Source organism: Podarcis cretensis, assembly GCF_951804945.1.
Source record: "Podarcis cretensis genome assembly, chromosome: 6".
In the NCBI taxonomy this organism is placed as follows: domain Eukaryota; kingdom Metazoa; phylum Chordata; class Lepidosauria; order Squamata; family Lacertidae; genus Podarcis; species Podarcis cretensis.
In genome coordinates this window covers 5,236,102-5,488,537 of record NC_137175.1, presented here as the reverse complement: position 1 = coordinate 5,488,537, position 252,436 = coordinate 5,236,102, and the positions used below count along the sequence as shown (strand labels likewise).

The 252,436-nt window shown below is 47.1% G+C and overlaps 1 protein-coding gene across 7 annotated transcripts; it reads right to left on the bottom strand.

Annotated features, from left to right (window-relative positions):
• Positions 1–25,053: 25,053 nt before the first annotated feature.
• On the bottom strand, positions 25,054–150,528 carry LOC307217725 (tyrosine-protein phosphatase non-receptor type substrate 1-like). 7 transcript variants are annotated; one of them, XM_079979504.1, is made up of 10 exons: positions 150,185–150,528; positions 149,157–149,247; positions 46,800–47,138; positions 44,584–44,898; positions 40,626–40,970; positions 38,399–38,497; positions 37,151–37,192; positions 36,078–36,099; positions 35,538–35,577; positions 25,054–28,304 (listed from the first exon to the last, which is right to left on the bottom strand). In XM_079979504.1, exons 2-10 carry the CDS (start codon positions 149,239–149,241, stop codon positions 28,047–28,049), a joined length of 1,545 nt encoding a protein of 514 aa, XP_079835630.1. In that variant the 5' UTR covers positions 149,242–149,247; positions 150,185–150,528; the 3' UTR covers positions 25,054–28,046. The 7 variants fall into 7 exon arrangements, with proteins under 7 accessions (XP_079835630.1, XP_079835632.1, XP_079835627.1 ...); XM_079979506.1 differs by having other exon boundaries at positions 149,157–149,244; XM_079979501.1 differs by lacking the exon at positions 150,185–150,528 and adding an exon at positions 149,746–150,178.
• Positions 150,529–252,436: the final 101,908 nt, after the last annotated feature.

Here is a 252,436-nt window from a genome sequence, read left to right as displayed (position 1 = left end):
GGTGCAAAGATCAGCGCCCCCAAATTTAGTTTAGCCCCGCCCCAGCGCCGAGAGAGAGAGAGAGAGAGAGAGAGAGAGAGAGAGAGAGCGCACGATTGGCTGCTCCGCTTTGGGGCTCTGTAGAATCAGAGGCATAGGGCATCCACCACCCCCCTTCCCTGTTCTGCTGGCTGCTTCCGCCGCTCCCAGACCCGTCCAGGAGCCACTGGGGCATAGCTGTCAACTTTTCCCTTTTCTTGCGAGGAATCCTATTTGGAATAAGGGAATTTCCCCTTAAAAAAAGGGAAATGTTGACAGCTATGCACTGGGGGTGGCCGGGGTCTCCCTCTCAGCATTTCTGGGGGCGATCGGCTTCTCTTGTGGGCGCGCAGCCACCACCAGGCGAGCAGGGCTGAGCACCGATCCGCGGCGCTTGTTTCCAGCACCTGGGACAGGCGCGATCTCAATCCCTCTGCTTTGCTTCCTCTTCCTCCTCCTCCTCCTCCTTCCCCCACCAGTGGCGTAGCGTGGGTTGTCAGCACCCGGGGCAAGGCAAGTAATTTGCGCCCCCTAACCCGTGGATTTGCGCTCCCTAACCCTAACCCCCAGATGTTGCACCCGGTGCGGCCGGCCCTCCCTGCACCTCCCACGCTACGCCACTGTCCCCCACTTCCCTTCTCTCCATGGGAACGCAGTGTCCAGCGGTCAACTTTGACAGCGGCCAGGGAAGGGAAGGTTGGGCTCGGGTGAGTGGTGTCACCACGAGCCTACTGCCCCGGGGAGCTTCAGTGGCGGGTGTCTGGCGCCCTCTAGAATTCGGCGCCCGGGTGCCCTGCACCCCTTGCACCCCCCGGTAAAGACGGCCCTGATTGGCACTGTGTCCCACGGACAGTGGCATCTGCCAATGGCGTTCTGCGACTGGGTTTTGAAGGCCGGGCGATCTTACCCTCAGAAGCAGATCGCCACTTGTCCAAGCCACGAGCGACCAAATTAGAAAGTTGTGTTTTGCTAGAGAGTGAAGCATCTGCTGGGGCTTCACCCAGAAGCAGCAGCCGAAGTGTGCAAGGCACTTTGAGGGACAAAATTCCTGATTTTGATTCCTGCCCGTGTGTGATAAATGCTTAGAAAGGAAAGGGTAGTCTAAGGGTGTTGAATGGGGTTTGTTGGTATCCGTCTGCCTTGGGAGACAACGGAAGACTGCGTCTTTGGGGGTGAAGTCAAGCTGTTGGAGAGTTACAGCACCTGCTGTGGCTGTAGAGACTGATATGGGAGAGACATGTTTTGTTGCAGCTGGGGCAGATGAAGGCATCCTTACTCCTAGGTAAATCTGCATAGAATGACACCTTAAGGTATCCACAGATAGTGGCTCAGTAGCCCAGCTTTTGTTGATTGCAGTCCACAATGGCAAGCGGGTCAACCTGCTAATTTCCTGAAGCACGGGGAAACTTATTTCCTCCCTTCCCTTGAGGGCCACATTCCCCCTGTTAATAAATAAATAAATTTTATTCATTCATTCATTCATTCATTCATTCATACATACATACATACCCTGCCCATCTGGCTGGGTTTCCCCACCCACTCAGGGTGGCTCCCAACAGAATTAAAAGCACAATAAAACATCAGACATTAAAAACTTCCCTAAACAGGGCTGCCTTCAGATGTCTTCTAAAAGTCAGATAGTTGTTTATCTCCTTGACATTTGATGGGAAGGCGTTCCATAGGGCAGGTGCCACCACTGAGAAGGCCCTCTGCCTGGTTCCCTGTAACCTCACCTCTCGCCGGGATGCTGCAGTCTAGCAGTGGGTGGGGCTGGAAAACGTATTTGGGGCTGGACCCACCCAATCACCCTCTCTCTCTCATGCACCCCATTCTCCCACTCCCTTCTCTAATGTAGACTTGGCCAATCTACTAGAAAACAGTCCTTGGAAAACTGTTCTTGGGCTCTATCATCACTGCAGATGGTGACAGCAGCCACAAAATTAAAAGACGCCTGCTTCTTGGGAGAAAAGCAATGACAAACCTAGACAGCATCTTAAAAAGCAGAGACATCACCTTGCCAACAAAGGGCCATATAGTTAAAGCTATGGTTTTCCCAGTAGGAAGAAGGAAATCAGCCCTGAGTGCTCACTGGAAGGACAGATCCTGAAGCTGAGGCTCCAAGACTTTGGCCACCTCATGAGAAGAGAAGACTCCCTGGAAAAGACCCTGATGTTGGGAAAGATGGAGGGCACAAGGAGAAGGGGACGACAGAGGACGAGATGGTGGGACAGTGTTCTTGAAGCTACCAGCACGAGTTTGACCAAACTGCGGGAGGCAGTGGAAGACAGGAGTGCTGGCGTGCTCTGGTCCATGGGGTCACGAAGAGTCGGACACGACTAAACGACTAAACAACAACAAACAGGGTGCAAACCAGGAGGAGCAGCAGTAGTTGGAGGAGAAAGCTGTGTGGAGGAGAGTGAATCAAAGGAGAATTGAGGGGTCACACATTCCACATCAAGCCAAGGTACAGATGCCCACCCCCCCTGAGACCCCACAACTGAAGCATCAGACTAGAAACCTGGAGTAAACCTCCCTTCGCTTAGTTAGGATAAGCAGGGCCAGTTCCAGTTCTACTTGTGTGCCAGTTCCTGAGTGCCACTTATAGCTCGATGGCCAGATGTCCCTCTCCATCCCCCATCGACTGAGATATTATCCAGCCCCTACAAAGGGTCTTGGGTGGCAGATCTGCCTATGCAAACTTCACTAGAGTAGCTCTCTCTTCCTGGATCAGGGCAAGACGTGACCCAGGACTGTCAGGGGCTCACACCTCTAATAATACTTCACTCTCTCTGACTTCCCTATTTGCAAGAGAAATGTTCTGTTTTAGTGGAGCAGCCAGAATCTCTTATTTGTGTGGCGGTCACCCTCATCAGCGCCAAAGTGGTCTTTTTGCAAGATACTAACCTCCTAACAAAGGGAAGCGCCATTGATCTCCTCTTTCCCATTCGGCCTCGCCTTTCCCCATTGTTATTCCACAGCCACCTATTGGCTGCCCCCTGAATTAGGACGCCTATTCACCTGGCATAATGGGGTGTGTTGCCAGCAGAGCCTCAGATCCGGCTCGCTTCTATTTAAGCTAAATTGCGGCTCTGACCCTTTGCAATGAAGAATATAAGGCGCAGCAAAATAACAATTTTGCCCCATTGTTGAAGTGATCCCGAGGTAACCTGCAATTTGTTGGCTCAGCAGCCGCTTGGGCTTTAATATTCCACCATCGTATTTGCAGGTGCTGTTCAGTCTGCTTTCTTTGGCTGTGAGGGATAGGCACGATTCGAGAGCCCAGGCTGCCTGCATTAGGTTGTCTGCCCTCAAGAACAGAGAAAGGTACTCTAGAAAATGCTTCTTTGCCTGATAAACTGCCACTAACAAGCAGTGTTTGCATGCTGTTTGATTAATAGTAATAATATATATATATTTTTAAAAAAATTCTTATACCCTGCCCATTTAACTGGGTCACCCCAGCCACTCTGGGTGGCTTCCAACAAAATATTACTACTATTACTACTACTACAGGGATGCGGGTGGCGCTGTGGGTAAAACCTCAGCGCCTAGGGCTTGCCGATCGCATGGTCGGTGGTTCGAATCCCCGCGGTGGGGTGCGCTCCCGCCGTTCGGTCCCAACGCCTGCCAACCTAGCAGTTCGAAAGCACCTCCGGGTGCAAGTAGATAAATAGGGACCGCTTGCCGATCGAAAGGTCGGCGGTGCGAATCCCTGCGGCGGGGTGCGCTCCCGCTGCTCGGTCCCAGCGCCTGCCAACCTAGCAGTTCGAAAGCACCTCCGGGTGCAAGTAGATAAATAGGGACCGCTTACCAGCGGGAAGGTAAACGGCGTTTCCGTGTGCGGCTCTGGCTCGCCAGAGCAGCGATGTCACGCTGGCCACGTGACCCGGAAGTGTCTCCGGACAGCGCTGGCCCCTGGCCTCTTAAGTGAGATGGGCGCACAACCCCAGAGTCTGTCAAGACTGGCCCGTATGGGCAGGGGTACCTTTACCTTCACCTTACCAGCGGGAAGGTAAACGGCGTTCCGTGTGCTGTGCTGGCTCGCCAGATGCAGCTTGTCACGCTGGCCACGTGACCCGGAAGTGTCTGCGGACAGCGCTGGCTCCCGGCCTCTTAAACAAGATGAGCACGCAACCCTAGAGTCTGTCAAGACTGGCCCGTACGGGCAGGGGTACCTTTACCTTTACCTTTCCTACTACTACTACTACTACTAATAATAATAATATACCACCCTATACCAGGAGGTCTCAGGGCCATTAACAGAAAGGATCTACATAAAAACCACAATATATATAATCAAAATAAAAACAACAACCCACAAAAACACTCCCCCCAAAAAAATTAAAGAACAAAACAAAACATCAAGGATTAAAAGCTAATAATAATTGATTGTGTTGCTCCATAGCATGTATATTTGCAATACTAACAAGCTGTCCCCTCCCCAATTAAAAATTATGTCCTTACCCTTTTCATTTATGCACAAGCAATTAACAGTACAAAAATGACTTCTTTCCCCTCAACTACTTGGAACCTTAACACTCTTTAGATTAGTGATGGCCAAACTCCCATCATCCCTAGCTAACAGGACCAGTGGTCAGGGATGGTGGGAATTGTAGTCCCAGAAAAGCTGGAGGGCCAAGTTTGGTCCTCTTGCAGGGGTGCACCATAGGTTTTTAATGGTGTGCATGAAAATGCACAGTGTTAGCACATGGGCTTAAACTTGTGCAAGCAAAGAAGTGTGTTGTGCACACAGGTTCCTCAGGGCACAGCTAGATGGGGCAATGTTTTTTTTTCCTTAGCCAAGCACACTTGTACCTCTCCCAACCCAAATGCCCCCCAAATTCAAAATTCACCAGGGTTCAAATCTGAAAATTGCCCGAGTTGAACATTTGGCTTTCGAGTGTAATTTTATGGTCGTGAAGAACAACAAGCCTTAAACAATTAAATAGCGTTGATAATTTTGAAGTGACTTGGTGAGCAAACCATTCCCCTAAATTCAGCGTCATCCATATTAGGGGTGAATAGTAAAATCCGGGTGAATAGAAATTCTAACCTGCTGCACACAAGTTCAGGTTCGAGGCAAAGGGTAGAACTGTAGAGATAGAAGGGGACTAATAGGCCAACCCCAAGCCAAAGCTCCAAATGGCCTCCAGCTCTAGTATCAGCTTAGAAGATTCACTAACCATACCTACAGAGTGGAATGTTTGGTGCAGGAATTCCAGTTGGAATAAGGAGCCCAGGTGACTGCTGTCTGTCAAGACCAGGTACTCAACAGCCACTGATCCTACAACGTTCCAGCTGTTTTACATTCCCTGCAGTGTTCCCACCTTCCAGTTCATTGCTCCATGACACCCGTGACCTTCACCCAAGCAGGTAAAGTCCATGACCCCTCAAATAACCCCCACCTACCTAACAATCACAGCTTCAGTCAACCTACCTTCCAGGTTCCCTCTCCTTAGCCAACCGGGTAATGTTTGGCCTTCTGCAAATCAGGCACATCCTTCCTTTCCTCTCAGCTGTTTGCACAGCCTCTTGGCTCCAGGCAACGGCCAGCTCTTCTCCTTTAAATCGTCCATCCTCTTTGAACCGGGAGGACTGATAACCCCTAAGGCTGGTCCTACCCCTAGCAAGAGTGAGCCGGTCGCCTCAGGCCACAGACGTGGAAGGATGGGGAGCAGCGAATGTGTCATTTTGGAGAGCAGAACTGTGTGTGGTCCTGTGCATCCCTTAAGCTAGGCTGTTGTCCTCAGGTGTGGTGCAGGATGTTGCCCCATTGTCAGTGTTGAGATTCTGAATGTGCATCTTGCCCTTTGCATCTGGCAGCTAAACCTGACTGCTTCTTAGAGGGGGAGAAACTCTGTATATTTGGGCGCTGCCTCCCCTCATTGCTCACCCCAAGGACCTGGTATTCAGAGGCATATCACCTGTAACATGGATACTTCTTTTCTCACTGTTAACAAACCTCCCCCTCTTCAGAGTTACTGCATTTTTCGCTCCATAAGACGCACCAGACCATAAGACGCACCAAGTTTTTGGAAAAAAATTATTCTGAATCCCAGAAGCCAGAACAGCAAGAGGGATCTGGCTTCTGGGATAGCCTCTTGCTGTTCTGGCTTCTGGGATAGCCATGCGAAGCCTCTTCAGGGCAGCAGGAGGAAGGTTCCCCCAAGAGCCGCGCTCCCTTTAAAGAGCGTGTGGAGCATGTGTGTGGTTCTTGGAGGCTTTTTCCCAAGGAGGGAGAAGGGCAGCCCTCCTCCCTCCTTGGGGAAAAGCCCCCAAGAGCTGCACACACGCTCCACGGGGCTCTTTAAAGGGAGCGCTGAGCAGAGCCTCCCACCTGCATTTGTTTTTTTGTTTTTTTAAATGATATTTATTAAAGTTTTGAATAAACACATATAAACACAAAAGACAATAAAGACATAAACGAATAAACAAACAAATCAAAAACAATTATAAGTTCAAACCATATTTTCTAAACCTAATTTCGCCAACCTCCTCACACCTCCCCCACCTGCATTTGCTCCATAAGACGCACACAACATTTCCCCTTACTTTTTAGGAGGGGCAAAGTACATCCTATAGAGCGAAAAATACAGTAAATTTGCCTAATCCTTTTAAAAAGCCATCTCTCAGCCATCTCTCAGCATAAGCCCATCATTACACCTGAGGGCAGGTTAGTTTTGTGTGTAAATTAAATAAGCATTTTTTTCTTAGGCTAGCACAGCTGGGAAACCTGAATTCTACTTTGACATACAACAAAGTTTCACGTAAACCTCATGCGTTCAACAAAATGACAGGATTCACATTTCAAAGGGCAAAACACGCTTCCGGATTCACATTTGAAATTCACCATCAGCGAAGACCTCACAAAAGCCCTAATCTCTAGTTATTGCTGATTCGTTCTAAGACAACAAAATTAGTAATCATTTTGTCGTTCCCCACTTCAATATTCCAGCCCTCCCACCATGCCCTGTCAGCTCCCGACAGCATACATTACCGGGAATGCTGAAACAACTTTTAACCCTGGGTAAAAATAAACTCAAATTTTTGCAGGGAAGCTCTGAGACGGGTTGAATGGAGGGAAATGAGCTCTCGCTGCATGCATGGTGTGATGAGATTCTGGACGATGCACTCTTTGGCTCAGCACTGGCCCTGCCAAATCCCTCTCCTTGTCTCTTGTGCTGTTCTTTTGCGTACTGGTTGCTTTGGGTATATTTTGCTCTTGAGTTTTCAAGGATCAATAAAGCATTTGGCATGCCCAGCAACCGGGTTTGTTCTTTCTCCCCTTGTTCTCCTTCTCCGTGATGAATAATAATAAAAAAAATGTGACCGTGACCTTGGGATGATCTGTTCTTTACCCACTCGAAATGAACGAAGTGTTCCTGTGTGGTGATGGGGGTGCTTGTGGGTTGGTGGGAAGGAGTATTCTCGGTGCCAAGATTTGGAGGCACCCAGCGGGCCCTTCTTAACATGGAACAGCCAGGACATGCGCTGCCTCCACAGCTGGCAATGCTTCTGAACACCAGCTGCTGGAAACGACAGGAGGGGAGAGGGTGCTATTGGGCTCAGGCCTTGTTTGTGAGCACACGGGCTCCCACAGGCATCTGAATGGCCACTGTGAGAACAGGATGCTGGACGAGATAGACCACTGGCCTGATCCAACAGCAACAACAACAACAACAACAACAACAACAACAACAACAACAACATTTATTTACCTCCGGCCCTCCCCAGCCGAAGCCGGGCTCAGAGCAGCTAGCAACAATAAAAGGAACACAGCATTCTAAAATCAATTCATTCTAAAATCAATTCAGAATCAAATTAATGGCAACCATTGGGCTAGAGTTCTATGTGGATTACAGAAGGAGGGGGTCAGACTGTGCCCCGGCCAAAGGCCTGGTGGAACAGCTCTGTCTTGCAGGCCCTGCGGAAAGATGTCAAGTCCCGCAGGGCCCTAGTCTCTTGTGACAGAGCGTTCCACCAGATTGGGGCCACGGCCGAAAAAGCCCTGGCTCTGGTTGAGGCCAGCCTAACCTCCCTGTGGCCCAGGACCTCCAAGATGTTTTTGCTTGAAGACCGTAAGGTCCTCCGTGGGACATACCAGGAGAGGCGGTCCCATAGGTACGAGGGTCCTAGGCCGTATAGGGCTTTAAAGGTTAAAATCAGCACCTTAAACCTGATCCTGTACTCCACCGGGAGCCAGTGCAGCTGGTATCGCACCGGGTGAATGTGATCCCACGGCGAGGACCCCATAAGGAGTCTCGCTGTGGCATTCTGCACCCGCTGGAGTTTCTGGGTCAGCTTCAAGGGCAGCCCCACGTAGAGTGAGTTATAATAATCAGTTCTGGAGGTGACTGTCGCGTGGATCATAGTGGCTAGTTCAAGGCGAGAGAGGCTGGGTTTCCAGCAAAAAATACATTCAAAATACATTAAAATGTCACACATTAAAAACTTCCCTAAACAAGCTCAGGTGCGCGCAGTCCAGACAGCTGCCATGCATGCACAACTAAGAGCACATGTGCAGATGGCTGCTTCATTGAACTAAGAGTTCAGCACAGGGAAGCAAATCAGGTGATGAGCATGGGACGAAGATATCCCCGCCCCCGGTGGTCTGTACAGCTATGCAAAGCTACAAGTTGAAGTGCAGTGGGTTGGGGAAATGACCTCACTGCATTTCAGGTCGCTGAGATGCACATCACCTAAGAATTTTCGCTTTGCCCCTTGCCCTCTTAGGTGGTCGATGCAAAGTGTCTGTATGCTGTTTCCCCAGCAAGTTCCAGAGCTTGTTGGGCAGAAGGCAGGGAGACAAACATTAGGTGGCGCCAGAGAGCCAATGGCAGGAAGAGCCATCTAATTCTGGTTTTGTCCCGATCCTCTTTCCTGCAGAGTTTGACAAGGTGTTACTTAAGGAGGAAGGTGACAGGAGGGGTTACGCCTTGGGGGCAGGACGGTCGGGGCTGAGGGAGGGCAGATCATGGAATCACAGAATGGCAGAGTTGGAAGGAACCACGAGGTTCATCTAGTCTAGCCCCTGCAATGCAGGAATCTTTTGCCCAATGTGGGGCTCGAACTCCCGAACATGAGATCAAGAGTCTTTTGCTCTACTGACTGAGCTATCTAGTGGGGCAGTGCCCCATTTACCCTGATAGCAAGCCTCTACTGCTTGCATGTCTGAAATGAACCAGGGTTGCATGCGCAGCACAGGGATTTCTTTTAAGTAAGCACCCCCCCTCCTGCAACCTTATGCATGGGATATGAAGCCCTATTTCATACTAGCTGTGGAGGAGCTGGCTGAAATGTTCCTGGAATGTATATCACACCAGGCTGCAGGTGCTCGCAACGTGTGAGAGTTTTGCATAATTCAATCCTCCCTCGCATTCAACACATGCATCCCTTCCACACTGGATACCAAATACCAGGCAGAGGCATTCTAGCGCAACCTTTTGCGACGTGCCAGGATATGAGAAGCATTCAATGCTCTCTGCTGGAGAACAGCTGCCTGTCAGTGTAGATAATAATAATAATAATAATAATAATAATAATAATAATAATATATTATTTATACCCTGCTCATCTGGCCGAGTCTCCCCAGCCACTCTGGGCGGCTCCCAATCAAGTGTTAAAAACAATACAGCGTTAAATATTAAAAACTCCCCTGAACAGGGCTGCCTTCAGATGTCTTTTAAAGAGAAGATAGCTGCTTATTTCCTTCACATCTGAAGGGAGGGTGTTCCACAGTGTGGGCGCCACTACCGAGAAGGCCCTCTGCCTGGTTCCCTGTAACCTCACTTCTCACAATGAGGGAACCGCCAGAATGCCCTCGGAGCGGGACCTCAGTGTCCGGGCAGAACGATGGGGGTGGAGATGCTCCTTCAGGTATACTGGGCAGAGGCCATTTAGGGCTTTAAAGGTCAGCACAAACACTTTGAATTGTGCTTGGAAACATACTGGGAGCCAATGCAGATCTCTCAGAACCAATGTTATGTGGTCGTGGCGGCCACTCCCAGTCACCAGTCTAGCTGCCGCATTCTGGATTAGTTGCAGTTTCTGGGTCACCTTCAAAGGTAGCCCCACGTAGAGCGCGTTGCAGTAGTTAAAGCGGGAGATAACTAGAGCATGCACCACTCTGGCGAGACAGTCCACGGGCAGGTAGGGTCTCAGCCTGCGTACCAGATGGAGCTGGTAGACAGCCGCCCTGGACACAGAATTAACCTGCGCCTCCATGGACAGCTGTGAGTCCAAAATGACAACACTGATCTAAATGCACCAGCAGTCTGGCTCGGTGCAAGGCAGCTTCCTACATCCCCAAGACTCTTGCCCTGCAATCCTGTACATGTCTACTCACAAGTAAGCCCCACCAAACTCAGTGGGACATACTCCCTTGTAACTGTGCATAGGATTGCAGGCAGTTTCAGAAATCCTTTGCTTTGAAAAGGACCATCCTTTGCTGGCAAGCAAGAGAGATAAATTGTCCAAGGTTGAGGCTAGGAATGAATCATGTGTGGCCCTGGTTGGGAAGCTGGTCTTCTGCTTCTATTCCCAGCCTTTCCTGTGACTCACTGCCTGTAAAGCGCACTCTTTGCAAAAGGCCTGGCCTACGCAGGCCCCTTCATGCCCTCAAGCCATCTCCATGGGGATGAGGTTCGCCCCACAAGAGCCTAAGCGAGCTACTTAGCCTTCCCTCCTATTCACCCCATGCGTCATCGCTGCCCAGCTGCAAGCGCCAGGACATATAACACAGCACGCCGAGCTCTGGGGGAAGACAAATACCGCCGCCGCAGAAGCGTGAAGAGGAATGAATGAGGGGGGTTGCTTTATAGATTAACGAGGCTCAAATCCAATTCTGCACAAAGTCTCGGTTCTCAACTGGCTCAGCAATAACGAGGCGGGATTTTATTTCAGTATTGAGAAGGAGTGTTAGAGTGCAGTCTGCAAAGTTTAATCAATTAATCAGCTAGACTAATTGACCCTTTTGGTCGATTCAAAAGGTGCTCTTGATTATTTGGACAGCAGAGTACTTAAAAAAGAAGAAGTAAAATAACCAATTAACTATAATATAGGTACCTACAAAAAACATAGGGATGAGGGTGACGCTGTGGGTTAAACCACTGAGCCTAGGACTTGCCGATCAGAAGGTCGGTGGTTCGAATCCCTGCGACGGGGTGAGTTCCTGTTGCTCGGTCCCTGCTCCTGCTAACCTAGCAGTTCGAAAGCACGTCAAAGTGCAAGCAGATAAATAGATACTGCTCTGGCGGGAAGGTAAATGGGGTTTCTGTGCACTGCTCTGGTTCGCCAGAAGCGGCTTAGTCATGCTGGCCACATGACCCGGAAGCTGTACGCCGGCTCCCTTGGCCAGTAAAGCAAGATGAGCGCCGCAACCCCAGAGTCGGTCACGACTGGACCTAATGGTCAGGGGTCCCTTTACCTTTACCTTTACCTTTACAAAAAACATGGCCATGGATCTGTCTTAGGATTAGGAGAGGTCTTCCTCTTCCTCCTCTTCCCCCGAGGGAATCTGTGTTCCATGAACATATGCAACTCTTTTGGTCCTTCTAGCCCAGGACTCTAGTGCTGTGCCGAACATTTCATTCACCTTTTCAACCATTCTCCATCAGTTGATGAAAAAAGAAACTGCATTTAAAAATTGTCAAAGGGAAGAAAATTTTTTGGTGAAATTGCCATGGGTGGGTTGTTCTTTGTGTTTGTGTGCTGACTTTAACTTCTGAGATGGCTGAGAGTTTATGTGAGGGTTTCCCCTCCCCTTTGTTCTACAGATCTTCTCCCTGGTTGTCTACATTCTGCAGCCTTCCCAGGTGCCATGATGTCACGGGCTGCACTTTCATTCACTCTGCAAATCATGTCCCTGGTGGTCTGCATTCTACAGCCTTCCTGGGTGCCTGCTCTTCCTGTGAAAACCCCATGTTGTCATGGGCCAGACTTGCCTTCATTCTACAATTCATCTCCACTGATTCTTGTGCTTCGGTTAAAGCCCAGAGGAAGATGTCACGAGGCATTTTCTCCTATGACGTCTATTCAGATCAGGAAGTATGGGCACCTGGGGAGGCTGCAGAGTGCTGGGGAAATGTTTCATGGAAAGGAAAACACCCCCACACACACCACTACACTTGGCCACTTTGTAATGTTAAGGTAAACTCAACCCTGCACACAGCAAATTCGAAAGAAATTCAGAAGCACCCTGAGAATGAGGGAGAAAAGCAGAATGTCGCAGGAGAAGAGAACTTGTGAGAAGCTGGATGGAAGGTTTTGCCACCACATTATCTTCTGATGGGGAAAAGTTCTTCATGGTCTCCGGCAGAGAGATATCTTTTCTAACTGGAGATGCTGAGGATTGACCATGGTGCTGTGTGCACGAAGATGCAACATTACACAATGGTCCTTCCCATTCCAAGAGAGTGCTTGCTGTGATGCATGCATGTGTCATGCAAAGGCCAAAGAATGATATGCCTTTTGTTATTTTTACCTTTCAGAATAGCTGCTTTTTCCCCCTGTTCAGCTTTGATTAGTTTGGCGGATCAACTGAAACTCATATGATAAATTGACTAAGATTTCTGCAACGGTGTGACAGCGCCAGTATGAATTTCAGCCTGGCAGGAGGCAACATTGATGGGCAATGAACCAAGAGCATTGGGTCATGGAAATGATTGTGTTTGTATGTAATTCAAGGAGGATGAAATTTGATCTATTAGCAGGATGCTTTAAACACTAACAGACTGTATCATATTTAAACAGCAGCCTGACAAGGCTAGGCAATTACCATAGTCAAAGGGTAAAAGGGAGTCACCATTCTCAAAATGTGATGGATACTTTCCAGGGAATCACAGCCAACTACCTAGTGGATGTCCCCAAACACATTGAGTGTAGGAGGATGAGTAGCCAAAATCACAAATGCATGATTGCTAGATAGTCACAGACATGGGGCTCCATGATGTCATATCCTCTAGTCTAAACTTTTGTGGTGGAAAGGAAAACAATAGAAGGTTAATCTCTATTTCCTTCTGTCACTACACACTATTCTCCTACCTGCCTCTTTGCTCTCCTTCGGAGAACAACCTCTATTTTGAACTGGACTATGTATACTTGGGACTTGGGACGCGGGTGGCGCTGTGGGTAAAAGCCTCAGCGCCTAGGGCTTGCCGATCGAAAGGTCGGCGGTTCGAATCCCCGCGGCGGGGTGCGCTCCCGCTGCTCGGTCCCAGCGCCTGCCAACCTAGCAGTTCGAAAGCACCCCCGGGTGCAAGTAGATAAATAGGGACCACTTACTGGTGGGAAGGTAAACGGCGTTTCCGTGTGCTGCGCTGGCTCGCCAGATGCAGCTTTGTCACGCTGGCCACGTGACCCGGAAGTGTCTCCGGACAGCGCTGGCCCCCGGCCTCTTGAGTGAGATGGGTGCACAACCCCAGAGTCTGTCAAGACTGGCCCGTACGGGCAGGGGTACCTTTACCTTTACCTATGTATACTTGCAACATTTAAATATTATTGTCTGCCTGGTTTTCATCACTGTACTTGTTGAATCCTGGCAAGACTTGTGATGTGAGTAATACTCATATTTTTCATCTTTACGTATGAATCTGAGAGTGATTTCTTTGTAAAGAGGGAAGCATAAATAGGGAGAAGATATTCTCAGTCTGCCTAAAAGATCATTGGATAAAATTGTTCTAAAAGGTTATGCAAACTTTGTCCTAATATCCTAATAGCTTCTAGAGATAAGCTGTGCACGGATGGCGATTTTTAACCACTGAAATATATATTTGCATTCTCACACAACTGAGAAAGAGGAACAATAATTACTTAATAATATATCCTCTCTTACTCATCAAAATCCATCCTGCATTGGGAATACGTACTATATATTCACCAGTATTCGGAGTACTGTGAGACTACAGAATACTGTGAGTTGGGCAGCCAAGCCAAGCACCAAACATTCTTAAGATTAAGGGTTGCCAACTGATTTAAGCAGGCCTTGTTCCTGTGGCTTTAACAGCAGTTCCATCTTCAGGTATGGCTGGGCGCTCATACTTAACTCCATGCTGTGAATGACTTAATTTGCTGGTTTCTGCAGATCCACTTGCTGTCCAGGTCATAAGAGCAGGTCAGGCTACTGTCGTTTTTCCTGATTAGTTGGGGAAAAGAAGACTTTTCTAACCCAGACATAAGTGGTCTTTCCTAGATAGGAATAGAGCTGCCTTTTAGCAGGTCTGCCTAAGACAGTGGGCTAGATCCTGATCTCTCCTGGGTAAAATTTGACGGAAGGCAGCACTTGCCAATTGCCTGACTTAGCCATGAACTGGGTGGGGTGGGGTGGGGGGCACTGCTTTGCAGTGGTTCCAGTTCAGTCCAGTCCAGTTTCAGTCCTTTGCAGTGGTTCTAGAGGGGGATGCATGGGGAGTGCTCTTTGGCCCCATGGAGCCTTTCAATGTGGGGTTCCTCAGGGTTCGATTTTATCCCCCATGCTGTTTAACATCTACATGAAACTTCTGAGTGGGGTCATCCGGAGCTTTGGAGTACATTGTCAGCCATATACTGATGACACGTAGCTCTACTTCTGCAGGTGTGGCAGTGGAAGTGCTGGGCCAGTGTCTTACCCTGGTAATGGACTGGATGAGAGCCAACAAACTGAGGCCCAATCCAGATAAGTCTGAGGCACTGTTAGTGGGGGGTTCTCTAGACTGGATGGCTGGCAGGTGGCCTGCTCTTGCACTGTCATATTCACTTATGGATTGTGAATGGTTGTTGCAACTGTTTAAGGACGTCAGGGTTACTGTGAAATGTCCTATACAGGTTTATCAAGACAACAGGTCCTGTTTGGCTTTGCTTGCTTCAGAGAGTTGCAAGCAAAGAACCAAGTACTTGCAGATAACGTTACATCGTGCAAGGGAGTGTATCCGGAAAGGACTCATTCAGGTGTCCTACATGCCAGGAAACGAGATTCCTGCAGATCTGTTGTCTAAGGTTGTTAACAGAGACAACTTTAGGTGTATGTACAGCCGTTGCAGTTGGGTTGAAATACTGCGGCACAGGTTACATGGAAAGGGGGAGGATGGTGACATTTCCATTCCACCTTAAGGAGCAGACGTGTGGAATTATTGCGTGTCACATGTCTGTTTACATTCCAGCACAGCTTGCTGGGAACTTCTGTTGTGTACAGTGGTGCCTCGCAAGACGAAAATAATCCGTTCCGCGAGTCTCTTCGTCTAGCGGTTTTTTCGTCTTGCGAAGCATCCCTATTAGCGGCTTAGCGGATTAGCGCTATTAGCGGCTTAGCGGCTTAGAAAAAGGGGGGGGGAAGGGGAAAAACTCGCAAGACTCGCAAGACGTTTTCGTCTTGCAAAGCAAGCCCATAGGGAAATTCGTCTTGCGAAGCGCCTCGAAAAACGGAAAACCCTTTCGTCTAGCGGGTTTTTCGTCTTGTGAGGCATTCGTCTTGTGGGGCACCACTGTATAGCTTTTGCTTTTTCCTGTTCTCTCTGAGACGACGAGAGAGAGAGAGAGAGAGAGAGAGAGAGAGAGAGAGAGGACATGTTTCTTTGTCCTGATTTATGATTAATAAATCTGTAGTTGTAGCATGCTTCCACAAGCCTCACACCTATACTGTGTGCAGAGTTTGATCTGCTGATAGTGTGCCCTAGCTTTGAAGCCCGGGTTGCTGATTTACGTTGGAGCAGAGGCCGATGGTCCACACAGTGGGACGGCTGGAAGGGAACGGCCCAGCTGGGGCTAGCCAGCTGGCCTCCCGGCCCTCTGCATGTCGACAGTGGTTACACACCCTCTGGAGGAGTGGGTACACAGCTTGGGGGTATTTCTGGAGCCATTGCGGCCACTTAGGCTCAGGTGGCCTTGGTGGTGCAGAGTACCTTCCATCAGCTTTGGCTGGTGGCCCAGCTGTGCCCCTACCTGCACAAATATGGGATGGGGAGGGGGGAAAGTACCATTTCCTTGCTGCCTTGCCCAGCCAAAGCATGTGCTAATTTTTTCCTATGCAGTGATCTAAAGGGGGAGCTGCACCTTTCCTACCACACCTGTTCCTTTTGGGTGTGTGAGGTTCTCCACTCAACAGAAAACTGTGGCTCTAGAGCACTGGCTTCAGGTCAGTAGTTATGGTTACAACTCTGAGAGTTTCCAGTGGGAGTTATTTTTTATCCACATCTTCGATGGCTCACGAAGCCTCCATCTCAAGGTCATTCCCCTAAGGGGGAGAAGATTCATCCTTCTCCTCTGGTAACCTTCCAATTCAGAGACAACAGCAGGCAAACAACAAACAGTTACTATGGTGACAGCTGAAAAATAATCTCCAGCTGGTGCAAAACTTAAAAGGTGGGGAAAGTTGGCGCCAGAACTTCAAGGGAACTGGAGCTAAAAACTCATCACCTTTGAGGTGAGTAGGGTGGCTTGCCCCAGCCTGCTGTTCTTCAGGTGTTTTGGACCACATCTCCCATCACCTTGACCATACTGGCTAGAACTGATGGAGTTGTTGGTCAAAACATCTGGAGGGCATTAGGTTGGGGGAGTATGGTGTACCACAGTGTTCCTCAAATCTGTGTCTCCAACTGTTGTTGGACTACAACTCCCATCACCCTTGACCACAGGTCCTTCTAGCTAGGGATGATGGGAGCTGTAGTCCAACAACAGCTGGATACCCAGGTTTGGGAAACACTGGTGTGACATGTTCCAAGGCAAAACAGGACCCTTACGAGGTGAGCCGTGCTGGAATTTGGGGAGGGAAGGGTTGTAGCTTAGCAGAAAAGCACCTGCTTTGCATGCAGAAGGTCCCAACCTCAATTCTTGGCTTCTCGAGGTAGGAACAGCCCTGCCTGAAGCCTTTTGGAGGTGCTGCTACTCAGTGTAGATGCTGCTGCACTAGATGGTCCAAAGATCTGACTCATGCTTGAAGGAGCTGGGTATGTTTAGCCTGGAAAAGAGACCAGGGATTGATCGTGGGACCTACTGCATGAAAAACAGATGCTCTAGCACTCAGCTATGGGGGAAGGCTGATTTTAGGCTGGTGAGAACTTTGAATCTGTGTCTCCCATGATTTCAAGAGGTTCTTTCCCCCCCTTTAGGGTTTCTTCTGTCCTTTCTTCAATAGGAAGGGGACACGAGACAGGGGGAAAGCAAGGATGGAATTGTCAGAAAGCCAAAAGGAAAGGAACCAAAGCAGCATCGGAAGTGGTAGAGGACCACTGTTCATGCAGAGAGGTGCTTCTGGGTCTCTCTCCCTCTCTCTCCCCACTTCAGCTATAGCTGGTGCATGAGCGCCGCCTGGTGGTGGGAAGCTTGAATACAAACAAGCTGAGTGTAAAATTGAAAGCTGACATTTACATATTAGTTACAGGTAGGTAGCCGTGTTGGTCTGCCGTAGTCGACACAACAACAACATCCTTCCAGTAGCACCTTACAGACAAACTAAGTTTGTTATTGGTATGAGCTTTCGTGTGCATCCACACTTCTATCTCTGATGGACAGATCCAGACAGCCTATTCGTTCATTAATGAGAATTTGTGTTTGTGGTGGGATCAGGGCAGGTTACACATGATCCCACTTTCAACATTGCAAATGTTTTGGGGCAGATATTTTGCTTTGTTTCCTATCAGTGCATGTCGTGTAACTTACGCCTGAAATCCTGCAACTTTTTCTCCTCACCCCCCACTAATGTTCTGCAGCAATTTTTTTTTTTTTGGGGGGGGGCATGTTTTCCTGCTTTTGTTGTGCTATAATGCAAGAGTGGCATGTGTTATGTACTGAGTTGAAAAGGATCCAAACTGCAGCAGTCTGATTGGTCCTAGAACAATAGGATCCAAAATGCAGCAGTCTGATTGGTCCTAGAACAATAGGATTCAAAATGCAGCAGTCTGATTGGTCCTAGAACAATACAGCAGTATGATTGGTTGGCAGGAACCACCCAATCATGCTCCAGATAGAAGTGAATCCACAACCTGATTGGCTTACAGTAGAATTCTGGAATTAGCTAATCATGTGCAGCCCATTGTGTAAATAATGTATAATGTATATAAAGCAGATACTTTGAGGGGACATTCATTCATTCCTCCTCACCACTATGAGCTGAATAAAGAGCATGAAATCACTTTGCGACTCTGAGTATATTTCAGCATGAATACAGCAACATTGGGGAAACACTGAAGAAAAATTAATAAAGTGGATTGGTATTTGAATGGACCTACCACTAGTACCTACCACCTACCATGCGGGTGGCTCTGTGGGTTAAACCACAGAGCCTAGGGCTTGCTGATCAGAAGGTTGGTGGTTCGAATCCCCGTGATGGGGTGAGCTCTTGTTGCTCGGTCCCTGCTCCTGCCAACCTAGCAGTTTGAAAGCACGTCAAAGTGCAAGTAGATAAATAGGTACCACTCCGGCGAGAAGGTAAACGGCGTTTCCGTGCGCTGCTCTGGTTCGACAGAAGCGGCTTAGTCATGCTGGCCGCATGACCCGGAAGCTGTACGCCAGCTCCCTCGGCCAATAAAGCGAGATGAGTGCCGCAATCCCAGAGTCGGCCATGACTGGACTTAACGGTCAAGGGTCCCTTTACCTTTACCACTAGTACACTGTAACTGCTAAAATAACATGTTGCAGTATAAATCTGCAAAAAGAAAGAAAAATGGCATTGGGGCCTGGAGTCTTCATTTCTGCACGGGGCTGCTCATCTGCTCATTTTCAGTGGCTTCACTGGGGCAGGCCCCAGAGGCAGCTCCCTTGGCCTGAAAGCGAGATGAGTGCCTCAACCCTACAGTCGCCTTTGACTGGACTTAACCGTCCAGGGGTCCTTTACCTTTTTTACCTGCAGGCACCAGCACTTTCTCTCCCTGAAGTTTCCAACAACTGATATTCCAAAGCATTGTTGTCTCAAACTGCACAGAGCCAGCATGGCTAGCAGCCTTCGGTAGCCCTCTCCTCCTCCATGAATTTGTCTCATCCTCTTTTAAAGCCACCCATCCAGTGGGAGGGAGTTCCACAGTTTAACGATGCACTGTATGAAGGAGGACTTTCCTTTATCTGTCTCGAATCTTCCAATGTTCAAGGAAGATGTGAAGCCGGGTCAATGAGACCATCGTGGCAAGGAGCCATTGAGAGCTGTCTCCCCCTTGCAGTTGCCCAATCCTCTTTTAAAGGTAAAAGGTAAAGGTACCCCTGCCCGTACGGGCCAGTCTTGACAGACTCTGGGGTTGTGCGCCCATCTCACTTAAGAGGCCAGGGGCCAACGCTGTCCGGAGACACTTCCGGGTCACGTGGCCAGCGTGACATCGCTGCTCTGGCGAGCCAGCGCAGCACACGGAAACGCCGTTTACCTTCCCGCTGGTAAGCGGTCCCTATTTATCTACTTGCACCCGGAGGTGCTTTCGAACTGCTAGGTTGGCAGGCGCTGGGACCGAGCAGCGGGAGCGCACCCCGCCGCAGGGATTCGAACCGCCGACCTTTCGATCGGCAAGCCCTAGGCACTGAGGCTTTAACCCACAGCGCCACCTGCGTCCCGAATCCTCTTTTAGAACCATCCAAATTGGTGGCCCACCCCTGCCTCCCAAGAGAAGTGTCATTGGCCATGCTGTCTGGGATTGGAGTTGCTGTTCCACAACATATGGATGGCCACAGGTCCCTCACTCCTGGTGTAGCACATCACCCCAAAGCTCTGCTTCAGGATGTCTTGCAACATTGCAGGGATGCTCAGGGCTAGTGGTGGCTACTAGTCACAAAGGCTGTGCTCAGCTGGAGGCAGCAATGCTTCTGAACACCAGTTGCTGGAAAAATACAGGAGGGGAGAGTTGCTCTCATGCTTAAATCCTGCCTGTGGGTTTCCCCACCTGGCTGGCCACTGTGAGAACAGGATTCTGGACTAGACGGGCCACAGGCCTGATCTAGCAACCTCTTTTTATGTTCTTCACTCACCTGGCTTTGAGGTCCCATCCCTCAAAGTATCCTGAAGCCAGCCTTTAGTTGTACAGTCATACCTCATGTTACATTTGCTTCAGGTTGAGCATTTTCAAGTTGCGTCCGGCGGCAACCCAGAAGTACCGGAAAGGGTTACTTCCGGGTTTCGCCGCTCGTGCATGCGCAGACGCGCAAAATGATGTCACGCGCATGCTCAGAAGCAGCCAATTGCGACCTGTGCACGCACAGACACGGGTTGCGTTCTGCTCATGTTGCGGACGGGCCTCTGGAACAGATCCCGTTTGCAACCAGAGGAACCACTGTATTATTCTGTCTGCTGGACAGGGCATGGGGCAATTCCTGTCACCTCCTTTCCATGAGCAATAATCTGACCTCCCAGCATATGATACCACATGTCTCTCTCCTTCATTTTAAAAGAAGCCAACTATCCAGTTTTCCTTCAGGTGGGCATACTTAAAATCTAGATCTTGCTCAGGTGCACCTTTAACACCCAGGCTGCCTCACCAAAGTTTGCAAAGTGTTTGTATGTCAATGGACGGCTTGGGGAGTTGCATTTTTTGCGGTGCATTTCATGGACCAAGAAGGTGTTTTTTATAACTAGCATCCTAACCTCCATGCTTGCAGAGACAAAAGATTTGTAACTGGCTGACTGACCGAACCCAAAGGGTGCTCATCAATGGTTCCTCTTCATCCTGGAGAAGAGTGACTAGTGGGGTGCCACAGGGTTCTGTCTTGGGCCCGGTCTTATTCAACATCTTTATCAACGACTTGGATGATGGACTCAAGGGCATCCTGATCAAATTTGCAGATGACACCAAACTGGGAGGGGTGGCTAACACCCCAGAGGACAGGATCACACTTCAAAACGACCTTGACAGATTAGAGAACTGGGCCAAAACAAACAAGATGAATTTTAACAGGGAGAAATGTAAAGTATTGCACTTGGGCAAAAAAAATGAGAGGCACAAATACAAGATGGGTGACACCTGGCTTGAGAGCAGTACATGTGAAAAGGATCTAGGAGTCTTGGTTGACCACAAACTTGACATGAGCCAGCAGTGTGACGCGGCAGCTAAAAAAGGCCAATGCAATTCTGGGCTGCATCAATAGGAGTATAGCATCTAGATCAAGGGAAGTAATAGTGCCACTGTATTCTGCTCTGGTCAGACCTCACCTGGAGTACTGTGTCCAGTTCTGGGCACCACAGTTCAAGAAGGACACTGACAAACTGGAACGTGTCCAGAGGAGGGCAACCAAAATGGTCAAAGGCCTGGAAACGATGCCTTATGAGGAACGGCTAAGGGAGCTGGGCATGTTTAGCCTAGAGAAGAGGAGGTTAAGGGGTGATATGATAGCCATGTTCAAATATATAAAAGGATGTCACATAGAGGAGGAGGGAGAGAGGTTGTTTTCTGCTGCTCCAGAGAAGCGGACACGGAGCAATGGATCCAAACTACAAGAAAGAAGATTCCACCTAAACATTAGGAAGAACTTCCTGACAGTCAGAGCTGTTCGACAGTGGAATTTGCTGCCAAGGAGTGTGGTGGAGTCTCCTTCTTTGGAGGTCTTTAAGCAGAGGCTTGACAACCATATGTCAGGAGTGCTCTGATGGTGTTTCCTGCTTGGCAGGGGGTTGGACTCGATGGCCCTTGTGGTCTCTTCCAACTCTAGGATTCTATGATTCTATGAAAAGGCAGAAGGCTAATGAGAAAGGCAACAGCATTTAGATGCATTAACACATCCGAGGCATTTAAGACACATTGCAAATGAATTAGTCAATGTGTGGATAAAGAGTTCACGTTGACTCAAGATTAGGCAAAGGAATCCTTTGTGCCAGTTCCACCCAACACGGGAGTCGTCAAGGTTAATGGAATCCAAGGCGTTAAGAGATTTGTGTGCAAAATACCAGAAATGATTTCAGAAAGCCTTGTTAGCACCACTCTCGCTCTTCTCCTTTGTTCACAGTCCGACAGAAGCAGAATGCAAACATTCAGAGGTCACAAGCCTTTTATTATAACCATCACCTTTCCCAAAGTCCTTTCAGTTCCTCAAACCCTTGATCAGGTTCCGGGGGGGGGGGGGGGAGAGAGAGAAAGCCCATAGGCTTGTGACAGCCTTTGGGGAGATGGGTTAAGGATGCATGTAAGCCAGTGTGGTGTAGTGGTTAAGAGCGGTAGCCTCGTAATCTGGGGAACCGGGTTCGCGTCTCCGCTTCTCCACATGCAGCTGCTGGGTGACCTTGGGCCATTCACACTTCTCTGAAGTCTCTCAGCCCCACTCACCTCACAGAGTGTTTGTTGTGGGAGAGGAAGGGAAAAGGAGAATGTTAGCCGCTTAGAGACTCCTTAAAGGGAGTGAAAGGCGGGATATCAAATCCAAACTCTCCTCCTCCTCCTCCTCCTCCTCCTCCTCCTCCTCCTCCTCCTCCTCCTCCTCCTCCTCTTCTTCTTCTTCTTCTTCTTCTTCTTCTTCTTCTTCTTCTTCTTCTTCTTCTACTTCTTCTTCTTCTATTTCCTCATCAAGCCCAACATGTGCGAATCTGGAAGTTGGGTTGAAGTGGCAGCTCTCTGCGACCAGCTCAGAGCTCATCTCCTAGTTTGTTTGGAACAGCAAGCAAGCTCACTGGGGAGCTTTTATAGGAAGCCAGGGGATACCACCTGACCTGTCTAGCCTATTAGGATTAGGTTTTCTTGGTGGGTGTGGCTGACCTCCTTGCAATACTCTTCTTTGACCAGAGGTGGGGGTGTGCTACAAGATGGAGCCAGCAGCGGTTGGACCAGGGTTCAAATTGGCGCACTCGCACTCAGCCTAACCTACCTCACAGGGGCGGTTGTGGTTGCAAGGATAAGATGAGGTGGCTGAGTACGTATACCACCTTGATCTCTTTGGGAGGAAAGGTGGAATAGAAATGTAATAAACAAATAAACAAAATCCCCTGTACAGTGGTACCTCTAGTTGCGAACGGGATCCGTTCCGGAGGCCTGTTCGCAACATGAAAAGAACGCAACCCTCAGCGGTGCGTCTGCACACGCGCGGGTTGCAATTTGCCACTTCTGCGCATGCGCGTGGTGTCATTTTACATGTCTGTGCATGCGCAAGCAGTGAAACCTGGAAGTAACCCTTTCTGGTACTTCCGGGTTGCCGCGGGACGTAACCTGAAAGAACATAACACGAAGTGGACGTAACATGAGGTATGACTGTAGTCATCAGTTCAAGAATGGCCACAACTGAGTCAACACAAGATGAGGCCAAAGGGCACAAGGGGTCACAACAAGAGCTGCCTTGTGGTCTCTGGGATGGTGTTACCCAATGCCTCCTTGCTTTCTCTTATTGCTGGAAGTCCCATCCAGGACATCTTCACGGTGCTCCTCTGCCTCCCTCCCTTTTCAGATCCTCCCTTGAACCCTTTCCCCATGATTCACCCCGTCTCCTTGCCCAGCAAGGCCCAGACTGCATCTCTGTACGCATTCAATCCTCGTTCGTCTTTCTTGCCTCTCCCCACTCCCAGTCTCTGCCTTTTGATGAGTTGTCTTAGCCCACTGTCAAAAGAAGACCCCTAAGCTCCAAGGGGCAGGGACCTGCCTTCACACTGCTAATTGCTGAAAGTTGGAAAAGTTGCGTCGGGTTGGCTGGCGTCGTATGCATAACAAAATATGAAAATAACCTGCAATGCAAAAATCTATCAGTTCATAAGCCAGTAATTATGCAAACAGATGCAATCTACAATTATGTCAAGCTTTTGTATAAGCGCATTTCAAAAAGACTCAAATCAAAATTGCATATTTTTTTTGGGTGGTTGGGTAACCAAGGCACAGCTCCAACTCAAACCACTGTGCGTTCCATGACAGCAATGGCTGGTAGTCAAATGATTACGCCGCGCTCTAACACAGCTGTCGCCAAAGTCCATACAATAATAATTAGAATTATTGTTCTCCTTCAGCATGAAGAACAATCTGGGAATTGGACTTTCCATTCCTAATAACAGTCCCGTGTGATTGTAGATTACCTCTTTTGATAATTTTTGCTTCGTGCTTGGACAGATTTTTTCCCTTCCTTTTTTGCAACACCAGCTATTTTCATATTTAATTACTGCCTTCAAGTATTTGGGTGGGCCACCAATACTGGACTTTCCTCAAGTGCTAGCTTTCTGTTTCCCCAACAAGAGAGCCGGAGACATCTGATATTTTGCCCAGAAGACCAACCCGCCCGAAGCCAGTTCTATTATCACCACTGACACACACGCGTGGTTGGTGCAGAACTTTGAATGCTTTTATTACAAAAATATCTTGCAAGCGAAAAACAAAAACAAACAACAAAAAACCCAAACGAACTTAAGGTGCAATTCATACAAACAGTCACCTATAATTTTTTTGATCCACAACAAATATATCCCAATACGGCTTCATTTTTCTTCTTTCTTTCTTTTCCTGGTCCCATTTTCCTCCCTGCAAAACCAGGGCCAAGAGACTAGGCTCAATAGAGTGGTTTGTAGCCTCCTACTATGGGCTAAAGCTCTTGGCATTCCATCTCCCAAGCTAGGGTACCATTGAACTTCTACACATTCCCATCCGACACCGCTGAGGAGGAGGGTGGCAGTGGAGTGTTTGGAAACAGAGGAACCGAGAAGCTGTTATGACATTTCTGCCTTGACTAAGGACCAAAGTAAATGTCAGGAGAAGCTGTGGAAGCCAAAAATGGCAGCCAGAGGTCTTCCTTCCTCCCCAAATAACATCCAGCTAGCTTACGAACATCCTGGTGTCATGGAAACCTGCATCTTCCAGCAGCCAATGGTGTGAGGAACCATAGAACATCGCGATGTCAGGACAGGTCTTAAGTTGGAGGGGAAGTTACCGAGGGAAAGGAGAGTTGTGAACATGTGACCGCCATTTTGGACAGCGGCTGTTTGCCTCCTGAACCATTGGCTTTGGCCTCAACATCCTTATGCATGGTATACGGAAGGACCCAAGAGAATGTGGCCGAAAGGACTTGTCTTTCTGACCTCAGAAGGGTGAGATGCCACTATGGCTTGCCGTTCCCAGAACCGTATCTGCCCAAACCACACTCATACCTCCCCTTTCTCATATTAGCAATACAAGTGCCTACTGGCATTAAAAAAAAAAAAAAAAAAATTAAGCGCAATGTCATCAGTTTCCCAAAACTCTTCCCATCACACATTTATTTTGAGCAAGGGTGAAGGAAACTGTGGTCCTTCCATTGCTTCTGGGCTGCAACTCCCACCAGCCCACTGGCCATGTTGGATGGGGCTGATGGGGGGTTTTGAGTCCAAGAGCATCAGGAGGGTCACAATTATCACCCATTCCTGCTTTACTGACCCAAGGAGGAGTTGCTCCCATGTCCCAAAGCGTCATTGTGAACAGGCACCTTCTGGAAAAAGGAGAAGGTGCTCCTGGATGGCTCCACTTTGTGTCTCCACCAGAAGACACTGGCACATTTTTGAGACACGGAGGTGACAAGAGAGGCCTGCCCTGTGTCTTTACAATGTGAAACCCGTCGAGATTTGCTCATCTTGCTGAAGAATTAGCAAATCGGGCTAAACTCTTCCGAGTTTCGATTGCCTTCATCCTGGATCTCGCGATCCGCTTGGGTCAAACTTAAGGTGGAAGATCTGCAGTAGAGAATTTGGAAGACGTCACTTCTATGCCACCCTCGCCTCCTGTTCTCGTTCCCCCACTTCCTTCTATTTCTGCAGAGTGCCAGTTAGTTCCTAAATTGCCTTAGTTTTTTGTTTTGTTTTAAAAGGAACACAGAGCCACAAATAAAATAAAATAAAAACAAGAAGAGGAATTTTGGTTACTGGCAGCAGGAGTCACACAGGGTAGGTTATGGTGGGTCAAGTCACCATGGGGGAGAGGACAAGTTTTAAGAGACCCCCTCTCTCTTCCCCAGCACTTTATCCCTTTTTAAACTTTGCTTTTGTGCTTGTCACACTAGTGCTAAGTACACAGTACTACACCCACTTACAAAGAACACACACAAATACTGGTATTTTTTCTCTCGTTTTTTTTTTAGTTCTAAAAGGAGTAAACAGTTATAATGCTGAACAGTCAACACAGGTGGTACAACGGTGTTTCGGGCAGGGTGGGGTGGGGGCAGCCCTACTTCCCATGGGGGCAGAGAGGTGCTATTCCTTATCCCAAGTGCTCCCCCAACCCTGCCCCAAAGGCTCTTTCGGAAAGAAAAGTGAGCAAGACTACCAGAGGAAGGGAGGACAACAGCATGGATTCGGCCAAGAAGGAAAGACTGAAAGGCAAGAGGAGGTTCCCTTGGCATGGCGGGCAGTGAGATCATGGGGAGGGTGGGAGCAATCTGGGCTGCCAAAAGGTGTAAACTCTAAACTTGCAATGAGCTGCCTGTTTTAGCAGCCTCGTGAGAAGTTTTGCCCTACCTGCTCCCAGTAAAGTGCCCCGTAGGGCCATCAGCCCAGCTAAGCCAGTCTACCGGAATCCACCCCAAACCACCTTTCCTCTCCTCTGTCAACAGTCATTGCCCCATAATCACTCGCTGCTGTTCCCCTGTGGTCCTGGGGTGGGCCCCCCAATGTTTGCTTGGGCTACTGCACATTTGTGAACTGTGCAAAACAACAATGATAACGAAACCAAAATGGCCGCAAGAAAAATGAGCCACGATGGAGCCCAAGAAGAGTAGCAAGTTGGGCTTGTGAGTGTGTTTGTGTTGTGTTAGGGAGTGGCTTTGCAGGAAAGATACGAGCGGATGGAGATCTGCCAGGATGGAGAATGGTTGGCTTGGAAGCTCTCTTCTCGAACCACGCAAGGCATCCTACACCGCAACAGTGATGGCAGTGGCAAGAATCAGCTTTCAGAAACACACACACACCTCTTGCAGGCCTTAGTTCTGTTGTGAAGGTTGCTGCCCCTACTTAGCCAAATCTGGGAGGGGTCAGCTGAGGAATGAAGCAGAACATGGCAGAGACGGGAGCGGACAAGATTCTTCAACGTGGCTTCGTATTTCCTAAGGCCTATCACAGAGGCTGCAAGACACGTCCGAGGTCACCCCTCCCCAATTCTAGACACACGTAGGGATGAAATAAAAAAGGCGGATTAAAAAGAAATAAAAATGAGGAGCAGATTGACACACCTAAAATGCATTCTACAGATTTGGCTTTGCCAGAGATCGGCCCCTGGGGTTAGGCAAGATGGATGGATTGTCATGGAACAGCCTCCACCAGCCTGGTGCCACCAGATGTGTTTGGACGGCAACCTCCACCAAGATCAACAGGTGATGGGAGTCATAGTCTGAAACATCGTGAGGACACCAGGTTGGCAACTGCTAGCCCAGAACAAGCTGCTGTATCTCCAAGAGGCACTGTCCCAAGACGTACTGTCAGGGGGAGAGGGAGGGAAATACATCTGTGGACTAGAGAGATACAAAGTGAATCAGATGCCACCATGAGCAAGAAAGCAGGCTTCTTCTTCCTCCTCTTCCCAGGGGGACCTGGGGAAGTGGGTGTTTCCTTCTCCTAAGGACCACCAAGTCTTGATGTGGGTAGTGTCCACATGCTTCTTCCCACCCCACAGAGCTAGCTGGGGCTGCCAACTTGGTTTTGTTCAGTCCCCGTGGGGGAAAAGAAAAGCTTCTCAAGGTGGCATCTGAGAGGGTTTGGTTGTCCCAGAAGGAAGTGGAGAGAAGGCCTTTAGCTGGCCAAAGCTGAAGAGAGAGGCCCGCCTGCCTCCAAGGTGACAACTCGCCACTTGCTCCGTGTGATGTGTTTGGATGAATCGAAAGAAGAGAGTTATGGTCCCAGTGATAAAAGCTGTGTTAGATCCTTAGTTGGTCTAGGCACCTCCTGTCCACCTGATAACCAGGGGATGAAGAGGCGCCATGAACTAGCCCAAGTACCAGGATGCAATTGTGTGTAGCACCAATTAGTTTCCTCCTTGACCTTGGCTACGTACATTAAGTTCCACTCAAAGAAACTGCAGGAACCGCTCCTTGGCAGGCAAATCCCACTGCTCCTCAGTTGAGACCCAGTCTGGAGACAAGGCCAAGGATCCAACCCCAGCAAGGGAGGTCTCCGACAACCCCGCAAGAGGGCCGGCGAGCCACAGAGAGCCGACGGCGGCAGCCAGGGATCACTTGCCCCGAACCTGTACGCTGGCGTATTCTGAGCTGGTTTCCTCCGGCTGTGGGGCAGGTCTCTTGGGAGCTTTGCTTAGGTGGACCATGTCCAAATCTGCATAGGTAACATTCTCGTCATTGGGCGCTGGCGGGACAGTCTGGATGCTGGCGTATTCAGACTGCTGGCTGATCTCAACCATCTGTTGGGGGCTCTTCTTGGGCGCCTTTTCGAAGTTCAAGTCTGCATAGGTGACGTTGTTGGGATCAGGCTCCTGAGGAGGCAGGAAGGAGAGGGAGAAGTCAGTAAGGAAGCACGAGAGAAGGCCCGTGGGACCATGGGAACCTGCCACAGCGCCATTGCAGAGCATCTTGCTTTGCAGGCAGAAGATCTCAGGTCCAAAGACAGAAGCACTGTTTTGGATGATACCCAGCTCTACCTCTCCTTTACATTGGAACCAGTGAAGGCAGTGATTGTCCTGTGTGAGTGTCTGGAGGCAGTTGGAGGACAGATGGCGGCTCACAGATTGAGGTTGGATCCCAACAAGACAGAAGTACTGTTTTGGGGGTACAGGGGGTGGGCAGGTGTGGAGGACTCCCTGGTCCTGAATGGGGTAACTGTGCCCCTGAAGGACCAGGTGAGCAGCCTGGGAGTCATTTTGGACACACAGCTGTCCATGGAGGCGCAGGTCAATTCTGTGTCCAGGGCAGCTGTCTACCAGCTCCATCTGGTATGCAGGATGAGACCCTACCTGCCAGCGGACTGCCTCACCAGAGTGGTGCATCCTCTGGTTATCTCCTGCTTGGACTACTGCAATGCGCTCTACATGGGGCTACCTTTGAAGGTGACCTGGAAACTACACTAATCCAGAATGCGGCAGCTAAACTGGTGACTGGGAGTGGCTGCCAGGACCATATAACACTGGTCCTTAAAGACCTACATTGGCTTACAGTACGTTTCTGAGCAAAACTCAAAGTGTTGGTGCTGACCTTGAAAGCCCTAAATGGCCTTGGCCCTGTATACCGGAAGGAGCCTCTCCACCCGCATCGCTCAGCCCAGACACAGAAGTCCACCACCTTTGGGCAGTTCCTTCATTGCAAGAAATGAAATTACAGGTAACCAGGCAGAGGGCCTTCTTGGTGGTGGCGCCCTCCCTGTGGAACATTCTCCCATCAGATGTCAAGGAGATAAGTACCTATACAACCTTTAGAAGGCACCTGAAGGCAGTCATAGAATCATAGAGTTGGAAGAGACCACAAGGGCCGTCGAGTCCAACCCCCTGCCAAGCAGGAAACACCATCAGAGCACTCCTGACCTATGGTTGTCAAGCCTCTGCTTAAAGACCTCCAAAGAAGGAGACTCCACCACACTCCTGGGCAGCAAATTCCACTGTCAAACAGCTCTTACTGTCAGGAAGTTCTTCCTAATGTTTAGGTGGAATCTTCTTTCTTGTAGTTTGGAGCCATTGCTCCGTGTCCGCTTCTCTGCAGCAGAAGAAAACAACCTTTCTCCCTCCTCTATGTGACATCCTTTTATATATTTGAACATGGCTATCATATCACCCCTTAACCTCCTCTTCCTCCTCTCTTGGGAGGTTTTTAATGTTTAATTACGGTATGTTTTTATACGTCTTAGAAGCCGCCCAGAGTGGCTGGGGCAACCCAGTCAGATGGGCAGGGTGTAAGTAATAAAATTATAATTATTATAATTGTCGTCGTTAAATCCCTGGCATCTCCAAGAAGTGCTGGGGAAGATCCCCTTCCTCAAACAGCTGGAGAGCTGCTGCCAGCCAGGGAAGGCAATACCAGCCTAGATGGACCAAAGGTCTGATCCACAATGCAGCCACTTCCTATCAGGTCAAAAAGTCCTTCTCGTCTGGCATCCTGTTTCTGGCAGTGACCAATACCAGGAGCGGCTGGCGAGCAGGGAAGACTCTGAAGACCTGGCAGCCTGGCATCTACCATCTACTGGGATGGTGAGACCGCGGCTGGTCCAGGCCATTTTGCTGCTTCAGGTGAAACACTAGATGTTGCCTCCCACCTTGTCCTCCTCTGCGTCTGGCTGCCCTGCCACTGCAGCTGCTGCCTTCATGCTTGCCCGTTGCAGTGGCCAGGAGGAGGCAGGCAGCGGCAGGTCAATGTGGTTCTAGAGCAGCAGTGGGAATGCCAGATGGTTTGTGCTGATGTTTCTGAACCACCCTGCCCTCGCCCGCTCAGGGTCCTGGGCTGTGCCACCACTGCTGCCAGGCCAGGTTCACAGTGGGGCAGATACTCTGCCCCACCATATTTTCTGAAGCCCTATCCATCTCTATCTGTCTTAATTTAATAGGTATCAATAACTTTCAATTCAGCAGGTTTATTTGTTTTAATTGCTTAATTGTTTAAGAGTCTGTAAGCCTTTTTTAAAAAAATAATTAACAAACTAATTAACGGAATGGCAAAATTAGTTTCATACCGTCTGATTCAATTTAGGCTGTGTGAGCCACTTTTAAAATATTTAACAAAGCAATTTGCGGAGTAGCGGAATGTGCTTTTTCTTAATTAGAGATGTAGGGGACGGCCTCCCGGTTTAGCCTCCTCCCTGACCAGCTAGATATCTATGTGCAGGGATTCCCCCCCCCCTTCTCCAAAGGGGCAGCACCACATGCCTGCCCGCCCCCCCACCTGTGGACTGAAAATGCTTCGGTTCGGGAACAATTTCACCATGTGATCTGTTGTTTTTGCAAGACTGGCTCCAAAGGGAAAATAAATAAAAGGAAGCTTACTGGGGGTGCTGGGAGATGTGGGAACAGCTGCTATGAATTCAGAATAATAATTAAACACACACACACACACAGAGAGAGAGCAATGTGAGCATTAGACTGGGTTTGGGGTTTTTTTGGCAGCCTAGATGAAGCTATAGACATCACTTCTCCCATTGTCCCAAAGGAATGACATCTTCCCGATGCAAAGACAGCTGCGTACGTACGTGAGCAGCTACGAGGCTGGAAGAAAAACAGCCACGCGCAGGGCGGAGGGGGCCTGGTTTGCTCAGCGAAATCGCACAATCGCGCCACACAAAAGGGGGCCTCTAAAAATAAGCCCTCGCCTGGCTGCCGTGCAGCTGGGCCTTTTCAGAAGGGAGCGACACTTTGTGATTATTTTGCGAAGGAAACAAACAAGACCGTCAACAACAGAAAAGGGTGGCCGTCAGCAAGTCTTCAAGGGCGGTTGTTACAATCCCTGTTGTAAGGCGGCGGGGGAGAGACTCCGTCGCAGACAAAGCAGGGTTCTAGTCCTTATTGTCTAGGGGGTGGGAGTGCAAATGTTGCCTTGGAAGTACGGGATACAGATGTGGGGACACTGAAGCACAGTGAAAAGAATCACAAAGGTACAAATTCCAGCAAACAAGCCAATGGAGGGACGAAGCTGCCACAGTCGGAGAAATAATCCACCAAGCCAATACAGGTTGTTTTGAGTGGTATCAGGTTCCTGGCAGGTGTTTTACCTGAAATTCTTTAACTAGAAAACCCAAGGATTGAGTTGGAGGCTTTTTGCAAATAAAAACAGGGGTTCTGCCATGGAACGGCAGGCAGGACCTCCTCTCAAACCCTGCTTTTTTGGAAAACCCTTTCCTGATTGTGCTATGGGTTGTTATCGTGGGTTTTTTTGGGGGGTGCCAGTCTGGATGATGCCAGAACCTCATGGGGTCCTGTACCCAGTAAGGTTAGAATCTGACAAGTGGAGTTTGCTGAGCTAGTTGGAGAGGTTTCTTCGTAAGAAAATGACCTTTGCTGGCCACTTAAGTGTCGTCATCAGCATCCCAAAAGAATGAGCTGGCTTGCAAGAGCGACAACTGAGTGATGGGCAAAGAGGTGCCTTCACATCACTTAGCTGCCAGGTGGAGACACCAGTTTCCCCATACACTCTGGGCGGCTTCCAACAAAATACTAAAATACAATAGTCCAGATATTAAAAGATTCCCTAAGGAAATCAGCCCTGAGTGCTCACTGGAAGGACAGATCGTGAAGCTGAGGCTCCAATACTTTGGACCCCTCATGAGAAGAGAAGACTCCCTGGAAAAGGCCCTGATGTTGGGAAAGATGAAGGGCACAAGGAGAAGGGGACGACAAAGGACAAGATGGTTGGATAGTGTTCTCGAAGCTACCAGCATGAGTTTGACCAAACTGCGGGAGGCAGTGGAAGACAGGAGTGCCTGGCGTGCTCTGGTCCATGGGGTCACAAAGAGTCGGACACGACTAAACGACTAAACAACAACAACAAACAGGGCTGCCTTCAGATGTCTTCTAAAAGTCTGGTAGTTGCTTTTTCCTTTGAAATCTGGTGGGAGGGCATTCTACAGGGTGGGTGGCACTACTGAGAAGGCCCTCTGCCTGGTTCCCTGTAACTTCGCTTCTCACAGTGAGGGAACTGCCAGAAGGCCCTCGGAACTGGACCTCAGTGTCTGGGCTGAACGATGGGAGTGGAGACGCTCCTTCAGGTATACTGGGCTGAGGCCGTTTAGGGCTTTACAGGTCAGCACCAACACTTTGAACTGTGCCCAGAAACGTACTGGGAGCCAATGTAGGTCTTTCAGGACTGGTGTTATGTGGTCTCGGCGGCCACTCTCAGTCACCAGTCTAGCTGCCGCATTCTGTATTAATTGTAGTTTCCGGGACACCTTCAAAGGTAGCCCCACGTAGAGCGCATTGCAGTAGTCCAAGCGAGAGATAACCAGAGGATGCACCACTCTGGCGAAACAGTCTGTGGGCAGGGAGGGTCTCCGTTTGTATACCAGATGGAACTGGTAGACAGCTGCCCTGGACACAGAATTGACCTGCGCCTCCATGGACAGCTGTGAGTCCAAAATGACTCCCAGGCTGCACAACTAGTCCTTCAGGGGCACAGTTATCCCATTCAGGACCAGGGAGTCCTCCACACTTGCCCGCCTCCTGTGACCCCAAAACAGTACTTCTGTCTTGTTGGGATCCAACCTCAATCTGTTAGCCACCATCCACCCTCCAACCGCCTTCAGACACTCATATGGTAAATAAAACCATATGTCCAAAAGACACTGCAGTCTACTCTTGACCTTCATTCCAAAGACACCAAACCTGGTCAAGCGCCCGCAATCCCTGGGTGTCTCACCCCTCGGAGATTGTGTAACATTATTATTGTTTGTGCATCCTTCACCCTAAGGCCTCAGGGTGGGTTACAATCCCATTGCACAAGTAGAAGGCCAATAGAACTTCTTTTCCCTCTCCTCTCTTCTGGTGCCTCCATCCCTCGCTCAAATCTGCTCTGGAAGGTTGGAGGAACCGTTCCCCAGGGCAGATTTTTGGGGGAGGGAGGAGGAGAGGAAGCGAAAACCATTCTGGTTTTGACAACCATATGTCAGGAGTGCTCTGATGGTGTTTCCTGCTTGGCAGGGGGTTGGACTCGATGGCCCTTGTGGTCTCTTCCAACTCTATGATTCTATGATTCTATGATTCTGCTGGCACGATGACTTAAATGGATATAGGAATGGACTCCCTTCAAAGCTGGTGGACTGTCCTTCATTAGAGATTTTTAAACAGCATTCAGACAGGGATTCTTCAGCTGAGATTTTTTGCATTGCAGCGAGTTGGACTAGACAAGTCCCTTTAAACTCTACCACTCTATGATTCTAACCCTATAAGCCTGTGATCGCTATAGGAAAAGGGTGATGGTTTTACTCTAGCCTCCCCAGAAGGAGACCTTTTTGGAAAGTGGATTCAAAGTTTTTAAAAATATGAAACCTTCAGGGAATATTCTCATACCAGCTGGTTCAACATGGAACCCCTGTGCTTGGTAGAGAATTCTGGGGCACTCAGTTTTCTTGCCCTGGTTTCTTACGCCTCACAGTGGCCTGAGTCTCTTGGACAGTGAACTTCAGAATACACCAAGCCCTCCTATGAGGCTGGGGGTGAAGCAGAGGAATTCAGATTGGTTCACATGTCAATGCGAACCTCCCTAATCTTGCACTTCCTGAAACGGCAAGCACAACCAAATGCATCTATCCTGTGAAAGTCACACTTCTCTTCAAATTTTGCGATGCATTCCTACAAAAAAAAAAAAAAAGAAAGAAAAAAAAGCCTGCATAAAGATATTTGGGGGAAAGGGTGAAGACTGCTTTGCGAAAGTGTGTGTGTCAGCAAAATGCCATGCGAAAATGGGCAGATTAGGATATAGTGGATGTCATTATCATGCACTATATTATTATGTGCTCTCATATTAGGATAAAGTGCGAATTAGGATAAATTAGAATAAATGAGCACTAAAGAGTTGATGAATTTTAGTGAGGGATTCACTGATGAGGAAATGTGTTTTCCTGCAGGCATCTGGTCGGCCACTGATCCAGCAGATGCTTTTCTTTCTTTCTTTCTTTCTTTCTTTCTTTCTTTCTTTCTTTCTTTCTTTCATATGCTCTTAAACTGAATTTAATATCTGAAACTGACAGATCTGCCCAAAGGGTGATCTCAATGGCCTTATGAGGAACGGTTGAGGGGTGTTTAGCCTGGAAAAGAGGAGCCTGAGGGGAAAAGATGATAGCCATCATCAAATATCTCAAGGGCTGTCACAGGGAAGAGGAAGCAAGCTTGTTTTCTCCTGCTCTGGCCCCAAACCAATGGATTCAAAAAAGGAGATTAAACACCAGGAAGAACTTTCTGGCAGTAAGAGCTGTTTGACTCTCCTTCACTGGAGGCAGTGGCGTAGCGTGGGTTGTCAGCACCCGGGGCAAGGCAAGTAATTTGCGCCCCCTAACCCATGGATTTGCGCCCCCTAACCCGTGGATTTGCGCCCCCTAACCCTAACCCCCAGATGTTGCGCCCGGTGCAGCCGGCACCCCCTGCACCCCCCACGCTATGCCACTGACTGGAGGTTTTAAGCAGAGGCTGGATAGCTATCTGTCCTCAATGCGTTAGTTGAGATTCCTGAATCGCAGGGCATTGGACTACAGGTAGATGGTGGTTGAGGTCCTTTCCAATTCTACAGTTCTATGACTCTATAATTATCTGTCTTGTCTCCCCTGCACCAAACTCCAGATGAAGCTGCCATCTATGCATGTGCTCTAACCCGCTCATGTGCAATGGCTATCTCAAACGGACACACCTCAGCTTCACCACGGCTTTGGCTTTTAATCAGATGGAAGTTCATTGGACGGAAAGTGCGTCAAGCAGAGACATTTCTCAGGAAACTACAGGGTACAGGTGGATTAATGGCTAATTTCATGAACACTTGGCTTCAAACACCAGCACTGCCTCTGCTCAACATCTGAAGAAATTTCATAGAATCATAGAATCCTAGAGTTGGAAGAGACCACAAGGGCCATCGAGTCCAACCCCCTGCCAAGCAGGAAACACCATCAGAGCACTCCTGACATATGGTTGTCAAGCCTCTGCTTAAAGACCTCCAAAGAAGGAGACTCCACCACACTCCTTGGCAGCAAATTCCACTGTCAAACAGCTCTTACTGTCAGGAAGTTCTTCCTAATGTTTAGAAGAACTTACCTGATTTGCTCCCCCAGAAGCCTTCTCAGATTCGTGCAGCCTAAAGAAAAATGGACAAAGAAAGTCAAACAAATCACCAGAGAGTAAAAGGCAAGCCTAACACAGTTGTTTCTTCAATAATAAAATAAAATAAAATAAAATAAAATAAAATAAAATAAAATAAAATAAAATAAATAAAATAAAATAAAATAAAATAAAATAAAATAAAATAAAATAAAATAAAATAAAATAAAATAAAATAAAATAAAATAAAATAAAATGCGCCACTTCCTGCTTCTTAAGTCCTCTACTGAGGCCTCTTGGACCTGCAAGGGGAATGTGCGCTGCTGAAAATTCTCCTGCAATTTCCTTCCCAATGGGAATTCTTTCCCCACCTCTCAGTTTGCTCAGCAGAGGAGAGAAAGCTTGATGCAAGTTTGCAAAAAGGCCAGAGGAAGGTTTTGCTAAATGGAGCTGGTAGACACAACCAGCCAGCCACCCAAATTCTAACCATTACACTAGTTTGTTAGTTTCCTGTTCAAAGCAGAAGCCCAGACTTACCTCACAGATGTGGGCTCTTTATCTAGAGAAAAGAAGAAGAAGAAAAATCCCACGTAAGATAGAACATATATTTTTACCTGGGTTCCAAGCAATGCCTGTTCCACTATAGATGCAGACCCTGCCAATTGTGTGTTTGTGTGTATTCATGGGCTTCTCCCAATCATTTCACAACAGCGACAACAAAGCAACCTTCCCCTGCCTGAGTTAAGACTCCCTGTTCTGCTGTGTCTCATAACTGAGAAGGTAATTTTGTGCTTTTTTTATGCAGTTCTTCTCAATTTCGTAGCTCATGAGCAGATAATCAAGTTTGCCCCATTTTATATTTCGGCCTACAACGTCCCAGTTCTTATTTTGGACCTGGCTTTGTTGTTGTTGTTGTTGTTATTATTATATTATTATTGATTTTTACATATCATTCCCAAAGGTCATGTAACACATTTTCTTATCTTACACAATGTTTTGGAGTTCCATCAACCACATCTGAAGATTTTTCAATCTTGATCCCTTAATCTACATTTCATTCATTTCCTTATTACTTTTAATAATCCTTAACTAATAATTCTCTTCACGATCTTCCTTGCTATATTTCGCATAGTCCTCCTTACAAAACTTCTTGCAGTCCTACTAGCGTAATCTGTTTGTTACAATTGCTTTTCAAATAGTTCAAATATCTACTCCAGTCCTCTGAGAACCTCTGTGGGCCTGGCTTTGTTCCTGCAGCTCTCAGAGGAGGTGGGAGGGAACAACCAAGTCGATTCAGGAAGCTTAAAGTCTCTCCATGCTGGTCGTGGAGGTGGAAACCAGTCTCTGAGCACCACAACATAGTGATGGAGAGGGAAGGAGGCTGAGGAGGTGGTAGGCTGGGTTGGACCACTACTCCTGGGGTGTGTGTGTGTGTGTGTGTGTGCAAATATTGCTGGTGCTTTAGAACCTATCTGCACTATTGGAGACCGTGATATTGGGCATAACTCTTTCACACACTTGTTTGCTAAATTAAAATCTCTCCCACCTTCCACCATAAAAGGAATTATTGCCCAGCAGGAGAAAACAGAGACAGGCACAAGTAGTGATACCTTTCCCTTGCTGAGAAGGGCTCAGAAGACCATCTGATGAAGCTGTGTTGGAAGATCCAGGAGAGATAAAAGGAGATGCTTCATCACATCAGACATGGATGGCACTTAGTCAAACTATGAAACTGACTCTGCCAAGATGATCACCACCAACCTGGGTGGCTTTAAAAGAGGATCGTGCTAATTCATGGAGGGCAAGGCACAGTGGTTATCAACTTTGCCCAGTGTCAGAGACAGTGTGACTCTGAAGACCACTGGGTGGGAATCACAGGTGGGGAGAGAACACCCAGGGTTCCTGCTTGTGGGTCTATGGTTGGCCGCTGTGAGAACCAGATGGCGGACTAGGTTGTCCTTTTGGCCAAACTAGCTGCCAGAACATAAGAATGGCCTGCTGGATCAGGCCAATGGATCCTAGTTCAGGATCCTGTTCTCATAGTGGGAAACTGTGACCCAGCCACAATAGCCCTCTCCCCTCCTGGCTCATAGCCCAGAGCCCTCTCCTCTACAGGTTCTTGGTTCTTCTTACGTTGACCATTCCTTTGTCCCAACAGCCCCCAAATATTTTCTGACTCTCAGTCCCTTTCAACCACCAGCTTCCTCAGTACATCTGTATCAAACAAAGCCAGGTGATCATAACATGATCTTCAGCAGATGCCAGGGTGCCAGTTAACCCAACCATGATGTAGCCTGCTCCCTTACCTCCCACAGCATCAGGAATAGCACCTTCACAAGTCTCTCCCTCTTCTTTGCCACCAGTTAAAGACTCAATAATTAGAAATGCCAGATTCTCACTTTCTCCCAAAACTTTCCTTGCTGACACTTTCAAAAGAAAAGCCCGTATCTATTTGTACGGGCGACATACGACCCAGCAAATTCTTATCAGATTATGCATCGAGTCAGAGAGACCCCAAAGTCTAGTTTGAATGAACTTGAGCCGACTGCCAATGGGATCACAAGAGGCCAAGGATGGCAAGTGCCATGGCGTTCTGGAAGCACTTAAATTGTGCGAACTTACATTGTATGGATTTAATCTGATCCAACCTCCAGGGGCTCCTCCCCACACCTGCTGCTATGGGTCCCACAGCCATGGCATTGGGGGTAGGGACCCCATGCAGAGCCACCAGTTCATCCAGTTTGTGTGCCTCTATGTACCCCTGTGGGTGATCTGAACTGGACCCAATTGACCCAATGGCATTGCAGGGGGGTTGGACTCCAATTCTATGACACACATGCAACAAATATCCTTTTTACCCTTGTTATGCCTTGCATGGATGAAGTAGATGATAGTCACCACCAATACCACCAGGAGGGCACAAACCACGGCGCTGATGATGTAGATTTTCTTCTCATCTGCAAAGAGATTGCATTGATTTAGTTGGCAACTGGCGTCCTGCTTCCCCATCTCCGTAGCTCAGTGGTTTAAAGCATCTGCTTTGCATGCAGAAGGTACTGGGTTCAATCCCCGCCAGCATCTCCAGGCAGGGCTGTGAGAGACTCATGCTAGAAACCCAGGAGAACCACTGCCAGTCAGTGTGGACAATACTAGGCTAGAAGGACCAATCCCTTTATCGGGGGAATTACAAACTGCATAATAACAACTTTAGGTTTTTTTTTTTTTGTTGGCACCTGTCTGTCTTGAGAGACAATGGAGTTTGCCTCTGGGACTGAAGTCAGACCTTGTTCTTAGCAGCACCAAAGTGACCTCTCTGGGGCGTAAGCCTGGGCAGTGTGTATAGAGTGTTGGGATCTCCGTTCGACCGAGCTGATAAAGCTCATCCTCCTCTGGAATCGCCTCCGATGATAATTAACGACCTGAGCCTCTGATAAGGCTCCAGGCACATCCCCCATTCAGCAGAGTTTCCAGTACAGGGAAGAGACGAGAGGTTTGGGCTACATGGCTAAAGGGTTTTATTTTCTTACTACGCAGACAGCATAGTCTCTCTATGAAAGCAGAGAGCAACTGAACAAAGGAACAGGAAAACCAGTACGTCACATCCATCTCCCGTGAGACTTCTAACAGTATGGAAGGTCTCTGGAATGTAAACAGAGTCCTGTGACTCCAAGCAGCTGCACAGTGGCAAAACAGAAAGTAACATAGCGGTCCTGGGCTGCCCAGGTGACAAGACCCCCCCCCTCAGCCTCACTGGCGGGGTCCAAAGGAAGCAGAGCAAGACACTCGGCACCAGCTTGGCTGCTGGAAGGAGGTGTACAAGGCGCCAACCAACCCATCTTAGGGACTCCACTCCAGATTTGCGTAGGCCTGATCTTTTATTCCCCTTCCTTCCTTCCTTCCTTCCTTCCTTCCTTCCTTCCTTCCTTCCCTCCCCTTCCTCTTTTTATTACCTGCTCTGGGACCCCACAGCTAATTCTTTCCTGGTCTCCTCCCTGGCCCAAATAGGACTAATTTCACCAGCCAGCCCTGGTGATCATCTAATGCCTATTGGGTGGATATCCCCCCTAAATTGATTTTTGAATTCTGAATTTATTGTTATTCACATTTTATACTGTATTTTAAGTTGATTTTTGTTGCATCAATTAAGTGTTTTAAATTTGTTGTTAGCTGCCCTGAGCCCGGTTTTCTGAACCAGGAAGGGCAGGGTATAAATAAAAATTTATTATATTATTTATTAATATAAAGCACTTAGCAACAACGCCCAGAGAAAATAAGCAAATATTGAAAACAAGCGCACGTAACTGAATTATGAGTCTGGAAAGCCTTGCTGATAGAAAAGGAAATGTTTTTTAGCAGGCATCTGGTGGGGTTTAGCAAGGGTTCCTCCCTGGGGGACAGGAGAGGAAGTCTGCATAGCAGTCTATGAAGCAACCTTAGACGGAGTCATTTCACTGGTCCCTCCACATCTGGACACTCTACATCAAGAGTCCTCCAAACCTTTTGGGTTTAGGGCCATGGACGTTTGCAATGGGCACCAAAAACACACACATTTCTCCCACAAAAAAATGCTGGCGATGCTCAGGTTCCCCCTCCAAAATAGGCAGAACACCTACCCTACAAACAAACAAACAAACAGGCAGCACCAAAACCCCACACAACCCCCCTGAAAGCTAACCACAATCTCACTTTTTAAACCCTTGCTCTATCCCAGGTGTGGGGAACCTTTGGCCCCCTAGATGTTTCTGAACTACAACTCCCATCATCCCTGGCCATTGGTGATGCTTGCTGGGGCTGATGGAAGCTGTAGTTCAGCAGCAGGTGGAGGGCTAAAATGTTCCTCACATCTGGTCTACATTCACTGGCAGTGACTGTCCAGGAAACCCATGACTCTACCAGGAAATGTTGGAGATTGAAACTTGGACCTATTGCATGCAGAGTCTATATGCTCTTCCTGTGAGCTAGAGCTGCTGCCCGTAAGGGTGTGAAGAGGTCTGAAGGCAAGAAGGTCTACACACAGAGAGACAGACAAAAATGAGAAATTTAAGTCAACATGGATCAAGGGGCGGAGGACAGGTGAACACCTACCTGGCTCCATACTGATGCTTTCACTTCCTTCAGTCAGCACCCTGATGTTCAGCACTGATGTCTCAGTTGCTACAGGCTGAGAGTTTTGCGTAACCAGGCAAGTAAATGCAGACTGGTTCCTTTCTTCCGTGGCATTCAGCTTCAGGGAGCTCCTGAGGGTGAATGTCCCATCCCCGTTCTGGGCCATGGGCTCAGCCGTTCCTGTTTCACTCAGGCTGCTGTTCAGAGTCAAGGCCAAGGTTGTGTCTTCTGGGTAAAACCCTTCCGCGCTGCAGCTGAAGGTCACCGATTCGTTCAGCGGGACGGGGTTGGCTGGGTTGGCTTCCAGCTTCACTCTGGGTGGAACTGTGTGGACAAAGGCAAAGAAATCAAAATGAGGACCTCAATACCCCTGAAGGGAAGTGGTTGCCAGACTCCAGTACGGGCTAGAATTGCATTCCTGGTAGAGGTGGATATCATCTCCTAATACCAGAACTTGGGGACAACCAGTGAAGCAGAATATTGGAAGATTCAGGACACATAAAAGGAAGTCCTTCTCCACACAGCTCGTAAACTATGGAATTCATATCTGCAAGAGGAACTGATGGTCACCCACCTAGATGGCTTTGAAAGGGAATTAGACCAATTCATGGAGCATAAGACCACTAATGGTGACAAATCACAATGGCTTTGTTCTCTCATCCCTCTTGGAGGAAGTAGGTCTCTGAATAACCAGCCGCTGGGAATCTCAAGTGCGGGGAGGGCTGTTGTCCTCATGCCAAGCTTGTGGGCTTCCCACTGGGATACTGGGTTGGCCCCTAAGGGAAGAGAATTCTGGATGAGGTGGGTCTTTGGTCTGATCCAGAAGCCAGGCTCCCCTTATGGCCTGTGTGGTTTTGATTTGCAGTATAAGGGGGAAGGGACAGATATTCCTCAAAAGCAACTCCCTAACCCCAGCAGCTCAAAATTTTTCCTTTGATCCTACTGGGTTTTATCCAATGTTAGAGTAGACCCATTGAAATTAATGGACATGGGAAAACTTTGGTCCCTTTTATCCATGGGTCTACTCCAAGTATAGGGCTCCTCTCAGATTTCATTATCAATTGTTCTTGGTTGGACACTGGTGGGCATGTGGACTGCGGAGACTGGACAAGCATCAAACACACATCTGATCTCCTTCAAAACTGGTGTGTAGCTGTGTCTTGGCTTCCATCTTAGTAGCAGGAAATGCTTCCCCCCTTTAAATTAATGTACCTAAGGGCCGAAGTTAATGCTACTTATGTACCAGTGGCATTTTTTTTCATGGAGCAATTGAGAGCAAAGAAGCAGTATGGTGGAGGCAGAAGGGGCACCTGCTCCTTCCCATTTGTCCCCCTGCAATGGAGCTTCTCCAGCAAAGGGAACAGCAGGTGCCTGTGTCTAATGTATAGCTTGGCTCAAAGTTGCCACCTCTCCTTTAGAGAAAAGGCTCATCTCTGCATGCTGAAGTCATGGAGAAATCCCTTTGGCAAGAAAGTCCACCGGGGGTCTCCAAGTCTCCTGGCCAATCAACTCCAAGCCCTTGGTAAGCCAGGAGAACCCATTCATACGTACTAAAACCCTCCAAGTTACACCTGGATATACTATTCTCAACTCTACCAAGGAAAGCAAATCAAGCCACAGATGAGAAGCTTCATGCTGCCCCTTTTTCAAATCTTGCTCAGAGTCTTGGGGTACCCCTGCCCGTACGGGCCAGTCTTGACAGACTCTGGGGTTGTGCGCCCATCTCACTTAAGAGGCCAGGGGCCAGCGCTGTCCGGAGACACTTCCGGGTCACGTGGCCAGCGTGACATCGCTGCTCTGGCGAGCCAGAGCCGCACACGGAAACGCCGTTTACCTTCCCGCTGGTAAGCGGTCCCTATTTATCTACTTGCACCCGGAGGTGCTTTCGAACTGCTAGGTTGGCAGGCGCTGGGACTGAGCAGCGGGAGCGCACCCCGCCGCAGGGATTCGAACCGCCGACCTTTCGATCGGCAAGTCCTAGGCGCTGAGGCTTTAACCCGCTCAGAGTCTTAGTAGACTCTTAAACACCCTTGTTGGATCAGCCTTTGGAAGCATGGTAATGCATAGTGGAGATTAATTTATTCGTTCAACTGATCTCCTGCCCTTTCTCCCCAAAGAACCCCAGAGCGTTAAACCCCTCTCCCAATTTCTTCTCCCTGGCATCCCAGATCTGCAGCCCCTTCCCCATCCTTGCACTTGGTAGCAATGAAGCAGGGGAAGCATTGCTGATCTGCCTTCTGAACACTGCTCACTGCAGCTGGTTCTGGAGAAGGAGAAACGCATGGCGCAGGGGAGAGGTGCTGCGTGGCAGCAGGAGTACTGGATTGGCTCCACCTGCATGAGCACCATGAGACCTGCCTTGTTCTTTTATATATATATTTTGAAATAATTTTTATTCTATTTTACCAGTCTAAAAATTACAACCATACATATCCACTGTCAGGGAACTGCCATCAGAGCTGGAGGCGGAGGGAAGGCTCCAGAGGGATGCCGGAGAGGGTCCCAGTAGGGAGAGAGGCAGCCCATCTGCTGGGGAAGGAAATCAGCGTAACACCAGTGGAGAAGGGGGGCAGAGAGGGGATTTGGAGAGGAGGCTCCAAGACTCTTCGCCAGAAACCAGCGGGAAGAGCACGGGTCCTCCGCGGCCCACTCCCTCCCTGCGCAGAAGACTTCCGCGCAGGGAGAGTAGGAGGAGACTTGGCGTCAAAGAACTTCTTTGCTGGAAGAGATTCAAAAAATGCCCACTGATGGATTCTGCCAGCGACTGAGACAGCCACGAAGTGAAGGGCTGTCCAGACAGAAAGGGTTCAACCAGACAACCAAGCCAAGAGTGGCGGCAGCTTACGCATAAGCAACCCCTAGAACCATTACATCCACATTTGTAGATTCCTCCGAATCTCTGGACTTCCCACCTTCCCCTCCATAGGTCCTATTGTTAACCTTTTCAACTGCATATTCTTCAAGAATCCATGGTTTACTCTATTTTTCGCCCCATAAGACGCGCCTGACTATAAGACACACCTAGTTTTTTAGAGGAGAAAATGGGGAAAGCCTCGTTTTTTGAGGATCAGCTCACAGTTGTGCAGCTTCTTTTGCAAAGGGGAAAAGCCCTCTTTTTTGAGGATCAGCTCAAAGTTGTTGAGCTTACTTTGCAAAGGGAAAAAATCCTGTTTTTATGGGGTTCAACTCATAGTTCTGCAGCTTCTTTAGGAAAGGAAAGGGAGCCATTTCTACAGTTTCCAGACAGATAATCTAATCAGCCAGTCACATGTCGCTGGGGAAACAAACAGCCTCCGTCTGCAGAACATTCAACAATGGAGGCCTGGGCAAGGATCCGGGGCTGGAAAGGGAGCCAGCGATCAACCACACATTTGCTCCATAAAACGCACAGACACCTCCCCTTACTTTTTAGGAGGAAAAAAGTGCGTCTTATGGAGCGAAAAATACGTTATATTACTCCATTATCTCCATAGTACTTGCTACATTGCAAGTGTTATTGCAATTCTGCTAATGTTTTCATCTGCTTACAAGATAAATTATAATTTTTTCCCATTCTTTGTTGGAGTTTTGGTCTTCTTGGTTCCTGACCTTTCTGGCCAGTTTTGCCATTTTGGCATAATCCAGCAGTTTAGTTTAACATTCTTCTCTAGTAGGGACCTTGCTTTCATTCCATCTCTGGGTTAGCAACATCCGTGTGGCTGTCGTCGTGATGCCTTGTTCTTTTATAATGGCAATAGCGCCCACCATTCTGGCAACGGTGCCGGAACAGAGTTCCAGTGATTTCTGGCTGGGGGAAAAGCTCTGCTTGTTCCCTACCCCCTCCCTCTCATGAACCAGCAGTGAAGCTCGCTGCTCAGAAGGCAGGTGAGAAACACCATGATACCTCAGCCACCCCATCAAATGCAATGATCCGCCAGACCCCCAACAGTCTCTGTACCTCGTAGGATATCTGCAAGTTTGAAAAACTCCCGCAGGGGACTCTGCAAGGTCTCATGTTCAATCTGGCATATGAGCTGGGACTTCACATCGTCTCTTGTGAGTGGCACCTGTGCGGTGCTCAGCACTTGGTAGGAGATGCTTTCTCCTTCTGGCAGAACGGTGGGCTCTGGGGACACGATCCTGGTGTTGTCCTTCAGCCAAGTGACTTTGATGGCTCGGGGGGAGAATCCATCCGACGTGCAGGTGAAAGTCGCCGAGGTCCCAGATAACACTCTGCTCGCGGGACCCTCGATAGATGGCTGGGATGGCGTGGCTGCGGGAGGAAGCATCGACACATCACCTGGTGACCCTTGCAGGATAGGACCCATCACCAATCCCAAGGGAAATCCTTTCCTGGGCCAGTGGGCACATTTGGAATTTTAAGAGAGTGCCATGGGTGCCAGTCGCAAGGCGGCTGCCTTGGGGTTTGTGTGTGGCAGAACACAACGCCTGCCACATCTAGAGAGAAGAACACAAAATGGTGTGGACATCCCTCTTCCACCAATGGTAAAAAGGCCCCTTCATCAGCCACCACTGTGCTTGATCCCAGTGAGAAGCTCTTTCCACCTCTCTCTCTTCCCTCAACTGCCCAAATGATTAATCAACCAGCTAGGAAATCAGACCAGGCTGGGACAGAGTCAGGCCCACCTATTCCCTTGGTCCATATCCCTGGCAACCAATGCACTGTGGCTCTTTGTAAAGGGGTGTATTGAATGGAGGAGAGGCCAAGGCAGTGCAAACAGGAACCAAGCAGGAAGAGCCAAAGGTCTTATTGTGGCCTTTTGAGAGAATACCTATCGTGACCTTTCATGGCGCCATAGGAGGCGTTGGTTGATTCACTGCCTCAATGCAGTGGCGGACGAACCCTCTCCGGCACCCAGGGTGGGACGCCGAGGGGCAGAGCAAACTGCCCAGTGACGCACCCGCAGCGACTATACAGGCTGCCGCCCACGCACGGCATCCGTACGGGCTGCTGCTCACGCGTGCTCACTCTGTATGAGCTGTGGGCCCGTATGGTCACCATGCGAGAGGCAGCCCGTACGGATGCCCATATGGACGGCATGGAAGAGCGGCAGCCCGTATGGTCGCCGTGAGAGAGGCAGCCTGTATGGATGGCAGGTGAGAGCGTAGCCCATACAGATGCCCCGTGAGCGGCGCCCATATGGACTGTGCGCACCCTTGACCGTTCTACAGCTGGGGTGAGGCAGGGGCCATCTTGTTACCCCCTCCCAGAGTGGCACCCGGGGAGGACGGCCCCTCCGCCCCCCACTTCGTACGCCCCTGCCTCGATGTCTCCTGTGCCACAAACTCTCCGCTCCAGATGAAATAAGTAGATAAAGTAAATTCCATTTCTGCAGCCCAATCCAAGGGCTGAAGAATGAGTCCTGGATAGCTAGGAAATTCCCAGGTGTTTAACTGAGTTGTCCCATTCCCTGGCAGATCAAATATTCCCATCCCCCACACAAGAGGCTCTCCACGTAGCTGACTTGCCAAAGGGGTTAAGTACACATTACAGATAGAGGGACGCGGGTGGCGCTGTGGGTTAAACCACAGAGCCTAGGACTTGCCGATCAGAAGGTCCGCGGTTCGAATCCCCGCGACGGGGTGAGCTCCCATTGCTCGGTCCCTGCTCCTGCTAAGCTAGAAGTTCGAAAGCACGTCCAAGTGCAAGTAGATAAATAGGTACTGCTCTGGCGGGAAGGTAAATGGTGTTTCCGTGCGCTGCTCTGGTTGGCCAGAAGTGGCTTAGTCATGGTGGGCACAGCACCGGAAGCTGTACGCCAGCTCCCTCGGCCAGTAAAGCGAGATGAGCGCCTCGACCCCATTGTCAGCCACGACTGGACCTAATGGTCAGGGGTCCTTTTACCTTTAACTTACACATTACAGATAACTGCTTATAATGACATCTAGGTTTTCAAAATATGAAAAGCAGCTGTAGGAGGAGGGAGAAAGGAGATTTTGAGCAGGATATTGCCCAGCACTGAAAGAGTTATGCATCCTTTCTCCTTCTACTGCTCCACTACTCAAACATGCAACCTACAAGGCTATTTTTTGTTTTTTTAAAAAGGTCTGAGCCTCATTAGATGCCCTTGTATTTCTATGTATGTGGAGCTTCTGGGGTGAGGGGGGCAGATTATCCTCCTTGGAAACGAAGAGAAATTGAGGGATACTTACCAATCACGGAAACCTCAGTGCCCACTCCCGATTTAAATTCTGTTTCTTGGGATCCTGCCCTGTATTTGACACAGTAATAGGTCCCGGCATCCTCAGGTCGGATGGTGCTGATCCGGATGCTGAAGTCTGTTTCTGATCCAGGAACAACCCTGGTCACGCGGGAAGGATATTGTCCTCTTTCACTGTAAATGGGCTGCTTTCTGTCTGACCCCTTGTGCCATTTCACGCCTCCTGGTGGACCAGTTCCACTTACTGTACACGTCAGAGTGAGGGTCTCTCCTGCGGACACAGACAAGGGTCCTGGAGGCTGCAAAACTTCCAAATCTTGCCCTTTGGCACCTGCAGCAAAAAATAAATTGTTATAGGTTTCCTCTAAAGAGTAATCACCCTTCTTGTGGCAAATGAATGACTCAGGACTTCAGTGCCTTAAGGATACCTCTTCTCATACAAACCGACCCAGACCCTGCGCTTGTCATCCAAGGCCCTTCTCTGTGTCCCTCCCTCTCCAAGAGGTTCGGAGGGTGGCAATACGAGAATGGGCCTTTCCTGTGGTGGCTCCCCGTCTGTGGAAGGCTCTCCCCAGAGAGGCTCGCCTGGTGCCATCATTGCATATCATAGATTCACAGATTCATAGATTTGGAAGGGACCCTGAGAATCATTCAGTCCAATCTCCTGCATTGCAGGAATATGCAGCAGTCCCTTATGGGGATCAAACCTGCAACCTTGGTATTCTCATCACCACACTCTGTGTTTAGGTGCCAGATGAAAACATCCCTCTTTACTGGTCTTTGGCCATTAAACAATCCATGGCCCTTTAAAAGTGGAGGACTGTCATTATGATTTTTTTCAGTGATTGTTTTATTGGTTGTTGTTGTTGTTATGCTATGCAAATTAAATTGTTAACACTGTACACCATCCCGCAATATACAAAATACTACTACAAAATCCCACGAACTCCCTAGACACAATCAAAAAACAATGGGAGGATGCCATAGGCTATAAGATTAACCCCACTCAATGGAACAAAATGTGGTCTAAACCCCCCTTTAAATCCATATCAACGAAAAGAAAAGAACTCACTCTGAAACTCACCTACAGGTGGTACCCAACACCAAGAAAACTAGCGCTAATACACCCAGGAACCTCACCAAAATGCTGGAGAGGGTGCACCTCCACAGGCACATACCTCCAAATGTGGTGGGAATGCCCCAAAATCCAACTATTCTGGACAGCAACCATACGAGAAATAAGTAAAATAACCAAGCAAGCATTAGAAACCACCCCAGAATTGGCCTTCCTAAACATCTTCCAAGACAATAATGCCCACTTACACCACAAAGAAATCATAACCCAGCTACTTTCAGCAGCCAGAAGCATCATAGCCAGACACTGGAGAGACCTGTCAGGAGTAAGCATGCACCAATGGTAGCAAATAGCATGGGAAACAGCCTTAGTAGAAAAATTAACCAATAAACTGAAACTGACATGGGGACAAATAGAAGAAGACGCCTTCACCCTGGTATGGCTCCCCTTTATCATATACACAGCCCAACAAGACAACGGCAAAAATCCACCAACAGCATACAAATCAATATGGCTAACGTGATCCAAAATACCCACCCACCCCCCTCACACACAAAAACAAAGACCACCACAGCCAACCACAAATGAACAACCACACTCCAGGCAAACCCCAACCTCTTTCACCACCAAAGGAACACAAGCGAACATTAAAGAACCTGCACAAGCAACACTACATATATTAAGTAATATAGAAACATCGCCACCCGACCCGACCCCCACCCATCTCTCCCCCCCTCCACCTCTTTCCCCCTTTTCTTCCTAATGTCTCAACAAATGAAACTGATTTGTAAAAATGTTACATGGGGGGGGGGGGGAATACGAGAGAGAGAGAGACATTGCACACACTTTTGTAAATCCAGAAAATATTTAATAAAAAAGAAAGAAAGAAATTGTACACCATCCTGGGATTTTCTGACAAGAGTGGTATATAGATTGAATAAATACTAAATAATAATAATAATAATAATAATAATAATAATGCAGTGCTGCTTCCCTTTCTCTCTCAAGGCACCTTTCCATAAAAGCACATCTCAAGAGCCAGTTGCCCATTTATTGTGTGTTCAATTCCATAGCATGTAGGAAGATAGAGACCTGGGCCTGCCTGCCCATGAGGTGAGGGGAAGCAGTGGCATCAGGGAAACAGGCCCCAGTCAGCAAGGAGGGGCTGCTCCACTGCACAAGCTGATTGGGGAGCAGGGGGACATTTCCAGTTTTGCCTGGAGTGGCAAAACATTATGGGCCGGCCCTGATAGAGACCATGCAGGTCCTCCACCCATCAGTGGAGACAGGCGGTGATTGTGGAGCACAAGACTGACAAGTATAAGAACAGGTCAACACCACTGATGTGGTTGGATGGCTGGCTGTGTTCTAGCCCCATTGTTGGAGGGGAGATGCGTCTGAATACCAGTTGCTGGAAATTATTATTGGGGGAGAGTGCAGCTGCCCTCTGGTCCGGCTTGCAGGCTTCCCATATCAGCGTGCGGTTGGCCGGAGCGAGAATCGGGTGTTGAAATAGATGTCCCCCCCTATGGTCTAATCTAAGGTAAAGGTAAAGGGACCCCTGACCATTAGGTCCAATTGTGGCCGACTCTGGGGTTGCGGTGCTCATCTCGCTTTATTGGCCGAGGGAGCTGGCGTACAGCTTCTGGGTCATGTGGCCAGCATGACTAAGCCACTTCTGGCAAACCAGAGCAGTGCACAGAAACGCCGTTTACCTCCCCGCCCGAGTGGTACCTATTTATCTACTTGCACTTTGATGTGCTTTCAAACTTCTAGGTTGGCAGGGGCAGGGACCGAGCAACGGGAGCTCACCCCGTCGCGGGGATTTGAACCGCCGACCTTCTGATCAGCAAGCCCTAGGCTCTGTGGTTTAACCCACAGCGCCACCCGCGTCCCTTACAGTCTAACCTAGCAGGATTCTTGTGTTGTTATGTTATGTTCTAACACGGATATTGGTGAATGAAGTTTGCAGAGCGAGCACACAGCTTCGAAGCTGGCTGTATACTAAATTCTTGCTGTTGAGCACTCTTTAGCCCTAACACAATCTCACTGAGACTTTAAGTATGAAATAGAAGAAATACATTGTGGTTATTAATTAAACCTGTGAATCACACTTTTTTTTTTGCCATGGCAACTCAAAAGTGACTTGCAACACATGCTTAGAGGGTAAAGCATTCCTAGTTGTAGCTAAGTTAGAGATGCAAAGAGCCGCTTTTGCTCTTTCATCTCTGCAGGAGAGAGACAGATTCCCAAGGTGGGACTGAGAAGAAGGGAGGAACAGGTAAGGAAGTCAGCAACCCTTAGAGGTATCAATCTGACATCAGAAGGAAGGTCAGCCCAAGTTAGAACAGAAATACAGCCTAGGAAATTTGGAGTCTGTTCTCTCTACTTTCTCCCCATGCATACCACACCTGATACAAACTGAGTTGCATGCCAAGACTTCCAACAGATGAACAGGAGTTGCATTTTACTGAGTCAGACTTTTGTGGCCATCCACTTCACAATAGCTGATTTCTGATTAGTAGTGCCTCATGCAGGTATTTTTTCCCCATCTCCTGCTGTACAACTTGATCCTAATTCAAAGTGTAGGGGCCCTTTGCTGGCACCACACATGGTCTCCTACTGAGCAAATGTACCTCTCTTTCCCCAGAAAGATGGGCTTGTGCGGAAATTGAGCCCAGGACCTCTCACAGCCAAAGTGAGACTCATATCTATGGCACCAATAATGTGCAATCAGAGCACCAGCAGGTGTGTTCTGGAGTGAAGGTTCTGGGCCATCTTCAGTGTTGACCCCACATTGACTGCATGTTAAGTATAATTATTTAGGTAAAGGTAAAGGGACCCCTGACCATTAGGTCCAGTCATGGCCAACTCTGGGGTTGCAGCGCTCATCTTGCTTTACTGGCCGAGGGAGCCAGCGTACAGCTTCCGGGTCATGTGGCCAGCATGACTAAGCCGCTTCTGGCGAACCAGAGCAGCGCACGGAAACGCCGTTTACCTTCCCGCCGGAGCAGTACCTATTTATCTACTTGCACTCTGACGTCCTTCCAAACTGCTAGGTTGGCAGGAGCAAGGACTGAGCAACAGAAGCTCACCCCGTTGTGGGGATTCGAACTGCCTACCTTCTGATCGGCAAGTCCTAGGCTCTGTGGTTTAACCCACAGCGCCAAATACCTAAATGTTTATTGCTGGAAAAGGTCCATCTCTGGGGAAATTGCACTGCAGTATTCTAATGGACTCTGAGCTTTAACTAAGTTAATGATTAACTGTTGTTCTCTGCTAGTTAACATTTGGGTGTTTAACCTTAGGTCAGGCCACAAAGGCATTTGGTTGCAAATCTCCATTTTGAAGAGAGTTGCCTTTGAATCTTTGTTCTCAGACTGTGGAAGTGAGGATGAAGCTCTCCAGGCAAACAGGCAGGATGCAGGTTGTGGGTAGACACAGACCTCCGCTTATAGGTCTGTTTCGAGTATTTCATATTTTCTAAGCCTGTGCTCGACAGCACAAGATGCCTTATGGAATTATCTGGATGTATGTTTTTGTTTTGAAGAAAGTTATGCAAGTAAACTTTTAATTAAACTTATGGGCCTTGCCAATGCTTTATTTCCAAAAAGGAGTCTGTTTTCATGCATCCAATCGCTTTAAACTGTGCAATATTAAGATCTGCTATATTGCAGTACAGTGGTACCTTCGCTTACAAACTTAATCCATTCCGGAAGTCCGTTCTTAAACCAAAACATTCTTAAACCAAGGTGTGCTTTCCCATAGCAGCGGGGGACCCAATTTACAAATGGAACACACTCAACAGGAAGCAGAAGATGTTCTGCTTCCAAGGCAAAGTTCACAAACCAAAACACCTACTTCCGGGTTTGCAGCGTTCTTCATCCAAGTTGTTCGTAAACTAAGCTGTTCTTAAACCAAGGTACCACTGTACTGTAATATGTTGTGAGTAAAGCACACAAATGGCTGAGGCCAGGTCAAGTTAAACCGCCCTTCATTTGAAAATCGCAGGGCGGTTTACAATACAACACAAAATACCTGTATTTTTCGCTCTATAACACACACCTGACCATAACACGCACATAGTTTTTAAAGGAGGAAAACAAGAAAAAAAAATTCTGAATGAAACAGTGGATGTATCATTTTTGTGCTTCATGCTGTGGTCACAGATATGTGGTTTGACTATGAGTTTGGGGTAGCCCAATGCAAAAATCCTGAGAATCCATGTGGATCCGTGCTTTGTAACCACGTTTTTGCACCATTGCAGCCCCAGGCATCAGTGGGTGCGTGATTTTTTTGGTGCAGGCTGTAGCCATGGACATGCTATGTGATCTGATGGTGAATTTGGGGTGACCCAATGCAAAGATGCAGGTGGCGCTGTGGGTTAAAGCCTCAGCGCCTAGGGCTTGCCGATCGAAAGGTCGGCGGTTTGAATCCCTGCGGCGGGGTGCGCTCCCGCTGCTCGGTCCCAGCGCCTGCCAACGTAGCAGTTCGAAAGCACCTCCGGGTGCAAGTAGATAAATAGGGACCGCTTACCAGCGGGAAGGTAAACGGCGTTTCCGTGTGCGGCTCTGGCTCTGGCCAGAGCAGCGATGTCACGCTGGCCACGTGACCCGGAAGTGTCTCCGGACAGCGCTGGCCCCTGGCCTCTTAAGTGAGATGGGCGCACAACCCCAGAGTCTGTCAAGACTGGCCCGTACGGGCAGGGGTACCTTTACCTTTACCTAATGCAAAGATCCTGAGGATCCATGTGGATCCGTGCTTTGTAACCACGTTTTAAGTGGGGAGGGAAGGAAAAACACAGAAGGGACAAGGAGCACGAGAGGGGTGTGCGGAGAAGCAGCTGGCTAACAATGCAGGAGAGGGGTTTAACGGAAGGGAGGAAAGGAAGGCAAAAGTTTCCCCCCACCCACCCAAGCCAGCCCCCCCTCTCCCACCTGCATGTTTTCCAGCTGCCTGCGAGTCCCTAGAATGGGCTGGAGCCTGCGCGCAGTGTGACTAGGAAGGAATTAGAAGTAAGGATGCCATCCTTTCCTTTCCCCTCTGCTTGCCTGGAGGGGAGGGGCTTTCCCTGCTCTTTGTTGCGTTTGAGCAAACACAGCAACCGAAAACAGAAGAGGGTGGGCAGTAAGACCCTGAGGCAGAATGCAGGAAAGCAGCAGCCTCCTCTCCTTCATGATGCACGATCTGATTTTTGCCCCTGCACTCAGGCCAGTCGGCTCCAGGGACCACACATTCGCTCAATAACACGCACAGACATTTCCCCTTACTTTTTAGGAGAAAAAATGTGAGTGTTATAGAGAGAAAAATACGGTACATGCCAAATAACAAATGAAAACAATACCCCTCCTACAGCTTAAAAGGTCATAGATATTACTATTGCTCATGCTGCAAATGGTAATCTAAATCTGGCGAACGAAGAAGGAAAGCCATTTCCAGAGTTTGGGTTCCCGTTGCTGATACTTTCCTGAGGCAGCTCCCTCAGGCTCCTTGCAGAAGTGGCATTTAAATGGATCGTAAAATTGATTCACAGTACCCTCTTTAAAAAACTCTGTCAGATTCCCCCCACTCCCAACCTTGAAATGCAAAAGTCTTTCTCAGACGGCTGAACTCACGCAAGCAGTAGGATAAAAGAACCTACAGAAATTGGCCAGGCATTTGAATGGAGGTTTTACTTTTCCTTAAGTGACATAATATGATTTCAAGTTTCACCTGTCAAAAATGCAGCACAAACTCAAGTAACAGCCTAATTTTGTTGCGGCCTGGGTACTTCTTGAAGGCTGCTGATGCCTGTTATATATTTTCCTTCATCCCCCCCCACGCCTATCATCAGTATTTTTTTGCCCACTTTACACCAAATATGATAGAAACACACACAAATTACTCCTCGCAATGATACATTTTTGGATGTTGACTTTTTAAAATGCTTATCTGTGGTCCGCCCCCCCCAGGCAGACTTCACGAACCAGGTGCCCTCCAGTTGTTGGCCAAAAACATATGGAGGGCACCAGGTTGGCAATGTTTTAACACGTACTCAGATGCAGGAGAACACAAATGATTTATGCACCGCTGATACAAGTTATTCTGGGCATATTGTTTGGTACAAAAAAAAAAAATTGCACACCTTAATTGCAGGTAAGTGTACAATTTTACTGTCTAACACCTCAAGCTTCCTGTTTCCTCACTGTGTAATGGATGTTCATTTTTCTCTATTAAGTGGCTTTTTTTGAAACTCATTTTTAAAATAAAAAACAAAAAGGAGTCATGCCAGTTTAGCTAATGTGCCAGATATCATCACCTTTCTGGGAGGGAAGGCAGGGGCTGGCAGAAAAAGAAGAGACAGTTGCCTAGTAAATTGATGCAGATGCCTAGAAATGTGATATTTTGCTGGCTTTGTCTTAAATGCACATCTATACCCTTCCAGGCTGTCGCCTAAATAACGTTGAAGCTGAAACTTCAGAATTTGGGAACCCACCCCACAAAAAGAAATCTGGTTCCCTTCTGCTTACACATATCTACAATCCAATTTGATGACAATTTTTTTTTGGGGGGGGGGGAACGCTAGGCTAGCGGGATGCGAGCTCTCCAGTTTTGTATACACTGAAAGCATAATTGCTTTTACATCCCTTTATATTAAGCTAATTGCTTGTGAGCTAGACAAAAAAAAAAAATCTATAAAAATAGTTCACAGCTGTCTCCCTAATATTACCACAAGCTCAGAAACTGGCCAAATCCATAAAGATAAGAAACAGAACTAAGGGATTTTTTTCTTCTTTTTTTGCAAGCAGTTTTCACAGCCAAGAAAAACATGGAATTTCTTGGGCCAACTCTGCTAATAGGCAGGGTGTAAATGGAAACAAGAGAAGCTGCAGAGAGACTGCTACTACACTTTCCACTTCCAAATCAATTCTACATAGAGGGTTAAAAAAAAATCTTTATAAGAGGCATAACTGTAGCTAATAACACAGCTGAAAAACCCTGTAGCTATTTCAGCAACAGGTGGGAGAAGAGACAGCAGGTCACTACCTACAGCCGTGGAGTGAATAGTCATGAAAGGCCTGCATAGCAGAAACTTTTACCCATTGGGCGAAAGGCTGGGAGGCCAACAGTAGGTGGCGCCAGACCCAGCGACAGGCAGAGCTGACTATTTCTGGTTCCCATCCCACCCTCCTGCCTGATGAGTTCTACAAGGGAAGCGATCCCCCCTGGGCAAAAGATTCCTGCATCACAAGTGGTCGGACTAGGCGACCCATCCTGGCCCCTTCCAATTCTACGAACGCTGAGACCGAAGGCTCATAGGCACACAGGCTAAAATTAGAGTTGTATCATTTATCTGGTCTTAACATTTTTACTTCATATTTATATTTTCTATTTATGTTTATCCACTGCAAGCGTATTACTCAAATCCTGCAAGTGAGTTCGTTTCAATGCATTGTTTCTGAATGTACGTCGTAAAAGGTTCCTAATCTTTTAAAAAGTCGTTATTATCTTTATCTTTGAGTCTCTTAGTTAACTTTGCCATTTTAGTGTATTCCATCAACTTTTCTTGCCATTGTTCTTTTGTTGGTATTTCAACACTTTTCCATCTTTGTGCTAATAGAATTCTGGCCACTGTTGTCGCATACATAAATAATTTCTTCTTGTCGTTTGGTATATCTTGCCCTAGGTTTGGTTTATTCTTGTTCTTACTTTTATTATGTATTTTTGTGTTTTTTTACATGATAATTTTATGTTGTGAACAGCCCTGAGATCTACAGATGTGGGGCAGGGGACAAATTTAACAAATAAATAAAACTTAGAAACAACCCAGTGGATTTCAGGACACACAACCTAGCTGAAGTCAAATATTTTAAGCTTGGATCTGGAAGTGGGAGGGGTTAAGCACTGCTTAAATCTTCCTCACTGAAATCAATAGGGCTTTAAAAGGAGTAACATTTGATCTGTTCTCTCCGCAAGCACCGCCAGCACCAATCCTGCTGAAATCCTGGGATCAACTGAGGCTGTAAAGGGATAGTTTATGCAAATATTGCTAGCGCAGGAAGAGCAATGCAGGTTATCTACGAAATGCCAGAGGAAATTGACTCATCTGGGGAAATGATGGGATATTCGTTAATTAGGAGTGAGTGGCGCGTCCATCGATCGCCTCCAGGAGATTTCACATGCCTACGTCTCGTCATTAAGGGACAGTTCCAAAATGGCTAAATGGACCAGAATGCCACAGAGCAGTTGAGTGGTTCACATCTTCAGGGGAGCTAGAGAGAGTTAAATGTGTTTTTCAAAAGGGTGATTGTATATACACATCATGAAATGTATCCTTTGTTCCATTAAATCAATGTGATACACTCGTGAGCATCCTGGAAGTCTTCCCCTGGTACCTGTGAAGATTACACTTACACACACACACACACACAAACAAACACAGCACTGGGCCAGCCATGAAGGGGTGAAGGCGATGACCATAGAGCTGAAGGAGGAAGTTGGAAGAGCGTCACTTCTTCCCAGTTCCTCTTTCAGTTCAAAGCACTTTTCAAGCCTCAGGTGAATTCTGCTGGACCTAAATCCAGATCCCTGGGGAAAGTGAAGTGGTTTAAGTGTGTAGTTGTTGGACCATAAAGAAGTCTGATCACCGAAGAATCAATGCTTTTGAATTATGGTGCTGGAGGAGACTCTTGAGAGTCCCATGGACTGCAAGAAGATCAAACCTCTCCATTCTGAAGGAAATCAGCCCTGAGTGCTCACTGGAAGGACAGATCCTGAAGCTGAGGCTCTAATACTTTGGCCACCTCATGAGAAGAGAAGACCCCCTAGAAAAGACCCTGATGTTGGGAAAGATGGAAGGCGCAAGGAGAAGGGGACAACAGAGGACGAGATGGTGGGACAGTGTTCTCGAAGCTACCAGCATGAGTTTGACCAAACTGCGGGAGGCAGTGGAAGACAGGAGTGCCTGGCGTGCTCTGGTCCATGGGGTCACAAAGAGGCAGACACGACTAAACGACTAAACAACAACATTTCTTTATACCCTGCCCCTTTCCCTGACGGAATCAAGGCAGCTTACAGGTAAAAATAAGAATGGCTAAAAACATTGGGGGGGGGGTTAATAACCATTAAAAACAATTGAATACACCTTCTCTCTTTCTGTCTCTCCTGGAGGGGATAATCTGGGGAGAAGAGAAGTGGGCAGAGATGGGTGGGTGCCCACAGCATTAAAGAACCCCCAGTGAGCCCACTGGCCTAAAAAAAGTTGGCCCCCACTGCATTAAAGCATATTTTCTAAGAATATAATTAGTTCTCTAGAGCTTGCTTCCCTCTTGTTATGAACCACTGAACTCTCTTGCTCTGGGTTGGGATTGGCAAATCTTTCTGTTTTGGTTGCCATCTGTTTCTCGTCGCTCCAGGTGGAATCTGCAATGAAGTAAAACCATTACGAAAATTCATCCGCATTTTAGTGTGGCCTGATGAACATAATTTCGTATGCGGTTTTGTTCAGCGGTGATTGCATGGGATTCCTCCTAATAGAGTGAATTTATTTTTGCGCGATATTTTCACTTAATAAATGCATTTTAATGCTCATCTCTCCCTAAATGTATGCATTTTCATACACACTGGCCAGAAAGCTGCAATGCAAAATTCAGAGAAGAGCGAATTCCAAAGCATAGTTATGTTTTAGTTCATGTCTCGGTTTGAGAAGCGCAGACCGGGCAATTTCTCACTGAAATGCAAACAAAAACAAATCTCAGCCAACCCGTGTTTGTTTGTGTATGCACGTGTGTGTATCTTTCACAGTGCAAACTTGAGGAACCAATTCCCTAAGCACCAGAGGAAGAAAAAAATCCTCTTAGTGGTTCTACGTTTTTGAAGGTTATCTTGCAATTTACATTCCAGTGCCTCGGGACAGAAGTCGCTGTGACGTCGAGCTCAGTTTGCCATCAAAAACAGAAAGCCCTGCTGCCTCCAGTTTCCCCTCTTCTCCCGGGAATGCCTAGTTATCAAAATACTTGATGATACATCCCCCTCAATGTGCATTCTCCTCCTGCCTGCTTCTCTGGCCCAGCAGCAGCCAATAACACAGAGCAGGAAAAGGGAACACAGACTGCGAGGCCTGCGGGATGTAATCCACCGAGAGCAGTCAAGTACAACATTCCTTGTTTTCCTAGAGTGGACATGCAAGGGAATGTTTGGTTCAGCCAGTCAAAACTTCCTGTTCCTCCTGGCCTGGAGCATCCAAGCTTCCTTCCTCTTGCATGTGACTAGTGGGTGGGTGTTACCTTTCCAGACCAGGTAAAAGGACAAGACATGCTACCATTCTCCTTCTTTTCCATCTTCCTTTCATCCTGCGAACTTCCTGGAATGAACTGCTGGCTGCCAGCCAAGCAGTCCCTCAGGTCATCTCCCTTATGGGGTAAACCTGTTTTTATACATTTGTAACTTTAAGCCTAAAAGCCTGCCTTCAGGGATCACACTGCGCTCTGCCTGTTCGTGAGTAAGCTTTCTTTTTCTTGCTTATCAATAATACTGTGGTGCCTTTATTCTTTGCGGAGGGATTCAAGGGGTCTAACCAGGAAAATATTAGGACACATTTCAATCTGGACAAGCCAGTATTGTCTTAAGAAACTCACACAAGTTTGCAACTAGTTTTCTGCTGTGTAAAGGGGAATGCACTCTGCTAAGTAAAGGAACTTGCTGACACAAGTTAGGAAGGATATTAATAAACAATACAGTGGTACCTTGGGTTAAGAACTTAATTTGCTCCGGAGGTTCGTTCTTAACCTGAAACTCTTCTTAACCTGAGGTACCACTTTAGCTAATAGGGCCTCCTGCCGCCACCACCGCACAATTTCTGTTCTCATCCTGAAGCAAAGTTCTTAACCCGAGGTACTATTTCTGGGTTAGCGGAGTCTGTAACCTGAAGCATCTGTAACCTGAAGCGTCTGTAACCCGAGGTACCACTATATAACCTCTCCTGCCACCCTGAACATCCCCACAAGATGTTGCTGGACTCCAGTTCCATCAGCCTTTGCAGCCAGCATAGCCAATAGTCACGGGTGATGGAGGGCACCAGGTTCTCCACTTATCTCATGTGATGGCATCGTGTCCTCCATGAGAGGGTGGCAATACGAGAACGGGCCTTTTCTGCGGTGGCTTTCCATTTGTGGAATGCTCTCCCCAGGGAGGCTCGCCTGGTGCCTTCCTTACATCTCTTCCTTACACCTCTCAGACCATTAAGTGTCCCTGTTTTCCAGGGACGTCCCTGATTTAGAGAAGCCATCTTGGTTTCTGATTTGATCCCAGAATGTCCCACTTTTCCTTGGGATGTCTCTATTTTCATCAGAGAAATGTTGGAGGATATGGAGTTGCTATCTGACCACCAAGCTATCTGAAGGCAGCCCTGTATAGGGAAGGGTTTTTTTTTTTAATGTTTAATGTTTTATTATGTTGTTATATATGTTGGAAGCTGCCCAGAGTGGCTGGGGCAACCCAGTAAGTTATGTGGGGTATAAATAGTAAAATTAACATTATAGAATGGGATGTCCCTATTTCCATCGAGAAATGTTGGAGGGTATGATCTCTTCTGCCAGGCAAAAACATTTCTCTTTATGTTAAGTTGTGGGCGAACATATCAGACGACACAGCGATTCTTCCAAAGCAGCTCTTTATTTGTAAGCTGGAACAGAACTGAACGGAGGAGCTCAGTCAGCCTGCTTATATAGAGCTCCAGAACAATGTAACTGTTGCCATTTTCTAAAACTATCCAATTACTGAACGTCACTTTTGATCCTTCATTTGCATACAAACTATCCAATCACTGAACGTCACTTTCAATCCTTCATTTGCATAACTATCTACAGTATCCCCCTGCTGGCCCAGGGTGAGAACTTCAGTACATAACACTTTAACTAGGCCTTTGGGCTGCCCAGATGACAAGACCTCTCCTCTTGGCCTCGCTGATGTGATCCAGAGGAAAGCAGAGCAATACATTTAGCATCCAGCAGTCTTAGGGACTCTAGATTTATGTAGGGTTTATTCCGTGGCCTTTTCTTCTCCCAAAGATATCCCACAAAGCAGTGGAGGTTTAGGATCAGAGCTTTTCTTCTCCTAGATGGGCTACTTTCCTAGGTGGCCGACCCCCATCTGTCACTTATTATTATTTATTGTGCATTAAATTAGTACACCAGCCTTCATCCAAAGATTCACAATATAAAAATACCAAATGAGAACACGAAAATGCAATGAATACAAAAACAAACCAATAACCCCTCCTCCACAAAGAAAGAACTGGCTCCCATAAGTGGGAAATGTTTTTTCAAATAAAAGAGTTAATTTCATGTACTCCGTGTGATTTATTGCTGGCTGGCTCCCTGACAGAGGGTCATGTGACAGGCATGGGCGGGGCCAGATGCAAAGTGGGAGGAGCCATTGATGCAATACTCAACCTTTGTACAGGTGGCTATAATCCCAAGTGCAGAAATCAGGGGTGTCCCCCCTTCTTTCTCTCTCTCACAGATCTCTTCATCCAAGCAAGCAAGAGGCGAGGTCACTTTTCAAGGTCACATTTCTGTCACACAAAATCACTTGAGCAGAGCATTCGGCGTGGCCTAGGGAGAGTGTTGAGGGCTGGGGAGAGAGAACTGATGGGTCACATTCAGCAACTGGCCCAGAGGTTCCTCACCCCAGGGTTTGGGTAGGGAAGGGTATAGATTTCTGGTCCTCTCCAGCACCTATGAATCTTTCATAAGAGGAGGGCTGCAGCCCGTCAGACCCGCAATTATGACAAAATGCCTTTCCTGCTCCATTTGGTACACCTGCTCAGGAACCGAGCATCATCAAGAGGCTATAGTAGGAAAGTACAGGAGCTATTTTTAAAGTGACAGAAATCAGTGCATTTAGAATGGAATTTTAATTAAGGCAGCGCTGCAGGTTGCATTCCAATAATACTCTGGGCGAAAAATGCCGCCTCCCGGGCCCAGAACAGCAAACTACTATACAAAACCTCCCACAATGCACACGGTTCACCAAAGGTGTGTGGTTTTGGGGTACTTCTTTGGTTTTAGAGACCTGAAGCACAAAATTAGCAGGGCGCCAGGCACATTTTGCGCCTAAAGATTCTTTAGGTGCCATTTTTTTGCACTTGGCTGACACTCGAGGATTACTGGAATGTATGTGCTTTGAAGTCTCAAAGTACAGTGGTACCTCTGGTTGCAAACGGGATCCATTCCGGAGGCCCGTTCGCAACATGAAAAGCCCGCAACCTGAAGCGCTGTATCTGCGCAAGTGCGCAGCACGGTTAGGTGCTTGTGCACATGCCCGAAGTGTGATTTAGCACTTTTGTGCATGCACAAGCGGCGAAACCCGGTAGTAACCCTTCCGGTACTTACGGGACACCACCTGAAAAAACATAACATGAAGCAAACATAACATGAGGTATGACTGTATAAGTTAAGGATAGACTACAGTGGTGCCCTGCAAGACGAATGCCTCGCAAGACGGAAAACCCTCTAGATGAAAAGGTTTTCTGTTTTGGAGGTGCTTTGCAAAACGAATTTCCTATGGGCTTGCTTCGCAAGACGAAAATGTCTTGCGAGTTCCTGCAGGTTTTTTCCCCTCCCCCCCCTTTTCTAAGCCGCTAAGCCGCTTATCAGCTGATCCGCTAAACCGCTAAGCCGCTTATCAGCTGATCCGCTAAGCCGCTTATCAGCTGATCCGCTAAGCCGCTTAACAGCTTATCCGCTAAGCCGCTTATCAGCTGATCCGCTAAGCCGCTAAGCTGCTTATCAGCTGATCCGCTAAACCCCTAAGCCGCTAATAGCGCTAATCCGCTAAGCCGCTAATGGGCTTGCTTCGCAAGACGAAAAAACCGCAAGATGAAGAGACTCGCGGAACGGATTATTTTCGTCTTGCGAGGCACCACTGTATATGTTAAGGAGTTTAATAAAGAGTAGAATGTTTTGAAAACGGAAGTACCCATATTTTTTATTATGAAACCAAATTAAACGTGTATTAACAATTTCTGCTAAAAATTTGATATTAACGTGTCACTTACTTCATGCTTATCAAAATAATAAATAAAAACTGTTGCTGATCCCTCCCCCCACCAGTGGCGACTAGGCATTCTGTTTTGGCCCCCACAACCCAGGTCCCAGAAGCCATTTGGCTCCTAGCTTTTCTGTCCAAGTTTCAAACGCTGGCTGGTGCTACCTTTGAAAGTAATTCAGAAAGTACACCTAATCCAGAACACGGCAACTAGACTGGTGACTGGGAGCGGCCACCGGGACCACCTAACACCTGTCTTGAAACACCTACATTGGCTCCCAATACTTTTCCGAGCACAATTCAAAGTGTTGGTGCTGACCTTGAAAGCCCTAAACGGCCTCGGTCCAGTATACCCGAAGGAGCGTCTCCACCCCCATCGTTCTGCCCAGACACTGAGGTCCAGTGCTGAGGGCCTTCTGGTGGTTCCCTCACTGCGAGAAGCCAAGTTACAGGGAACCAGGCAGAGGGCCTTCTCAGTAGTGGTGCCCACCCTGTGGAACGCCCTCCCATCAGATGTCAAGGAAATAAACAACTATCGGACTTTTAGAAGACATCTGAAGGCAGCCCTGTATAGGGAGGCTATTAATGTTTAATCATGTTTTTATATTTGTTGGAAGCAACCCAGAGTGGTTTGGGCAACTCAGCCAGATGGGCAGGTGGTGGTGGTGGTGGTGGTGGTGGTGGTTGTTGTTGTTGTTGTTGTTGTTGTTGTTGTTGTTGTTGTTATTGTTATTATAATATATGCAAGCACTGCGGAAGAGCAAAAATGTAGCACAGACAGCCAAGCAAAACTCCGCTTTCTGCTTGCCAGCTTTAGCAAAAGTGCCAACTCTGCGGAAGTGAGAGGTAGGCTATTGCTGCTGGGGACTGATCTACCATCTCTTTATTTGCTTTTGTTTCTATCTCAAGTGCAGCCAAGTATTTCCTTTCTTCTTGAGGTTTTCCTAAACAACACTAATTGGCAATTAAGTATTGCAAGCACTGAGCTGCTAGATCAAACCAAAGGCCTTGCAAGAGCTCGGCGTGTTTAATTAAGATAAACAAGATAAGCTTTGCCAGAAGATTAGCACTTAAAGCAAAACAAAAGAGTCCAGTAAATATTTCTGTCCCTTTTCTTAAAAAAATATAAAAATTACACCCCAGCAATATGAAACAGCTTTACATTTTTAGCTTTAATATACATCTAAGGATGTGATCTGGAAAGGCTTGTGATCATTAAACTTCTCTTTGCTCTAGTGTATTAAGGGTGGGCCAAATGCATGCCTGTGTGGCCTACTTTTATGTTTTTGCGCTAAATTCATCAAGCGCTTGAAAATTAGCATAGCAGGAGCATGTATTTGGATCTCTCAACAGCTGAGGCCTAGGAGGGAGAGTCGAAAAGGCAGGACCACTCCATCGGTCCAGCCAACAGACTCAAGGCGCTTTTGACTCCATCTTTTGGTGGCTATTCTGCCTGGCTCAGGCATGTCAACTGCTAGGGGCAGAGCTGTCTTCAGTCCCCTTAATATCTTCTGGCAGGGGACGGAGCCCCCCTCAATACTGACAGGGCTTTTGTGGAGCCGTTTGCGGTGTGGTCCAGTGGCTGGCTCCTCCTGAGCGCAACAGAGAAAGCTGCGCCATGCTCGGCTCTGCCACTGGCCTCCTCCCGACGAGCCATTGTGTGTGTGTCGTGTTTCGTGCACATTTCAGACACGTGCAATGTGCAACGTGCGCATAACACCCTGCATGTGCTGTGTGCTGTCCCCCCAATATTGGGCACAAGGCGGCAGCTCTGGCCTGGCACAGGGTCACCCAGAGAGCTTTGTTGATGAACCATAGAATTGAAGAGTTGGACCCTGAGGAACATCTCAGTATACCTGAAGGAGCGTCTCCACCCCCATCATTCTGCCCAGATGCTGAGGTCCAGCGCTGAGGGCCTTCTGGCGGTTCCCTCATTGCGAGAAGCAAAGCTACAGCCTTTTCGATAGTGGTGCCCGCCCTGTGGAACGCCCTCCCATCAAATGTCAAAGAGATAAACAACTACCTGACATTCAGAAGACATCTTAAGGCAGCCCTGTTCAGGGAAGTTTTTAATGTGTGACATCTTAGTGTATTTTTGGTCTTTGTGGAAGCCGTCCAGAGTGGCTGGGGAAACCCAGCCAGATAGGCGGGCTACAAATAATAAATTATTATTATTATTATTATTATTATTATTATTATTATTATTTCGTCCAACTGCCTGCAATGAATGTGCAGCTGCCCCAAATTGAACCTGCAACCTTGGTGTCGTAAGCACCACACTCAAGCCAACTGAGCTATCCTCCCATATCGAGGAGTGGGCATCCGAACCCTTGTCTCCCAGGTCGTAGTCCAAAACTCTAACCACTATGCCTCACCGGCTCTCTTTAAGGGTTCTTTACGCCAGATTTGGTCCAGACAGCTGTCACAAATCTCAGAAACTACCCAGAGTGGCCTTTTACATTTTCTATAGGAGATGTCTGGAATTGCAGACGCTGTCTGCTAATCATGTCTTTCCAGTCACGTACCAAGCCAGCACTTCTGACTCCACATTTCTGCCGGGCAGAAAATCCTAGCCTTCTCTGTTTCCCACTTCTCACCTTACAAAGGTGCCTTGCCAGCAATAATTGCTTTTTCTTCCAGCAGCTCCTGCCCACGGGAGTCACCTCCAAACCTCACTGAGCAACTGCCCTCGAGCTGACAGACGTGATCACCCCCAGATAAAATTAGGCACCCTGGCTTGACATTTAGCTCCTCATCTTTCAACCAACTCCACAGTAGGGCTGGGGGAAGAAATTCAGATCAGTTCACATTGAGATTTGAGTCCATCAAATTCTCACCTTCTGAAACAACACGAGAACCAAAACACAGCCATCCTTCAGAAAATTCGCACTCATCTGAATTTCACGATGAAGTTCTCCAGCCAACCAATTATTGCAAAAATGTATCTAAATGTGAGCATAATAATGAATATAACGAACTCAGCACCTCTGTCCCCGCTTCTTCTGGTCTCTCAGAACCAGAAGACGCATGAAGTGCGAGGAGCAAAGACAGGCACACAGGCGCAGTCTCTGATTGCTTGGAGAGACCCTGGAGAGGAGGAGACATAGATGGCTGTGAGGAGACAGGGACCTTTAGTCTTGGCAACTGATCCATGGGGACAAGACCTACTGGAGAGGAGGTCCTGTGCTCATCAGGCCTGGCACTTTTCCAAGTCTGTGCAGATCCTGTTCTTGCTAATGAAGAGTTAACTCCAATATGCACGGCACGATCTACTGCGTGGGTGGCGCTGTGGGTTAAACCTCAGCGCCTAGGACTTGCTGATCAGAAGGTCGGCGGTTTGAATCCCTGCGACGGGGTCAGCTCCCGTTGCTCGGTCCCTGCTCCTGCCAACCTAGCAGTTCGAAAGCACGTCAAAATGCAAGTAGATAAATAGAGAAGGTAAACGGCATTTCCGTGCGCTGCTCCAGTTCACCAGAAGCGGCTTAGTCCTGCTGGCCACTTGACCCGGAAGCTGTACGCCAGCTCCCTCAGCCAATAAAGCGAGATGAGAGCGCCACAACCCCAGAGTCGGTCACAACTGGACCTAATGGTCAGGGGTCCCTTTACCTTTACTTACATTATGAAGGTAGAAGTCATATTCATTGCTCTAGCTTCTTGGGCTTCTGAGCCTTCTCCACCATGGCATGTGTATTTGGGAGGGTTGCCTAGAATGGAAGGAGGTCTTTGGTCCAAATAAGTTTTCCCGCCCCTGTGGAGTTGTGGTATGGTAAATGAAACCACCACCATTGCAAGTGGTTCCTCTCTCGACATTGTGGGGTCTCTAAGGGAGGACATGAACGGCTAAGTGAGCATGAGAGTCTGCTCACCTGCTTTATCAGGAAAGGACATATTGAACCCTTTTTCAAAAATAATAAAAAAGATCAATGGTAAGTTATTTATATTTTTAGAACCTTTTGAACAACCACAATCAGATCTAGATTGATTGAGAGGTTGTCGGAAGGCTGCAGTGCTACAAACAGAGATTGGAGCAAAGGATTCTGGGAGTAATGCCAAGCAGTAGTAGGGACCTCACTGCCTCTTTTTTCATCATTCAGGCAATGAGAAAGAAAGCAGAGGAGGTGCAGAAAGAGTCAGATCTAAAAACGCAAAGAAATGTAGTGAGAGAAATAAATGGAGTGCTTGGAGTGCCCTGTTACCGGTCAAAAGCAGCAGAATATGATGAAGGGAAAGAAGTATAAAAGGAGTCGTGTTGGGTTGTTTTTTTTTGCTATATATTTAATGTGTAAAGAGACCCCTGACTATTAGGTCCAGTCGTGACCGACTCTGGGGTTGCAGCGCTCATCTCGCTTTATTGGCCAAGGGAGCCGGAGTACAGCTTCTGGGTCATGTGGCCAGCATGTGAACCAGAGCAGCGCACGGAAACGCCGTTTACCTTCCCGTCGGAGCGGTACCTATTTATCTACTTGCACTTTGACGTACTTCCGAACTGCTAGGTTGGCAGGAGCAGGGACCGAGCAATGAGAGCTCACCCCCTCACGGGGATTCGAACCGCCGACCTTCTGATCAGCAAGTCCCAGGCTCTGTTGTTTGATCCACAGCACCACCCACGCCCCATTTAATGTGTACTAGAAGGTTAAGCATAAATGCAACAGAAGTATGCTTTTGTAAACACAAGCATTGCGCCAGGATGGAATGCGACTCATTGGTAGTACGTGTTTTGCGGCAAACCCAGGTTTGTTGCTGTGTAATGTGTGAAAAGGCCCTTTAAATAATAAACACAGCCTCTGTTTTGACATTTCTCTGGCGTACCATCAAGCTGCTAGAAAAGGCTGCCCATTTGTATCTTCCGGAGGGCTACAAGGTACTTGCTGAAAAATTGCTCCTTGCAGGATTTTAGACTAGACGGCGGCGTTGATTCATTATTAATAAATCAATTAAGCCCGGCTGAAGTCATCATTATTAATGACCTAAAGAACTTTACTCAACACACACACATTCAACCGTTGCTCTTCCCCACCCCCCGAAGCTCTGAATTAAACAAAAGGCTAACACTCTGTGATGATTGAAATCCCATTCCTAGCCTCTCCTGCGACAATGCCCAGTCGATGCTCAGGCTGCGGAATATTGCAAAGGACTGGAGAGGCACGGCTGCAGATCCGCAGTGGCAAATAAACGACAGGCTGGGATTCCACCAGACTAATAATAATAATAAAAATAATTTTATAAATGAAACAAAAACAAAAGACCTTGTAGGGAAAGGGGAGCAAAGGACACAGTCAGAAGCATCCTGAGCTTTTAACAAGGAACCCGCCAAAGTCTAGGCACATCTCGCTTGACGTATTAATTTTGGCACAAGTTGTCAGCTTTGTCACGCCAATGGAATTATTGAATCTGAACTGAGGAAAATTCGTATCGATGTTCTAGCTCAAGGTTATGTGCTGAAGTGCCGGCTTGCTGGCTGGTGGGTGTGTGATACCTGCTCCTTGTTCCCCTAGGGGCTGACAAATATTTTTTGTTTTGCTTTCGGCGTGTTGCTTTGCTTTTATAGATGGTGCCGACTGGCAATTTGGTGTCTATTCGGCCTACAGACTTGCAGACCTCAAATGCCAGTTACGGCCATGAATATGTTTTGCTGTTGAATGCAGTTATCTAGGCAGAGTTGTGCTTTGCGTCTGGGATCTGTAGCTCAGGCATAGGGAATCTGATTTGCATGCAAAACGTCCCATGTTTGATCCCTGGGATCTCCAGGTAGCATTAGGAATGTCTACAGCCTGAAACCTTGGAGAGTCACGGTCGGTCTGTGTAGACCAGGGTTTCTCAAACTTGGGTCTCCAGCTGTTTTTGGATTACAATTCCCAACAATCTTGACCCCTGGTCCTGCTAGCTAGGGATGATGGGAGCTCTAGTCCAAAAACAGCTGGAGACCCAAGTTTGGGAAACCCTGATGTAGACAATCCTGAGCTATTAAACAAAATTTATAAACTGCTTCATTTGGGGGGTGACGACTCAAAGTGCTCTATAGATAGATGGACCAATTTGTGTGAGCGGATATGATTTTGCTCCCTATGTTCTAGGCTGGAGAGGGTTACTGAGCTGTGGGGAGAACTAAATCCCTCTCCACTTACTGAAGAAAAACAGGCCACTGGAAAATTGCACCCTCCTACTCCCAGGAAGAACATCATGGCAAGAGGAAAGTCAGCCGGGCCCCATCCATCGACCTGAGAAAGAGCAGCTCTAGAGAGCTTCCCTGAGAACAACAATAACAACACCACACCGCTCCAAATGCCAGCTGCCCTGGGACTGCAGGACAAAAGAAGAGCCGGCAGGATCAGGCCAATGGCCCATCTAGTCCAGCATCCTGTTCTCACAGAGGCCAACCACATGCTTCCACAGAAAACTTACAAGCTGGACCTGAGCACAAGGGACCAGCCTTCTGTGGCTTCAAACCTCCGGTGTTCACAAGCATTCCTGCCTCGGACCATGGAGGCAGATATTACCTGTCAATTGCCTTTTCCTCCACAAATCGGCCCAATCCTCTTTTGAAGCCATCTATATAATAATTCTGCCAACAGACTATTAAAATACAATAATCTATTAAACATTAAAAGCTTCCCTCAACAGGGCTGCCTTCAGATGTCTTCTAAAAATCTGGTAGTTGTTGTTCTCTTTGACATCTGGTGGGAGGGCGTTCCACAGGGTGGGTACCACTACCAAGAAGGCCCTCTGCCTGGTTCCCTGTGACCTCGGGAGGGGTCTGCCAGAAGACCCTCGGAGCTGGACCTCAGTGTCTTGGCAGAACGATGGGGGTGGAGACACTCCTTCAGGTATACTGGACCGAAGCCGTCTAATGCATGAATCTCTACTGAAGCATCCATATACGGTAGTTTGACCTAATACACAAGTCTGTGGATGGTTTACTTCAACCTTTTAGTAACGATGGAATGCATTAGAAAAGTATCTGTGAAAGTTTTTCTGAAAACATGGGGGGGGGGGCGCGCGTATGCCACATGCCTGTTTGCTTTCCTCTATAATACTTATTTACGCACTTATTTATTATTACAGCCCACCCTGCAAGACCAGACAGTCCCAGGGTGGGTAACAAAATATCAGGTTTCAAATAAGTACAATTAAAATGGTAAAATAAAACCAGAATACTTTAAAATGGTGAAATAAAATCAGAATGCATTAAATACAGAATACATAAAATACATTAAAATTGTAAAATAAAATCAGAAAAAACAACCATTATTGGAACAGTGGCACAGAACAATGCAGGAGGAGGGACGATTTCTGCTCAGCCAAAGCCCTGGTTAAAAAGGTGTGTCCTGACCAATTGTCATTTTATCATCTTAAATTGGGCTCGGCAGGGAAGAAAGGTCTTCATGGTTTTTAACAGCCTGCATTTGTTTTAGTCTGTTTTGCTTTCATTCTGTTTTGCTTTCATTAACCTTTCATCAAGAGACTCCTCTGATCTCCATTACTAATTTCTAAAATTCAAATAAAGATGAAATTGGTTGTATAAACAGATGCCATGCAGTTGTCAGCATACAATGAACCTGTCATTTACATGCCTAGGAGATGTACGTTTAACAGAGCCATTACATCTTCTCCCCTCCCCCCCCAATAGTGAATGTTTCAATAGGCAAAGCAAATAAAACCATCACCAACAGTGGGGCAACCTGGTTGGTCACCCCACTTTAGTATATGGTTACCAGATTTTTTTCAATGAATCTGGGGGACACTTTTTTTTTGAAGCTGAGTAGCAACAGGGCATCTTAAAAAGCAGAGACATCACCTTGCCGACAAAGGTCCGTATAGTTAAAGCTATGGTTTTCCCAGTAGTGATGTATGGAAGTGAGAGCTGGACCATAAAGAAGGTTGATCACCAAAGAATGGATGCTTTTGAATTCTGGTGCTGGAGGAGACTCTTCAGAGTCCCATGGACTGCAAGAAGATCAAACCTCTCCATTCTGAAGGAGCTGCTCATTGCCATGGCGCAGGAAAAACGGTGGGTGCCACAGCAGTGATCAGCTCCTGAAGTCAGCCAGAGCCAACTGCGATACAGGCTGGCTCTGGGCTGCTGAGGCTGCCACTGCCACATTTCCCGGGGTCAAATTTGCAAATCCGGGGACATTCCGGGGACAGAATTTGTCCGAGGACAGATTTGCAAATCCGGGGACTATCCCTGGAAATCGGAGACGTCTGGTAACCCAACTTTAGCATCCGTTCCTTATTGTTGCTTCCACGTAAGAAGAAGAGCCCTGACAGGTCGGTTGAATAGCCCATCAAGTCCAGCAACCAATCAAATAAAGCAGGACCTGGGTTCAACAGCACTATCTCCTCCTACCAGAAACTGGCATTAATACTGCCTCTGTTCGGGTGGTGGTGGTGGTAGGACTAGGGTCCGCAGTGTTTTCCAGTGAGATCTCATGAGATTTCAGGAGATCTTGGCAGAACTTGCCATGGTCACATGACCCAGGTATGGGAGGCTTTGGGGGCGGGGGTTCAGTGGGGGGAGGGCAACATGGCACATTCCCAAGGGGCAAAACAGGATGGACTACCCTGGGTAGAATGTAGCCATCATGGTCAGTAGGCATCGGTAGCCTATATCTCCATGAATTTGTCTAATGCCTCTTTTTGTAGGAGCAAAAGGAGCTCTTCCCAGACTTTTAAGAGAACCGTACACTCTACCATAAAAGAAAGGTAAAGGACCCCTGACAGTTAAGTCCAGTCGCGAATGACTCTGGGATTGCAGTGCTCATCTCGTTTTACTGGCTGAGGGAGCTGACGTTTGTCCACAGTTTTTCCGGGTCATGTGGCCAGCATGACTAAGTCGCTTCTGGCAAAACCAGAGCAGCACACACAGAAATGCCGTTCACCTTCCCGCCGGAGTGGTACCTATTTATCTACTTGCACTTTGATGTGCTTTCAAACTGCTAGGTTGGCAGGAGCAGGGACCGAGCAACGGGAGCTCACCCTGTCACAGGGATTCGAACCGCCAACCTTCCGATCAGCAAGCCCTAGGCTCAGTGGTTTACACCACAGCGCCACCTGCATCCCCCCTGCACTCTGCCATACTGAGCATCAAATAATGGGAAAGTATGGTAGCTCCATTTATGTTCCTGATTAAACCTGATGTGCCCAGACACCCATGCATTGAAGAAAGGAGCCTCTGTAGAAATGCACTCTTCTTGCCAAGGCAACCCAATTCTCCTGAGTTTGGGGTGCACTAAGCAGCTAAGCTGGGTTCTTGCTGAAACTGGGAAGGACCCACCTCACAAACTCTGACAGCTGGGGGTGGGGGTGGAATCCTAGCAAGACAGGGGCCCCCTATACCACCTTGAGAACTAATCATAAACGTGTGACATAAAGACACACGAACGGCACTTTTAAAGCTCAAGTCAAGCAAGGACATTGCGCACTTGGACTTGAGCATCTTAGAACGAAGCTGGACACTGTCTGAAAACTAAAGGAGGCCGAGCCAGAGATGCAACCATTAGTGGTCTTTGCTTCCAGATTCATTCATAATGAAACACGACGGTTCAGCCAGACTGACAAGAGAAGGGTTATATACAACTCTCCGGAGAAAACCATCTTGCTCTGACCTCTTATTAATTGCAAGATCACAAATCATTTCCACAACTTCCCCCGGCTGAATGAGGACAACTATTAGAACATGTTTTCATTCAAAAACAACACCGGGCTGGGGAACCTGGTGCCCTCCAGACAGCGGTGGAGCATGCCCCGCTGGTGCCCACGGCGGGCAGGCATGTGACCCAACGCACGTGCAGCGCCATGGGGGCAGGGCACGCTGTGGGGCTGGGGGCACCACCAGAGCGACTGCCTTTCTCAGCGGCCCTCCAGCCCACAGGTTGCCCCAGCCGCTACGTCCCTTCCGAGCGCCCTCCATTGCACACACACTTTGATGGCCTGGGATTCGGACTCAGAGGCTGAACCTGAGGGATCCAAGCCTGCACAGGATTCCCCGCCTCCAGAACCAGCTGAGCCGGGGCTGGGGCATGAGCCTGAAGGGTCCTCACCTGTGCTGGGTCCTCAGGTGCAGGCATCAGCTGAGTCTGCTCTGGCTCCTGAGGTGATGGAGGACCCATTGCCTGCAGGTGCTCCACTCTCAGCCCCGTCAGGAGAAGCTGAGGTTGCCTCTGGGGCTGGTAACCCTCCAGCCTCTCCTGAGCTGCAGAGGCTGAGGGCAGAGAGGCAGAGGGAACTAAGTTCCCGCAGGAGGAGTGCTTGCCTCCAGGCCAGGAGAGACGAGTCACCTGTGGACCAGGGCGCCCTATGCCTCGGGGCAGATAAAAGCCGGCCAGCCCCGGTCCCAAGTTGCGGGAGCAACATTGTTGGTTGCTAGTTCCTGCCTGAACCCTGGCCTGCTTTTCTGCCTGAGCTCCTGACCCGCCCTGGCTCCCTGCTTGCATGCCTGTCCCTGACTTCACCCGACTCCCTGCCCTGCACTTCAGCTACTGCTGACTGCCTCCATGTTGTACCTTTGACCACGGACCAGACTTGGAGCTCGCCTCTCGGGTAACCCACGGGACCAACACACACACCATTTTAATGGCAATGCTCATCATTATTGAGGGGACCTGCCCCCTTCAAATATTTTATGGGGGCCCCCAAAGGGACCTTGTCCCCTAGGAGTTGGCTCCTATGCACGCGTCAGTGCCTGAAAGGGTGCAGCGAAGGTGCCTTTCTGATATCAATATGCAGGGAGTCCCAAAGTGTAGGTGATGCCACGCCAAAAGATTCAGCTCGTTCAAATTCAGTGTGCGTTACGTGGCACCTGTGACTGCCAGTTCCGCAGACGGACTGACAAATTTGTGCTGCTTAAATTTTCTTATAAAGCAATACAGAGATGAAATGAATAATGAAACATAAAAATAAAAATGCAACTCTGTTTTATTTTAATAGAAGGGAGGTAACAACATAAAAATCAGAAAGTCCTGCTTCTCAACCCTTTTCCCTCTAGGCAGCACCAACCACCCAGTGGTCCATGTGAAATACAGAGGAGCGTTTTCCACCTGGAAGGCTGAGGAGAGCCAAGGGTGTGGCGCCGCCAAGGGGATGCCAAGGGGCAGAGCTGGCACACTGCGGGGTTTTATGCATCTACCGTGCGCCCAGGAGCCATGGCAACGAGGGCACAGTGATTACATAAAAAATAAATATTAAATTTGGGCCTTGGCAGACGGTGCACGCCATAGGCTGTGAGAAAAAAAAAAGGGGGGGAAAAAGGAAGGAGCTGTAATTTGCTAGCACAGCTGTTCCCTTCCAGGAACGTTCAGGGATAACAAGAGAGAAGCTTCTGTTGTGGCAAAGAAATCAAGAGCTTTCCTCCAACCAGGTTACCGCAGCTTTGAAAAATGCATGGAGCCGTGGTGTATATGTACGGCAGTCACTTTGTAACTCGCTCTACGTGGGGCTGCCCTTGAGACTGACCCAGAAACTCCAGCGGGTGCAGAATGCCCCGGCGAGACTCCTTACGGGGTCCTCGCTGCGAGATCACATTCACCCGGTGCTATACCAGCTGCACTGGCTCCCGGTGGAGTACAGGATCAGGTTTAAGGTGCTGGTTTTAACCTTTAAAGCCCTATACGGCCTAGGACACTCGTACCTATGGGACCACCTGGTATGTCCCACGGAGGACCTTATGGTCGTCAAATAAAAACATCTTGGAGGTCCTGGGCCACAGGGAGGTTAGGTTGGCCTCAACCAGAGCCAGGGCTTTTTTGGCTGTGGCCCCGATCTGGTGGAACACTCTGTCACAAGAGACTAGGGCCCTGCGGGACTTGACATCTTTCCACAGGGCCTGCAAGACGGAGCTGTTCCACCAGGCCTTTGACCAAGTCACAGTCTGACCCCCTCCTTTGGTAATCCTCACAGAACTCTAGCCCAATGGTTGCCATTAATTTGATTTTGAATTGATTTTAGAATGAATTGATTTTAGAATGCTGTGTTACTTTTATTGTTGTTAGCCGCTCTGAGCCCGGCTTCAGCTGGGGAGGGTGGGATATAAATAAAAATTTTTTATTATTATTTGCAATCAATGAGTCAGTGGCACCTGGGTACATGGATTAGCCAGGCTCTGGGACCTGCTGAATCAGGATGCTCAGGGGTTGGGTTTGGCGAGTCAACTCTCTCTCACACAGTGATGTCAGGTGATGGTTGCTGGGATGTCAAAGACACCTGTGTGGTGTTTTGAAGCGCTATTGGCTGGCAGGTTTGGAATGGAGCCCGGCCCCAGCTGATGGGTGGAAGCATCAAACCTGCTTGCACAGCCAATCCAGCCACATCTCTTCCAGCCCCTCACCTGACATTGCATATGATGTCCAGTATGGGATGGGTGGGTGTGGCTTGGGGGGAAAATGTCTCACTGCCCAAATTTCTCCTTAGCACTCATCTGTTGCTGCTGTTGTTGTTTGTATACTGCCCTATACCTGTAGATCTCAGGGCAGTTCAGAGCATAACATTACAACATATTTTTCTAAAAATACATAATAAAAACAAAGACTATAAACAGTGAAAGGTGAGAGCAGCCTCATACCTCTCAACAAAATTGCTCTCAAAATGATCGCCTCATTTTGCTTCATAAATCTCATTCTACAGGGGGCTGGAGATTTACTTATACGTAATCCGTTCCAGAAAACTGTCCGACTTCCGAAATGTTAAAAGAAACAAAGAATGTGTTTCCATTTGGAAAATTCAATACGGCAGCTGTGTGGCATGTTAGCTTCCAAAAAGCGTTTTGAAACCGAAGCAGTTACTTCCGGGTTTTCGGCATTCGAAAGCCGAAACGTTCGACTTCTGAGATTATCAAAAACCAAGGTATCACTGTGTATGTGTGTATATATATATATATATATGTGTGTGTGTGTGTGTGTGTGTGTGTGTGTGAGAGAGAGAGAGAGAGAGAGAGAGAGAGAGAGTCTGCCTCCCCCTGCTGCTTCTGAGTCTTCATTGTGGTACGCAGGTGGCACTGTGGTCTAAACCACAGAGCCTAGGGCTTGCCGATCAGAAGGTCGGCGGTTCGAATCCCCGAAACGGGGTGAGCTCCCATTGCTCGGTCCCTTCTCCTGCCAACCTAGCAGTTCGAAAGCACATCACAGTGCAAGTAGATAACTAGGTACCGTTCTGGAGGGAAGGTAAACGGCGTTTCCGTGCGCTGCTCTGGTTCGCCAGAAGCAGCTTAGTCATGCTGGCCACATGACCTGGAAAAACTGTCTGCAGACAAATATCGGCTCTCTCGGTCAGTAAAACTAGATGAGAGCCGCAACCCCAGAGTAGTCCACGACTGGACCTAATGGTCAGGGGTTCCTTTACCTTTATACCCTCTGGAATCTCTTCCTCTTAAATATTAGACAGGTGCCACCACTGCTGTCTTTTTGGTGCCGGCAGAAGATCTTCCTCTTCCAACAAGGCTTTTAACAGTTGAGTTCTTTCCCAGTCTTCATTGTTTTAAAGAGTTTTCCTTTAACCACTTGCTGTTTGCTGCCCCCAGCCTTCCTTGGGAAGAAGAACAGGTCATAAATTTAACAATAAAAACTAATAATTGATAGCAATAAATTGTTGTTGTGCGTGCCATCATTTGCTGGTTTTGCCTTGGGCAGCAAGATCCCTTGGACTGTCCCCGTCTGGCAATTCCTTTTAAAGCTGCTAATAAACCCGACTTGCTACATATGCCAGCCTTTTGTTCTCGACATTTATGGATCACCTTGCTACTCATAGACACAAAGCCTTTGCACGATTATCACGCAAATCAATAACACCATAAAAGCAAACAGATTAGAAAAACACACCCAATTAAATCAGCAAACCTAAAAACAGAATGAAACAGAAGGACTGAAGGATAAAAATTGCTTTTGTTAACAGCTTTTTATGATTAATTATTGTTCATTTATATAGCACCATAAGCTTACATGGCTGCTTTTATGTTTCATGAGTCAACTAAATACATGCATGGGTCTCTGTTCACAAGGCACTTACAATCAGGGATGGAGAAGGAATCTGCTTTGTCCTTTTTTTCTTTGTTTTTGGCAGTTCATCAACCCAGTTTGACATTCCTGAACTTGATTATGGACCAGAAGACTCATAAGAATGATTCAGGACAAAATAAAGCATTTCTTCACTGCTGAGCTATGGAACTCCCTCCCACTTGAGGGAATGATGGTGACCAACCAAGATGGCTTTGGAAGAAGATCAGACACATTCATGGAGAAGTTTATGGGTGACCACTAGCCAGGATGGCTGTGCTCTGCATAACAACAACAACAACAACAACAACAACAACAACAACAACAACAACAACATTATTGAGCCTGAATCCTGACAAGACAGAAGTACTGTTCTTGGGGGACAGAGGGCAGGCTGGTGTGGAGGACTCCCTGGTCCTGAATGGGGTAACTAACTGTGTTCCTGAAGGACCAGGTGCGCAGCTTGGGAGTCATTTTGGACTCACAGCTGTCCATGGAGGCACAGGTCAATTCTGTGTCCAGGGCAGCTGTTTATCAGCTCCATCTGGTACGCAGGCTGAGACCCTACCTGCCTGCGGATTGTCTTCCCAGAGTGGTGCAGAAACTACAACTAATCCAGAATGCGGCAGCTAGACTGGTGACTGGGAGCGGCCGCCGAGACCACATAACACCGGTCTTGAAAGACCTACATTGGCTCCCAGTACGTTTCCGAGCACAATTCAAAGTGTTGGTGTTAAAGCCCTAAACAGCCTCGGTCCAGTATTCCTGAAGGAGTGTCTCCACCCCCATCATTCTGCCCGGACGCTGAGGTCCAGCACCGAGGGCCTTCTGGTGGTTCCCTCACTGCGAGAAGTGAGGTTACAGGGAACCAGACAGAGGGCCTTCTTGATAGTGGCACCCGCCCTGTGGAATGCCCTCTCTTCAGATGTGAAGGAAATAAGCAGCTATCTTATCTTTTTTTTTTAAAATGATATTTATTAAACTTTCCAATAAAAACATACAAATACAAAACAACTACAATGAAAACAAACACAAAAAAACCCAACAAGTATAATTTTAAAACTTATTTTCACAACCTAATTTCCCCGACTTCCTCATACCTCACTGTATTGTATTCTAGTTTCATTATCCCATCAGCAACTCCATTCCCTTATTTCCCCAAATTTTTTATAAATTCCATTCCTTTTCTTACTCTAATGTCTCTGAAAACCACAATGTTTTTAAGTCCATGTCAATCTAACATTCTTTAATCTTATAGTATTTGTTAAGATAGTCCTTGAATTTCTTCCAATCTTCTTCCACTGTCTCTTTCTCCTGGTCTCGGATTCTGCCCGTCATCTCTGCAAGTCCCATGTAATCTGCCATCTTCATCTGCCATTCTTCCAGAGTGGGTAGATCTGATGTCTTCCAATACTTTACAATAAGGATCCTTGCTGCTGTTGTTGCATATAAAAACAAAGTTCTGTCCCTCTTTAACACCACATGGCTGACCATACCCAGGAGAAAGGCCTCTGGTTTCTTCAGGAAAGTGTATTTAAACATCTTTTTCATTTCATTATATATCATTTCCCAGAAAGCCTTTATCCTTGGGCACGTCCACCAGAGGTGAAAGAATGAACCTTCATTTTCCTTACACTTCCAACATTTGTTATCTGGCAAGTGGTAAATTTTTGCAAGCTTGACTGGGGTCATGTACCACCTATAGATCATTTTCATAATATTTTCTCTCAGGGCATTACACGCCGTAAATTTCATTCCAGTGGTCCACAACCTTTCCCAGTCAGCAAGCATAATGTTATGACCAATATCTTGCGCCCACTTGATCATAGCTGATTTAACTGTTTCATCCTGCGTATTCCATTTCAGCAGCAAGTTATACATTTTTGATAGATTCTTAGTATTGGGTTCTAACAAATCTGTTTCCAATTTAGATTTCTCCACCTGGAAGCCAATTTTCTTATCCATCTTATAGACCTCCATTATTTGGTAATAGTGGAGCCAATCTCTCACTTTATCCTTTAATTTCTCAAAACTCTGCAATTTAAAATTACTACCCTCCTGTTCTAAAAGTTCCCAATATTTCGGCCATATACGTTCCATATTAAGTTTTTTCACAGCTTTTGCCTCCATCGGTGAAAGCCACCTTGGAGTTTTGTTCTCCAATAGGTCTTTATATCTGATCCAAACGTTGTACAATGCTTTCCTGACAATATGATTTTTGAAGCCTTTATGAACCTTAACTTTGTCATACCACAGATATGCATGCCACCCAAAGAAGTTATTAAAACCTTCTAAATCTAGAATGTCTGTGTTCTTAAGGAGCAGCCAATCCTTCAACCAGCAAAAAGCTGCTGATTCATAGTAAAGTTTCAGGTCTGGCAGGGCAAATCCCCCCCTTTCCTTTGCATCAGTTAAAATCTTAAATTTTATTCTGGGTTTTTTGCCCTGCCAGATAAATTTAGAAATATCTCGCTGCCATCCCTTAAAACACTCCATCTTGTCAACAATTTGTAATGTTTGAAACAAAAATAACATTCTGGGCAATACATTTATCTTGATAGCTGCTATTCGACCAGACAAAGAAAGCTTCAAGTTTGACCAAATTTCTAAATCTTTTTTCACTTGGTTCCAACATTTCTCATAATTGTCTTTAAATAAGTTCAAATTTTTAGCTGTCATATTAATCCCCAAATATTTTACACTCTTAACCACAGTTAAACCTGTTTTATCCTGAAACCTCTCCTTCTCTCTTACTGTTAGATTTTTCTCTAATACCTTAGTCTTTAATTTATTTAGTTTAAATCCTGCCACTTGACCAAACTCTTGAATTAATTCTAAAACCCTTTTCGTACTGGATTCCGGTTCTTGCAATGTAAGTACCAAATCATCTGCAAATGCTCTCAATTTATAATGTCTCGCTCCGACCTAAACCCCTTTAACCAGCTGGTCTTTTCTTATCATGTTCAGCAACACCTCCAGGACCGAAATAAACAGTAATGGGGAAATTGGGCACCCCTGACGTGTCCCTTTTTCTATCCTAAGTTCTTCTGTAATAACATTATTTACAATTAGCTTTGCTTTTTGTTCAGAATAAATTGCGCCTATACCGTTTTCAAAACTTTGGCCTACCCCCATCCCATGGAGATTCTTCTTCATAAAGGTCCAAGAAATATTGTCAAAGGCTTTCTCCGCGTCCACAAATATCAGAACGGCTTTTGTATTTATATTAACTTCTAACATTTCCAAAATGTCTATTATATTCCTTACATTATCTGATAAATGTCTTCTCGGGAGAAAGCTCGCTTGATCCCCATGAATCTCCCCCATCAGAACTTTTTTCAGTCTCTTAGCTAAAATGTCAGCAAAAATTTTGTAATCCACATTTAGTAAAGATATTGGGCGGTAGTTCTTCAGTTGAGTCTTTTCAGTCTCTGTCTTCGGTATAAGCGTGATATAAGCCTCTTTCCACGTATCGGGTGCTTTTTCCCCCTCAAGAATTTCATTACATACTTCCTTCGGTGGTTGTATTAGCCATTCTTTTAAAGCCTTGTAGTATTTAGACGTCAATCCATCAGGTCCCGGAGATTTGCCTAGTTTCATGTTTTGAATGGCATCTTCTATTTCTTGTTCAGTTATTTTCTGATTCAGAATCACTTTATCTTGACATGGGATTTCCTTCATCCCATTTTTCTTCAAGAATTGTTCTATGTCAATCTCTTTTTCCGGCCCTTGTGCGTATAATTGTTTAAAGTATCTCTGGAAGCAGCTTCTGATTTCAGTTGGATTGTTAATGTTCTTTCCATCCACTTCTAGATTTGTCACTGTGTTTAATTTTTGTCTCTTCTTCAACTGCCAAGCCAAAAATTTCCCACATTTATCGGCAGATTCAAACGTTTTCTGTCTCATTTGTTTAATTTTCCATTCTATTTCTTGGTTCATCAGTTCCATGTATTGAATTTGATATAATTTAATTTCTCTCAGTATCTCTTGAGACTTTGGTTTGGATCCCAGTTTCTTTTCTCCTTCTTTAATTTTTTCTAGAATCTTATCTCTTTTCTCATTTTGGCTTTTCTTCTTTATCACATTTTGTTGTATCAAGAAGCCTCTCATGACCGCTTTGCTTGCATCCCAGATTACTCTTTTATCCACATTTGTCCTCATGTTAATTTCAAAATAGTCTCTTAGTGTTTTTTGGGCCTTTTTACAAAATTCTTTATCTCTAAATAATGAGTCATTCATCCTCCATCTGAATGTGCCAGCTGTTGTTTGATTCATCTCCATCTTCACGGCTTTATGGTCGGAGCAAGTCTTTGGACAGATTTCCACATTTTTTATCTTCGATGCCAGTCCTCTAGTAACCCATATTTGGTCAATTCTAGTCCAGGTCATTTTGGCTTCAGAAAAAAAGGTTCCTTCTCTTTCAAGAGGATTTTTTAATCTCCAAATGTCAACTAAGTCCATATTGTCAGTCATTTCAAAAAATGTTTTTGGTAGTCTTCCGTCTTTAGAAATTACTTGTCTTTGTGCTTTATCCATATTTGTAGAAACAACTCCATTCATATCTCCCATCAAAATTATATTTAAGTCCATGTAATCCAGCAAGATCTCGTGTAGCTTTTTAAAGAATTCAGATTTGCCTTCATTTGGTGCATAGATTCCTAAAATCAAAAATTTCTGGCCTTGTACTTGAATTTAAATTGCCAGATATCTTCCTTGTTCATCTTTAAATATTTGTTTCGGCATCAATCTATCCTTTACATATATAACCACTCCTCTTTTTTTGACTCTGTCCGATGAAATGAATTCATGTCCTAGTTTTTTGTTAATAAGTAGTTTTCTATGTGCTCTTGTCACGTGTGTCTCTTGCAGGCAAATCAAGTCTTATTGTTCTTTCTGTAAAATATGAAATACGTTCTTCCTCTTCCGAGGAATGTTCAGGCCATTACAGTTCCAACTCAGTAGTTGCAGGGCCATGATGGGATTATTTACTTACTCCTCCTACTGCTCCCGATTGTTGCTCTTCATCTGTTGGTGGCTGTATTCCAAACGATAGATTTGCCAAGTCCAGTATTCCTTTTCCTGATATTATCTTTAAGAAATATCTGAAGGCAGCCCTGTTTAGGGAAGCTTTTAATATTTAATGCTGTATTGTTTTTAACACTCGATTGGAAGCCGCCCAGAGTGTCTTGGGTAACTCAGCCAGATGGGCGGTGTATAAATAATAAATTATTATTATTATTATTACAACAACAACAACAAAAATTTTATTTATACCCCGTCCATCTGGCTGGGTTTCCCCAGTATCCAAGGTTGGAGGCAGCAATGCTTTTGAATACCAGTTGCTAGAAACTGGAGAATCATAGAATTGTATAGTTGGACTTGGGCACTACACAGATTAACCCCCCCCCCAACTCGCATCTCTCTCCCTCACTCTGCACACACCGGTAAAAAATAAATCAATCTCTGGGTGATGTCACTCAGCCAATTTTATGTAAAAAAGTACGAGAGATAAGACAGAACCCTACAGAACCCCATATTCATGCATACCAAAGGAGCAGTTTGAAATTCAAATAAGGGAAGAGTTTGGGTAGCCTAATCACGGAATCGTAGCTGCTGGAAGGAACTTCAGAGTCATAGAAACATACAGCTGTACAGCTGGAAGGGACCCTGAGGGTCATCTAGTCCAACCCCCTGCAATGCAGGTATCTCAGCTAAAGCATCTATAAAGGTAAAGGAACCCCTGACCATTAGGTCCAGTCATGGGCGACTCTGGGGTTGTGGCGCTCATCTCACTTCATTGGCCGAGGGAGCCGGCGTACAGCTTCTGGGTCATGTGGCCAGCGTGACTAAGCCGCTTCTGGCGAACCAGAGCAGCGCACGGAAACGCCGTTTACCTTCCCACCAGAGCAGTACCTATTTATCTACTTGCACTTTGACGTGCTTTCGAACTGCTAGGTTGGCAGGAGCAGGGACCGAGCAACAGGAGCTCACCCCGTTGCGGGGATTCGAACTGCCAACCTTCTGATCGGCAAGCCCTGAGCTCTGTGGTTTAACCCACAGGGCCAGCCGCGTCCCCAAAAGCTCCTATAACCTCTGCTTAAAAGCCTCCAAGGAAGGAGACTCCACAAGATCCCGAGGGAGATCATTCCAATGTCAAACAGCTCTTACTGTCAGAAAGTTTTCCCATACGTTTAGTTAGAATCTCCTTCCTTGTAACTTGAAGCCATTGGTTCATGTCTTACCCTCCAGCGCAGGAGAAAAACAAGCTTGTTCTCATGTGAGAAAACCTCAATATACAGTGGTACCTCGTGTGACAGACGCTTCAGGTTACATACACTTAAGGTTACATACACTTCAGGTTACAGACTCCGCTAACCCAGAAATAGTACCTCGGGTTAAGATCTTTGCTTCAGGATGAGAACAGAAATCGCGCGGCAGCAGCAGGAGGCCCCATTAGCTAAAGTGGTACCTCAGGTTAAGAACAGTTTCAGGTTAAGAAAGGACCTCTGGAACGAATTAAGTTCTTAACCCAAGGTACCACTGTATTTGAAGACTGCTTTCTCCATTCCATCTCTTTTCCATGCAAAACATACCCAGCTCCTTCAACCGCTCCTCAAAAAGCTTGGCTTCCTAAGAGTTGTTCATGTGCTCTGATTCTGCTTGTGGGTTCCCCACAGACATCTGGCCGGCCACTGTGAGAATAGGATGCTAGACTAGGTGGGCCATTCTTATGTTCTTATGATGGTCTAGAACAGATTGCTTTCCCATAATTGCTTTCCTCTAAAGTCCATTGCTGTAACCGGCCTTCTCCTTCTTGGCTTATTAAAGTGGGCCAAAGGGGTATGACTGCTGAGTTCTACAAGAGCAACTCCAAGACTCAGGAGAAGGAGGAGAAAACTGACAGCCAGGGTCACCCCCTAGACTGGTTGTAAGGAGGTTGATGGGGGTTGGTTGGTGGGAGTACTGCCCAATTGCCCTAATGACCAGTCTCCGCTGGGCTGTCTTGAAAGAGACTGTTATTTGATCACCTGGGACCCCTTAGTCCTGATCAGACAACTACTGCCCAGATCAAACAACTACAGTGGTACCTCAGTTCTCAAATGCCTTGGTACTCAAACAACTTGGAACCCAAACACTGCAAACCCGGAAGTAAGTGTTCCGGTTTGCTAACTTTTTTCGGAAGCTGAATGTGTTCCGTTTTGAGTGCCACACTTCCATTTTGAGTGTGATGCTGAGTTCTGTCTGTTTTTGCTATTTATTTTGTGTTTTTATTTTTGCGGCTTTTTGTTTTTGTTTTTGTGACTGTGTGGAACCCAGTTCAGCTACTGATTTTGATTGATTGTGTGATTGCAGTAAATTGTTTATTGCTTTCATTTTACAGATCAATGGTCTTGTTAGATAGTAAAATTCATGTCAAATTGCTTTTTTAGGGGTTGTTTTTAAAAGCCTGGAATGGATTAACCCATTTTGCATTACTTTCTATGGGAAAGCACACCTTGGTTTCGGAACACGCTTTGGTTTTGGAACGGACTTTTGGAACGGATTAAGTTTGAGAACTAAGGTACCACTGTACTGTCTGATCACAAATACCTCCTTCCTGGAAAAAGTGACTGGAAAAAGTGTTGCAAGTCTCTGGTGGAAACAGACCATTTTCACCATTCCAACTGAGTTCAGCCCCGGTCACTCTGATGTTTCACTCTTATAAGGAGAATCATAGAATTGTAGAGTTGGAAGGGATTCAAAGGGAATGTAAAAGGTAAAAGTAAAGGGACCCCTGACCATTAGGTCCAGTCATGACCGACTCTGGGGTTGTGGCGCTCATCTCGCTTTACTGGCCGAGGGAGCCGGCGTACAACTTCCAGGTCATGTGGCCAGCATGACTAAGCCGCTTCTGGAGAACCAGAGCAGCGCACGGAAATGCCGTTTACCTTCCTGCTGGAGCAGTACCTATTTATCTACTTGCACTTTGATGTGCTTTTGAACTGCTAGGTTGGCAGGAGCAGGGACTGAGCAACGGGAGTTCTCCCTGTCACGGGGATTCGAACCGCCAACCTTCTGATCGGCAAGTCCTAGGCTCTCTGTGGTTTGACCCACAGTGCCACCCCGCGTCCCACAAAGGGAATGTAGTCCAGTCCAATTCAGGAATCCCAGCTAAAGCATCCAGGACAGCCTCTGTTTAGAACCCAACCTCTGTTTAGAAACCTCCAAGGAAGGACAGAGGGAGTGCAACTCTGCTTTTCTTACTCAGTCTCAGGCTTTTCATACCACCGACCATATTATCCTCATGAAATGATCTGGTTTATTATTCTTATATTTTAAGAAAACGGGGGGGGGGGGGGGGAAGCACAAGAGATGATCTGCTGAAGGCACCTGCTTTCTGTTGCTGAAGCTAAGAGACGCTCAGGCCTGCAAACTGCCTAGATGGAAAACAGCCAACTTGCATTCTCCAGGAACCACCCTAAACCTCCTGGGAGGCATAGCAGAGATGTGTATATATGAATGACAAAGTGAGGCTACCCTCTTTTGCTTGGGCGGCTCCATCACTAAAATTACAGTGTATAAAGCTGTCTTGCATTGAGACAGCTCAGTAGACACCCAACACAACTGTTTGTTTTGACTGGCATCAGCTGTCCGAGATCTTTTACCTGGCGATGCCAGGAATTGAATTGGAACCCTTCCATAGATAAAGCAGGTGGTCCAACATCGAGGGTGGTATCCGATAATGTAGCTCTGCTGGGACAAGGATTCCTGCTTGTGCAGCAGAACTTTTCCTTCCTTTCATCTGCCTGGGTGCCCTTTCCAAATCTGTTCCAGAGGGCTTGCTGAAACCCCCAGAATGGATTTGGAGTGGCGGGGGGAGAGGGAGGGGAAATTCCATTGCACAGCCGAAAGTCCTACTACTCTGTTGGATACAGCCCTGAGCTATGCACAGGCGACTTGAAAGGACTTAATGAAATCCATAAGCCCCACTCCTCCAGCTTTTAGCAAAATCACAGCTCACCTGTAGCTTCTAAAAACAGCAGCAAAAGCGAGCCGGGCTTGTAATTCAAGCACTGCTGAGATGCAATGCTTTGAATTTGGAAAGTATTTTACAGCCTTTATTTTGTCCAGTCTTAACAACTCGGCGAAACAAGGCTGCTTTTACCCCCATTTTGAAGATAAGGCTGACAAGATGTTAATAGCAGTGATGTTCCCACAAGCCCCCACTGCACACATGGCTACAAAGTGATTTGTAATTCAAGCACTGCTGAGATGCAATGCTTTGAATTTGGAAAGTATTTTACAGCCTTTATTTTGTCCAGTCTTAACAACTCGGCGAAACAAGGCTGCTTTTACCCCCATTTTGAAGATAAGGCTGACAAGATGTTAATAGCAGTGATGTTCCCACAAGCCCCCACTGCACACATGGCTACAAAGTGATTTGAATCTAGATCTTTGCTTGCCCTCTGGTCCACAAAGGAACATGTGTACCTGAGGACATGTGGAATCCTGCTGCACCATTGATTACCCTTGCAGACAACCGCAGGGCCTGGAGGGAGATAGGCTGTGCGTCCACAGCAGTGACCAGAGGACGAATGACTGCTAGGAGGAGCACATGGAGAAGAAAAACCATGGTGCATCTGCAGCAGCACAACTGGACGCCTTCACCTGCCCCAGCTGCAACAAAACATGTCTCTCCTGTATCGGTCTCTACAGCCACAGCAGGTGCTGTAGCTCTCCAACTCTATGACATCACCCCTAAAGGCTCACTCTTCCATCGTCTCTTGAGACAGACAGATGCCCACCAATTACCACAGACCTTTTACCCACACACCTGGGACTGGGCACAGGACTTCCAGTTTGATGGCAAGACTACCAGACAGACTCCAGATCTGCAGCCTCCAAAATAAGTTAGCAGCCCTAAAACTTGCAGTTTCTATTTGGGTGGCGATCGCAGAGTCTTTTGAAGAAGGTTTGAGGAGAAAGCCTCTTAAAGTTCAACATCAGCACCAGCACAACAGCAGAGTAACTCAGTGATGGGAGTTAAAAAAACACAACCACCACACTGCGCGCACACACGAAGAAGCTATAACCAAAGAACCCCAATATTCAAAGCAAAAACTTTTGCATATTCAGAACTTCAAAAGCACAACAGCTTTGAAAAGGTGAGAACCCAAAGTCATCTTCAAATACACACATTTCAAAGATGAAAACATGCAGGCTGATTTAATTTTGCTAACTCAGAATTCATGAATTCAAAATTTACTCCTTGTGCTTAATTTACTCCCATTATTTATGAAATCTGCGGCAGCCTTTGCCGTTACCCTGCAGGGCACGTTGCTTGATTAGTGAATGCCCTACTTGTCCAATTATTTCCAAATCCAGGTAATTTGGCTCCTGTGAATTTGAAATTTTGATTCACTATGCACGAAAACGGGAGAGGGGAAAAACTGCAATAATTCCAAGTTAATTTGAATTCATATGTCAGTGCTGCCTGTAGCTGTGAATATTCATCCAAGCAAAAACAGGTGCTCAGATCTGGGCTGTGGATTTGGAGAAAAAAGAAGAAGAAGCACTGTTTGTTTTTCCTTCAAACACTCTGGCACATGGAGTTTAGCAATAACAAGACTCACTGCCCACGTTTTCGCCTACAGAAGTTCACCAAGAGGGTCGTTTGCCCCCCCCATCACCCACTTGCAACAAGAGCGGCAATTTAATCCAATAACATTTGAGTAAAACAAATAAACTGCAAAGCAAGAGGGGGGTGGGGGGTCCATCCTTATTCCAAATAATCCAGAAAGGAATTGGTAAAATAATGGTGTTCATATCCCCCCTCCCCACAAGCCCCTATTGAAACTTATTTGGAGGAAGGACTCCCCGGGAGAGGTACGGATCCTGCTGAATGCATCAATCACTCCAGGCAGTGCAAGTGTGTAGGCAAGGCAGAGTGTACAATGCGTAATGGATTTCAGAGCATGCTACCCTTCCTCGCTTCCTCCTCTCCATCTGTCAACTGCTTATGGAGGGAAAGGATGCACAGAGCTGGGGGCGGGCGGGCGGGGGGTGGAGATGGAGGAATATGCAAAGCCTGGAGGGTGTTGGGGAAGACGGACGCTCCTCAGGCAAGAGCTGGAATGCTCTGGTTGGGTTTGATTTGTAGCAGGAAATCTATGGGGAGATAACGGATCTCGGAGACTCTGGACTCGGAGCGCACACAAGCCCCATCTCCAATAGCAGAGGGCTCGCTTCTTCGCAATCTTTCCACACCATTTTAATTATCTTATTAGAATTGTGAATAGACACACAGGCGGCCACGGCAGCTTCCTCAACAATGGCAAGGAAATCAACTTAACAGAAACAATGAGAATGCAATAGCAGAATTTCATACTGGACACCCAAACAATACCCACTGGGCAATGGCGTTCTTAGCTTGCAGAGATATCCCCTTTCTTCCCTATAGAAAGCCCTTCTCTACGGCAGGGTCTCAAATGCCTCTCATCATGCTTTGAGTCGTGGAAGTGCTCGCACAGAGCCATTGAACAAGGAAGTGGGGAGGGGCCAGGGCGGAAGAAGGGGGTGCGGTGGGGGCGGGTTGCCCCATGTGTCACCACTGGGGGGGGGTTTGACAAAATGCCGGGCGGCACTCACTGCGGGGCCTGCAGCACGCCCGAGCCACGCGTCTCTCCTGGGAGTGACGTGGTAGTTTGGGCGCCCGCAGGCTCCACACTGCCCAAACGGTCCACCCGCTGCCTCCCCATTAGCCGTAGGGTGGCTGAGTGGGAGGAGGCAGGCAGACTCCTTGGAGGCCCAGTGGAGCGTCCTGCCCTGGCAGGCTCCGCCCACACAGGTGGCTGGCCCCGCCCCTGGGCACAGGGCACGCGTGCCGCCCCAGGTGCCCGATCGGCTTGCTCTGCCGCTGGGGAGGGCAACTGCCCATTGCAGACCTTCCGCTGTAGGGCAAGGCCAGCTTTGCAGCCAAAAAGGGCAGGTTGTACAGTGGTGCCCCGCAAGACGAATGCCTCGCAAGACGGAAAACGCGCTAGACGAAAGGGTTTTCCTTTTTGGAGGTGCTTCGCAAAACGGATTTCCTATGGGCTTGCTTCGGAAGACGAAAATGTCTTGCGAGTTCCTGCGGGGTTTTTTTCCCTTCCCCCCCTTTTTCTAAGCCGCTAAGCCGCTTATCAGCTGATCCGCTAAGGCGCTAAGCCGCTTAACAGCTGATCCGCTAAGCCGCTTATCTGCTGATCCGCTAAGCCACTAAGCCGCTTATCAGCTGATCCGCTAAGCTGCTAATCAGCTGATCCGCGAAGCCGCTAAGCCGCTTATCAGCTGATCTGCTAAGCCGCTTATCAGCTGATCCGCTAAACCGCTAATAGCGCTAATCCGCTAAGCGGCTTGCTTCGCAAGACGAAAAAACCGCAAGACGAAGAGACTCACGGAACGGATTCTTTTCGTCTTGCGAGGCACCACTGTATTCTCAGGGCCGGCCTTGCCATGTGGGAGGTTGGACAATTAGTAACCAAATAATTAAACCTGTGTTGCAAACAGTTATCAGTAATATCCAAGGCAACACGATGACCAAGTACAACAATTCGATGTCAATATGAACTCTTTATATAATCTATACAGAACATTGAACAGTATGAAATATATGAAATATGCACTCTCTGCAAAACCAAAACCATCAGATATTACTGATGTGGGAGGTTGGAGCAATGCCCACTCTAGGAAGTATCATAAATGGGGTGCGGATGTCTAGCTGCAGGATTGAGGGCTTGCAAGAGAGGAGGGAGAAGTGGCTGTGGAGTGGCAGCTGTCCAGTGTCACTGACCAGCCTCATGCAGCAGGATCAAACCCCATCACCGTGTTGGTTTCTATGTTGTCCACCTTCCAAAAGCACCACACAAAGCTTTGGGTATTTATTATCCATTCATAACACTCTGAGTTGCCGACAGAGTGAGTTCTCCTGCTCCCGAAGACCCAAATGAATGAATTCAAGAAAGGAGATTCTGACTAAACATTACGAAGAACTTTCTGATGGTAATAGCTGTTCGACAGTGGAACAGAACCCCTCGGGAGAAGTACTGTTTTTGGGGGACAGGAGGCGGGTGGGTGTGGAGGACTCCCTGGTCCTGAATGGTGTAACTGTGCCCCTGAGGGACCAGGTGCGCAGCCTGGGAGTCATTTTGGACTCACAGCTGTCCATGGAGGCGCAGGTCAATTCTGTGTTCAGGGCAGCTGTTTATCAGCTTCATCTGGTACGCAGGATGAGACCCTACCTGCCTGCGGATTGTCTTCCCAGAGTGATGCATGCTCTGGTTATCTCCCACTTGGACTACTGCAATGCACTCTATGTGGGGCTACCTTTGAAGGTGACCAGGAAACTACAACTAATCCAGAATGCGGCAGCTAGACAGGTGACTGGGAGTGGCTACCGAGACCACATAACACCAATCTTGAAAGACCTACATTGGCTTCCAGTATGTTTCCGAGGACAATTCAAAGTGTTGGTGCTGACCTTTAAAGCCCTAAACAGCCTTGGTCCAGTATACCTGAAGGAGCGTCTCCACCCCCATCATTCAGCCTGGACACTGAGGTCTGGCGCCGAGGGCCTTCTGGCGGTTCCTTAACTGTGAGAAGCCAAGTTACAGGAAACCAGGTGGAGGGCCTTCTCAGTAGTGGCGCCTGCCCTGTGGAACACTCTCCCACCAGATGTTAAAGAGAACAACAACTACCAGAATTTTAGAAGACATCTGAAGGCAGCCCTGTTCAGGGAAGCTTTTAATGTTTGATGCATTACTGTGTTTTAATATTGTGTTGGAAGCCGCCCAGAGTGGCTGGGGAAACCCAGCCAGATGGGTGGGCTATAAAAAATAAAATTATTATTATTATTATTATTATTATTATTATTATTATTATTATTATTCCTTGGAGAATTTTAAGCAGAGGTTGGATGGCCACCTGTCATGGATGCTTAAGTTGAAATTCCTGCTTTGCAGTGGGTTGGACTGGATGACCCTTGATGTCCCTTTTCAAACTCTAGAAGTCCGTTATTCCATAAAGTGCTTTTCATGTAGAAGAGGGCAAACACTTGTTCCCTGTTGCCCCAGATTAGAGTCAATGGGTGGAATCCATCTGAATATTTTATTTATTAACATATATTTACAATTTGAGAACTTGCAAAACACAGAAATATCCAAAAATGTAACGAAGAAAAAGATAATCATATCCGGAATAGATGACAAATTGGATATTAGAAGTATGTACGCATTGAGATCATAACGTTCTGAGTAATACAAATGGATTTACATTGTCTTGAATCTTATTGCGCCAATAATTTATGATGAAGAAACTTTTTTTTTTCTAGAAGGAACTGATTGCGTTGCCTGGCTTCTCTTTTATCCATAAGCTTTACCATACACACAATATCCCAGATTTTAATTATCCAGTTCTTTATGAATACTGTCCTCATTTTCTTGCAATGCTTACAAACAGACGTTCGTGCCTCTGTCAAGAAATGCTGAATTAACTCTTTATCCTTTTATAATACCATACTTTTGATATAACCAAATACAGTGCAGTCGACACTTAGATGGGGGTTGCATTCCGGGGGATCGCATGTGTTATAAGAATATTTAGGTCTTATATATACAGTAATTAATAAATGTTCATTAATGTACCAAGCAAACACCTATAAATATATAAACCACATGTCCAAAACCCACAAGAAAAGTCCTAAAGCCGTTTTGACCCTTTCAGTCACCTCAAATATTTCTCAACGAGGTCGAAGCCTCCCCATTGTCTCTGTCCTCACAAATCCTGCCTTAAGGGCACATTTAAGGTGTGAACAGGGTGAGCCTGTGACCTGGCTCAGGAACTTTTATCATTACAAAAGAATGGCCAGGCTCCCCAGGTAATCCAGTCAAGTGACCATTAACAGGTAACCTGGCAGACAGAGTAAAAACAACGCACTCAGATTTCTGTTGTAGACTGCCTTTTCTGTGATGTATGTATGATGTTAATGGGGGTGGTCTTGGACTCCAGGGCGGGCAATTTAAAATGTCTATATAAGGGCTTGCACGCATGGCTTGGCATCCTCCTCCTCTCTCCTGCTGCAACAGTTAATAAAGATCAGCCTTACTAGCTGCTTTGTTTCTCAATATTCTCTGGTTGGTCTCTGTTATTTTCTCCTACCGATACAGAACCTACAAAAGGACTCTATATGGCCTCTTGGGTACCCCATAAGGGAAAAGGAGCAGTTTTTTAAACTTATATCACACGTAAAGTCAGAATGACCCCAGAACTGCCTGCGCATAAGGGCTGCCATATTTCGGAAAGCAAAAAAAGAAGACACATCTGCCAACTTCTCCTTTTAACTATGGATCGTTATGACAACTCTCATTTTACATACCTGTCCAAAAGAGGACGCATGGCAACCCAACCCCTACCTTTCTGAAGCTAGCACACCAAGTGGGCTTCGCCCCCAGCCCTGCAAGTTGGAGTTTTAAAACCCTCTGCCTTGCTTAATGGGTTTGGGGGATCCGTTGGGGGCTCTGGACAGCCTGAGGGTCTCCTGCAAGATCTGATGGAGCTCTTTGAGATCCTGCAAGAGACTCCAAGGACCTTCCGGAGCCTTCTCGGTAGTGGCGCCCGCCCTGTGGAACGCCCTCCCACCACATGACAAAGAGAACAACAACTACCAGACTTTTAGAAGACATCTGAAGGCAGCCCTGTTTAGGGAAGCTTTTAATATTTGATGCATTACTGTATTTTAATATTTTGTTGGAAGCTGCCCAGAGTGGCTGGGGAAACCCAGCCAGATGGGTGGGGTATAAATAAATAAATAAATAAATAAATAAATAAATAAATAAATATTATTATTATTAGCGACCTACAGAGAGCCTGGAAAACAAGGTGAGAAGCTTGAAAAGCTTTTTCCATGCTGGGTTTTCCCACTGCTTAAAGAGTTTTTTAACCCTTCACCTTGCTTACTAGGGGACATGGGTGGCGCTGTGGGTTAAACCACAGAGCCTAGGACTTGCTGATCAGAAGGTCGGCGGTTCGAATCCCCGTGACGGGGTGAGCTCCCATTGCTTAGTCCCTGCTCCTGCTAACCTAGCAGTTCGAAAGCACGTCAAAGTGCAAGTAGATAAATAGGTACCGTTCCGGCGGGAAGGTAAACGGCGTTTCTGTGCGCTGCTCTGGTTCGCCAGAAGCGGCTTAGTCATGCTGGCCACAGAAGCTGTACGCTGGCTCCCTTGGCCAATAAAGCTAGATGAGCGTCGTAACCCCAGAGTCATTCACGACTGGACCTAATGGTCAGGGGTCCCCCTTTACCTTTACCTTGCTTACCAGGCTCTGCAAAGTGCTTGTATGGGCTCCGGAGACTCTAGCAAGATCTCGGATGGCCCCTTTGGATGGTTGCTTCTCGCTCCTGCACCCTTATGTTTTTCTATTTCTTTTCCAGCCACGCACAAGCAGCTGCAACTGCGTAAGCAAAATCGGCATAAGTTGCGATTGCACTGTAATAGAATTAAGGGATCCACAGTTCCACTCCTGCAAGGGCATTTGGCTACAAAAAGCATTATAATAATTGCAAGGTGTCATAAATAAATTGAATGTTCATAGGGGCCCAAACACACATGATAAGTACCTAAATCATATGTCTGAAATAGTACAGGAGAACAATAGGGAAGCAACCTTGACTCTTAATGACTCCAAATATTTTCTCTGCAGAAGGAAATCTTGGGAGGGAAAAACCACCTTTCTCAATAGTTCTTTTCATTTACAAATGCTTCAAATCCACTCAAAAGAGCACATTTTGTGTATGAATAGGGGAGATCTTTGACAATGGTTTCAGAAACCAGGTTATTTACCATTTCAAAATAATGGCATAGACTGGCCAGGATAATGCAATCAGAAAGCATTATCAGGTGTCTTGACAAACAGGAGAGAAGCCATACTCTCAAATTTCTGTTGTGGGCTGCCTTTTTCTGTGATGCTTGTGCGATGCTTTTGGGTGGTTTTTGGCTAAGGGGTTGGGCAATTTCTAAACTCTTTAAAAGCTGTTACATGCCTTTGTTGTGTATGGTTTTTTTTTGGGGGGGGGGAGACTGTGTTGCAACAGAAAAATAAAGGCTTTCTTTGCTTCTCCTCTACTGGTTCCTGCCTCCATCCATTCTTCTTTGACTGATCATGGACTTAGGGGACTACCAGTCCCTGGTAAAGGTAAAGGGACCCCTGACCATTAGGTCCAGTCGTGGCTGACTCTGGGGTTGCGGCGCTCATCTTGCTTTCTTGGCCGAGGGAGCCGGCGTACAGCTTCCGGGTCATGTGGCCAGCATGACTAAGCCGCTTCTGGCCAACCAGAGCAGCGCACAGAAACGCCGTTTACCTTCCCGCTGGAGTGGTACCTATTTATCTACTTGCACTTTGATGTACTTTCGAACTGCTAGGTTGGCAGGAGATGGGACCGAGCAACTGGAGCTCACCCCGTCGCGGGGATTCGAACTGCCAACTTTCTGATCAGCAAGTCCTAGGCTCCCTGGTTTAACTCACAGCGCCACCCGCATCCCTACAGTCGCCTGTAAAAGCAACCCCCAAATTTTTGTATATCGTTCTGCCCGGACACTGAGGTCCAGCGCCGAGGGCCTTCTGCTGGTTCCCTTACTGCGAGAAGCAAAGCTACAGGGAACCAGGGAGAGGGCCTTCTCGGTAGTGGCACCTGCCCTGTGGAATGCCCTCCCACCAGATGTCAAAGAGAAAAATAACTACCAAACTTTTAGAAGACATCTGAAGGCAGCCCTGTTTAGGGAAACTTTTAATGTTTAAGAGGTTATTGTATTTTAGTGTTTTGTTGGAAGCCACCCAGAGTGCCTGGGGAAACCCAGCCAGATGGGCGGGGTATAAATAATAAATTATTATTATATTAATAAATTATTATAATATTATTATTGTATATTACCATGCTGGGGTCCCCTGCCACTGAGACAGTAAAGCCCTGGAAAGGGCTTGAAGGGGCTCTCCTACCCCTGTTTTATTTTAAAATGTACGGTATTATTCAGTCAAGCACACACAGGTGTGATCACATAAGTAAAATCAATGTACGTTGTGATTGCACTGTACAGTGGTGCCTCGCAAGACGAAATTAATCCGTTCCGTGAGGCTCTTCGTATAGCGGTTTTTTGTCTTGCGAAGCAAGCCCATTGACAGCTTAGCGGATTAGCGCTATTAGCGGTTCAGCGGCTTTTAGCGGATCAGCTGATAAGCGGCTTAGGGTTTAGGAAAAGGGGGAAAAAAGGGAAAAACCCCCGCAGGAACTCGCAAGACATTTTTGTCTTGCGAAGCAAGCCCATAGGGAAATTCGTTTTGCGAAGCGCCTCCAAAACGGAAAACCCTTTCGTCTAGCTGGTTTTCCGTCTTGCGAGGCGTTCGTCTTGCGGGGCACCACTGTAAATGGAATTAAGGGAGCCACAGACCCACACATGCAAGGACATTGGGCTCCACAAAGAAACTTCCCTCCCTCTAATTTCCCCATGAGCACACCCCTCCCCCCTTAAATCTGTACTGTCTTTTCCCAAAAACCTTTGGAGCACATTTGGGGAGGGGGCATGTAAGGAGAGAGACAGAAGTTGCATTGCACAAGTGAATATCCTTGCACTAGCAGGTCTATTTAGCTGCATAACTGCCCAAGCAGGAAAGATTTCAGCTGACAATATATGTAACGGCGCCTCCGGAAAGTCTGTATTTTGCGAAGGGATTTGAGCCCACTCTGGGAAATTTAAGTTCCCGCAACGAAAGACGATTAAAGCACTTTGCGATCCACTTGAAAACAAGGGGCATACATTTTGCGCTTTAGAAAGCCATGGGGACACGATGCATTGAACACTGAGGAATGAACAAATGGTTAGCAGGAAGAAAGACAGTGTACGCACCGCGTAAGCAGATAAGGATAAGTGCAGGATTAATGCTCATTGCTGTATAACCTCCCCACAAACAAATGAGAAGGGACGCTCCGTAAATAATGGGTCCAATCTAACTTCCACAAAAGCTTTGTGCAAGCACATCAGGATGAATGCTCATTACGCAGGTCATTTGGAAAAGTCGCAGGAGTCATTTCTCAACCATAAGGACAGGATGACAAGGGAACCAACTGCTCTAGCGGGCTCTCACTTGCTGCAGGTGTTTAGAGAGGTTGGACAGCCATCAGCTGAGGATGAACAAGCAATAAATTTGGGGGTTGGACTAGATGGCATTTAGAGTCCCCTCCACTTCTATGATTCCATGATTCTCCCCCTCAGATAGGAATCATTGGTCCACTGATTAACCCCCAACTAAAAAAGGGGGTGCAGAATCGAATCTGTATATTCTATACCAGGGACGTCCAACTCCCAAGAGACTGCGATCTACAGTGGTACCTTGGGTTACATACGCTTCAGGTTACAGACTCCGCTAACCCAGAAATAGTGCTTCAAGTTAAGAACTTTGCTTCAGGATGAGAACAGAAATCGTGCTCCGGCGGTGCAGCAGCAGCAGGAGGCCCCATTAGCTAAAGTGGGGCTTCAGGTTAAGAACAGTTTCAGGTTAAGAACGGACCTCCGGAACGAATTAAGTACTTAACCTGAGGTACCACTGTATAAAAAAACTGGCCGTGAACTACCCATTGCTGTTGGATGGATCAAAGTTATTGAGCTTTTTTTGGGAAGCCAAAGTGGTTGAGCTGTTTTTTAGGGAGCAAATGAATGAATGAGACTGAATGAGCATTATACACAGAACATAATCAAAAGTTGATTATATAAAACACAGCTTAGGGCCCTGAGTCCACCACCCAATTAAGTGGAACTTAATCTGACAGCCCACTTTTTTGCTAGGAATCAAAAGTTGCTGAGCTTTTTCAGGAAAGGCAAAGTTCAAATTTTCTTAGGAAGCCAGACTCACAAAGAGTCGGACACGACTAAATGACAACAACAAGTTGTTGAGCTTTTTTATGCTTTTTTATTCTTTATTTTGGGGGAAGGAGATCCCTGAGGGACCAGAGATCGACCAGGATCTACCAGGAACACCCCACAATCTACCAGTAGATCATGATCTACCTGTTGGACATGCCTGTTCTATACGGTAGCTACCCATGCAACTATGGGACTCGTTCCAATGGGAGACAGAGATAGCCACCAAGTTGGTTATCTCCCGCTTGGACTACTGCAATGCACTCTACGTGGGGCTACCTTTGAAGGTGACTCGGAAACTACAACTAATCCAGAATGCGGCAGCTAGACTGGTGACTGGGGGCGGCCGCGGAGACCATATAACACTGGTCTTGAAAGACCTACATTGGCTCCCAGTACGTTTCCGAGCACAATTCAAAGTGTTGGTGCTGACCTTTAAAGCCCTAAACGGCCTCGGTCCAGTATACCTGAAGGAGCGTCTCCACCCCCATCATTCTGCCCGGACGCTGAGGTTCAGCGCCGAGGGCCTTCTGGCAGTTCCCTCATTGCGAGAAGCAAAGCTACAGGGAACCAGGCTGAGGGCCTTCTCAGTAGTGGCGCCCGCCCTGTGGAACGCCCTTCCAGCAGATGTCAAAGCGATAAACAACTACCTGACATTCAGAAGACATCTTAAGGCAGCCCTGTTCAGGGAAGTTTTTAACGTGTGATATTTTACTGTATTTTTGGTTTCTATGGAAGCCGCCCAGAGTGGCTGGGGAGGCCCAGCCAGATGGGTGTGGTATAAATAATAAATTATTATTATTATTATTATTATTATTATTATTATTATTATTATTGGATGACTTTAAAAGACGACTGGGAAATCTATGGAGGAAAGTGCTACTGACAGCTACTGATTCACGATGGCAATGTTCTGCCTCCACAGTTGGAGATGGTTCTGACACCAGTTACTGGAAACCAGAGGAGGTGAGAGGGTTCCTGTGCTAGAAACCTCCTTATGGGTTTCCCATATGCCTTTGCTGGCCATTATGAAATCAGGATGCTGGACTCAATGAGCAAACGAAAGAGCTGAAAACTCGCCGACCATAAAAATATGTATTTTTATCAAGTTACAGGTATCGTGTTTATCTGTGTATGAACTGGTCACTTTAGGAAGCCTGGAAGCTGTACGGTATAATATTATGTATCTGCCAGTGCAAGTATCTCTCATATTTTTAGCGGAATCAGGGAGAGAAAAATTGCATGCCACTGAGTTTAAGGAGCAAGGGGGGGGCGGGAATAACACCTCCCCAAACACAAATCCATGCTCAGCCTCGAGACTGCCAGAAAATTTCATCCCTAATTATTGGAAGCCGGTCCTTGCATGCAAGAGGCAAGCGACAGAAAAGGAGTAAGGGGGGGGGGGACCCTGAGAGGTAAAGTTAACTTAAATAGAGCACAGTTTAAACAGCAAGCTGGAGATATCCGCTTTGTTTTTGGGATTTCACACACCTTTCTGATGATGCCAGGGAAACCTGAAGGTTTTCTGGCATCTAATTCCCACTGCCGTCAAAGGGCAGACGGGGCTACAAGAAGACATTTATGCTCCCAGGGCATATGTAAAAATAAATAAAGAAAAAGCCCTTCCTTTCCCACTTCCATTTTTAAAAATATACCAAAACTGACAATTATCGTTTTTGAACACTGCATTTCAATTCTGCCTCACATATGAACTTTAAAAGATGCTTTGAAAAGTCTATTATTTCAGCCGTCGTGACAGGAAAGCAATAAAATAGGACATGGACAATTCCCCTCGCAGTCAGTCAAAAGCTCACGCAGCTCCATCACTTCAGCCCTTTCCTGTCCCCCCCCCCCACCCAAATGAATCACCCTACTTGAGCCGAAGCTGTCAAGAGACATGCCAGCTCCACCCTGGGGAAGGAGCCCAGATGCCTCACTTCCAAAAATCCAGAGGCACCGCTAATGCACCTGTCCGTGATTGCATCTATTCACAGGTGACTGAAACACCATGTCAAGCATTAAACATGAATTCGAAAAACCGATCTCAGAGTGCAGCTCTTGACTGAGCGAGGAGTCACTCTCTAGTGCAAGATATGCCACATTAGTGTCACTCGAAAGTGCTGCGCAGGGAGGCAAAAAGGGCTTTAAGTTTGGCTTGTGAAAACGCCCGTGGGGAAGAAAGAGTAAAAGCAAGACGAAGAAAAACCCTTCCCTCTTTGTCAACAAAGCCCTTATATTATATTAGAAGCAAAGAATTCCAAGAATTGGAAGAGCTGCAGAAAGATTCCATTGAGCACATAGATTGAACAGATTAGCTACATACGAACGAATTGCATGTCGACGCAAATTAAGGATGGATAAATCTGGAATGAATATTTAAGCGATAAGGCAGATAGTGGGGGGAAGTGGAGGGAGGAGAGAGAGGTGGGAAAAAATTGTTAAAAAGGTGTAGTCATAGGTATATCAGTGTATTCAAATCTGAATTGTCAAATTCTGTTATTATTGTTATTATGGTTTTCGTTGTATGTGTCTTTTGCGGTTGTTGTTTGTATCGAAAAAATGATTAAATAAATTTTTTTAAAGGCCCTTAGTGGAGAGAAAATCAAATCGAGAGGACACAAGGGCCCAGGTGCTACCTGGAGTCTGCCTTCTCCCAACCTGGCGCCCTCTTTTGGACCACAACTCCCAGCTGTGTTGGCTGGGGGGCTGATGGACGTTGTGGTCAAGAGCTGCTGCAAGACAGCGCTGCACAAGGTGAGAGATGCTTGCCTGAAACTGCACATCCAGGATGGCGCATGCTTTGGGCGCAGGGTAGGATTATCGATTCCTGTAAGTGTGGCTTTGTCTGCAGTTAGTACAGTATGCTGCACAGCAGCATAGCGTGGGTTGTCAGCACCCGGGGCAAGGCAAGTAATTTGCGCCCCCTAACCCGGGGCAAGGCAAGTAATTTGCGCCCCTAACCCCTAACCTGCCGCCGCTGCCAGCTTCTTCTTGCTGCTGCCTGGGCTGGGGTATTTACGGTAAGGTAGCCACGGCGGCAGGTCTGTGTCAGGTGATCTGAGGCGAGTTGCCACTGGCGCTGCCACCCAAACAACGCCGCTTGCCCGGAGGAGGAGGAGGGCAGAGAGGCGAGGAAAATGCAACATGGCCCAGCAGCTGCTGCAGCAGCAGTGGTGGCGGCGGGGCTGTGAGGAGGGGCTGCCTAGCGCGCCCTCCGCGGCCCTGACGCGCAGGGACCGTGGCGAGCACTGAGAGCCGCTGCCTGCCGGACGCCTTCAGCCCGGACGCGCGCACAGCTCGTCGGTTCCGCGAGACATGGGGCTCTGCTACAGCCTGCGCCCGAGGCTCTTCGGCGACTCCGGAGGCGGCGAGCGTGCCCCCCCCCAGATGTTGCGCCCGGTGCGGCCGGCCCCCCCTGCACCCCCCACACTACGCCACTTATGCTGCAGCATGACTGCTGACAAGGGTGAGGTCTTGCCAGGATACAACACCTGGGCTCAGAGATTGGCACTGGTTACCAATTTGCTACAGGGCAAAGTTCAAAATGTGGTACCTTGGCTTTCAAGGCACAGTGGTACCTCGGTTTCCGAACGTAATCCGTTCTGGAAGTCTGTTCGACTTCCGAACTGTTCAAAAACTGAGGAGCAAAGGGCGGAGATGATATAAGATAAATTTTATCATATGTGGTGGGATTGTAATGTAATTAAAATTTTTTGGGAAATGATATACAACGAATTGAAGAAAACGTTCCATTTAACATTTGTTAAAAAACCTGAAGCATTTTTGTTAGGGATTGTAGGGAAAGATCTGCCAAAAAAGCTGAAAAACATCTTCATGTATGCGACAACGGCCGCGAGAGTTTGAATAGCACAAGGATGGAAGACTGAAGAAACCCCAACCAAAGAATCATGGCAAGAAAAATTGATGGACTATGCAGAACTGGCAAAACTGACATATAAGCTATGGGACAAGGATAACTGTGACTTTAAGGATGAATGGGAACCCTTTACAAAGTATTTGAAGATGCAACAAAGCGAAGTGGACTCCTTGGCTGGCTTTGAATAAACATTCACAAACTTTTTATTGATAATAATCAGCTAAATAGTTTGAGGATCTATACAACTTTGTAGCATGCAGAAAACAGCATTTTTAGAGAAACCAAAGACTGGAACTGAGGGAAGTCAGGGGGTGGGTGGGTTTTGTGTGGGAGGGTGGGGGGAGGGAGGAAAAATGGGGGGGGGATAAGAATGATATGTTTCTGGATAATATGTTTTGTTTTAATTTTGAATAAAAGCAAACAAATGCAATGGAGAAAATTGAAAAGAAAAGAAAAACACTCAGCGGAAGCCGTTCGACTTCCAAGGCACGTTCAAAAACGGAAGCATTTACTTCCAGGTTTTCAGCTTTCGAAAACAGAAATGTTTGGCTTCAGAGACATTCAAAAACAGAGGTACCACTGCACATAAAGCCCTTAACAGCAGGAGACCAGTTTACCTGCGAGACTTCTTTATCCCATTTGTGCCCACTGAACTGCTTCAATTGCCGGAACTGGCACTGCTACAAGTGCCACATCATATCTGTAGTGTGGCAGCATTTGAAGTTTGGAACTCCCTGCCTATGTGTAGGGTTGCCATGTGTCCTCTTTTTCCAGGACACACCCTCTTTTTCAGGGGTGTAATTTCTGTCCAAGTGGATTTTTAAAAAAATTGCCAAAATGTCTCTGGCTATACTTTCTGGATGAGACATTACTTTCTGGTTGTAGACTTGCTTTCCTCTTCTCTTCTCCTGCCCTCCTCAGCAATATATCACAGCTCCTATAGCCTACATGTTAGAATTCCCGCTCCATGATTGTCTATCACATGATGGTGTATGTTTTGCTCCTGACAATAGTAGGGGTGTTTAAATGAGAGTCTATGGTCTTCTCTTTTGCTCATCAAAATATGGTAAGCCTATCAGCAGGTGCCTTCATTTCTCCTTTGTTTGGTGCCTGCTAAAAGCATTTTTGTTTAGACAAGCCTCCCCAGACATGTAGAATCACAGAATTGTAGAGTTGAAAGGGATTCCAAGGGTCATTTAGTCCAACCCCTTTAATGCAGGAATCTCAGCTAACGTTATATAAGTTGGAGTTCTTGTTATTAAATATGCCAAGAAAAAAGCACACCAAGAACTCAGGTCAACGTAAGTTTCAATAATGGGCATAGTCCCTACTCGCAAATCAATAGTCAATTGTAACAAACTCCAATAACAATTACAAACTCTAGCAGAAAATACAAACTCAAACTCATAAATATTTGTAATCTCTATTTGAGTTTGTAATCCTTGCGTGCCGAGGTCCCCAGGTCCACCCCAATAACTCACACATCACACAGAAATTTTTGTTTAAGATTTTTGGCATAATTTTGGCCACAACTTTATTAAAATACAAATTTGTGAGTGGTTGCGTAGGCATTGGTTGCGACTATCTGCCCCCACCATGGGGGACAGACTGACATTCCGCACGATGCGAAAGTCAGAATGGGGGAATACACTTGGGGGTTACGCGGAGCAGGGAACCTGCCCTCACCCCAAATTCAACCAGGAGCTCATTGCTATGGCCCGAGCCCCCTTGACAGAGTGGACAAGCAATAGTTAGCTCCCAATTCCGTTAACGGAATCCCTTGCAGCAGCAGCATTAGAGGGGCAGGCACAGCCAATCCATGCCCCTCAACCAACCAAACCATAAACCAATGCCTAACCGCGAACCTTACAAGTTGTGACGATTTGCTACGCAGTAGGCAAAAACCAAATGGCCCCAGCCAATCAGCCAGATGGACAAAATTCCTACCAGGCCCCCGCTCCAAAGCAGACGACCCCATGACAGGCATAGCAAAGTCAAAGCGAACAACCCTATTCTAGGGGGGGGGGGGACGGGCAATCCAATGCACGGGCGAAAAGAGGAAGCCCTAGCTTCGTGCAAGGAGTTTTACTCTTTCTGGCTGTCAATCAATAAATGGCAACATTAACTTCTTCCCAACAACAAGGGAAGCCCCAATCGCATCAGTGGCCAACGATCAATTAGCCCGCCCCCCCCCAACTTTGGAGTGTCCTGGTGGCCCCCACCGCAACACGTGCTCTCCATGAAGGAGAACACGCTTTGTCAGAATACATACTTTTGAAAGGATTAGTTTTTGTTACAATTGACTACTGGCGTGCTTTTTTCTTGGAATCTCAGCTAAAGCATCCATGATAAAAGGCCGCCCAACCTCTACTTAAAAACCTCCAAGCAAGAAGAGACCACTGCTTTCTGAGGGAGTCCATCCCACTGTCGAACAACTCTTACTGTCAGAAAGTTCTTCCTGATGTTTAGTTGGTAACTTGAAGCCATTGGTTCAAGTTCTACCCTCTGGAGCAGGAAAAAACAAGCTTGTTCCATCTTCCATGGGACAGCCCTTCAGATATTTGAAAATGGCTCTTGTATCTCCCCTCAGTCTCTTCTTTTCCAGGCTAAACCTACTCAGCTCCTTCAACCGTTCCTCATCAGGCTTGGTTTCCAGACCCTTTTAACACCTTGGTCGCCCTCCTCTGCACACCTTCCAGCTTGCAGAATACTGATGTATGTTTTAATCTGCTTTTAGTTTATTGCTGATTTTATCTTCTGAACGTTTTAAACAGTGGTTTTTTTTATTGATCGTTTTATTGCTTTATGCTTCGTAAACAGTTTTGACAGGTTTTTAAAACTTATAATCAAGTGGTGCATAAATTTTATTAACGAATTAACTAAGTAATTAATTAAATAGCATTAAGGACAATTCTGGTGCTTGGCAATGCAAACAGTGCAGCCATAGTGATAATGCAGTGGTAAAATGCAGGCTTGCAAAATTCCAAACGTAACCGCTGGAACCTACTGTGAAAACCAACCTGTCTCTTGACTGTGGAGTAGGGCAGGCAGGAACTCCCAATAGAGATATAATGGAGCCTATTTGCTAGTGGCCCCTTCATGGATCACTGCCTTGCCATGGTGAAGGGGCTTGAATAACTCAGAGAAGCTATGAGCCGTGCAGGGCCACCCAAGATGGACAGGTCATAGTGGAGAGTTTTGACCAAACATGATCCACCTGGAGCAGGAACCGGCAAGCCACTCCAGTGTCCCTGCCAAGAAAACTCCATGGACAAAGACAACAGGCATATAACAATTATGACACTAAAAGATGAGACCCTCAGGTCGGAAGGCGTCCAACATGCTACTGAGGAAGAGCGGAGGACAAATACAAGCAGATTCAGAGCTGATGAAGCGGCTGTGCCAAAGCCAAAAGGTCGCTCAGTTGCGGATATGCCTGGAAGCAAAAGGGAAGTCCAATGCTGTAAACTCCCTGGAAAAGACCCTGATGTTGGGAAAGATGGAGGGCACAAGGAGAAGGGGACGACAGAGGACGAGATGGTTGGGCAGTGTTCTCGAAGCTACCAGCATGAGTTTGACCAAACTGCGGGAGGCAGTGGAAGACAGGAGTGCCTGGCGTGCTCTGGTCCAGGGGGTCACTAAGAGTCGGACACAACTAAACGACTAAACAACAACAACAATAATTTGCTGGTGGCAGTGGTCAACGTCCCCCCCCCCGTTTTTGCAGGGCTCCTGGGGGACCAAGAATGGCAGGCCGAATGCAGCCAACTCAGAGGGTCATGAGTTGTCCCTGTCACAGGGTTGAGCCGGGAGATCTGATCAGATCCCTCACATTCCAAATAGAAACCAAAGGAAGAGCTCAACATAGCCACTGCATGGCTTAGGCACAGGGATGGGGCCCCTGTTTTGGTCTGAGGGCCACATTTGCTCTTGGATAGCCTTCTGGGGACCACCCAGTGGTGGGTGGGACCACATGCAAAAGTGGGTGGAGCAACAGTACAAGTCAGCTGGTGTTGACATACACAGACACATCTCCCTAAGAAAGATCTGGCAAGAGTTGTTGGGTTTTTTTAAGTGAGAAAAGCATTAATTTTATTAAGACTGCCTCAACGCATTTTGCAAGCAATAATGGAAATCGGGACATCTTCATCTCATTTATTGAGTTTGAGGAAGAGTCTCAGAGAATCCGCCACATTACTGGTTCAGTTGCCCTTGTCCCAAAAAATGAAATGATAGAAAATAAAATGATGCTTTAATCAAGAGCATTGAAGTACCGACAAAAGAAGAGTGGCAGATGAAAATGATGGACTTTGCGGAACTGGCGAAGCTGACAGGAAGAATCCAAAACCAGCGAGATCAAGTATTTTACAAGGACTGGAGTAAATTTATTCAATATTTGAAAGATTGCTGCAAGCAATTAACATCACTAGCAGGGTTGTCTGAAGACCTGTAATGATGAACTTTCTCCCTGTTTATTTTAATTTACCGTAAATCTCAATATTTTTTGTAATGAGTGATCTAGAATTGGAAAAAGTACAAAATTCAACATCATAAAGGTTAATTTTGAAAGCTATGAGGTGGGGGGCAGGGAGTTGATGGGCTCTATAGAGCCAGAGATGTAAAGTGGACAATATTGATGTGAACATATATTAGTAAATGGAAAACTAATAAAAAATTATTAAAAAATAATAATCATCAAGAGCACTGGTGCAACTTGGGAGGAAAAAAATATTTTCTGTTGATAAAAGGCAACATGGAGGTGGTGCAACATTTTGCTGATTTTTTTCTTATGGCTCTAGCACAGCACCGAGAAAGTAAGAAAAGCCCTACTAGGATCTGAGCAAAGGCTGATCCAGTCTAGAATCCCATTTCCTGCAGCGATCAACACGAGGACAACAGACTTCACCTGCTCTTGTTCTGAAGCACCTGGTCCTCGTGGCAAAAAACACGTGCTTCTCATGCAGGTTGAATGGCCATCTATCACGGATGCTGTAGTTGAGATTCCTGCGTTGCAGAGATTTGGATTAAATGACCCCCTGGCCCCTTCCTACTCAACAAATCCATGATTCTATAAGGTCCACATTTGAATCCTGGGCATCTATAGGCAATGCTGAGCAGCCCTTCGGTCTAGAACCCTGGGTCTCAAAGAGTGTCGTGTGCCTTATTGGTGTGGCAGGAGAGGATGGGAAATGGGGGAGGAAGACTCAAGGACAATCAAAGAAACATTTAAACTCATCGTTTTTTGTTTACACAGAGAGGCATTAATCACCAAGACATACTCATCACCAAGACATATGTAAGGGGCTCGTTTATAATTATATTTTGGGAATGATGCATGCTGTTATACTTTTGCTTTATAATTTTCGGATGGCCCATGACCATGTTCTAAAGTAATTGCATTCAAGCACTGCTAGCGGTTGTTTCTTTTCGTTTTCCAGTGTCTTTCTTATCAGTGACTACGTTATTACATGAGCACTGTTCCACAGCATTTGATATTTTCATTTACATACACATTCATTCGAAATAAGATGGGTTTATGAAGCAATTCTATATCCTCCCACCACGCTGACAAAGAATTCCACGAAACAGTCAATATCTGGAATCACTGTTCAGTGTTGGACATCATATTTGCCGAATACACAAAGCTTCACAGCTTGTCTTTCATCGCACAAAGTCTGGTACCTTGCTTCATTTAAAGGTTTCCAGAGACTTTGAGGCTAAAGATTTCATTTTGTACTTGTTACAGTTTGAAGGTATTCTATAAAGATTGTCTGTTGCGTATGTACATGGTCATCGTGTTGCCTAGACATTGCTGACGTTCTCTTTGCCACACAGGGGTTTGTTTGGTTAGTCTTTAGGATGCTATGCAGAGGTCTCTCCCTCCCCACTTACAAGAGATTCTTCTGTGCTCTGCAACTGAACTATGACTCTGCCCCCAAATGGCTTGCACACAGGCAAGGAAAACATCTGGAAGAACTGCTTCCAAATGGTGGTGGTGGGCTTCAATTAATAATTAATAATTGATTGATTGATTGATTGATTAATAATTAGCAGCATGTGTGGAGGAATGGCAGATGAAGATGATGGATTTTTTGGAGCTGGCCAACCTGACCGGAAGAATCCGCAAACAGTAAGAGGAGGAATACCAAGAAGAACGGAAGAAATTTGAGGATTATTTAGTTAAATATTCTAAGATAATATAAGCACTATTTGTGAGTACCAAATTGGCTTAGGAGTTAAATATGTTAAATTGCATAACGTTATGGATAGAAGTGAATATGATAAGAAAGAAAGATGTTAATTGATTAAGTTAATTTTATTTGAAACTAGTATTGGAAAACTGCTACAATGAGTCATATGGAAATTCAGCTAGGGGGATTTGACGAAGTCATCTAACAACGGTAACAAAAGTGGAATTATAACAGTTAGGATAAATGTTTGCTTGTTTGTTTTTTATATTGTAATGTTTTTCTTTATGTTTGTTATAAATCTGGAAAACCAATAAAAAAATATTTTTGGGGGGGAATTAGCAGCATGGGTTTCTTTTCTCTGTGTGTATTCCCATTGAAGAAATCTCCTTTGAGCTTCCAACAGGCCAAGCACATCGCCTCCTTGGCTTTCCAGCAGGAGATCAGCTTCTTTGCCAGCCCTGCCCCCCCCCATGTATTACTCCTATCTGATTCATCTTTCAGCACCAGTTAGCCGTGACATTCCTTGAAGTCCAGCCTCTCTCTAGACCAGCTGGCTGGCTTTGGGGATTACACAATATCTTGGAACGACTGCGTAGGGGAATGCGTCTCCAGCGTAAGGTCAGTCTGCCTGGGCCAATATTTCCCATGAATGCATCTTCTTCTTTATTATTGAGTTTTGCAAGATGAATAAGACCACTTCTTGTCTTTTACAACATGCAACAATAACCTGTGCATGCTTCTGGCCAAGGTGGATAAAAATCAAAGCTTTGCTTTAAATCAGATTTTAAAAATAAAATGCTTTCAGAGGAAAAATCTTTCTAAAGATAGTTTTCTATTTAAGTTACATTATAGTCTAAGGCAGGGGTAGGCAACCTAAGGCCCGTGCGGCGGGTGCGGCTCAATCGCCTTCTAAATCCAACCTGAGGATGGTCTGGGGGTTATTTGTGGGGCCTGCCTGGTGTTTTTACATGAGTAGAATGTATGCTTTTATTGAAAATTCATCTCTGGGTTATTTATGGGGCATAGGAATTTGTTCATTTCCCCCCGAAAATATAGTCCGGCCCCCCACATGGTCTGAGGGACGGTGGACCAGCCCAGGGCTGAAAAAGGTTGCTGACCCCTGGTTTAAGGGCTATAATCAGGAAATAAGGATTTGTTTTAAGTTTTTCATGTGTGCTAAAACTCAGTCTAAGTTTTTTTTTAAAAAAATAAATAAATAACTAGTTTAACCATATCAGTTAACAAACATGGATACATATGCTGTAACGTTATTGTTTTAGTTAAATAAATTGTTTAAATTGTTATTAAGGAAATTATTATTTTTCTCCTTCCAATAAAGTACAGCAGAAATGTTGTCTGAATATAAACAATAATTTCATAATTACCTGTTTTTGTATTTCTATTAGTATAACCAAATCAGTAATTTTTGATATAAATGTAGAAACTACTCTGAAAATTTATTATTCCAAAAATGAAACCTTCGTTGGTTGTAAATATTAAGGTTATACCAGCAAGAATGAGTCTTACTGTAAAACAAAAAGATTTAAAACAAGTCTTACTGACTAGTGATTTAAATCGTGATTTAAATTGATTTGATTTAAATCGTGATTTAAATTGATTTGATTTAAATCAAATCCACCCTGCTTCTAGTTATAGGTCCACACTGAAAGTGCTGAGCCACAGCCAGGAATCTCAAATGCAAGAAAAGACAAGAGTGTCAGACACACCAATATCACACTCTGTAGCTACTCCCAATTACTGTGTACGTAACACAATGCCGAAATCCAGCATCGCCTTAGCTCTGCGAGTGAGGCTTTCTCCCGATTGAAGTTCAGAATGTTTGAGGACCGGGACATTTGCAGGGAAACCAAAATGCTTGTTTACAAAGCTATTGTACTACCAACCTTACTGTAGGCTTGTGAAACATGGACCACTTACAAACGCCATCTCCAACTGCTCGAAAGATTCCATCAACAGTGTCTATGAAAATTTTTACACATTACTTGGGGAGACAGACAAACTAATACCAGTGTAGTGGAAGAAGCAAAGATCACCAGTGTTGAATTCTTCGACATCAACTTCGTTGGACTGGTCATGTTGTGCGGATGCCTGATTATCACCTTCTAAAGCAACTACTCTATTCCGAACTTAAAAATGTAAAGCGTAATGCTGGTGGTCAACAAAAGAGGTTTAAAGACTCTCTCAAGGCAAATCTAAAAAAATGTAGTATAAACACTGACAACTGGGAAACACTGGCCTGTGAGCTCTCCAGTTGGAGAACTGCCTTTACCAAAGGGCTTTGAAGACACTTGAACTCAGGATGCAAGGGAGAAACGTGCTAAGAGGAAGGCACGCTTGGCAAATCCACACCATGATCAACTCCTACCCAGAAACCAATGTCCCCACTGTAGAAGGACCTGTGGATCCAGAATTGGCCTCCACAGTCACTTATGGACGCATTGTTAAAACCGTGTTTATGGAAGCCAATCTTACTCAGCTATGAGTGATTGCCAAAGACAACGATGACAACGTAACACAAGTGTGACCTGCAACAAAATGTTGCAGCATCGGAGCGCTGCTGCTCCAAGATTCCAGCCATTCCATTCCATTCCACTTCCCCAGAGTTTTCGGTTTCCCCTCTGCCTACACTCAGTTGCCATTTCATGTCCACTGAATACACTCAACCCATATTCGACTGTTCTGGAGCCTCCACCTGCTTTTCGATTTTCCTTAAAGGTTTTTTTATTTTTAAATACTTCTGCAAACCTCGTGGTTTCCCCCGAGTCTGCTGACACTTCCCTCTCGTGTGTGGGTTGGTGCCATTTTGCCTATGTAAGCAATGGCAGGCACAGCTGAACACTAGAAATGGAAAACAACTGGAAACATTGTTGTTTCTGTCTCTCCCGCTCTACCACACCAGCTACTTCCTATTTTCTTCTCATAATCAATGCTGCATGCATGGCAAGTAGCGCTTAATAGTCATATCTTGCAAAGTAAGATTTGCTTTCTAAAGCCCTTATATGAAAAAACATAAAAGGCGGCAGTGGCGAACACATGGAGAGGAGAGGGAATGCATTCAACCCCCCCTCCTCAAATATGCAGCACAATGTTTTTAAGTGGTAGGGAAACCAGCATATCTAGATGGTTTGATGTGGCCTAATGTGCACCGCAATTTCAGTAATGATAGATTTTTGCACCTGTCTATAATCCTTCAAAAGCTGATCTTCTGTTGGCAGCCCAACTGGATCTCTTCCCAGTGCTTGCTACCCACAGAATTGGAGTAGAAACTCCTGCTGTTGAGCCAGAGGTCTTTCCGAGATGCTCCAAGTTATCATGCATCTATGCACTTTCTCCATGGACACAAAGCTAAAATTGCACCACCCGCTACCAGTGGGGGAGGAAAAAGAAGAGTAACAAGGATGGATCTTTGCCTCAGCTTCAGTTATGTATATAATGTTTCCATTCATGAAACATCAAGCAAAGGGGAAGGAAGTTGCATGAAAGGGAGTCACTAAAGAGGGGCAGATAAAGCGAAGCTCCTGAGAGATTTCTCAAGACTGCCGGTATCTTGCAGGAGAGATTGAAGTGCATACTTTTCACAATTAAAGTGGATTAAAAGGGCCCAGTCCACTAGCAAGACAAACCCACTTATAAAAGACCTGGAAACTCTGATAAGTGAGAGATGCCTGAATAATTAACAGGAAGATGTGTGAACCCTCTGCAATCAAATCAAGATGAACACCCTGCAAACAAATGCTTAATAATACTAATACTAATACTAATAATTTATTATTTATACCCCACCCATCTGGCTGGGCTTCCCCAGCCACTCTGGGTGGCTTCCAACAAAATATTAAAACACAGTAATGCATCAAACATTAAAAGCTTCCCTAAACAGGGCTGCCTTCAGATGTCTTCTAAAAGTCTGGCCAGACATAATCTAACCTCCACATATGCTTTGTGCATATGTGTTTGTTCAGGAGGGATGCTCAAGAAACAGGTCTCAGAATCATGGAATCATGGAGCTGGAAGAGACCACAACTGTTACCTAGTCCAGCCCCAGCAATGCAGGAATCTTTTGCCCAACCATGACCCTGACTCAGCTACTCCAGAGGAGCCCTTGTATAGAAATCATACCGTGGGGCCATCAAGCTTATTACAGTCATACCTTGGTTCTCGAACGCCTTGGTACTCGTATGTTTTGGCTCCCGGGTGCTGAAAACCCAGAAGTAAGTGTTCCGGTTTTTGAACGTTCTTTGGAAGCCGAACATCTATCACGGATTCTGCTTGAGTGAAGGAAGCTCCTAAAGCCAACCGGAAGCTGCGCCTTGGTTTTCGAACGGTTTCAGGAGTCAAATGGACAAATGGACTCCCAGAACGGAGCTCTCACTTGTGGGGTGCCTCAGGGTTCAGTCCTCTCCCCCATGCTTTTCAACATGCACATGCAGCTGCTGGGAGAGATCATCAGGGGGTTTGGGCTGGGTGTTCATCAGTATGCGGATGACACCCAGCTCTACCTCTCTTTCAAATCAGAACCAGTGAAGGCGGTGAAGGTCCTGTGTGAGTGTCTGGAGGCGGTTGGAGGATGGATGGCGGCTAACAGATTGAGGTTGAATCCTGACAAGACAGAAGTACTGTTTTGGGGGGACAGGGGGTGGGCTGGTGTGGAGGACTCCCTGGTCCTGAATGGGGTAACTGTGCCCCTGAAGGACCAGGTGTGCAGCCTGGGGGTCATTTTGGACTCGCAGCTGTCCATGGAAGCGCAGGTCAATTCTATATCCAGGGCAGCTGTCTACCAGCTCCATCTGGTATGCAGGCTGAGGCCCTACCTGCTCGCCGACTGTCTCACCAGAGTGGTGCATGCTCTGGTTATCTCCCACTTGGACTACTGCAATGTGCTCTACGTGGGGCTACCTTTGAAGGTGACCCGGAAACTACAACTAATCCAGAATGCTAGACTGGTGACTGGGAGCGGCCACTGAGACCACATAACACCGGTCTTGAAAGACCTACACTGGCTCCCAGTACATTTCCTAGCACAATTCAAAGTGTTGGTGCTGATCTTTAAAGCCCTAAACGGCCTTGGTCCAGTATATCTGAAGGAGTGTTTCCACCTCCATTGTTCAGCCCAGACACTGAGGTCTAGCTCTGAGGGCCTTCTGGTGGTTCCCTCCCTGCGAGAAGCCAAGTTACAGGGAACCAGGCAGAGGGCCTTCTCGGTGGTGGCACCTGCCCTGTGGAATGCCCTCCCATCAGATATCAAATAGAACAACAACTACCAGACTTTTAGAAGACACCTGAAGGCAGCCCTGTTTAGGGAAGCTTTTAATGTTTGATGCATTACTGTATTTTAATATTTTGTTGGAAGCCGCCCAGAGTGGCTGGGGAAACCCAGCCAGATGGGCGGGGTATAAATAATAAACTATTATTATAAAGGATTAAATTCGACAACCAAGGTACCACTGTATTGTCTACTGCACAGCCTGGCCCTGGTTTCAGGTATTCAGGCAGAGAGGACTTTCCTCGCTCTACCTACCTGAAGGTGCTAAAGAATAAACCTGAGGCCTTCTTCATCCAAGCTTGCACTTTGCCACTGAACTATGGTCCTTCCCATCGACGGACTGGATGTGGGGGAGGAGAGAAGGAACATAGGAAACTGCCTTATACTAAGGGATTCACTCCCTTAGCTCAGTGCTGACACTGACTTTTTTTACATGCAAAGCATTCTCTGTACTACTAGGTAAGTTCCCCTCCTTTCTAAAAACCTAATTGCATATTGGTCTATTCTGTACACAGTTTTTATTCAGTCTCAGTTGCAATGGCTCTTGCTTTTCCTTAGCTAGCAAGCACCACTAAAGCCTGATGTAACCAAACTGCAAGCACATTCATTTACTTCAGTTCAGAGCACAGCCTTAGTCCATGGATCTCGCATCCCGTAACAGGAATGTACAAACGTCCTATTTAAAGTGTGCAATCAATCTCTAGGCATAAACAACGCCCGTGCAAACGATTATACATGTGTCAACTAAAATCTCTGCACAGATCAACAAATACTTCTTGCATACGTATTTGGAAAAAAATACACCAGAAGACAGAGCATGGTTTTTTTTTGAAATGAAATCATTCCAGACTACTGGGACACATTCCAGAAGTCAGCAAACAGAGATGTGGCCCCTTAAAGAAAGATTTATTGAAGCACAAGTTTTTTGTAGGCAACAGCCTACTTTATCAGCACTTTGTCTCAATGCCTACAGGCAGGCTTACAAACGTAATTTTATTTTAGCTGAGTGTTGCTCCTTACATTTTGAAGGGAAAGGCATTTACCACCCTTCCTTACAGCCGCAGGAGTGATAAAAGGGGAAGAAGTACCTCCTAAAGAAGGAACAGTCTTCTGGTGAATTGATATAAAAATAAATGTCTAAGAAGGAGTAAGAGAAGTGAGGAAGTCTCATGTGGTTTCTTGGGCAATACAGGGCCATATGTCTCAAGGAGGCTCACAGGAGACCAAACGGCCTTCGAGTTACACATCCTGTTCTCAACAACCAATTGCAGAAACCCACAGTTTAGTTCCAGCTAAGGGTAAAGGTAAAGATAAAGGGACCCCTAACCATTAGGTCCAGTCGTGGCCGACTCTGGGGTTGCGGAGCTCATCTTGCTTTATTGGCTGAGGGAGCCAGTGTACAGCTTCCAGGTCATGTGGCCCGCATGACTAAGCCGCTTCTGGCGAACCAGAGCAGCGCACGGAAACGCTGTTTACCTTCCCGCCGGAGTGGTACCTATTTATCTACTTGCACTTTGATGTGCTTTCAAACTGCTAGGTTGGCAGGAGCAGGGACCGAGCAACGGGAGCTCACCCCATCGCGGGGATTCGAACCGCCGACCTTCTGATTGGCAAGTCCTAGGCTCTGTGGTTTAACCCACAGCGCCACCCATGTCCCAGCTAAGGCTAGGGTTGCCATATTTCAAAAAGTAAAAAGCAGGACATCCTGAAAGTTGTTGAGGTTTGTTTGTTTGTTTGTTTTACAAAAATGCCAAAAAACGCAAAGATCCAGGGAAAATCGCCACCTTCCAGAAATCCAGCCCCCCACTTCTGCCTTGAAATCTCGGACATGTGGCAGCTTTATCTAAGGGTGGGTTCCAAACGAAGGGCTTTCTAGCCAACGTTTGAGTCTTTGTACCTAAAGCTGAACTACTACTCCAAACCGAAACCTCGCTCAGATGTACGATGCCAACATAATTTTTTAAAAAACAAATGTTTGATTTTCCAAACGAGCATTCTGGACTAAGGAAATTTTAGTATCTTTCCTCCAGATTCGTTTCATGTTTCCCTCTCCAAACCACTACAAATATTGTATTGCCACACACTCGCAGGGATCCCATACATTCCAACATTCCTTAGATGTAAATAGCGACATTTCTCTCCCCCCGCAACTGAACCTCCTTGGGCCCCCCATTTTTTGTCCACCCCCAGCAGAGCATTTCCCATCAGAAGAAGGGTGTGTGCTGAGACAACTACGTAAAAAAGGTAAAGGACCCCTGGACAGTTAAGTCCACTTAAAGGTGACTATGGGGCTGCGGCGCTCGTCTTGCTTTCAGGCCGAGGGAGCCGGCGTTTGTCCTCAGACAGCTTTCCGGGTCATGTGGCCAGCATGACTAAACCACATCTGGCACAACAGGACACCATGACGGAAACCAAAGTGCACAGAAATGCCATTTACCTTCCCGCCGGAGCAGTACCTATTTATCTACTCGCACTGGTTTGCTTTCGAACTGCTAGGTTGGCAGGAGCAGGGACAGAGCAATGGGAGCTTACCCTGTCATAGGGATTGAATGAATTCATTATTTCGGTCATAGACCAGTTCCAGCCCACATGGGGATTCGAACCGCCGACCTTCCGATTGGCAAGCCCAAGAGGCTCAGTGGTTTAGATAGAGCAGCCACGCCCTGGGGTATAACTGGCATTCTGTGCCTTACAGAAACGAGGGGGATTTTTTGCAAGTCTCGTTCTTTCCAGTAGACTGTCTTGCCCTGCACATTTCTTCTTTCAGTGTTCGTACAGCAGTGACATTCTTTTTTAAAAAAGCATAAAAGCCCGAAAAACAAATGGCTTCATTATTATGCAAATCTCATGCAACTTATCTTATCTGCCGGATGTATCCTGGTCACGGAATTGGGATGTGCCTGCATGGAATGCTAGGCCCCCGTGAGTTATTTTCTTCTGGCAATAACTGTTTTGTTCAATCAATTCAGCAAGAATCATGCAGATCCCTCCTCTATTAAGAGAGCGAGCGAGCATTTTTCTTCTTGAAGGCAGACCACAGAGGTCGCAATGCGACAGATGTGATGATGTGATCTGGTAGAGGATATCACGGTTTAGTGCTTCGTGCCGATCCTTCAATCACGCCCGGTGCAGAGCAGACTCTGAAGTCCTGGCATAATGGGTTCGCAATGATCTGCCCACCATCACTTAGGCGAGCGCCGCCAGATGCCTCTCAGAAGTGTTGGAGAGCAGCCATCTCTATAGGCTGCTTCCAAATAGGGGAATCCTAGCACACATAAATCATTGCTCTTGTGCTGTAAGATATATGTAGAACGGTGCTCATCTCACCTTCAGGCCAAGGGAGCCGGCGTTTGTCCACAGACAGCTTTCCAGGTCAAGTGGCCAGCATGGCTAAACAGCTTCTAGCACAACAGAACACTGTGATGGAAACCAGAGCGCATGGAAACGCCGTTTACCTTCCCGCCACCACAGTACCTATTCATCTACTTGCGCTGGTATGCTCTCAAATTGCTAGGTTGGCTGGAGCTGGGACAGAGCAACAGGAGCTAACCCCTTCATGGAGATTCGAACCGCCTGCCTTCTGATCGGCTCAGTGGTTTAGACTGCAGCGCCACCTGCATCCCTCATAGTCCCACAACCTCATAGTCACCTTTGACAGGACTTAACCGTCCAGGGGTCCTTTACCTTATACCTTTACCTATGTAGAATGGCAATTGGACTTCCCACACAAGCAGGGATATAATCCCTTTTTCTTTATGTAATCCCGATCTCTTTATGTTAATCCCTATCTACTGTACATAGGGAAGAGGAAGGTCCCATTGATCCCAACAGCATTTGAGTTTTTAAAAGAAATCACGCAAGCCTGAATTTCCAAAAGAGTAATCATAGATTTAGTGCTAAACACTTTGTTCTTTTAAACACAGATCACCCGTTGCTACCTACAAAGCGTCAAAATCGCCCACTGTGTTGGATGTTTGTTTTGGATCAGACGTGTTGAATGAGGAATAAACCACCTTGCTAAAATGGCGGAAATGTTAATTTTCTTCATTTTTAAAACGCAAGTTTGCATTTCATAGCTAGCGATAAAGTGTGAATAGCGCTGTAACACTGTAAGCAGCATTTTGCTAATATTATTGTGTGTGTTTTCTCTAAAAAGACACAGGAACTTGTGGACATTGAATGAAGCTGAACGCTGGAAGATAACAGGACAACTCTTTTAAGAAGCACTTCTTCGCACAGCACATAGTTAAACCACGGAACTCCCTCCCACTGGAGGCCACCAACTTAGATGGCTTTAAAAGAGGACTGGACAAATTCATTGAGGAGGAGGCTCTTGGTGGCTCTGTTCTGCTTCCACAGTCAGAGGCAGCCATGCTTCTGAAAACCAGTTGCTGAAGCCACAGGAGAGAAGAGGGCTCTTGTGATCGAATCCTGTTTTTTGCGTTTCCCACAGGGATCTGGTTGGCCACTGTGAGATCAGGATGCTGGACCAGACGGGCCGCTGGCTAGCTCTGGTTTTCAACTTCGTGATATACTGGTATCACCAGCTAAACACTGTGATAAACTGAAAGAAGGATGGAGCTATGCACTGGCTGGCTTCGTGGTTTTCCCCACATTGTGATTTTTGCATAACACACACACACAAATCATGATTTGCGATATACAGTGGTACCTTGGGTTACAGATGCTTCAGGTTACAGACGCTTCATGTTACAGACTCCGCTAACCCAGAAGTAGTACCTCGGGTTAAGAACTTTTCTTCAGGATGAGAACAGAAATTGTGTGGCGGCAGCGGGAGGCCCCATTAGCTAAAGTGGTACCTCAGGTGAAGAACGGTTTCAGGTTAAGAACAGACCTCCAGAATGAATTAAGTTCTTGACCTGAGGTACCGCTGTATTACCAGGTCAAAAGTTATGAATTGAGTATCATTATATGGACTTGAAACCGGTTTTGGACGATATACCAGTGATCTAGTGAATTTCATTCAGGAAATCCATGGCATGTCAGTGGGTTGTTCTTGAAGATGGGATACGGCCTATCCATCATACTGGGTATTATTTTAAATTGCCTTTTAATTGCCTTTTTCATTGCTTCCTTTAATTCTTACATTGTTTTTTACCGTCTTACAATTTGAACCGTGTGGAATGCAATATATAAGAAATATCAGAAGAAATAAGAAAGAACCAAGAAGCACAGCTCATTGCAATCGCTACCAACATCCGGAAAGAAAACATTAAGACATGGGTAGGCAAACTTCTGAGCTGATGAGGAGTGCCTGATCACCTCATCTGTCTCCTGAGAAATCTCTATGTGGGACAAGAAGCTACAGTTAGAACTGGATAAGGAACAACTGATTGGTTCAAAATTGGGAAAGGGGTACGACAAGGCTGTATATTGTCTCCCTGCTTATTTAACATACTGTAGATTCTGGCGTATTAGGCGACTGGGCATATTAGATGACCCCCCCAAATGGCCAATTTGGGGGTTTGTCTTGTAAGCCCAGTCTTATATGCTGGGCAGCAGCAGTGGGCGGGTTCCGCAACGGGAGAAAGCCATACCCGGCGTATAAGACAACCCCCAAACTTTTTAACCTCTTTTCCAGGGTTAAAAAGTCGTCTTATACGCCGGAATCTACGGTATGCAGACTTCATCATGAGAAAGGCTGGGCTGGATGAATCCCAAGCCGGAATTAAGATTGCCGGAAGAAATATCAACGACCTCAGATATGCAGATGACACAACCTTGATGGCAGAAAGTGAGGAGGAATTAAAGGACCTTTTAATGAGGGTGAAAGAGGAGAGCGCAAAATATGGTCTGAAGCTCAACATCAAAAAACCAAAGATCATGGCCACTGGTCCCATCACCTCCTGGCAAATATTTTTTTTTTAAATGATATTTATTAAAATTTCCAATAAATCCAGAATAAAAAAGAAAGAGAGAGAAAAAAGAAAAAGATAAAATTTACATTTAAAACCTTACTTTCATTAACATCTTTCCAGGACTCCCCCCCTCCCCCTCTTGTATTCCATTTCCATTAGATTAATTCCACAAATTCTTACCCCAAATTTTAAAACCTTATTATAATTATAATTAGCCCATTATTCAAATTTAATTTATCTTGTATAACCATTTCTCTTTATATTTTTTGTACTTCCCTAAGATCGACCCCAGTTCCCTTCCACGAATTCCCCTTTTTTTGTCACACAAAATAAAACAAGAGAAAATAAAAAGATATAATTTTACAGCCTTTGGGTTCCAAATCTCCCTCCTCCCTTTCCCGGTTTCGATCCCCAAAATCTATCCATCTGTCTACTGCCGGCCTGGAGATCCCACGTCCAAATCTAAATCTCTCTCAATTCCACTTTGCAGTCTTTTTGGTAGTCTTTAATTTCAAAAGGCCCAATCTTAGAGAAACTCTCAGAAAAGATCATTCTTCTTCCATCCAGACCTCTATATTTAAGAGTATAACTCAAATTCTGTTTCTTGATCCTTTTAAAGTCTGGATGTCCCAAATGTTCCAACTTCGAGCTTAGTCCAGTTTTTATTCCTCAGGTTTCTTTTCCTGTTCCGCTGCAAAAACCTTCTAATTCAAAAACTTCTAGTTCCTCTACAGAGGCTTTATTTGTTCAGGAACACAAACTTACGTCAAGTCCCTTCCTTTCTTCAATAGATAAATCCATTGTCTCCTTTAGTGTAGAGACCTCTGTAGACAAAATAATACTTCGTTTTTGCAGCTTTCCCAGGAGATAAAATGTCCTGTTCAATTCCATGAGTATTTTTCCACTTGCTGCCATTCTTGCAATGTCCCAGAACTCCCTCTAGAGGGATTATAGTAACTTAGTTTCCTTCCAGATCACACCCAAAAGTCAAATTAACTTGTTGCCCTTATTTTCAGTAATTTATATCCAAATTGTAACGAATCTAACCGGCAGAGTCATCGTAACAAAGTTCTCTTTTATTCTCCCACTTTGACAGCTACTTTGACAGCTGTCAAAATTTCTATATCTCTTCACCAGTCTCTCATAACGGATCACTCCCGGTTCCCGGGGGGTTACACTTTAGTTCTCACCAACCACTCTTCTCCTCCAGCACAATTACTTGTAATTTCCCTTCGTGAAATTAATAACTTTTTTCAAATAAACAGATTCTTCTCTCGATCTTAGTTGTCAAATCCTTGCGTTAAAACCTCTACAACAGAGGGGGGGGGCGGACTTCCTTTTTGCCCCTCCCCCGCTCGCTCCGAATTCGTAAAACAAATTTTTCCTTTTAAGTCCGATAGATTTACTCATGGGTTGTTCTTTTTAATACAAATTTTCAAATTAAGAAGTCGGTGCTCTCCGTCGAATGGCATGCGGCTTCGCTAGGCAGGGGAAGCAGTGGACTCATAGCACCACACCCCCCCGTCACCCGCTCCGCAGCCTTTAAAAAGGCTCCTTCGCGGGTCGGGGGGGGGCGCAAACGGTGCCCGCCGAGTCACCAAGTCCATGGGCATCACCGCCCATGGTTTTTGAGGGTCCCCGCGTCGCCGGCGCGGCGGGACCCAACCCCTGCCCAGCAGGCTCCCTCCGGAGCTCGGAGGGAGTCCGCCATTCGGCGATGGCGCCAACCCGGAAGTCCTACCTCCTGGCAAATAGAAGGGGAAGAAATGGAGGCAGGGAGAGATTTTACTTTCTTGGGCTCCATGATCACTGCAGATGGTGACAGCAGTCACGAAATTAAAAGACGCCTGCTTCTTGGGAGAAAAGTGATGACAAACCTAGACAGCATCTTAAAAAGCAGAGACATCACCTTGCCGACAAAGGTCCGTATAGTTAAAGCCATGGTTTTCCCAGTAGTGATGTATGGAAGTGAGAGCTGGACCATAAAGAAGGCTGATCGCCAAAGAATGGATGCTTTTGAATTCTGGTGCTGGAGGAGACTCTTGAGAGTCCCGTGGACTGTAAGAAGATCACACCTCTCCATTCTGAAGGAATTCAGCCCTGAGTGCTAACTGGAAGGACAGATCCTGAAGCTGAGGCTCCAATACTTTGGGCCCCTCATGAGAAGAGAAGACTCCCTGGAAAAGACCCTGATGTTGGGAAAGATGGAGGGCACAAGGAGAAGGGGACAACGGAGGACGAGATGGTTGGACAGTGTTCCCGAAGCTACCAGCATGAGTTTGACCAAACTGTGGGAGGCAGTGGAAGACAGGAGTGCCTGGCGTGCTCTGGTCCAGGGGGGTCACAAAGAGTTGGCCATGACTAAACAACAACAAGGCAAACTACGGCCTGGTGGTCGGATGTGGCCCACCCGCCTTTTAAATCCGGCCCACGGACGGTCTAGGAATCAGCGTGTTTTGACATGAGTAGAATGTGTCCTTTTATTTAAAATGCATCTCTGGGTTATTTGTGGGGCATTTGTGGGGCATTCATTCATTTGCCCCCCCCCCCGGACAAATATAGTCCGGCCCCCCACAAGGTCTGAGGGACAATGGACCGGCCCCCTACTGAAAAAGTTTGCTGACCCCTGCATTAGGAGGTCTTCCAAGACCCTCTGAGATTTCCAAGTGGTCTGTGGGGGCGGACGTTTGGGAACCAGGAGATGATACTAAGTTAGATGGAGCAACCGTCTGATTCAGTCTTGAGGCAGATTCTTGAAGCAGGAATCGCCAACACTGGCATGTGCAAAGTGGGAAGTGGGAAGCTGCCATACACAAGCACACACACATACACAAGTCATCAGTGTCACTTGACAGAAGATGACAACACACTGACTAGAGAAGGGTCCTCTATTCAAAACAACCCTTCCCACACTTTGCTCCAGAGTCTGGGGGAGGTATCCTTCACAAGGCTTGACAGATCTCAAGCCAAGCTGTTTCTGGAAGCTAATTTAAATGGGAGTCAAAGCACTCTCCTAGTGCTGTCTTCTGCCCAGTAGCAGCTCTTCAGGGCCCTAGGTGAGGACATTTTCCTGGCCCTGATACAGAGAGATCTTTCAGAGATCAGACCAAGGGCATAGGACGTGCTCTGCCCCTGACACTGCCTGCATCACACGCTCAGGAAGAGGTCACTTGGCCATCATTGGGGACCTGATCCTTTTAGCTGAAGATGCCTGGGACCTCTGATGGACAAAGCTAATGTCCTTGCGAGCAAGCCAAGATCTGCACCACCCTCTCCCACACCCATTCAGATTAGCTCCTCTTTTTGCAGAGTTCGACAAAAATGGAAATCCAAATTCTGTGAGCAGGTTGCAAATTAAACTCTTAGCTGTCGTGTTCCAATCCTGCCTAATTTAACCAGTTTCCAAAATTTACCAGCCCTGTATATGTACGAGTGTGTGTGTGTGTCTTGAATCATCTGGCAGAGATTTTGGGAAACGGGAGAATGACTAAATCAAGACTCACTTTCCAGAGAACCAAAATAGTCAAAGAATATGAAAAAGAAAGGGAGGGATCTTTCAGTCCATTTATTTATTTGGTGCATTTCTTACCTGCCCTTCACCATGGGGGGCTCAGGCTATGGTACAACAATACAATGAAACTCCCTGGTCCTGAATGGGGTAACTGTGCCCCTGAAGGACCAGGTGAGCAGCCTGGGAGTCATTTTGGACTCACAGCTGTCCATGGAGGCACAGGTCAATTCTGTGTCCAGGGCAGCTGTTTACCAGCTCCAGCTGGTACGCAGGATGAGACCCTCCCTGCCCACAGACTGTCTCGCCAGAGTGCTGCATGCTCTAGTTATTTCTCACTTGGACTACTGCAATGTGCTCTCTGTGGGGCTACCTCTGAAGGTGACCCAGAAACTACAACTAATCCAGAATGTGGCAGCTAGGCTGGGAACTGGGAGTGGCCACCAAGACCACATAACACCGGTCTTGAAAGACCTACATTGGCTCCCAGTACATTTCCGAGCACAATTCAAAGTGTTGGTGCTGACCTTTAAAGCCCTAAACGGCCTTGGCCCAGTAGACCTGAAGGAGTGTCTCCACCCCCATTGTTCTGCCCTAACACTGAGGTCCAGTGCCAAGGGCCTTCCAGTGGTTCCCTCACTGCAAGAAGCCAAGTTACAGGAAACCAGGCAGAGGGCCTTCTCGGTAGTGGCGCCCGCCCTGTGGAACGCCCTCCCACCAGATGTCAAAGAGAAGAACAACTACCAGACTTTTAGAAGACATCTGAATGCTTTTAATGTTTGAGGCATTACTGTATTTTAATATTTTGTTGGAAGCCGCCCAGAGTGGCTGGGGAAACCCAGCCAGATGGGCGGCGTATAAATAATAAATTATTATTATTATTAAACAATGATAATAGAATCATAGAATTATAGAATTGGGAGGGATCCCAAGGGCATCTAGTCCAACCCCCTGCAAGGCAGGAATTGCAGCTAAAGGACTTCTGACAGATGTCCAACCTGTTTAAAAAGCTCTGAGGAAGGAGACTCCACCACCTTCCGAGTTGCTCTTATGATCAGAAAGTTCCTCCTAATGTTTAGTTAGAGTCTCCTTTCTGCTAACATGAATCCATTACATTAAAGCTTTGGCTAAAGAATAAACAAGGACAGCAAGAAAAACACCGCCATCAGACTTCCATTTCTCTGCAGAAGGAGTTATATGATCTTACATATTCAACACCCCCTCTTTGAAGTAAAAGTAGCAAAATCGCAGCCAATAAGCTCAATATATACTGTATTTTTCTGTGCTTAAGACGCCTCCATGTATAAGACGACCCCTATTTTTTATAACCTAAAATTAAGAAATTAAGTTGTTTAGCTTTTTTGGGGGGATGGGGGAGGTCACTTCCACCAATCGCTCACCCACCTGCCCACCACTGCCAATCGCACACCTCTCCGCAGCCACCAATTGTCTGCCCACTTTCCGCCACCAAAAGCCCACCCGCCCACTTGCCGCAGCTGCCAATCGCCTGCCCAATTGCCGCAGCCACAGCTAATAGCCAGCAGGCCTTGCCACACCCACCAATAACCCAGCCAGTCACCACTGCCAATCTCCTGCTTGCTGCTGCCATTAATCACACTATCCATGTATAAGACGACACCCAATTTTTACCCATTTTTTTAAGCAGAAAGCATCGTTTTATACACTGAAAAATACAGTATATATAACTGACACCTTTTTTTTTTAACTAAACCAATGTCCAGACTTTTAACATTCAAAAACTTTACTTGCAGAAACTTACAGTTATAGATGAATTAAAATATAATATTTACAGTCCCATGCTTCTCCGAGCATGGGGTTGCAGTCTCTTATTCTAACTTCCAAACAACTGCATTTTCCTCTCTTTGCAGAGCTCAGCACTCAGCCTTCTGTATCTCAATTAGGCCATGCCTTGTAGCTCCTAGGAGAGATTCCCACTTTCCGCTTCTCCTGCAGCTTTGCTCTCTTCTTGAGCAGAGAAGAAGCACTCCAACGCTCTATTCAACTTAGCAGTGTTCACAGTGGATTCTAAAACACAGTCATCTTGCTTCACAAAAAATGGAGTCTCTCCTTCATTAGACACCTCCCATGTGACTAACAATAGCCAAGAACATGAGAACTACTAGAGAACTCTCTAGAATTCAGCTACCAACCCATCAGATTTAAGCACACAGCAATACGTACAAGCATTTACAATTTCAGCAACTTAAATTACTATATTTAACACACCCAGCCAACAAAAAAGAGAGGTCTGGGCAAGGAGGTGTGTTTGACCTGCCAATAGAAGGTATACAGTGATGGTGTCAAATGCATTTCCTGAGGGAAAGAGATCCAAAGTCTAGGGGTCTCCAGTGAATGGGCCCTATAATATGCTACCACCCTTCAAACTTGATAGGGCAGAGGCATAACCAAAAAGTCTTTGCAGCCAAATAATTTGCTTCCTCACTGTTTACTATATATTGCATCTTCTTAAAGATGGGTCCCCGAGGATGGTCTATGTGTACATGGTTGGTGGGGCATTTTCACTTGCCATTTAAAGGTCACTGTTCCTGCAGGACTGTATCACGCCAATCAAAAAAATGCACAACCCCATAGCTGATAGACCTCTTTCATCATCAGTCGGAGGGAAATGAAGAAAGCTGTTCCTTAGCTTCAGAAAGATCCAGCTCCCATTTACAAAAGCAATTTCCCTCTGTCAATTTACGTAGGTAGCAGCCTAGTACTTACAGAATGTTTTCCCCATTTTGGAGACGTATAATCTTGGGTCATTACAGCACAGCCTATAACCCTGGCTGTTCAATGCATCACGTCTTACAACTGAAACATACCAATCATCTAGAAGTTCAACTTATTTGCAACTGCTTTAAGTGCACGCAAAATTTCAGCGGCGGCAAATTTCTTATTTTCCTCAACCTGAGCACCACTTCTGATGTGTGATCAGGGCTGCTGTATGATTGGCCAGTGGTTCTACTTCCCTCCTCGTGGGTCGGAAGGATGACCTTAATAATTCTACACTTCACAATTCTGTGATTCTGTGACCTTCCTTTGGCATCATAGAGGCCTGTCTTGCAGGCCCAAACCAGAATATGCTCCAGCTATCACCACATACTGAGGGCAGTTCCCATTTCCTTTCTTCGCCATTGTCTCCATTTTTTTGGGGGGGGGGGGTGTCTCGTTAAAAATTGTATTAGTGTGTTCAACTTGTCATTCTTCAGAGAGTCTTCCCAGAGCCCCTGAATCTTATCTCTGGATAGAGGAAGGGCTATTTGGTGCCGCTAGCACAAATTCATGTCAGTGAAAGCACTAAAACACCACAAAACATGCAGTCTGCCAACACATGTGGTGCCCCTGCACAAATCCACACACATCATTAATGCGCATGCACACTAAGGCACTATGCAGCGCATGTTGCAGAATCCTCTCCAGGATTAAATCCATTTAATTGTGTGTGTGTCTTTATGTATATCTACAGTGGTACCTCTGGTTGCGAACGGGATCAGAAGGTCAGTGGTTCAAATCCCCATGATGGGGTGAGTTCCCATTGCTCTGTCCCTGCTCCTGCCTACCTAGCAGTTCAAAAGCACGTCAAAGTGCAAGTAGATAAATAGGTACCGCTATGGTGGGAAGGTAAATGGCATTTCCGTGCGCTGCTCTGGTTCGCCAGAAGCAGCTCAGTCATGCTGGCCACATGACCCGGAAGCTGTACGCCGGCTCCCTCGGCCAATAAAGCGAGGTGAGCACCGCAACCCCAGAATCATTCGTGACTGGACCAAATGGTCAGGGGTCCCTTTACCCTTTTTAATGTGTGAAAGCAGCTCCCAAGAGACAAGGAAGGGAACTCAAGCCAGCAACAGTGGCTGTATGCCAACGTGCTTTTCCTGAGCAGATACGGCACAGGGGTCACAGAAGCCAAGCCCTCAAAAATTCAAGTCCAAATCCTGTCTCAGATCGTAAGTAGCTAGGTGGCCTTTGACAAGTCCCTTTTCTCAGAGTCGTGGAGATAATATTGTTGGTGCACCTTACGCAATTACTGCAAGGATTACCAGAATAAAGTATGTGAAACGCTTTGTAATGTGAGGTCTGCGTCAGATGTTTTCCCGTTTTGATTTGGGGAGCAAAAGTAACCGTCGGGATGGTGGAGGAAACACTTCTTATTCCATGAAACGAACGCTCACTCTTTTATGTGTGTGTTTCTGAATAATTCAAGAGAGAGGAAGCAGAGACAGGGCAGGGTTAAAAATTGCTCCAAAGATAATTGGGGGAAAGAAAGGTTTATATCGGATAATGTAAGATTTGTGCCGGGAGAGAAAGAGAGTTTCTGCACCAATCAAACCAAAACCGGAGATATTCAGCAAAGCATTATCTAAGACGTTGCTCTGGAATACTTAAGTGGGAGCCACATTTCAACGTTGTTGACAAGCCTGGAAATTGTTTAGACGAAGAAGAGTACAATATATCCAGGAGACAAACTTCTGTGAGAGAACTCTGAAGAAACAGGATGTATTTGGCCCACAGAAAATGAGGTATATATAAAAAAGGGAAATTTACAGTCACTTTTTAATATATGCAAAAGAATGTGGGAGGAGGGGGAAGGAATGTATTCACCAAGGACAAAACAAGCAAGCAAGAATAAATGGCTTGGACAGGGAGGCAGATTTAGGATAGATATTAGGAAAAGCTGCCTAATTTAGGGCAGCCTCCAACATTCCTCAGATGAAAACAGGGACATCATATACCAGGAAGCTTCTCCTGTGTTTGATCTCGCTGTACACAGATACATCATATATACACCTGTCACCTTGAGCCAAGGACAACCTCTCCGCCAAACCTACCTCACAGGGTTGTTGTTAAGGGGGGGAAAGGGCAATGGAAGGGATCGTGTACAGATAAATGGAAAGAAATAAAATTTTAGTTGTAAGCTGCCTTGAGTCCCTGACAGGAAAAGAAGGCAAGAAATAATCATCATAATGGAAGCTGTGAGAACAATCAGGAACATACCAGAGGATTTACGTATAAGCTAAGCAAGCTATAGCTTAGGGCCCCACTCTCTTGCCCCCCCCCCCCAAAAAAGAAAAAAAACCTAGATGTACATTTCCAAAATATAAGATAAAAACAAATAAAATAAAACCTACATACAGCAACAGTGTTTTGTGTTGTGTAGGTTCCTATGATATAAGTAATGGGCCCTGCCTGCTAGCCTGCTCCCTAAAATATCACTGATTTGCTCCTTTGTATATATAGGGTGCCTATGTAAAATATGTATTTTATGATAAAATACTGTACATATTTTGTTAGGTGCAAATGGCTTTAGATACCTATTAAGTCCCTAAATTAGGTAAAGGTAAAGGTACCCCTGCCCGTACGGGCCAGTCTTGACAGACTCTGGGGTTGTGCGCCCATCTCACTTAAGAGGCCAGGGGCCAGCGCTGTCCGGAGACACTTCCGGGTCACGTGGCCAGCGTGACATCGCTGCTCTGGCCAGAGCCAGATCCAGATCCAGAGCCAGAGCCGCACACGGAAACGCCGTTTACCTTCCCGCTGGTAAGCGGTCCCTATTTATCTACTTGCACCCGGAGGTGCTTTCGAACTGCTAGGTTGGCAGGCGCTGGGACCGAGCAGCGGGAGCGTACCCCGCCGCAGGGATTCGAACCGCCGACCTTTCGATCGGCAAGCCCTAGGCGCTGAGGCTTTAACCCACAGCGCCACCTGCGTCCCAAGTCCCTAAATTACCATATAGCAAATATTTAACACAAAAAAACAGCAACAATTCGTTGCTGACAAAGGACAGCTGGACATATAAAGGGCCCCATTACCTTTAGTAGCTTAGGGCCTCATCAAACCTAAATCCGACCCTGCAGAGGATAATCATATTTGACTAAGTGGGACTTACTTCAGAGTAAAATGCTAAGGATTGCAGTATAAGACTGCAAGTCTTTACCCAGTTACCTATGAAGTTCTAGTCTACACTATAGATAAATGATCGTAAGAGTGAATCCTGGGGAACTCTAGTTCTGTGGGAGTAGAGATTTCCAACAGAGGCTTCTTAGCACCCTCAAAAAAACCTGAGTCTTTGGGGCAAGCTACAGTCATTAACCAAGTACAAAACTGATAGACCTTTCAGTGTATTATATGCACCAAGAGCATTTAACAACCCAACATGCAGCCTTGAATAGCCATTAGCAAAGGTAGAGTGGAAGATACCTGATACCTTGTCGGCAAAGATTTCTGAAGCAAAATGACACGGCCACCACTTTCACTGACCCGTTTAACAGGGCATTTCAGAAACTGGAGGGGGGACAGGGTTATACAGGAGTCACAGGAGGATGAAACTCACCCACCCCTACATGATAAGGTAAAGATAAAGGGACCCCTGACCATTAGGTCCAGTCGTGGCCGAATCTGGGGTTGTGGCACTCATCTCGCTTTATTGGCCAAGGGAGCCAGCGTACAACTTCTGGGTCATGTGGCCAGCATGACTAAGCCGCTTCTGGCGAACCAGAGCAGCGCACGGAAATGCCGTTTACCTTCCCGCTGGAGAGGTACCTATTTATCTACTTGCACTTTGAGGTGCTTTCGAACTGCTAGGTTGGCAGGAGCAGGGACCGAGCAACGGGAGCTCACCCCGTGGTGGGGATTCGAACCACCAACCTTCTGATCAGCAAGCCCTAGGCTCTGTGGTTTAGACCACAAGCGCCACCCGCGTCCCATCCCCCCTGCATGATACCAATGCCTTAAAGAAAAAAGAAGTTAGCACAAAAATATGTCTGACTTTTAATTCAAATTTCTTTGAATATACACAGCTTTGTATGCAAATTTTCCTGATGAGCACATTTTTACAAGCAGTTTTCTCCAATATAATGCACTGTATATGCTGTATGCCTCAGAAATATATGCCTTTTTATGTATGCTTCCCCTCCAATACACATATTTTTGTACATGTTATTTGGTTGGGAAACTGCATTATACTACAACCTGAGCAGGAAGGATGGGAGAGGATACTGGAAGTGGTGTTGTACATCAAAGAGAGAATTGATCCAACTAGTTATGAATCCCAAAAATGTGCAGACTCTGCCACAGAATTGTTGTGGCTAGCGATACCAGGATCCATGTACTTGGGACATGCTATTACCCCCTGATCAAAAATGTTCAGGGACATCTTAGGGTGAAGAATGAAAACGATGAACACCAAAGAAATTTTGTAATAAAGGGTGAGTTCAACTTTCCTCAGACTGGACACAACAAAGAGGTAAAATTTCTAGATACAGTCGCACCTTGGATTCTGAATGCCCCAGAATTTGGACATTTTGGCTCCTGAACATCACAAACCCGGAAGAGATTGTTCCAGTTTGCGAACGTTATTTTGAAACCCGAACATTCGACGGGGTTTCCGTGGCTTCTGATTGGCTGCAGGAGCTTCCTGTAGCCAATCAGAAGCCATGATTTGGCTTTTGAATGTTTTGGAAGTCAAACGTACTTCTGGAACGGATTCCGTTCGACTTCCAAGGTACGACTGTATCCTCAGTGACTGTGCCTTAGAATAGTTGGTCTTGGAATCAAACAGAGAGATGGTGGTTATGGACCACCGGTATTAAATTTACTGCATGTAATGCTCTAAAAGAAAATATTATGAAAATGATCTATCGGTGGTACATGACCCCAGTCAAGCTTGCAAAAATTTACCATTTGCCTAACAATAAGTGTTGGAAATGCAATGAGACTGAAGGCACTTTTTACCACCTTTGGTGGACCTGCCCAAAGGTTAAAGCTTTCTGGGAAATGATATACAATGAAATTAAGAAGGTCCTTAAGTGGACTTTTCCTAAGAAACCAGAGGCTTTTCTCTTGGGCATGATTGGCCAATCGGTGCTAAAGAAGGATAGGATTTTCTTTATGTATGCCACTACAGCAGCAAGAATTCTACTGGCAAAGTATTGGAAGATGCAAGAACTACCTACTCTGGAAGAATGGCAAACAAAGGTGATCGACTTTATGGGACTGGCCGAGATGACGGGCAGAATCCGTGACCAGGGGAAAGAGACAGTGGAGGAGGACTGGAAGAAATTTAAAATATATCTTAAAAACAATTGTAAAATTGAGGAATGTTAAGATGTCGGGGGGTAAGAGGTAAAGAATTGCAGCAGTAACTAAAAAATTAAAGGAAATTTTATGAAAGGGAATTAAGACAATGGACCTAAGGGTTGCTAAAGAATCATTAAACAAGGATGCAAGGAAGGGGAGGCATGGGGAAGTCAAAAGAAAGAAGGGTATGAAATGAGGAATTTAAAGTTACATGGGTTTAATTGTTATGTGCCTTATCTGTTTTTTTTTCTTGTTTTTTTTTGTCTGTTCTGTTGAGTTTTTATTACTTGTTTGAAAAATCAATAAAAATTAATTTAAAAAAAAAAAAAAAACAAAAACAGAGAGATGGTGACCCTAGACTTAATCTTGAGTGTTTCCTAGCCAGTTGGGAGCTGGGACCATGATGCTATTAAAGTACTGTGGTACCTCTAGTTACAAACTTAATTCCTTCCGGAGGTCCGTTCTTAACCTGAAACTGTTCTTAACTAGAGGCATGCTTTCGCTAATGCAAGTCTTGTCCAAATGAAGAGATAAAAATAGGAACTTTGGCAAAAGAAGAAGAAAAAAGAAGCAGACATAAGGCATGCAAAAAAGAATGTGAGGAGCACGTTGCTAAAAACATAAAACCCAAGAATATTAACTTCCTCAAACATGTTAGTTGCAGGAGTCCGTCTAGAGAGGCGGTTGGACACTGGGATGATAAAGGAGTCAAAGGTGCTAAGCAGGGTGGGATTTAGGCTGGATGAGGCCTTAAGCTACTGAAGGTAATGGGGCCCTTTAAATGTCCAGCTGTCCTTTGTCAACAACAAATTGTCGCTATTTTTTGTGTTGAATGTATGCTACATGGTAATTTATGGACCTAATAGGTATCTAAAGCCATTTGCACATAACAAAATATGTATTTTTTGAACTGAAATACATTTAAGAAGTACCGTATTTTTCGCCCTATAGGACGCACCTTTTCCCCTACAAAAATGAAGGGGAAATGTGTGTGCGTCCTATGGGGCGAATGCAGGCTTTCGGTGAAGCCTGGAGAGCGAGAGGGGTCGGTGCACACCGACCCCTCTCACTCTCCAGGCTTCGCAGACCTCTCCGCAAGCAGTGGGAGCACTCCGCTGCTTGCGGAGAGTTGCCTGCGTGCTGAAGCCTGCGCGCGCTGAGCTCAGCGCGTCCAGGCTTCGCGGACCTCTCAGCAAGCAGCGGGAGCCAGCGCTGGGCTCCCACAGCTTGCAGAGAGCTGCCTGTTTGGGGGCTGGGGTCGGGGGAAGCTCGGGCGGGCCTCCCCCGCCCCAGCCCCGTGCCTGGGGGGGAAATATTTTTTTTCCCTTTATTTCCCCCCAAAAAAACTAGGTGCGCCTTATGGCAGTGTTTCCCAACCTTGGGTCTCCAGCTGTTTTTGGACTACAACTCCCATCATCCCTTGCTAGCAAGACCAATGGTCAGGGATGATGGGAATTGTAGTCCAACAGTAGCTGGAGACCCAAGGTTGGGAAACACTGCCTTATGGGACGGTGCGTCCTATAGGGCGAAAAATACGGTATATTAAGAGTGAAATACAATTAAGAAGAAGTATATTAATAGTGTTTTTTATCTTACATTTTGGAAATGTACATCCAGTTTTTCCCCCCTTTAATTTTTTTTAAAGAGAATGGGGCCCTAAGCTATAGCTTGTTTAGCTTATACGTAAATCTGGCACTGGTGCTAAGGGAGGATAAGGAAATTGCAGATAAGCTGAATGATTCTTTGCATTATTCATGGTTGATGATATACGGCAGACCCCAGCACCGGAGCTAACTTTTGTAGGAAGGGAAGTCTGACCAACAGAGGCGGATAGTGTTTATGAGAGATACAGCTTTAAGACTAATAGAAGAAAAAAATAAAAGCTGACAAATCATTGGGTCCAGATGGTATCCACCCAAGAGTTCTCAAAGAACTCAAATGTGAATTTGCTGATTTTCTAACAAAATTATGTAACGTGTCCCTCAGATCAGCTTCCATACCTGAAGACTGGAATGCAGCCAATGTGGCACCTTTCTTTTTTAATGGGATCATGGGAATCCTGGAATTTGCAGGCTGGTTAGCATAGGATCTGTCCTGGAAAAACTGGTGGAAGCCATTGCTAATGATAAAATAACCACGGATACAGAAGAGCTTTGCTGAAGCAGAGCTATCATGGCATCTGCAAAGGACGTCCTGTGTCATGGACATTCTCTTTGAGTGTGTCAACAAGCATTGAGATACACATGATGAAAAAGCTTTCAACAAGGCATCTCACTGATGACTCTTACGCTAACTCCGCTTTCATGGAATAAGAGAAGAGGTCCTCTTGTTGATCAGGAATTGGTTAGGCAGGAAGTAGAGAGCAGGAATAAATGGGCAGTTCTCTGTATGAAAAGATGTAAGGGGAGTCCAGCCCCACCTCCACAACGGTTGGTACTGGGACCTGTGCTTTTTAATTTTCCCACAAATGATCTTGTGTTAGGGTTAAACAGGGAGGTGGCCCCATTTGCTGAGCATGCAACGTTCTTCAGGGGCATTAAAACCACGAGAGATCGTCAAGAGCTTGAAAAGGACCTCTCCAAACTGAGTGAATGGGCAATAAGATGTACCTGGACTACAAATCCCATCAACCCTGACCTGTGGCCATGCTGGTTCGAGGCCTATGAGAGACCCATTCTGATTTAAGTGTTCTTTTATCATTCTGTATTATATGATTTTGCTTATTTTATGTGTAGCCCCCACCCCCACCTTGGGATCCACAAAGATAACAGACAGCCTATAAATAGTTCGAAAAATACCGCTGTGCTCTCTGAGGAATATTGCAATGGATTATGCTATTAGTTTATGTTTCAATGATACACTGAATACCAGTGCACTTTTTTAATCATATGGTTGACTGACTGGCGATGGCGTCTGGCTAAGTAGAGAAGACCTGCTATCAGCATGCGGTGGGCATCTGGTGATAGGACATCTGGCGTTGATTGACAGGAAAGGAAGCCTACAGGAGAAAACTGTCTTGAGCAGCATAAATTACTGAGCCCCTGCCCAGAATCATCTGTGAAGTATCCCTGGTGTTAACCAGTGTTCTACGTTTAAAGTTAAGTGTCCATCTCTGCCTCTGTTGCAGTCAAAACCCAGTCAAAACATTTTTAGCAATTCTGCGAGGGGCTGCAGCTACGATGAGGAATGAGGCGGGGTTTGGAGGCAGGTATGGCGACCCTGTATGCACTTCTGACATCTGGAAGGATGTCAACGCAGCGTGCAGCAGCTGTGAAACAGGAAAAAGTCCATGACAGGGTTCATTAGGAAAGGAAGGGAACATAGATCTACGGCATGACTGCGTTTGGAATACAGTGAACAAGTCCTGGTTTCTTCATCTCAAAAAGGACGTTGCAGGGTTGGGGAAGTTTCAGAAAAGGACAGCCCAAATGAACAAGGGGATGCAGCAACTCCCCATGGGAGGAAAGTTTGTGGCATTTTTTAAAAAATTAGTTTTCGTTGCAGCATTTAGGGCTTTTTAAGAGACGTGGGTGGCTCTGTGGTCTAAACCACAGAGCCTCGAGCTTGCCGATCAGAAGGTCGGCGGTTCAAATCCCCGTGATGGGGTGAGCTCCCGTTGATCGGCCCCTGCTCCTGCCAACCTAGCAGTTTGAAAGCACATCAAAGTGCAAGTAGATAAATAGGTACCACTCCAGCGGGAAGGTAAACGGCATTTCCGTGCGCTGCTCTGATTTGCCAGAAGCGGCTTAGTCATGCTGGCCACATGACCTGGAAGCTGTATGCCAGCTCCCTCGGCCAGTAAAGCGAGATGAGTGCCGCAACCCCAGAGTCGGCCACGACTGGACCTAACGGTCAGGGGTCCCTTTACCTTTACCTTTAGCCCATCTTTACTCTCAGGGTGGTGAGAAGGGGAAGGGCAGCTCTATGCACACTATTCAGAGCTCCTTGGAGTCAGAACAGGATGCAAATGAATTGAGATGTGTGGTGTTGGTTTTGGCCCAGCGCCGCAACCCCATTCCCCGCTTTATTTCTCCGCACAAATCTCTATATTGCCAACTTTAATAATGCCACGGCGGGGAACAGCTTAAAAACTAACTACAGCATACTGTAACCAGCTGATTGCATTTTCAGCCCTGTTCCACCCTCAAAGCCCAAACCACAGACATTATTCTGCAGCAGCAACAGCAGAAGCAGAAGCGATTTAGCAGAACAACAACACACCCTTTATTTTGTGGCATGGTAATTTAACAGAACAACAGGGAAATTCTTAAAAAAATTGTTCTGCCTTTGTTCTGCCCGATCCACGGTCTCACTTTGTTTTTACAGAATGCTGCCAACTTCGAAAGCAGACACCTCACTCCTGCAGATGCCACCCGCCTCCACCCCTTGGCAGACGTCTCCCCCGCCAACTTGATCTCGGTTCTGCAGAGTCACGAGACAGCTCAGAATAGAATCCCGAGGGCACAGACCTCTGCTCTTGCAGGTGGCTCCAAATTGATTTGGGGGAGCTGAGCTAATGCATCATCATTTAATAGGAACGCACCACATTAAAATGCCACAGCGGGAAGGGGGGGGGAGGAAAGCAGATCTGCAAATCACAACTACACAAATAGGTCCTTGGAAAGAGAAGAGGAATTGCTAGGGGCTAAAGTTTGGAGAGGGAAGGACGTCGGAACCGGGGGTTGGGCAGAGGGGAGATCAAAACAGCAACCATCGTCAAGCTGTATCCTCCAGATATCGTTGGCTTACAACTGATGCTGGCTTGGGCTAATGGTAGTTGCAATTCAACCGCATCTGGAAAGCATCAGGCTGGCGATGGCTGCCATAAAACATTGGTGAGCTTCTGCCAAAAATCCGTTTTTCGTCAGCCTCCACTGCAGCCTGCAAACCTAGCCCAGGAATGAAAGTTTTGGAGTCTATCAGATTGAGTCCATTGTTGTTGTTTAGTCATTTAGTCATGTCCGACTCTTTGTGACCTCATGGACCAGAGCACGCCAGGCACTCCTATCTTCCACTGCCTCCCGCAGTTTGGTCAGACTCATGCTGGTAGCTTCAAGAACACTGTCCAACCATCTTGTCCTCTGTCGTCCCCTTCTCCTTGTGCCCTCCATCTTTCCCAACATCAGGGTCTTTTCCAGGGAGTCTTCTCTTCTCATGAGGTGGCCAAAGTATTGGAGCCTCAGCTTCAGGATCTGTCCTTCCAGTGAGCACGCAGGGCTGATTTCCTTCAGAATGGAGAGGTTTGATCTTCTTGCACTCCGTGGGACTCTCAAGAGTCTCCTCCAGCACCATAATTCAAAAGCATCAATTTTTCTCCGATCAGCCTTCTTTATGGTCCAGCTCTCACTTCTATACATTGAGTCCATTAGAACACTGCAAATGACATCGGTGCTTCACCGGAAGGGTCCATCTAGCCTAGCACCTCATTTCTAACAGCGGACAGGTGGATGCTTCTGGGAAACCCACAATCACAGAGAAATCAACCCTCCCCTAACAACTGGTGTTGAGAGGTAAAGTGCTCCTGCCTCTGGATTTTTCACTAGTTAATAGCTATGGAGGAACTGATCATTTGTGAGGCCGATACTGCCTTTCTGACAGACCTGGCAACACAATCTACAGCTACCTTTAGGGGACACACACAGATATTTCCAAGTGCAGGATCAGGCCCTAAAAAATGCTCCCCAAACCCATCACTCAGAGCCCAAGAATTTAGCCAAAGCCCTCTCTCCATGGACTAGTGTTTTCGTGACTGGGGAAAGAGACAACAGCTGGAATTTGGGAAAGTAAGTCTTCTTTCCTTCCCTCTCAAACAGACCCTGGGACTGTTAAGCACTAAATCCTGACACCCCACACTTGTCATGATGCCCAACCACTAAGGCTTGGAGGGAAAAGGACATATTATTTTCTTAAAAAAAGAAAAAAATCCTTCATCTGTTATGAAATTGATTGCACCAATTTCTGCTACTTATACTATTCTATTTTTCTTCCTTAAAGGTCAATGAACTGTACAAGTAAAATTGTCATTAAGGGCTCCTGCGGACGAATTGTTTGTTGAGCATTTCTCCTGATTTGCTTGCACAAAGCTTATGCGGAACTTAAAACTATATCTGTTCTTTATTGAACCTTAGTTTGAACCTTTGTTTACAGGGCGGTTATGTGAGAACGAGCCTTCATTCCAATTTGCTTGCGGGGGGTTTACATGTGTTCCACTTAATCATTCATTCATCCCACATTTTCCAAGGCATTCCCCTGTCCCTGTCAAAGCACGGAAAAGTCTGCTGGCTTTTTTAGTGAGGATTTGTTGCACTAGAGCGACAGAGCTCTTTAATCCACTTTAAGTGTGAAAAGCTAAAGTTCTGGTATTCGCTCGAATCCCTCTCACAAAACACCGGCAGTCTGAAGACACTCTAAATCCCATACATAAAGTTAAACATAATATAATTTTTGCTCAAATATAATAACAACAAGCCAGCAATTAGCTCCTTCCCCAGGCACGCTGGGTTCACTTTGATACATGCGTGCTTGCCTAAACACCCTCTTCTGCAAGCATGTTTGAGTAAGGCTCCTGCTTAGTGGAATGGGGCTTGCTCCCTAACAGAATCACACAATTCCAGGGTTCTATGGGACAAAGACCCTGATGTTGGGAAAGATGGAGGGCACAAGGAGAAGGGGACGACAGAGGACGAGATGGTTGGATAGTGTCTTCGAAGCTACAAACATGAGTCTGACCAAACTGCGGGAGGCAGTGGAAGACAGGAGGGCCTGGCGTGCTCTGGTCCATGGGGTCACGAAGAGTCGGACACGACTAAACGACTAAACAACAACAACATGGGACACAGATGATCACGCAGACCAACTCTTGCTCAAGGCAGGAATCTTGCAACCCCTGAAAGATGATTGATTATTACAGTTCAAATCTCCTCCAAGAAGCATGCATGCTTCACCCTCTTCGACCTCACAACAACCCTGTGAGGTAGGCTAGGCTGAGAGTCAGTAATTGGCCCAAGGTCACCCTGCAAGCTTCATGCTTGAGTAAGGATTTGAAACCTGGCAAGACTCCCTTAAAAGTGCCTGGCTTAAAACTGTCTATCCAAAACTTCACTCTTGTGGCCTATCCCCACAACACCTACTCACTATGGGCCCCGCTAAAGCAAACAGACTAACTGGTCAACGTCTAAAAGATATTGAGCATCAGAACAACTTGGCCGCTATAAGGAAATTCTGCCTTTGGTATGTTCAGTTTCCACCTCTCCATTTTGATTCTCTGGCCCCATATCTGCACAAACATTATCCCAAAATACAGACGTGCTTTTACACTTGCAAGACTGGATGTTTTGCCATCTGCAGTACTTGAGGGTCGATTCCAAAAGATTCCTCCTGAGAAACGTCTTTGCCCCTGTGGAGATGGCAGCACCGAAACAGCGGCACATGTCCCTCCTGTCTTGTACTCTCTACAAAGACCTGAGGAAAGAGATCATCACCCCACTCGTACTAACCATCCCAGGGCACTCAACCACTGCCGCAATGTGCTTCCTTCTATCAGATCAAAATGAGCAGATAACAGCAAAGGTTGCTAGGTTCATAGCAGGGGCAAGCAGAATAAGGGCCACTAACTGACGGCTGATTCAGGACTTTAAATTGTGCTTTTATATCAAATTTCTTTTTCTGTGTATACTGTAATGTTTTACTGTTGCTATGGCCATTGGCTAATGTGAATAAAGTTTTATTTATTATTATATGAAACCTGGTCTCTCCCAAGTCCACTGCTCTAACCACTACAGCCCACTGGCTCTCAGAGATGGTCAATTTCTGCTTAACCCTCCAGTAATGGAGAGCTAACCACGTTTCTGGAACAATCCACTTCGCTGCTGAAACTTCCTGCTAGGAAGTTTCTCCTTAGCATTTAACCAAAATGTGTTTCTTTGCAGCTTTCCTGCCTGCTGGTTCTTGTATAGAAAGAGAAACCAGTCCACTCCATCTTCAACCTGTCCAATATTTGAAGACCACTGTCCTCTGCAGACTAAACAAACCCAGCTCTTTAAACTGTTCCTTAAAGGATTTCGTTTCTGGACTACTCATCCTGGTTGTCTGAACGCATCCCACAGTTTAGGATTGCATCCGTAATGTTCGACTTTGTCATTCCCATCATTTTCTACCACAGGAGAACCAAGATGCTGTCATGAGTATCCACCAGACACCAGCAGTTCAATTAGGCGCACCGTTTAAGAGCAGGCCTATTCCCAAGACCAGGAGGTGCCCGCCTGATTACTCTTACTTAATAGCTGAATTTCCAAGTGTTATTGACCGCTTTCCATTTTGCCTGCTGCAAGAAGCATGTGCTTTGTTTTTGCCAACACTTGCAGCAAAAAAGAAAAGAAAAAAGGAGACGCGTGCATTAGTCATGCAGTCACTCGTCTCCAGAAAGTGTCACGGTCTGAATTTCACCACTGCATGCTGAAAACATAAGAATCTTGTCTTCACAGTGGCCAACAAGGAAGATAGTACCGAGCCAACATAGTTAGTAGCCACTGATAGCTGGATCCCCCATGAACCTCTCCAATCCTCTTTTAAAGCCATCTAAGTTTCCAATGAGTCGCTCCTGTCCAGGTTTGTAAATTGTCTTATTTTAAATGTTGTGAGGACCCTCTGCCCTTTAAAAATGTGGGTTTTTGGGGTGGGTGGTGGGTTATTAGGATGTTTTTATTTTGAGTATGTATTTTGTGGTTTTATATTTTGATTTTATTCTGTGAACTGCCCTGAGACCTCCGGGTATAAGGTAAAGGTAAAGGGACCCCTGACCATTAGGTCTAGTTGTGGCTGACTCTGGGGTTGCGGCGCTCATCTCGCTTTATTGGCCGAGGGAGCTTCCGGGTCATGTGGCCAACATGACTAAGCCGCTTCTGGCGAACCAGAGCAGCGCACGGAAACGCCGTTTACCTTCCCGCCGGAGCGGTACCTATTTATCTACTTGCACTTTGACATGCTTTTGAACTGCTAGGTTGGCAGGAGCAGGGACCGAGCCACGGGAGCTCATCCCATCGTGGGGATTTGAACTGCCGACTTTCTGATCGGCAAGTCCTAGGCTCTGTGGTGAAGAAGAAGAAGAAGAAGAAGAAGAAGAAGAAGAAGTTGAAGGCCATCAAGAAGGGAGTTCCATAGTTTAACTATGGCTGTGTGTAGAAGTTCTTTTGTCTTCCTTCCTTTCCTGAATCTTCCAACCTTCAGCTTCACTGGAGATCCATAGGTTCTGGTGTAGTGAGAGAGAGGAGACCTCTCCACTTGCTCCACACCATGAATAATTATATGCAGCTCTCTCACGTCTGCTGTTAATAGTCTTTTCTCTAAATTAAAAGAGTCCCAAATGCTGCAACCTTTGTTCATAGGGAAGTTGTGACATCTCCCCTTTCCCAGACTTTTCATGCTCTACAATACCCATTATGACTCCAAGGTCTCATTCTTGGTCAGTTGCCACCAGCTCAGACCCCACCAGCATACCTTTTAAACGCTTTTGTTCTGACATGCACCTCTTTACACTGGTTTACTTGGAGCTGCTAAACCACTGAGCCTCTCGGGCTTGCCGATTGGGAGCTCGGTGGTTCAAATCCACGTGTCAGGGTGAGCTCCCATTGCTCTGTCCCAGCTTCTGCCAACCTAGCAGTTTGAAAGCACGCCAGTGCAAGTAGATAAATCGGTACCACTCTGGCACTCGTCACGGTGTCCCGTTGCACCAGAAGTAGTCCCAGGGCTCTCAACCACTGCCACAATGTCCTTTCTTCTATCAGATCAAAATGAGCAGATAACAGCAAAGGTTGCTAGGTTCATAGCAGGGGCAATCAGAATAAGGGCCACTAACTGACTGCTGATTCAGGACTTTAAATTGTGCTCTTATATCAAATTTCCCTTTCTGCGTATACTGTAATGTTTTATTGTTGCTATGGCCAATGGCTAATGAGAATAAAGTTTTATTTATCTATCTTGGTCATGCTGGCCACATGACCCGGAAAGCTGTCTGCAGACAAACACCGGCTCCCTCTGTCTGAAAATTTGAGATGAGTTCCACACCCCATAGTTGCCTTTGACTGGACTTAACTATCCAGAGGTCCTTTAAGTTTACTTTACATTTTACTTGGAGCTACCTTTGCCATTTTACTGTCCTTTCACTCAGTTTTGAGATACTGTACCCTTTTTGGAGCTCTCCATAATCCTTTTCCCTTCCTTTTAACAACCTTGAACATGTTAAATGCGAAGTGCCCAAAAATAAAACAGAACGGTTTTTACACAGAAATGGCAGTTGTGCAATCAAAGCATGACTGGCAGATTATCAGCATTTTGAGGACAGGAGGAAACAGGAAACAAGAAGCCAGAGTAAGACGTGAGCTTATCAGGCCGTGATGCATTTTAAAGACCTAATTCTGAAGATATGTTATGAAGATTCTCACAAAACAGGTGATGAGGCAGGATAAACCTATAACTGGACGGCACTTGTTCATATTTATTTTGAGTCCCTTTTCATATACCACCCTTGAACAAAGCTTCAAAGGTGGTTTACAAAAGCAAGATAAATACATGAATATCCCTTCAGACAGAGAACCACACGCTGAAGACTAGACTAGCCTTCTCCTCCCCAACATGGTAGTTTTCTATGTGCAAATAAGGGAACTTCCAGCCTGCCACTGTTTGGGGGCGAGATTCAATCACATGCTGCAATAGTCAGATTGGGCAATTATAGTGCTGTGCAGGATCCTAAACAACAAACCCAATTTCTCCCAAAGGCTAGACTTCTTGCAGTGAGGAAGGTGAGGGTCAGGTAAGGTGAGATAAGACTTGCTTTGATGCAACATCCCAGGCATAGGCAAACTCTGGCCCTCCAGGTGTTTGGGACTACAATTCCCATCATCCCTAGCTAGCAGGACCAGTGGTCAGGGATGATGGGAATTGTAGTGGGATGCTAAGAGGGAAGTGGGTTTCAGAGGAACACTGGTGGTCTAAACGACTACCATGCTTTGAAAATCTGGTATCAAGTCCATCAATTTTGTTTAATTCGTTAAACTAAATAGTTTTAATTGGATTTGGGATAAATGTGCAGTTGATCGTTACTGTTTTGAATTTTATGGTGCTATTATCTTCCTTAGTGGGTCATGCGAAGTGCTATTCTGAACGATGTTTTTTTATAGAAGGCGCTGGGGATGAACGTATGGAACCAAGGGGGCGGCAGTGCCCCAAACAAGCTTGGCAACCACCCATCTAACCTCCCCGCAAACAGATTCATGAAAATAGTGCCGTCTAATTTCCCTGCAAACCGACCAGGGAAAATGCTACATAACCTGGTCGTCTGGAAACACCTGATTCAGGAACATTCTGCTTTTCTAACCCCTCCTCCTTCCCAGTCTGAAATGGTACTATTCTGACACAGGTCCACCAGGTCACTTACGCTAACCTGCTCTGCACCTCAGAGAAGGCGCCTTCCCCCCAAATCAACAACATGAAATGATCGGAAGCGACTTGCTTTTCACACAAAAACGTTTTTAAACCCAGGCAAGCCTTCTATTGATTGCATTTATATCTCACCTTTTCCTCCAAGGAGCTCAAAGTGGTGTAAATGGTTGCTTGGGAGAAAGGCAATAGATAAACACGTTAAAGAATTAAATGCTTCTCCCCCTGCCCTCAGTTATTCCTCACAACAACATTGTGAGGTAGGCTAAGGGGAAGCAGCTGGCCCAAGGTCGCTCAGTGAGCTTCATGGGCCAAGTAGAGAAGTTTATTTCATTTCATTTCCTAGTCCTAACCAATTCGTCACTCTGGGAAGGGTCCAAAATGAAGCATCACTGGCAGCGTGTTGGCACTATTTATGGCTAGAAGGGAAAGGGTGCTTAACCCTTTCTCTGCTTGGTGTTTTCAGGGTCAGCTCAGAATCCTTCAGCTGCTGCCACTGCTGTGGGTTTAGCCACCCTTTTAGTTCCATGCAATGAGTTCTTGGGATGGCTAGGCCTCACCTCCTAGAGCTCCAAGGGGTGCGGCTTCTAGAGCAGGCTTCCTCAACCTCGCCCCTCCAGATGTTTTGAGACTACAACTCCCATGATCCCTAGCTAACAGGTCCAGTGGTCAGGGATGATGTGAACTGTAGTCCCCAAACATCTGGAGGGCCGAGTTTGCCTATGCCTACTCCAAATGTTTTGGGACTACAATTCCCATCATCCCTGACCACCAGTCCTGCTAGCTAGGGATCATGGGAGTTGTAGTCCCAAAACATCTGGAAGGCCGAGGTTAAGGAAGCCTGTTCTAGAGCCTGATAAGCCTGTTGGCATCCATCTGTCTCGACAGACAATGGAGTGTGCCTCCAAGGGTGAAGTCAAACCCTTGGGTTAGCAGCGCCAAAGTCACCTCCTCAGTGCACAAGCCTGGGCGGTGTGTCTGGAGGTCCTGAGCTGCCCAGGTGACAACCTGCCCACCTTCTCAGCCTGGCTGATGTGGTCCAAAGGCAAGCAGAGCAATCGGTTTGGCACCAGTTTGGCTGCAGCAGTTGCCATAATAATAATAATAATAATAATAATAATAATAATAATTTATTTATACCCTGCCCATCTGGCTGAGTCTCCCCAGCCACTCTGGGCGGCTCCCAATCAAGTGTTAAAAACAATACAGCATTAAATATTAAAAACGTCCCTAAACAGGGCTGCCTTCAGATGTCTTTTAAAGATAGGATAGCTGCTTATTTCCTTCACATTTGAAGGGAGGCCACTACCGAGAAGGCCCTCTGCCCAATTCCCTGTAACCTCACTTCTCAGAGCGAGGGAACCGCCCTCGGAACTGGACCTCAGTGTCTGGGCTGGATGATAGTGGTGGAGACACTCCTTCAGGTATACTGGACCGAGGCCGTTTAGGGCTTTAAAGGTCAGAACCAACACTTTGAATTGTGCCCGGAAACGTTCAGGGAGCCAATGCAGATCTCTCAGGACCAGTGTTATGTGGTCCCGGTGGTCACTCCAGTCACCAGTCTAGCTGCCGCATTCTGGATTAATTGCAGTTTCTGGGTCACTTTCAAAGGTAGCCCCACAGAGAGTGCATTGCAGTAGTCCAAGCAGGAGATGACCAGAGCATGCACCACTCTGGCGAGACAGTCTGCAGGCAGGTAGGGTCTCAGCTTGCGTACCAGATGGAACTGGTAGACAGCTGCCCTGGACACAGAATTAACCTGCGCCTCCATGGACAGCTGTGAGTCCAGAATGACTCCCAGGCTGCGCACCTGGTCCTTCAGGGGCACAGTTACCCCATTCCGGACCAGGGAGTCCCCCACACCCGCCCACCCACTTCCCCCAGAAGGAGGCATACAAGGCTCCATCCAACTGCCTTCGGGACTCTGCTCTGGGTTTGTGTAGAATTTACTCCTTAGCTCTGTAATTAGCGTCATCATTATACTTACTTATACCCTGATTGTTCCCCAGGCTGGCCAGAACCTCCATACACACTGCCCAGGCTTGTGGCCCAGAGAAGTCACTTTTGTGCTGCCGACGCAGGGGGTTGACTTCACCCCTGGAGGCGCACGAGACAGACGGTTGCCAGCAATGACAAGAATTGTACAGTGAGGGGGAAACGAACCATGAGCTGATTCCACATGCTCGTCCTTTGCCACAGCATCAGTTGGCGACTGGATGCCTGGCAAAGGGTGAGGGGGTGGGCGAGATCCAGCCTTGCCCCACCCACAGAGCTTCCCTTTACAACCGAGCCACTTCTCGCACACTCGGCTGGGAGTCGCTTACACGCGCGTGTGAGTGAATCAGAGGGGATGATGGAGCAAATCATACGAGGAACGCCTGTGGATGCACTTAGCCGACGGAGAGACTAGATTAAAGAAATTATGTTGACAGTTTGTGGTGACGTGGAAGGGATAGGGAGGGCGGCTGTCATGGAGGAGGCGGAAGGAAAGAGAGAAAAGCAAGAGCAACTCTCTGCAGGCTCCGCGCAGGCCGGAGAGCAAATCAGCCCTTCATCAACTGGGTGCCAGGCGGATGCTTTCAGCTGCAACACCTTTGAGTCCCAGGTTGTGGGCACAAAAGATCTGCAGGGCATTTAGGCTGGCAAAGGCTGGCACAGGGTGATGGAGGGAGCTGTTGAACTCGAGTCCTGCTTACGGCCTTGCCACAGGCATCTGCTCAGCCGCTGGGCATAAGAACATAACGAGAGCCCGCTGCATCAGACAAATGACCCATCGGGTCCAGGGGCGTATGGTGAAATTTTTCAAAGGGGAAACAGGGTCAGAGGCACCAGCTTGCAAAGGTGATTTGGGGGGCGGGGTTGACGTCATGGTGTCCTGACGTCATGTGTGTGAGCATCTCGTCTTCTTCCGTAAGCTGGGCTGAAGCTTCCCAGGCTTTGGGAAGGTGACAGGAGGGCTCCTGGACCCATCAGAGCATCGCACTTCACTCCCTAAGCCAGACAGGAGCTTCCTGGGGTTTGGAGACACCAAGGGAACATTTAGGGGACTAGCCTAGTCCCTCTAGTCCAGGGGTCAGCAACCTTTGTCAGCTGTGGGCTGGTCCCCCATCCCTCAGACCATGTGGTGGGCCGGACTATATTTTGAAAAAAAATAATGAACGAATTAATTTGCCCCACAAATAACCCAGAGATGCATTTTAAATAAAAGGACACATTCACTTCCGGGTCAGAGCCTCCGGCAATTGCGGAATTCCTCTGATCGGGAGGAACTTGCTCCATGGAATTCAGGGTCTGGCCACCACGGCAAAGGCGGAGACCCACTAAAAATCGCAGGCAGGAGAAGCCTGTGAACGTGGGATTCGGCTGGCACCTTTTGCACCTCCCCTACTCGCGGGGAGACCCGGTTTCGGGGATCCGGAGCGATGTGGGGTGAGCGGCGCGGTGCTTCAAATTGATTGCTTCTTTCACGGAGTGAAGCCGCATTGCTGTTGCCGGAGAACGCTGACTTTTTCCTGTGGACAATTTGATTCTAAACAACTACCCGTGAGTAGAATGGAAAATTGGATTTTTAAACGTCTTAATTTGGCACCGAAACGGGGAGGTTTCAAACAGGAAGTCCGCCTTCCCCTTTTGTAAATAGATTGAAGCAAAGAATTTGCAAGCTAAAGTCTTGGAAAGTCATATGTAAAGGATTAAACTTCCATCGGCGAAAATCATTAAACCCCCCTTGGAGGCAGGAGAAGAGGGGGAAAATTTTGGATCGCGTAAGCCTGCAGGAGAGAGTGAAAAAATGTTGGATCACCACCGCTCTGAACCTGGAAATGGACTGCTAGTAAGACTGACGTTTTTGGGAAAGTCATTGACTGTGACAGTTAGTTAAATAAGAGAAATACATTGCTTTCATTGTCTCCTTCTGCGTTTAAAAAGGAGTAAAAGTAGCTGAAAATTCAAACTAATTTTACTGCTTGAACTGTGCTTAAAAGGATTGATACAAACAGAAATTGTTTCCCTCTAGAGGGAGCCTTTGAAATTGTTACAAGAGTTGGGCTGGTGGAATCTCCAGCTGCAAGAGAAAACCGTGAGATTGACCTTGGATTGCTTGAGAATGTTGACAGAAGAAGCCTTAGTGATTGCACTATGCAAGATAAGTGAGTCATTGGAACAGCTCCACAAGAAGACGGATGTGATGAATATAAAAATTGATATTTTGGGACAAATAGTGACTAATTTGGGACAAAAAGTGAACATCTACACAGAAACTATTCAGGAACCGATACAGGAATCTACTCTGACATGCCAAATGGTGGAGAAAGCGAGGGAGAAAGTTGTGGTTGTTGAACCTAAAGTAATACAAGTGGAGAGGGAGAGAGCCCCAGCCTTACAGAGGCAATTTGATGATTACAAGCTGTTGCCCTCTATGATTGAATTCAGAGAAAGTCAGATTGGAACCCTGCTTGGACTGGAGAAGGAAAGTTGGATAGATCACCTCATGCAGGGATTTACTGACCTTTGGGATCTGGACCTGGTTCAGGAGGAAATTGGAGTTGTGGGGACCTGCAGATTTGGAGGGACTTTGAAACATGTCCTGAAATATCTTTTGGATTTTAGTTTTAACCACGGAGATGTGGATGACATGTCGAGAAGGAATAAAAACATTGTTAGGTTGGAGCTCCCCCGAGACCTACTCTTCAGCATCAAAGAAAGGAAATTAAGAACAAGATCAGCAGAAGACAAAGTAAAGTGTATGTATAAATACGAAGAAGATTTGCAGAAGGGACCTGGAAAAGAGTTAAGAGCCTCGGACAGAAGATCACCAGGTTGATGGACTATATGGAATTGACGGAAATGACTGGCAGAATCCGAGACCAGGGAGAAGAGACGGTGGAAGAAGACTGGAAAAAGTTTAAAGTTTATTTATAGAAATAGGGTAAAATTAATGAGTGTTAGAAAAATGTTGGAATGAAATTATATGGCCTTAGTAGAAGTGTTATAAGGAGTTAAGCATAAATAAGTATTATAGTATTAATGGAAATAAGGTTAAAATAAGTTAAGATATTTATATGACAGAAAATAGTGAAAGATGGAAAGGATTTGCTGAAACAATTAATAGAAGTGGAATACAAAAAGGGAGGTGAGAGGAAGTCGATGAAACAAGGGAATGACAGATAAGGCATTGAAATGGTATGATGTATGGTTTTTTAAACTGTTTTTGTTCTGTTTTGTTTAGTTTAATGTGTTAATGTTGTGTAGTGTATTGTTTATATATTGTATTGTATTGTTTTTTCTTTCTTTTGTTTTTCTTCTTCTTTTTTCTCCTTTTCTTTTTCTTCTTGTTTGTAAGGTTTAGAAGTAATAAATATTATTTAAAATAAATAAATAAATAAATAAAAGGATACATTCTACTCATGTAAAAACACGCTGATTCCCCGACCGTCCACAGGCCGGATTTAGAAGGCGATTGGGCCGCATCCAGGCCCCGGGCCGTAGGTTGCCATCCCCTGTCCTAGTCCAATGATTCTGGTCCCGCAGTGGCCACCCAGATGCCCGTTATGGGAAACCCACAGGCAGGATCCGGGCACAAGAGCGACTCTCCCCTCCTGTCGTTTCCAGCAAATGGTATTCAGCAGCATTGCTGCTCCAACTGTTGGAGTCAGAGCAGAGCGTCTCCTCCATGAATTGGCTCAATCCTCTTTAAAAGCCACCTAGGTTGGTGGCCAGCATTGCCTCCTGTGGCAGGGAGTTCCAGAGATTAACCACACACTGCCTGAAGAAGGACTTCCTTTGATCCACCAACACTCAGCTTCATGGGATGTCCACATTGCACCAGATGGCCTTTGGCCTGATCCTGCAGCCAAGCGCTTCTTATGAATCACCTCAACTATGAATTGGCCAAGGGGAGTGGGGAGGGTTAAGCAAACCCCTCTTTCATGGCCTCCTCCCCACATTATGCCACCTTTGTCAGGTTGCTGCTGACAATGAGAAGGTATAGGAAAAAGGTGTAAAACAGCAGCTTTGCTGGATGATATGAAAAGTCCAAAATCTTTATTAGGCCACTGCTTTCCATCAGCACAACCAAAAACATTCACAGCAAACTCAGCCCTCCAGATGTTTTGGGACTACAACTCCCATCATCCCTAGCTAACAGGACCGGTAGTCAGGGATGATGGGAATTGTAGTCCCAAAACATCTGGAGCAGGCATAGGCAAACTCGGCCCTCCAGATGTTTGGGGACTACAGTTCACATCATCCCTGACCACTGGTCCTGTTAGCTAGGGATCATGGAAGTTGTAGTCCCAAAACATCTGGAGGGCCGAGTTTGCCTATGCCTGATCTGGAGGCCCGAGTTTGGGGAAGCCTGGTCTAATAAAAGGCATAAGGATTTTGGAACAACAAGCAGTTTGGGGAGTTGAAAGTGTGAATAAATGCAGAGCATTGTTCTCACACATTACAATGCAGGATACTTGTGAAGTGTGGACATCATTTATGACACACACTCACATGTTTAAGCGGCTGGGCAGATTAGTGCAGCTGGGAACCCCCACCTCTGTCTGAATTCTCACGTACATAGGTGTGCAAAGGCTGTGTGCATTCACCGTACATGCCAACTCTTTTCTGCTTTACAGGTTTACCATTGTTTGCTCGGATGCCCCGTGGAAGTCACAAAAGAGAGCCTAGCACTTAGCACCCGTTTGGGAACGCTGCCTCAATAAGCTCCCCAGAAAACATGCACAGTCAGGCTACAGTCATACGCTGCTTGCGAGGGTCCTGTGGAAAACACTGGCTGAAGCACACACATTTCCTGCAGGAACACTCATTCGCAGCGCCGTCTTTGCACTTGAACATCTGCAAGCAGACGGTCTCAGATTTGGTTTCGGGCATCTCCAGGTAGGGCCGGGAATGGCTTCTGCCTGAAACCCTGGGGAGTGTAGATGGTACTGAGTGAGCTACACGAAGCGGCATTCTGCATAAGCTGCTTTCTCTGTTTGCATAGGGCCTTGGTTCGGCAGTATAGCATCTGCTTTGCATGCAGAGGACAACAGTCTTGATCCCTGGCATCTGCAGTTAGGGCTGGGAATGTCTCTTGTCTGAAACCCCGGAAAGAGGCTGCCAGTCAGAGGATACTGAGCTTCATAGAATCACAGAACTGTCGAGTTGGAAGGGGTTCCCAGGGTCATCTAGTCCAACCCCCTACAATGCAGGAATCATTTTGTGCCAGGGCTTGAACCCACGACCCTGGCATTAAGGGTCTTCTGCTCTACCAGCCTTGCCATACTATGGACCTATGATCTTCATATAAGGCAAGTCTCTATGTATTCTCTCCCTCCCTACAGTTTAACCAAAAATGTAACTTTTAAGCTGCATTTAAGCCACAGAATGAAGCTGCCTACGATGGCAATTAGCGAAGGTTGGATAGGCACCTATCAGGAAGCCAGGGAGGCAGCAGAACCTCCTTTTTGAAAACTTTCCAAGAAAAAAGGTTGGGCAAGGACATGCTGGGGATGTATAGGATATCCTCTTGCCTTTGGGCAATTGTTGCAGTACACAGCCAGCTGGATCGTAGCCAGCTCTCCAATTAACCTGCCATTACAAGTGCCACATCAAAGCCAGACCAGTATTCCCATTGTAAGGATGAGAGGCTGAGGCTTAGAGAGAGGTTTTGATAGCATGCACAAATGCATTTTGATTCTCCTGGAAGAGCTGGAGGTCATCTTCAAGGTGCAGGGCTGTATTTTGTAACTATCCCTTTCTAAGAATCAAAATCTAAAAAGGGGAGTGCTGTTGGCATTATACAGTGTTGCCCCCAAAATATTGGCAGGTCAGGATCTAAGGCAGCTGGGCTGAGAATACATAATTCCAGGGTGGTGGTGGCAGTGGGGTGTTCACGACACACCCTTTTCAACCTACCAGCGTCCATCTGTAAAATGGGAAGAGCAACTGACTTCAAGGAACAGTTCCTAGAGCAAAAGAGAGCTGTTCAAGCTGAGAAGCAGTGCCTTGCAACGTGCAGTTTCCATCCCTTCAGGTAAAACAGCCAGCAAGTCAATAATATAAATGGGATAAAGATACACGAACACGCAGAGCTCCCGCTGTCTCCATCACTCAACACCTGCTGGAGCAGACGAGTTGCCCACAGCCTCCAGAGAGATGCCCCCGAGCCCAGACTTTGGTGACCCTCTGGTGAAAAAGAGGTTTAGCGAAGACTAAACCACTGGAACATCTTCTGCCTTTGGCAATAGGTCAAGCCACATTCCAGAGAGGGCTTTGCCAACGAACCCAAGTTTGCAGCAAACATAAGAGATGATCTCTCGAAGTATGAAAGACTTGAGCAGTTCAGGGATTTATGAAGGTAGAATTGTTTGCATGCATACACACACATACTTGTTGCTAAACACAGTCCATATAAACCACACTGGGACAATGCTGCCCCGCCTTATAGGACTGTTGTAAGGAGACGGCAGGTGCTTTCGAGTCTTTAAAAAGCGACACAAGTGCTAAATCACATCACCAGCAGCACAACCTCCTCACTCTGCAAGCAGACAGGCAGTGAAGTCACAAGATGCCCATCTAATCTCCGAAGCTCTCCTCTCCTCTCCTCAGGCACCTCATTGTGCATGCCAGCCAAATGCCAGGCGGACTCAGCGCCTTCTGCAACAGTACCACCACCTTCACGAACCGAGCTCAACATTATATCATTCGGAAGCCTTTGCATATCTCCGGCTTTTTAGGGAACATTTCCTGAGCGTGCCCTGGCACAACTGTAGATAGAAACAGTACGTAGGTGGTGTTTGGAGGGGGGGGAGGGGGATCTTGCAAGGAAGGAGAGGGATCAAGGTCTTTTTCCTAACAAACTCATCAGCCCTGCAAATGCTCCCTTAAACCAAATAAGAACAAAAACACAAATCCGTCCTTTTGCTCTGTTGAGGAGCTGCGACAACCAAAGACGATTCCAAGACCAGACAACTGGTTTTTGCAAGGAGAAAGGGGGGGGGGGGCGAACAGATCAAAGTCAAAACCCAGACATGTCCTTTAGCAGAAGATGCTCTGGATGGAAAAGGAAACAAGCTCTTCTTACCTGACCAGCTACAGAACAGCAGCAGGGGAGGCAGGAGACAGGTCAGCAAAGCTCTGGAAGAAAGCCCGGGAGCGTCCATGGTCATTTGCTACTGGAGGGAAGAAGGGGAAAAAAGGAAAGAGAGTTTCATGAAGAGGAAATCAGAGGGCGCTTCTAGCGGCTTTCTCTCTCTGTCTCTCTCTCTCTTTGAGAGAAGGGCAGACGAAGCCAAGGAAGATGAAGAAAACAAACCCCCGCATCACTCCATCCCCAAAATGAGGAAACCAACCTTACTTCCTCGTCTACAGACATCGGCAGGGTGGGGGTGGGGGAGAGCCCAAATCCAACCTATTTTCCAGAGCCGATGAAATCAGGAGTTCTCTGCCCCCCCTCCCTCCATCTCCTTCCTCCTGAACCATTCCCAGCTAAAAACGGTTAAAGGGAAATTAATATTTTACGGAGAGGACATCAGGGCAGCGGCGGGGAAAGCGGCAGGGAGACGGGAGGAAGGCGCATCGTGGGGGGGGGGGAACTGTGCAACAACATCCTTTCCCGGGTGCCTGGTAAAGCACGTACGCAAACACAGCCACGCAGCCGGGCACAGACTCACCTGGCCAGCATCCGCTGCAGCGCGCAGCGCCCCAGACACGCAGACACACGCGCGCACCACGAGAATTCGCTCCTCGCTCGCCCCGGGACCGGCGGAAAAAAGAAAATCGCCACTTTTTGCTCAGGCAGGCAGTCACATGCCAAGGCTGCTGGGGTGCCCCCCTCCCTTCCCTGTTCCTCCTCCTCCTCCTCCTCTTCCAGGCCTTTCCACCAGTCGCACTAGGAAACCTTAAGAGTCACAAGAAACCAGAAGAAGGGGAGATGTTTTTATTCCCCTTTTTTTGCGGAGGAAAAACATTTCCTCGGAACGGGGCTGGGGTTTGCACGCCTCCCCAAGCTGCAATGCCAGGAGGAGACGGGGCGGCAGAATCTGCAGGAAAAGGGGAAAAGAGAGGACCCCCCCCCCGCGGACACAAGGGAGGTGGGCTCTTCTGTGTCACCTTTGCAGCCCTTGGACCCTGCCTAGCTGCGCTTGTCAGTCTGCTTGTGTCTCTCTGCAGCGCCTTCTTGCTCTCTGCTGCTGGTGGTTCAGAGACATCCCACCCTCCTCCCGTTGCCTAGCATTGATGGGGCTCTGTTTTTTTCAACAATGTACCAGTTCAGGAGAAAAGAAAGAGTCGTCTCCCCCCCCCCCCCCTTCTCTCTCTCTCTCTCTCTCTAGTAGGCAAGCCAGCTTTTTGGGAACGGCTCCACGCAGTCCTAGTTCTCTCTCTCCCCCCCAGCTAGCTTTTCACAAAGCAAGCTGGACAGAGGCGATCGGAAGAAAAGGCTGAAGGGGGTGGGTGGGTAGAAAGAGCACAAGGGAGGCTGTACCACTACGACTGCCTGCCTGGCTCGCTCCAAGCCAACTTGCTTTTTCTGTGTTTTGTAAGGTCACCCCTGCCTGCCTGGAATCAGCCACACATTGTTTTTCTTAAGGTGGGCTGGGAGAATTCAGAGGCTTCCTCCCCTCCCCTTCCCTTTGCAAAGGGAGGCAGCTTTGTCTCCTGAAAAACGCTCCTGGGCTCTTCTCCCCAGGCTTTCAAAAGAAGGCTGAAAATGAGACCGGGAGGGAGGGGTCAGTGGGAGAATTGGAGACTCCCTGTTGCACAAAGTCTGGGTTCTGCAAAGTGCTTCCGTCTGAGAACTCTCTCTCCTCTCCTCCACCAACCTACCCCCCCCCCCCGCCCTGCTCCTCTTGCATTCCCAGCTACCACTCCAACTCTTCCCCAAGGAAAATACAAGAGAGAGAGAGAAAGCTGATAAAAGCTTCGGTGAAATGAATGGAAAGCCTGCCCGGGGAATTAGGATGGGACTCTCAGACAAGAGATGCAGGAAGGAGGTGAGCTGATGATGGTGACAGGAAATAAACAGGAAGCACAGAAATCAGGAAGGATTTCATTCCAGGGAGGAGGAGAGAGGGGCTAATAGATATTTATTCCTGAACAAGACGAGAGGGAGCTACCTTTGAAGATTGGGTCCTGAACCAAACCTCTCTAGCTTAGTAGGGTCTTCTACTGCGCTGAGGGAGGGGCCTCCCAAGGACTTAGGCAGGGAAAGCTCTCCACCAGCCCTCCTATCTAGGCTCCTTTCTGCTGGAAAGTGCTGGGGAATGGATCTGGGCTTCTGTTCGCAAAATGCATATCATCTCTTTTTAGGTAAGGTAAGGCAGCCTGCAGGGACACGGGTGGTGCTGTGGGTTAAACCACAGAGCCTACGACTTGCCGATCATTGCCGATCAGAAGGTCGGCGGTTCACATCCCCGTGACGGGGTGAGCTCCCGTTGCTCGGTCCCTGCTCCTGCCAACCTAGCACTTTGAAAGCACATCAAAGTGCAAGTAGATAAATAGGTACCGCTCTGGCAGGAAGGTAAATGGCGTTTCCGTGCACTGCTCTGGTTCACCAGAAGCGGCTTAGTTATGCTGGCCACATGACCCGGAAGCTGCACGCCGGCTCCCTCAGCCAATAAAGCGAGATGAGTGCCGCAACCCCAGAGTTGGCCACGACTGGACCTAATGGTCGGGGCACCTTACCTTACGGCAAACTGGTATGACTGTACAGCCTGCATAGCTGTCAACTTTTCCCTTTTTTAAAAAGGGAAATTCACTTATTCCAAATAGGATTCCTCGCAAGAAAAGGGAAAAGTTGACAGCTATGAGCCTGTGTCTGGCATAGGGTGGTATTCAACTGCACAGAGGAGACCTGTGGAAATGAATGGACCCCATTTAGCCATGCTCATTCATTTCAGTAAAATGTAGCTGAACACCACACCCATAGTCTTCATAGGACAGTGCCTCTCTCCCCGCAAGTACCGAGCTAAACTTTTAGGAACCTGCTTTAGATGCTAAGCTTCAGACTTGGAAACGGGGGTTCGGGGTTGGGGAGGAGAGTGACCTGATCATGTACAGAATATAGGAAAGAAGCAACTGCAGCCAGACCCTCGTGCGTCTTGGAGAAGGATGAGGGGGGTAGAGACCAAACTGTCCAGGCTAACCTGACCAACATCTTTAATCTCTCTCCCCCCCCCCCCCCGTTTCAATAGAGAATCAGGAACCACAGGTCCAAGAATATATTCAAAAGCCAAAGTAGCGTGTTTCTTTAAGTAAATAAATGCAACTTTTGGAATTTGGTTCCCGGTGAATAAATCATCAGGGCTTGCTGATCAGAAGGTCGGCGGTTCGAATAACCGCGACGGGGTGAGCTCCCGTTGCTCGGTCCCTGCTCCTGCCAACCTAGCAGTTTGAAAGCAAGTCAAAGATAAATAGGTACCACTCTGGTGGGAAGGTAAACGGCGTTTCCGTGTGCTGCTCTGGTTTGCCAGAAGCGACTTAGTCATGCTGGCCACATGACTTGGAAGCTGTACGCCGGCTCCCTCGGCCAGTAAAGCAAGATGAGTGCTGCAAGCCCAGAGTCATCTGTGACTGGACCTAATGGTCAGGGGTCCCTTTACCTTTAAGGACCCAAGCAGTGGGCGTTCCTAACCTTTTCCTCCGACGCCTATTTTTATTGCAAGAGTAATATAAAAGGAGCCCTAGTGGACCAGACCAAAACCTCTAAGTCTGTACCCCACAGTTCCCAGTCACCTGTCTCTGAGAAGCTGCCTCCCCCAAATTCACAGCCTTTGCACCATCTCCCCACTTCATGCAGTGCTAGGCCATACATGTATGCCCCTTCCTTGCATACATCAATCTGCTCCTTTACGCAGTTTAGTGTACAAATTTACATCTCCATCTCCTTCCAAGATCAGAGCAATGGGTTTTTGAAGCATCTTATGGCTTCCAAGGCTGCAAACATCTCTGCTCCTGTGCTCTGCCCACAAGACTTCGTTCACGAGCTTAGGGGCCTGCAACTTTCATTTTTGACATCACTTCCTCCTGTCAGCCTGTCCCCCCCCCACTTCCTTCTGCCCCAGGCACAGAGCTAGTAGTCAAAGGAGGTCAGTGGCACTTGGTGGGTCTCTCTAACCTCCTTAGTGCAGACACACTGCTTCAAAGCAGCAGCAGAGCACCCCAGGTTTGATCCCCAGCATCTCCTGTTAGCATCTCCTTGTCTGAGAGCCGCTGCCAGTTAGTGTAAAAATACTGACCAAGATTATGCATTTACATATTTACACTTTCAAAACAATATATATATCAAGGCACTGTGCAACATGAAAGAATAAAACCAGCAGAAAGCATTCGTAAAAACATCAATAAATGCCAAATAGCTACAAAGAGAAAATTCATGTTGCAAAGGCCTAAACAATATAGTTTTCAGACACTGTCAGAGGGAAGGGAGGGGTGGTTTTTGCTGAAATGCTCTACTGGCAGGGAATTCCACAGGACAGGGCATGCTGCACCAAGAGCTCCGTCCCTGGTGAAGGCCCACCGAGCCACATGGGGAACTACCAGAAGTGGAACTCCCCAGGGATCGAGGTGGAGCACAATGGATCAGACAGTCCAGAGTAACACGTTGCCAGGAATCTGCTCCTGTGAGCCACCTGGCTGCTGCATTCTGCACTAGTTGAAAGCTTCTGGACCAGATGCAAGGGCAGCCCCGTATAAAGCATGGAACAGTAATCAAGCCTTGGGGTTGCCAGTCCATGAGCCACTGTGGTCAGGCTGTCATGGTCCAGGAATGGTCACCTCTAATTTACTAGTTGGAGCTGGTAAAAAGGCACTTCTGGCTGCAAATAATAATAATAGTAATAAAATAATTTATTATTTATAACCTGCCAATCTGACTGGGTTTCCCCAGCCACTCTGGGTGGCTTCCAACAGAATATTAAAATACAATAGACCATCAAACATTAAAAACTTCCCTAAACAGGGCTGCCTTCAGATGTCTTCTAAAAGTCTGGTAGTAGTTGTTCTCTTTGACATCTGGTGGGAGGGCGTTCCACAGGGCGGATGCCACTACCGAGAAGGCCCTCTGCCCGGTTCCCTGTAGCTTGGCTTCTCGCAACAAGGGAACCACCAGAAGGCCCTCGGAGCTAGACCTCAGTGTCCTGGCTGAAAGATGGGGGTGGAGGAACTTCCGGGTTGGCGCCCCCAGCAATGGCGGAGCTCCTCCGATCGGGAGGAACTTGCTCTGTGGAAAGTTGGGTCTGAACCGCCATGGCAAAGGCGGAGACCCATTGAAATCACAGGCGGAAGAAGCTTGTGAATCTGGGATTCGGATGGCACCTTTTGCGCCTCCCCTACTCGCGGGGAAACCCTGTTTTGGGGATCCGGAGTGATGTGGGGTGAGCGGCACGGTGCTTTGAATCGACCGCTTCTTTCACGGAGTGAAGCCGCATTGCTGTTGCCGGAGAGCGCTGACTTTTTCTTGTGGACAATTGGATTTTAAACAACAACCCGTGAGTAAAACGGAAAATTGGATCTTTAAGTATCTTAATTTGGCATTGAACGGGGAAGATTCAAAACAGGAAGTCCGCCTTCCCCTTTTGTAAATAGACTGAAGCAAAGAGCTTACAAGTTAAGGTCTCAGAAAGGATTAAACTTCCATCGATTGAAATTATTAGACCCCCCTTGGAAGCAGGAGAAGAGGGGGGAAATTTTGGACTGTGTATCCTGCAGGAGAGAGTGATTAAAATTAAATTACCACTGCTCTGAACCTGGGAACGGGCTCCCAGTGATTGACGTTTCGGGAGAGTTCATTGACAGCGAAGAGAACGGATGTTGACAGTCAGTTAAATAAGAGAAATATATTGTTTCCATTGTCCGCTTCTGCGTTTAAAAGGGAGGAAAAGTATCTGAAAATTGAAACTATTTTTACTTTTTGATCTGTGTTGGAAAAGATTGATACAAGTGGAGACTGTTCCCCTCTAGAGGGAGCTTTTGAAACTGTTACAAGAGTGGAGCTGGGAAATCTCCAGCTGCTTGATAAGAAATGTGAGAACTAGAGATTGACCTTGGATATTCAAGAATGTCGACAGGAGAAGCCTTATGGACTGCATTTTCTAAGATAAGCCACTTGTTGGAACAGCTTCATAAAAAGATGGATGCTATGACTACTAAAATTGACATTTTGGAATCAAAAGTGAGCACCAATACAGAAATTATTCAGGATTTGGCACAGAAATCTATTTCAACAGGACAAATTGCTGAAAAGGAGAAGGAGAAAGTTGCTGTTGTCGAACCTAAAGTAATACAAGGGGGAACCTTAGCCTTACAGAGGCAAATTGAGGATTACAAGTTGAGGCCCTTTATGATTGAGACTAGAAAAAGTCAGATTTTGAAGATCGGAGCCTGGCCTGGACTAGAAAAGGAAAGTTGGAAAGATCCCTCTATGCAGGGATTAACTGACTTTTGGAATATGGACTTGGGTCAGGAGGAGATTGGAGTTCTGAGGGCCTTTGGATTTGGAGGAATTTAGAAACATGCCCGGAAATACTTTATGGATCCTAGTTTTAATTATGGAAATCTGGCTAACCTGTCGAGAAGGAAGTATCGTTGGATTGGAGTTTCCCCGAGATCTGCTCTTCAGCATCAAAGAATATGAAGAAGACTGGCAGAAGGGACATGGAAAAGAGTTAAGAGCCTCGGACATAAGATCTCCATGTTGATGGACTATATGGAGTTGACGGAAGTGGCTGGTAGAGTCCGAGACTGGGGAAAGGAGATGGTGGAAGAAGATTGGAAATTTAAAGTCTATATATAGAAATATTGTAAAATTAATGAGTGATAGAAAAATGTTGGAAGGAAATTTTATGGCTTTAGCTGAAATGCTATAAGGAGTTAAGCTTAAATAAGTATACTAATTTTAATGGAAATAAGATTAAAAATATGTTAAGACATTTATAGGATAGAAAATAGAGAAAGATGGAAAGGAATTGCTGAAACAATTAATGGAAGTGGAATACAAAGAGGGAGGTGAGAGGAGGTCAATGATACAAGGGAATGAAAGATAGAATATGGAAAAGGTATGATGTATGTTTTTAAATTGTTTTTGTTTTGTTTGGTTTAGTTTAATGTGTTAAGGTTGTGTTTTGTATTGTTTATGTTTTGTATTGTTTTTTTCTCTTTTTTGTTCTTTTTTTGTTCTTTTGTCTTTTTTCTTCCTTTTCTTTTCTGTAAGCTTTAAAAGTAATAAATATTATTTTAAAAAAAAGAAAGAAAGATGGGGGTGGAGACGCTCCTTCAGGTATACAGGACTGAGGCCACTTGGCCCTCTAGTGATAGAGATGGATCATCAATAAGTACCCTCCTAACAGCATAGCTGCTCCACCAGAGGAGAGTTCAACCCCTTCCAGAACAGGCAGTTGACCTGTTCTGGAACCACCCACCCACAAGGCCTTCATCTTTCCAGGATTCAAGTTCAATTTGTTCACCCTCAGCCACTCCACACTAGCTGCCTGAGCTACCCTCATTTCCCCTCTTCTGCTTCCCCTTCCCTTTCTTGCCAGTGGGTTGGTTTTTTTTATAAAAAAAAAACTTTTGAGAAACCACTTTCAGACACTTCTGTCTTGAGAAGTCTGTGGGTGGTGTCCCACTGGGGAATGTTGTTTGCAGGATGTCAGACTGCATGAGCCACGGGGCGATTCAGCAAACACTGCGCTCCTTGTGTTCAAGTGTGAAAGTCCAGGGGCATCAGACCATCATTCCATCAAGCAAGACACTGGAATTTGGGAGCCATCCGATGAAGCTGAGTGTTGGGCGATTTGGGCCAGGCAGAACAAAGTTCTCCACAAAGCACATAGCTGAAACTATGGAATTCGCTCACACAAAACCCAGTGGTGGCCCCCAACCTGGATGGCTTTTAAGGAGGCTTAGACAAACTCTAAGCAGAGACATCACCTTGCCAACAAAGGTCCATATAGTTAAAGCCATGGTTTTCCCAGTAGTGATGTATGGAAGTGAGAGCTGGACCATAAAGAAGGCTGATCACTGAAGAATTGATGCTTTTGAATTATGGTGCTGGAGGAGACTCTTGAGAGTCCCATGGACTGCAAGAAGATCAAACCTATCCATTCTGAAGGAAATCAGCCCTGAGTGCTCACTGGAAGGACAGATCGTGAAGCTGAGGCTCCAATACTTTGGCCACCTGATGAGAAGAGAAGCCTCCCTGGAAAAGACCCTGATGTTGGGGAAAATGGAGGGCACAAGGAGAAGGGGATGACAGAGGATGAGATGGTTGGATAGTGTTCTTGTAGCTACCAGCATGAGTTTGACCAAACTGTGGGAGGCAGTGGAAGACAGGAGTGCCTGGTGTGCTCTGGTCCATGGGGTCATGAGGAGTCAGACATGACTAAACAAACAACAGACAAACTCACTGAGGATGATGAAGAAGAAGAGTCTGGATTTGATATCCCGCTTTATCACTACCTGAAGGAGTCTCAAAGCGGCTAACATTCTCCTTTCCCTTTGTCCCCCACAACAAACACTCTGTGAGGTGAGTGAGGCTGAGAGACTTCAGAGAAGTGTGACTAGCCCACGGTCACCCAGCAGCTGCATGTGGAGGAGTGGAGATGTGAACCTGGTTCACCGCCCTTAACCCGGTTCGCCTGCAGACTTTGCAGAGGCATTGGTTTAGCTGATGGGAAAACAGCTGGACTTTGGCCTGACCCAACAGCGCACTTCTTCTTCCTTTAAAGTTTTATTTTAAACACGTTTATTCAAAGGCCACCCTACAGCTGTGTCCACTGTCATGATACCACACTCACGTAAATCCACTTCCAGGACCTGGGAAACCCTGTAACGAAGCCTGCATGCACTCCAGTGATATCTAGTGGCACATTTCACAACATCCCTTTGGTTTGTGCTAGATGGGGCTGCTGTGTGTGCCTCTTAGAAAGCCCTCCAGGCTCTCAAGATGTTCCTCATTGGGAGAGTTGTAATGATGAGAGCCATAGAGCAGGAGGACCCTTAGTCTCAAGTCTGAAAGCCACAGACAGGAAAATGACGAGGCAGCAGCAGAGGGCGATGGGGTCCACTGCTAGCATTATGAGGAAGGGTTGAGGAAGCTGGGTATGTTTAGCCTGGAGAGAAGATACAGCCATCTTCAAATATCTCAAGGTGTTATGTACTGAGTTGAATGCAGCAGTCTGATTGGTCCTAGAGCAATAGGATCCAGAATGCAGCAGTCTGATTGGTCCACAGGAGCCACCCAATCCAGCTCCAGGTGGAAGTGAATCCGCAACCTGATTGGCCTACAGGAGGATCCCGGAATTAGCCAATCACATGGGGCCCATTGTGTAAATAATGTATATAAAGCAGACATTCTGGGAGAACTTCCATTCCTCCCCACCACTATGAGCTGAATAAAGAGCATTAAATCCACTCTCGACTCCGAGTATATTTCACAAGGGCTGTCCCATGGAAGAGGGTGCAAGCCTGTTTTCTACTGCTCTGGAGAGTAGGACCCGAACCAATGGATTCAAGTTCCAACTAAATTTTTTAGGGTGAACTTTCTGACAGTGAAACAGACACCCTTGGAAGGCACTGGACCTTCACTGGAGGTTTTTAAATGGAGGTTGGATGCCCGTCTGCCATGGAGATTCCTCTACAGTTCTATGTTTCTATAATAAAATGGAAGGAAGAGGTTCTGCAGCTAAAAGGACCTCACAACAAGCAGATCGCCTAGAGTCATTTCCCCCCATCCATTGCCACTCAAAACAGCTGCAGCAACACCATCCAGCAGAGAGCCCGCATTGAAGGTACTTGCTGTTACAATAATATTTGTTCATTGCTTTTTACACACACAAAAAAGCCTCAAAGCAGCTAGTGCAAGTGCTAAAATTCAGAACAACCTACAAGACATTTATAATCCACAACAGAGACAGAAACAAGAACAGTGAAACTGTTCATCTATTGACACAAAGGACAAATCCCAACCTACTAAAAGGCCAGAATAATACCATATTATAACTTAACTAAGGGACGCAGGTGGCGCTGTGGGTTAAAGCCTCAGCGCCTAGGACTTGCCGATCGAAAGGTCGGCGGTTCGAATCCCTGCGGCGGGGTGCGCTCCCACTGCTCGGTCCCAGCGCCTGCCAACCTAGCAGTTCGAAAGCACCTCCGGGTGCAAGTAGATAAATAGGGACCGCTTACCAGCGGGAAGGTAAACGGCGTTTCCGTGTGCGGCTCTGGCTCGCCAGATGCAGCGATGTCACGCTGGCCACGTGACCCGGAAGTGTCTCCGGACAGCGCTGGCCCCTGGCCTCTTAAGTGAGATGGGCGCACAACCCCAGAGTCTGTCAAGACTGGCCCGTACGGGCAGGGGTACCTTTACCTTTACCTTTATAACTTAACTAATTCTGCCTGGCGGCTGAAGGCTAACAATGTTGGTGGCAGGTACGTTTCCCTGCGGAGAGCACACCTAAATCTGGGAGCCACCATGGAAAATGACCATTCTCTTGTTGCCATCTTTTGCACTTTCATTAGAAGAGGCAGCTGGAAAAGTGCCTCTGATGACAACCATAGGGACCTGTTAGGTCCATATGGCAAGAGACAGACCTCTGCAATGCACATTGCTGAAAATCACTTCTGCTCAGAACAACTAGCCCAACTCAGGAACTTGTATAGGGGGGTGGCACTGTGGGATAAAGCACAGAGCCTAGGACTTGTTGATCCGAAGGTCGGCGGTTTGAATCCCTGGGGTGAGCTCCCGTTGCTCGGTCCCTGCTCCTGCCAACCTAGCAGTTCGAAAGCACATCAAAGTGCAAGTAGATAAATAGGTACCGCTCCGGTGGGAAGGTAAATGGCATTTCCGTGCGCTGCTCTGGTTCACCAGAAGCAGCTTAGTCATGCTGGCCACATGACCCGGAAGCTGTATGCTGGCTCCCTCAGCCAATAAAGCGAGATGAGCACCACAACCCTAGAGTTGGCCATGTACTGGACCTAACGGTCAGGGGTCCCTTTACCTTTAAGGAACACCACATGGCCAGCCCCAGCCTATTGGTGCAAAGATGCTTTTTTGGTAGGCATGGCTGCGCTCCCTGCCCTTAGCCCAGAGTTGGTTGTGGCACCCAGGCTGAATCCCCAGGCAGCAGATATTCCTTCTCTCTGTGTCTCAAGTTTGATACCCAAAACTTGCTGAAGTTCTGGCAGTGCTGCAAGCATTGCATGACAATCGAGGATCCATCTAAGAAGTGATTTCGGAGCAGTTAGACCTAAGATTGCTACTTTAGAACCGAGACAAACGTTTGGCACAGAAAATCTCCCCCCCCCCTCCCCAGATGCAAAGGGCACATTCATCCTGCCAACACATCTCTCCAGCTCATCTGACAACATGGGTCCTTAATAGGGGCTTGTTTGCTGGGTGGTACCAACTCGCTCCTTGGTTATGTGGAGATAAGAAGGCAGCTTTGTCTGGCTAGAGGAATAGGCAGAAAGATTTCCCCCCAGCAGAGCATCCCTGATACATGATTTCCATCACAGACTGCCCAGCGATTGTGCAAATGGGCACGAGTGACTGGGCGCCAGTGTGCGACCTAGCAGGAGGCAAGCCATTGCAGAGGCACAGCCACAGCAAACATCTTATGCTCGCAATGTACAGTGGTACCTCGGGTTAAGTACTTAATTCGTTCTTGAGGTCCATTCTTAACCTGAAACTGTTCTTAACCTGAAGCACCACTTTAACTAATGGTGCCTCCCACTGCTGCCGCGCGATTTCTGTCCTCATCCTGAAGCAAAGTTCTTAACTCAAGGTATTATTTCTGGGCTAGCGGAGTCTGTAATCTGAAGTGTAAGTAACCCGAGGTACCACTGTATTGTTTTGGCATTTATCCCATGGTGAAAGAGTTTTGCGCAAAAGACGGGGATCACGGGACTGTGTGATACAGGAGGCCAGGAGTAAGGAAACATGCAGGTTTCTAGACTAAAAGGTAAAGGACCCCTGACAGTTAAGTCCAGTCGCGAATGACTCTGGGGTTGCGGCGCTCATCTCGCTTTACTGGCTGAGGGAGCCGATGTATGTCCACAGACAGTTTTTCCAAGTCATGTGGCCAGCATGACTAAGCCGCTTCTGGTGAACCAGAGCAGCGCACAGAAACGCCGTTTACCTTCCCGCCGGAGCGGTACCTATTTATCTACTTGCACTTTGACGTGCTTTCGAATTGCTAGGTCGGCAGGAGCAGGGACCGAGCAATGGGAGCTCACCCCGTTGCGTGGATTCGAACCACCAATCTTCCATCGGCAAGCCCTAGGCTCAGTGGTTTAGACCACAGTGCCATCCACAGCACCATCCGTTCGACTTCCAAAACATTCGCAAACCAAGGTGCAGCTTCTAATTGGCTGATTTGCCCTGGAAACAATGACAACAGCCGAAACGGACGTTCAGCTTCCAAAATTTTTTTGCAAACCGGAACACTTACTTCCGGGTTTGCGGCGTTCGGGGGTCAATTTGTTCGGGAGGCAAGCCGTTAGGGAACCAAGGTACCACTGTACTTTGCTACGCAATATAGCCCGATACACATCACTGTAAGCAGTTTTCCCCAATACAATTCTGTTTTCAGAAACAAACGCTTCTTAGGCACCTTTTCCCCTAGTCCACACATTTTTCAGCTGGAGAACTACACCACAAAATTTGGAGAAGCGAGCATTTCAAAGAGTGGCTGCCAACCCTATCGGAGCAGGGAGCTTCCTGCAACACGGAACAGAAGCCAAAGCAATTAAAAGCTTTAAGAGATCCAGCTGGTATTTTTGTATTCTTTTTTTATAGTCAAGACAAGCCGAAGATGCCGTGGGAGAAGAAAGCGGAGGAAAATGACACCAAAGAAGAAGTCAGGTGTTTTCAAGAAGATAAAAGGCCTCTTTGCCTCTTGCAACCTTTTCTTACGTCTTCGGTTTAAGCAGAGTGGAGATTCTTTCTGGGTACCAGACTGACGGCACCAGGGACTCAGCAGCCTCCACACGGCATACTGATGTGCTTCCATCCAGACACAACAGGTCCCCCCTCGGGAGAAAGCACAAAGAAACACTTGCGAGCTCTATCCCTGCCCTTTCGCGATAAAGGAGCTGCAAACAAGGGGTCGGTCACAGATCTGATTCCGGAAAAGAGACGGCCAGCAAATCAATTAATTGAGCGGCTAACGGCAGGCAGCCACTTTGGGGATACTCTGATGTATGCATCTGGAGAGAGACCAGCCGTCCCTGCTTTACCTGGAGGTCATGTGGAAGCTGGCAAGGAGCAGGATCAACACAGACCAAATAAGCCCAAGGGAAGGGAGGAAAGTTGAGATGCGAGTGCTTATTGATCGCGAGAAGGGCACGAGCGAGGATGTGGCTACAGAAATTATGGAATTAATAGCCGGCAAAATCTTAAGGGGAAAAGTGCCCAGTTTTCGAACCGTATGTTTAAAGGACACTGTTTCCCCCCTAAGGAATCCTGGGAACTGGAGTTTACACCCCCACCGAGCAACAATTCCCTGCACCCTGAACAAACTACAGTTCCCAGAATTCTTTGGAGGAAGCTATGTGCTTTAAATGTATGGGATGTGTGTGTGCAGGAATGTCAAGTAGTGTTAGGAAATGAATGTGCATCTGAGCATGTGCAAAGAGCATTTTGCTCCACTGTCAGTGAACAGCCAGAGCTAGCTGCCCAGAGCCAACCCAGGACATTGACTTCCTGAGGCAAAGGTGACTCACGTACCTTCCGCCACATACAAAAGTTGGCTGGACTAGCAAGCTCATTTCAAACTGCTCGTGGGAAACTGGCCGCCATTGCTCCTGAGGGGAGGTGGCTAGCTTGGAGTGTGGGTGCAGGGCAGGCTACAGGGGAGGGATGCTTAGTTTTGGACTTCAGAGACAGAGAGATAAATGGTTGTAGAGCTGCCACTGTTCCTACAGCATTTGCCGCCCGAGGCAGTTGCCTTACTCTGCCAACTGGTAGGGCTGGTCCTGCTCCCACACAGCTATTGATAGAAGGGGACTCCAGGTCAGGGCTTAGCGCTTCCTGGCAAGAGGTGGCAAGTCCTAGTACCTGTCTTGTTAGAAGGGTAGCTCTTCTGAGATCCCTCGGGTGGAATTCAACACAGTGCTAAGCAAGGCATCTGTTATGTACTGAGCTGAATAGGATGCAAAATGCAGCAGTCTGATTGGTCCTAGAACAATAGGATCCAGAATGCAGCAGTCTGATTGGTCCTCAGGAGCCACCCAATCCAGCTCCAGGTGGAAGTAAATCTGCAACCTGATTGGCCTACAGGAGAATCCCGAATTAGCCAATCACATGGGGCCCATAGTGTAAATAATGTATATAAAGCAGACATTTTGGGGGAGCTTCCATTCCTCACTACTATGAGCTGAATAAAGAGCATTAAATCCACACTCGACTCTGAGTACCGTATTTTTTGCTCTATAAGACTCACTTTTTCCCTTCTAAAAAGCAAGGGAAAGTGTGTGTGTCTTATGGAGCGAATGCAGGCTGCGCAGCTATCACTGAAGCCAGAACAGCAAGAGGGATTGCTGCTTTCACTGCGCAGTGATCCCTCTTGCTGTTCTGGCTTCTGAGATTCAGAACATTTTTGTTCTTGCTTTCCTCCTCCCAAAACCAGGTGCGTCTTGTGGTCTGGTGCGTCTTATAGAGCGAAAAATACAGTATATTTCAGCATCCATCTACCTCAGTATTGTTTATGCCGACCGCCAGGGACTTCCCAGAATTTGAAACTGAGGTTTCTCCCAGCCCTGTCTGGTGGTACCCCTGGGGATTGAACCCGGAGCCGTCTGCATACAAATGAGGTGCTCTAGCTCTGAGCTACGGTCCTTCCATGTGAATGATGAGAGACAGCAGGAGCAACAGCCACAACAACGGCGGAGAGAGTCCCAACAAGGCGAAAACTAAAATAAAATCGACGTAGGCCTCGGAGCTTGGCCACCCTGCAGAAACAGATTTCCTCTCTGAAGCCTTGCCTCCCATTGTACCACTTGGCCACTGCAAAAATAAAATAAAAACCTTGCTTCCCTCCACCAGTCCCTTCCTGCAGCTCCTTTGTGTCTGTCCATTCGTCATGCTCCTATTCCTCTTGGAAGGGAGGTGGCAGCGAATGAGAGCGTGACACCATTTCCATTTAAGCAAGAGCAAAGCATTCGATGCTCCCTGGTGTTCGAATTGTACCAACACTGGGGAGCCAGGAAAACCGGGGGCTTCTCCAGACAACCCAACAAGCACTTATCCTCATTTTTGTTTGCACAAAGATTCAACAGACTAAAGGCCACATTCACACTAGGTAGCTGGAGAGCTGCAATACCCATTTAAATGGCCGTGGTTTCCCCCCAAATACAGTCATACCTCGGGATAAGTATGCTTCAGGATAAGTAATTTCGGGTTGTGCTCCGTGGCGACCCAGAAGTAATGGAGCGTGTTACTTCCGGGTTCCGCCGCTCGCGCATGCGCAGACGGTCAAAATGACGTCACGTGCATGCACGGAAGCGGCAAAACGCGACCCGCGCACGCGCAGATGTGTCTTACGTTCTATTCAGGATGCGAATGGGGCTCCGGAACGGATCCTGTTTGCATCCCAAGGTACCATTGTAATTCAAGGAGCTGTCATTTGCTAAGGGTGCTGAGAGCTGTTAGAAGGCCTCTGCCCCCCCTCCAAGAGCTGCAACTCACAAGAACACAAGAAGAGCCTGCAGGATCAGGCCAGTGCCGCCCCCCCCACCCGCCCCGGTCTGGGCCAGCATCCTGTTCTCATAGGGGCCAGCTAGATGCCTGTGGGAAACCAGCAAGCAGGATTCAAGCACAAGACAAGAGCAACAACCTCCCAATTGGCATTCAGAGGCACTGCTAGGGTTGCCATATGTCTGCGTTTTGCCGGACATATTCAGAATCTTCAGGGTGAAAATTGGGAAAGCATCCAGGAAAATCCAGGTGCATGGCAGCCCATGTTGACCATGCTGTTTTTGCCTAGGTTGTTTGAAATATGGCAACCCTAGGCACTGCTGAACGTGGGTGTTGCTGTGGTCTAAACCACTGAGCCTCTTAGGATTGCCGATCAGAAGGTTGGCGGTTCGAATCTCCATGGAGGGGTGAGCTCCCGTTGCTCGGTCCCTGCTCCTGCCCACCTAGCAGTTCGAAAGCACGCCAGTGCAAGTAGATAAATAGGTACCGCTCTGGCGGGAAGGTAAACGGCGTTTCGATGCACTGCTCTGGTTTCACCAGAAGTGGCTTATTCATGCTGGCTGCATGACCCGGAAACACTGTCTGCGGACAAACGTCGGCTCCCTCGGCCTGTAAAGCGAGATGAGCGCCGCAACCCCAGAGTCGTCCATGACTGGACTTAACTGTCAGGGGTCCTTTACCTTTACATTTTAGGCATTGCTGCCTCCCAGCATGGAGGCAGAGAATAGGCATCCCGGCTAGTAGCCATCGGCAGCCCAGAATTCCCTGTGAAGAGAGATTGATTGTAAAACTACTCAGAGTTGTAACTCTGTGTGGGGAACAGGGGTCACTGAACAGCTCTCAGCACCCTCAACAAACTGCAGTTCTCACAATTCTTCAGAGTTTAAATGACTGTTTAAAGTAGTATCATAGTGTTTTAAATGTATGTTGTGAATGTGGCCTATATTTGACCCACCCTGTGGAATGCCCTCCCATCAAATGTCATGGAGATGAGTATTTATATATCTTTTAGGAGACATCTGAAGGCAGCCCTTATTATGTTTTTATATATGCTGACAGCCGCCCAGAGTGGCTGGGGCGACCCAGTCAGATGGGCAGAGTACAAATAATAAAGTATCGTTATCATTATTGTTGTCGTTATCATACAATTGCTCTGATTTGTTAACAGAGCAGTCATATGGCAATGGATATTCCTCTTGATTTGCTTATAGGGTATGTACATGTCTTCCTGTTGGACATTTGTGCATCGCACACTTTCAGTGCATTTCTCCATCACTTTCTTAACTGCAAAAGTCTGTATATATATATATATAGAGAGAGAGAGAGAGAGAGAGAGAGAGATATGATTTGTAGCCTCAGAGCAGTGCTGTTTCCTGCCCGGCTGTTTTTGGACTACAACTCCCATCATCCCTGGCCACTGGTCATGCTAGCTAGGGATGATGGGAGTTGTAGTCCAACAACAGCAGGAACCCAAGTTTGAGAAACACTGCCCTAGGGTGACAGGGAGCTTTCACTAACTTTAATCACACAGTCCAAAAAGTCTACTATGCATTGGAATCCCTTCCTGTAAAATACTGACAGCCTGGAAGCAGTCAGTGTTGCCGTGCATCAGCCATACCTATTTTGGGATGTCAAAGGATTCTGATGAAATCAGAAACTGGAGAGGATTTTGCCAATGCTCGCTTATTTGACACCTGTCTGTAATGGAAATCAATCCTGCACATATGATTGGTATTTGGTCTGCTGCTGCTTTCAGTCTGCAGATGACTTGTAATTTATTAGCTCTGCGTTTCCTTTGAATTGAAGCAAACGGAGCACAAGAACATAATCACATTGTGATTCTGCCGCAGCAGAAAGCCAGACAAATTACCTAGTTTTGGGCAGAAGACAAACTGCAGCAGTAAGGGAACAGTGCCGCTTGCAACAAACATGAATGGACGCCGATGCCTTCTCACATCCCTACCGGTTGCTTAAAAATGTCCTTCTTTCGCAGTGTCCAGGGAGGCAACCAAATGCAAGGAGGCTTGCTAATTCCCCAGCTGGCTGCCCTGCGTGGCTTAAAGGGGGGCCACTAATTGCCGAAGCAAGGCCTGTTCGATGCATCAGTCCTATGAGCAAGGTGGATGTAGGAGGACACAGTACATACCGTATTTTTCCGTGTATAAGATGCCCCCGTTTATAAGAGGCCCCCTATTTTGGGGACTCCCAATTAAGAAATTGGGGGGAGATTGCCCAGAGTTTTTGAGCATTTTTTTGGGGGGGAGAATTGCCCAGAGTTGTTGTTTTAGGGGGGATGGCTGAATATCACTCACCTGCCTGACCTACGCTGCCACTCACACATGTAGAAAAAGCCACCTATCGTCTGTCCCCGCACTGGCAGAAGCCAGCAATCGCCTTCCCTATTGCCACAGTAACAGCCAATCAACAACAGCCCTTGCCACAGCCACCAATAACACACCGAATCGCCGCTGACCATCTCTGGCTCATGACAGCAACCAATCCCACGTCCCCCCTATACACTATCCGTGTATAAGACGACCCCCAATTTTAAACCAAATTTTTAAATAAAATAACCTTATCTTATACACGGAAATAAACAACAACAACAACAACAACAATAATACTACTACACTGGTACCTTGGCTTACATACGCTTAAGGTTACATACGCTTCAGGTTACAGACTCCGCTAACCCCGAAATATTACCTTGGGTTAAGAACTTTGCTTCAAGATGAGAACAGAAATCGTGCTCCGGCGGCGCGGCAGCAGCAGGAGGCCCCATTAGCTAAAGTGGTGCTTCAGGTTAAGAACAGTTTCAGGTTAAGAACGGACCTCCAGAACGAATTAAGTACTTAACCTGAGGTACCACTGTCATATTAATAATATAATAGTAATTTATTTATACCCTGCCCATCTGGCTGGGTTTCCCCAGCCACTCTGGGCGGCTTCCAACAAAATATTAAAATACTATAGTCGGTCAAACATTAAAAGCTTCCCTAAATAGTCTCCGGTACCTCCCAAGCCAAACATACATCTGAGTATAGTGGATGAGCATGTGCTTGTGCAGACACTTCTCAAGAGAAAACCAGAGGTGCATATGTTGGGGATGGTTTAAGGGTCTGCTCAAATGACAGGCTCAGCGCAAGGCAGTGGCAGGGAGCTTCCTTCCTAAGTAGGATTACCAGGTCTTATGAGATAATAAACTTGTGAGCCTTTAAGGTGTCCCCCTTTGTTGCATTTGCTGCAGACTCAAGGAGGCTACCCTTCCCAAAGCTCCCTTTCCTGTGGTTCTCCGGAGGAAAGGAATTACCGTATTTTTCGCCCTATAGGACGCACTTTTTCCCCTCCAAAAATGAAGGGGAAATGTGTGTGCGTCCTATGGGGCGAATGCAGGCTTTCGCTGAAGCCTAGAGAGCAAGAGGGGTCGGTGCGCACGGACCCCTCTCGCTCTCCAGGCTTCAGGAGAGCCGCAGCGCCAGCCCCACAAGGTCGGGGGACAGCGGGGAGGCGGAACGCCGCCATCCCGCTGTCTCCCGATGTGGTTTGGAGGCTGACGGCGGGGAGACGCGTGCTTCTCCCTGCCGCCAGCCCCGCAAGCTCCAGGGACAGCTGGGAGGCGCAGCGCGTCTTCCCGCTGTCCCCGGACCTGGTCTGCAGGTGGGCGGCGGGGAGAAGAGCGCTTCTCCCCACTGCCGGCCCCACAAGCGCCTGGGGGGGGGAGAATAAAAATTTTCCCCTTTATTTCCCCCCCAAAAAACTTGGTGCGTCCTATGGGCCGGTGCGTCCTATGGGGCGAAAAATACGGTAAATCTCAGAGTGAGAAATAAGAAGCAAGAGAGGGGCACTATTTCCCCAGCGTACCTACTGTACTGGCCCGAATATAAGCCACACTTTCCCCCACAAATTCCGATTGTGAAAAGTTAAAGTGTGGCTTATATTCGTGACCTTACGGTATCGCTGCTGAAACAGCTGCCCACGGGGGCAACCGGGAATGTGGGACAATGGCGTCTGTCCCGACCGCATCTCCCAAACCTCCCCTGAAGGGGGAAGGGGGGAGGCCACTGGCAAAGTGGCACAGCTCCCCCCCCCCCCGAAACAGTCTAGCAGCATGGGGCAATGGCGCGCAGCCCACCTGCTGCTCCTAAGCCTCCCCTGGTGCTGGCTTGGGGAGGTAGTACTGGGAGGCGGTAGTGCCGGGAGGCAGATGGGCTGTCCCCGCTTGGGGAACAGGGCACGGAGCGCTAGCCACCCACCATTCAAGGCGGTAGTGCTGGGAGGCGGGCAGCACCCACACATAAGCCATGAATTTTAAAGGTGTGGCTTATTTGCAGTTGCGTCTTATATTTGGGCCAATACGGTAATTCCCAAACTAGTCTCCTCTTTGTAAAGTTTCTTCCACCTTCTTTGGGGAGGGTATAGCCTGAGAGGAAGGTCCCGGGGTCAATCTCCAGGTTGTCTTGAGAGACAATGGAGTGTGCCTCCGGGGGTCAAGTTAAACCACTGTGTTAGCAGCACCAGAGTGAACACCCTGGAGTGCAACTTGCAAGCCTGGGCAGTGTGTCTGGAGGTCGCGGGCTGCCCAGATGACAAGACCCCCCTCTCGGCCTCACTGATGTGGTCCAAAGGGAAGCAGAGCGATGCGTTTGGCACCAGCTCGGCTGCAGGAGTTGCTGGAAGGAGGCATCCGAGGGCTCCATGCAACCGTGTCGCATGCCGACAGCTTCTAGGAGCCACAGGTGATTGCAGGGTGGGGACCAAAGGTGGACAAACTACCCTAGAAGGATCACAATGTGTCACCCAACAACCCTTCCCCTAACATCCCATACACCCCAGGGTTAAGAATATCCCCAATCTAAAATATGGTTACCAGAAGTCCCCATTTCCTGGGGACAGTCCCTGGATTTACAAATCCGTCCCCAACACAAAATCCATCCCCGGATTTCATTTAATGTCCCCGGATTTATATTTTAAGTGTTGCAGATTTATTAATAGGGGATGAATGTTGCGTGATTGGTTCAACGGCACAAGACACATCATATGGGGACTTCTGGCGAGGCAAAATGGTGGGCACCACGGCAGCAAGGCTGGCTCTGGGCTGCTGAGACTACCACTGCTGCCGCTGCTGCCGAGGGGGAACTGGGGACGGCTGGCAAGTAAAATGGGGGAACCGCTGATGACCCCCCCCATGACCCAAATCGAGCCAGGAGCAAGAGCACCCGGCCCCCTGGCCGACTGCCTAGCAGCGCTCCGGAGCCAGGAAAACCACAGAGCCGATGCAGGGAGAAGGAGGAGAGGAGAAGGAGAAGAAAGAGAGAGAAAGAGGAAGGAGAAAAAAAGAGGGGAGCCCCAACCTTGCCACACCGCTGCAGGGAGGTAGGAGAGCATCAGGAGGGCAAGGACATGTGGCCAAGCCCAGGCCCGACCCGAGCCAACTCCACGGCAGGGTAGCACTCCAAGAGAGCAGGCCAGGGCACAGAGGAAGACTGCGCGACCGAGGAGACCACAGAAGAGAAGAGATTACTTCTTCTTTTTAATAACTTTTTTTTCAAAAAACAAAAGTGTCCCCGGATTCTTTGGGAAAAAATCTGGTAACCTTAGTTAAAACCCCAGAGAGCCGCTGCATTGTGTGGACAATACTGAGCTCCACCCTGCAACTGCTCTGGCCTGAACCTCATTTCTTGCCACCCTCGTTTCTAAAAGAAGTGTCCAGAGGTGAAAGTAAGCTGTGGAAGAAGCAATTTCTAAGAAGAGAAGCTGGGCCCAAAGGTTGACTGGGAACCCTGCCCTCAGCGCTTTGGAAGATCGCCCTCCTCTTTGCTGAAAAAGCATGTGGCGACAGGCTGCCAGTGGGCATTTTGCACATGGTCAGAGGTACACTCTTCTAGGATAGTTGTTGATTGGAACGTACATTGTAAGAACCTTGCTGGATCAAGCCCATGCTCTATCTGATCCAGCACAATGTTCTCATGGTGGGTCGCCATTCTGCCTGCTTCTGGTCCCCAGCGAGGGGTATTTGGAGACCCAGCCCCTCCAAAACTGGGGGCAGCACACAGTCATTTTGGCTAGTAGCCAGTTGCTCCACAGCCTGATGCTCCACAGACACATCTAAACGGCTCCAAAAGCCAGCCAAGCTAGTGTCCATCACCTCATCATTTGGAAGCAAATTCCATCGTTTCAAGAAAGAAGCATAGCCAAAAAGGCAGGCAGAAGAGGGAGGGAGGGAGGGAGGGAAGGATTGGAGGAGGAGATGGCACTATAAGATCAAGACCAACACTATCTGCAAAATCACCCTCAAACCAATTTGCCACTGAAGCAGCATTTCAAGGCTCTGCCTGATACGGGAAGATGGTATTAACATCTCAATTGAAAATTTCAGAAAATGATGCTGGTATCGTCTCTATATGAATAGAGTCGCGAGTCCTTGACATCCTCTGTCTGTAATTTTCTAGCTTCACGCTCCCCCCATAGCATCCCCCCTTTGTTGTTTCACATATTACTATTCAATGTTATTGTTATTCAAAAAGAAACCTGTACATTTTTTTAACGTAAAAAAAAGAAATTATACTGCTATTCTCCGGGAACTCAAAGCACTCATAATTCAGCGTAATAAAATGTGACTAACCCAAAGATTTAATAGAGGCGGGTTGGATAGTGAGCGCAGACCTGTGGTGCGTAGAATAGGTTTGATTCCACACTGCTGTTTATTCTGGAGTTACTTTCTGTTTACTGAGAATCCAGATTTCTTGTTGTTGCCATTTCCTTGTGGTGCAAAGCCAAAAAGCAGCAGCAGGAGCCCTGTCCTTCTGCAGCCATTAGTGAGGCATTTAGAGCTTCTGTGCCTTTACTTAGAAGCTTCCTTCTTGCAGTTCCTACTTTCTGAATTTTTTTCGTTTAGCAGGAACACAGTCAATTCCTCTTCCCAGGAGGGACTTTTGATTACAAGCTATCTCTTGTTTATCTCTCTGCTTAAAAAAAATTCTGACACGGCCTATTTTTGTATTCCACCTTTTTTAAAAAAAACAGGAAAGACATAATTAAAGACCTTCCAGCAGTACAGGAATTGACTAATTAAAGGACAATTTAGGAATGCCCCATGCCCACCGAACAGAAAGCAATTACTGGGGCAAACTCCACAAGGAGAGAGCTTCTAGTACATTTGGGTTTGCTATACAAAACTCTTTTCAGAGTAAACGTTATAAAGGGATCTTGTCCATGGGAACAGGTGTTGCCAGGTAACACAGAGCTATATTAACAGCCATACAAAGATTTCTCTCAGCTGCTTGTGAAAATGCAGTGTTAGAGCGCTCTGACCTGGAACCCTTTACTGAGTGCAGGTAAGCCTGAATTAGTATTGCTGTAGGATAATCCACCTATACACAGTGGCGTAGCGTGGGGGGTGCAGGGGGGGCCGGGCGCACCGGGCGCAACATCTGGGGGGCGCGCGCTCGCAGTCGCAGCTCTCTGCCCCTACCTGGCTCACTCACTCTCTCTCACTGCTGTGCAAATCCGATCCGAGCCGCCGGGTCGCCGCCCACTGTGGAGGGGGGGGTGCCAGGCGTGCGGGTTAGGGGGCGCAAATTACTTGCCTTGCCCCGGGTGCTGACAACCCATGCTACGCCACTGCCTATACAGGATGTAGTTTATGAATTTACATTGATTCTGAAAAGCAGATTTTCAGATTTCCATTCGGACTCAAAGGCACAAACTATTTGCAAGTGTCATTTTGGCCAGGGGATATTTCTACAGAAGCCCAAGGGGCAAACTACTGAATATAACTTTTTCATTGTTCTCAATCCCTTTAAAAAAAAGGGGGGGGACAGGCCACGTCAGAATTTTAGGGTGAAGCCCTCCTTTTGCAATATTGCCTGATCTAGGCAGAAACCTGTCAGAAATACTGCACTTCTGAATATTTCAACTGGCAGAGGCAGCATTCGTTTCAATGCCTGTTGCTGGGAACGAGAATGAAGAGAATGGGTTTGTTTTTTCCCTGCTCTCAGGCCTTGCTTGCGAGCTTTCAATAGGCACAGAAAGAATAGGATGCTGAAGTAGATTGGCTTTTTGTCTGCTCCACCAAAGTCATCTTGTTATCAAAGAAAATGAAATGGATAGGCTTATTCAAGGATTGGCTAATGATGGTTAGCTACAGAACTGTAGTTGGTGGGTACCAGTATTAGCCCAACTCTTGCAATAAATCCTAAATCCCTTTCCGCAGGAGATGAAGTGACAGAACCAGGGACCTTTTTCACACAGATCAAGTGCTCCATTCCTGAACTGCGCTATGGTGCCTCCCAGTTTAAATGAGAGTCTGTGAATCTCCCAGTGATTCTGCCAGGTACATTAGTACTGTCTGCTCCAGTTAGCAGTACAGTAGTTCACCAGCGGATCAGATAGAGGTCTGTCCCCATCGCTTGCTACCTGATCTCTTAAAAAATATAATAACCTGGAGATTCCGGGGAGGGATTATTGAATACAGGACTGTTTGTATGCACAGCATGTTCTCAGCCGTCCCTTAATAATAATAATAATAATAATAATAATAATAATAATAATAGGTATGTCAAAGAATTCTGCTAGGAGTGAGAACGGGGGAGGATATTCCTGCAATTTACACTTAGTCCAAGGCCAAGATTGGAAATTACGCAAGAGAATATGAGCAGTAGTCATCGTTGTTTTAGGCTGCAACCATTATGCAAATTATTTTCTGCACTGGTTGTGAATATTCCCTTCTATCTACCGGTAACTGATTTTTGATTTTTATTGTTATTCATGTTTTTATACTGTATTTTATGCTGCTTTTATAATTAAGTGTTTTAAAGTGTTTTAAATTTGTTGTTAGCCGCCCTGAGCCCCGTTTTTGAACCGGGAAGGGCGGGGTATAAAGAAATTGTTGTTGTTGTTGTTGTTATACTTAAATGTATTGTTTTGGCCATAGCAAGATAACAAGACATGTAACCAGGGCAAGCTCACCCATGAGGCAAGGTGAGGAAACTGCCTCAGGTGGCAGAATCCACAGAGACAGCAGATCCTGATACAGATCATTATTCCTCCCTTGTTCCTTATGTAGATCTTCATTCACCCCTTCCTCTCCAAGGGTGAGGGGGATGCCATTTTGTGGTTCGCCTCAGGTGCCATTCCATTCTGAAGGAAATCAGTCCTGAGTGCTGACTGGAAGGACAGATCGTGAAGCTGAGGCTCCAAGACTTTGGCCACCTCATGAGAAGAGAAGACTCCCTGGAAAAGACCCTGTTATTGGGAAAGATGGAGGGCCCAAGGAGAAGGGGACGACAGAGGACGAGATGGTTGGACAGTGTTCTTGAAGCTACCAGCATGAGTTTGACCAAACTGCGGGAGGCAGTGGAAGACAGAAGTGCCTGGCGCGCTCTGGTCCATGGGGTCACGAAGAGTCCGACACTGCTAAACGACTAAACAACAACAACAACAACAACAACTCAGGTGCCATAATGTTTTGGTCTGGTCCTGCATGTAGCACAGGTTTTAGTGGAAGCTGAACTGTTGCAGAATGGAAACAGCACTGATTGAGATGAATCCAGGAAGGGAGAGAAATTATCACCTCCTTATATCCCCACCCAAGTTGGATTTGACAGAAGGCAAGCCTAAGCCTCATCAACACCTCCCTCCCCAACACCAGTCCAAATTGCTCCCTCCCTGAGGTTGATATTATGCAACTCAGAGAACTGTAGCGTTGGAAGGGACCTCAAAGGTCATGTAGTTCAACTCCCTGCAATGCAGGAATCACAGCTGACGGATTTATGACAAATGGCCATCCAACCCCTGCTAAGAAAAACTTCCAAGCAAGGAGAGTCCACCACCTCCCAAGGCAGTCCGTTCCACTGTCAAACAGCTCTTGCCATTATAAAGTTCTTCCTAATATAGAGATGGAATCTCCTTTCTTGGAATTTGAATCGATTGGCTCGGGTCCCACCCTAGGCAGCAGGAGAAAACAAGTTTGCTGTATCTTCTGAGAGCAACATTCCTTCAGATATTTGAAGATGGATATCATGTAAATTATTCTCCTTCTCCTTCTTCCTTCCTTCATTTTCTTCTTCTTCCTCTTTTCTTCCTCTTCCTCTTTTCTTCCTCTTCCTCTTTTCTTCTTCCTCCTCTTATTCCTCTTTTCTTCCTCTTATTCCTCTTTTCTTCCTCCTCTTATTCCTCTTTTCTTCTCTTCTCTTCTCCTTCCTCTTTTCTTCCTCTTTTTTTCTTCTTCTTTCTCTTTCTTCTTCCTCATTCTCTTCCTCTTTTCTTCTTTCTCTTCCTCTTCCTTCTCCTCTTCCTCCTCCTCTTCTTCTCTTCTTCTCCTCTCCCTCTTCTCCTCTTCTTCCTTAGGCTAAACATACCCATCTCCCTCAGCCATTCCTCATAAGGCTTTTCTGGGAACGCAATTCAAGATGGATTTTGACAAGCTGGAATGTGTGCAGAGGAGGGCAACCAAGATGATAAATTCCCCAGCCCAGGATTTGTAAGCAGATCAGCACACAGCTATCAGTTGGATCGGGTTCATCTCCAGGTTGTGTAGTTGCCTTTCAGAAGATGCACACAAATACATCTATTTTAGTGGGTGAATGTGCACGCAGCTTTTAGAAGTGAAATGCAATTCTTTGCACCTGGTCTGTAAAATAAAATAAAGTCTGCCAGGCCCCCTCTCATCCTGGTCACCCTCTGCCGCACATGCTGCAATAATAATAGGACTGAGAAGGTCCGATTATGGATTTCTCAAGTTTGGCCCAATTTGGCCATAACTGGAAGGGTTGGTGTGCCATCGGAGCAGAACACCAGCTGTCTCCAACCCTCCCAGGGTTATATATAGAAAGGGAGCTCAATCGAGAATTCCAAGAGGCCTGTTTGACTCCGGCATGTCTGGGCCATTCCCTGCATGCCACACGGAAAGTTTCAGACAACCTGCGCTGCAGCAATTAGAAAGTGGGGAGATGGTGCTGCCAGAGAGGACGATTTAGAAAGGGAATCTCACTGAGCGCAGGAGGGTGGGTGAACTCCAGGGAATATTGCTTGCTAACACCCTGCGAGATAGGGTGGGTGGAGGGAGGGAGGGTTGTGCAAAAGCACTTCTGAGGAGAAAACCTTAGTGGAGAGATTCTCATCAGCTAGGGAGAGTGGAAAGGAAAGGCGATGACAAGATAGGAAATGCATTTAAGACAACTGTCTCTATCCAAAGAGAGTTGAAAGTGAACTGGAAATGTTCCGAGAGAGAGTCTTCGCTATCCGGAGTGTGCACACATTTCCTTTCATTCCACTCTCATCCCTGCTCAAAACGGGCTTTGCTGACTATTGAAATAATGCAAAAGCAAAGAGAAAATTGTTTTGCACAGGACGAAAGTGTGTATTGGCTGCCCCCCCCCCGAGCTGGGTGCCACGCCCCCACAGGCAGCATGCCACACCCCCTGGACGCGCGCCAGCCACGCCCCCACCTGCTCTCTGCCCCCCCCGCCAGAGCTTGAAGAAGAATTTGGATTTGATATCCCGCTTTATCACTACCTGAAGGAGTCTCAAAGCAGCTAACATTCTCCTTTCCCTTCCTCCCCCACAACAAGCACTCTGTGAGGTGAGTGGGGCTGAGAGACTTCAAAAAAGTGTGACTAGCTCAAGGTCACCCAGCAGCTGCATGTGGAGGAGCGGGGAATCGAACCCAGTTCACCAGATCATGAGTCCATCGCTCTTAACCACTACACCACACTGGCTCTCCGCCACTGATTATGGTGCGCATATGCATGAACACACACTTTCAGCTTGGGAAATACCCGCCCTCTCCCTGTCTGCCCAATTATAATCCACCTCCATTTGAAGTTTGTGAATATTTTACTAATTTGGGGAGTCTGGGAAGATATCAAATCTGATAGTGCAAAGTTGATAAGCAGGTGTGGGGAACTTTTGGGCCACTGGATGTTGCTGAACTTCAACTCCCATCATCCCCGGCCCTTGCCAATGCTTGCTGGGGCTGATGGGAGTTGTAGGAAAAGGTTCCCCACACATGGCATATGGCATGTGTGTGTGTGAGGTCTCAGGGCCGGCCCTACCGTCGGACAAAACGATTGGAGTGTCATGAAACCGCAGCAATTGTTAGCTATTAAATCCATTGGCGCTGTATTTTTACCATTGCAGAGGGGGAACGGTGCTTCGGAAGTTTTCTGATTCAGGTGTAACAAAACCAAAAAGAGAAAAGAAAAAAGCCATGAAGGATCAGCCTCTGGTACTGTTGCATCTTGACTTGGGCGTGGAGAGAGTTTGCCTCAGGCAGCAAAAAAGTCTGGGAGTTTCAACTGTCGCTAAGCCTGTTACCAAGTACAAGAACATATTTTACACACTCAGTCGCACACAGTAACTCTGTAGGCAGCTTCAAAGTACTCTGAACAAATGGGGGGCCTTCGGTCAGAGATCCCTGCTTAGGAAACAGAAGCCAGCAGCTCAGCCAAAGCAAAGAAAAGCAAAGCAAAGGCAGCCATCAGTTCATTCCCCTTTTTCCGAAGGGGGCGTGCATTCTAGTTTATCACACACCCCAATGCCCCGCTGTACATTTTGCCCCCTATCTCAAGTTCTATGCCTGCTAGAAACATTTCACTTTTTGAAAACAGAACTTTGAGGATTAGAGTTCATTCCCCCCCACATAGCTATCCCTGAGCAGGAGCCAAGGCCGGTCTCAGCACCCAGGATCCTTGGGCAGCTGCTAAAACCCCTGTCCCTCTGACTCCAACCCTGCCTCCCCTTAAATCTGGCTCTCTCTCATTTTAACATCTTGTGCATTGCCTCCAACATAAGCCACATCCACACCATAAATTTAATGCACATTGAAACCGCTTTGACCAGTCATGCATTGCCTCAAAGGATTCTGGGAGCTGTGGTTTGTTCAAGATGCCGAGAGATGTAAGGAGACACCCCCAATTCCCCCTCACAGAGCTACAATTCCTAGAGTTTCCTGGGAAGAGGGATCTAAAGCGCTCCCAGGATTCCGTGAAGGAGGCTGTGACTCTTTAAAGTGATATGATACTGTTTTAAATTGTTGACCTGGGACACCATGAGGAATGGAAGTACTGTGAACACTGAGGGAGGGGAGGGGGTCCCTAATCCCCCTTCAGGATAATGGAGACATTATAGGCCATGTGCTCACCAGGAAAATTCCACTCAACTCAAAATTACAATCCTATGCAATCCTACAAAAATATACATTGCTGGGCCCATAACCCTTTGTGGGAATGTTTAGGGATGCGGGGGAGAATATATTGTCTAAGATATCCTATCCCAACTTGTCTTTACAAGTTCAACAAAATCAGCAGAGTTAACATTCCCCTTTTACTTAAACACACACACAGCAGATAGCTTGCTCAGACTCGTTAGAGTCTCTGTTAATATTTCCTGGTATTCCCCCCGTTTAATCCCTCCTAAAATAAGACGCTACGCAGTATAAAACGTTTACTCACAAGTAATCACCTGTTCACACAGTGGTTCCCAGAAGGCAGACTTAAAAGGTTAGAACATAGTTTAAATGTGGTGACTATCTCCTTATGGGAGAAAGCCACCCTTTTCTTCTCTTAGCCAAGTAGTGCTGTTGTTAATAAGGCATCGATAGAGACAAGAGAGACAAGATGGTCGCCAGCCTGTGGTTCTGGTTTCTTTTTACTTCAGGAGAGGCCTCTCAAGTTACACATAGGAAGTTTCATCTCAGTCCTGGAAAGCAAGAAGTTCTGGCTGGAGCACTGAGACAACCTTCATGTCTACTCTAGCCATGTTGTGTTTGACTGCACCTGATTCTTACATCCCACAATAGGGTTTCCCTACGTCCTGAATTCCCTGGACGTAGCTGGGATTCAGCAGTCAGAAACAGTGTCCGGGAGGAAATCGCCGAAATGTCCCGGAAAATTCGGACATACGGCATCCCATGTTGGAAGTGTGGATTTTGCCGAATTTCCTTCAAAAACGTTTTTGGTTTTTTTTAGATTTTGCCAAAAAAGCTCAATAGCTTTTATGTCCAGATTTTCACTTTTTGAAACCCTAATGGAAGCCAGAACCAGTATCAGCCTCCATTCCCAGAAAAGCCTACCAGTTTCCAGCAGGCCTATTGCCATAAACTTCATCATCAATGACAACTCTACTATATCCATAAATACTGTCAGCAAATACTGCCATGTATATTAACAATCATCATGTTATGAATAAAAACGGAAGCATCCCTGCCTTTAAATACCAACACTTCTAATTGTTTAGAACTAATCCAAATATTCAAACGTTACCTTGAAATTTCAAATTCTATTGAAATTCTAATAAATATATCAGCTTGGCCTTCGATATATAATGTAAACGCTATTACTGGCTTTGCTGCTACTGATCATGCCAACATGTGTTCTAAATTTCACTCATTCCCAACTCCTTTTAGATATCCAAGAAACATATGCTTTTGGTTCAGATCTTCTTGAATAGACCATTAATTGCATTTGAGATATCTGCCAGAGGGCCCTTCAACCCTGCAGACAGCCCTGGCAATAGCCCTCTCCCACTGCTGCAGCAGGGAAGGAACAGGTTAAATCCCCACTTATCCTCTTGCTGTGATCCTGCTAACTATCAGGTTCCCATAGCTGAGCCCGTCTGCATTTTTAACCCTACGCTCCTGACCATCAACATTCGTGTTTCTCATTTTCCCATCTTATGTTCAGTTCTTCTTTCAAAGCCCTCGTGAACAGTCCATCAGCATATTAGTGCGAATTCCTCAAAACAAATAAGCACATTTTTGTATGCACTTTTGCCTAAAATATGCATTTTTAAAAAGCAACTTGCCTTCATGCAGTGTGTTTTGGGATGCTGTTTTCACCAATACAGTGGTACCTCGGGTTAAGAACTTAATTCGGTCTGGAGGTCCATTCTTAATCTGAAACTGTTCTTAACCTGAAGCACCACTTTAGCTAATGGGGCCTCCTGCTGCCACTGGGCCGCTGGAGCACGATTTCTGTTCTCATCCTGAAGCAAAGTTCTTAACCTGAAGCACTATTTCTGGGTTAACGGAGTCTGTAACCTGAAGCGTATGTAACCTGAAGCATATGTAACCGGAGGTACCACTGTAACAGATCATTAAAGCAGCATAGCTGTACAGTGGTACCTCGGGTTAAGAACTTAATTTGTTCCGGAGGTCCGTTCTTAACCTGAAACCGTTTTTAACCTGAAGCACCACTTTAGCTAATGGGGCCTCCTGCTGCCGCTGCACGATTTCTGTTCTCATCCTGAAGCAAAGTTCTTAACCTGAAGCACTATTTCTGGCTTAGCGGAGTCTGTAACCTGAAGCGTATGTAACCCGAGGTACCACTGTACGTGCATTTTCCTGCACCCTTTACTCCAGAATATGCATCTTTCCTCATGTAACTTGGCAAAAGGCAGACAAGTGGAGACCTAGAAGGATGGCTGACTTTTGGTTTCTGTACAGTTCCGGGAAGCGCAAATGAGTTGAGTTCACCCTTCAATGCGAACCGAACCCATTTTATCCCTCGTCCGTTGGATCATGACTAAAAGGGCCCCGCTTTTGCATTTATAAATAAAAAACAGCAAGCGAAAAACCCACCCCCAGCGCCCCAGGGAGCCTTCGTGGAAGAGGGCAAGCGCGGGACGATTCTCTCTCTGCTCCTCCCGTGACTTAAGAGGGCAGAATTCAAGCCTTCATTTCAAGATCTCTTGCTCAGTTTGGGAGGCTTCTCTGCCCCTTCTTAATAAGCAGTTCGAGATGAAAGCAAGAGTTCTTTGGTGCTGCACCAGAGAGGAGTGTGGCGTCTTTCAGGAGATATAATGCCATAATTAGTACCTTCCCCCAGGAATCAAACACCCACAGCTCGCAAGCGACTTGCTCTTGCATTCAGCATCAGGGTGGGTTCGCCCTGCCAGACATCAAATACTGTTATCGGCCTACCCAGGCTGCATGGAGCAACCATTTATTTAAAGGCATTTTCTGCCCGTGTCTGCCTTCCTCCTTCTGACTGCAGTCTTCACCATCTGTACACCCAGCTGGGGAGAATGAGCTAGAGCTCAGTGGTAGGACATCTGCTTCGTAAGCCCAGGTCCAATCCCTGGCATATTTTGGTGGGGGTGGGAATTGCACTCCCCACATCTTAAACCCTGGGGAACCACGGCCAAGTCAGTGTAGACAGTACAGAGGCAGATAGACCAATGGTCTGATGCAGTACAAAGCAAATTCTTATGTGCCTGAGCTCCAGGAAGCTCTGCCTTCTCTTTTCCTAGAGGCAGGTAAAAGGTAAAGGTACCCTTGCCCGTACGGACCAGTCTTGACAGACTCTGGGGTTGTGCGCCCATCTCACTTAAGAGGCCAGGGGCCAGCGCTGTCCGGAGACACTTCCGGGTCACGTGGCCAGCGTGACATCGCTGCTCTGGCGAGCCAGAGCCGCACACGGAAACGCCGTTTACCTTCCCGCTGGTAAGCGGTCCCTATTTATCTACTTGCACCCGGAGGTGCTTTCAAACTGCTAGGTTGGCAGGCGCTGGGACCGAGCAGCGGGAGCGCACCCCGCCGCAGGGATTCGAACCGCCGACCTTTCGATCGGCAAGCCCTAGGCGCTGAGGCTTTAACCCACAGCGCCACCTGCGTCCCTAGAGGCAGGACTTTATTATTATTATTATTATTATTAATAAGAATAAGAATAAGAATATTTTTTATATCCCGCCCTCCCCAGCTGAAGCCGGGCTCAGAGTGGCTAACAACAGTAAAAGTAACACAGTTTACATAAAATCACAATCAACTAATAGAAATACATTCTAAAATCAATTCATTCTAAAATCTATTCAGAATCAAATTAATGGCAACCGTTGGGCTAGAGTTCTGTGAGGATTACCAAAGGAGGGGGTCAGACTGTGCCTTAGCTGAAGGCCTGGTAGAACAGCTCTGTCTTGCAGGCCCTGCGGAAAGATGTCAATTCCCGCAGAGCCCTATTCTCTTGTGACAGAGCGTTCCACTACATCGGGGCCACAGCCAAAAAAGCCCTGGCTCTGGTTGAGGCCAGGCTAACCTCCCTGTGGCCTGGGACCTCCAAGATGTTTTTGTTTGAAGACCGTGAGGTCCTCCGTGGGACATACCAGGAGAGGCGGTCCTGTAGGTACGAGGGTCCTAGGCTGTATAGGGCTTTAAAGGTCACTGACACCCAAATTAAACATTCCTCGTCATGTTACTAGCATTACATGTGAAAAGGATCTCGGGGTCTTAGTAGACCACAACTTTCACATGAGCCAACAGGCAGATGCAGCAGCAAAACGAGCTAATACTAATCTAGGTTGCATCAACAGAAGTCTAGAGTCCAGAGCATGGGAAGTCCTAGTCCCTCTCTATTCTGCCTTGGTCAGACCATGCCTGGAATACTGTGTCCAGTTCTGGGCACCAGAATTTAAGGAAGATGTTGACAAGCTGGAACGTGTGCAACCAAGGTGGGAAAGGGTCTGGAAACGAAGACTTATGAGAGACGGTTGAAGGAGCTGGGTATGTTTAGCTTGGAAAAGAGGAGACTGAGAGGATATACGATAGTCATCTTCACATATCTAAGGGGCTGTCACATGGAAGATGGAACAAGCTGGTTTTCTCCTGCTGTGGAAACAAGGACCTGAACCAATGGCTTCAAGTTGCAAGAAAGGAGATTGACAGCAAGAGCAATTCAGTAGTGGAACAGACCCTCTCAGGAGCTAGTGAGTTCTCCTTCATATAAAGTTTTCAAACAGAGGTTGGGTGTCCATCTGTTAGGGATTCTTTAGCGGTGATTTCTGCGTTGCAGGTGATTGGACTAGATGACTCCAGCCCCTTCTAACTCTACGATTCTATGATTCTAAGCTCTGAAGGCCAGTGCCCTGCTAGGCTAAAAAATTCAGATAAGATATTTTTAAGTTGGCCTGCGCAGAGTGGCAGGAGGCAGCCGGTTACACTTTCCCCAGGCTTCGGAGCACTAAGCCGGACTTACACTGTCATAATAAATAATAATAATAATAATTTATTATTTATACCCCACCCATCTGGCTGGGTTTCCCCAGCCACTCTGGGCGGCTTCCAACAAAACACTAAAATACAATAACCTATTAAACATTAAACGCTTCCCTAAACAGGACTGCTTTCAGATGTCTTCTAAAAGTTTGGTAATTATTTTTCTCTTTGACATCTGGTGGGAGGGCGTTCCACAGGGCGGGTGCCACTACCAAGAAGGCCCTCTGCCTGGTTCCCTGTAACTTGGCTTCTTGCAATGAGGGAACCGCCAGAAGGCCCTCGGTGCTGGACCTCAGTGTCTGGGCAGAACGATGGAGGTGGAGACGCTCCTTCAGGTATACTGGACTGAGGCCGTTTAGGGCTTTAAAGGTCATCACCATGCCAAGAATGCCCAGTGCTTCCCAGGTGACCGGGGACTTAATGGGCGAAACAGCCATGGGCAAACTCCCATGCCTGTCCAGATGCACTGCAAGGCTTCAGTCGTAAAATCTGGACTCCTGTCACTGCATACTAGCACATAGTGTCAGATCAGATTAGGCAGCAGCGCCACGGTGGCGCATCTCGCGCACTGCGAGTCTGTCGGAGCCACAAGTCTGGTGCCGCTGTTATCTTGCGTCAGTAGAGCTTGGGTAAGAATGAGGCGTGCAGAATTAGTTTTGCAAGCAAGGTCAAAAACTGCATGGAACTCAATAAATCAGTGTAGAGTAGACTGTCAGTAGCTCTTTAGAACTTCAATTTTTCTTTAAAAAATTCCCAGGTTTATCCGAGCTACCTTGCTAAACCGGACTGGCTTCTTTTGCTTGAGTTTATAACATGGGTAGGCAAACTAAGGCCTGTGGGTGGATGCGGCCCAATCGCCTTCTCAATCCGGCCCGCGGACGGTCCAAGAATCAGCGTGTTTTTACATGAGTAGAATGTGTGCTTTTATTTAAAATGCATCTCTGGGTTACAGTGGTACCGCGGGTTAAGAACTTAATTTGTTCTGGAGGTCCGTTCTTAACCTGAAACTGTTCTTAACCTGAGACACCACTTTAGCTAATGGAGCTTCCTGCTGCCGCCGTGTGATTTCTGTTCTCATCCTGAAGCAAAGTTCTTAACTCGAGGTACTATTTCTGGGTTAGCGGAGTCTGTAACCTGAAGCATCTGTAACCCAAGATACCACTGTACTTGTGGGGCATAGGAATTCATTCACCCCTCCCTCCCCAGATATAGTCCAGCCTACCACATTGTCTGAGGGACGGTGGACCAGCCCATGGCTGAAAAAGGTTGCTGATCCTTGATTTATAACTTTATTCAGGACTTTTTCTTCAGCCAGAACTTGCTGGAACTCAGTTCCGGCTCCTCTCAAGTGGGCGCCATTGCCATTCTAAGGGAACTGAAGAAGACTCCCGCTCCAGGCCTCAGACTAGCTGTGTGCATGGGTCTGCCTTTAAGCATCTTCTAGCTTTCCAGACTTTACCTAGGAATCGTAGAACTGTAGAAAGAAGCGAAAGGATCATCTACCCCAACCCTGCAGTGAAGGAATCACAGCTAAGTGAATAAGAAGGTCGAACTAGGATTATAATACATCAGAATTTTGGGGGTTCCACCCTTGTTTGAATTTTGGTCATTTACAGTTTATGATTTTTCTATTTCCTTCTGAGGAAACTGAATAGTTCAGTGAAATGAGGTTTGTAGCCGGCATCCCGTTAAGGCTTTGTTCGATTTTATGTTTTTCTTTTCCCCCTCTTAAGCTTTTTGATTTTTATTAATTAGTTGATTTCCACAAGATAATATTTATAGTCGATTACTTCTTGTTTCAGGGATTTTCACGGTATTTCATTTGTTTTAAGCAAAAAAGAAGCTCTCATTTGGGTCAGGAAAAGGGCCTATTGCAAGGTTGAGGGAGCTGTGGCCCTCCAGGTGTTCCTAAACTGCATCATCTCTTATCCCTGACAGTTGGGCCAGGCAGGCTTGAAGGTGGTACTGTTGACTGGTACTAATCTTATACTTCCATTGATTAACTCTAGAAGAGCAGTAGTCTTTTTTGCTGCTGCATCACACCGTTGGCTCACCTCTACAAAGAGCCCTGGATCCTTTTCACAAGGGCTGCTGTCCAACCAGATGTTCCTCATCCCGTGGCAGAAACCCTCCTCTTTCAGATCCTCTCGGCCATTTCAGACAATGGGAAAATAGGAGACCAACAAAAACAAGTTAAGAGTCAAATTTGGAAAGCCTTAAACTTTTGAAGCGGGGTTCTGATTATCATTTTCTAGCCAGCCAGCCAGGGGCACACCGGCCTCAGCTTGAACGGCAATCACACATTGCAGACGTACAGATATAAAACGGCACATACAGTAAGAACTCGTGGAAGCTTTCTATTCTCACTCAGCAGGACCCGACGAGCATAATTTATGGCAAAGTTCGAGCACACTTGAAGTGGCAGAAACTCTCCAGAAAATGAAACAGTTCTGAACTCTCCCTTGCCACGGGTTTAACTCCCTGCTTACAGAACTTACATTCCCAACCCCAAAGCAAAAATATACAGTACATGCATTTCAACTTCCAAGCCAGGCTAAAGTTAGTGTCCAGGCAGTAAGAAAAACAACGGGGTGGGGGGAGGCGCGAAGCTGCATGTCCATTTTAGGACTCCTTGCCTTCTGCAAGGCACTTCCAGTCTGTCACCATTTCTGGGTGGGATTCTGTCACAAAGCAACATACAAGCAGTGCCGGATTTAAGGTAAAGGTAAAGGGACCCCTGACCATTAGGTCCAGTTTTGACCGACTCTGGTGTTGTGACGCTCATCTTGCTCTACAGGCCGAGGGAACCGGCGTACAGCTTCCGGGTCATGTGGCCAGCATGACGAAGTTGCTTCTGGTGAACCAGAGCAGCGCACGGAAACGCCGTTTACCTTCCCGCCGGAGGGGTACGTATTTATCTACTTGCACTTTGACGTGCTTTCGAATTGCTAGGTTGGCAGGAGCAGGGACCGAGCAACAGGAGCTCAACCCGTCACGGGGATTCGAACCGCTGACCTTCTGATCCGCATCCCTTAGTGCTGGATTTATGTATAAGCTAAACAAGCTACAGCTTATGGCCCCACTCTCTTGGGGGCCCCTAAAAAATGTAAAGGAAAAAAACCTGGATGTACATTTCCAAAATACAAGAGAAAAACGGATAAAATAAAACCTACATACAGCAGCAGTGTTTTGTGTTGTGTAGGCTCCTATGATGTAAGTCATGGACCCTGCCTGCTCGCCTGCTCCCTAAAATATCACTGGTTTGCTCATTTCTGTATATAGGGTACCTACATTCTGCATGGACTGGTTGCACGACAACATGTGCAACTGGCTTGAGATACCTATTAGGTCTATAAATGACCATACAGCATATATTCAACACAAAAAAGAGCGACCATTTGGACATATAAAGGTCCCCATTACCTTCAGTAGCTTAGGGCCTCATCAAACCAAAATCTGGCCCCACATATAAGGTTGTACAATCATAATTGTTTGGGAGATCTTGCAGAACAAAGCCAAAGATTGGACTTATTGCGATATAAGGAAGGTGACAGAAAAGTGCACTAGGATAACAATGGCTTGAGTGCAACTTGATCTAACCTTCCTGCAAACAAATTTTCGGGAATGCTCATTAAGTAGGCAGTGTCATCTAATCTCCTTCCAAACAGAGGAAGATGGGTTTTTCATCAGGTGGGATTTAAACACAATAAGTAAGTAAGTAAGTAAGTAAGTAAGTAAGTAAGTAAGAAACAGGCCACCTGGAAGCATCCTAGTCGGTGTCAAGGCAGCTATGTCTCTTATTTTACAGAGGACAGTCCTCTATTTGAAGGAATGTTGGGTCCAACTCCAGGTTAAAGATAATGAACCCTAAGGAAGGAGAGGCATCACCTTGCCAACAAGGGCCCGTATAGTTAAAGCTATGATTTTCCCAGTAGTGATGTATGGAAGTGAGAGCTGGACCATAAAGAAGGCTGATTGCCGAAGAATTGATGCTTTTGAATTATGGTGTTGGAGGAGACTCTTGAGAGTCCCATGGACTGCAAGAAGATCAAACCTCTCCATTCTGAAGGAAATCAGCCCTGAGTGCTCACTGGAAGGACAGATCCTGAAGCTGAGGCTCCAAGACTTTGGCCACCTCATGAGAAGAGAAGACTCTCTGGAAAAGACCCTGATGTTGTGAAAGATGGAGGGCCCAAGGAGAAGGGGACGACAGAGGATGAGATGGTTGGACCACGTTCTCGAAGCTACCAGCCTGAGTTTGACCAAACTGCGGGAGGCAGTGGAAGACAGGTGTGCCTGGTGTGCTCTGGTCCGGGGGGTCACGAAGAGTCGGAGGCGACTAAACGACTTAACAACAACAACAAAGGAAGGAGAGCTGGGTGTTGGGCTGCAAGACACACATCCAAAGTGAACACCTGGACTGTACATTGAGCAGGTATCCACATTATCTGGTTGCAGTCCTCTACGCTATTATGAGACGTGGTGCATTTCTGCTTTAAATTATATTTTTTCTAGAAGTCAGAACAATTATTTTCATATCTCTATTGCGCTGTGTGTGTGTGTGTGTGTTGTTTTTTTCCTCCTTTACAAACAAATGATGCATTTTCTTTCATACTTTCCGGTGATGCATAAGTGGCCACTTGGGACTGGAGAGAAATTCAGTTCAGTTTGCATTTAAAGGCAAACCAACCAAATTTGCACTTCCCAAAAGAATAGGCGAGCAGCCTCCCTTTTAAGTCTACGCTTCTCTGAATTATGCAATGTGGTTCTCCAGCCAAGCAATGTGTACAGAAATGCATGCACCAAGGGAAAGTGTGCATAAATGTGTGCCTATATTAGTGAAAATAGCATGCAAAAATTCATTGTATTAGGGGAAATTACTTGCAAAAATGGGCTTCCAGACTTTGGAACTTACTTCTTAGAGAAGCTAGAGAGGCTCCATCCTTTCTCTCCATCTGCTGACAGGTAAAAGACTTTCTTGTTCCAACATGTTTTTGAGAACAGACTCTAATTAAAAGCCTGTGCCATGCTGTTTTTAATGTAATTATCGGTATATTTTAAATAGATTTTTTTATACGTCTGTAGTTTTAAGTCTATTAATCTTTAATTGCATTGTAATCTTTGGTTTTCCTATGTCTTTAGTGAGTTTTGTTTTTATCAGGGGAAAAAGGAGGGGTATGAATAAATAAATACATAATTATACTATTATGGGGAAATTGTGCTAAAATGCTGGTGAATTTTTCTGAGGACTATAATTATTTGCAGTAAAGGTAAGAGAGTGGACGCTCGGGTTGCGAATGTGATCCATGCGGGATGCACGTTCACAACCCGCAGCGGTGTGTCTGCGCATGCGCAGGTTGCGATTCAGTGCTTCTGCGCATGCGCAAAGCGCAATTTAGCGCTTCTGCACATGCGTGACCACCGAAACCCAGAAGTAACCCGTTCCAGTATGTCTGGGTTTCGGCAGTCCGTAACCCGAAAAAATGCAACCTGTAGCGTCTGTAACCCGAGGTATGACTGTACCCGAGGTATGACTATACTATTGTGTAACTAATAGCAGCTGTGTGTGTTGTGCCACAGCTAATGGTGACCCAGGACCCCCAGGAAACCCTTGGAGAAATTCCAAGAAATTATCTTCCCAGTTTCTCTACCCACAAATAGGATGGAGAGCTTTGGAAAGCCATTTTTGCACATAGCCCTAGCGAAGACTTGCAACTACAGTGGTACCTCCAGTTGCGGACAGGATCCGTTCCGGAGCTCCAGTCGGATCCCGAGGTTTCCGCAACCGGAGGGACCGCTTCTGTGCATGCGTGCGGCGAAACACTTCCGGGTTTGCCGCTTTTGCAACCCGAAGTTTACGTTACCTGAGGGTAATGTACGGTAAGCTGAGGTGCTACTGTACTTGTTGCAAATCTTTCTTCAAGCTGGTGCAAAGATACAGTTGCTATGTGGAAGCCACCTCTTAAAATATTCCACATGGCAAGCTTCTTCGCGCACATGAGCACGAGTTGAAAGCATGCGTCTCCAGCCTCATTAGCGACCTTGCCAAGCTCAACTAACTGATGCTTGGGGTGTGCAGAAGGTGCACAGCTTAAATTAGTTGCTGCGGTGGGAGCACGTACTAAACAATACGTTACTTGATGAGAAAAATTGCCCTTCTGCCAGATTTAGAAAGCACGAGAGAGAGGTGCCAATTACGATGGAGCCTCAAGTTGAGGAGAGCATCATTTGTACGAAGCAGTTGGGGACCTTTCATATACTATCTATGCAAGATCATTCAATGCTCATTAATCCTGATCAGGATTAAACTAAATCCTGCGGGGGCGGGAGACAACACTACAGACAACATGGAAACACCTGGTACTGGGGATAATTGCTTCATTAATGCGCAGAAAACTGAGGTAGTACTACTGAAACCTGCTAAAGGGCTGGAAACTACAAGGAGGCGGCAGCTGGAGGGAATGACTCATGGTATCAGTTGTCTCTGTACTAATGCACAGAGTATGGGAAGCAAGCAAGACAAATTTGAGCTCTTAATACACATGACCTAACAGGCATTACTGAAAGCTGGTGGGATGAGACTCATGACTGAAATGTAGAAACTGAGGTGTATAACCTGTTCAAAAGGAATAGACCAAACAGCCGTGGGAGGGCAGGGATAGCATTAGATGTAAAGGATGCATACACTTGTGAAGAGACAGAGTATATAGGTAAAAATTGTAGGAAAGAGAAACAGTGATCTTACTGTGGGTGTCTGCTATAGACTTCTAAGCCGGATTAAAGATTTGGATGATGTCTTGCTAAAGCAGATTACCAAACATTCAAAAAGGAGAGTGGCAGCAGTCATGGGAGACTTCAACTATCCTGGGTAGTTGGAACTCAAACTCTGCCAAGAATGTAAGGTCCAACACAGTGGCGTAGTGTGTGGGGTGCGGGGGGGGGGGCGGCCGCACCGGGCGCAACATCTGGGGGTTAGGGTTAGGGGGCGCAAATCCATGGGTTAGGGGGCACAAATCCATGGGTTAGGGGGCGCAAATCCACGGGTTAGGGGGTGCAAATTACTTGCCTTGCCCCGGGTGCTGACAACCCACGCTACGCCACTGGTCCAACAAATTTTTCCATTGCGTTGCTGACAATTTCATTTCGTAAAAGGTGGAAGAAGCAACAAGGGGCTCATCTAAAGGAGCCTGTGGATCTAATTTCAGAGTCTAACTACTGACTGGTCAATTTGACATTGATGATACCAGGAAAGGCCCTAGACCATATGATTCAATAGTTGGTCTGTAAGCACCTAGAAGAGGATGCTGTGATTACTGAGACCCAGCATGGGTTTCTCAAACACAAGTCCTGAAAGACAAATTCTTGTTTTGATAGAAGCTTGGTGGATCGGGGGATGCTATGGATGTAGTGTATCTTGATTTTGGGAAGGTTTTTGACAAAGTTCCCCATGATCATCTTGCAGAGAAGCTGGTAAAATGTAAGCTGGACGAGGTAACGGCTAGGTGGATTTGTAGCTACTTAACTTACTGTACCTACAGAGTATTCACTAATGGTCCCTCATCATCTTGGATAAAAGTGACAGGGTTCTGTCCTGGGCCTCTTGTTGTTGAAACTTTTTATAAACAATTTGCATGAAGGAACTGAGGGGATGATCATCCAATTAGCAGATAACACCAAACAGGGAGGGGCAGCTGCTGCCTCAGAAGAGAGAATCAGAATTCAAGATGACCTGAACAGATTGGAGAATTGTGCCCAATCTAAGAACATGAATTTCAGTAGGGACCAACGTAAGTTCCACAGTCAGGCAGGCAGAACCAGCTGTACAAATTTAAGGTGGTGGACACCTGGATCTAGGGATCTTAGTAAACCACAAGCTGAACAGGAGTCAACAGTGTGATGCAGCAGCAAAAAAAGCTAATGCTATTCTAGGTTGCACTAACAGAAGTATAGTGTCCTGATCAAGGGAAGTAATAGGTAAAGGTAAAGGGACCCCTGACCATTAGGTCCAGCCGAGGCCGACTCTGGGGTTGCGGTGCTCATCTCGCTTTATGTGGCCAGCATGACTAAGCCACTTCTGGCGAACCAGAGCAGCGCACAGAAACGCTGTTTACCTTCCCGCCACAGCGGTACCTATTTATCTACTTGCACTTTGACGTGCTTTCAAACTGCTAGGTTGGCAGGAGCAGGGACCGAGCAATGGGAGCTCACCCTGTTGCGGGGATTCAAACCGCAAACCTTCTGATCGGCAAGTCCTAGGCTCTGTGGTTCAACCCACAGTGCCACCCATGTCCCAAGGGAAGTAGCAGTACAGTGGTACCTCAGGTTACATACGCTTCATCTTACAGACTCCGCTAACCCAGAAATAGTACCTTGGGTTAAGAACTTTGCTTCAGGATGAGAACAGAAATCGCTCAGGGGCGGCGTGGCGACAGCAGGAGGCCCCATTAGCTAAAGTGGTGCTTCAGGTTAAGAACAGTTTCAGGTTAAGAACGGACCTCCAGAACGAATTAAGTACGTAACCAGAGATACCACTGTACTGCTTTATTCTGCCTTGGTCAGACCACACCTGGAATACTGTTCTGGGTACCACAATTTAAGAAATATATAGACAAGCTGGAATGTGTGCAGAGTGGGGCAACCAAGATGATCAAGGGTCTGGGAGTCAAGCCTTATGAGGAATGGTTGAAAGAGCTGGGTTTGTTAACCTGGTTAAGAGGCGACTGGGAGGAGATATGATAGCCATTTTCAATTATCTCAATGGCTGTCACATGGAAGAGGGAACAAACAGGTTTGCTCCTACTCATGGGTAGGACTCAAACCAATGGCTTCAAGTTACAAGAAAGGAGTTTCCAACTATAAACATCAGGAAGAACTTTCTGACAGTAAGAGCTGTTTGACAGTGGAAAAGTCTCCCTCAGGAGGTTGTGGACTCTCCTTCTTTCAAGGTTTATAAACAGAGGTTGAATGGCCACCTGTCTTGGATGAGATTCCTGCATTGCAAGGAGTTGGACCAGATGACCAGCTCTACAGTCCCATGGTTCTATGAATCCAAAATCACCCTCATCCTTTTCTCCCACGCTCACAATGACCAGCACAGACGGTTTTCAAATGTTCAAAGCAATTTGCATTCATTATCTCCATAATCCTTGCAATAACCCTGGAATGTAGGCCAAGATTACCCCCATATCTCCTGGAGGAAGAGAGGTCCGGTGCCAAAAGCAAACACAGGCTTCTTTGGGTTATACCTAGCAAACACATAGCTGGAGGCAAGATTTGAAGATTGATTGGATTTTGTGCGTAGTATTGATTTTTGTGGTTTTATGGGTTTAGGTCGTATGGCTGTTTTATGGATGGTAAACCGCCCTGAGATAACTTGATATAAGGCAGTGATTGAATTTTATGCGGAGTGCCAAGTTTGGTGATTTTATAGTTTTTGTTGTATTTTCACTTTATGGAGTGTAACCTCATTTCTAACCAGCCTTGTATCAAATTAAGTCATCAAAAGAACAACACCCTCCCCTGCTTAATAAGATGCACCGGAATCCCCTACGGCAAGGGCTGAGGGGAAGGAAACAGACCCACCGATTCGCTGCTCTCGGTAACCACATTGTGATGTCACCACTTATGAACAGTTGACATGGGTCATTCATGGAGGAGAGGTCCATGTTAACAGCTCTTAGCCAAAATGATGGTATGGAACCCTGTATACCACAAAACATGAGTTGCAGGAGAGCAACTACAGGAGAGGTCTTTTGCCTTCATGTCCAAGTTGTGGCCTTCCTGGAAGCATCTTGGAAACTCTTCTGTTGTTATATCCTGTTCAGTTTCTGTTAATTGATTCTCATGAAAACTTACAGATTCTGGCTTCACACAATTAACTCAAGGCAGTGTCAATTTACTCTTGGCAGAAAGCCAAGGTCTGCTTGACCTAGAAACTACTCACTCTGATTGGTTAATGACCAGCACTCAACTCTGTTATCTAGGAATGCTAGCACAGTTTGGGGTTAGGTGTGTTAGGAGTAGGAGTGCTGTGTATGGGTAAGAGAGAGAGAGAGAAAGAAAGGATTTATTTTACTTTGTTTTGTATGCAGAAACTCTGCTGGTTTCTTTTCCTTTTAATAAATCCTGTAAATAGTTATTCTGAGTCTAGCTGACTAGTCATTACCACCTCAACTAGCTTCTTCGCTGTGCAGGAAAACTCTGCTACATTTGGGCTAAAGCCATTAGAGCTATGCCTGACACTTCAAAGTTCCATGATATCCGACCCAACATTGCTCTATTTATCTGCTTAGGTCCCTAAACAGAACAACTGAGTGCACCAAATCAGGCCCATTTGGTGTCACTAATTTCTACAAAGATTAGTGAACTGTTTTGAGGACTAGGAAGCTTGAATGTCCTCTGTCTTTCTGTCAAAGAAGATGACCCTGTTCAGAGGCATTATATGGGCGGGGCAATTGTTGGTGCTGACCTTTAAAGCCCTAAACGGCCTCGGCCCAGTATACCTGAAGGAGCGTCTCCACCCCCATCGTTCTGCCTGGACACTGAGGTACAGCACCGAGGGCCTTCTGGCGGTTCCCTCGCTGTGAGAAGTGAGGTTACAGGGAATCAGGAAGAGGGCCTTCTTGGTGGTGGCACCTGTCCTGTGAAATGCCCTCCCAGCAGATTTCAAGGCAATAAACAACTATTTTACTTTTTAAAGACACCTGAAGGCAGCCCTGTTCAGGGAAGTTTTTAAAGTCTGGCGCTGTATTGTTTTTGATATTCGGTTGGAAGTCACCGAGAGTGGCTGGGGAGACCCAGTCAGATGGGCGGGGTATAAATAATAAATTATTATTATTATTATTATATAAAGGGGCCCATTGCCCCGGGCACAGTTCTTTCAAGGGTGCATTTTGCTCTCCATGCCACCCCTGCCAGCCCCATAGCATTATGCAAGTCAGATCTCACATCCCAGCCTCGCAATAATAATTTAATAATAATAATAATAATAATAATTTATTATTTATACCGCGCCCATCTGGCTGAGTTTCCCCAGCCACTCTGGGCGGCTCCCGATCGAGTGTTAAAAACGATACAGCATTAAATATTAAAAACTTCCCTGAACAGGGCTGCCTTCAGATGTCTTTTAAAGATAGGATAGCTGCTTATTTCCTTCACATCTGAAGGGAGGGCGTTCCACAGGGCGGGCGCCACTACCCGTCCTGTGGAAAACAGATGGAGCTGGCAGGGCACCAGGAGGACTGATAGAAGGCCACATGTTTGCCCTGCTGTGTCCACCCATCCAGCCCACGCTGTCAGGGCGGCGCGAGGAGGATGCAACCGCCACGTGCCTTTTGACCCCTGCCTCACAAAGCAAGGGTGAAGCTGGGGGAAAAGGGTGCACGACTGTTGTAGCCTCCTCGCGCCAGTTTCCCTGAGCCGCTCTACAAGGCTGGAATCATTCCAGCTGCAGAAAGCAGATCAGGGCTGGCATCACATCAACGGTGAGGGCTGGGCTGGTGCATCCCTCCAGCCTGTGCCCACCTGCCCACTCCAGGTGCCATCAAGACATGTTCCACTGCGGCCATGTTTGTGGCTTTCATTTCTGCTCTCTTCATGTGCAGTGGTTACCTAACTTTGTGACCACTGCTCTGTAGCAATTGTTGTTATACAATTCCATTCACCATCTAGATGGGTTTGTGAAGCATTTCTGTATCCTTCTGCTGTGATGAAGAAGAATTTCACAAAACACTGGGTATATCTGGAATCACTGTTCAATACGTCTGCTTACGACCATATCGGCAGCATTGGACTTCATAAAACAAAGCTTTACAGCTTGTTTTCACCTGATAAGAATCTGACCCATTGCTTCTTTCAGAGACTTGCATAGCCCACAAAGACTTCCAGAGACCTGTAAGACTTATGTTTGTTTGGTTCTATGTTTTCAAGAGAATCCATCAAGAGTGCATATTTTGTGACTTTCAGAGATTTAGAAGATTTCTGTTTATTTGGTTTCGAAGAGTGCATATTTCATATATTTCATATTGTTCAGTGTTCTGTATAGATTATATAAAGAGTTTATATTGACATTGCATTGTGTTACTTGGTCATTGTGTTGCATTTGGATATTATTGCTATTCATTTGCAAAGCAAGAAGAATGTGTCAGTCTATCTGTATGGGAGGTTGATTTATTTATTTCTAACCAACAAAAGAGATTTTACTTTCTTGGGCTCCATGATCACTGCAGATGGTGACAGAAGTAACGAAATTAAAAGACGCCTGCTCCTTGGGAGAAAAGCAATGACAAACCTAGACAGCATCTTAAAAAGCAGAGACATCACCTTGCCAACAAAGGCCCGTATAGTTAAAGCTATGTTTTTCCCAGTAGTGATGTGTGGAAGTGAGAGCTGGACCATAAAGAAGGCTGATCGCCAAAGAATGGATGCTTTTGAATTCTGGTGCTGTAGGAGACTCTTGAGAGTCCCATGGACTGCAAGAAGATCAAAACTATCCATTCGGAAGGATATCAGCTGTTAGTGCTCACTGGAAGGACAGATCCTGAAGCTGAGGCTCCAAGCCTTTGGCCACCTCATGAGCAGAGAAGACTCCCTGCAAAAGACCCTGATGTTGGAAAGATGGAGGGGACAAGGAGAAGGGGACGACAGAGGACGAGGTGGTTGGACAGTGTTCTCGAAGCTACCAGCATGAGTTTGACCAAACTGCGGGAGGCAGCGGAAGACAGGAGTGCCTGGCGTGCTCTGGTCCAGGGGGTCACAAAGAGTCGGACACGACTAAACGACAACAAACTAACAAAAGCAGTTCATTAGTTTCCTAACAATATAGACCAGGCTTCCTCAACCTCGGCCCTCCAGGTGTTTTTGGCTTACAACTCCCATGATCCCTAGCTAGCAGGACCAGAGGTCTGGAATGCTGGGAATTATAGTCTCAAAGCATCTGGAGGGCCGAGGTTAAGGAAGCCTGCTATAGACAGAGGATAGCTCAGTCTGTAAGAGCACAAGAGTCTTAATTTTGGGGTCGTGGGTTCAAGCCCCATGTTGGGGAAAAAGATTCCTGCATTGCAGCAGGAGTAGATGACCACCGTATTCCCTTCCAACTCTACAATTCTATGGAGAGTTAAAGGTAAAGGAGACCCAACCATTCCACATCTGACCTCTCCAGCATCCATCACTCTAGGCCAGGCACCTTTTGTGCTCAGCCCAGGTTGAATTGTGAATGGAGCTGGAAAAGCCATCCAATTCACTGTGCTGCCTGAGGCAAAGAACAAAATGGTGGCACCGCCTTCTTCCACCACCAATTCCACATACAAAACCCAAGCAGGCTGGTATCTGAATCTCACTTCCACGCTGGCTGTGGGACAGCATAGTTCACTGTGCCCAAGGGTAGTAGGCAAGTGTGGCAGGCACAGGGCAGGCCAAATGGCACACGAAGCTCAGCCTGCTCCTCAGTATCTGCCACCTGAGGCAGCTGCCTCACCCTGTCGCATGTTAGGGCCGGCCCTGGCAACGGGGGAAGAAGAATTCAGGCAAGCAACCGCAAGAGACTATGGTCTTCTCTGCTGCGTGTCCCATTTGACATGAAAAATCAGAACTCTTTCCCGACGCACAAGCCAGGTTTTAGACACAAACAGGCACATTCAACAAACAAGGCTGCATGACATGGGTTCTGCAATGGTGGCGGCTGCTCTTCAGTTTCTGCCTCTCCAGTGATTCTCTTTCAATTAGCAAGGAAGGGAGCAGGGAATGTGGTGCCGGCAGCAAAGGGCACCATCTTAGAGCAGAGAGTGTGCAAGTAGCCATTTGCTTGCATTCACCAGCAGGTGTGCAAGAGAGGTTCTCTGGGCTCCAGTGGGGAGATCAGAACAACGACAGGCACTATTTTGGCTGCTCTCCCCCTCACCCTCCAAACGGTCAGGAAACTTAGCTGCTTCTTAGAGCAGATTTTGCAAAATGCCGCTCGCCCACCCCATTTTGCCAATCGTGGGTACAGAGCTTTGCACAGCTACGGCTCTAGCGACAACATTATTTTAATGCAAGTGCAAGGCAGGGCACTCCCGTTCAGGTGGCCGGCCAGCAATCTGTGCCCTCTTCCACGATACTCCATTCCCTCCCCATCACCAGGGCCTTCTGTCCTCCCTGCCAGCAGGCAGCCATTATTCTGTGGCCACTGAGCCAGCTTGGTCCCCACGGGGCTGTTCACTCACCCACTCAAGAATTTTACCAAGTTTTTTGGTCCTTGCAAAACTCGGGGTTTTTCCCAAGCCTGCTGAGAGCTCCCCCTAGTGCACGGATGGCGCCATTGTGGCCAGATCAGGAGCAACACAGAGAGAATTGAATGCCTTATTAGTTTATACACTGAAACTGCTGCAAAAAACTTCAAATGCTCTTTGTGCAGGAAAGCTGCTATTCATAGGAGACTAGATCCTTGCCCCCAGTCATTAACAGGTCAAGTGCAATTCAGTCTTTTTTTTCATTTCAGAAAGATAATATGCCATTTAACCTCTTTATACTTTTAGTCATTTCTGGTTGTTCTTTACTACTACGTACTACTACTAGTAGTATAGCAGTAATAACTTGCTGCAAGAATTGTGTGAGCCAGTGGCAGCCTGCTCATTAAATTCACAAAAGCACACATTTCCTCCTGCCCAAGGAAGTCCATCTTCCCATTTTTGGTTGGCACACACCCCGTGACAAAAGCAGTTTAAGGTTTTTGAAATTTTAGGAACTCAATTACATGCCAAAAGTTTGGGTTGCCAACTTTTTTGGAGGATAGGTGCTCCTGAGCCTTTAGCGACTGTGCAACAGAAAACCCATTCAGCAGTGCAAATATAATTAAACAACATTTCATTCCCCAGCAGAAGATTGGGTATGAGCCACATGTATGTTTCATGCACCTGCAAATTCTGTCCTATTTAGGCTTTTGAGAAAAGCACCCCGCCCACATGGGTTGTAATAAGAAGCAGGAAAACTACTGGGACATTTCTCGGTTTCTCATTTTTCAGTTCCTTAGTTCAGTTATGCCCACATCAGTTTGCAACACCCCCTTCCATGCCCCCCTTTAAAAACCTCATGAAAATACATTAGCATTTTAGTACTAATTTCTTCTAAAATGCATTTTTTTTGCAAACTAATTTCCCCTAATAAAATGCATTCTTGTGCGTTACATTCACAAACATATGCAATTTTATGCAGACTTTACCCCGGCAAATGCATTTCCATTCACATTACTTGCACAGGAAAATTCAGGTAAGTGAAAACGCCTAAGAGGTAGGCGGTTCCCATCCTCTTACGGTTTCAAAAAGTGCGATTTAGGTCCCCCTTCCAAAGCAAACAAACCCTTATTGGCGGGTGAACGAAGATCCCCACCTTGCTTGGGAAAATGGCCTCATCTCCTAAAGTTCTCCTCCTCCTCCTCCTCCTCCCCACCGAATAAGCCCAGCCAGTCCTTAAACCACCCAGAAGGTCTGCCTGCCAATCTTGCGCATCCGAAATAAGCCTAGCTCCGAAATAAGCTCGAGTGTGTCAGCGCCTCTCTTTTAATAAGTCTGGCACTCCTCTCCCCATCTCGGAATGAAAATGCGCACAGCCCCCCAGGTGCGGGAGGAGACGACGAGATACTTTCTTCGCAACCACAAAATAGAAATAGCTACTGCTGATCACACTTGCCTGGATTTCTTTAACAAACCCCACAGCGCGCCTTCCTAGCTCCACTTCCAGCTCCCTTTGCGCAACCCAAGGAAGGAGAGAGGCGGACAGCATCTATTTATGGCCCGCCGTCTCCGAGAGCCATATAGGGTTAATCAACTGCAGGGAGAGGCAGCCGTCTGCGTCTCTCATCAAATACAACCCCAAAGCCTCACCTGCCTATTAAAGGCAGCTCTGCAGGAGCCTGGAGCCAAAAGCAGTCAGATCCGTTTGATTATGACTTAGCTCAGATAGGGCTTTTTCTTAATGCAGCACTCTCCCTATAGGGGATTTCAGCGCTGGTCTTCCTCCTTCTATATTTACAAACCATAAGCCGCTGTAGAGCCAAAGTTTCTGGGCTGAGAGTTCTCTGAGCAAGGAAACTCTGAAAGAAACTTCTTCCTGTGCTTGGAGAGGGGGGAAAGTTCTGCGTTCTGCGTAGCAGGTGCCCATGGGTTATGCTTGGGGTTGCCAACTTTTTTTTACCTACTCTGCTCCTCTGCCTTTAATGGCAGGTCATAAAGTGGAAAGTTAGCAGATGAAATGAGCTTTTTGTGTTTTAAAAGGTAAAGGTACCCCTGACTGTTAGGGATGTGGGTGGCGCTGTGGTCTAAACCACAGAGCCTAGGGCTTGCCGATCAGAAGGTTGGCGGTTCGAATCCCCGCAATGGGGTGAGCTCCCGTTGCTCGGTCCCTGCTCCTGCCAACCTAGCAGTTCGAAAGCACGTCAAAGTGCAAGTAGATAAATTGGTACCGCTCCGGCGGGAAGGTAAACTGTGTTTCCGTGCGCTGCTCTGGTTCGCCAGAAGTGGCTTAGTCATGCTGGCAACATGACCCGGCTCCCTCGGCCAATAAAGCAAGATGAGCGCCGCAACCCCAGAGTTGTCCATGACTGGACCTAACGGTCAGGGGTCCCTTTACCTTTACCCCTGACCGCTAGGTCCAGTCACAGACAACTCTGGGGTTGCGGCGCCTATCTCGCTTTACTGGCCGAGGGAACCGGCGTAAAGTTTCCAGGTCATTTGGCCACCATGACTAAGAGGGCAAGGGTACCCCTGAACTTTCATCGCTCCCCTTTCTTCTCCCTAAGAGCAGAAGTAATGATGTAATATGCTAGTGTAATAATAATAATAATAATAATAATAATAATAATAATAATTTATTTATACCCCACCCATCTGGCTGGATTTCCTCAGCCACTCTGGGCGGCTTCCAACTGAATATGAAAAACAATACAGCATGAAACATTAAACACTTCCCTAAACAGGGCCGCCTTCAGTTGTCTTTTAAAAGTAAAATAGTTGCTTATTGCCTGCTGGTACTAGGGCATTAACAACAACAACAACAACAACAACCTGACCTTCACTCTAAAATCCCAAGGTGAGTCACATCGACATTAAAACCAGTTTAAAAGTAAATTATAATTAAAAGAATAGGGTTGGGCCAGGGAAAGAGCTGTCAACAAACAACCACACTGGGCTTAGGCCAACCCCAACCTCTCTCACCACCAGCGGCGTAGCGTGGGTTGTCAGCACCCAGGGAAAGGCAAGTAATTTGCGCCCCCTAACCCGGGGCAAGGCAAGTAATTTGCACCCCCTAACCCGGGGCAAGGCAAGTAATTTGCACCCCCTAACCTGGGGCAAGGCAAGTAATTTGCGCCCCCTAACCCGGGGCAAGGCAAGTAATTTGCACCCCCTAACCCGGGGCAAGGCAAGTAATTTGCGCCCCCTAACCCGGGGCAAGGCAAGTAATTTGCGCCCCCTAACCCGGGGCAAGGCAAGTAATTTGCGCCCCTAACCCCTAACCTGCCACCGCTGCCAGCTTCTTCTTGCTGCTGTCTGGGCTGGGGTATTTACGGTAAGGTAGCCACAGCGGCGGGGGCGGGTCCGTGTCAGGTGATCTGAGGCGAGTTGCCGCTGGCGCTGCCACCCAAACGACGCCGCTTGCCCGGAGGAGGAGGAGGGCAGAGAGGCGAGGAAAATGCAACATGGCCCAGCAGCTGCAGCAGCAGCAGTGGCGGCAGCGGGGCTGTGAGGAGGGGCTGCCTGGCGGCCCTCCGCGGCCCTGACGCGCGGGGACCGCGGCGAGCGCTGAGAGCCGCTGCCTGCCAGACGCCTTCAGCCCGGACGCACGCGCAGTTCGTCGGTTCCGCGAGACATGGGGCTCTGCGACAGCCTGCGCCCAAGGCTCTTCGGCGACTCCGGAGGCGGTGAGTGCGCCCCCCCAGATGTTGCGCCCGGTGTGGCCGGCCCCCCCTGCACCCCCACGCTACGCCACTGCTCACCACCAAAGGATCACAAGCGAATAGCAAAGAGAATCTGCAAAAGCAACGCTGACACAAAACCCCACAGATACATTAAGTGAAATAGAAACATCGCCACCCCACCTCTTTCCCCCCTTTCTTCCTAATGTAGCTCTAATGTCTCAACAAACCAAACTGATCTGTAGAAAATGTAACTTGAAAAAAGAGACATTGCACATACTTTTGTAAACCAAGAAATCTTTAATAAAAAGTACATTTTCAAAAAAACCAACCAATCCTTCTTCCTCTGGCAAGCAACTGGGTGGCAACGAGTCTTCAAAAAGTTTTCCTATCATTAGTGACCAATTAGCAGAGAGAACTGAGCAAGAGAATCCAGCAGAGGGTAGAGCAGGGGCCAGCAAACTTTTTCAGCAGGGAACCGGTCCACTGTCCATCAGACCTTATCGGGGGCCGGACTATATTTTGGGAAAAAAAATGAACGAATTCCTATGCCCCACAAATAACCCAGAGAAGCATTTTAAATAAAAGCACACATTCTGCTCATGTAAAAACACGCTGATTCCCGGACCATCTGGAAGGCGATTGGGCTGGATCTGGCCCCTGGGCGTTAGTTTGCCTACACATCGGCTAGATGCTTCTTGTCTTTGACTGGGTCCTCATAGGTAAAGGCAGGATTATTATCTCAGGGCAAACCATATTTTTGGAAAGACAAAACCACCCATTATATATGTTTGCTCACTGGTGCTGCTTCTGGGCCTTTAAGAGCAGCCTAGCATGTACAAACGTATGCAGCGATATCATCATCATCATCATCATCATCATTATCTTTATTGTTATTATTATTATTTTGCTAGGGATGTTTCTGCTTATCAGACTTCTGTTAAAAAGAAGCAAACTTGGCAACCCTGAGCCTAGTATCTATTAAATTATTTAATTAACACCCCGAAGGGAGGCATGCAAATATTTAAAAGGAAAAACAACAACCATGAATAGGATAAAGTAAAGGTAAAGGGACCCCTGACCATTAGGTCCAGTCATAGCCGACTCTGGGGTTGCGGCGCTCATCTGGCTTTACTGGCCGAGGGAGCCGGCGTACAGCTTCCGGGTCATGTGGCCAGCATGACTAAGCCGCTTCTGGCGAACCAGAGCAGCGCACGGAAATGCCGTTTACCTTCCCGCCAGAGTGGTACCTATTTATCTACTTGCACTTTGACGTGCTTTCGAACTGCTAGGTTGGCAGGAGCAGGGACTGAGCAATGGGAGCTCACCCTGTCGCAGGGATTCGAACCGCTGACCTTCTGATCAGCAAGTCCTAGGCCCTGTGGTTTAACCCACAGCGCCACCTGTGTCCCTTATGAATAGGATGCTCAGGTGCAAAAGAGGGCCGGGTGGGGTGGGGCTCCTGGCCCTTTAATAGTTGCATAGAAGAGGGAATTTCAGTAGACGGCCACTTTCATGGTGGGCTTCACCTGCTAAGATTTTCCCTCTTCTATGCAATCATTAAAGGTTCAGGATTCTCCCTCGGTCCCCTTCTGCACCTGCCCGCTCTAAACATGCAGGATTGATGAAAGGTGAAAGCTGAGTGCTCCTCTTACCACATTTTAAACAGTCTGGCTAGCCCATCCCTAATCTGCACCAATTTACATTAAATGAATTTGGAACTGATGTACAGGAGGGTCTGGTTACAGAAGAGGAAAGCTCTTATTTCCTGTAAACAGCAGTGCTGCATGCAAATTACGCTGGCTGCTGCACCTTTACCAGTAGGCAGGAATGCAAGTGGTGGAGACAAATGAATTTATTTATATTTCAAAGGGCTGCTGTTTCGCCTTCCTAGTTAGTCGGAGAAGCTCACAACAATTGAAGCATCCCTCTCCATAATCAAACAATGCCTAGTCTTTTCCCAACTGCTGCACTGCCACACTGTGTTGTTGCTGCTCCTGTGGCTGTTTAGCTTTGTAGTTTTAATTTACAGTGCTAATTAATTGAATATTGTTTTTAAACGGTGAGATTTTATGTCACACTTCTCTCCCTCCTCCCATCAGGAGCACTCACTAGAGGGGGCGGGCTGTAAGAATGTATGAATAAACAAATAAACAGACACGATTATATAGAAAGAGGAGACAATGAGCCTGAAATAAGCTTTGCCATCTCACATCTCATCTGCCTGGCGCAACAAAAGCTTGCCAGAACAAACAGTTTTGCAAAGAGTTGCCATGATGACCAAAAATCCACAGAGAACCTGCTGGATGAGACCAAAAGCCCATCTCTGAGCTCTCAACCAGACGCCTGCAGCAAAGAAGCAAGATAGGAGTATTATCACAGAATCACAGATTTGTAGAGTTGGGGGGGGGGGGTTCTGTAGTGTCATCTAGTCCAACCCCCCGCAATGTCTTGCCAGAGTGGTGCATGCTCTGGTTAGCTCCAGCTTGGACAATTGCAATGCACTCTACGTGGGGCTACCTCTGAAGGTGACCCGGAAACTACAACTAATCCAGAATGCGGCAGCTAGACTGGTGACTGGGAGTGGCCGCTGAGACCACATAACACCGGTCTTGAAAGACCGACATTGGCTCCCAGTACATTTCCGAGCACAATTCAAAGTGTTAGTGCTGACCTTTAAAGCCCTAAACGGCCTCAAAGGCCCAGTAGACCTGAAGGAGCGTCTCCACCTCCATCGTTCTGCCCGGACACTGAGGTCCAGCACCGAGGGTCTTCTGGTGGTTCCCTCCCTGCAAGAAGCGAAGTTACAGGGAACCAGGCAGAGGGCCTTCTTGGTAGTGGCGCCTGCCCTGTGGAACGCCTTCCCATCAGATGTCAGGGAAATAAACAACCATCTGACTTTTAGAAGCCATCCAACCCCTGCTTTAAAACAGACCTTCCAAGGGAATCCCTATCGCTGTCAAACTGCTTTTCCTGCCAGAAAACTCTTCCTGATATTAAGTCGGAATTGACTTTCTTGTCATTTAAATCCATCGGTTCAGGTTGTTCAATCTTATGATTTCTAAATATTATTAATTATCTTTATTTGTCACTTAATACAAAAAAGTCTCAAATTGGCTTCTGGTCTCTGAGAAAAATAATAATAATACCAAATTAAAATACTTCAAAATATTTAAATCAGGCACCCCCAACCTGTGGCCCTCCAGATGTTTTGAGACTACAACTCCCACGATCCCTAGCTAACAGGACCAGTGGTCAGGGATGATGGGAATGGTAGTCCAAAACATCTGGAGGGCCGCAGGTTGGGGGTGCCTGATTTAAAAGCATCATTTAATGAAGAGAGATTATCTTGCAATGACAGAACAGTGACACATCCTACGCCAGCCAGCTAAAAGATGGACACCAGCTGAGAGCCATATGCCTGGCTAGATAAAAATTCCTACACCAGGCACCTAAAGGTTGGTAGCAATGGAACCAGGAGTATATCTTTGGTGAGCCACTACTGAGATATGTTTTTATTTACACATATATACAACGCAGGTGGCGCTGTGGGTTAAAGCCTCAGCGCCTAGGGCTTGCCGATCGAAAGGTCGGCGGTTCGAATCCCTGCGGCGGGGTGCGCTCCCGCTGCTCGGTCCCAGCGCCTGCCAACCTAGCAGTTCGAAAGCACCTCCGGGTGCAAGTAGATAAATAGGGACCGCTTACCAGCGGGAAGGTAAACGGCGTTTCCGTGTGCAGCTCTGGCTCGCCAGAGCAGCGATGTCACGCTGGCCACGTGACCCGGAAGTGTCTCCGGACAGCGCTGGCCCCTGGCCTCTTAAGTGAGATGGGCGCACAACCCCAGAGTCTGTCAAGACTGGCCCGTACGGGCAGGGGTACCTTTACCTTTACCTTTATATACAACCTGAGCATAGGATGGAGCGGCTTGCAGCATGAACACCCCAGTGTATCTCGGTTCTCTATTAGCCAGCGCTTTGGATCCAGTACAGAGCAAGCATGTCTCTGTATCTCCATCTTCCAGCCTGCTTTCTGCTTGTTCATGCACTACTCTGGCTGTCGTTCTCCTACATAGCAGCTAGGGAAGACAGCGGAAACCACACTCATTTGGCACAGAGAAACTTCTTTGGATATGCTAAATCGTGGTACAGTGGTGCCTCGCAAGACGAAATTAATCCGTTCCGTGAGGCTCTTCGTATAGCGGTTTTTTCGTCTTGCAAAGCAAGCCCATTGACAGCTTAGCGGTTTAGCGGCCTTTAGCGGATCAGCTGATAAGCGGCTTATCAGTGGATCAGCTGATAAGCGGCTTAGGGCTTAGGAAAAGGGGGGAAAAAGGGGAAAAACCCCGCAGGAACTCGCAAGACATTTTCGTCTTGCGAAGCAAGCCCATAGGGAAATTCGTTTTGCGAAGCTCCTCCAAAACGGAAAACCCTTTCGTCTAGCGGGTTTTCTGTCTTGCGAGGCGTTCGTCTTGCGGGGCACCACTATAGTTAACTAGTCAGCCAAAGGGCCCGGTTTGGCATGCTTGCTCTTATACATTCTGCCCTCACAGATACAGGACCCAAAGAATTGAAAGGGACACAGGGTATCATGACCCTCCCCCCACAAACTCATAACAGTGCAGTGGATGCTTGGGTTGCAAACGTGATCCGTGCGAGAGGCATGTTCGCAACCCGCAGCGTCCGAAACCCACTGCGCTGCGCCATGTCTGTGCACACGTGGGTCACGATTCGGCGCTTCTGCGCATGCACAAGCAGCAGAAGCCGGAAGTAACCCGTTCTGGTACTTCTGGATTCGGTGCAGTGCGCAACCCGAAGGATCTGTAACCCGAGGTATGACTGTATTGTGTTAAGAACATGCTACAAAACACATCTGCAACAAAACATCAAAACCCTTACGAGCCATTTGCCTTGGGTCTTGTGTGCGTTTTCTAAGCAAGGGCTGTGTCTGATGCCTGCCTGTGGACGGATGGTGGTAGTGGTGATAATAATAATAATAATAATAATAATAATAATAATAATAATAATTTTATTATTTATACCCCACCCATCTGGCTGGGGTTCCCCAGCCACTCTGGGCGGCTTACAGCATATAAAGGTAAAGGTAAAGGTACCCCTGCCCGTACGGGCCAGTCTTGACAGACTCTGGGGTTGTGCGCCCATCTCACTTAAGAGGCCAGGGGCCAGCGCTGTCCGGAGACACTTCCGGGTCACGTGGCCAGCGTGACATCGCTGCTCTGGCCAGAGCCAGAGCCAGAGCCGCACACGGAAACGCCGTTTACCTTCCCGCTGGTAAGCGGTCCCTATTTATCTACTTGCACCCGGAGGTGCTTTCGAACTGCTAGGTTGGCAGGCGCTGGGACCGAGCAGCGGGAGCGCACCCCGCCGCAGGGATTCGAACCGCCGACCTTTCGATCGGCAAGTCCTAGGCGCTGAGGCTTTAACCCACAGCGCCACCTGCGTCCCTTACAGCATATATAAAACAGTAAAACAATCAGGGCTATCTTAAGCATATTACCAGCGTGCAAAGATACACCCAGCACCCTCCCCCAGGTTGCCCAGTCCCAGGTACGCAGGAGGGCAGAGCCAGCCAGCTGCCTCAGCATCTCACTAGCTCAGTCACCCCCCAAACTCACGGCGCAGAGCCACCCGTAGCAGAAGAGCCCGCCATGGCGCTCTGACCGACGGGCGGGCTCTTCCCCGGACTCAAATCTGGGGCCCCGGACTCTCGGCCCGGTGCCCCTGAGAGCCTGGCGCCCAGGTGCCCCGCACCCCTAGCGCCTATGGGTAGGACGGCCCTGACAACAATGGCAGAGCAGCTGCTTGGCAGACAGAATGTCCTGGGTTTGATCATCAGCGTTGCCTGCTAGATGGATTTTCTGCCAAAGAGTTGCAAAAGCCCCCCAATCTGAGAGCTAAATTGGACTATCAGCGATGCCCTCCTGAGGTTTTTCGAGAAGGTAAATGCAGCCACGTGGGGGGTGAAATTTGGATACGAGCTGCAGCGCTGCAACAAGGGGAGTTTAACCCCCTCACTCGCCATTTTCTAAATTAAAATCCCCTGCGATGCAAGCTATTGTTGCTCAGCAGGAGAAAATAGACTGGTACAAATAATTATGTAGTGTTGCCATATTTCACAAAGTGAAATTCCTAACACCCGCAAAGAGCTGTTGAGCTTTATTTGTTGGGCTTTTAAAAGAAACCCACCAGAACTGTTAAGCTTTTTTTGGGAACAAACCCAACCCCAAACTGGCGATTTCCAGGTTCTTCCATCGCGTTGTCATACATCCGGGTTTCCTCTGACATTTTGCCAATTCGGCAAAATTCCCCCAATGCCATTTTTACACTTGAAAACCAGGACACGTGAGGAATTCTCCTGACATATGGCAAGCCTGAATTATGCCTTTCCCCTGCAGGGCAAATGACAGCTGAAAAGGGCCCAGGAGACCATTCGATGAAGCTGAATGAAGCTTGACCGCTTGGATCAGCAGAATTACCACTTTGACACATAATACCTGCAACACATTTGTAAGAACTCGATCATTTAGTTTGGCAGCACAGACCCTTTGGAACTCCCTGCCTGTTGATTATCACTGTATTCCTTTTGGTGCCTGCTGAAGACATTCTTCTTTAGGCAAGCCTACCCAGATGTTTTTTGAAGGGATGCGCATGGCGCTGTGGTCTAAACCACCGAGCCTCTTGGGCTTGCCGATTAGAAGGTCGGCAGTTCGAATCCCTGCAACGGGGTGAGCTCCCGTTGCTCGGTCCCTACTCCTGCCAACCGAGCAGTTCAAAAGCACACCAGTGCAAGTAGATAAATAGGTACCACTCCAGCGGGAAGGTAAACGGCATTTCCGTGCACTGCTCTGGTTTCGGTGTTCCGTTGCGCCAAAAGCGGCTTAGTCATGCTGGCCACATGACCCGTAAAAACTGTCTGCAGAGCAGATGCCGGCTCTCTTGGCCTGTAAAGTGAGATGAGTGCTGCAACCCCAGAGTCGTCTGTGACTGGACTTAACTGTTGGGGGTTCTTTCCCTTTACCTTTACCCAGATATTTAGAGAATTTGTGTGAGTTTTAATTTGCTTTGGTGTGGTTTTAACCTTTTGTATGTTTTAAATTATGGTTGTAGATTTTTTTAGTGATGATTTTATTGTTTTATCCTTTTCAGAAGCTTCTTTGAGGGCCCCCCCATTATTTATTTATTATAATTAAAATTTTCTATGCTACCCTTCATCTGAATATAAATCTGAAACAAAACAGTATAAAATATAAAATATAAAAATACAAAATATGTGCCATAATAACAAGCAAAACCATTTTAAAGGCCATAAAAATTAAGTTTAAAAATAATTGTTTAAGACCTGGGAGAAGAGAAATGTTTTTTGTCTGGTGGCTAAAGACATGTAAGGAAGGCCCTGATGGCCCAGAAGTGGAAACAAGAAAAGTTACCTACGATTGAAGAATGGAGAATGAAAATGATGGATTATGCGGAACTCGATAGACTAACAGGAAGGATCCAGAACCGACATGATCAAAGATTTACAGAAGATTGGATGAAATTTACTGAATATATGCAAAAATTAAGTGATAATCAGATAACGTTTGTAAGTTTTAAGGAAGCTCTGTGAAGAGAAAAGGTAGGAATATTGTTAGATTGTAAAAAATTAATTAATAATATGGTGGTGTAATTTAAATTTAAGAAATGTGGAGAAAGTAAGCACTAGGAAGGTTTTTCAGGCGGGAGGAGGGAAGTCAATAAGGAGGAATTTGGATGTAAAAAAGATGTTTTGGATGTATAATTTGTTATGGAAAAAGAATAAAAAATTATATATATTTTTTAAAAAAGATATGTAAGGAAGCCCCCGGGTAAACCTCCCTGGGGATAACATCCCGCAAACAGGGAGCCACCACAGAAAAGGCCCCGTTCTCATGTTGCCACTCTCTGAACCTTTCATGGAGGAGGCACATGAAGAAGGGCCTCAGATGATTATCACAGGGTCCACGTTAGTTCATCTGGAGAGAAATGGTCCTCGAGGTATTGTGGCCCAGTGCACAAATTTTATGAAATAACTAATAAATAATGCCAGATCATGCAAAAGGCATTTTTGCTGCTTGCCAAAAAAGCAAGGATTTGGGGCAGTGTGAGGAGTGGGGAGGGGAGCAGGCTTCTCCAGGGAGAATGTCCTATGATTTAAATGCCCCCCCCCCCCACCTAAATATATCACATTACGTTGAGTATGTTCAGGTTTCTTTATGTAAGAGAAGGTGGTGCTTTCAAAATTCTGGTCACGGAGGAACATTAGAGGGCTTTAAAGATCAATACCAGCACTCTGAAGTCAGCCTGGGAAGAAACAGGCGGCCTCAGAAGGTGGAAGAAAATTGGTTTTATGTGCTCCAGATGGTGCCCACCAGTTAACAATCTGGCCAATCGTTTCTGGACACTTTCAGAGGTTGTTTCATGCAGAGCGCAGGATGATAATCCGATTATTCATTACAGTGTTGCATTTCTCAAAGGCACAAGAGCAGGCCTGGCCATTTTTTTTCCTGGTCAGTTGGCAATGTCCGTTCTAATAATCAGAAAGCATTTCTGACGGCAATTGCTTTATAAAATCACCACTTATCGCCCCACGAACAGATGCTAAGCAGGGTTTTGGTGCTCACATAAGCTGACCTGAGCATCATTTGAATTGTGCCTCTTTGCGCTGCCTATGATAACCACTAACGGCCGGGTATATAACCCAGGGGGTAGGGAACTTGGGGCTTTGAAGTGTGGGCAGCTGAAATGAGGCCCCTAGGATTCTCTGACCAGCCCTTTGAACTTTTACCAAGCCACATTTCCTCATTGGACCTGCGCCACATCCTCCTTGAGCACTGGAAGATTCAAGACGGATAAAAGATATTCCTTCTTCGCGCAGTGCTGAGTTAAACTGTCGAACTGCCTCCCACAGGAATGGCCACCAATTTGGCTGGCATTAAAAGAAGATTCGAGAAATTTATGGAGGACAGGACTATTGCATACCCTCCAACATTTATCCGATGAAAATAGGGATGTCCCATTCCATAATGATAATTTTATTATTTATATCCCACGCATCTTACTGGGTTGCCCCAGTTACAGGTAGGTAGCTGTGGTGGCCTGCCATAGTCGAAACAAAACAATAATAAAAAAATCCTTCCAGTAGCACCTTAGAGACCAACTAAGTTTGTTATTGGTATGAGCTTTCATGGTATCTGAAGAAGTGTGCATGCACACGAAAGCTCATACCAATGACAAACTTAGTTGGCACTACTGGAAGGAATTTTTAAATAATTATTTTGTTTGGGTTCCCCAGCCACTCTGGGCAGCTTCCAGCATATATAAAAACAAAATAAAACAATAAACATTTAAAAAACCCAAAAACATTTCCTATACAGGATTGCCTTCAGATGGCTCGGGGGTCGGAGAACTCCATTCTCTCCTTCATTTCTCCAATGGAAATAGGGATGTCCTAAGAAAAAGCAAGGGACGTGGGTGGCGCTGTGGGTTAAACCACAGAGCCTAGGGCTTGCCGATAGGAAGATCGGCAGTTCAAATCCCCGTGAGAAGGTGAGCTCCCGTTGCTCAGTCCCTGCTCCTGCCAACCTAGCAGTTCGAAAGCATGTCAAAGTGCAAGTAGATAAATAGGTACCACTCCGGCGGGAAGGTAAACGGTGTTTCCGTGCCAGAAGCGGCTTAGTCATGCTGGCCACATGACCCGGAAGCTGTATACCAGCTTCCTCGGCCAATAAAGCGAGATGAGTGCCACAACCCCAGAGTCGGCCATGACTGGACCTAATGGTCAGGGGTCCCTTTGCCTTTACCTTTATGACTGTAATAATAATAATAAATTTTATTTATACCCCACTCTCCCCGGCCAGAGCCAGGCTCAGGGTGACTAACATCAGTAAAATTACAGTAAAAAACATAATAGGGGGAAAAAACCATTTTAAAATACAGGTTAAAATGCAATTTAAAATGCAGCCTCAATTTCAAAGTAGCCCATAAATCAAGTCCCGCAGGGTCCTAGTCTCTTGTGACAGAGCATTCCACCAAGTCGGGGCCAGTACTGAAAAGGCCCTGGCCTTGGATTGGACAAATTCATGGATTTACGAGTTATCCATGGCCGCTAATCCTGATGAGCATATTCTACTTCGCAGTTGGAGGCAGCAGCGCTTCTGAATAGCAGTTGCTGGAAACTATGTACAGGAGGGGAGAGGGGTGGGGTAAGGTTGTAAAGTCTCCCAAAGAATTGAGTCACCTTGTGTACTCCTTGGGAGCCAGAAAGCCCCCGCTGCCTTTTGATTCTGTTTCCTGGACTCATGCACGAGGGGAATTCCTCTTGGCCCTTGTCACAGCAGGAAAGGTGGGCATATCCTGCTCAGTGCTCAGCGGGCCGTTCTTTCCTGACCCATACATGGCAGGGGGGAAAGACACAATAAAGGGGAATCCCACAGCCGTCAGCAGAAAATTTGCCAAGAGGAGGTTCTGCAACCTTTGCAAACTGGGCTTCTCAGCTGATTCCTTCTCCTTTTGAAATTTCGGCAGGGAACTGCGAGTCCAGAGCATTTCCACATAATTGCCAAGAGCTTTCCCCCAGCATTAATAATAATAATAATAATTTATTTGTACCCTGCCCATCTGGCTGGGTTTCCCCAGCCACTCCAACAAAGATTAAAAATATATTAAAATGTCACACATTAAAAACTTCCCTGAACAGGACTGCCTACACCATACAGCACATTCCTACACGTCTACTCAGAAGGAAGGTCACACGCACACCATACATTTAAAGCCCACGGCTTCCCCCAGAGAATGTTGGGAACTGTAGTTTGTGTTGTGGGTGCTGGGTCTGTAAGGGGTAAACTATAGTTCCCAGGATTTTTTGGGGGGGCATGCATATCCTCCAACATTTCTCTGATGAAAATAGGATTGGCCTATTAAACAACAGCAACAATTTTACTATTAATACCCCACCCATCTGATGGGCTTGCCCCAGCTACTCTGGGCAGCTTCCAACATATATAAAACAATTAATAAAACATTAAGCATTAAAAAAACCTTTCCCTATTCAGATGGCTTGGGAGTCGCAAAACTCTATACCCTAAATGTTTCTTCGATGAAAATAAGGATGTCCTAATGAAAAGCATTAGGGACGCAGGTGGCGCTGTGGGTTAAAGCCTCAGCGCCTAGGGCTTGCCGATCGAAAGGTCGGCGGTTCGAATCCCTGCGGCGGGGTGCGCTCCCGCTGCTCGGTCCCAGCGCCTGCCAACCTAGCAGTTCGAAAGCACCTCCGGGTGCAAGTAGATAAATAGGGACCGCTTACCAGCGGGAAGGTAAACGGCGTTTCCGTGTGCGGCTCTGGCTCGCCAGAGCAGCGATGTCACGCTGGCCACGTGACCCGGAAGTGTCTCCGGACAGCGCTGGCCCCTGGCCTCTTAAGTGAGATGGGCGCACAACCCCAGAGTCTGTCAAGACTGGCCCGTACGGGCAGGGGTACCTTTACCTTTACCTTTAATGAAAAGCAGGACATTTGGGGTCAAATCAGGAACTGGTGTGGCTTTTGTAAATCCAGACCTGTCCCTGGAAAATAGGGACACTTGGAGGGTCTGTGTCTTGTGCTATAAATTTGAAATACCGTATACTCGGAGTCGAGAGTGGATTACATGCTCTTTATTCAGCTCATAGTGGTGAGGAGGACTGGAAGTTCCCCCAGAATGTCTGCTTTATATACAGTGGTACCTCGGGTTACATACGCTTCAGGTTACAGACTCTGCTAAGCCAGAAATAGTGCTTCAGGTTAAGAACTTTGCTTCAGGTTGAGAACAGAAATTGTTCTCCGGCAGTGCGGCGGCAGCGGGAGGCCCCATTAGCTAAAGTGGTGCTTCAGGTTAAGAACAGCTTCAGGTTAAGAACGGACCTCCGGAACAAATTAAGTACTTAACCCGAGGTACCACTGTACATTATTTACACAATGGGCCCCACGTGATTGGCTAATTCCGGGATTCTCCTGTAGGTCAATCAGGTTGCGGATTCAATTCCACCTAGAGCCGGATTGGGTGGCTCCTGTGGACCAATCAGACTGCTGCATTCTGGACCCTATTGTTCTAGGACCAATCAGAGTGCTGCATTCTGAATCCTATTTGTTATGTACTGAGTCAAATAGGATCCAAAATGCAGCAGTCTGATTGGTCCTAGAACAATAGGATTCAGAATGCAGCAGTCTGATTGGTCCTAGAACAATGCAGCAGTATGATTGGTTGGCAGGAACCACCCAGTCAGGCTCCAGATTGAAGTGAATCCACAACCTGATTGGCTTACAGTAGAATTCCGGAATTAGCCAATCATGTGCAGCCCATTGTGTAAATAATGTATATAAAGCAGATACTTTGAGGGGACTTTCATTCATTCCTCCTCACCACTATGAGCTGAATAAAGAGCATGAAATCACTTTGCGACTCTGAGTATATTTCACTATTGTTCTAGGACCAATCAGAGTGCTGCATTCTGAATCCCATTCAACTCAGTACATAACAAAATTATTCTGCTCCTTCTGCCCAGGAGGGGAGAGGAGGGACCTCCTTGCCCAGCTGGGGCAATTGTCTCCTGAGAAGGTGAAGCAGAAGTACTCACTTTCCCCAGCTTCTGTTCCCTGCTTTCAACGTCTTTCTTGAGGTCATCCTCCTGTTTGCCCTCATCATGAGATCTCTGGTCTCAGGACAGGTGCCTTTTTGAAACATTGCTGTGATTTGCTCAAGTTCCTGTCCGTCATCATCAGGGTCCAGCCCACTTACCCTTCAGATCTCTGGAAGTTAAATCTCTCTTTGCGTTTCATCTTGTCTCCGGGGCACATGCATGGAAACGCATGCCCAGGACCCTGGTCATATCACACAGCGCACAGCCTGTCATTCGACACACAGGAGCTGCCAGGGTTCCTTCTGAACTCTCAGTAACCTGCTGTAGGACAATTACGGTAAATTTCCCTAGTATATATTTAACTAAGAGAACAATCGCCCTCTTAGTGTCAAAGGCAGGCCACGGCAGACTCAATGAGCAGTTGATGGGTGAGGCTGGTGAAATAATCCCGGACAGGTGTTTTTATAATAATAATAATTTATTATTTATACCCCACCCATTTGGCTGGGTTTCCCCAGCCACTCTGGGTGGCTTCTAACAAAATATTAAAATACAAAAACCTATTAAAAGCTTCCCTGAACAGGGCTGTCTTCAAGTGTCTTCTAAAATCTGGTAGTTGTTGTTCTCTTTGACATCTGGTGGGAGGGCGTTCCATAGGGCGGGTGCCACTACCGAGAAGGTCCTCTGCCTGGTTCCCTGTAACTTGGCTTCTTGCAGTGAGGGAACCGCCAGAAGGCCTTCGGAGCTGGACCTCAGTGTCCGGGCAGAATGATGGGGGTGGAGACGCTCCTTCAGGTATACTGGACCAAGGTCGTTTAGGGCTTTAAAGGTCAGCACCAACACTTTGAATTGTGCTCAGAAATGTACTGGGAGTGAGTGTAGGTCTTTCAGGACCGGTGTTATGTGGTCTCGGCGGCCGCTCCCAGTCACCAGTCTAACTCCCGCATTCTGGATTAGTTGTAGTTTCTGGGTCACCTTCAAAGGTAGCCCCACGTAGAGCGCATTGCAGTAGTCCAAGCAAGAGATAACTAGAGCATGCACCACTCTGGCGAGACAGTCTGCCGTCTGTGCCCCCGCGCTTTCACCATAAAGAAGGCTCATGTTTCACTCCATGCTATAAAAAAGTTTCACTTGCTGGTGTCTGTAGTTCTCAAAGCTATGTTAAAGAGACAGGAGCAAATCCAAGTCCCTCTGGGTGTTGTTGAACTCCAGTTCCCATAAGCCCCAGCGGTATGGCCTGCAGTGAAGGATTATGGGAGCAAGCATTTGATGAGCCACAGGGTTCTCCATTACAATTATTGTCTCCGAGTTTCACTCGTTTCACTGGTGCCCCCTACTGGTGGCCTCTTTCCAGTCTCAATGGGCACCAGCCTCCACTGTTATACAGACACCATGGAATCATAGATCTGTAGGGCTGAGAGGGACCCACGGGTCATCTAGTCCAACCCCCTGCACTGCAGGAATCATCCCTGAAAGAGGGTCGTCCATCTTCACCCATTCCTTGTCTCTCGCAATGCATACTTCTCCCTCTGGCCCTGCTTACCCCTGGAATATGGCTCTTGGGGGGTTGTCCATGCAAGAATGCTACCCTACTCACAGCATCCCAACAAACGATCCTACCCCACCCTTTGCACTCCCTGCAGAATTAGCTGGTTCCCAGATGGCTGGCGTCTCCCAGCTCAAGTGCCAAAATGGATATTGAGAACAATGCCGGTGGGAAGAACTGAGCTCGGAGTGAAACTGCCAAGGCTGCATACAGAGAAGCGGAGGAAAGAGCAACTGCTGAACCAGCCTGTGAAAAAAGAGGTCATGGGAAGGGTAAATCTGCATGCGCAGCCCTGGGAAAAATGCTCTTTTCTGCAGCAAGGTGGGGAGGAAGAGATCCATTGCCCAATATATGTCAGGAGTTCAGCCTACACTCGAGTAGGACCCTGGCTGAGATTCAATTCCAACACCGATCCACAGACAGTCCGTGGGCCAGATCCTGAAGGCAATTGGGCCTGATTCGGCCCACAGACCTTAGTTTGCCGACCCCTGATCTATGAGGACAGAATGCTGGAGTGAATGAGACCTTGGCCTGAACTGTTTTTATGTTCTTGTGTTCAGTGGCGTAGCGTGGGTTGTCAGCACCCGTGGCAAGGCAAGTAATTTGCACCCCCTAACCCGTGGATTTGCGCCCCCTAACCCTAACCCCCAGATGTTGCGCCCGGTGCGGCCGGCCCCCCCTGCACCCCCCACGCTATGCCACTGCTTGTGTTTAAGTTGTAGCATCAGAGGAGACTGGGTGACTGACATGGACGGAAATGGTTGTCGATGCCGAGTCTCCCAATTAAGTAGCAGATTTAACGATTTGCAGGGGGAATTGACTGGCTGCAACTTGTAACCATCTTGGGGGAAAAGATCTGCATTTGCTTAATGACCAAAGCGGTTTATTGTCTAACAGGCCAATGGGGGAATCAGATGCCCCTTCCATTCCTTCCCAGCCCGTAAAAAGCACACTTTCACATTTAGGTTGTCATCAATTAGCACATCTTTATTGACACATGCCTCACTTCTGAAATACGAAGGATGCTCAAAATGCAGTGCATGCTAGGAATCATGGCCTCATCATGCAGCACCCCCTCCCCAGCAAGGCTTTAAGAACCCATTGAGATTCCTTTTGTATCTGAGCCGGATTTATACATAAGCTAAACCACAGAGCCTAGGACTTTCCGATCAGAAGGTCGGCGGTTCGAATCCCCGTGATAGGGTGAGCTCCCGTTGCTCGGTCCCTGCTCCTGCCAACCTATCAATTCGAAAGCACGTCAAAGTACAAGTAGATAAATAGGTAGTGCTCTGGCGGGAAGGTAAACGGCGTTTCTGTGCGCTGCTCTGGTTCTATGGGAATCCTCTATGGAGGAGACATGAGCACAATAGCCTTCTCCATTCTAGCTCAGTAGATCTGGAAGGAGTCAAAGGTGACCAAGTTCAGTTCCCCTGCTGGGACAAACTGTCCACTAGAATCAGTTCTTTGCAAGTGAACTTAAGCCATCTGGGCGAGAGAGCTTTCCACAATCGGAGAACAAATAACTCAGAATGACGTGAGCAAGAAAATCCAGTTGTGTGTTACAGAGGAGGATGCCGGGGGGAGATGTTTTCACAATCGGGGGGCAGCCTGCCCCAACCTGGTGCCCTCCAGCTGTTTTGGAATACAAATCCCATCAGCCCCTATAATATTTTTTTCATCCTCTGTTGAGAGCTGCCCAGAGTGGCTGGGGAAACCCAGCCAGATGGCAGGGTATAAATAATAATACATTTAATTATTTAATTAATTAATTAATTAATTAATTAATTCATGCAGTCAACAAGGAAACAAAGGACCCATTCTGAGGAAGACGGAAGTCTCAATGTATGGAAGAACTTTATTTCATAAACAACATTTTCTTTTCACAGGATGTGAATTGTTTTTTTCCTTTTGTTCTTTTTGTGGCGAGTGGATTCAATATTTAAAATCAATAAAGATTAAACTGCAAAACGTACAAACACACAAATCCCATCAGCCCCAGCTACAGACCCCCCCCCCAAGTGTCTCTGTTTTCCAGGGACAGTCCCAGATTCACAGAAGCCTTCCCGGTTTCTGATTTGATCCCGAAATGTCCCAATTTTCCTTGGGACGCCCTGATTTTTCCTTGGAGAAATGTTGGAGGGTGTGCAGCTAGCCTGGGCAGCAGTGTATTGGCTGGGGCTGATGGGAATTGTAGTCCAAAAGGCACCAGGTTGGAACGCAGTCTACAAAAGTGGCAAGACCAACTGCGGATATTTCATGACTTTGTAGAGCTAGGTGGGCGTGGGTGGGCATCTCGTGGCACCTGTATCTCAGGAAACTCCTTCCACAGCTTAACCGTGAAGCCCAGGTGTGGTGCCTCTGGGAATTTAAGTCCTTTGGACATCGCATCAAAGCAAATATTTACAATCATTGCTGGAGTGCTTCTCTGGCCAGTCTCTTCCAATTTATGTCAAGCTCATTATAGCAACACACACACACACACAAAACCCAGCAGCGTATATATATATATATTCCTCTGTCAGTTAGCAAGGCTCAGTACAGCCTTTAAGGGAATGAGGTGTCAGTCCTATTCCCTCCACTCCCCCCACAATCTCGTTCCTCATCCCTAGTGGTGAAACTAGGCTTTTCTGAACTATTTGTTCCGAGTTTGGGGATGACTCTGCACAGGGAATCTCCCTTACATCTTCCTCCTACTGCCTTGTTGCTTCAGCATCCAGAGGGGCACAAGTGCCGAGCCTCCTGCAGCAAAAACAACAAGGAGTCATGCAACAACTTATAAAGACTAAAGGACTTATTATGGCATTGCCTTTCATGTGCCGAAGCCCACATCGTCAGATGCGATGGCTTGTCACTTGAAGGCTTTGCAGAAACTGAGAAAGAGAATGTCCTTTACTGAAGTCTAAATAAATCCGGCGCCTCCAGGTATTGTCAGCCCAAACTAGATTATATGTTAACTCTGTACCTGTATGCTTAAGGGACACACATACAAACACACGCCATCCCAACTTCCAAGGAGTGTGAAAGTCCAGGGGTCCCAGGCACTTACTCAGGGTTCGGTCTCCTTGGAATGATGGACAGTGGAGGCTGGCGTCTTTATGGTATTTGGTTTTACAGTCAAACTTCAGTTCCTGAACACCTCCGTTTTGAAACGTTTCGGCTCCCCAATGCCAAAAACCCGAAGTAACTGCTCCGGTTTCTGAATGATTTTCGGGAGCTGAACGTGCTACGCGGCTTCCGTTTTGAGTTTCCCTATTGCATTGATGCTTTTGAATTCTGGTGCTGGAGGAGACTCTGGAGAGTCCCATGGACTACAAGAAGATCAAACCTCTCCATTCTGAAGGAAATCAGCCCTGAGTGCTCACTGGAAGGACAGATCGTGAAGCTGAGGCTCCAATACTTTGGCCACCTCATGAGAAGAGAAGACTCCCTGGAAAAGACCCTGATGTTGGGAAAGATGGAGGGCACAAGGAGAAGGACGAGATGGCTGGACAGTGTTCTCGAAGCGACCAGCATGAGTTTGACCAAACTGCGGGAGGCAGTGGAAGACAGGAGTGCCTGGCCTGCTCTGGTCCATGGGATCACGGAGAGTCGGGCACTACTAAACGACTAAACAACAGCAACAACAATTGCACTGAGGCTCCGCTTTCAGTTTTCAGTTGTCAATCATTTCAGAAGCCGAACTCTCTTTCAGAATGGTCATACCTTGGGTTACAGCCGCTTCAGGTTGCGTTTTTTTGGGTTGTGGCCCGCTGAAACCCAAAAGTACCGGAATGGGTTACTTCCGGGTTTTGGCGGCTGCGCATGCACAGAAGCACTAAATAGCGCTTTGCGCATATGCAGAAGCGCCAAATCGCAACACAAGCGTGCGCAGACGCAGGTTGCGAACGTGCATCCCGCGTGGATCATGTTCGCAACCCGAGCGTCCACTGTACATTCGACAACCGAGGTTTGGCTGTATTTACACATATATGCAACCTGAACGAAATATGGAGGTGCTCACAGCATTAACATCCCAAAAGGACTTGCTTCTCTCATAGTCACAGCCTTGGAATCAAGCAGAAATCAAGCATGGCTCTGTCTCTCTAGCTGCTGCCTCCAACCCGCTCCCCATCACTCAGGTTTTTAATGTTTGGTGTCTTATAGTATTTTTAATATTCTATTGGAAGCCGCCCAGAGTGGCTGAGTACAACAACAACAACAACAGTTCTCATATGACACTCCAACATAGAGATTGGAGGCAGGGTAATGGAGGCAGCAGTGAGAACTGGCACCCCAAGGAAATGCTTCATGTTCCTTCATGGCAAGGCCAACCCCGGGGGGGGGGGGAACAAGACGCTTCGGCTCTGCAGAGCATGCGAGCCCCTCTCCCCTTCCTGTAATTTCTCTTGCACAGTTGGAAGAAGGTTGGCGCGCCCTTGGCAGATGTTGAACCTCACGCCTGCCAACACCGACAGCGAGACACTTCCTGAGACGAAAAGGCGCAGACGGATGAACTTGCCACAGGTTTCAAGCTGCTCTCGCCTCGCACACAAGTCCCATCTCCCGCAAACGGCTCTTAATTGTTCCTGATGCCTCGCTGAGCCCAGCCTGCCTCTGCGAGAATGTGTTTCGCTGCTGCTGCTGCTGATTTTTCTTCTCTCCTTCCAAGCTGGAGAAGAAGTGGAGCGAAATCCTATTATAAGGTACATGAGATCCTGTGAGCCCCAAAAAAAACACAGAGGAAGAGGAGGAATATCAACCCCGGTGGTAATTGCAAAAATAAGGCACAAGCTCTCTGACGACAGCAAGGATGCAGCGGGAGACCGATAATGTCTGGTGAGCATGCCAGTGTCTGCCCATGGGCTTGCGCCAGCTGATATGACATGTTGGGCGACTCCTGGCATGCTGCTCAATGAACACGCCTGCCTAGAGGCCACAGGACTGCCTTTGAGGTCTTGGCAAGGAAGGAATCCTGATTCTCGAATTTGGGAGGATACAGGACTGGAGGCTATTTGCTTAATGCCAGGATATTGGGGTGGGGTGGGGCATGCCTTCATTCATTCATTTATTTCATAAAATTTATGCACTGCTAGATTCAGACACCCCTCCTCAAAGTGGTTCACAATAAGATAAAGCATGAAAACCAAGAGGGATGCGCAGTATTTTAAAACGTATGGAAAGTACCGAAAGCAGGTCAAAATTCACTCCAGCATTTCCAAGCAACTGGGCAGGCTTGCCTAAACAACAATGCTTTTCGCAGGCACCAAAAAGAGACCAGCGACGGGGCCTGCTTGATCTCAATCAGCAGGGAGTTCCAAAGTGTTGCTGCCGCTGCACGAAATGACTGAGTTTTTACGGGTATCATGTGACGCCTTTGTAGTGCCAGTTCTGCTCATCGAAGTGGTGGAATGGGCGCATTTGGGATGGGGCAATCCCATGAGGAAACTGGTTCCCAAGTTATTAAGGCTAACAAGGACACCTGATCATTTCTTTTTCAGTGACCGCCGAGCTTTCGAAGCAATTGTGAGCTGTCAATTAAGGCAAAGCGCCACATAACATCTGTGGGAGCAGAGAAGGGATGGACAAGAGGCGAAGGAAGGCGGGTGCAGTGGGCGCAGTCTGCCTCAGGTGTCATGACTGAGGGGGGTGACAAAATAGCAGGCGAGTGGGCAGCACACCTGGCGCCCAGCTCTGTTGCTGGGTTGTTGTTGTTGTTATTATTAATTTATTTAAAGAATGTATAACTTGCTGTTGAAATGGAATATTCAGGATGAAACGGTGAAATCTGTTATGATTAAATGGGCACAAGACGTTGGACATAATATTATGATGGCTGACTGGGAACAGTTATGGACCACAGGTATGAAGTTCACGGCATGTAATGCCCTAAGAGAGAATATAATGAAAATGATATACAGGTGGTACATGACACCAGTCAAGCTTGCAAAAATCTATCATTTGCCCGATAATAAATGTTGGAAATGTAAAGAGACCAAAGGTACATTCTTTCACCTCTGGTGGACGTGCCCAAGGATTAAGACTTTCTGGGAGATGATCTATTATGAAATGAAAAAGGTATTTAAATATACCTTTCTGAAGAAACCAGAGGCCTTTCTCCTGGGCATGGTCGGCCAATTGGTGCCAAAGAAGGACAGAAATTTCTTTATGTATGCCACAACAGCAGCAAGAATACTTATTGCAAAGTACTGGAAGACACAAGATTTACCCACCCGGGAAGAACGGCAGATGAAGGTGATGGACTACATGGAACTGGCGGAAAAGACTGGCAGAATCCGAGACCAGGGAGAAGAGTCGGTGGAGGAAGATTGGAAGAAATTTAAAGACTATTTACAGAAACATTGTAAAATTAATAACTGTTAGAAGGATGTTGGAATAATATTATATGATTTTAGCAGGAATGATATAAAGGATTTGGGAATAACTGACTGTTAATTGGTGAAAGGAGGAAAAGTAAAGTTACATTATATTAAGATAATTTACAGGACTAAAATTTTAAAAGAGGGAAAGGATTAGCTGAAATGGATAATTGATCTAGAATACAAAAAGGGAGGTGTGAGGAGGTCAAGGAAATAAGCTAATGAAAGATAAGTAATGAGAAGATTTGCTGTATTTTTCTTTGCGTTTTTGTTTCTGTTTAATGGATTTTATTTTTCTGTTTTTTCATATTGTGATCTGTTGTTTTGTTTTTGTTTAATGTGGTATTTTTACTTTTTCTTTCTGTAACCTTTAAAATTTTAATAAATATTATCTAAAAAATAAATAAATATTATTATTTATTTATTTATACCCCACCCATCTGGCTAGGTTTCCCCAGTCACTCTGGGTGGCTTCCAACAAAGATTAAAAATCCAATAAAACATCAGTCGTTAAAAACTTCATCATTTTCCGAAAGGGAAAATGTCCTGGTTGTTCCAATCAAATCCATTTGTTGCGCTGCCTGAGAGGACAGTTGACTCGGCGTGACTTCTGTTCACTTAAATTTGCTCACTGATTGCATTTATTCCTCAAGCTTTCCTCCAAAGAGCTTTAGGCGAGCTCTCTTCCCCGTTTCTTCCTCCAACAACAACCCTGTGAGGCAGGTTTAGCTGTGAGGCACTCTATAACCACTGCACCACGCTGCCTTTCTATTTGTTGGACTAGCACCTGGGAGAGACCAGTAACAAACAAGCCACATGCTTGAGCATGGATTTCTTTTATGTCCTCCTCAGGGATGGGACGTGGGTTTTGTGGGCTGGGGCTCTCTCCCTATTGTGAGTAAGAGTGCTCAGCCTTAGCCCATGGTGCAAAACGCCACAAAACTAGCAGAAAATGTTGGCACTGGTTTGGAGTCAAATGGACAAGTTTGGATTTGGGGCATTAACTTGTGACCCCAATTTGTTTTGTCAATTACACAGTTTGGGGTGGTGGCGGCACAAAATGTGGTGTTCACAGCACAAAATTATCGCAAAACTTTGGCATCAGGGTTTTTTTTTTGGGGGGGGGGAATCTTGAATTTCGGCTGCGGATGAAAATGATGAAATCCAGGGCTGGTCACCGACCAGCGACCCCCAGAAGCGTCTGACCATGAAGCTCCCATCAAAATGGCATGAGGTGGGCGTATGTCAGGTGTGAAGCTGTATAGTGTCCATTGAGCCTGAGGAAAGTGACAATTACATTTTGAAAGTCCAGCAAGTTCTGGAGGCAGACTGGTTGGCAGCGTTACAGCCTCCGGAAACTAAGATTGAAACTATATGAGCTAACATAGTAATAATACAGTGGACCTTCGGGTTATGTTGCCTTTGGATAACATAACTTTTGGGTTGCAAACGCAGCAAACCAGTAAGTGTATTCTTCCGGGTTTTGCCACGCGCACATGCGCACAAGTGCTCTGCACACCTTGCGCATGTGCAGAAGTGGCGCCTCTACTTGCAGTTTTTTCAGGGTACATACGGGCCCCTGGAGCGAATTACATTCATATCCAGAGGGTCCACTGTAATACTAATATATTTTTATTATTGTTATTGTTATTGTTATTATTATTAGTGGAACGCCCGCACATCAGATGTGAAGGAAATAAGCAGCTATCTTATCTTTAAAAGACATCTGAAGGCAGCCCTGTTTAGGGAAGTTTTTAATATTTAATGCTGTATTGTTTTAACACTCGATTGGGAGCTGCCCAGAGTGGCTGGGGAAACTCAGCCAGATGGGCAGGGTATAAATAAATTATTATTATTATTATTATTATTATTATTATTATTATTATTATTATACCCTACCCATCTGATTGGGCTGCCCCAGACACTCTGGGCAGCTTCCAGCATAATAAAAACACAGCAAACGTCAAACATTAAAAACTTCCCAATACAGAGCTGCCTTCAGATGTCTTTGGAAAGTTGTATAGTTGTTTATTTCCTTGACATCTGATGGGAGGGTGTTTTACAGGGAGGGCGCCACTACCAAGAAGGCCCTCTGCCTGATTCACTTTTGTTTCACTTCTCGCAGGGAGGGAACTGCCAGAAGGCCCTCGGCGCTGGACCTCAGTGTCCGGGCAGAACGATGGGGGTGGAGACGCTCCTTCAAGTATACAGGGCCGAGGCCGTTAAACTATGGAACTCAGGAGGGTTAGACAAATTCATGGAGGATATTGCTATCAGTGGCTACTAGTCATGATGGCTATGGTCTGCCCCAATGATCAGAGGCAGCAATGCTTCAGTACATCATTTGCTGGAAACCCCAGTAGGAGAGCGAGCTCTTGTGTTCGAATCCTGCTCGTGGGTTCCTCCAGGGATCTGGAGAACACGATGCGGAACTAGATGGGCCATTGGCCAGATCTAGCAGTGCTCTTCTGATGTTCCTACGTGGCCCAAGACAGCCAAGGAAACTATGGCGCTAGGCAGAGGCTTCCAGTCTTAAGTGGAACTTCTGAAAATGGCGGTTGGCAATCTGAAGTTAAAAACTCAAAGATCAATCTAATCCAGAGCATCACAAAATAAATCGTTTGAGGGGAGTCCTGGGGGAAGTGGAGCAGGAACCAATTTTTTGTCAGTTGGCTTAACATCATGAACCTCAGGACATCTTATCAGAGGACATTGAAAGGATGCACAAAATCACAGGTATGGTGAGGCCATTTCCCCCCGGACATTGTCATACATTTTGAGCATTAAAGACCACATCTTTAAGGCACTCTGCAATTTTAGCGAATTGAAATACGGGGAGGCAAACAGAGAAGATTTTCAGGAAGTTTGCCCTGAAACAGTGAGGGATTAGCCTATCGTTCAGGCAGTTTTAAAAGAGGCCAGAATCCCCTCCAGTTTTAAAAGAGGCCAGAATCCCCTCCTGCTGGCACAGCTTAAAGGCAAGTTCCTCTCAGTGAGTGATGTTCAACAAGCGCATCTCCTGTTGAAATAGTTAAGTTTCCAGATTCTGGATGACCGTGATTCAGCTGAAGAAAGACCTGGGAGTGGCCATAGCATCCCCCCATACCCAGAAGGCAGTGGCGTAGCGTGGGGGGTGCAGGGGGGCCGGCCGCACCGGGCACAACATCTGGGGGGGCGTGCTCGCCGCCTCCGGAGTCGCCGAAGAGCCTCGGGCGCAGGCTGTAGCAGAGCCCCATGTCTTGTGGAACCGACAAGCTGTGCGCGCGTCCGGGCTGAAGGCGTCTGGCAGGCAGCGGCTCTCAGCGCTCGCCGCGGAGGGCACGCCAGGCAGCCCCTCCTCACAGCCCCGCCGCCGCCGCTGCTGCAGCTGCTGGGCCATGTTGCATTTTCCTCGCCTCTCTGCCCTCCTCCTCCTCCGGGCAAGCGGCGTCGTTTGGGCGGCAGCGCCAGCGGCAACTCGCCTCAGATCACCTGACACGGACCCGCCGCCGCTGCCGTGGCTACCTTACCGTAAATACCCCAGCCCAGGCAGCAGCAAGAAGAAGCTGGCAGCGGCGGCAGGTTAGGGGTTAGGGGCGCAAATTACTTGCCTTGCCCCGGGTACTGACAACCCATGCTACGCCGCTGCCAGAAGGGGAGGGAGATGAGAAAATATGAGTCCCACTCAGCATAAACAAGAGTCAGACATGCTACTGGAATGTACACACAAGATTGCTGAAAGTTCTTTATAATTCTTCTTGTGGCTAATGATCCTTGCGTTAGCGAATCTAGCTCACTGGTTCCCCAACGTTTTAGAGCCTTTGCCCTCTTGGTTCCATGAGCTCATCACCAATGTCCCCTACCGTACCCTATAAAAATCGTTATTCAGAATAGCAGTTTGCTAAGTGTCCACTAAGGAAAATAGTAAAACAGTAAAATTCAAAACACTAACAATTAATTGCACATTTATTCAAACTCCAATGAAAACTATTTACAGTGGTACCTTGGTTCTCAAACTTAATCCATTCTGGAAAAACCAAAGTGTTCCAAAACCAAGGCATGCTTTCCCATAGAAAGTAATGCAAAACGGATTAATCCGTTCCAGACTTTTAAAAACAACCCCTAAAACAGCAGTTTAGCATGAATTTTACTATCTAACGAGACCACTGATCCATAAAATAAAAGCAATAATCAATGTACTGTACTATAAAATAAATAAGACAGTAGATCTGAGTCATATAAAATCTCATTATATTCCATGTTCTCATGCTACTCTTCCAAGCATATGGCATTGTCTGCTTGTCGCGAATTCTTCACGGCGCTTTAGCAGAAATGCTCAGAGCTCCAGGTTCTTCAGTGCAGTATATTTATTGTGAGCTATATATACAAATATCTACAGGCTATAATAATACGCAAGCAGTTCATACAGTCAAACAGAGTACCTCGCTGCACCTGAAGGCAAACAGGAAGACCTTTCTCTCTCTCTCTCTCTGACCACACTCTTCTACATCACCACACTTACTACTGGACAGGTTTCCCTTTTAAACCGATGACAGCCAATCAACTGACAGCACATTACTGCTGAGTCTTTCTGACTCAGAACTTCCATAGAAAGTATTGCAGGCTAAATGCACCAGCCAGTTGCATCAGCTAGCAAACTCAAGCCTGCAACTTACTATCTCACACAGCATTCTGTGAATCCTGACACTGCTAATCCTGTGTGTCTAATTATATACAGTGGTACCTCGGTTTTCAAACGCCTCCATTGACGAACATTTCGGTTTTCGAACCGAAGTAAATGCTTTGGTTTTCGAACATGCCTCAGATGTCGAACATGCCATGCAGCTTCCGCTGGGTGCAGTATCCTGAGGCCTAGCTGTCACCTATCGAGTTTTCGGTTTTCGAACGTTTCAGAACTCGAACGGTCTTCCGGAACGGATTACGTTCAAAAACCGAGGTACCACTGTATATTGTTTGTTTTTGTTAAAATCAGCAGAAACTTGCGTGTGTCTGTGTGTGCATCTACGGTCGCCATATTCTGAAGAGCAAAAAAGAGGACACATTTGCCGACTTCTACTTTTAACTATAGGGACACGGGTGGCGCTGTGGGTTAAACCACAGAGCCTAGGACTTGCTGATTAGAAGGTCAGCGGTTCGAATCCCCGTGAAGGGGTGAGCTCCCGTTGCTCGGTCCCTGCTCCTGCCAACCTAGCAGTTCGAAAGCACATCAAAGTGCAAGTAGATCAATAGGTACCGCTCTGGCGGGAAGGTAAACGGCATTTCCGTGCGCTGCTCTGGTTTGCCAGAAGCAACTTAGTCATGCTGGCCACACGCACTGGAAGCTGTACGCTGGCTCCTTCGGCCAATAAAGCGAGATGAGGGCCGCAACCCCAGAGTCGGTCACGTCTGGACCTAATGGTCAGGGGTCCCTTTACCTTTACTTTTAACTATGGATTGCTATGATGACTCTCATTTTACATGAAAAAAGAGGACATGTCCTGGAAAAAGAGGGCATATGGCAACCCTTAAGAATGTAAGCATTTCCATAGGGGAGCCGAGGCAAAGTCTAGTTCAATAGTCTCCACACAACAGGAACCAGACTGGAAAATCTACAAACAGGCTTTTCTGGAGAGAAACATTCGCCAAGGCCCAATGCATGAATATTGTTTCAAACATTGTAATCAGCTATATAGAATGACCTTTAGAATTTATTTGATTAGTTTACTAAACGCTCTTTACCAATAATCTCTGATGGTTCGAAGATGCTTACTTGCAATGAGCACTGATGTCTGGTGGCTACTAGCTATGACACAGAGGGCTAGAGAGAAATAGAGATGGAGATTTTGAGTCCAGGGCAGCAGGAGCTAAGCAGGTTTTACCACTTTGAGCTCCTTTAAATAAAGATACAAATATAATAAATTCAGCTAAGCTTGAGTTTGGCAGCCCCTGCGAAGAGCTCCACATGGTTCTTGCTCTGGGGCAAGGGTAGTGATGTTTCTTGAAAGACTAGCGCTGTCAGAGTGTGTGTTTGGCTTTCCATGCTCAACTTTCATATCTGCACACAAACACATATTACAGAGCTGCCAGTGCAGGCTCAGTGCATGCTCCCCGCTCCATCCCTGAAGCTCCCTGTTCCTGAAAGAAACGGGAGCTGTGAAACAGTATAATTTGCAGTTTCTATTCTAGGCTGCCTGTACCCACACCACAGGGACAATTGCACTAACCAATCCATACATGAATAGCCCTTTGGCTCGTCTGCCGTAAAGATGCATAAAGGATTCCTGCAGGAGTATTTGACCTTGTGCGGCACACAGGCCTTTTATGGGAGAGATTTCGATGCAAACCCAGGAGCTCTGTTCATTTTTTTTTAAAGAAAAAAAATTAAGGACTGGGTCTGGGGCTCAGATCCTTCTGCAATCTCCACCCTCTGCCTTCCAGCCCCAGGTGTGTCAAGGCTTGCTGCCACATTGCTCTGAGTTTCAGTTATAATAATAATAATAATAATAATAATAATATTTATTATTTATACCCCGCCCATCTGGCTGGGCTTCCCCAGCCACTCTGGGCGGCTTCCAACAAAATATTATTATACAGTAATCTGTCAAACATTAAAAGCTTCCCTAAACAGGGCTGGCTTCAGATGTCTTCTAAAAGTCTGGTAGTTGTTGTTCTCTTTGACATTTGGTGGGAGGGCGTTCCACAGGGCAGGTGTTATGTAGTGAAGTTTCACCCTGGGCCAGCAGGGGGATACTGTATATAGTTTTCACTCAGGTCTGTAGATAGTTTTCACTCAGGTCCATGTCAGTTATTTTAGGCGGAAAACTCTGGGTTGTTGTTGCTACAATGTTGACAGCCGGCTGCCTATAAAAGCAGGCCGGCTGAGCTGTTTGCTGTTCAGTTCTGTCCAGCTTGCAAGTAAAGAGCTGCTCTGGAGAAATCGCTGTGTTCGCTGCTATGTTCGCCCACAACTTAACACTGGCGATGAAGGTGGGATCGATGGACATCAGAGCACAGCCAGATGCAGCCACCTCTGAGCAGAGCTGAATCACTGAGCTGAATCACTGAGCGAAATCACTGAACAGAACCAATTCAGAGCTGACTGTTCTGGCTAGTGCACGGTGTTCCATCCATCGCCCTTCACGCCGGCATCGGAATCATGGCTTCACTTGTGCCTCTACCGCCGTTTGCGCCAGCCTCTGAATCATGGGACTCCTACCTCGTTCGGTTTGACTGCTACCTCCAAGCCAACGAGCTGACACAAGTATCACAGGAGCGTAAGCGGGGCCTATTCCTTAGCCTCTGTGGGCCTGAGGTGTTTGAGACGGCCCGAGCATTGGTTGCACCTGAAGCAGTCCAAGCAACACCATGGGACACGATCCAAGAGAAGCTCCGCAACCACTACGCACCAAAGCTGTCCAAGATTGCTGCCCGCCATGTGTTCTACCACCGGAACCAGGCAGAGGGGGAGTCAATCAACAACTACACCACCGCCCTGCGACAGGCTGCAATGCACTGCGAGTTCCGAGACTTAGACGATGCCCTGATGGATCGAATCGTCTGCGGGGTCCGGGACATCCATCTGCAACAGCGTCTCCTCGCCAAGCCAGACCTCACGCTACAGAAAGCCATTGAGGAGGCTGTGGCCTCAGAAGCTGCTGAACGCTCCGCCCAGGAGATCCGCAAGTCCAGCAGCCCGCGTCTTGCTAGGAAGCCAGTTCCGGTGCATCATGAAGAGGCCAGCAGTGGTGAGGCATCCTCCAGTGAAGACGATGACGTGCACCAGACAAAGCGGGAGTGCAGGAAGTTCCAACAGAAGTCCAAGGGCCAACCGGAATGTGCCGGCTGCGGAGGCAACCATTCCCGTGCCAAGTGTTGATTCAGAGACGCCATCTGTAGGAAGTGTTCCAGAAGGGGCCACATCGCTAAGGTCTGCCGATCGGCTCCGTCTGACACCCCCCCTTCATTGACTCGCAAGTCCAAGTCTTCACTCCAGTCTGCCAAGGAAAGTTGTTTCGCTCTCACCAACTGCCGCTGCCCGTCTGGAACCACGATTGGCCAAACCGACTCGCCTACGCGACGCAAGCTGAACGTCACGGTGCTCATTGAAGGAGCTCCATGTGACATGGAGATCGACACCGGGTCTGCCCTGTCCATTGTGTCTTGGAGCACCATCAAAAGACTGGTACCCAGAGTGTCCAAAAGGCAACTCGACTCTCACCGTGTACACCTGAGAGACTACCAGGGAAACGACATTCCCGTGGTAGGCGTTGGCTGGTTCCGGATCGCCTTCAAGGATTTTTCGGGCCTGCTCTGGTTGGTGGTGGTCGAAGGTCAGCGGCCAAGCCTCCTAGGGCTAGACTGGTTTGATGCCCTCGGCCTGGAAGTCACCGGCATCAACTGCATCTCTAACGCAGAGACTGAGGGTCTGGTCAAAGACTTTGCCGAGGTTTTTGACGGCACCTTGGGGCAATATACAGGTACGCCCATCTCCTTTAGCCTTGATCCACAAGTCGCCCCCATCAAGCTAAAGCCACGCCGGGTTCCCTTTGCTCTCAAGGCTAAGGTGGACGAACAACTGGACAAACTGATCGCCCAAGGAGTTTTGGAGCCGGTTGACCACGCCAAGTGGGAAACCCCCATCGTCACACCTGTCAAGCCAGACGGGTCGGTGAGAATCTGCGCTGACTACAAGTGCACGATCAACAAGGAACTTCAGCAGCATGCTTATCCGGTTCCTGTTGTCCAACACCTGCTGCATTCCCTGGGTGAGGGTAAGGTCTTCGCTAAGCTGGACCTTGCCCAAGCCTATCAACAACTGCCCGTTGATGATGCCACTGCTGAAGCCCAGACGATCGTCACCCACCGAGGGGCATTCCGTTGCCGCCGGTTGCAGTTCGGGGAGAGTGTGGCTCCTGGCATCTTCCAAAGCCTTATGGAGTGTCTCCTGCAAGGGCTTCTGGGCGTGGTACCATATTTTGATGATGTCTTGGTGTCCGCAGACTCACACCAGCAGCTGTTCGAGCGCCTCCGTGCCGTGCTGACCAGGTTCCAAGAGGCCGGGCTCAAGGTAAAGAGGGAGAAGTGCCAGATCGCCGTTCCACAGGTAGAGTTCCTGGGCTATCTTATCGACGCCTCCGGCCTTCACCCGACCACATCCAAGATCCGCGCTATCCAGCAGGCCCCCATCCCAAAGAACAAGACGGAGTTGCAGGCGTTCCTGGGGCTGCTGAACTTTTATAATATGTTCCTGCCCCACAAGGCCACCGTGGCTGAGCCTCTTCACCGACTCCTTAGCACTAAGACGCCTTGGGCCTGGGGTCATCGGGAGACGGCGGCCTTCAACGCGGTCAAGGCTCTCCTTTCATCGGACTGTGTGCTGGTACAGTACAGTGAATCCAGGCCGCTGGTCCTTGCCTGTGACACCTCACCTTTTGGCATCGGCGCTGTCCTTAGTCACCGTTTCCCAGACGGAAGAGAAGCACCGCTCGCCTACTTTTCCAGGACGCTATCTCCGACGGAACGGAATTACAGCCAGCTCGACAAGGAGGCACTGGCACTTGTGGCTGGAGTGAAGAGGTTCCATGAATACCTTTATGGCAGGACTTTTGACCTCATCACTGACCACAAGCCACTCCTGGGCCTCCTCGCCGGTGATCGTCCAACTCCACCGGTCCTCTCGCCACGCATGCTGTGATGGACTGTTTTCCTGGCCGCCTACCACTACCGGCTCATCCATCGCCCGGGGAAATCGATGGGCCATGCCGACGCCCTCAGCCGTTGCCCTCTTCCAGCATTGTGGAAGACCCGGCTCCAGCTTCATCGCTCCTCCTGATTGAGGATCTTCCGGCAGTGCCTGTATCGGCTGCCACTGTGGGCTCCGCGTCTGCCCAGGATCGCACCATCAGCCGGGTGCTCAACTGGGTGTGGAGGGGGTGGCCACAAGGGCCTTTTGCATCGGAGTTCCAGCCCTTCGCAACCAGACAACATGAACTCTCGGCTCATCGCGGCTGTCTGCTGTGGGGAGACTGCGTCGTGATTCCCCAGGGACTCCGTCAGCGCGTCCTGGAGGCTCTGCACGTTGGCCACCCGGGAATTGTCAAAATGAAGGCGTTGGCTCGGTGTTACGTCTGGTGGCCTAATATGGACGATGCCATCACTGCCTGGGTGTCCGCCTGTCAAGCGTGCCAAGAGTCGAGGCCTGCACCACCGGCAGCTAAGGGACACACCTGGGAGACGCCAAAGACACCCTGGTTGAGGGTGCACATCGATCTGGCTGGCCCCTTTCACGGCCGGACCTTTATGGTAGTGGTGGACGCCTATTCCAAATGGCTGGAGGTGGCCCTGATGCCCTCCACCACTATCGAGGCCGTCATCCGGGTGCTGCAAGGCCTGTTTGCAACGCATGGGTGTCCTGATGTCCTTGTCTCCGACAACGGACCGCAGTTCACGTCAGGCACGTTTGAGCAGTATCTTTTGGGACTGGGCATCCGCCATGCCTTAACGGCACCCTTTCATCCATCCAGCAACGGGCTAGCGGAGAGAATGGTGCGCTCGGCAAAAGAGGCACTGGCGCGCCTGGACCGGGGAGACTGGCACGAGCGGGTCGCCGAATACTTGTTCGTGCAACACATCACCCCTCATGCGGCCACAGGGCGGAGTCCTGCTGAACTGCTTATGGGCCGCCGCCTCAGGTCACCGCTCGACCGGCTGCACCCGGACTTTGCCGTGGCCGAACCCCCAGGCTGTGCCAATGCGCCACGGTCATTTGTCCCAGGAAACCAGGTCTTTGCCCGGAACTATGTGGGGGACATCCCTTGGGTGCCAGCCACAGTAGTGGGAGTCACTGGACCTCGCTCGTACCAGGTGGCATTCGAAGACGGACGCTTGTGGCGCCGGCACATAGACCAGCTTAGGCGCAGGGTTGGGGACTTGGACATTACCGTGGTGCCCCCAACTGCGCTCGTGGCTCCAGAAGAGACACTTACAGATGGTGAGGCTCCACCTACACCTCCCTCGCAAACTGCCAGCGTGGAGCCGAACCAAGCCGCTGCAGAGGGTCTGCCAGACTTACCACAGACTCAGACCACTCCACTTGCGGAGGCTCCACCCACAGCAGTGGATCCAGGGGATTTGGTTTCCACGCCACCTAGGGTTGCACCACAGCCTCAGCAAGAACTGTGTGGCCCTCCGGACTTGGCTACCAGTCCCCGGCGGTCTGGCAGAGTTTCCAAGCACCCAACTTATTTAAAGGACTATGTTGTTGGACATGTATCACTGTTGGTCTAAGTATGGGAAATGTAACCGATATGCTTTTGTGCCTAATTGAACCATTACGCGTAGTGCTGTATATAAGGAAAACATTACGATTGTAACTAATACCTTATCTCGGTGGGGAGGGGTGTTATGTAGTGAAGTTTCACCCTGGGCCAGCAGGGGGATACTGTATATAATTTTCACTCAGGTCTGTAGATAGTTTTCACTCAGGTCCACGTCAGTTATTTTAGGCGGGAAACTCTGGGTTGTTGTTGCTACAATGTTGACAGCCGGCTGCCTATAAAAGCAGGCCGGCTGAGCTGTTTGCTGTTCATTTCTGTCCAGCTTGCAAGTAAAGAGCTGCTCTGGAGAAATCGCTGTGTCGTCTGCTATGTTCGCCCACAACTTAACAGCAGGTGCCACCACCGAGAAGGCCCTCTGCCTGGTTCCCTGTAACTTGGCTTCTCGCAGTGAGGGAACCGCCAGAAGGCCCTCGGCGCTGGACCTCAGTGTCCGGGCAGAATGATGGAGGTGGAGACGCTCCTTCAGGTCTACTGGGCTGAGGCTGTTTAGGGCTTTAAAGGTCAGCACCAACACTTTGAATTGTGCTCGGAAACGTACTGGGAGCCAATGTCAGTCTTTCAAGACCGGTGTTATGTGGTCTCGGCAGCCGCTCCCAGTCATCAGTCTAGTTGCTGCATTCTGGATTAGCTGTAGTTTCTGGGTCACTTTCAAAGGTAGCCCCACAGAGAGTGCATTGCAGTAGTCCAAGCAGAGGATAACCAGAGCATGCACCACTCTGGCGAGACAGTCTGTGGGCAGGGAGGGTCTCAGCCTGCATACCAGATGGAGCTGATAAACAGTTGCTCTGGACACAGAATTAACCTGCGCCTCCATGGACAGCTGTGAGTCCAGAATGACTCCCAGGCTGCGCACCTGGTCCTTCAGGGGCACAGTTACCCCATTCAGGACCAGGGAGTCCCCCACACCCACCCACCCCCTGTCCCCCCAAACAGTACTTCTGTCTTGTCAGGATTCAACCTGACTATTAAATTTATTTATTGCTCTACGCATCTGAAAGGGGTTGGTCCAAAGGGATTTGCAAGAAATGTAAAAGAGAGATGTGCATAATAAAATTTCCACCAACGCAATACAAATAGAAGAAAAGTGTTTGTCCCAAAATATCCATAAACATAATGAAACTATAATTAAAGTGTTTATCCAAAATTAAGGAAGACATGAATATTTGCCCCCACCCAATGCTAGGAGGAACACCAGAAACAGCCATTAAAAACTGATAATACTGTCCAAAATGCCCAAGAAAATCACCATCATTATTGCTGCTTGTCAGGTTAATGTTGCAGAAAGGAGATGTGAGAGAAAAGGCCTTTTGTAGAGTTGTTAAGTTGCAACCTTTTGTACCTTTTAAATTCCCAATTGAACCAGCAGGTTTCCACCCAGATTTTGTAATCTGCCCCTCTCCACCTGTTGTGAGGGGAATCATGGTTGCTATAACAAGCAGAAGATAAAAAGACTAAGAAGGGGTTTGGAGGGAGAAGCCTAGGCAGCCACCTCTCTCACTTCCAGGAATGGGCAAATCTGTCAATTTCAGTTTCTCCCAGTTTCTCACTTTCTCCATCTTAAATCTAGTTCTCTGCATTATGTTTTAAAGTCCTCGTGAAAACTTTTTGAGTGAAAGCTTGGTATTTTGGTGTTAAATTCTGCACATTTTTGCAAAGCCATTTCCCTAATAATAATAATAATAGTAATAATAATTCTCCAGTCATTCTGGTCGACTTCCAGCAGAATATAAAAATAAAATAAAATGACAAACGTTAAAAACTTCCCTGTACAGGGCTGCCTTCAGATGTCTTCTAAAAGTTTTGTAGTTCTTAATCTCCGTGACATCTGATGGGAGGGTGTTCCACAGGGACCCTTCTAATGCACCCTTCTATGTTATTTTCACTTCTATGCATTCCTATGCACACACATGCAACAGCAGATGGCGCTGGAGAGCAAATAAACTTCTTTACGATTTTCCATAGCGTTTTCCCCACTTTTGTTATAACAATTTAATTTCTGACTTATTTATAGGGTTCCCCCCCCCCCGCCCGTGTGTAGATCCACCCTATAAACTGCCCTGATGAAGGATGGTTTATAAAATCAATCAATCAATCAAAATTGGTTGTCATAACCAGACCACTATTAAAGCTAGTCTAGTGATGTCTGTTCTGGGAGGCGGCTTTCTGAGATCTTCCACATCATCTGGCGTGTGAGATGCTTTTACCTGGAGATGCCAGACACCCAGCCAGGGACATTCTGCATGCAAAACACACACTCCAGCACTGCACAGAGGCCCACACCCTTCCTGCTCTTATATCTGTAGGACTGGTGTGTTAGTCAATCTCATCTGCCCTCATCACCCAAGGACTTCCCAGGGCTGAGCCTCTGTTTTTAATGCCCTGGATAACTGAGGAGTCAGACTGTGTTGTTGTTTTTTAATGGAATAATTAGGTAATTGTCCATGAGTGGCCTCAGAAGTGGAAGGTCTTTAATGGTGTGGATTTTTCATGCAGGCAGCAAAATAGCCTTTTAGTTTAGAAAAAGAGTGAGAAAGGGGCAGCAGGGTAGAGGTCTGTAAAATTGGGCATGGAGTAAAGGAAGTGGACAGAGAGGAGTTTTTTCTCTCTCCCTCTCTCATACTAGTAAAACCTGAGCCCACCCGATGAAAGATTCAGGACACACAAAAAGTAGGACTTCTTAAAGCTGGTCATGTTGTGCCTGATTATCACCTTCCAAAGCAACTACTCTATTCCGAACTTAAAAATGAAAAGCATAATGCGGGTGGTCAACAAAAGAGGTTTAAAGCCTCTCTCAAGGCAAATCTTAAAAAAATGTAGCATAAACACCAACAACTGGGAAACACTTGCCTGAGAGCGCTCCAATTGGAGAGCAGCCTTTACCAAAGGTGTCATGGGCTCTGAAGACACTCAAACTCAGGACGAAAGGGAGAAACGCGCTAGGAGGAAGGCATGCTTGGCAAACCCTCACCATGATCAACTCCCGCCTGGAAACCAATGTCCCCACTGTGGAAGGACGTGTGGGTCCAGAATTTGCCTCCACCATCACTTACGGACTCACTGTTAAGACTGTGTTCATGGAACACCATCTTACTTGGCTACGAGTGATCACCGAAGAAAAGAAAGAGGAAGGTATAATATGCTCAAGCAGATGGAGACAGAAGTTGCCACCGGGTCTGGTCTGGTGTTGCTGCCAGATGATGATGATGATGAGGGCCTGGAGGATGCCATTGGCCCCTGCCCCTGTGCCACCAGCAGCTTGGGTAGGGAAGACAGTCCCACTGTCTCCCTGTCCGGCTGTAACCATGGAGCAGAGAAGTCCCCTAACCATGGCGGAAGAATGCATTGATCAGCCAGGAAGAGAGACTCAACAGCTGGAGGTGGTGGAGAAGCCAGAGGGGACTGACCTCCATCCCATTGTCAGGAGTTCAGCCTACACTCGTGTAGGACCATGGAAGAGACACATGCCCAACTGGCATGTTCTCTCCCTCCTGGTCGATTCAAAAGCTTTCTTCAGCCCGAACATCACAACGACCAATGCCAACCGACACTAGCACTGTTATGTACTGAAGTTCTCACCCTGGGCCAGCAGGGGGATACTGTAGATAGTTATGCAAATAAGGGATTGAAAGTGACGTTCAGTGATTGGATAGTTTTAGAAAATTGTTACAGTTACATTGTACTGGAGCTCTATATAAGCAGGCTGACTAAACCCTTCAGTTCAGTTCTGTACTGGCCTGTGAATAAACAAGAGCTGTTTGAAGAATCACTGTGTCGTCTGATATGTTCACCCACAACTTAACAGGCACAGTTAGGGATCTGCAGAGTTTGCGCAACTTGTGTAAGTGACCTCAGCAACTCAGCATTTTGGCTAATCTACTTTATTTACATATAAACACACACGGAGCACTGCGACATGGCTCCCTCTCTCTCTAGCATCAGACAGCAAAGAGGAAAAGAACAAAGGACAATAGTCCCACTTCATGAAACACAGTAACGCAAACATCCTGTCTCCGTCACTTCCCACTCTGTGGAGTCAAAACATACACCGTCATGTGAAAGACGACAATGCCATGACTGCAGTCACGGAGCAGGAATTCTAACACCCATCACCAAGAACTCAATGGTGCCTCTGTTTTTTGAGAATAGGCCCAGAGATGGAAAGAAGATAAAGTCCCAACCAGAGAGAAATGGCTGATGAAGATGATGGACTATGCTGAAATGGCAAAAATGACTGGGGAAATCGGAAACCAGGAAGATAGAAATTTTAAGAAGGAATGGGAATTTTTAAATTATTATTTATCTAAGAGAACACTGTAAGCAACTAACCTTTTTGGCAAGATTTGCGTAACGCTTGTGATGTATTAAAAATGAAGATAAAAATGGACTATTTAAAGAAAAATGAGGAATTATGTGATGCAGCGGGAAAAGTTTGATAATAGACTTTATGAAAGGGTGGTGGGAAGTCTAAAGATTCAGGGAATCCTAAATATTGATGGTTATGATTAATGTGTGAATTCAAATGTAGAATGTAAAAACTGAATAAAAATTATATATGTGTGTGTGCGTGTGTGTGTGTGTGAACTTGATGGTGCCTCCATTTTTGGGAATAGTCACACCTCCCCATTCGAAAAAGCACCTGTCTCCGAGCGCACCAGTCTCATAGGGACAAAGATCTAATGAGCGATCACATCGCGCCTCACCTTTGAAAACTAGCAGAAAGAGTGTGAGTATCCTTTTTCTTTTTTAGCTTGGTTTTATTGAAAGATTTTCATGGATAACAAAGGTACATATAATGTCTCTGTTTTCAAGTGCATTTGCAGGTCAGTTACAATTGGTGTGAGACACTTTTGAGAGGCATTGTGAGGTTGGGGAAAGAATGTCTTTGCAGCTTTCTTCCGGTTTAGCTTGTAGCTCAAAAGTGGAAGAGTTTATAGGTATGTACAACAATCTCCAACGTCTTTGTGTGTGGGATAGCCTTAAAATAGGGCAGGAGAACCGGGTATAGCCCTCCAAAATTGTGTTGGGGGGCATTGTTGCTCCCATCAGCCCTCACTAGCATGGCCAGTTAGCAGTGGTGGCAGTTGGAGTCCCCAAAACATCTGGAAAATAAGTCGAACCCTGCAGGATGAAGCCCATGGCCCATCTGGTCCAGCGTCCTGCTCTCACAGTGGCTGTCCAGCTGCCTGTGGGAAAACCACAAGCAGGATTTGAACACAAGGCCAACTCTCTCCTCCTGCCGTTTCCACTAACTGGTATTCAGAAGCCTCTAACTGCAGTGGCAGGGCAGAGCGACTAGCCATAAATTGGCCTCTTCTCCTCCATGAATTTGTCTAATCATCTTTACAGCCATCTAGGTCCTGCACTGCCTCCCCTTTTATTTTAAACATACAGTAAAGGGAGATTTATATTCCGGTACAATTTTAAGGCTTTTCTCCCTATTTCTTTTGCTTCCTTTGATTTTTGCTGCTCCCCCACCCCCTGCTAGGATCACAGTGCCCCCTGTTATTTATGGAAACCTTTCTAAAAGTATATCTATACGTTATTGATTCTTTTTCCTGTAAAAATAAATAAATCCAGGAACATGCCCCAAACTGTGAAAATGTACAGGGGTGTGTGTGTGTGTGTGCGCGCGCATACACACAAACACATTCTTTTGTGTTCGTTCTCTAGTTGATCTCTCAAGCACAACAGTTCGCATGTGACAAACACACTCAATGCAGCTGTGTGCATTTCTTGACCAGCTACAGTGGTGCCCCGCAAGACGAATGCCTCGCAAGACGGAAAACCCTCTAGACAAAAGGGTTTTCCGTTTTGGAGGTGCTTCGTAAAATGAATTTCCTATGGGCTTGCTTCGCAAGATGAAAATGTCTTGCGAGTTCCTGTGGGTTTTTTTTCCTCCCCCCCCCCTTCCTAAGCCGCTAAGCCGCTTATCTGCTAAGCTGCTAAGCTGCTAAAAGCCGCTAAAAGCCGCTAAAAGCCGCTAATAGCGCTAATAGCGCTAATCCGCTAAGCTGCTAATAGGGTTGCTTCGCAGGACGAAAAAACCGCTAGACGAAGAGACTCGCGGAACGGATTAATTTCGTCTTGCGAGGCACCACTGTAGTTGCTTTGATACTAATTTGGGGCAGTCTGCAACACAGTACAGTGGTACCTCGGGTTACACATGCTTCAGGTTACAGACACTTCAGGTTACAGACTCCGCTAACCCAGAAATAGTACCTCGGGTTAAGAACTTTGCTTCATGATGAGAACAGAAATTGTGCTCCGGCAGCGTGGCAGCAGCTGGAGGCCCCATTAGCTAAAGTGGTGCTTCAGGTTAAGAACAGTTTCAGGTTAAGAATGGACCTCCGGAACGAATTAAGTACTTAACCCGAGGTACCACTGTATTAGAAATCACCCCAGAATTGGCCCTACTAAACATCTTCCAAGACAATAATGCCCACTTACACCACAACGAACTCATAACCCACCTACTTTCAGCAACCAGAAACACCATAACCAGACACTGGAGAGACCTGTCAGGAGTAAGCATGGACCAATGGTACCAAATAGTATGGGAAACAGCCTTACTAGAAAAATTAACCAATAAAATGAAACTGACACGGGGACAAATAGAAGAAGACGCCTTCACCCCAGTATGGCTCCTCTTTATCACATACACAGTCCAACAAGACAAGGACAAAAATCCACCAACAGCATACAAATCAATATGGCTAACCAAAACACCCACCCACCCCACTCACACACGAAAACAAAGATCACCACAGCCAACCACAAATGAACAACCACACCCTAGGCCAACCCCAACCTCTCTCACCACCAAAGGAGCACAAGTGAACAGCAAAGAACCTGCACAAGCAACACTGACACCAAACCCTACATTGTTGTTGTTGTTTAGTCATTTAGTCGTGTCCGACTCTTCGTGACCCCATGGACCAGAGCACGCCAGGCACTTCTGTCTTCCACTGCCTCCCGCAGTTTGGTCAAACTCATGTTTGTAGCTTCGAGAACACTGTCCAACCAAAACCCTACATATATTAAGTAAAATAGAAACATCATCACCCGACCCCACCCCACCCATCTCCCCCCCCACCTCTTTCCCCCTTTTATTCCTAATGTCTCAACAAACGAAACTGATTTGTAAAAATGTTGCATGGAAAAAACACGAGAGAGAGACATTACACAAACTTTTGTAAATCAAGATTTTTTTAAATAAAAATACATTTTAAAAAAATGCACTATGTGAAGAAGCAGAGGTGTAGGAAGGGGGGTGAGGTGGGTGCGGCCCACCCCGGGTATCCTGACCGAGGGGAGGGTGACAAAAATGGCAGACAAGGGAGCGGCACACGTCACGACCGGCTCCAGCAGCAGCTCTTCTGACCTGGCAACAGAGAGCAGCGTTTCTCAGCTGTGGTGAGGCGCAAGCGGCCGCAGCATCTATGTTGCCGGGTCATGTCTGAGCAGGCTGCGGAGAGCAGGAGAGCAGGAGGTGCATGAGCCTCAGCTTGCCTGCCCCTCTCCTACCCTGAACAGTGGCGCATGGGAGGGCACGCTCCGCACCCTCAGTAGCACGCCTGCACTGAGCAGCATATGCTCTGCCGCTGTGTAGAAGGAAACATTTTACCTCCAACATCCAGTTTCGTTAGATGCCCATTCGTTCTAGAACTGAGCAAGAAAAACATTCCTCCGTCCACTTTCTTCATGCCATGCATGAACCTCTACCATGCCACTTTTTAGGGCTTGTTCTTACTTGTCCTGTGCCTAGAAAACACAGGTTTAAGGGGCTGGCTTTGCATTTGCCTCACAGCTTTCCCCTGGAAAACACACTCTTTTCAGCTGAATCGGAACAAATGGCAGTCTGCGGAGAACCCAGCTGTCTTGTAGTCAGTGGTAAACTGGGTCTTATGGGACGCAAGTGATGCTGTGGGTTAAACCACAGAGCCTAGGACTTGGCAATCAGAAGGTCGGCGGTTTGAATCCCCACCACGGGGTGAGCTCCCGTTGCTCGGTCCCTGCTCCTGCCAACCTAGCAGTTCGAAAGCACGTCAAAGTGCATGTAGATAAATAGGTACCACTCAGGCGGGAAGGTAAACGGCATTTCCGTGCACTGCTCTGGTTGGCCAGAAGCGGCTTAGTCATGCTGGCCACATGACCCGGAAGCTGGACGCTGGCTCCCTTGGCCCATAAAGCGAGATGAGTGCCCAGAGTTGTCCGCGACTGGGCCTAATGGTCAGGAGTCCCTTTACCTTTAAATTGGGTCTTCCCAGGGGCAGACAGAGGTGTGGATGAGCCCTTGCTCTCCTTTTCTCTAAATTAAAAAATTCTGAAAGCTGCAAATATGGTGGAGTCGCTCCGTCCCCTTTATCATATATCCCTGGTTGCCCTTTTCTGAATCTGGAAGGCCGCAGGTACCTAACCTTGCAATAACACATCATGGACTGAGCCCATTGCTTGGGCAAACTCTTTTCAGTCCATCTGAAGCCCTGCCTGCCAATCACAAGAGGGATTCCAAACCCTGCAGAAGGGGCTCTGTTTCAGTTTCCCCCTCTGCGTTGCCTGTTTTACCTGATTCTGGGTGCAAACTGTGAATATACGTCTCTCTCTAGCTGGTTACCCAAAGCTGGCTTTGGCTTTAAAAAGAGAGAAAGAATAGAGAGAGAAGCGTGAGATGAAAAACACAACCAGTAAACACAACGTGATGTAAGCGGCTGGACCAGAACAACGAACAAGAAAACAGACTTTCGTGCGTGTGGCGATCGTGGGCTGCTCTCTGCTCTCTTCCTCGAGCCCCAGCTGGAGCCCACAATGCACAGCCAGACGCCAAATCCTCAGTCCTGTCACGTCCCTCTCCTTTGTTTTACAGGTGCTAATAAGAGGATGGCTGTACTGCCAGGGACGCCTGACATATTTATCACGATCTCTCTGGCAGCTGCAGCTGAGACCCTCAGAGCCGTGTCCACGGTGAGGGGGCGGAGGGGGGAGGGAATGCTGAAATCATATGCTTGCTCTGTCTCTCTCCTGCCGTGCAGAGACATGACGGAGAAGCGATGACGCCCCCGTGGACGCGCTGATGCAGGACACCTTTCACCCTTCGGATTTCTCCCAGACGCAATGTTCAGAGCTGTATATGGACGTGAGATTTCAAGAAGCAGATACAGCGCCGAACAAACAGCCCTGCAGACCAGGCCCCAGCTCCCTGTGCTGCTGGTTTTGTGCTGCAAACTGCTGGGACAGAAACCCTGAAGGCTAGGAGAACCCTGGGAAGAAAGGTGAGGCCAGAAAGCCACACATAAATCCATAACCTCAACAGGGGTCAGCTTGTTGCTCTGGACAGCAACAAGGCTCTCCCTCTGGCCGGCCGGCCACCCAGTCTGCCAATTGCCCTCTGCGCTCTTTGCTGCTGTTGTGCATCGATTGTCAGATGCTGTCAATCAGGTCTTGATTGTGCCTTCGTCTCAGTTGTCAGAGACCCTTGGCTGCTATTGCAAAAGCACCGAGCGTTCCGTGCCAAAGGTGACCACCAGATGTTTGGCAGGTATTCGCACACTTGGGGGAATATGTCTATCAATATTTGCAGAGCAGAACTGGAAGTGACTGGGAGAGGGATTCATCTCAATTCAATATCCCCATCCATCCTCTGGAACTTTTAACTTGCTCCGTTCTTCCCTAGTCCAGTGTTTCCCAACTTTTCCCCGACCGTGGCCCCCTTCTGACCTCGTTCCCTTCCTGTGCTCATCCACCCCCCATGGACGTAGGCAAGGTAGGGGGGGCAGCTACCCTCCCAAATAAATAAAAATCAATACAATTCTAAGGTTCTGTCCCCCTCATCGTTCTGCCCGGACACCGAGGTCCAGCGCCGAGGGCCTTCTGGCGGTTCCCTCGCTGCAAGAAGTGAGGTTACAGGGAACCAGGCAGAGGGCCTTCCCGGTGGCGGCGTCCGCCCTGTGGAACGCCCTCCCAGCAGATGTCAAGGCAATAAACAACTATTTTACTTTTAAAAGACAACTGAAGGCGGCCCTGTTTAGGGAAGTTTTAAATGTCTGACGCTGTATTGTTTTTAATATTCGGTTGGAAGCCAGCCAGAGTGGCTGGGGAAACCCAGCCAAATGGGTGGGGTATAAATAAATTATTATTATTATTATTATTATTATTATTATTATTATTATTTAAAAGCCTGCTCCCCTAACAAAAATCCTGGCTACGCACATGCCCCCCTCCTAGTGGTAGAAAGATAACTGTTTAAATGTTTTTTTTGTAAACAGAACATGCTTTGTTTATAATTTATACAAAATACAATTACATAAAATGATAGGAACATAATGAAATATTGTTGAAGCAGAAAAACATAGACTCATAGAGCTGGAAGGGACCCCCCCCCAAAAGGGTCATGTTTCTAGTGCAATCCTTGCAATGCAGGAATCTCAGTTAAAGTATCCATGACAGGTGGCCATTCAACCTCTGCTTAGAAACCTCCAAGGAAGGAAAGTCCAGAGCAGGGGTCAGCAAACTTTTTCAGCAGGGGGTCGGTCCACTGTCCCTCAGACCTTGTGGGGGGGCGGACTTGATTTTTATAATGAACAAACAGCAGCAAGAATACTCATTGCAAAGTATTGGAAAACACAAGATCTACCCACCCGGGAAGAATGGCAGACGAAGGTGATGGACTATATGGAACTGGCTGAGATGACTGGCAGAATCCGGGACCAAGGAGAAGAGTCGGTGGAAGAAGATTGGAAAAAATTTAAAGTTTATCTTCAAAAATATTGTAAAATTAAGGATTGTTAGAAAGATGTTGGGAAAAGAAAATTATGTGGTTTTGGCAGAAAGGACATAAAGGATTAAGTAAAAATGAATTGGTGAAAGAGAGAATGTAAAATTATAGTATATTAAGACAAATTATTAAGATAAAAACAAGGTTGGAAGGATTTGCTGAAACAATAATTTGAATTAGAATACAAAAATGGGAGGTGTGAGGAGGTCAAGGAAATAAGTAAAGGAAAGAAAGCTATGTAAAGGTTTGATTTGTTCTTTTTTTTTTTTAACTGATTGTATTTTTTCTGTCTTTTTTATTTATTTTTTCTTTTTTTCTTTTTCTTTTTGTAACCTTTAAAATTTGAATAAATATTTTTTTTAAAAAAAATAGATTTTTATAATGAACAAATCTCTATGCCCCACAAATAACCCAGAGATGCATTTGAAATAAAAGCACACATTGTACTCATGTAAAAACACGCTGATTCCCGGACTGTCTGTGGGCCGGATTGAGAAGGCGATTGGGCTGGATCCAGCCCCCGGGCCTTAGTTCACCTACCCATGGTCCAGAGCCTCCTGAGGGAGATTCATCTTCCAGGTATTATAAAAAGTAAACAACACTTATTTGACTCCAGTTATTTGACACAGAGGGGGGAACCTACAGAATCAGCCGAAAAGCCGCACAGGGAGTTCTGTATATATGGGAGAATTTTCAAAAGCAAGTGGTTCTCACTGACTTGGTGCAAAAAAATCTTGTCATCCGGAGGAACCCTGGCTGCCTAGATAAAACACTGTAGCCCCACACACCCGTACCTGGGAGTAAGGCCCACTGAATTCAGTGTGGCTTTCTTCTGAGTAGACACTTAGCTATTTACTAGATGCAAGTCAGCAGCACCAGATGTCTCCACTCGGCTAGGCGCTGAGATGGATTTCACCCCGTGCCTTGTAGAGCTGGGCCGATGCTGCTAACAGGCTCTGCGCCCCTCGGCAACATCCAAAGGCCCCGATCCACTAGGCGCTGAGGCGGATTGCACGCTGTGCCTTGCAGAGTCAGGCCCAGGCTGCCACCGGGCCCAGCACTGGCGGCAGCAACAAGCAGCTCTGTCTCGCCCAGCCCTACCCATTGCCACTCCAGCACTGCGCTTGCCTGACGTGGGGGTCCTGGATCGTGGCCTCCACTAGTCAAAACCTCAGCGATCGCCCTCTTCTGCCAGAAACAAACAAGAACTGCTCCAAGAAAACACATATGGTGGGCTACCCCTTTACCCACTTGGGATTGGCCAAGCGGATAGCCAGGCAGTCAGGATTTTTCAAATTAAAAAATGATCCCCCCCCCGCACTTCTCACTGCCCTCTATGGCCCCCTAGTTTTGTACTTATGCAATTTTCACCCATGGCCCACTTGGAATATCACTGGCCTAGTCCATCTGCCCCCTTCTCAATTTAGATTGCAACCTGCTTGGGGCAGGGAACTGCCTTTTGAATATGTTACACTGATGGCAGATCATGATTATCATTGCAGTAGACGTTCGGGTTGGAAATATGATCCATGCGGGGCGCACATTTGCAACCCGCAGCTTTCGCAACCCGCAGTGGCACATCTGCAAGCGCGCAGGTTGTGATTCAGTGCTTCTGCACATGCGCAAAGCGAGATTTAGCGCTTCTGCGCATGCGTGACCCCAAAACCCGGAAGTAACCCCTTCCGGTACTTCCAGGTTTCGGCGCGTCTGTAACCCGAGTTATGACTGTATTAAATTGTGAGGTTACTATCTCTGATAGGTAACGGTTGGCAATGGCCAGTGAATGAACCTAGATAAGGGCAAAAATGTTACTGAACTGGAACTGCATCATGGCTTGTTTGTTCTTGGAGGGAAGACATTCATCAATCAAAATAAAAATGCACATGAAAGCTCATACCAAAAACAAACTTAGTTGGTCTCTAAGGTGATACTGGAAGGAATTTTTTTATTTTGTTTCGACTACGGCAGGCCAACACGGCTACCTACCCGTAACTATTCATCAGTCAGATGTCATGGCAGAAACCTCCGACAGATCTCAGTTTCTCCAAACTCCGAAATTCAATTCCACAAGTGAGCCCCATTTCCCAGCTCCCAGTTCATGTTTTTCTGCCCTCCCACTTGCTTGATCTGTTTGGACTCCCATCAGAATGGCAGGGCTCTGACCCTGCCACACCCTGCCACATACAAGGTAGCAAGGATGGGCAGATTTGTCAGTTTTGGTTTCTCATTTTCCCAGTTCAGTTCTCCACATTTCTGCACCAGCTTGTGAATTTTCTCTTCCTTTCTTTTCTTCTGTTAAAAAAAGTCATTGGTCTCAGCTACATTAGTAAAAAAAAAACCCCCGTGTTTTGAATGCTTTATATTCAACACCAGATGGCACTGGAGAGCAAAGAAAAATTCATTGTGATTTTCCAAAGCATTTTTTCTTGTGTTATAGCAATTTAATTTCTGACTTATTTATAGCGTTTTTCTCCCTGTGTGTAGATCCACCCATTGTGAAAATTCTTCAGTCTTGCAGAGCACATTTCTCTTAATCTGCACATTTTTGTTTGCATTTTTGCTTAACAATTTCTCCAAATGCAATGCATTTTTTCCTTTCCCCCAATCACAAACTGTTGCACGTGTTATTCGGCTGGAAAACCTAATCACAAAATCCAGGAAAATCTGAATTTTTAAGGGTTGCTGCTTATTTTGGTTGGCTTATTGTTTTGCGATGCATTGGTTCAGTGGGTTGGCAGCAGAATGCAAACCAACCCCAGTTCCTCCCCCATACCTGGAACTATGCATCCATCTGTCTGTCATCTGAAGCTGTGTTGCACCGAGGGAAGCCCAGTGCCTTGTCTGTGTGTAACACCTTGATTCCCTTTTCCTCTCTGCGCGCTGAATTTATCCTGAATTGCAAAGTGTTATCTCGAAAGTGCTTCCATTATCAACTTTGCAGATAATGCTCTTTTCTAACTCCCCCTTGACTTGGCCAGTTTTAGCTTAATCCTGCCAGGTTTTAGCAATAAAGGTTTTCAGCTAATTCCCAATTCTGCTGCAGTTACCTAGGAACATGGGAACCTGCCTGAGTCAGGCCACTGGCCAATTTGCAAGGATGGGCAGCAGATACAGGCAGGGAATCTCATGCCAGCCCTTCCTGGAGATGCTGGGGATTAAATCAGGGACCCTCTGCGTGTGAAACAGATGCTCTACCGCTGAGCCACGGCCCTTTGCTGGCTGATGTTGATTGCACAGAATTATCAATGTCTCGCCACCACCTACACAGGGACGCTTTTTCTGCTAGTGGCGACAGGGAGGTATCTTGGAAAGCAAATTCGCTGCTTGGTATAGGCAGTAGCAGCAGCAGCTTGGATCGGCGGATGACAGCTGTTGATTGGTCCATGACAAGTGAGAGCGGTGAAATTATTTCTCCCCAAGTGGCTCTTCCGGGGCGCCTGCACAGCAGCGCAACCTTTCGCCCAGCTGTTCAATTGGGCACTTCCAACAAGAGCCAAGTTGGTCCCCAGTCAATCAGGGCTGATATATTTATTTCCTGGCAGTATTTCCCTGCCTTTTAACAGCAGCTGCCCAGACCATGGTGAAAAGAGGCCTTTCCCCGAGAATAAGGAAGAGGTCTTTGTAGGGGCAGAGGAGACTTACGGGCTTGGAGACAGGTAATGAGTCAAAGCAGCTGCTATGCTCAGGCAACATCATTGAACTATGGAATTGTGCAGTTGGAAGGGATCACCAAAGGCCATCTAGACCAACCCCCCCCAAGAAAAGTGAGGTCAGCCGGGCTGAGGGCAGTGGTCCAAAGGATGCTCAGAACTGCACAGAAGCAATGGAACTGTCCCAATGGGTGAGGCATATCCACTTGCCAAACTTTTAAAGACAGGGCAAAATGTGCTTACTCACAAGATTCCCTTGCCTCTTGAGACTGCCAAGTCTGCAGATGCTCACTGTATTGCGGGCGGGCAAGGTGTGTGTGTCTGCACCCTTGGTGGGGAAACAGGACAGGGCCTTCTCGGTGGCTGCTCCCAGACTTTGGAACTCCCTCCCTAGAGAAGCCAGACTGGCTCCCTCCTTGCTATCCTTCTGCTATTCACAGAAGACTTTCTCGTTCCACCAGGCCTTTAGGAACTGAGTGCATTTTAAGGGAAAGGCTGTGTCTTTTTATTAGCTTAGATTTGGTTTTCTTGACAGTATATTGATTTAATTCTGCTTGAGTTTAATTGCTTTTTAAAGATTATCTGTTATATGTTTTTAGTTTTTGCATATTATCTGTGTTGTTTTAATTTGTGGAAGCTGCCTTGAGTCCCGGTCTGGGAGAAAGTTGGGATATGGATAATAATAATAATAATAATAGTAATAATAATAATGCATCTGTTTCCAGCAACGAGGACCTTGATAGGTCCTGGATGACCAGGCTGTGCCTTCTCCTTCTCTCTGGCTCCTGCACCCCTTCTCATCTCTTCTTTGGCGATCCCTCGTAGCTGAGTAAGATTGTCTTCTATGAGCACAGTCTTAGCAGTGTGTCCGTAAGTGACTGTGGACGTCACTTCTGGATCCACACGTCCTTCCATAGCGGGGACATAGGTTTCCGGGTGGGAGTTGATCATGGTGAGGCTATTCTCCAATTGGAGCACTTGCAGGCCAGTGTTTCCTAGTTGTCGGTTTTTATACTACCTTTTTAAAGATTTGCCTTTAGACAGTCTTTAAACCTCTTTTGTTGCCCACCAGCTTTACGCTTTCCATTTTTAAGTTCGGAATAGAGTAGTTGCTTTAGAAGACGATAATCAGGCATCAGCACAACATGACCAGTCCAACAAAGTTGACGTTGAAGAATCATTGCTTCAACACTGGTGATCTTTGCTTCTTCCAGTACACTGGTATTAGTTTGCCTATCTTCCCAAGTGATGTGTACAATTTTTCGGAGACACTGATGATGGAATCTTTTGAGGAGTTGGAGATGGCGTTTATAAGTGTTCCATGTTTCGCAAGCATACAGTAAAGCTAGTAATACAATAGCTTTGTAAACAAGCATTTTTGCTTTCCTGCGAATGTCCTGGTCCTCAAACATATGCTTCAATTGGGAGAAAGCTGCACTTATAGCTAGGCTGACTCCCTTCCTAGATTCTGTTGCTGTGTTGTCTCCTCTGGGAGCAAATAGGAGAAATGGGAATCCTCTTTATCCAGCCTCCGGCCCACCCACCCCCATGTCATCATTCTGTTCCCCCTCCTCATTCATCCAGCTGGCAGAAATTCAGTATCCTTCATTTTTCTGGTGTCACAGCGAAAACTGCATTGGTTGGATTTCTGCCTAACACAGCTGTTCTGCATAGATGGAATTCTGCTAGATTGCTCAATAATTCTGCTTCTGCCTTCTGGCATTCTAGTCCAAGAGGTCAACAGCACCAGGACAATTGACGAGGTCTTGTTCTTACCTTAATTAAGACACATTCTTACTGGATCCTGCCTGTGGCAATCTGCTCCCATCTCTTTCTATTTCTCATCTGATTAACAAGACTGAGGGACCCAAAGCAGAGAGTCAGACGAAAGAATCCAGGCACTTTAATCAATCAATCAATCAATCAATCAATCAATCAATTGATTCAACCAACAGACCTCACAATAAAGCTTTACATGAGTTAACATACAGAGATAGGAGACAAATTATTAAGCATATTAGCAAATGGGGAATCACGAATACATTTATTAGGATTTTGTTACTTTTATCATGCCCCTTCATTGCTCTCAATTTGTGACAGCTTCTGTAATAATCTTAGGCAGGTGCCCTTGCTAAATTGTATTAGACACCTGCTGAAAACTTGCTTATTTCAGCATGCCTACCGAGACAATTAATTTAGGCATATTATATAAAATATATTCATTTAAAAAGTTATATTTGCTTAGAAAGGTTTACTTATTTTATCTGTGAAGGATAATTATTTAATGCATAGGCTTTAAAAAAATAGTGTTGTGGATTTAAGATGAGTTTTATCTACAGGTTTTATTCTATACAAGGCTTAGGGAGCTCTTTGGTGTAGCAGATGATACATTTTCCTTAAAAAATTAAAAATAATAACCTTCCAGAATTTCTTTGTGTAACTCTATGTCCACCACATATGGCAGTGTTCCATTCTGCTTTTTGCACCTCCAACATATTTTTGAATGCAATTTATTTATTGCTCCAATAATTACAGGAGTCAGATGCCATCGTACCATAACTGTGAAACAATTTTGTCTTATATTTGTGTTCAGAGAAAATGTATGATATTTTCTCCATAATTTCTCACACATGCCCATGCTTATTTCCTATGTTCTGAGACCAATTTATCATAGAATCCTTTGTTCATTCCCATTTGCAATGAACTTTAGCAACACATCTTAGGTAATTTCTTTACGATTACATTTTCAAAGTCTGGTGATTTTCTCAGCACCCTATTCTTCCTTATAAAAGTTAATACTATATTTCAGACTTGTAAATATTCACAACAACGTATCTTATCATTCTGCATTGCTTCTTCGACTACTGGAAATTGAGTAATCTTTAATCAGTTCTCTGAATCCTTTATTCCCCAAATATGAAAACCATAATCCTGCGGAACTTCATCGAAGAGATTGCCAGGCTTATTAATAGCTTATAATGATCTCAGATTTGTAACTAGTTATATACCAGAAAAGTTTCTAAATGAATAAATAAATTTGGATCAAGGGGAGGAGGAAATATCAAATAGTCAGACAATCTTCAAGGACACAAGGTTGTTAATGGATTGATCATCTGCCGGGGGGCAAAGATTGTCCCCATCTTCAAAAACAGGGAAAATAAGACCAGGTAGCTACCAACCAGTCAGCCTGACATTGATACCAGGAAAGGTCTCAGAACCGATAATTAAACAGTCAGTCTGGGAGCATTAAAGAAAGGTTGCTGTGATTCCTAAGACCCAGCATGGTTTTCTCAAAAACGAGTTATGCCAGACGCATCTCATTTCTTTTTTTGATAGAGTTACAAGCTTCGTGGATCAGGGAAAAGCTGTGAATGTGGTGCGTCTTGATTTCAGGAAGGCTTTTGACAAAGTTCCTTATGACATTCTTGTGGAAAAGCCGGTAAAATGTGGTCTAAATGAAGAGGCTGTTGGGTGGATTTCAAGCTGGTGGATTGACCACACCCAAAGAGTGCTCACCAATGGTTCCTCGTTGTCAGGGACTGGGCAGACGAAGAATGGTGGAGACCACCTCCCCATTCTGACCCTTCCAGAGAGGAAGAAGAGGAAGACAGTACAGTGGTACCTCAGGTTACAGACGCTTCAGGTTACAGACTCCGCTAACCCAGAAATAGTACCTCGGGTTAAGAACTTTGCTTCAGGATGAGAACAGAAATTGCGCGGCAGCAGCGGGAGGCCCCATTAGCTAAAGTGGTACCTCGGGTTAAGAACAGTTTCAGGTTAAGAATAGACCTCCAGAACGAATTAACTTCTTAACCCAAGGTACCACTGTATAGATTTACAACAGGGGTTTGAGGGAGGTAGCAGCTCACAGGGGGAAAGCTGGGAAATCATGAGGCAGCCAGAACAACACACAGCTGACACGCTGTCATTAGAAAGCATTCCAGACCCTCCATCTCCCAGAACCTGGCGAGCCTTGAAAGTAGGAGAGCAAAGAGCTCAAAGACAGAGGGCACGCAGCAGTACCCGTCAAAGAGATGATGACAATGACGAACGAGGAAATGGGAGAGATGGGGAGGGGTGGAGATTCACTTGGGACAAAGCCATTATCCAAGAGGCTGGGTTCTATAGCCTCTCTCTGTAAAGGCTGAAATGAAAAAGGACTGTAAGAAACTTTCCCTTGTCTTTACCAGTTGCACTGGCTCCCAGTGGAGTATCGGGTCAGGTTCAAGGTGCTGGTCTTGACCTTTAAAGCCCTTTGTGGCTCAGGGCCCTTGTATTTATGGGACCGCCTCTCCTGGTATGCCCCACAGAGGACCTTAACAAATAACCATAATTTAGAGGTCTCAGGCCCTAAGGAAGTCAGACTATCCGCCGCCAGGGCCAGGGCCTTCTCAGTGATGGCTCTGACCTTGTGGAATGCTCTGTCGCATGAGACTAGGGCCATTCAGGATTTAACCTCCTTCCGTCGGGCCTGTAAGACAGAGCTATTCCGCCTGGTCTTTAATTTGAATTCAGCCTGATCTTTTATTTCCCTTCTCTTCTCTCCCCCTCCCCTTTTATGAAGATTACCCGCTCTGAAACCTCACTGCTAATTCTCCCCCAGCCTCCTCGCTGGCCCAAGTAGGACTAATTCAGCTAGCTAACCCTGGTGATTATCTAATGCTTATTAGATGGATTTCCCCTAAATTGATTTCTGAACTTTGACTTTTATTGTTCTTCATGTTTTTATACTGTATTTTATGCTGCTTTTACAATTAAGTGTTTTAAATTTGTTGTTAGCCGCCCTGAGCCTGTTTTTTGAACCGGGATTTTTTAAAAAAAATATTATTATTATTATTATTATTATTATTATTATTATTATACTTTCCTGGGCAACCAGCCGGGAGCCGCTGACAACATCCTGATGCTCAGCATCCTGGGAAAACGTGCGATGCTGCAAGGTTCTGTCCTGGGCAGAAGGAAGCTGGGGACCTTCATTCCTTGAAACTGCTTAATTGGAGCAAGACCTCCTGGGAAGAGTTCCTGAGACCACTAGACCTGAGCTGTGCTTTGTTTCCTTCAATTAACTGTTAACCTCACTGGTCTTGGGTGTTTTAGTGTTTTACTGCGGACCTATGCGGACCAGTGCCCCGCCACTGGCTGAGACAATTTTGGAAGCCCTTTCTACTGGAGGCCCTCAGCTGGGATCGAACCTCGCACCTTCTTTCTACACAGTCAAGCTGGCAAGAAATTTGTTTGTTTGTTTCATAAAATGCACACCGCACTTGATTGTAAGACAAAAAACGATCAGAACGGTTTACGGATACAGTAAAATTATCAGTAAGATGTACAGTGGTACCTCGGGTTACAGACGCTTCAGGTTACAGATGCTTCAGGTTATAGACTCCGCTAACCCAGAAATAGTACCTCGGGTTAAGAACTTTGCTTCAGGGTGAATGCAGAAATCGTGCGGCGGCAGCAGGAGGCCCCATTAGCTAAAGTGGTACCTCAGGTTAAGAACAGTTTCAGGTTAAGAACGG

Bases quoted from the DNA above. Each gene is read 5' to 3' on its own strand.
- LOC307217725 (XM_079979504.1), bottom strand. From the start codon at position 149,241: ATGACCATGGACGCTCCCGGGCTTTCTTCCAGAGCTTTGCTGACCTGT. The intron at 37,193-38,398 runs GTAAAAAGGATA...CTTCCAACACAG, and splicing joins CCATGCAAGGCATAACAAGG to CTTCATCAGATGGTCTTCTG. The intron at 28,305-35,537 runs GTAAGTTCTTCT...CTGCCTCCTCAG, and splicing joins CTTCTGGGGGAGCAAATCAG to GAGCCTGATCCCAACAACGT.